Source organism: Bufo bufo, chromosome 5 (genome assembly GCF_905171765.1).
Source record: "Bufo bufo chromosome 5, aBufBuf1.1, whole genome shotgun sequence".
In the NCBI taxonomy this organism is placed as follows: Eukaryota; Metazoa; Chordata; class Amphibia; order Anura; family Bufonidae; genus Bufo; species Bufo bufo.
In genome coordinates, this window is record NC_053393.1 from 439,893,934 (window position 1) to 440,182,291 (window position 288,358).

General features: G+C 42.8%; 3 protein-coding genes across 7 annotated transcripts in view; 2 read left to right on the plus strand and 1 right to left on the minus strand.

Moving 5' to 3' along the window:
- Nucleotides 1-876: 876 nt before the first annotated feature.
- Nucleotides 877-95,363, minus strand: BTD (biotinidase). 5 transcript variants are annotated; one of them, XM_040433562.1, is made up of 5 exons: nt 69,259-69,381; nt 21,324-21,553; nt 18,151-18,300; nt 1,964-2,182; nt 877-1,795 (listed from the first exon to the last, which is right to left on the minus strand). In XM_040433562.1, the coding sequence occupies exons 1-5, from the start codon at nt 69,260-69,262 to the stop codon at nt 1,001-1,003; spliced, it is 1,398 nt and encodes a 465-aa protein (XP_040289496.1). In that variant the 5' UTR covers nt 69,263-69,381; the 3' UTR covers nt 877-1,000. The 5 variants fall into 5 exon arrangements, with proteins under 5 accessions (XP_040289496.1, XP_040289493.1, XP_040289491.1 ...); XM_040433559.1 differs by lacking the exon at nt 69,259-69,381 and adding an exon at nt 95,319-95,363 and having other exon boundaries at nt 877-2,182; XM_040433557.1 differs by having other exon boundaries at nt 877-2,182; nt 69,259-69,382.
- Nucleotides 95,364-95,475: 112 nt separating this feature from the next.
- Nucleotides 95,476-137,768, plus strand: HACL1 (2-hydroxyacyl-CoA lyase 1). The gene is made up of 17 exons (XM_040433563.1): nt 95,476-95,605; nt 103,330-103,434; nt 107,890-107,930; nt 108,041-108,121; nt 109,225-109,297; nt 109,385-109,462; nt 112,381-112,475; nt 116,748-116,860; nt 118,379-118,514; nt 120,567-120,672; nt 124,592-124,675; nt 126,213-126,314; nt 128,140-128,294; nt 134,081-134,239; nt 134,617-134,724; nt 135,735-135,921; nt 137,511-137,768. Exons 1-17 carry the CDS (start codon nt 95,546-95,548, stop codon nt 137,541-137,543), a joined length of 1,716 nt encoding a protein of 571 aa, XP_040289497.1. The 5' UTR covers nt 95,476-95,545; the 3' UTR covers nt 137,544-137,768.
- A 45,571-nt stretch (nt 137,769-183,339) lies between these two features.
- COLQ (collagen like tail subunit of asymmetric acetylcholinesterase) overlaps nt 183,340-288,358 on the plus strand; it is a 116,787-nt gene continuing 11,768 nt past the window's right edge. Inside the window, exons 1-14 of the mRNA XM_040433564.1 lie at nt 183,340-183,631; nt 227,101-227,216; nt 230,694-230,789; nt 232,672-232,716; nt 236,275-236,301; nt 240,451-240,522; nt 242,073-242,126; nt 244,705-244,731; nt 250,976-251,020; nt 252,122-252,157; nt 261,426-261,506; nt 287,302-287,389; nt 287,803-287,921; nt 288,285-288,358. The exon at nt 288,285-288,358 is cut by the window's right edge and continues 46 nt beyond it. Coding sequence (XP_040289498.1) covers nt 183,526-183,631; nt 227,101-227,216; nt 230,694-230,789; nt 232,672-232,716; nt 236,275-236,301; nt 240,451-240,522; nt 242,073-242,126; nt 244,705-244,731; nt 250,976-251,020; nt 252,122-252,157; nt 261,426-261,506; nt 287,302-287,389; nt 287,803-287,921; nt 288,285-288,358 — 986 coding nt within the window. The 5' untranslated portion in view covers nt 183,340-183,525. The remainder of the gene's footprint in view (nt 183,632-227,100; nt 227,217-230,693; nt 230,790-232,671; nt 232,717-236,274; nt 236,302-240,450; nt 240,523-242,072; nt 242,127-244,704; nt 244,732-250,975; nt 251,021-252,121; nt 252,158-261,425; nt 261,507-287,301; nt 287,390-287,802; nt 287,922-288,284) is intronic.

Below are 288,358 nucleotides of genomic sequence, written 5' to 3' on the forward strand. Positions count from 1 at the left end.
GTATTAATGCTGGATCCGGCCCCAAGTGTTCTGGCAAAACGAATCCGGATTTGCGGTCTACGCATGTGCAGACCTTTAAAAATTAGAAAATAAATAAATACTGGATCCGTTTTTCCAGATGACAATCGGAAAGACGGATCCGGTATTGTAATGTATTTGTGAGACTGATCCGCATCCGGATCAGTCTCACAAATGCATCCGTTTGCGTCAGGATTGCCAGATCTGGCAGGCAGTTCCAGCGACAGAACTGCCTGCTGGAATCCTCTGCCACAAGTGTGAAAGTACCCTTAGCCATCTTAAAATGGCTGAAGGCACAGCGAGGTGGCCGCAACATATCAGAGTTCAAAATATAACAAAGGCACTAAAATAATGCAGGACAAGTCAGTGCATGACACGAGCGCAATAGGCAGGGGTTTACATCAAATAGTTGTGCCAGCCACGCACATATCTGGAGTCTGGCGTATCGGTTAGTGTGGGAATAGCAGCTACCAGCTCCGGAAAGGTAGGAAGGATTCCTCCGAGTGTGCAAGCAGAATTGAGGGGAAAACAGCTGGAGTGGGGGCGCTTGACTGGTGCCGAGCAGAGCTAGGAACAGGCAGTCAAACCAATCTGACTGCCTGTTCCTGGCTGTGCTCCACCACCTAGCAAGCAACCCTGCTCCACCTGTTTTTACCTCGATTCTACAGAAAATATGACAAAAGCATACAAGCACCTAAATCCTGTAAAAACTGTTTCACATTGTTTTTATGGCAAACGAAATAGCCTACTTGGATAATGCCATATTGCATTGACTGGGAAATAACACCACCCATACCTACATGTGCATCACAGTATAGGAACCAAAAAAAAGATTCAAAATACAGAAGTCATTTTTCTTTAAATTTTGAGTTTTATCATTAGAAAAGGGATAGAACAGATTATATGGTTCAACATGTGCTGCAGGTTCATTCCATGTACCGTAGTTCATGGAGAGCATGTGAAAAATTTGAGCCAGCTGATGCTACCTTGAAATAATATCTCTTTCATAGAATCTCCCGTACAGTGCTGCTGTCACTAACCCCAGTTCCAGGTCTGTTTTCTTCATATAACAATTTTGGTCCTTCCAGCCCCAGTGGTCTGGTAACTGTAAAGTGACTCCTGACGTTACTATCATGGGAAATATATAATTGGTACTAAACCTGCCCCATAACTGAAAGCTCATGGTGTTGCTTGCCTCAGTCACTTCCTGACCACAAGTTACCATATCCGGACCACCACATTTCACTAGCGCACAAATCTGAAGGGAGTATGTGCCATGTACTGTGTGCAAACCATCAAATACTCCAAGGGCATACAGCTCATTGGACACATTGTGTTTCCTGTAAGTAAGGTAACAGCACAGTGCACCAGCACATACATGTACTTTCCCATCGTTATCTTTTAGAGGAATGAAAGTGAAGTTGTCATACATCATTTTGGCATGAAATAAGGTTTCTTGCTTGTGCCCTCTTGATTCCATGCAATGTTCTGTCTTGTCCATCTTGTCGCAGATCTGTACACTAGTGTGGAAGTGACTGCCCCCAAACGAGTCGGCGTGCTCAAGTGAAACCTTTTCATCATGGTTTGGGCCAATGTCTTCTGATGGATCCACTGGGACCTTGGCTACAATGAGGTGACCTTGATCAGTGTCCATATCATAATGGTAAGAGGAGTTTGAAGGACTGAATATACCACTTCCAGTCATTCCCAGTGTTGTGTGGTGTATGTTTGCAGCTAAGATATTTACCTGGAACCTGGTAGCAAAGGCTCTCTGAATCTGAATGGAAGAAAGAAGAGGCAACTGGTTCATCCAAGCTGTGGGATACAGGAGATGCCTCACTTGGTGCTTTTTAATGAGATTCACAACTGGCTCATAGAACAAGATATCAAAGCAAGTAAAGAGTCCAAACCTACCAAAGTGTGTATCAAAAAATGCATACTGGACCTCCGAGGGGGTATCAAAACCATATTCAAAATATAGATTTTGTTTGAAATAACTGGCAACTATGGCACCCTTGTCATCAAATACAACATCTGTGTTAAACTGGTATCTTCCATCTGGTGGGCACTGAAGGTCCAGGGGATCACAAGGCCTCTTAGTTCCTAAATTTGCAACCAGAAACATGGCACCTTTTGACGCCATACAGCTAAGCCTCTGAAGGACCTGTGGATCAAAAAGAAAATATTAAAAACTGTTAAAGATTACATTTTTCATGGTACTGCTAACCTTATAATTAAAACATAATATACATAACTAGAGGCTTAAAGGGGTTATCCAAAATCATGAAAAGTTGGAGCAGTCTATGATATATAAAAAAAAAAGAAGCGTTCCTTACCTTTTGAATTCCTCACCACTAAGGTTCTGCAGTGCTCACGTATTGTCAACATGGCATCATCACTGCAGCACAGTAAGCAAAGACCAGTGGGGAGCATTGGGGGATTCAACAGCAAAGATCCAGCTCACCTATGCTCCCAGCACTTCCAAGGATCTCTGTGCACAGACCTTGCTAGGTCAAGTAGGTAACAGCATTCAATAATGTTGCCCAGCCACAGAATAAAATCCAAGGTTCTCCTTATTGAAGACACATAGGATCATAGCGGTACATATTGGAGAGACAGCACCCCAACAAAACTCCTTGACAGGTTTTGGACTACTATACATCCTTAGTCATAAAAAAGTACAAACAAGTGGTATTCCAGATCTAAAATTTCAATGACCTACCCACGTGATCATACAGTCCTGATCAAAAGCTTAAGACCACTTGAAAAATTGCGCAAAATCATATTTAGCATGGCTGGATCTTAACAAGGTTCCAAGTAGAGCTTCAACATGCAACAAGAAGAAATGGGAGTGAGACAAAACATTTTTTGAGCATTCAATTTAATGAAAACAACGAATTAACTGAAACAGGCTGTTTTTCAGCTGATCAAAAGTTTAGGACCACACCTCCAAAAACAAACTAAACCCCCCCAAAACAGAAGTCCAACTTCCAAACATGAACTCAGTAATGAGTAGCTCCGCTGTTATTGTTTATCACTTCAAAAATTTGTTTCAGCATGCTTGATGCAAACGTTTCCATGAGGTGAGTGGGAACATTTCTCTAAGTGGTGAAGATGGCCGCACGAAGGCCATCTACTGTCTGGAACTGTTGTCCATTTTTGTAAACTTCCCTTGCCATCCATCCCCAAAGGTTCTCAATTGGATTTAGATCAGGGGAACACGCAGGATGGGCCAAAAGAGTGATGTTATTCTCCTGGAAGAAGTCCCTTGTCCTCGGGCATTGTGTACTGTAGCGTTGTTCTGTTGAAAAACCCAGTCGTTACCACACAGACGAGGGCCCTCAGTCATGAGGAATGCTCTCTGCAACATCTGGACATAGCCAGCGGCCGTTTGACGCCCCTGCACTTCCTGAAGCTCCATTGTTCCACTGAAGGAAAAAGCACCCTAGACCTTTATGGCGCCCCCTCCACTGTGACGTGTAGAAAACATCTCAGGTGGGATCTGCTTGTCATGCCAGTAACGTTGGAAACCATCAGGACCATCAAGGTTAAATTTTTCTCATCAGAGAATAAAACTTTCTTCCACCTTTGAATGTCCCATGTTTGGTGCTCTCTTGCAAAGTCCAAACGAGCAGTTCTGTGGCGTTCAAGGAGACGAGGTCTTTGAAGATGTTTTTTTGTTTTTGAAGCCCTTCAGTCTCAGATGCCGTCTGATGGTTATGGGGCTGCAGTCAGCACCAGTAAGGTCCTTAATTTGGGGCAAGGATCGTCCAGTGTCTTGACGGACAGCCAATTGGATCCTCCGGCTCAGTGCTGATGAAATATTTTTGGGGTCTTCCACTTGACTTTTTTTGTTCCATAACCCTCAGGATCATTTAAGAAATTCCAAATGACTGTCTTACTGCGTCCCACCTCAGCAGCGATCGCGCGCTGTGAGAGACCCTGCTTATGCAGTTCAACAACCAGGCCACATTCAAAAAGGGAGAGTTTTTTTGCCTTTGCCATCACAACTTGTGACTACCTGACAGAAAATGACAATGAATCCACATCTTTGCACAGATTTGGCTTTTTAAAGGCATGTGGTCCTAAACTTTTGATCAGCTGAAAAACAGCCTGTTTCAGTTTATTCGTTGTTTTCATTAAATTTAATGCTCAAAAAATGTTTTGTCTCACTCCCATTTCTTCTTGTTGCATGTTGAAGCTCTACTTGGAACCTTGTTAAGATCCAGCCATGCTAAATATGATTTTTTGCCATTTTTCAAGTGGTCTTAAACTTTTGATCAGGACTATATAATAGACATACTTAGGGCTCATTCACACAACCGTATCTGTTTTTGCGCAAAAACGGTCAAGAATAGGACATATTCTATCTTATTTGCCTGGCCACGGAACGGACATATAGATGCGGACAGTACAGTGTGTGCCACATCTTTTGCTGCCCCATTGAAATGAATGTGATTGCATCTGATATGCAAAATTGAGGAATTGATGCGGTCCTGTAAATGGGCCCTTAAAGTGTGGATACCAGAACCCACCAAGTGAAACAAATGAAAAACATAATTAAAGTAAGAAAAAACACATACAATATTTGCGTAAGTCAATACAGTGGCTTCAAACACATCACCACATCATGACAGCAACTTATTAATGTTGGCATTAAAGAGGTTGTGCCACGAACCCAAAAAAATTCTACAGTTATCAAACCAGCATCGGGATCTAAATATTTTTGCAATTGCAAGTCATTAAAAATTTAGCATAGCCACCGAGTTATTCAATAAAACGTATCTGTATGGCAGTACCTGCTGTCTGTTTTTTTTTCTTATTTCTTTGACCTGCTCACTGATGAGGCCGCACATGCTTAGTTTCATCCTTCAACTGCCTTCTGGGCTGTGATAGGGAGAGCTGAGACACGCCCCCTTAGCTGCAGCGGAAAAGACACTCCCCTTGAGGTGTCAGCTTGATATAAATCTAGCAGAGCAATGAATGTGGAGATCTCTGGATCCATGTGAGGTACAGGGCTGGTTCTAGCTTTGTTAGAAAAAAGGTTGTCATGTACTACAGTATATGATGTCTGATTTTCATTTTTACATTAGTCATGGGATAATCCCTTTAATCTTAGTAAGGTTAAGCGGACATTATCACATTAAAACAAGATTTTATAGCTCTACCAATATAGAATAAAATGAACCCGCTATGTTCAGTAATGGAATATTAACTCTCTTCTCAGATTCAATCCATTTGCATATCTAGTATCCAAAGAAAAATCCAGAAGGCTTCCTTTTCTAAAGCCTTTGGTTTGATATCAGTTCCATGTGGAGATCTAGAGATTTTATCTATTGTAAAGGCTTTAAAGGGTACGTACGGTTATGGTCTGTTATGTACAGTGGTCAAGTGCTTTGCTGCTGCTATATATTAACCTGGTTGGGGTTCTGTATGTAATTCAAATGTTTCAGTATTCTCTTTTGCAAGGTCTCTGAATCAAAAAGAAAAAGAATCAGTAAGTAGATTACCTAAAAGGTGTGACTTTCTAGATACAATTTTGCAACCATTTCAAAGAATGCTAGCTACTGTAGCTTGTCGTCCTCAAATGATACAGGTAAAATATTTTTAATCCCTAGAAATTGCCGGCTATATGTGAGAACCATATGTATCATCCATGTTTTTACCTTCTTTATTTTTACCATACTCAATTTTATTTTTTGTTAGAACCTGCAATATTTCCGGTATTAATGCCACCAAATGGTAAAATCCTCCCCATTTTTATTTGACGCAATTTTAAATGCTCTGTCCAGTGTCCAAGCAGGATAGGTACTGTTTAAAAGATGGGAGCGTATGATGCTGCTTTCCTGGAGAAAAGCCTCATTCGTGCTACAATTTCTGATTGCTCGGATCATCTCTCCCACTGAAATGGACTTGATGGCGTAGGAAGGATGATGACTACTGGCAAGCAGAATTGTATTTCCTGTCATTTCTTTGTGGCAGGTAGCAGTAGTGATAGCGTTGTCCGGTACACCATCTAATTTCAAATCGAGAAAAGAAATGGAGGTAATATTAAATGGATATGTAAATATCAAATTAAAAGATTTACAATGAAATTATAACTTCAAAAACTAGTATGGCAGACACATCCCCCTCCCGAATAAATAGGAGGTAATCAATGTATCTGTAATACCGATTTATTGAGTCAACAAAAGGGTTACTAGGAAGTGTAAAGAAAAAATTCTCATCCCAATAGGACATTACCAGATGCAAGAGAAGGGAAGAATTTGGCCCCCATTGAAACATCACGACATTGAGGATAGTATTATCAAATAAAAAATTAATTGTGTCATTAAAAATTACATCTTCTCTAAAATAAACTCCTTTAGATCCAAGTGTAATATTATTACAAATTATCGAGGTGGTCTTCCAACGCTAAAAGTGCTACAGTGGGATGCGAAAGTTTGGGCAACCTTGTTAATCGTCATGATTTTCCTGTATAAATCGTTGGTTATTCCGATAAAAAATGTCAGTTAAATATATCATATAGGAGACACACACAGTCATATTTGAGAAGTGAAATGAAGTTTATTGGATTTACAGAAAGTGTGCTATAATTGTTTAAACAAAATTAGGCAGGTGCATAAATTTGGGCACCACAAAAAAGAAATGAAATCAATATTTAGTAGATCCTCCTTTTGCAGAAATTACAGCCTCTAAACGCTTCCTTTAGGTTCCAATGAGAGTCTGGATTCTGGTTGAAGGTATTTTGGACCATTCCTCTTTCCAAAACATCTTTAGTTCATTCAGGTTTGATGGCTTCCGAGCATGGACAGCTATCTTTAAGTCACACCTCAGATTTTCAATTATATTCAGGTCTAGGGACTGAGATGGCCATTCCAGAACGTTGTACTTGTTCCTCTGCATAAATGCCTTAGTGGATTTTGAGCAGTGTTTAGGGTCGTTGTCTTGTTGAAAGATCCAGCCCCGGCGAAGCTTCAGCTTTGTCACTGATTCCTGGACATTGGTCTCCAGAATCTGCTGATACTGAGTGGAATCCATGCGTCCCTCAACTTTGACAATATTCCCAGTCCCTGAACTGGCCACACAGCCCCACAGCATGATGGAACCACCACCATATTTTACTGTAGGTAGCAGGTGTTTTTCTTGGAATGCTGTGTTCTTTTTCCTCCATGCATAACGCCCCTTGTTATGGCCAAATAACTCAATTTTAGTTTCATCAGTCCACAGCACCTTATTCCAAAATGAAGCTGGCTTGTCCAAATGTGCTTTAGCCCACCTCAAGCAGTACTTTTTGTGCTGTGGGCGGAGAAAAGGCTTCCTCTGCATCACTCTCGCATCCAGCATCTCCTTGTGTAAAGTGCGCCGAATGGTTGAATGATGCACAGTGACTCCATCTGCAGCAAGATGATGTTGTAGGTCTTTGGTGCTCGTCTGTGGGTTGACTCTGACTGTTCTCACCATTCGTCGCTTCTGTCTATCCGAGATTTTTCTTGGTTTGCTACTTCGAGCCTTAACTTGAACTGAGCCTGTGGTCTTCCATTTCCTCAATATGTTCCTAACTGTGGAAACAGACAGCTGAAATCTCTGAGACAGCTTTCTGTATCCTTCCCCTAAACCATGATGGTGAACAATCTTTGTCTTCAGGTAGGTCGTTTGAGAGTTGTTTTGAGACCCCCATGTTGCTACTCTTCAGAGAAAATTAAAAGAGGAGGGAACCTTACAATTGACCCCCTTAAATACTCTCTCATAATTGGATTCACCTGTGTATGTAGGTCAGGGGTCACTGAGCTTACCAAGCCAATTTGAGTTCCAATAATTAGTTCTAAAGGTTTTGGAATCAATAAAATGACAACAGTGCCCAAATTTATGCACCTGCCTAATTTTGTTTAAACAATTATAGCACTCTTTCTGTAAATCCAATAAACTTCATTTCACTTCTCAAATATCACTGTGTGTGTCTCCTATATGATATATTTAACTGACATTTTTTATCGTAACAACCAACGATTTATACAGGAAAATCATGATGATTAACAAGGTTGCCCAAACTTTCGCATCCCACTGTATTTTATGTGGGATTGATGTATAAGAAGAAATTACATTGCAACTTAACCAAACAAAATTATACCATACTTTGTAAAAAAAAATTGCAATGCTAGATATCCAAACGGATTAAATCAGAGAAGAGTTTTAAAAGGGTTTTCCGACATTTTACTAATGATGACCGGTCTTTAGAATATGTCATCAGTATCTGATCTTTGGGGGTCCAACACCTGGGACCCCGCTGATCAGCTGTTTGAGAAGGCACCAGCGCTCCTGTGACTGCCACGGCTTTCCCCGTGCTTGGTATCGCAGCTCAGCCCCATTCACTTCAACGGGGCTGACCTGTGCCTAGGGAGGCCATGTGACCAATAAACGTGTCGTCACTCTGCCTAGGGAAAGTTGTGAGAAGGCCACAAGGCTACTGCGAGCACCACTGCCTTCTGAAACAACTGATTGGCAGAGGTTGTGGATGTCGAACCCCCACGATTAGATACTGATGACCTATCCAGACGATAGGTTATCTGTAGTAAGATCTCGGAAAATCCCTTTAATGTTCCATATCTGAAAAGAGCTGGTTTATTTTATTTTGGTAGAGCTACAAAATTCTGTTTTAATCTGATAATGTACACAGTTTTGGGTTCACTTAGTTTTACTAAGATTAACTAATGTCAACATTGAGTTGCTGCAATCATGTTTGAAGCCCCTGTATTCACCAATGCAGATACTGCATGTGTTTTTTTTTTACTACAATTATGTTTTTAGTTTCACTTGATGGGTTCTAGTATCCACATTTTGAGTGTGTCTATTATGTGATCATGTGGGTGGGTTATTTAAATAGTAGATCGGGAATACCACTTGTTTGTACTTAGTTACGACTACACATAGTCATCCGAAACTTATCTACGAGTCTGGTCTTGGTGCTGTCTCCTCAATTAGGGATAAGCGAATCGACTTCGGATGAAACATCCGAAGTCGATTCACATAAAAATTTGTTTTAATACTGTACGGAGCAAGAGCTCCGTACAGTATTAGAATATATTGGATCAGATGAGCCGAAGTTATTACTTTGCTTGTCCCTATCCTCAATATGTACCGCTGTGATCCGATGTGTCTTCAAGAAAGAGAAAATTGGATTTTATTCTGGTGCTGGAGAAAATTATTGAATATATTATACCATTGTCTGACCTTTCCCCAATGGCTTTTATGGCCATCTCGACCAACATCAGCCATTGATTGGCAACCATTGTTGTGGCAGTCAATGAGTTATCCTCAGAGTCAAGCCCAAGACCAGGAAATGGAGAGGAGCGGGGAATCAGAGCAGCAACTGTTTTTTTTTGTTTTTACCTTTTTAAACTCAGTCCGTCCCCATGTTTAAATAAACTGATTACCCTGGGAAAAACTTCACGGATCTGCCTGATAACATTTATTATCACAACTAATGAATTTATGAGTAGAAAGCGGTGGACAATAACAAGTGTTGGCTGTGACATAGGCAAAATACAAGCCTGTATTCAGCCAATGGACTCACAAGGCAACTATAAAGTATTTGATTAAGCCATCACTCTAAAAACAGATTGTTCTACCACATGACAATGGCAACAGCAGGTTTATTACAGATTTCTTGGGGGATTTTGAGGTTATTATACTATAAAAGAAAAAAATATAAAAGAAATATAAAGCATATTACACAATTTCAAGATTGCTAGTAGTTATTATGTAACGCAATAAGAATAAAGGAACAAATATGAATCGTTGTGATACTTTAGGGGAAGCTCAGAAGAACCTCTTGATGAATGTAACAGTTTGTCAGTAAACATTACTTTCTTTTATCTTCACTTAGGCAAACAAAACCACGAACATAAGTGACGCATCCAATTTAACGTACTGTGCCTAAAGTGTTCATTCCCTTTGATCCCGGTTAGACAAGCATGTCATCACTGAAACAAAGCTTCCGAATTCTCTTTACAGCCTATGCAGTCTGAGCCTTTTATCTTCAGTTGTACATACTTGAAAACATATGGGCTATCTGATACTACTCTCTACACAAGGAGCTGGCCCTCTCAATCAATGACACTTGGGTAGGACCTGAGTAGGGATCGACCGATATAGATTTTTTAGAACAGATACCGATAATCTGGGAACTTTCAGGCTGATAGCCGATAAATTATACCGATATTCTGTGAATTTTCTTTTTTTTACTAACTTTTAGCCCCCTTAGGGACTAGAACCCTTGTCCTATTCACCTTGATAGACATCTATCAGGGTGAATAGGATCTCACACTCTCCCTGCTGCCCAGTGCTTTGTGCAGACAGCAGCAGAGAGCTGACTATGGCAGCCAGGGCTTCAGTAGCGTCCTGGCTGCCATGGTAACCGATCGGAGCCCCAGGCTTACACTGCTGGGGCTCCGATGGGAACTGCCACTGAGGAGGAGAGGAGGGGATCCTGTGGCCACTGCTACCAATGATTAATACTGGGGGGCTTGGGTGGGGGGACGCACTGCGCCACCAATGTTTTTAATACTGGGGTTGGGGGGGGGCGCACTACGACACCAATGTTTTTAATACTGGGTTTGGGGGGGCGCACTACACCACCAATGTTTTTAATACTGGGGTTGGGGGGGGCGCACTGCGCCACCAATGAAGATAACTGAGCGGTAGCTGCGATCCGCGGGGTGGTTAACTACCGCAGATCACAGCTACTTGTCATAGAGGTCGGGAGCCGGCTATGTGATTCTTTCTGCAGCCAGCTCCCGCCTCCTGTATATGAATTAATGAGAGAGTTATCTTCATTGGTGGCGCAGTGGCCACAGCCCCTCCCCTCCTCTTGTCCTCCCTCCTCTCATTGGTGGCAGGGGCAATATTGAAATATCGGCAAAATAGATACCGATAACTTTCAAAATCCTGAATATGGGCCGGTAATATCGGTAAAACCGATAATCGGTCGATCCCTACACCTGAGAACCTTGTTCTGGTATGTTATGCAAGTATATTCATCTTGATGTAGATGCTAGATGAGCTGCATTTAAAGAAAAAACTAAGGTTTAGTCTTACCGGTAAACGGTTTTCCAGGAGTCCGACATGACAGTACCCACTGGAGGATGTCCTATTGGATATCTGTAGGGACAGGAAGCGTGAAAAGGTTAAAAGGCCCCTCCCCTACCCTCCCACCAGTGTTCTTTCCAATTACTACACCAGATAGGATCCAAACCATTTATTGAACTTCCATGTTAATCTCACATTGGAAAGGTAATTAAGGACCCTGGCAATAATCGAAAAGAAATATGGGGGGGAAAATAACGGGTACTGTCATGTCGGACTCCTGGAAAACCATTTACCGGTAAGACTAAACCTTAGTTTTCAGGACGTCCCTCCATGACAGTACCCACTGGAGAACTACCAGCTAAATAACTAGGGGGGGACCACAGCCTGAAGGACCTTACGACCGAATGCTAGGTCCTGGTTGGCCAGAGAATCTAGTCTATAATGCTTAACAAATGTAGAGAAACTGGACCAGGTAGCGGCCCTGCAAATCTGCTCCACTGAAGCATCTGCTTTTTCTGCCCATGACGATGCCACTGCTCTGGTGGAGTGAGCATTTATAGATAAAGGGCAAGTAAGTCCTTTCTGTATGTAAGCCTCTCGAATCAAGTCTCTGATCCAACGGGCTAGAGTCTGTTTCGAGGCCTTGCTGCCTCTGTTCCTTCCACCAAATGAAACAAAGAGGTTCTGAGATCTTCTCTACGGCGCAGTCCTCTGAAGGTAAGCGAGAATGGATCTTCTTACGTCCAGGCAGTGGAATCTTTCTTCCTTCGCATTCTTGGGGGAGGCACAAAAGGAGGGAAGGATTATTTCCTAGTTCCTGTGAAACGGAGATGCCACCTTTGGTAAAAAGGACTGATCTAATTTTAAAATGACTCGGTCATCTAGAATCTTCAAGAATGGTTCCCTGATGGAGAGGGCCTGAATCTCACCAATTCTACGAGCTGTGGTAATGGCTAGTAGAAAGACAGTTTTTAAGGAAAGTAATTTATCCGATAACTGGTCAATAGGTTCAAAGGGAGAACCACAAAGACCCTCTAAGACTATATTTAAGTCCCATGGGGGGACCGTCTGCCTAATAGTAAGTCTCAACCTGGAAATTGATTTAACAAATCTTCTAATCCACCTGTGGTCTGCCAGAGGGGTATCAAGAAAACTACTCAAAGCCGAAATCTGGACTTTAAGGGTACTGGGTTTTAGGCCCAAGTCAAAACCTGCCTGTAAGAAGTCCAGAATGCAGCCTATAGACGGGACAGAGATCCCTGGATGAGTGTCTGAGAGCCATGATGTAAACCTCCTCCATATCTTTAAGTATATGGCTGAGGTTACCGGTTTGCGGCTCTGCTGCAAGGTTGAAATTACCTTATCTGATAGGCCTTTACTTCTCAGGATCTGCCTTTCAGGATCCAGGCTGTAAGTTTTAGTTTCTCGAAGTTCGGGTGTTCCAGGGGCCCCTGTACGAGAAGGTCCTTCCTTCCTGGAAGGGTTATTGGATCTTCTAGGAGTAAATCCTTCAACAGCGGAAACCAGGCTCTCTTCGGCCAGGCCGGGGCTATTAGAATAAGGGTCGCTGAGCAAGCCTTTAGCTTCTTCAGGACCAAGGGAATCAAGGGAAATGGAGGGAAGGCATATGCCAGGTTTATGTCCCAATCCTGGGATAAGGCGTCTACCCCTAGCGGATTGTCTCTGGGGTTCAGAGAGAAGAACTGATTCACTTGGGTGTTCCTCCTGGAAGCAAATAGGTCTATCTGTGGGAACCCCCAATGGTGGCAGATCTGAAGGAAAACCTCCCGGTTTAGGCACCATTCGCCTGCGTCGAGACAGTGTCTGCTTAGAAAGTCTGCCGCAGAGTTTTCTGCTCCCTTTAGGTGAACGGCCGTCACTGAGAGGATCTTCCTCTCTGCCCAGTGAAAGATTTTTTCCGACAAGACCTGAAGATGAGGGTTTCTGGTTCCCCCCTGCCGCTTCAGGTAACACACCGTAGTCATGTTGTCTGACAAAATCTTGATGTGGTGGTTGGAGAGAATGTATTCGGCCGATTTTAGAGTCTTCCATACCGCCTTCAATTCCCTGTAATTTGAGGACCTGTGGCTGTCCAGGCTGGACCATCTGCCCTGGAAGACATGATCCTTCAGATGAGCACCCCAGCCCCACTGGCTTGCATCCGTGGTGATGACTATGGATGGAGACGGGTTCCAGGCCACCCCCTTCCTTAGATTTTTGGGGTTGGTCCACCAGGAAAGGGAATTTAGACACCGTCTTGAAAGCGCTATCTTTGAGTCTAGGGAATGATGATCCCTGTCCCATGATGTCAGGATTGCGGACTGTAGGATCCTGGAATGAAACTGAGCCCACGGGATCACTGATATACATGATGTCATCAGGCCCAGAATCTTCATTGCCTCTCTTAGAGTATGGACCTTTCTTTTTTGGAACGACACTATCTTCCCCTTTATTATCTCCTGCTTGGACTCTGGAAGGAAGGAAAATTGATTTCTTGTGTCCAAGAGAACTCCCAGGAATTGTTTTCTGGTGCTTGGTACTAGGTCAGATTTGGGGTAATTTATTATCCAGCCGAGATCTTTGAAAAGGGCTATGGTCTGATGGATGCTGCTCTCGAGGTTCAGTTTGGTGTCTGCTATTAGGAGAAAATCGTCGAGGTATGGAACAATCCTTATCTGCTGTTCTCTCAGATACGCCACAACCTCCGTGATGACCTTTGTAAAAATGCGAGGGGCTGACGAAATTCCAAAGGGGAGACACTGGAACTGATAATGAAGGAGAGTCCCCTCCTGGATGACTGCAAACCTGAGATATTTCTGGTGTAGAGGATGAATCGGGATGTGATAATACGCATCCTTCAGGTCCATGGTACATAGTAGATCTCCAACTGAAATTAACGGGATTGCTGATCTTATGGATTCCATCTTGAACTTGTGATAGGCTATTGACTTGTTCAGGGACTTCAGGTTGATAATTGTCCTGTAAGATCCATCCGGTTTTTTTTATTAGAAAGAGACTTGAATAGTGACCCAAGTACTTTTGCTCTTCCGGAACCTGGACTATAGCATTTAATTTTAGAAGCTTTTGTAAGTCCAGACCTAACTGATTTTGTTGCCCCACCGAATGGAATTTGGTGATTAGGAATCTTTCCGGGGGAGGACCGCGAAATTCTAATTTTACCCCTTCTCGGATGGAATTGAGGATCCACTGATTTTGGGTAACCCGAATCCAGGATTCCCAAAACAAGCGGAGCCTGCCCCCTACTGGCCTGATGTCATTGCTTGCTTGGGCCTGAGTTAGGATTGAAAAGGAAACCCCTACCTCTCCCTCCTTTAGGGTAGCTCCATCTACCCGTTTTACCTTTTCCTCTCTCTGAGGATGTAAACTGCCTAGAGGTTTTACGAAAGGGCTGTACTGGTTTCCTTGCCTTTTCTTCTGGAAACCCCTTCTTTTTGTCCGCTGCACTTTCCAAAATGGAATCGAGGACCTGGCCAAAAAGGTATGCTCCGGTAAAGGGGATTGCACATAGTTTATTTTTTGAGGCAATGTCTCCTGTCCAGGATTTGAGCCAGAGGGCCCGCCTTGCAGTGTTTGTAAGGGCGTCATTTCTGGCTGTGAAACGAATAGACTCTGCCGAAGCGTCTGCCATGAAGGACGCTGCAATTTTTAGTAAAGGTAAGGACTCAAGTATTTCCTCCCTGGAAGTTTTCATTTTGAGATGCTCTTCCAGTTGCTCTAGCCATAGGCACATGGCGCGAGCTACCGAGGTTGCTGCAATATTAGCATTAATAGTAGCTGCCGAAGATTCCCAGGCTTTCTTCAGAAGACCATCCATCTTCCGATCCATGGGGTCCTTTAACTGTGAGGAATCCTCGAATGGTATGGACGTCTTCTTCACCACTTTGGCTACCTGGATGTCGACTTTTGGAATCTCATCCCAAAGTTTTGTTTCCTCCGGGTTGAAAGCCAGTCTGCTTTTAAATTCTCTGGGTACATAGAGCTTTTTTGTCGCCCTCTTCCCATTCATCTTTGATAAGATCCTGTAAATACGTATTCACCGGGAAAAGCTTTCTTTTCCTGGCCCTTAATCAGCCGAACATCTCGTCCTGTACTGAACGTTTCGGCTCCTCCTCCTCAACCGCCATGGTCTGCCTCACTGCTGTTAGGAGCAAGTCAAGATGTTCTGAGGAAAACAGAAATCTCTTGGGTTCCTCTGACACGGAAGGGGGGATCTCCTCCTCCAATTCATCCGAAGGATACCCGGTTTCCTCCTCCGACTCTGATACCAAGTGTACTCTGGCACGCTTCGACGGAGGGGAAGAGGGAACTGGAAGGGAAGGGGGCTGACTCATTCCTGCCGCCTGTACTTCCTCTCTGACAATGGTTCTCAGCTCTTCCAGAAAGGATGGTTGTTCTTCCTTCAGGATTTTTGCCAAGCAATCCGTGCAGAGGGCCTTCTTATACGACTCAGAAAGCTTCTTAGTGCACGTAGCACATTTTCTAGCTTTTTTCCTGGAGTCTCCATGTGGTTTATGTCCCGTCTCCTTTTCCACCTTAATAGGGGGAGAAGGAGATATAAAACTGGTCCCAAAAGGAGTTTTGACCTAACCAGCCGGATACTACTTACAGTATTCTGGATGAGGGGGTCAGCTACCGCATCTAGCCTGCTCAAACCCTGGGCCTCCATGATGTACCGCCTGGAGCACACATCACAGCGTTTTTTAAAAGGATCTTACCTTACTGGCCCTTCCCTCATCGCCGCCCGGATCCGCCTCCTCTTCCGGGGGACTCTTCCTAAGAGGAGTCGACCCCACATGCGAATCCTCCGGCTGAGGCCTCCAGCATGAATGCGCGCCGCTATCCTGGACACGTTACTTCCGGGTCGCACAGGAAGTGACGTAGAACGTGTCATCCGAGGAGGACAGAGCCGCTGCTGTGCGCAGAGCTCCATCAGGGAGGCCGCAACAGCGTCCTGGTACTGCGGCGTGCAGCAGAAAAAAAAGGTACCCGGAAAGCTAGGGGACCCCTTCTCCGAGGGGTGCTGGCTTTAGGCCGCAACGGAGGCTGAAGAGGAGAGGCATGAGCCCCCCGACCAGCCTGGCCTAGTGCTGTTCCCTACTAGTAGCAGGGATCCCTTCTCACTGCTCCTATCCCTGTAGGGACAGGAAGAACACTGGTGGGAGGGTAGGGGAGGGGCCTTTTAACCTTTTCACGCTTCCTGTCCCTACAGATATCCAATAGGACATCCTCCAGTGGGTACTGTCATGGAGGGACGTCCTGGAAATATTTATTCTCTGACCTGTTAGAAAGGCATATGATGTAAACTATAGTGAAGGTAATCTTCTTACCAGTGACTGTATTTGCGAGTTATAACCTCCTTCTGATTCTCAGTTGTGTCATGTTACCAAAAATCTGACTCTTCAAATAATACAGCATCTTATGTGTGGACAGGAAGCCAGTTTCTCTATGTATTCCTATGGGAACCTCAATGTCGGTCTCATAGGAATGAATAAAGAAGTAATTGACTTTGGAGACTCAGTTGGAGAGTCAGAGTGATGGTCACATGACACAGCTGAGGATTAGAAGGGAGGTTATAACTTACAAATACAGTCACTGGTAAAATTACCTTCACTATAGTTCACATCTTGTACCTTTCTAACTGGGCAGAAAATAAAACATTTTATGGGAACGCTTCTTTAAAGTGCTACTACCAAAGTGTACCTTTATAACAAGCCATAACTGTAGTGTTGGTGGGGATATGGCATAATGTACTCCAACATTTTATTCAACAAGAGCTAGAAAGAAGGCAAAAGACCAAATCATTCTGAGGACCAATGTGGTTCCGAGCTGCCAAAAATCTAATGATGTGATGACATGTCTAATTAACATAACAAAATCCCCTTTAGGGCTCATGCACAAGAATGTGCTGGCCCGCATACATTTTCACTTAAATGGGTTCACAATCTGGAAGATACGGAGTGGAGGCATGGAGGGTAAGGCCACGGAAACACTGCAGAGTGCTTCCGTGGCATTTCGGTCTGCCACACAGCAAAAAATTTGAACATACTCTATTTTTTGAGGCACGGACAGATCGCAGACCCATTCAAGTTGAATGGGTCTGCATCAGTCAGCGCAGGCCACACGCCTGTGCATTGGGGGTGGATTTTGCGGTCTCTAAGAAACGGCAGGCACACATGTTCGTGTGCATGAGCCCTTAAAGGGAGTCTGTTATCTGCGACCTCCCTATGTAACAAAGGGCATAGCTTTAGGAAACCTGAGTAAACTATTTTTTCTGTTTCCCATTCCAAGGATCCGTTTCCAAAATATAATTAAGCCTTTTCTAAATATGCAAGTGAGCCAATTGGTGCAGCAGGGGGGGGGGGGGGGAGGGTGTCATCGTTGCTCCTGTTGCACCAACGCTATGCTCTCTTCAGCACTCTTAAAACTACCTATGTTCTTCCTTTTTTTGATGGGGCGGTCACTGGAGACAGACTCCCTTTACGAGTAAGTTACTATTATAACCTTATTAGCCATGTATGCCTGTAAATATTACAGAATACTCAATGTCTATATTTTATACAATAAAATGGAACTGTCATCACTCCTCCTAAATATGCCGTCAGGGAAGGGTCAGGACACTCACATAGTCATTAGATAATCAGAAGGTTCAGCTGACATACAACTTACGGTATGTGTTTGAGCAGCCTAACCAATTGCCAGGCACCTCTGGCAATAGCTGATCTCCTGTGGGAACAAGGGATCAGGCATGCCTAAATCCAACACACCCAATCTTTCTTCTGACATCTACTGTCAGGGGAAGGGAGAGACACCCCTATACACATAGACAGTAGGTGGGTTCCTCTAAGGTACAACTTGTGTCCAACATGTATTCGGGTACCCTACCCTGATGCCAGACACCTCCTGTGGAAACAAGGGACTGGGTATGTCGAAATACAATATGTCTGATCCTTCTTTCCCTGACATCTGCTGTCAGGAGAGAGTCGGTGGGCACCTCGTCAACAATACTGTAAATATCCTTATTACCTCAGTATCCTGAAACCTGTCCTGATCTAGACATGGGTTCCATGGCAGCAAATCTGGAGAAGGAAGATAATCCAAGTATGGGTAAATGGATGCTCTGCTGTAGTTAAAGCCATGAATTCCGTCTTCAGGGAAGACAATAATTTCAACACCCTGTCATGGAAGAAATTTTTATTAAATGCATTTCACGTAACACATCTGCTACATAAGGGTGGACAACCCCAAGAGGGGGGTAAAACGGAAAGTGTAACCAGTTCCCATACCACTGGTTAAAGGGAACCTGTCACTTGGATTTTGTGTATAGAGCTGAGGACATGGGTTGCTAGATGGCCGCTAGCACATCCGCAATACCCAGTCCCCATAGCTCTGTGTGCTTTTATTGTGTATAAAAACCGATTTGATACATATGCAAATTAACCTGAGATGAGTCAGAGCTTGAAAATATGACACTTCTCTGGTCACACAAGTAAGATATGACTCTTATGTTAATTTACATCAAAAAGTCGGGAAGTACAAAAATGCATAATACTTATTGAATTTGTCTGCAAATGAAATTAAAAGTGTAATTTATATGTTTAGGGTAACACAATGAACATTTAGAAACGCTCAGTGAGGGTAGCATAGTAGAGGTGACAGGTTCCCTTTAAGGCATAAAAGGATATTCCTATCTCAAGCATTAAAGGCATAACATCTGGGGGGAGCCTTAGGTATTGGGGAATGGGGGTCCGGTAACCTAATGTTTATCCATCCTAATCTGCTACAGTCTTCATAGAGTGTAATAGAGAAGTGGCTGCGCTTGCATATCGCTCTCTCCACTGAATTCTATGGAACCTGCAAAAACAGCCAAGCAAGTCACCTCCCCATTAAACTGTATGGAGACTGAGATGCCTGTGAATCGTCAAAAGCAGGTCATTGTATCCACTTTTGCTTGACAGGTTATGGTCCTAGTAGTAGTACCGCAATTATATCTTTATGGTATATTCTTTGGATATGCCATAAGATGCTAAAGATGGGAATATCGTTTTAAAGGGATCATCCCATCAGCACAACCCCATGTCCCAAGAGATATGCTTCCTGACTCTCTAAACTACCTGTCTCTAGCTGTAGGATTGGGACCTGACATGACATGGGATGCAACTCCTTCAGGTCCTAAAATAGCTATCCCCATCTCCATCATTCATGATGGCTATGGATACAACATAGCACAGAGAGCTACGGTTTCTGTAATTTAGAAGCTATGAATACAATGTAGCCCTATGTGAAACTCTGTTTCCATAGCTCGCATTCACTGTGGAAATAAAGGCAATGATCTGGCCACCACACAAGACAGGTATCACAATCCTAGCCATCAATGGTATAGATGAGAATACCTTTTTAAAGGTATGGCTCCAATCTTGCAGTTCATGGTTACTAGCCTCTAGGGTGAGTTTCTTGTCTTATTCTTTCTTTTATTCCCTGTGTTAGACCTGGCATGCTTAACTTTACTTGACCTCACTATTCTTGTAATGATTCCTGGTCTGACCTTCTGGCCATGCTTGACGTTCATCAGCCTGTCACCAACCCAGATCTGTCCTGACTACATATTTAGCCCAGCTCAATATAACCTTTTCTAACTCTCTATTTGGACCTATCCTGAGGATCGGATATCTGAACAATAAAGTTCATTAAGGACTTAAAAGGGTTAAAGAGGTTTTCAGGTCTATAGCTATTGATGACCTATCCTCCAGACAGGTCATCAATATCAGACTGGTTGGAGCAGGATGCACACAGATCTGTACATACTGGGGTACTGCGGCTCAGCTCCAATTCAAGTGAATGGGAGGTGAGCTTCAGTATGGTGGCACCAGAAACTACTCTGTGCACAGATCTTACTGTTTCAGCAGCAGCAGCTGTAAACAGCTGGTTGGTGCGGATGCCAGACCCCAACCGACAGAATATAGACCGGAGAATAGGTCATCAATATCTGTAGAAGAATCCCTTTAACCCTCTCAAGAACGTATGGACTCAGGATAGGCTCAAGTAGATAGTTGGAAAAGATTATTTTGTGCTGGGCTAAACATGTTCTCAGGACATATCCTGGTTGGCAACAGTCTGATAAACGTCAAGTATTATACATCCTATTACATGTAGTCTAGAGAACCCCTTTAAAGGGGTTGTCCACCTTTGGAGTAGTGGGGGGGGGGGAGAGTTGGCACCTTCACCCCTCTGAACAGACCTCCAGAGGAAGCATACTTACCTGTTCTCTGGACCCCGCCTTCTTAACTCCCTGGCCTCAGCTACCTCGATGGGTCACCCCACCGCCAGCATCCGCTTTGATACTGATGCAGGCAATCAATGGATACAGCAGTGACCTGCTCCCCTCGTGTCACGTGATCAACTGGAATGACACAAGGGGAGCAGGTCACTGCTGCGGTCAGCGATTGGCTTCAGTGGTGTCAAAATTGATGTTGACAGTGAGGGAAAACCAGAGCAAGGCAGCCGAGGCTGGGGAGCGTAGGAGCCAAGACCCAGCACTGGGAAGCAGATAAATATGTTTCCCTATGCATGTCTGCCCCCCCCCCCCCCCCCCAAAAGGTGGCCAACCCCTTTAAGAGTGAAAAACAATGCACAGTCTCCTGAACTGTTTTCTGCAGCACTGTGAGGCTCCTTTCCATACCCATCATCATCAAAGGTCTGTCATCTGTATGCCTGCTGCCACGTATAGACATTGGAATCCATAGAGGGCAAAACACTGTCTAAAGTCTGTGCTGAATTTCTGTATGTCTGGCTATGAATTGCAAATATATGAGAATATAATGTTCTGTACTACGGCTACAACATGCTGTATACCACTCGTGTCTGTCAGAAAATCAAATGCTAAAAATACTTCTTCTGCGGTTCTGCTTGGTTTTTAGTGCACGGCTTCTGCTGATGACAAACATTTAACATTTACGTTGGACTCGCATCACAGATTACAACATGACTGCACGAACGATCCAAGAAAATATTGTTCGAAATATAAATATATATTATGAGCCAAGCAGGGAGAAGGGCTTCTAAGTCTCACTACTGCAGTACGTGAAGTCATATAAAGCAAGGGTAAAGTGCAAAGCAAGTGGCGAAAGTGAACGGTGGGAACATAAAGACATACAGCGTCAGCTAATACAATAGCTTGTCCGTTATAATAGGTTACTCACTCTTTTACTTGCAGCAATCACTTGCTGTTCATATATATCTAGGTTTTTGGACATAAATTTCAAGGCAAATGTTCGACTGGTCAGCGCTGTAGAGTTGTCATTCAGTATTGCATGGTGCTCATACACTGCGGCAGTGTAGTAGTGGATTGTACAGACGACCTGCGCCACACAACAGCAGTAAACCACCTGGATTACCACTTTGATGCCCATCTCTGTCATAGGAGTTGTGTCTAGAAAAAAAAAAATTTGGAAAATTATTATTAGCCTAGAAATAACCAGTTGGCATCGTTTACTGAGGACATGGCACATTCTGCACTGGGTAGAGATGCTGGTGTACCGTTCCTACAGCGCACCAGAATTTATATACATCCACACTGTGTTTCATCAGCTAATGGGGGCCATTAGTTGGGGGAGGAACAGGGATTCTTTCTCTCTGATTACAATTGTTTTATTCAAAATAATTAACAATAGAATAGAGGATGCTCACAGCCCACTGACCACCCCTCAGTGATATAAGTAAACACAAAAAATTCTAAAAAAAATGGCTGGCTCACAGTAATTTGCATATAACTTTACTAATTCATGTATATAATACAACACAGTAAAAAACAATACATAAATATAAATAAAAAGACCCAGAAGTCATACACCCTATTATATGATCACGGTCCCTTTAAATGATGAGCTCTCGCATATATAATGTTCATATAAAAAAAGTATATATATATATAAAAAAAAATTAAAACACAGTTTCCTTGTCTTGTAGTTCTTCACTTTGGCATGCAGTTAGTAGTGTCAGTTGATATTTGGCAATTGTATCTCTCTTCGGTGTTAACTGAATTACAAGGTTATCTTAATTGGTAATAAACTTATAAAACATCCTAACAGTCTGCTCCAATATTCCCTTATAGTTGAGTGGCTTATTGTATTGTTTTTGGACACGTAAAAAAAGAAAGAAAAAAAGGTATCCCGAGGGTAGTGTTCAACCAGAGGCGCCAAAGGTGATGATAGTGGAAGGAATTTAGAAGAGTCAAAGAGATGAAGCAGGTGGGTTGCGGGAAGATAGAGAAGGCAGCTGGAAGCTATACACTTGGTGATCAGGTAATGGTAATGGAAACTTGGCAGTCAGGACTTACACGTCACCAAACGGCGCTTACTGACAGGCCAGTTTATGGGATGGAACAATGTAAAAAGACACAAAGGTGCAAGCGCCACTCTCTACACAACCATGGTGGAAGAAGTAATGGTAGCCCAAGGTACTCCGAGTGGAGTGGTTTATCCTCCACACAGTACAAAGAAATACAGTGATGGTGATGGTGGTAATAAATAATTTGGAGGTGCCAAATGTTGAGATAAGAATATCAATAATAATAATAATATAATCAAAACATCAATAATGATATATTTCAAACGTAGGACACGTACTGTCATAAATCATAATAAACCAATCCAGAGTAAAACTCTAGTGAACTGACTTCACTGGGGGGGGTTACCACCAGGATAAAGCTCATGAAAACTGGGGCAATACCCCCCGGCCGGGATCGCCTGTAGTGTGGTGGAGATTGAAGTCAGCCCTCCAGTCATGCAATAGAGATGACAAACAGCACGCGGGTCAGCAACTTCTTCGTCAATCGCTTTATTGCAAGGATATGTGGCTCAATGCGTTTCGGGGAAGGCATAAAATCCCCTTCATCAGGAGCAAGAATATATGTATTCTTTGCCAGTTAACTCGTATGTAATACGCATATATTATATTAGTAAAGTGCTTTCTTTAATCTGTAGTTGTTTTCAGCAATGCTTTATGTATTTGTTACTCACGGACCCTGATGCAATGAGCGCTCATCTCCCACAGACAGACCTCGTTACATGCCTGCTTGAATATGCAGCGTCTCCTCTCACACTTCCCCGTGCATGCGTACTGGCAGGGGCGTAGCTATAGGGGGTGCAGAGGTAGCAGTCGCTACCGGGCCCAGGAGCCTGAGGGGGCCCAAAGACCCTTGTGTCACATAAGAAGACACCAGTATTATAGAAAGTGCTTGATCGTCACATCTCTGGCTGGAGGGAAGGGGTTAGGTCGAGAATTTAGCATGGGGGGGTGCCGTTTCAATTTTTGCCTCAGGCAGCAGGAAGGCTATGTGCTCCCCTACCCCTGGCCACAGAGCACTGAGGGAAGGGGGGCCCAAGCTGAACTCTTGCACCAGGGCCCATGAGCCTTTAGCTACGCCCCTGCATACTGGGATCGTCAAGACGCCCAGAGAGGGCCGGGGGCTCTGCTGTACCACAACACTGGTAGATATTGATGCACACCTTCAGCTTGGAAACCGCCACCAGACGCGTTTCGGGACCTATTGTTCCATCCTCAGTGGTGCAAGAATAATGAATGGTTTAGTCATGAAACAAACCTTGTTCCCTTCATGTCTGTAGAAGCCAGTATACTCCCCATAGATAAACCCATATCTTTTAGCAATAACTTTTAAAATACAATGTCCATTCATATTCACTATGACTCTTATATACACTGAACTTGCCATGAACTCATCTTGGACTTTTCAGCCACATAACAGAACTTTGGTTCAAGCTGATTTCCTGTTAAAGGCAATGAGCATTAATTTTGGCTATAATATCATTAGATAATATTGTGTACTTATGAAAATGCACAACATCCCTTTATGTTTTAATAGCCAGTTGCAGGCTTTAATAACTCGTTCTGTATGGGCCGGGAGGGATGGGTTTCCCAAATATAAAGTTAACTAATATTGCAGCTGAAGTAGTGGGGTCCAGGACATGGTGGACTGAGAAGGCTGCACTTCGTAAATATAAGTAGTTGATGCAACATCCACCCTTTTTAGATCTCAGATTTACCTCTCCCCCAGATTATTTTTTTTCAACCATGGGGGGAACTAGAGATACCTGCGAGCGTTGCGGGAGAAACTAAAGAAGTAGGCGTTCCCCTCATAGCTTGCTTTTCTTCTTAACTGGATTTTCTTAGGGTCCTAGCTTCAGGGGGGTGCAAAATATAGCTGGCGAAGTTAAAGTGAATATCATTGGACGATGTGTATAAGATCCATGCATGGCTCTCATTACACATGATTCAGCAGAAGTTTGGGAAGGAGATTCTTGACTTTTCATAAGAAATTACTGAACGGCAGGATACCATTTCTAAAATAGAGTCCAGTAATGTACCATCTAAAATTGTTAATTATGTTAAAGGTCGGTTCTAAAACATATTTTCCGGGTTGCAACCAGATCTCTTCCAGACCCAATTATAGTTAATGAACCAGACGGCATTCCAGCAGGTCCGGCAGGCTGTTCCCATGTGAAACTAGCCTTACAGTAAAGGCGAAATATCTCTCACATATCAGGAACTACAAGTAGGGCAGTGTCTTAGTAAGTTAAAGGATAACTGTCGTATTATTATTTTTTTTTGGAGTATTGGATTGTGGTGATTAATATCACCTTGGTGGCCCTATTTCAACTTTTCACTGTGTTGCATGAGATTAACCCTTTAGGGGGGAGAGCTCTGGTTACTGACACTTTTGGGGGGGCTATTGTTACTGGCAAGTGAGGGCAGGCGGGATTAGCCTCAGGGTGAGGGCAGTGGCGGCCATCTTAACTGAATAGTGAAATTGCAGTTTTATGCAGACTGGTTGCTAAGGGCTGAATCTTATTAAATATGGGGTAAGTCAGTCTAATAGTAACGGATTCTGGAATATCATGTTATTAGTAACTTGTCTTGGCCAAGGGACTAAGCTTCTGCCCTAATAGTAACACGGATTGGTTACAATTAGAAGCTGATCTTTATCAGTTTTTCCGTAGGCTGAAGCTTAGAACCTGGTTTTCAACACGTCCAACTAGGACAAACACATGTATTAATACTGAATTGAAACTGAGTGATTACAATTTATTTAACAAAAGTGATTTCATTCCACCGGCGTCTTCTCCTGCAATTGATTTATTTGTTGATGCGGTAATGAAAGATGTCAATATGCTTAAGTTGAATGAAAAGAAGAGGTTTTTGCACCCCAACATCACACAAACTGAGTGGCGAGCTGTTGATGTCCATGACCACAGTCTCACCATTAAGCCTGCTGACAAGGGCGGTGCGATTGTGGTCATGGACACTCATCAATATATCGCAGAGGCCAACCGACAGTTGGAGGATTGCGAGGTGTACCAAAAACTACACACTGATCCCAAATGGGACATAGAAAGGAGGATTCAGAGCTTGCTACTGGAAGCCAGCACAGCTGGCATCATTGATGATAAGCTCAGAACCTTCCTTTCTGTCTCACATCCCATCACACCCCTCTTGTACCTATTGCCCAAGATACATAAATGTCTCAAAACCCCTCCGGGTAGACCAATCGTGTCTGGTCGCGGTTCCCTGTTGTCCAATATTTCTATTTTTTTGGATAGAATATTGAGACAATATGCACTGTCAGCCCAGTCCTATATCCAAGACACTTCAGATTTTTTGAATAAGTTGGCTGAGGTTTCTTTGACATCTGATGTGATTCTAGCATCGCTAGATATCACTAGCCTATACACCTCAATCAGGCACTCCTTTGGGATTGAGGTAGTTACCAAGGCTTTATCTCAGTCCGCTTTTTCAACTGAATGCCAAGACTTTTTAATACAACTTCTACATTTGGTGCTGACGTGCAATTATTTTTTACTTGGGGATCATTTCTATCTCCAGATGAAGGGGACCGCCATGGGGTCCAATGTGGCCCCTACTTACGCCAACATGGCGGTCTCCTTCCTCGAGGAGACATATATCTATGTATCGCCCCACTTCCGACATGTTCTGAAGTGGTGGCGATACATAGATGACATTTTTTTGATTTGGACAGGGTCAGAGGAGGCTCTTATGGAGTTTTTTCAATTTCTGAATACTATTGATTCTGACATCAAATTTACGTTGGAACACTCATGTGAACAACTTCATTTTTTGGACACTGTTGTGACCTTACATGATCGGGTGCTATCGACGGGCTTATACTCTAAGCCCACCGATCGCAACACATTATTGAGATACAACAGTGCACATCCCAGGGCCATGGTCAAATCCCTTCCTTTGAGTCAGTTTTACCGCGCCAAACGCATAGTCAGTAATAATAATGAATTATCTGACACTCTTAAATGCATGACACAGTCCTTCATAGATAGGGACTATCCTGTATCGTTACTTAAACAACATCTCAACTCTATACAATACAAAACACGTACAGAGCTTCTTACCAAGAAAAATAAAAATAGTGACAAACAAAGCAAGAGAATTCCTCTGGTAACTACTTACACAGAAGACAGTACACACATTCGGCAAATTATCCTGAAACACTGGCCAGTTTTGAAAAGTGGTCATGAGGGGATTGAGGAATTTCATCTCCCTCCCCTCATGTCGTACAAAAGAACTAGGAACCTTAAAGACAGATTGATCCTTACTGACATAGGTACACAAAAGGAGTTGGGCCAAACCTTTCTGCGTAGTCCCAAATTGGGTAGCTTTCCATGCTTAAATTGTATTAATTGTCGATACATGCAAAAAGGCAGCTTTTTTCTGCATCCACGTACGCAAAAGAAGCATTACATCAAGCACTTTTTGACATGTGAATCCTCTTTTGTTATATATATCCTTTGGTGTCCATGTCAGTTATTATACATTGGGGAAACTTCACTGGATTTTAAAAGTAGAATCAATCAACATCGATATACCATCCGTAAAAAACGGATGGACCTTCCAGTCCCGAAGCATTTTACTGACATGGACCACAAGGAGCGGGACCTTAAATGTATGCTGGTCGACCATATCCCTACACCACGGAGGGGGGGGAACAGACTTGCCCTTCTCAAAAAATGTGAGATGAGATGGATTGCTAAACTAAATACTTTAAGACCACAGGGATTAAATGTTGATTATAAGCCCTGGTTATTGTCCTAGGTGATTGTGCTCTTGACTCTGCTCTCCTGCTCTTATGTTGAGTTTTAAGTTGTTGTGCCCCTTGTTTATACAACAAGGTGTTCTTATATATTGTTTTTATTACCCTCAGGATTATGGTGAATATTGTGTGTATCCACAATAAAGGGTGAGCGCTGGAAGATTCATCCATTGGATCATGATGGGACCTATATATATACACCGCTTACTTTATTGCCATATACAATTTTATTTGTATTTTCCTTAGAAAGAAATGCCTTTATAACAAGATAGGTGGGATCATGTTTCTGTGCACAGCGGGTTATACTGTCATGTCTTATGCATAGCATGACATATGATTGTTCACCGCACTGATGCACGGATATATTGATTTCCTAGACATTTTTTTCCCTTTTTTGAATTGTATGCAGGCATTTGATTATACACAGGTGGTGTTGGATTACCTGAGATGGTTTAGTTGCTATACCCATGTGCTCGGATTTACATTTGGACAGGCCTTTTGAGCCATCAGTCTCGAGGAGAAGATTGACATATTTTATGGATATATATTAATGTGCCCCCGGAATCTAGAGGATGATCCCGGGTCTGCCATGTTGGATTTCCAGGGATGGTATCCAACGGACAGGGGGGACTAGTCAGGTTGGGACTTTGTGATAACCACATAAGTCGCATATACTGAATTCCTCGTTTAGACTAGGGGGCTACTCAACAACTAATAAACTAAGTCCTTATATAGCAAGGAAAGCGGCGGTACTTCCGCACAGTACATATAGCTTTCCTGTACACAACAATGGTACTTCCAGTTGTATACAGTTATTTTTTCTCCCAGATTGATGGGTGACTCATAAATGGTACTGTCCATGTGATTCGATGCGCCTGGGTCGGCAATGATCCTATACCGGGTGCCCACACTGCCATATGTACTCCGCTACTGCTTATGCCTGCATACATATTCTTATATTTCTAAGATGACATATTTCTTTATACTTTGCATATTTATAGCTTACTTTAGGTGTTATATATATGTCCCCTATAATGATTTTTGGAAATATAGCTGTGGAATCATGCTTTCCTATGTGTTTTGAATACCACTGAACACTTGAATCTTTAAGTTCGTTTATTCCGATCGTGTGACACACTGAATCACATGACCTGATGATTTACCTGAACACATGACCGGAAGAGTGATCACATGCTGTGATCACATGCTCACAGGTCCTGCGACATGCGCACTACATCGAATGACCAGAATGGGTGATCATGTGATCGGAATCCCCAGGAAGGTCCTGCGACATGCGCACTGGTATGTCTGAGACGCCGTGACCCATGTGTTCTGACTCCATCGCACACTCCTGTGATCTAACTCATCATTCTACTGAGGTACACCTGCACATTTTTGGTTATTATAATGGCATACACCTGAATTAATCATGATTGTTAGTAAAGTATTTTGTCTGTGCACTGTACGTTGGATTTGATACAGGTATCGTTTGCACTGTAACACTGTATGTAATTTCATGAAATGCTATTTTGTATTGATAACACTGTTGTTGTCAGTTTTTTAATATATCACTTTAAATGCTTGTAATTTACTCATTGATTGTTTAATTATGTCAATGTGTTTAAATATGTACTGTGCACTGCCCACAATGTCACTGCTTGAGAAAAATCCCATTGAGAGGATTGAAACGTCGCATGCTTGGTGATTAAAGCTTCTTTTACTTCTTCACTACTCGGATGTGCTGCGGAGTTCATTTATTCTATATTGTTTGGAGTTGGATCGCCGACTCAGCCGCTGGCACTCCGTCTGTACCTTTCAGACAGTGGTGCTGCCCACATTCCTTGGTCTATTGTTATTAGTAACTACATATATGAAAATTTAAATTAGGGTCTAAATGTGACAGTTATCCTTTAAGTTATACGTGTCTGTGGGAGGCTGATATGAATCGGGTTTTTGACAAACAAGATTGGGACCAGGCTGTGGAATGGACTTGCAGATATACCGGCTGCCTGAACCAAATAGCAATAGTAAAGAAAATTCAAATGCTACTATACTTGTCGTCCCTTAAAGGGGTTCTCCAGCCATAATTATTGATGACCTAACATCAGGATAGGTCATCAATATCAGATCAGCGGAGGCCCGACTCCCAGCAACTCAGCTGATCAGCTGTTAAAATAGGAGTTGGTGCTCCATGCGAGTGCGGCTTCCTCCTTATTACACTGCACTTTGTCTCGGAAGTGCAGTGTAATACAAGTACCCGGTCCATTCAAGTGAATTGAGCGAGTACTAGTCTACGCTGCCACTCCACTGGAGACTAAACGTAGTGTAATGACGAAGAAGCAACGCTCGCATGGAGCGCCACCTCATTTTCAAATAGCTGATCGGCGGGTGTCGGACCTCTGCCGATCAGATATTGATGACCTCTCCTGACAATAGATCATCAATACTAAACAGCTTTAAGATGCAAAGTCTTCTCTCAGGATTCACTTGTCTGTTGGAAAGGTCAGCCTGTGGATTTGTTCCACATGCACTGAACCTGTATTAAGACCAAGGGCTAATGGGGGGAAATTTTTGGACTGATCTCTGGAGTTGTGGGAAAGGAGGTGCTCCCCACACCAGAACTAGTCCTTTTAAATATGAGAATATGTTCTGTTTCATTGGGACAGAGATAGGTTGTTATGCGTACTTTAGATGCAGCAAGGAGCTCCCTATTGGCCCATTGGAAACTGAACAGCATTCCTAAAATTTATGATTTTTATATTTTTTTTTTATTTTTTTAAAAGGTATACATGTTATGAGCTTATTTTATGTATGAATGTTAAAGTTCTGTAATAAAAATAAAATAAAAACTATATAAATGTGGTATCGCTGTATTTGTACTGACCCAGAGAATGAAGGGAACAGGTCAGTTCTACCGTATAGAGAACTTCGTGAAAACGAAGCCCATAAAACTATCCCTGTGGAATTTATTTCCAGCTTCCCACTACATTGTATGCAATATTAAATGGTGCCATTAGAAAGTACAACTTGTCTTGCAAAAAACAAGTCCTCAAACAGTTATGTGAACAGAATTTTTTATTTTTTTTAAGTTATCGTTCTCGGAAGACTGGGAGTAAAAAAAAAAAAAAACAAACGCAAAAATGGAATATTCAAGGTAAAGAAGTGGAGTAGACGGCTCTACTGTTCAGGCAAATGGTAGAGGTGCAAGGCTGCTTGGTCTGACTCACCCAGTCAGAAGCATAAAATAACAAGTAATAAGAGATAAGCAGGCACACTCTTATATAGGGTACAAACGGTAATTTATTGATGGTCTATTATAGTAGATAAAAGGGTAAAAGTAAAGTTAGGTGAGGGTACGGGGTGTGTAGAGTGATCACCAGTAGGTGAAAAGGTGATAGATGTCCTGTGGGGTAGTCCTACGAAAAATATAGGGTTGTGGTGGAAAAACCCGGATATGGGTCTTATTTAAAATCCTTCAAAAATAGAAAATATATAAAGAGATAAATATATATATTATGTGCACAAAGTCTTGTTTAGGATATATGATAATATATGTGGGAAACAATGGAGAAGGGGTAAAAACTTGGAAAAAATAGTCCTTCTTAAAAATGTGGAAAAATATGAAATAAAACTGAGAATAATAATAAAAGTCTTTCATAAAAATATGGATGATAGAACTGTCTTGCAGTCTTTTATAAAGTGACCACTGTGTGGTGGATAAAATCGATTATAATCAAAGATCTTATAATGAGGATGTTGTCCTGTATTGCCCCTTTGTAGGATCAGTATATGGGGTATCAGGTAAGTAGCAAATTATGCAGAGTGCTGCGCAACAGAGGATGGTGCGTCTATACAAATATTACATGTGGGTAATAGTTGTTTTTGTTTGGGATCCATATAACATACTGTATGAAGGCAGAGGTGTTCTGTGCCTGAGTGCGGCGTCCCGCACTGTCTCTGGCTACAGAAATCACTTACCCTTCTTGACGCTTGTGGCTTGTATCCTTCTGGTCCTCTGGTAGTGGTTCCTGATGGTCGGCTGTAGTGGTCCGATCCTGCTCTCCAGAGTCAGCGGCGTAGCCTCGTGTTGCCTAGGACGCCGGGGGGGCGTGGTTCGCGCGTCTAAGGAGTGACGTAGGTGGTCACGTGATCGCGGAATCTTGTTAGGCTTGCTCGCAGTGCTTCTCCTGCTCTGTAGAGAGCGGCGGATAATCCAATGATCCAATGATCCTCTTAATCCTCTTAAACGCGTTTCGGGACTTTATCCCTTCATCAGTAAGTGGAGGATTCTAGAGGATGCTGTGGTTTTTATAGGGTGGTGTCAATCAATCTATTTGTCAATCAATTGAACCTAATGAGGAGTTTAATGTATTCAATGGGTTGTTTTATTTCAGTTCACATTGGCCAGTTCAGTAGTGGCCTAATAGAATATGCAGATTATCAAGGAGATCAATAGATGGATAGAAGTGTATAGTAAAGATTATACACCTCAACATATTTATGTAATTATCTAGATGATGTTGATCAGTCCTAGAATAAAGTTAGTATTATACAAATTGATGGATCTGACCAATATTTGTGCTTTGAATTTTTATTTTTATTTTTATTTTTTATTTTTATTTTTATTTTTTATTTTTCTTCAAGGAGGAACCCTCATAAAGCATCTATATCTATTGCCTATATGGTAATATATAGGGATAGTACTGCTGAGTATAGTTTAGCAATGTGGATTGCTTATTGGACAGATATTTGGTATGGTGAACTTGTTGCTTTTAGGGAGTGGGGTATATTATACTTTCTATAGATGTTGCCTCAAATGTGAGGCCTGTGGTACTCCTGATGTGCTCCAGCCGTGAATACATATGGGAGATACGCCCATTGCTTTTAGGGAGTGGGGTATATTATACTTTCTATAGATGTTGCCTCAAATGTGAGGCCTGTGGTATTCCGTATGTGCTCCAGCCGTGGATACATGTGGGAGATACGCCCATGACGTCACTGGTCCGTAGTATAAAAGACCCAGCGAACATCTGGGTCCATCAATATAACATGTACCAAAGGGGATGGGCCACCAAGGTATGACCTTTAGTGTAGTCTTTGAGGTATAGGGAGCTTGTTAGTCTTAGGGGGTACGCTTATGTTATAATTTTTATAATTTTGTTTCTTTATTTTCTAATTGTGAGTGTTGTATCATTATAAAGAGCCTGTAGTAGTGCTAAAGTGATTCAACTGTTGTCGCTGGTCCGTAGTGAAAAAGAACCTGCAGATATATTGTATCTGTAAATCTTGCATGTATCCAAAGGAGGGACTCAGAGGTCTTGATATAATTTAGTTACTGGCATCTTTTTGATATAATTACTGGCATCTTTTTGGTATACAATGGGAGATATTCATTGTATGAGGGATATCTATTGTATCACTGGTCCGTGATTTGGAAGAACCAGAGACTATGTCAGTTAATCGTCCCTGTATATATCCAAGGAGGATGGAGATAGGAGCAGGGAAGAGACATTTTTGTGTGGATTGGTACATATGGTAATAATATCTATATGTTGACAGCCCTAGGTTTGGGGTGTCAGACACTGAGCATTTTTTCAAGTGTGGTAGGGGCTCATCACATCTCGAATTGCGGGACCTAGTTGATGTGTTGATCTGTTTTGGCTTTATGTAGTTATCTTTTGTGTTGTCTTGATGGCCTAATTGTTGTCTGAGTCTTTTTATTTGGTATTTACTTGTCTCGTGTATTTTGGGGTAGAAGTGGGTATCTGTGTGTGTGGTTGGTGAGGGGCAGTCGCTCGCCAAGGGGCAACCGGAAGGAATGAATAGACCATTCCGGTTACCCATCGGGGAGCGGCAACCCCCCAATCAGAGGAACCCAAAAATCTCCATTTCTGCATTCAATCCATTTGGTAGAACAGAGTTGAACTCAAAAATTCTTCTGGACTCCACTCTGGACATTTTTTGTATGAAATTGCCCCCTCTCCAGTCTTTCTTTACCTTTTCCAATGCTGTGTATTTGAGTCCGGATGGGTCCTTATTGTGGATGATTCTAAAATGATTTGATACTGTGTGTTTGTCATAACCTTTCCTTATATTTGCTATATGTTCTGATACCCGTTTTTGAAGTGTCCTTTTGGTACGGCCTATATACAGTTTCTGGCATGGGCATTCTAAGGCGTAAATCACTTCTATTGAGCTACATGTTAGGAATTCCTTGATTTCTTGTTTGTGAGAGTTGATTTTGGATGTGACGCAGGTGGTTTTCTTTGGAAATGATGTTGTACGGCAATTATTGCATTTTCCGCATCTAAAAAAGCCGGTGATGTCTGCCCATTTTTGGATTGATGTTGTCTGTTCTTTGTTGTATTTAATGGTGGGTGCAATTTTTAGGCCTAGATTTGGGGCTTTGGTAAAGGTGATTAATGGAGTGTCGTTGATGATGGTCCCTATTATTTTGTCCTGTTTTATATGGTACCAATGACTGTTGATAATTTTTTTGATTTTTTTGTACTGTGGGTTATATGGTATTATAATCCTGGGTGTGGCATCTCCTTCTTCTGGTTTTTTTGTTGACTTATTGAAAAATGTTGTTCTTTCCATTTTTTTGACTTTGTTTAGTGATGTATGTAGTAGTTCAATTGGATATTTTTTATCCATAAATTGTGTTTTCATCTTTTCAGCTTCTTTGTCGAAATCGGATTCTATTGTACAGTTTCTCTTCACTCTGCGAAATTGTCCTTGTGGGATATTGGTGAGCCATGATGGTAAATGACAACTATCGTATTGGATAAAACTATTTTTGGATGTTGGTTTATGATAGGTGGTACATATGAGTTTGTCTTTTTCTATTGTTATTTGTAAATCTAAGAATTCTATTTTCGATGTACTGGTGGATGAAGTGAATTTTAAGCCGTATGGGTTTGTATTGATGGTGGTTAGAAATATGTCTAGATTATCCTTAGTGTCTTGCCAGATGAATATGATGTCGTCAATATATCTTTGCCAGAGCACCAGATCCGACCCCAGTCTGGGCGTTATGGTTTCGTCCTCCCACTGCGCCATGAATAGATTTGCGTAGCTGGGGGCGAATCTGGTGCCCATGGCTGTTCCTTGGGTCTGTATGTAAAAATCCGAGTTCCAGTAAAAATAATTATGGTTGAGTATGAATTCTATGCCTCCTATTATATAGTCTATCTGTTCCGGTGGTAATGTGGCTTCTTTCGTTAGTTGTTTTTTAACTGCTTCTGTACCCTGTTGATGATTAATGCAGGTGTAGAGAGATTGGACATCTAATGTTCCTATATGCCAGTGTGTTTCAAATTTTAAGTTTTCAATTATTTTAATGATTTGTGTTGTGTCTTTAACATATGAATGGATGTTTTTTACTCTTGGTTGTAGTAGTGTATCAATGTATTGTGATAAGTTACTGGTTAATGATTGTATGCCGGAAATGATGGGACGGCCGGGTGGGTTGCTTTTGTTCTTGTGTATTTTCGGGAGGCAGTATAGTGCTGGCAGCCTTTGAGGCGTGTTTATTATAAAGGTGTATTCTGTTTCGGATATGATACCATTTTCTTTCCCTTTTTTACAGTATTGTATTAGTTCTTGATAATATTGTTCCGTTGGGTTGTTTTTAAGTTTTTTGTATGTATTAGTATCTGCTAGTTGTCTCATGCACTCGTTGTTATAGTCACAGACACTTTGGATGACGATCGCTCCTCCCTTATCTGCCGGGTGTATTATTATATCTTTATCCTTCTGTAGTTGTTTAATGGCCTCTGTTTCCTTTCTAGATAGGTTGTTCCATTTCCTTGGTTGTTCTTTCATCTTTCGTATGTCTCTTTCTACGCATTGTTTAAATGCTGCAATTTCTTGTCCTATTTCTTGTCGTGGGTATTTTTTGGAGATACTTTTTAGTGGGGTATGTTCATATGTTTTATTAATTGTGATTTCTTTCATTACAGGGTTCTTCATATGGTATTTTTTCAGACAGAGTTTGCGGATGAATTTTTCTATGCCTATGTATGTGTCAAATTTGTTGTGTGTATTGGTTGGTGCGAATTTTAGTCCTTTGTTTAAAAGGCTAACTTGGGCCTTATTAAGCGTGACATTACTAAGGTTTATAATAGTGTCCTCATGGTGGTCTATCTGTTGTATTTTGGTCTTGTATCCCCTTCCTCTACGTATCTTTTTCTTGCATCGTGTTGTCGTGTTTGATAGGTTTGGTGATTGTCTCTCCTTTGTGGTGCTTGGTGTTTCTCTCCTGATTGTTGTGTCCTTTTTGGATGTTGTGAGTTGTGTTGATGATGCGGTCTGTAGTCTTGTTCTGGTGATGATTGTCTGTATCTTAGGTTGTATTTGTGGTTTTGGGGGGTAGGTGATGGGGAGCAGGGTGGTCTCTGTCTGGTGTGGGGTCTGTGGTGTGGAGGAGTCCGGTCTAAAAAATGATTCTGTTCTTCCAACACTTCAAATCTATTACTTGTGGATATTGGATATTTGTTCAACTTTTGGGTTGCAATCTGTTGAGTGTTTTCAATTTCTTCTCTATGGTTGGCTATCTCCTTATCTATGGGATTGGTGTTTTGATTATCCCTATGTTCCTTTCTTTGGGATATGTTGTTTCTCAATTTCTTAACTTTTTTATTCATAATTTCTTGTTCTGCTCTGTCTAGATTGTTACAGAGTTTTTGTTGCCAATTGTTATAATTGTCGTTGGTGGTAAATTTTTCCATTTTAATTTTGATTTCATCTATTTGTGTTGTGGTTTCTTTTAATATAGTAGTTCTCCTTTTTATAATTAAGTGCATCAGTGAGAGGGAATGTTCGTGTAATAGTGAATCCCATTCCTCATTGAATTCTCTTTCCCATAAGTCTTGGGCAGGTGTTTTGATTAATTGAAGTCCCTTGGGTACTTTTTTATGCTCAATGTATTGTTTTAATGATTTGATCTCCCACCTTTGTTTAAGTTGTTTTATTAATAGATATTCAGTTTTTTTGAAGGTTTCTAACATGTCTGGTTCTTGGTCTATTGTAACTGTCGTTTCAAAACTATATGTCTCGGCTTTTAAGCGTTTGTTTTCTGCATGTTCCCAAATATTCATTTTACTTGAGTGGTGAGCTGACGTCTATTGGGTGATAAATATTCAAGGTAAAGAAGTGGAGTAGACGGCTCTACTGTTCAGGCAAATGGTAGAGGTGCAAGGCTGCTTGGTCTGACTCACCCAGTCAGAAGCATAAAATAACAAGTAATAAGAGATAAGCAGGCACACTCTTATATAGGGTACAAACGGTAATTTATTGATGGTCTATTATAGTAGATAAAAGGGTAAAAGTAAAGTTAGGTGAGGGTACGGGGTGTGTAGAGTGATCACCAGTAGGTGAAAAGGTGATAGATGTCCTGTGGGGTAGTCCTACGAAAAATATAGGGTTGTGGTGGAAAAACCCGGATATGGGTCTTATTTAAAATCCTTCAAAAATAGAAAATATATAAAGAGATAAATATATATATTATGTGCACAAAGTCTTGTTTAGGATATATGATAATATATGTGGGAAACAATGGAGAAGGGGTAAAAACTTGGAAAAAATAGTCCTTCTTAAAAATGTGGAAAAATATGAAATAAAACTGAGAATAATAATAAAAGTCTTTCATAAAAATATGGATGATAGAACTGTCTTGCAGTCTTTTATAAAGTGACCACTGTGTGGTGGATAAAATCGATTATAATCAAAGATCTTATAATGAGGATGTTGTCCTGTATTGCCCCTTTGTAGGATCAGTATATGGGGTATCAGGTAAGTAGCAAATTATGCATCAATAGACCATCAATAAATTACCGTTTGTACCCTATATAAGAGTGTGCCTGCTTATCTCTTATTACTTGTTATTTTATGCAAGGCTGCTTGGTCTGACTCACCCAGTCAGAAGCATAAAATAACAAGTAATAAGAGATAAGCAGGCACACTCTTATATAGGGTACAAACGGTAATTTATTGATGGTCTATTGATGCATAATTTGCTACTTACATTATAATCTTCTAATTATAATAATAATTATATCATTATAATCGATTTTATCCACCACACAGTGGTCACTTTATAAAAGACTGCAAGACAGTTCTATCATCCATATTTTTATGAAAGACTTTTATTATTATTCTCAGTTTTATTTCATATTTTTCCACATTTTTAAGAAGGACTATTTTTTCCAAGTTTTTACCCCTTCTCCATTGTTTCCCACATATATTATCATATATCCTAAACAAGACTTTGTGCACATAATATATATATTTATCTCTTTATATATTTTCTATTTTTGAAGGATTTTAAATAAGACCCATATCCGGGTTTTTCCACCACAACCCTATATTTTTCGTAGGACTACCCCACAGGACATCTATCACCTTTTCACCTACTGGTGATCACTCTACACACCCCGTACCCTCACCTAACTTTACTTTTACCCTTTTATCTACTATAATAGACCATCAATAAATTACCGTTTGTACCCTATATAAGAGTGTGCCTGCTTATCTCTTATTACTTGTTATTTTATGCTTCTGACTGGGTGAGTCAGACCAAGCAGCCTTGCACCTCTACCATTTGCCTGAACAGTAGAGCCGTCTACTCCACTTCTTTACCTTGAATATTTATCACCCAATAGACGTCAGCTCACCACTCAAGTAAAATGAATATTTGGGAACATGCAGAAAACAAACGCTTAAAAGCCGAGACATATAGTTTTGAAACGACAGTTACAATAGACCAAGAACCAGACATGTTAGAAACCTTCAAAAAAACTGAATATCTATTAATAAAACAACTTAAACAAAGGTGGGAGATCAAATCATTAAAACAATACATTGAGCATAAAAAAGTACCCAAGGGACTTCAATTAATCAAAACACCTGCCCAAGACTTATGGGAAAGAGAATTCAATGAGGAATGGGATTCACTATTACACGAACATTCCCTCTCACTGATGCACTTAATTATAAAAAGGAGAACTACTATATTAAAAGAAACCACAACACAAATAGATGAAATCAAAATTAAAATGGAAAAATTTACCACCAACGACAATTATAACAATTGGCAACAAAAACTCTGTAACAATCTAGACAGAGCAGAACAAGAAATTATGAATAAAAAAGTTAGGAAATTGAGAAACAACATATCCCAAAGAAAGGAACATAGGGATAATCAAAACACCAATCCCATAGATAAGGAGATAGCCAACCATAGAGAAGAAATTGAAAACACTCAACAGATTGCAACCCAAAAGTTGAACAAATATCCAATATCCACAAGTAATAGATTTGAAGTGTTGGAAGAACAGAATCATTTTTTAGACCGGACTCCTCCACACCACAGACCCCACACCAGACAGAGACCACCCTGCTCCCCATCACCTACCCCCCAAAACCACAAATACAACCTAAGATACAGACAATCATCACCAGAACAAGACTACAGACTGCATCATCAACACAACTCACAACATCCAAAAAGGACACAACAATCAGGAGAGAAACACCAAGCACCACAAAGGAGAGACAATCACCAAACCTATCAAACACGACAACACGATGCAAGAAAAAGATACGTAGAGGAAGGGGATACAAGACCAAAATACAACAGATAGACCACCATGAGGACACTATTATAAACCTTAGTAATGTCACGCTTAATAAGGCCCAAGTTAGCCTTTTAAACAAAGGACTAAAATTCGCACCAACCAATACACACAACAAATTTGACACATACATAGGCATAGAAAAATTCATCCGCAAACTCTGTCTGAAAAAATACCATATGAAGAACCCTGTAATGAAAGAAATCACAATTAATAAAACATATGAACATACCCCACTAAAAAGAATCTCCAAAAAATACCCACGACAAGAAATAGGACAAGAAATTGCAGCATTTAAACAATGCGTAGAAAGAGACATACGAAAGATGAAAGAACAACCAAGGAAATGGAACAACCTATCTAGAAAGGAAACAGAGGCCATTAAACAACTACAGAAGGATAAAGATATAATAATACACCCGGCAGATAAGGGAGGAGCGATCGTCATCCAAAGTGTCTGTGACTATAACAACGAGTGCATGAGACAACTAGCAGATACTAATACATACAAAAAACGTAAAAACAACCCAACGGAACAATATTATCAAGAACTAATACAATACTGTGAAAAAGGGAAAGAAAATGGTATCATATCCGAAACAGAATACACCTTTATAATAAACACGCCTCAAAGGCTGCCAGCACTATACTGCCTCCCGAAAATACACAAGAACAAAAGCAACCCACCCGGCCGTCCCATCATTTCCGGCATACAATCATTAACCAGTAACTTATCACAATACATTGATACACTACTACAACCAAGAGTAAAAAACATCCATTCATATGTTAAAGACACAACACAAATCATTAAAATAATTGAAAACTTAAAATTTGAAACACACTGGCATATAGGAACATTAGATGTCCAATCTCTCTACACCTGCATTAATCATCAACAGGGTACAGAAGCAGTTAAAAAACAACTAACGAAAGAAGCCACATTACCACCGGAACAGATAGACTATATAATAGGAGGCATAGAATTCATACTCAACCATAATTATTTTTACTGGAACTCGGATTTTTACATACAGACCCAAGGAACAGCCATGGGCACCAGATTCGCCCCCAGCTACGCAAATCTATTCATGGCGCAGTGGGAGGACGAAACCATAACGCCCAGACTGGGGTCGGATCTGGTGCTCTGGCAAAGATATATTGACGACATCATATTCATCTGGCAAGACACTAAGGATAATCTAGACATATTTCTAACCACCATCAATACAAACCCATACGGCTTAAAATTCACTTCATCCACCAGTACATCGAAAATAGAATTCTTAGATTTACAAATAACAATAGAAAAAGACAAACTCATATGTACCACCTATCATAAACCAACATCCAAAAATAGTTTTATCCAATACGATAGTTGTCATTTACCATCATGGCTCACCAATATCCCACAAGGACAATTTCGCAGAGTGAAGAGAAACTGTACAATAGAATCCGATTTCGACAAAGAAGCTGAAAAGATGAAAACACAATTTATGGATAAAAAATATCCAATTGAACTACTACATACATCACTAAACAAAGTCAAAAAAATGGAAAGAACAACATTTTTCAATAAGTCAACAAAAAAAACAGAAGAAGGAGATGCCACACCCAGGATTATAATACCATATAACCCACAGTACAAAAAAATCTAAAAAATTATCAACAGTCATTGGTACCATATAAAACAGGACAAAATAATAGGGACCATCATCAACGACACTCCATTAATCACCTTTACCAAAGCCCCAAATCTAGGCCTAAAAATTGCACCCACCATTAAATACAACAAAGAACAGACAACATCAATTCAAAAATGGGCAGACATCACCGGCTTTTTTAGATGCGGAAAAAGCAATAATTGCCGTACAACATCATTTCCAAAGAAAACCACCTGCGTCACATCCAAAATCAACTCTCACAAACAAGAAATCAAGGAATTCCTAACATGTAGCTCAATAGAAGTGATTTACGCCTTAGAATGCCTATGCCAGAAACTGTATATAGGCCGTACCAAAAGGACACTTCAAAAACGGGTATCAGAACATATAGCAAATATAAGGAAAGGTTATGACAAACACACAGTATCAAATCATTTTAGAATCATCCACAATAAGGACCCATCCGGACTCAAATACACAGCATTGGAAAAGGTAAAGAAAGACTGGAGAGGGGGCAATTTCATACAAAAAATGTCCAGAGTGGAGTCCAGAAGAATTTTTGAGTTCAACTCTGTTCTACCAAATGGATTGAATGCAGAAATGGAGATTTTTGGGTTCCTCTGATTGGGGGGTTGCCGCTCCCCGATGGGTAACCGGAATGGTCTATTCATTCCTTCCGGTTGCCCCTTGGCGAGCGACTGCCCCTCACCAACCACACACACAGATACCCACTTCTACCCCAAAATACACGAGACAAGTAAATACCAAATAAAAAGACTCAGACAACAATTAGGCCATCAAGACAACACAAAAGATAACTACATAAAGCCAAAACAGATCAACACATCAACTAGGTCCCGCAATTCGAGATGTGATGAGCCCCTACCACACTTGAAAAAATGCTCAGTGTCTGACACCCCAAACCTAGGGCTGTCAACATATAGATATTATTACCATATGTACCAATCCACACAAAAATGTCTCTTCCCTGCTCCTATCTCCATCCTCCTTGGATATATACAGGGACGATTAACTGACATAGTCTCTGGTTCTTCCAAATCACGGACCAGTGATACAATAGATATCCCTCATACAATGAATATCTCCCATTGTATACCAAAAAGATGCCAGTAATTATATCAAAAAGATGCCAGTAACTAAATTATATCAAGACCTCTGAGTCCCTCCTTTGGATACATGCAAGATTTACAGATACAATATATCTGCAGGTTCTTTTTCACTACGGACCAGCGACAACAGTTGAATCACTTTAGCACTACTACAGGCTCTTTATAATGATACAACACTCACAATTAGAAAATAAAGAAACAAAATTATAAAAATTATAACATAAGCGTACCCCCTAAGACTAACAAGCTCCCTATACCTCAAAGACTACACTAAAGGTCATACCTTGGTGGCCCATCCCCTTTGGTACATGTTATATTGATGGACCCAGATGTTCGCTGGGTCTTTTATACTACGGACCAGTGACGTCATGGGCGTATCTCCCACATGTATCCACGGCTGGAGCACATACGGAATACCACAGGCCTCACATTTGAGGCAACATCTATAGAAAGTATAATATACCCCACTCCCTAAAAGCAATGGGCGTATCTCCCATATGTATTCACGGCTGGAGCACATCAGGAGTACCACAGGCCTCACATTTGAGGCAACATCTATAGAAAGTATAATATACCCCACTCCCTAAAAGCAACAAGTTCACCATACCAAATATCTGTCCAATAAGCAATCCACATTGCTAAACTATACTCAGCAGTACTATCCCTATATATTACCATATAGGCAATAGATATAGATGCTTTATGAGGGTTCCTCCTTGAAGAAAAATAAAAAATAAAAATAAAAAATAAAAATAAAAATAAAAATTCAAAGCACAAATATTGGTCAGATCCATCAATTTGTATAATACTAACTTTATTCTAGGACTGATCAACATCATCTAGATAATTACATAAATATGTTGAGGTGTATAATCTTTACTATACACTTCTATCCATCTATTGATCTCCTTGATAATCTGCATATTCTATTAGGCCACTACTGAACTGGCCAATGTGAACTGAAATAAAACAACCCATTGAATACATTAAACTCCTCATTAGGTTCAATTGATTGACAAATAGATTGATTGACACCACCCTATAAAAACCACAGCATCCTCTAGAATCCTCCACTTACTGATGAAGGGATAAAGTCCCGAAACGCGTTTAAGAGGATTAAGAGGATCATTGGATCATTGGATCATTGGATTATCCGCCGCTCTCTACAGAGCAGGAGAAGCACTGCGAGCAAGCCTAACAAGATTCCGCGATCACGTGACCACCTACGTCACTCCTTAGACGCGCGAACCACGCCCCCCCGGCGTCCTAGGCAACACGAGGCTACGCCGCTGACTCTGGAGAGCAGGATCGGACCACTACAGCCGACCATCAGGAACCACTACCAGAGGACCAGAAGGATACAAGCCACAAGCGTCAAGAAGGGTAAGTGATTTCTGTAGCCAGAGACAGTGCGGGACGCCGCACTCAGGCACAGAACACCTCTGCCTTCATACAGTATGTTATATGGATCCCAAACAAAAACAACTATTACCCACATGTAATATTTGTATAGACGCACCATCCTCTGTTGCGCAGCACTCTGCATAATTTGCTACTTACCTGATACCCCATATACTGATCCTACAAAGGGGCAATACAGGACAACATCCTCATTATAAGATCTTTGATTATAATCGATTTTATCCACCACACAGTGGTCACTTTATAAAAGACTGCAAGACAGTTCTATCATCCATATTTTTATGAAAGACTTTTATTATTATTCTCAGTTTTATTTCATATTTTTCCACATTTTTAAGAAGGACTATTTTTTCCAAGTTTTTACCCCTTCTCCATTGTTTCCCACATATATTATCATATATCCTAAACAAGACTTTGTGCACATAATATATATATTTATCTCTTTATATATTTTCTATTTTTGAAGGATTTTAAATAAGACCCATATCCGGGTTTTTCCACCACAACCCTATATTTTTCGTAGGACTACCCCACAGGACATCTATCACCTTTTCACCTACTGGTGATCACTCTACACACCCCGTACCCTCACCTAACTTTACTTTTACCCTTTTATCTACTATAATAGACCATCAAAAAATGGAATATTGCCATGTCCTCATGGGGTTAAATTGAAGAAAAAGCTGGTTAAAATTGTTGGTTTCTCAGGAGTAGGTCTAAATCTGTATGAAGTCAAACAAAGATCTTTTCTGTCTGCAGAACAAACGAAATAGGTATTTTTATGTAATTGCTATTACAGAATTATTTAGCTTTTTTGTAATCTTGCAATTCAAAAGTCCACTAACCACATAACCTGTAAAATGTCAGCATGGTCTGCAGAAGTACAGTACCGTAATCATCATATAATTCAGTTCCATTGGTGAAAGGAGCACAATTCAGTATTTAGAAGTTGTTTCAAGCCTTCTTGCTCCTTTCACTGTAGGATGCAGCCTAATTTCCATCTTACATGACAATTGAAGACTACTTAGCCACTTACAAAAGTAAAAGTGACCTCATCATCACCACAGGTGCATTATTTAGGATGGTCAAAGTAATAAAAGAACCTTTGTGCTAGTCCAAGTACTGTGGAAGTTATATCTGTAGGAAAATCAAAGGGGCAGTAACAATTAAAACAAGGTGTTTATTGGTATAACTAAAACATATATATATTATCCCCTTACAAACAAACAGTAGACAAACAAACACAGTTGGGACCTGTGTACTAGAGAGCCGCAATTGCGGGTCGCGGTACACTGAGTCCCTAGGGCAGACCCTTATAAGAGCTGTGTGGACCCCAAGGGTCAAGAGGAGCCACAAACAATACTGAGAACCGCCCCAGCGTGGGCGTCCTGACACCCAGGTGGGAACAGGTATGCCCGGTCAGGGTAAATAAGGATAGATCTTACCGGTGTGAGGTCAGACCGAACAAGTGTCCAGCGGACACAGATGACACCCGGACAAAGGATCTGTTCTCAGTACGTTGGATGAGGTGTTCAAAATGCGGGGGAGGGAATCTTCATAGAGATGGTCAATCTTGGTTAGGGTCCGCAGGGAGAGAGAACTGTCCCTGTTGTACCCTGCTTGACCTGCTATGTCCCTGATACCCTAACACGGGATCCGTGCCCCGCAAGGGGTGGTCCCGTCTGGAACCTGACCCTGGTATAAGGTCCCTGAGAGACCCTGCCAGGGTAGTGTGTGGAACACCTAATCTAGTGAGACTAGAATCAAAGATGGAACCGTGGATAAGGGGGGGTATGTTCCTATGTCCCTACGCGTTTCTTCAAATAGAACATACACGGACAATATCTGGCACTACAGACAACCCCTAGAATCGTCAGGGGACGGGGGTGAGTGCTAATAGCTGCCTCCTTGAGCGCTCAGTGTCAATGATGTGCTACTGAGCCTAGGTGGACAAGGGCAGTCTGGAAAAACTTAGTCTATTTCCACTAAGGGAGACCTCATAGCCACATAAGAAACTGTGCTTATGCTAGGCAAGTGAGGGGGAGGTGCTGGCTACCTCTAACCACTACTTGATAAGTAGCGTGGTTACTGTAACTAGAGTGTGTATGGCAAAATCCAGGTACATCTGAAACACACAGAAAAAAAGGGAATACAAGAAGCCCTATGAACAGCTGTAAAGTAGTGTGCATATCTGATAGAAAACATAATGCAGGCAAATACAATGACCCCCTAACGCCGATGTGTGAATAGACACTATCCAGGCATGTAGTTAAGGACTCAAGCATAAGCTGACAATCTACTTACAGTGGGCCTAGGTGCGTGTGGCATCCGTCTGGCCGGACCGGCGTCAATTGGTTTATATGAGGCCGGTGTATGGCGTCTGGCAGCGCTAAAGTACGCGCCGCTTCTGTATTTGAATAGTAAGGGGGCGGGGTCAGGCTGTGCATGCGTGCGCCCATCTCCTGATGCCAGGGGCAGTCTGATGACCGAGCACGTCACCATCACGTGACTGCCTGAGCACAGCCCGACGGCGCGGCCCACAGCGTGCATCACATGGGTCCGCGTCATCGATCGGGAGCGCTGGAAACGTGTGCCCAGTGTCAGTGTCTGTCCCCCCATCACATCTCTTATAGGTCAGAGACGGTAGATGGGCGGGACTAGCAGATGTCGATTCGGGCAGACGTATCAGCGCTTCCAGCAAGCTAAGTGGGTGGAGCTGAGCGCTTCTGTTGCGCTCGGCTTCAACAAACCACTCGCATATAAATAATCCGTGGGGGGTCATTGTCCCAGACCCTCCACTATGGACAACAAAGTGGATATGTAACGGCAGGTGTGACACCAGAAGCTAAGGGTGGAGACTTATTTAATAAACAGTGTTTGGGCAGGCTAGCATGCAGGACTGCCTGTTGCAATCAGCTGCATGCTAGGTCACACACAGTAGAGAGGGGTAGGAGGGTAACCACAGGCAAACTTATCAGAGAAAACACCCAAACTGTAGTTGTTCATTAAGTCCTAATGGGGTTGGTGGTTTTCAATTTAAAAATCCACCAACATTCGCGTTGGAGTATCTGTTTATCCCAGTCTCCTCCACGCTGGGGTTTATGGACCAATTCGATGCCCATGAAAGTCACTGCTGAGGTGCGCCCCCCATGATCAATCTGGACGTGCCTTGCTACTGCAGTATCTCTCTCGTTCCGTATATCCCCGAGATGCTCGCCCATCCTCTTACGTAGTTCCCTACGGGTCTTACCCACATACCGCATGCCGCACTCACAGGTGATCAGGTAAATAACACCTGCGGTGCGGCAGTTGATAAAGTCGCGTATGTGAAAAGGTTGACCGGCAGGGTCCAACGCAAAGGATTTGCCCTGGGTAAGCTGGCCGCAAAAGCTGCAGTGTCCACACCTATAGCAACCCTTGACCGGATTGTCAAGCCATGTGCGTGGTTTCTCTGGTGGACTATAGTGACTATTTACCAGCTTATCCCTCAAGTTTGTACCTCGCCTAAAGGTCACCGAGGGTTGGGGACTTAGAACGGCAGTAAGGTCGGGGTCCATGAGTAGGGTTCCCCAATTCCGGCTTATAATTTCTCTTACCCTGGTAGATGCTGAATCAAAGGTCCCTATGACACGTATTACTCTCTGCGGGTCGCTGACTAGGTTCTTAATGGGGTGTAGAAGGGAAGTACGTGTTTCAGCACGCGCCCTTTGGTAGGCCTCCTTAAATGACCTCTCCGGATAGCCACGTTCACGAAAGCGCCTCCTCAGGTCGTCGGCCTGCCGCTTAAACTCCTTAAATTCGGAGCAGTTGCGTCTAAGCCTAAGGTATTGTCCGACCGATATGCCCCGTTTAAGTGGGGTCGGGTGGCAGCTCTCCCACCTTAGGAGAGAGTTCGTGTTTTCACGTGAGACTCACAGGACTTTAAAGAAAACAAAGCATACCTATTCTTGACAAACCCTGATAACCCCCAAAGAACAGATCAATCCTCCACCGAGACTGACATCTCGGATAGCGAGAGAGAGAGACACCCTAAGTCTAGGGGCCGGGGCCGGGGCCGTGGTGGGTATAAAGGAAGACGTCGTGGAGGTCGCTATAACGCGAATCAATATAGCAACCTACCACAATGCATTCCCCCCGCCCCACAACCATCCTCTTCCTCGTCTTTTTTAGATCAGGGGATGCATTATCAACTGCGGAATCGCAGCAACCAACCACCGGCAACACAACAGTGTTAACCGATGATAGGTTGGTAATCAACTTATCGTCTCGTCCCCTGACCCCAACAGAGGTCAGGGTCTTGAGACGTGGCCTATCTTTTGTGCCCACTACTAGATTCGACCTGTTTCGTTGGACCAAGGATCTCCACCTGTTTGCCCGCAAGCTCAAGTGGCACAAACATTTCCAGCTTAAGGACAAAAAAGAAAGTCGCGAGCTGGGGATACCGTTGGAGATCCTTGGCGACGTTCGTTTTCTATACAACCTGGATAGCACACCTGACAACCCTGAGGGAAGAGGCCCTTTCACAGCCCTTAAAAATAAAAGTACTAAGATGCCGCCCACTGGGGAAATCTCGTGTATTGATGTTTTTCTCAAACACACCCTATCCGAACTGTCCACCATGGACTCCACTTCTTTGAGGTCCAACTGCAGCAAGGCAGAGAGGGATGCACTACAGGTCCTGGAGAAAGACAGACAAATAGTGATCAAGCCCTCAGATAAAGGGGGTAACGTAGTCGTTATGAACACCTCAGACTATAGGAATATGTGCCTTACAATTCTCCAAGATACCTTGGGATACGAAATCCTGTCTGCTAACCCCACCTGTAAATTTCAGAGGGAACTTCTAGACATCCTAACAAAAGCTAAATCGGACAAACTAATCAGTGCCGATGAATTCGGGTTTCTGTATCCCGCCCACCCAGTCATGGCAACATTTTATTGCTTGCCAAAGGTCCACAAAGAGACAACGTCTATGAAGGGGCGTCCTATCGTCTCAGGGGTGGGGAATCTTTCCCAAAATATAGGTATCTATATAGACCGTATCCTCTGCCCTTTTGTGCAATCACTGCCTTCATATGTAAAAGACACCAGAGACCTCCTCACTAAACTTGAGAACATAGAGATTGAGTCACATTGGATTCTAGCTTCGATTGACGTTGAGGCTTTATACTCGTCAATACCGCATGACAAAGGGATAGACGCAGCCGCACATTTCTTAAGAGCTAGGGGTCAACAATTTACTGCACATAATCAATTGGTCCTACATCTCTTGCATTATGTTCTTCACAGTAATTTCTTCCTCTTTGATGGTATTGTCTTCCACCAGCTCAGGGGCACTGCGATGGGCAGTTCGTGCGCGCCGTCCTATGCAAACCTGCTCCTGGGCTGGTGGGAGGAGACAACGGTCTTTGGTGATACACCTAGAAGGCATTTGGAACATGTTGTCCTCTGGTCCCGCTACATAGACGATATTTTCGTTCTGTGGAGCGGGCCAGAGGACGCATTTACGGGGTTTGTTGAGGATCTCAATGATAACAACCTGAACCTTAGGTTCACTTCTGTTATAGTGAAGGACCAGCTCCCGTTCCTGGATATTTCAATATCTAGGGACGCTTGCGGTGGATTACAGACTACCGTCTACCGTAAATCTACGTCCACGAACTCTCTCCTAAGGTGGGAGAGCTGCCACCCGACCCCACTTAAACGGGGCATACCGGTCGGACAATACCTTAGGCTTAGACGCAACTGCTCCGACTTTAAGGAGTTCAAGCGGCAGGCCGACGACCTGAGGAGGCGCTTTCGTGAACGTGGCTATCCGGAGAGGTCACTTAAGGAGGCCTACCAAAGGGCGCGTGCCGAAACACGTACTTCCCTTCTACACCCCATTAAGAACCTAGTCATCGACCCGCAGAGAGTAATACGTGTCATAGGGACCTTTGATTCGGCATCTACCAGGGTAAGAGAAATTATAAGCCGGAATTGGGGAACCCTACTCATGGACCCCGACCTTACTGCCGTTCCAAGTCCCCAACCCTCGGTGACCTTTAGGCGAGGTACAAACTTGAGGGATAAGCTGGTAAATAGTCACTATAGTCCACCAGAGAAACCACGCACATGGCTTGACAATCCGGTCAAGGGTTGCTATAGGTGTGGACACTGCAGCTTTTGCGGCCAGCTTACCCAGGGCAAATCCTTTGCGTTGGACCCTGCCGGTCAACCTTTTCACATACGCGACTTTATCAACTGCCGCACCGCAGGTGTTATTTACCTGATCACCTGTGAGTGCGGCATGCGGTATGTGGGTAAGACCCGTAGGGAACTACGTAAGAGGATGGGCGAGCATCTCGGGGATATACGGAACGAGAGAGATACTGCAGTAGCAAGGCACGTCCAGATTGATCATGGGGGGCACACCTCAGCAGTGACTTTCATGGGCATCGAATTGGTCCATAAACCCCAGCGTGGAGGAGACTGGGATAAACGGATACTCCAACGCGAATGTTGGTGGATTTTTAAATTGAAAACCACCAACCCCTCAGGACTTAATGAACAACTACAGTTTGGGTGTTTTCTCTGATAAGTTTGCCTGTGGTTACCCTCCTACCCCTCTCTACTGTGTGTGACCTAGCATGCAGCTGATTGAAACAGGCAGTCCTGCATGCTAGCCTGCCCAAACACTGTTTATTAAATAAGTCTCCACCCTTAGCTTCTGGTGTCACACCTGCCGTTAAATATCCACTTTGTTGTCCATAGTGGAGGTTCTGGGACAATGACCCCCCACGGATTATTTATATGCGAGTGGTTTTTTGAAGCCGAGCGCAACAGAAGCGCTCAGGTCCACCCACTTAGCTTGCTGGAAGCGCTGATACGTCTGCCCGAATCGACATCTGCTAGTCCCGCCCATCTACCGTCTCTGACCTATAGGAGATGTGATGGGGGGACAGACACTGACACTGGGCACACGTTTCCAGCGCTCCTGATCGATGACGCGGACCCATGTGATGCACGCTGTGGGCCGCGCCATCGGGCTGTGCTCAGGCAGTCACGTGATGGTGACGTGCTCGGTCATCAGACTGCGCCTGGCATCAGGAGATGGGCGCACGCATGCACAGCCTGACCCCGCCCCCTTACTATTCAAATACAGAAGCGGCGCGTACTTTAGCGCTGCCAGACGCCATACACCGGCCTCATATAAACCAATTGACGCCGGTCCGGCCAGACGGATGCCACACGCACCTAGGCCCACTGTAAGTAGATTGTCAGCTTATGCTTGAGTCCTTAACTATATGCCTGGATAGTGTCTATTCACACATCGGCGTTAGGGGGTCATTGTATTTGCCTGCATTATGTTTTCTATCAGATATGCACACTACTTTACAGCTGTTCATAGGGCTTCTTGTATTCCCTTTTTTTCTGTGTGTTTCAGATGTACCTGGATTTTGCCATACACACTCTAGTTACAGTAACCACGCTACTTATCAAGTAGTGGTTAGAGGTAGCCAGCACCTCCCTCTCACTTGCCTAGCATAAGCACAGTTTCTTATGTGGCTATGAGGTCTCCCTTAGTGGAAATAGACTAAGTTTTTCCAGACTGCCCTTGTCCACCTAGGCTCAGTAGCACATCATTGACACTGAGCGCTCAAGGAGGCAGCTATTAGCACTCTAGGGGTGGTTTGTAGTGCCAGATATTGTCCGTGTATGTTCTATTTGAAGAAACGCGTAGGGACATAGGAACATACCCCCCCTTATCCACGGTTCCATCTTTGATTCTAGTCTCACTAGATTAGGTGTTCCACACACTACCCTGGCAGGGTCTCTCAGGGACCTTATACCAGGGTCAGGTTCCGGACGGGACCACCCCTTGCGGGGCACGGATCCCGTGTTAGGGTATCAGGGACATAGCAGGTCAAGCAGGGTACAACAGGGACAGTTCTCTCTCCCTGCGGACCCTAACCAAGATTGACCATCTCTATGAAGATTCCCTCCCCCGCATTTTGAACACCTCATCCAACGTACTGAGAACAGATCCTTTGTCCGGGTGTCATCTGTGTCCGCTGGACACTTGTTCGGTCTGACCTCACACCGGTAAGATCTATCCTTATTTACCCTGACCGGGCATACCTGTTCCCACCTGGGTGTCAGGACGCCCACGCTGGGGCGGTTCTCAGTATTGTTTGTGGCTCCTCTTGACCCTTGGGGTCCACACAGCTCTTATAAGGGTCTGCCCTAGGGACTCAGTGTACCGCGACCCGCAATTGCGGCTCTCTAGTACACAGGTCCCAACTGTGTTTGTTTGTCTACTGTTTGTTTGTAAGGGGATAATATATATATGTTTTAGTTATACCAATAAACACCTTGTTTTAATTGTTACTGCCCCTTTGATTTTCCTATTACGCTTTCTAGCAGTACCTTGGGGAGAGGTGCGACTTGCACTGTCTCACCCACATAAGGACAACCCCCTCCCTCTTTTTGAAGTTATATCTGTCCCTGTTCTAAACCAGGGATGACCAACAGTCTCTTGTCTGAGGGCCAAATAGTCAATATGAACCAGTCTCAGGGCCACAATAAACTAGACATTGATGTCTAATCCAACACACTAATGGCATATCAAAAGTACATGCCATGAATGTCTGATAGGTGCAGGTTTCATCTACAGGACTGCCACATATTGGGAGAACGGGGTCCTCTTCTTTCCCGTTCCTACAGAAAATGGATATCATTAGTATTTATCTCTGTGTTCCTGTACTACACATCATTCTTCTTCTCCCTGACATGGACAATACATGGGAGCAGCAACTAGACACAAAAAAGCATGCCTGTGACCAGATGGCTGGGGGCCACATGAACAGTGGCTGATCCAGAGCCTGGTCTCGGGAGGGGCACTTCCAGATTATTTTCTGTCCGCCGCCACAAAACAATGGTGCTTATAGAACACACTACACAGTGTAGAGGTATATTGTGTACAGTGTATGCTATATGTGTATAACATAAACATATTTCACATGAAAACGTACAATTACTTGGCTTGGCCCTTGGGGATCTCGGACACCACTTCAACACTTTGGCCGGGGGCTCGGTGGAGCTGATGTGTTTTATCCTAATGAGAAAGATTTCATAATAAGGATTTGGAGAAGGGGCAGTGGGGTCGCAGAGCAGGGAGAGGCTGGTGCTGCTACTAGGGGGCTCAAACCATGGGGGTAATAAAGCCCACCATAATGCCCCCCCCCCCCATAGAAATAATTCGCCTTATAATGTGACAGTGCAAAAAATCCCCTCTTGTAATGCCCCCAGTTGAGCTAATGTCCCCATAATGTGCCAGTATAAAATACTGCTATATAGTGCCCCCAGTAAATGCCTCCATAGTGCTCCTCTCCCCCCTTCCTCCTAGTGCCCCCCATAATGTACCAGTATAAAATGCCCCAGTAGATGCCCTCAGTGTCCCCCATAATTTGCAAGTATAAAATACCTTCTTAGTGCCCCCCGTAGATTACCCCAAAGTACTCCTCCCCCCCTTCCCCATAGTACCCACCATAATGTGTCCCAGTATAAAATGCTACTGTACAGAGGCCCCCATATAAAATACCCCTTATTTGTGGCCTTAGTAGATGCCCCTATAGTGCCCACCAATAATGTGCCAGTAAGAAGTGCCCCATAGTGCCACCCAATAATGTACCAGTATAAAATGCCCCATATACAGTCAGGTCCATAAATATTGGGACATCAACACTATTCTAACATTTTTGGCTCTATACACCACCACAATGGATTTGAAATGAAACGAACGAGATGTGCTTTAACCTCAGACTGTCAGCTTTAATTTGAGGGTGTTTACATCCAAATCAGGTGAACGGTGCAGGAATTACAACAGTTTGCATATGTGCCTCCCACTTGTTAAGGGACCAAAAGTAATGGGACAGAATAATAATCATAAATCAAACTTTCACTTTTTTAAATACTTGGTTGCAAATCCTTTGCAGTCAATTACAGCCTGAAGTCTGGAATGCATAGACATCACCAGACACTGGGTTTCATCCCTGGTGATGCTCTGCCAGGCCTCTACTGCAACGGTCTTCAGTTCCTGCTTGTTCTTGGGGCATTTTCCCTTCAGTTTTGTCTTCAGCAAGTGAAATGCATGCTCAATCGGATTCAGGTCAGGTGATCGACTTGGCCATTGCATATCATTCCACTTCTTTCCCTTAAAAAACTCTTTGGTTGCTTTTGCTGTATGCTTTGGGTCATTGTCCATCTGCACTGTTAAGCGCCGTCCAATGAGTTCTGAAGCATTTGGCTGAATATGAGCAGATAATATTGCCCGAAACACTTCAGAATTCATCCTGCTGCTTTTGTCAGCAGTCACATCATCAATAAATACAAGGGAACCAGTTCCATTGGCAGCCATACATGCCCACGCATGACACTACCACCACCATGCTTCACTGATGAGGTGGTATGCTTAGGATCATGAGCAGTTCCTGTTCTTCTCCATACTCTTCTCTTCCCATCACTCTGGTACAAGTTGATCTTGGTCTCATCTGTCCATAGGATGTTGTTCCAGAACTGTGAAGGTTTTTTTAGATGTCTTTTGGAAAACTCGAATCTGGCCTTCCTGTTTTTGAGGCTCACCAATGGTTTACATCTTGTGGTGAACCCTCTGTATTCACTCTAGTGAAGTCTTCTCTTGATTGTTGACTTTGACACACATACACCTACCTCCTGGAGAGTGTTCTTGATCTGGCCAACTGTTGTGAAGGGTGTTTTCTTCACCAGGGAAATAATTATTCGGTCATCCACCACAGTTGTTTTCCGTGGTTTTCCTGAGTCTTTTGGTGTTGCTGAGCTCACCGTTGTGTTCCTTCTTTTTAAGAATGTTCCAAACAGTTGTTTTGGCCACGCCTAATGTTTTTGCTATCTCTCTGATGGGTTTGTTTTGTTTTTTCAGCCTAATGATGGCTTGCTTCACTGATCGTGACAGCTCTTTGGATCTCATCTTGAGAGTTGACAGCAACAGATTCCAAATGCAATTAGCACACTTGAAATGAACTCTGGATCTTTTATCTGCTCATTGTAATTGGGATAATGAGGGAATAACACACACCTGGCCATGGAACAGCTGAGAAGCCAATTGTCCAATTACTTTTGGTCACCTAACAAGTGGGAAGCACATATGCAAACTGTTGTAATTCCTACACCATTCACCTGATTTGGATGTAAATACCCTCAAATTAAAGCTGACAGTCTGCAGTTAAAGCACATCTTGTTCGTTGAATTTCAAATCCATTGTGGTGGTGTATAGAGCCAAAAATGTTAGAATTGTGTCAATGTCCCAATATTTATGGACCTGACTGTATAGTGCCCCAGTAGATGCCCTCAGTGTCTCCCATAATTTGCAAGTATAAAATACCCCTTCTTAGTGCCCCCCGTAGATGACCCTATAGTACTCCTCTCCCCCCTTCCCCATAGCACCCACCATAATGTGTCCCAGTATAAAAAGCTACTGTACAAAGGCCCCCATATAAAATACCCCTTCTTTTTGGCATTAGTAGATGCCCCTATAGTGCCACCCAATAATGTGCCAGTAAAAAGTGCCCCCAATAAATGTGCCAGTAAAAAGAGCCCCCAATAATGTGCCAGTAATAAGTGCCCACATAGATGCCCCCTAATCATGTGCCAGTAAGATGTGCCCCCATAGATGCCCCCCAATCATGTGCCAGTAACAAGAGCCCCCCAATTATGCGCCAGTAAAAGTATTGTACATATAGAAAAAAATACAAAAAATTAAAAACACTTATACTTACCTCCATATCAGCTATGCAATGCATCTTCCGGCCTGTGTCCCGCACTGTACGGCTCAGGCGGCGCGATGACGTCATCGCGCCACCTGCCTCTAATAGGCTTCTGGCCTAGTGCCGGCAGCCTATCAGAGGAACAGGGAAGGGAGACGCCTCTCCCTCCCCTGCCCCGCCGCAGCACAGCCATCTGTATCGCTGTCCTGAGGACGGCGATACAGATGACTATGGAGATGAGCGCTTCCACTTTTCACCAGGGCCGCGCCGCCAGCTTGGGGAAGGGGGGAGAGGGCAATTGCCCCGTTGCCCCCCCTGGATCCGCCAGTGCACGTGAAGCCCCTGGGCCACAGGTTGAGTGCCCCTGTTATAAATGTATTACATTTAAAGACTTTTACTGTACCTTCACACAATTTCATTTCATTTAATACAGAATGGTGTAACTAGCAAATTTCTAAATCACTTCATTTTCTTCTATCACCTGAAAAAAGCTGTACCATCAGGGCCACTAGGGGTCTCACTTGCATCCAATTTGCAGTCCACTGCCTGTTGTCAGGTAAGATCTGGCCCTGGTAACAGAGACTCAGAAGACGGCAGAAAGTGCGGGCGTGTCAGAGCTAGAGATCCTGAGCCTGATAACTGATTCTACACTGCTTCTGAAGATCATAGGAGCCTCAAGTAATTTTGATCTCCCCCTCCTTATCTGTTATGTGAGCTCCAGAGCTGAAAACAAACATAGTGGGAAGTAAAATAAAGGACTTCAAAGCAGTACAGTGCTGGCAGATTCCACAGAAGAAAGATGCCCCTGCTTCTGAGTGAAATGCATCTAGATGTGCAGCTGAAGAGGGGAATAATTAAGCTAAGAAAAGGAAAAAAATGACATTCCATATGATTGCACAATGAAGCACAGCCATTATGCAAACTTTTTTTGAAAGTGAAGGGAAGCTTTAAAGAATACTCTAAATAAACAGTTTTTAATGCTAGAAAGCCATGAAATGAAAGAGTTATTACAGCCATAGCAACTAAATTGTGTGTCTTATCAGTGTAGTCCAAAGGCAACATTCCCATTGACACACACCATTCAGCCGCCTCCAAACTCTTATTACTAAAGCCACTCACAATGATCCTCCACAGCCACCCACAGAGGGATACCCACTTGACAATATTTTCACAGGTGTCTGCTCTCTATCTAACCCCTCTAAGGCCTCCTGCACGTGGCCGTTGCAATACACGTGCACCCCGCATCACGGATGCGGAGCCATTCACTTGAACGGAAGTACAGATCAGAAGCACTACGGAGTGCTTCCGTGGTGTTTCTGTCCGTGCCTCCGCACCAGAAAAAAATAGAACATGTTCTATTTTTTTACGGTGTGGACGGATCACGGACCCGTTCAAGTTGAATGGGTCTCGATCCGTCCCAGCCGCCGCATGGATGTTGCCCGTGTTTTGGGGACCGCAAACCGCACAACGGCCATGTGCATGAGCCCTAAGTGTATTTTCACATTTGCATACAGAGGTGTCTGGCTATGCCAGGGGTATGTCAGGAATATGGATTATTATTTACTGGCAGCCCTGATTGTCAGTTGATTCACCTTTTGGCTTGTACACAGTCAGTGTACGTGCAAAATATGTTCCCACCCCCCAGCCATCTGATCGTCAGCTAGCAAGGGAGAAAGCCCCAGGGGTCCAGGCTTCAAGGAGGCCCCAAGTGGATAATTTCACACCTCAACCAGCCAGCTTGAAGGCAACCAAATCTGCAGGAAAACCCCCAGCAGGGGGGGGGGGGGTCTCAGCTCTTGCCCAGGATCAATGCTACCTCCCAGACATGTTGGCACCTACATTTCATAAGGAATTATGAATCGCCCGGCCATCGCAGGCGCAAACCAGATACATATTTGTGTCCCGGTGGCCACGAGGAACGTGCCCATGTTCTTGGTTTGATAGTGGGATGCCAGGGAAGGGAGATATACATATCTCCTCACAGAAACCAACTAGCGGCACCATATTTGGACTCTAGTTGTAGCTGGAACCCAGGCAGATCCGTTGGTCCCAGAACCATCTCCCTGTGACCTTGTGGACTGGAGCCATGAACCCTAAAGGGTTTTGTGAGTCATTTGCAGCCAGTCCAGCAGGATGGCCCTCCCAAAAGCCGGCTACAGGTTAAAAGGCTTGTGCCAGCAAGCGGGCGTGTCTTTCTCTGAAGAAGGGTCACATCGTGTAATGTGTTTAGGGGGACCCAGGAACTAGCTGAGATCACTGCCCTTCATGTGACTACAGCAAAGAACACCTCACAACCCAAAGGAACTTTCATCTTACCCAGTAACTGACTTTTACTCTGCTTAACCCTGTTGTACCCATATAACCTGTATCTGTAACCTTAGACCACTGTATATATTCTCTGTGTATATTGTGTTATATCTAGTGTGCCCTTACGGCGATTAAATATATAATTTAATCTTGTGCTATCTTGTATCTCGATCACGAATCCACACGTCCGTGTTTTGGCCTAGTTATAAGCTACCGCGGGTTGGTTTCTCACTCTATATAATCCCATTAGCGGACCGGGCTTATATCAAACGAGAAGCTGGTGGCAGATACCCGGGCTGAGACAGCGCTGTGTTCACTGCGGCAGTGAAAAGGCTCTCTCAGCTTGTTGCCTCTCTGTGCCCGCGTGGACAGAAGGTGTCTGTGTAAACTGTACCAAGCTGACCTTACCTGCTCTTCTGGAGGGCGTAACGTCACGCTGTCGTAACCTGTGACTATACCGCATCTCGTGAGCTCGACGTAGGTGACGTCAAGCGGGCACGAGGTGTGGTATTTGTCACAGTGTAAATCAAATTTTTAACATTTTTTTTCTAAATATATAAAACAATTTACTTTTTAGTTTCGTTCCACTACACTGGAATAATACAGTCGTGGCCAAAAGTTTTGAGAATGACACAAATATTAGTTTTTACAAAGTTTGCTGCTAAACTGCTTTTAGATCTTTGTTTCTGTTGTTTCTGTGATGTATTGAAATATAATTACACGCACTTCATACATTTCAAAGGCTTTTATCGACAATTACATGACATTTATGCAAAGAGTCAGTATTTGCAGTGTTGGCCCTTCTTTTTCAGGACCTCTGCAATTCGACTGGGCATGCTCTGGGCCAATTCCTGACTGATAGCAACTAGGGATGAGCGAACCCGAACTGTATAGTTCGGGTTCGTACCGAATTTTGGGGTGTCCGTGACACGGACCCGAACATTTTCGTAAAAGTCCGGGTTCGGTGTTCGGCGCTTTCTTGGCGCTTTTTGAAAGGCTGCAAAGCAGCCAATCAACAAGCGTCATACTACTTGCCCCAAGAGGCCATCACAGCCTTGCCTACAATTGGCATGACTGCGATTGGCCAGTGCAGCATGTGACCCAGCCTCTATATAAGCTTGGGTCACGTAGCGCTGCACGTCACTCTGCTGATTCAAGCATAGGGAGAGGTTGCTGCTGCGACGTTAGGGCGAGATTAGGCAGATTAACTCCTCCAAAAGACTTCATTCTGTGATCGATCTCCAGCTGTGGATCATTGAAGTGCTAATATCGACTTGCTCACTTTTTTTAGGCTGCCCAGAGCGTTTTTAGATCACTTTTTTCTGGGGAGATCGGCGGCCATTTTGTGGCTTGTGGTGCGCCAACACAAGCTACCACCAAGTGCTTTTAACCATCAATAGTGTGGTTATTTTTTGCTATATCCTAACATCAGCTGCAGGCTGAGCCTGTGTCACCGAAGTGCATTTAACCATCAACAGTCTGGTTATTTTTTAGCCATATACTACATCAGGTGCAGGCTGAGCCTGTGTCACCCAAGTGCATTTAACCATCAACAGTGTGGTTATTTTTTGGCCATATACTACATCAGGTGCAGGCTGAGCCTGTGTCACCCAAGTGCATTTAACCATCAACAGTGTGGTTAATTTTTGGCCATATACTACATCAGGTGCAGGCTGAGCCTGTGTCACCCAAGTGCATTAAACCATCAACAGTGTGGTTAATTTTTGGCCATATACTACATCAGGTGCAGGCTGAGCCTGTGTCACCCAAGTGCATTTAACCATCAATAGTGTGGTTATTTTTTGGCCATATACTACATCAGGGGCAAGTTGAGCCTGTCACCCAGCGCCTAAAAAATAGACCTGACATTTCTATTCAACCAAATCTGTACTGTTTTAGCTGGTCAAGTTATTTGTAGTAACCGTAAAAGCACAGTTTTTGTTCTGGGTTGAAAAACTATTCCCAAATTTGCCATTCTCAAAATAACTAAGTAGTTTATGTTATATGAGGCCTACTTGAAATCTATCCCAAAAAGGATATCTTAGATTCAAGGTGCTGATAGTGTCATTCAGAAAAACTTAACACACACGCTACCGTGCAGATACAAGTCTAATTCTGTAATTAAACCTATACCTGTCACACAGCGCAAAAAAAAAAATAGGCCTCACATTTCTATTCAAACAAATCTGTACTGTTTGAGCTGGTCAAATTATTTGTAGTGACCGTAAAAGCACAGTTTTTGTTCTGTGGTGAAAAACTATTCCCAAATTTGACATTCTCAAAATAACTAAGTAGTTTATGCTATATGAGGCCTACTTGAAATCTATCCCAAAAAGGATATCTTCGATTCAAGGTGCTGATAGTGTCATTCAGAAAAACTTAACACACACGCTACCGTGCAGATACAAGTCTAATTCTGTGATTAAACGTATACCTCTCACACAGCGAAAAAAAAATAGGCCTCACATTTCTATTCAACCAAATCTGTACTGTTTGAGCTGGTCAAGTTATTTGTAGTGACCGTAAAAGCACAGTTTTTGTTCTGGGGTGAAAAACTATTCCCAAATTTGCCATTCTCAAAATTGTGGTGAACGGGAACAATGAGGAAAACATCTAATAAGGGACGCGTACGCGGACGTAGACATGGTCGTGGTGGTGTTAGTGGACCCTCTGGTGCTGGGAGAGGACGTGGCCGTTCTGCCACAGCCACACGTCCTAGTGAACCAACTACCTCAGGTCCCAGTAGCCAGCAGAATTTACAGCGATATTTGGTGGGGCCCAATGCCGTTCTAAGGATGGTAAGGCCTGAGCAGGTACAGGCATTAGTCAATTGGGTGGCCGACAGTGGATCCAGCATGTTCACATTATCTCCCACCCAGTCTTCTGCAGAAAGCGCACAGATGGCGCATGAAAACCAAGCCCATCGGTCTGTCACATCACCCCCATGCATATCAGGGAAACTGTCTGAGCCTCAAGGAGTTCCTTGGCATGGCACTTCTTCAAACAATGTGCTGACGACAAGACCCGAGTGGTTTGCACGCTGTGCCATCAGAGCCTGAAGCGAGGCATTAACGTTCTGAACCTTAGCACAACCTGCATGACCAGGCACCTGCATGCAAAGCATGAACTGCAGTGGAGTAAACACCTTAAAAACAAGGAAGTCACTCAGGCTCCCCCTGCTACCTCTTCTGCTGCTGCCGCCGCCTCGGCCTCTTCTGCTGCTGCCGCCGCCTCGGCCTCTTCCTCCGCCTCTGGAGGAACGTTGGCACCTGCCGCCCAGCAAACATGGGATGTACCACCAACACCACCACCTGCGTCACCAAGCATCTCAACCATGTCACACGGCAGCGTTCAGCTCTCCATCTTACAAACATTTGAGAGAAAGCGTAAATTCCCACCTAGCCACCCTCGATCCCTGGCCCTGAATGCCAGCATTTCTAATCTACTGGCCTATGAAATGCTGTCATTTAGGCTGGTGGACACAGACAGCTTCAAACAGCTCATGTCGCTTGCTGTCCCACAGTATGTTGTTCCCAGCCGCCACTACTTCTCCAAGAGAGCCGTGCCTTCCCTGCACAACCAAGTGTCCGATAAAATCAAGTGTGCACTGCGCAACGCCATCTGTGGCAAGGTCCACCTAACCACAGATACGTGGACCAGTAAGCACGGCCAGTGATGCTATATCTCCCTAACTGCACACTGGGTAAATGTAGTGGCGGCTGGGCCCCAGGCGGAGAGCTGTTTGGCGCACGTCCTTCCGCCGCCAAGGATCGCAGGGCAACATTCTTTGCCTCCTGTCTCCTCCTCCTCCTACTCAGCTTCCTCCTCCTCTTCTTCCACCTGCTCATCCAGTCAGCCACACACCTTCACCACCAACTTCAGCACAGCCCGGGGTAAACGTCAGCAGGCCGTTCTGAAACTCATATGTTTGGGGGACAGGCCCCACACCGCACAGGAGTTGTGGCGGGGTATAGAACAACAGACCGATGAGTGGTTGCTGCCGGTGAGCCTCAAGCCCGGCCTGGTGGTGTGCGATAATGGGCGAAATCTCGTTGCAGCTCTGGGACTAGCCGGTTTGACGCACATCCCTTGCCTGGCACATGTGCTGAATTTGGTGGTGCAGAAGTTCATTCGCAACTACCCCGACATGTCAGAGCTGCTGCATAAAGTGCGGGCCGTCTGTTCGCGCTTCCGGCGTTCACACCCTGCTGCTGCACGCCTGTCTGCGCTACAGCGTAACTTCGGCCTTCCTGCTCACCGCCTCATATGCGATGTGCCCACCAGGTGGAACTCCACCTTGCACATGCTGGACAGACTGTGCGAGCAGCAGCAGGTCATAGTGGAGTTTCAGCTGCTGCACGCACGGGTCAGTCGCACTGCGGAACAGCACCACTTCACCACCAATGACTGGGCCTCCATGCGAGACCTGTGTGCCCTGTTGCGCTGTTTTGAGTACTCCACCAACATGGCCAGTGGCGATGACGCCGTTATCAGCGTTACAATACCACTTCTATGTCTCCTTGAGAAAACACTTAGGGCGATGATGGAAGAGGAGGTGGCCCAGGAGGAAGAGGAGGAAGAGGGGTCATTTTTAGCACTTTCAGGCCAGTCTCTTCGAAGTGACTCAGAGGGAGGTTTTTTGCAACACCAGAGGCCAGGTACAAATGTGGCCAGACAGGGCCCACTACTGGAGGACGAGGATGAGGAGGAAGTGGAGGAGGATGAGGATGAAGCATGTTCACAGCGGGGTGGCACCCAAAGCAGCTCGGGCCCATCACTGGTGCGTGGCTGGGGGGAAACACAGGACGATGACGATACGCCTCCCACAGAGGACAGCTTGTCCTTACCTCTGGGCAGCCCGGCACACATGAGCGACTACATGCTGCAGTGCCTGCGCAACGACAGCAGAGTTGCCCACATTTTAACGTGTGCGGACTACTGGGTTGCCACCCTGCTGGATCCCCGGTACAAAGACAATGTGCCCACCTTACTTCCTACACTGGAGCGTGATAGGAAGATGCGCGAGTACAAGCGCACGTTGGTAGACGCGCTACTGAGAGCATTCCCAAATGTCACAGGGGAACCAGTGGAAGCCCAAGGCGAAGGCAGAGGAGGAGCAAGAGGTCGCCAACGCAGCTGTGTCACGGCCAGCTCCTCTGAGGGCAGGGTTAGCATGGCAGAGATGTGGAAAAGTTTTGTCACCACGCCACAGCTAACTGCACCACCACCTGATACGGAACGTGTTAGCAGGAGGCAACATTTCACTAACATGGTGGAACAGTACCTGTGCACACCCCTCCACGTGCTGACTGATGGTTCGGCCCCATTCAACTTCTGGGTCTCCAAATTGTCCACGTGGCCAGAGCTAGCCTTTTATGCCTTGGAGGTGCTGGCCTGCCCGGTGGCGAGCGTTTTGTCTGAACGTGTATTCAGCACGGCAGGGGGCGTCATCACAGACAAACGCAGCCGTCTGTCTACAGCCAATGTGGACAAGCTGACGTTCATAAAAATGAACCAGGCATGGATCCCACGGGACCTGTCTATCCCTTGTGCAGATTAGATATTAACTACCTCCCCTTAACAATATATTATTCTACTCCAGGGCACTTCCTCATTCAATCCTATTTTTATTTTCATTTTACCATTATATTGCGGGGCAACCCAAAGTTGAATGAACCTCTCCTCTGTCTGGGTGCCGGGGCCTAAATATGTGACAGTGGCCTGTTCCAGTGGTGGGTGACGTGAAGCCTGATTCTCTGCTATGACATGAAGACTGATTCTGCGCTGACATAAGGCCAGATTCTCTGTTACGGGACCTCTCTCCTCTGTCTGGGTGCCGGGGCCTAAATATGTGACAGTGGCCTGTTCCAGTGGTGGGTGACGTGAAGCCTGATTCTCTGCTATGACATGAAGACTGATTCTGCGCTGACATAAGGCCAGATTTTCTGTTACGGGACCTCTCTCCTCTGTCTGGGTGCCGGGGCCTAAATATGTGACAGTGGCCTGTTCCAGTGGTGGGTGACGTGAAGCCTGATTCTCTGCTATGACATGAAGACTGATTCTGTGCTGACATAAGGCCAGATTCTCTGTTACGGGACCTCTCTCCTCTGCCTGGGTGCCTGGGCCTAAATATGTGACAGTGGCCTGTTCCAGTGGTGGGTGACGTGAAGCCTGATTCTCTGCTATGACATGAAGACTGATTCTGTGCTGACATGAAGCCAGATTCTCTGCTATGGCATGAAGAGACTGATTCTCTGCTGACGTGAAGCCAGATTCTCTGCTATGGGACCTCTGTCCAATTGATATTGGTTAATTTTTATTTTTTTAATTTTAATTCATTTCCCTATCCACATTTGTTTGCAGGGGATTTACCTACATGTTGCTGCCTTTTGCAGCCCTCTAGCTCTTTCCTGGGCTGTTTTACAGCCTTTTTAGTGCCCAAAAGTTCGGGTCCCCATTGACTTCAATGGGGTTCGGGTTCGGGACGAAGTTCGGGTCGGGTTCGGATCCCGAACCCGAACATTTTCGGGAAGTTCGGCCGAACTTCTCGAACCCGAACATCCAGGTGTTCGCTCAACTCTAATAGCAACCCATTCTTTCATAATCACTTCTTGGAGTTTGTCAGAATTAGTGGGTTTTTGTTTGTCCACCCGCCTCTTGAGGATTGACCACAAGTTCTCAATGGGATTAAGATCTGGGGAGTTTCCAGGCCATGGACCCAAAATGTCAACGTTTTTGTCCCCGAGCCACTTAGTTATCACTTTTGCCTTATGGCACGGTGCTCCATCGTGCTGGAAAATGCATTGTTCTTCACCAAACTGTTGTTGGATTGTTGGAAGAAGTTGCTGTTGGAGGGTGTTTTGGTACCATTCTTTATTCATGGCTGTGTTTTTGGGCAAAATTGTGAGCGAGGCCACTCCCTTGGATGAGAAGCATCCCCACACATGAATGGTTTCAGGATGCTTTACTGTTGGCATGACACAGGACTGATGGTAGCGCTCACCTTTTCTTCTCCGGACAAGCCTTTTTCCAGATGCCCCAAACAATCGGAAAGAGGCTTCATCGGAGAATATGACTTTGCCCCAGTCCTCAGCAGTCCATTCACCATACTTTCTGCAGAAGATCAATCTGTCCCTGATGTTTTTTTTGGAGAGAAGTGGCTTCTTTGCTGCCCTTTTTGACACCAGGCCATCTTCCAAAAGTCTTTGCCTCACTGTGCATGCAGATGCGCTCACACCTGCCTGCTGCCATTCCTGAGCAAGCTCTGCACTGGTGGCACTCCGGTCCCGCAGCTGAATCCTCTTTAGGAGACGATCCTGACGCTTGCTTGACTTTCTTGGACGCCCTGAAGCCTTCTTAACAAGAATTGAACCTCTTTCCTTGAAGTTCTTGATGATCCTATAAATTGTTGATTGAGGTGCAATCTTAGTAGCCACAATATCCTTGCCTGTGAAGCCATTTTTATGCAACGCAATGATGGCTGCACGTGTTTCTTTGCAGGTCACCATGGTTAACAATGGAAGAACAATGATTTCAAGCATCACCCTCCTTTTAACATGTTAAGTCTGCCATTTTAACCCAATCAGCCTGACATAATAATCTCCAGCCTTGTGCTCGTCAACATTCTCACCTGAGTTAACAAGACGATTACTGAAATGATCTCAGCAGGTCCTTTAATGACAGCAATGAAATGCAGTGGAAAGTTTTTTTGGGGATTAAGTTAATTTTCATGGCAAAGAAGGACTATGCAATTCATCTGATCACTCTTCGTAACATTCTGGAGTATATGCAAATTGCTATTATAAAAACTTAAGCAGCAACTTTTCCCATTTCCAGCAACTTTTCCCATTTCCAATATTTTTGTAATTCTCAAAACTTTTGGCCACGACTGTACACTGCAATTGTTTTGAATGCAGTGTATTATACCTGTCAAAATTGAAGTCAGTGAGAGCAGCGCTGCAATGAAGCTATCGCCGAATAGCTGATCAGGAGGGGGTACAGGGTGTCTGAGCCCTGCCGATTAGTTAGTCCTTGACCTTTCACATCATCAAAACATTATGAATGATACTAGAAACTGTGCCAACTAAAATCCCTAATTCAGGAGCTATAACACTGACTTTGACCCGACGATCTTCAAAAATCATGACCTCCACTTTGCGACACATTTCCTGTGTAGATGCTTTGAAAGGTCACCTTGAACGAGGGTCATCTTCAATCGATTCCCTACTCTGTTGAAACTGCTTGGCCTAATACTTTACTTGGTAGTAGGAAGGTGGATCATCACCATACAGCAATCATCCTTTCATGGATTACTTTTAGGGTTCTTTTCTTCCTTTGTAAGGAATTTAAAAGGGTTGTCTCATCTCAGACAATGGGGGCATATCGCTAGGTAGCTTTGTCTGATGGGACTCGCACCTATATTGAGAAAACAGAGCCCCGAAAGTGGTGAAGGGCGCACTGCACATGTGCAGCCACCCTCCATTCATTTTGTAAGGGGCCGCTGCAAATAGTCGAGCGCCGGGCTCAGCTATTTCCATCAGACCCATGGAAGTGGTGGCTGGTCATGCGCGCTGTGCTCCCATTCACTACTATGGGAAGAACGCTTGGTGGTGGCCGGACCGGAGTCCTCCAGCCACCACTTTGCGGGGCTCCATAAATCCACACCTATCAGACAATGGGGGCATACCCTAGCATTATGCCCCTCATTGTCTCAGATGAGACAACCCCTTTAATCACGGAACGAAGCTCTAAATCCCTCACTTTCTTTATAGACCCGCACTATACTGCACTTCCAGTGCTTTCATCATACTGAACTGCTACTGTGTGTGTTGCATGTCCAGACATGTCTCAACCTGCACAGATAAGCTCAGCTCTCTAAGGCTCCATTCACACATCTGTAATAATGGGACCTATTAATTCTCTATGGGGACAGAATGGATGCGGAGAGCACACTATGTGCTCTCCGCATTCGCATTTCCGGAGCGCGCCGCCGATCTTCCGGTCCGCGACTCCCGAAAAAAATAAAACATGTTCTATTCTTGTCCGCAATTTTCTATTCTATTTTATTGCCGGCGATGTGCGGTCCGCAAAATGTGGAATCCACATTGCCGGATCCGCAAAACACATACGGATGTGTGAATGGACCCTAACACTGGGGTAGATAACTTATTGAACATCCTTCGTATATATGGACACTGTCCCTTGTAAACCTCTTACACGTATGTTATAAGTCATACACTAATGACATGCATAAGATACATTTTAGTTGTAGAATTATTTGTAATTACGAGGGACATCATCGCTCTAATCTTCCATACTGTATGATTCATTATAACTAGCACAGTACATTTACAACACAGCAATTTCTAGCAATCCAGCGGCAGATGGAGGGTTAAAGTTATGAACACACATTTTCCTTACGTGAAAATGACGGACATAAATTAACACAGCACTTCTAATCGTCTGGATTTTTTATTTTTAAAGACACATCTCTGAAAAGAGCATCTCTGACGTAAGAGTGAAGCACCTCTCCAAACATGAGTGGCCACTCAAAGTTTTCCCAAATGAGACATTTCAGAAAAACTTTGCTTTATTCCTGAGCTTTTTCTTTCTTTTTTTTCTTTCAATCCCTCTTACTAATTAAAAATTATGTCAAAGGGGCTCTAATTGCTTCTCCATTTGTGGGGGAACAGATCCTGGTCAACGGATCCTGCTCATCTGCACACAACTTCAGTGTGGGAAGAGTATTGTCATTACGACGTATAAATTGAGTCAGTGAATGTGGTTGTCACTGTGCGGAGCGGATGACAAGGAGGCAGTGGTGGACACACGGCACGGCTGCTGCTCTTCACAAGGTAAGAGGCTTTCTTCCCCCCATAGGGAGGAATCCACACACAGGAACTATACATCTTCTGTATCTTCTGCATCTCTGTATACATTTTCCATATTTTATTAGGATGAAAGAAACCCATGTTGTAGCAGCCTATATAGTATCGCTACTTATTGCAAGCATAGCCGCTCAGTCCTCCCGAGAAAGAGAATGGAAATCTTTGGGAAATCCATACAACAGGGATTTGGTAAAGATTCTTTTTATGCTTTTATGTGCCTGTTACTTTACACTCAATATGCATTGTATTGATACATTGTAGATTAAAAATGTCATGTGCCGAGCAAAAACACTGCAACAATGTACTAGTGATCATCCCACTAATATGATGAAGAGCTGACAGTCTCAGGGTCCCTACACACACGTCTTACCTGGTTTTTACCACTACCAAAAAAAGCCAGAATAACTGCATGTACTTTTTTTTGTTTGTTTTTTACCGGGTGTTTCTTGCAAACAGCGTGTTTGCCCACTAGCATTGCCTTCATTGCATTTTCCCATAGAGAAGGGGGGAAACACCAATCTGTATTTTAGAAAAAAAGCTATGAAGACAAAAAACACCACCTAAAGAAGAAAAAAGACCAGCAGTAAAAAACTGCCCATGTGTCCAGTGTTTCAGCTAACACCTGGAGCGGAAGCTTTCAAAATCACCTGAGCGTCGTCTCCTTAGTAGAGTGAGGCTCGGTCTACACGACGACATTGGTTGCACCAATGTTGCGCGAAATTTTTTATAATGATAGTCTTTGGTGTCGCACTGCAACATGCGACATGCTGCGACTAGAGATGAGCGAACTTCTGTTTTAAGTTTGGCGTCTAAAGTTCGGCTTCCGGTTAGCGGAGGATCCCGATATGGATTCCGAATTCCGTTGTGGTCCGTGGTAGCGGAATCAATAATGGCCATTATTGATTCCGCTACCACGGACCACAACGGAATTCGGAATCCATATCGGGATCCTCCGCTAACCGGAAGCCGAACTTTAGATGCCGAACTTAAAACAGAAGTTCGCTCATCTCTAGCTGAGACTGCGACGTGACAGTCACAAAAAATCCATTTGAAATGGATTTTTCTGCGACTGTCGCGTCGCAGTTGCAGCATGTCGCATTGCGACACCATAGACTATCATTATAAAAATAGCCGCGCGAAAAAAATGTTGCAGTGTAGTTGTGCCCTATCTGTCGCGCGACACATGTCGTCGTGTAGACCTAGTCTGACTGCGACGAGCAGTTGTAATGACACTGACAAGAGGTGGCAGGTAATTTGAACAGGAAGCAGTGTTCGAACAAGCACTGCTACCCCTTCAAACAGCCGATTGGTGGGGTTGCTAGGAGTAGGACCCCCACCAATCGGATATTAATGACCTACCCTGCACAGCTTCTTTCATGTACATAGTTTATGTCATTTAATATGTAATTATTTCTGTAAATAAATTGTAAAGATTACAGTAACGTGAACTAGTGTAACTTTTCTGGCAACTGTAACCTGATCTTATCAAGTTTGTTCCTTTTAGCAGTGGTTGCATTTCACAGAGAATACAGCAGATATTCCCATGAACCACATCTTATCAGATTGTTCCTACTGGTTAAAGAGCATCTGTCACTATTAAACCAGACATAATGCCTGGTAAGGTTGATCCTGCTGATTAAAATGATACCTCTTTTGTAAAAATTGGATGCAGAATTCCAGAGAGGGGGCGGGGCCAATCCCCTCCTAGACTACTCAGCTTTCCAGTGCTGGCCACGCCCCTCAATACACTGAAGTCATCGCTTACATGAAAAATAAAAGTCGTTTTTTCTCTGGAATGCCACAACCGATGTTGACATCGCTTTAATGAGCAGGATCAACCCTACCAGGCAGTATGCCGGGATTAATAGGCTTTATCCTGCTGACAGATGCTCTTTAAGGACAGATGTATATGGCAGTATTACATATCTATGTTATATAATTGACCAGTTTTTTTTTTTTTTTTTTATCCTTGACTCATATCGGATGCTGTTTTATACAGGTACATTTCCTGTAGCATTTTTTCAGTATGCTTGCCACGGTTTTTGGCTTTTTTTTTTTTAATGATGAGATTTCACAAAATACAGCCTTTTTTTAAATAACGTGTCCTCCACAAATAAAAATAAATTTACCATATTAGTAAAAATGATAACAATTAATTAATTTATACTCATTTTTCGTACAGTTTTTCAAGTTCTTGAAGTCTTATATCACTGGGAGGGGAGCACACATGGTGAATCCTGCGAACAAGGAAAAGCTGTCAGATGACGCAAGAACAAATGGAGAGTCCAAGTACAGCAACCTGCTGCAATACATGGACAACAATGAAATCGTGGACATCTGAGCGGCGACCACGGGCAAAACGCTCAGGTGTCAAATATATGCATCAGTCAGCAAGTTGGCGTACGGTAGCACGCACTAGATCCTGAGGCACGGCTTTACTATTTTGTTGAAACTTCTAATATAGAACATTCTGTACATATCTTCCTCTCATATTTTATGTTAATAGAAATTTAGACTATTTTCATCTGCTGGAATAAAGCTTTGCTGTGCTTTTTACTCCTTTTTTGTATTCAATTTGAACATAGGCTTTAGATTCTAATAGTAACCAAAATGGTCCAACTAAACTCTGTGACATGAATAGGAGCACTGAAAAAAGCACAGTGGACACATATTTAGGAGTCTGGTCTATCCCCTGCCCATCTCTGCAGTGGCTGACAAGCAGCAAAGCCTGTCAGTCATCAACCTGGTAGTACACCAATTTATCACTCCCCCCACCCCCCCCCCCCCCCATGTGTGTTTTTGGCAAGAAAGAGTCGCAAGATCCCAATTTTGCAACTTTTTCAATGCCATTGCAACTTTTAGTAGCAACTGAAAATTGACACCACCCTTTCCAGGCTTTTAGGGCTCATGCACATGAACGTGTGCCGGCCGAGCCCGTATTGTGGCCCGCAAACAGCGTGTCTGGAATATATGGGGCCCAGCCATTTGTGCACCGCATTCACTTGAATGGGTCGGCAATCTGGAAAGTGCAGTGCGGCACGGAACCCCACCGAAGCACTACGGAGTGCTTCCGTGGGGTTTCTTTCTGTGCCTCCACACCGCAAAAAAATAGAACATGTTCTATTTTTTTCGGTGCGGACGGATCACTGACCTATTCAGATTGAATGGGTCTGGAAGGTTCATTGGGGACCGCAAACTGCAGTCCCCAATGCACGGAACGGACAGCACACGTTCATGTGCATGAGCCATTACAAAGCAAGAAATCAGCAAGGACGATGTGTAGACGGGGCTATCAACTCTGACTCATTAAATAATTATTTACACCAGAAACTAGCATAAATAATGATCAAAATCTCAGGCAGCCCGAGGAGTATCAGTTTACTGCGTGGACAGCCGGAGGCGGCATGTCATTTATGATGAGGTCTTGGTAAGTCTTAGGCTGGGTTCACACCTGAGCGTTTTACAGCGCGTTCCTACGCGCTGTAAAACGCTCAACAGGCAAAAAACAATGTTTCCCTATGGGCATGGTTCTCACCTGAGCGTTTTACAGCGCGTACGAACGCACTGTAAAATGCCCTACGCCCCAAGAAGTACAGGAGCTTCTTTGGGGCGTATGGTCGCGCGTATTGTGGCAGTTTTTCATTGGATTAATTACACAAACGCGCGTACTACGCACGTTTCCAAAATACAAAAACGCCCCAAAATACGCCTCAAAAACGCCCGATAAAAACGCCTGTAAAAAGCGCTTATCGAATACGCTCAGGTGTGAACCCAGCCAAAGTCTATCAGTCCACTGTATTATTTTAGCTTCCCTTTCACTGTTCTCTATTCTAGACCACCAGGGATCCTTATCTAAAAGGGGTTATCCAACTCTTTGTAACTGATGAACGATCCTCTGGATAGGTCATCAGCCTCTGATCAGTGGGGGCCCGACATCCAGAACCCCCACTGGTCAGCTGTTTGAGAAGGTCCTGACGCTCCTGTGAACGCTGAGCCTTCTACCAACTTACCGTAGGCCACCAACATCACAACCATTAGTCACAAGGCCTAGTAACAGCTCACCTCCATTCAAGTGATCCAGAGGATAGGTCATCAGTTAAAGTCAGATAACTCCTTTAACCCCTTCAAAATACTAGACTACCAGGTAAATAGATAATAGCCCCCACACTGTCCTAGACCACCAGGGATAATGTGTACTTCATTGTCCAAATGACCAGGGATCCTTACAATAACCCCTCAATGTCTACACCACCATGGATACTGAGAATAACCCTTTCACTGCCCTTGACCACAAGGGATTCTTACATTAACATTCTCACTGTCACAGGCCACCAGGAATATGTACATTAACCACTTAAGGACCACAGGTTTATAACCCCCTAGTGACCAGGCCCTTTTTTACAAATCGGCACTTCACAACTTTAACGGTTTATTGCTCGGTCATGCAACTTTGCACCCAAATGAATGTTACCTCCTTTTCTCCTTTTTAATGGTAATTGATTGCTGCTGACATTTTTCGTTTTTCTGATATTAATCAAAATAGACCGCAATTTTCAAAAACAAAAGTGTATTTTTTACTTTCTCTGGTTAAATTGTTCAAATATAATTACATTTCTATACAAGTTTGTGTCAGAATTTATTGTGCTACATGTCTTTGATAAAGAAAATCCAATAAGTGTATATTTATTGGTTTGCGCAAAAGTTATAGCGTTTACAAACTATGGTACAAAAATGTGAATTTCCGCATTTTGAAGCAGCTCTGACTTTCTGAGCACCTGTCATGTTTCTTGAGGTGCTAGTATGCCAGGATAGTATAAATACCCCCCAAATGACCCCATTTTAGAAAGAAGACACCCCAAAGTATTCGCGGAGGGGCATGGTGAGTTCATGTATGATTTAATTTTTTTTCACAAGTTAGCGGAATATGACACTTTCTGAGAAAAAAAAAATTATAATAAAGTTTCCATTTCTGCTAACTTCTGGCAAAAAAAAAAAAAATCTCCCACGGACTCACTATGCCCCTCAGTGAATACCTTGGGGTGTCTTCTTTCTGAAATGGGGTCATTTGTGAGGTGTGTTTACCTTTCTGGCATTTTGGGCGGGGCTAAATTGTGAGCAACCCTGTAAAGACTAAAAGGTACTCGTTAGACTTTTGACCCCTTTACGCACCTAGGCTGCAAAAAAGTGTCACACATGTGGTATCGCTGTACTGAGGAGAAGTAGGGCAATGTGTTGTGGGGTGTATTTTTACATATACCCATGCTGGGTGAGAGAAATATCTCTGTAAATTGACAACTTTGTATAAAAAAAATGTAAAAAGTTGTCATTTACAGAGATATTTCTCACACACAGTATGGGTATATGTAAAAATACACCCCAAAACACATTGCCCTACTTCTCCTGAGTACAGCGATTGCATCCGGATTGCAAGGAAGTGTGGATGCAATGCGTTTTTCGCTAATGGTTGCTAAGAGATGTTGCTTGTATATATTCAGTTTTTTATCACGCGCGCGTAAAACGAATTGCACCTGTGCGATAAAAACTGAACAAATGAACGCGATCGCAAACAAAACTGAATGGACTTGCTTGCGAAATCGTGCAGTTTTCACTGAACGCATCCGGACACGTTCGTCTGCAAGGAGCCTTAAATGGGTTGTCCGGGTGACATTTCCACCTCAGCTGCCCCTCTGATATGAGCATCGAAGCATTTCATGCTCCGATGCTCTCCCTTGCCCTGCGCTGTATAGCAAGGGCTATTTGATTAAATTTTTACACTGCTAGGTGGAGCCTTCCTCCTAGCAGTGTTCCCGGTGACGTCACCAGCACTGATGTGTGGGCTTTAGTGCTGCCCTAGCAGTTTTACAAGCAAGGGCACCACTAAAGCCCGCCCATTAGTGTCAGTGATGTCACCAGGCTCACTGCTGGGCGGAAGCCACCACCTAGCAGTTTAAACCGGCAAATATGCAGAGAATCGTGCAGCGGTTTTAATCCAGCTGATTCTCAGCATGTTTGCCGGGTTGCAGTTTGATATCCACTGATCCCTAATATAGTGAATAGGGTCAGCAGGTGTCAGGTAGCGTCCGGCAATGCCGGATCCAGACATCTCCGGTAGGCTGCTCCCTGCTGGAACAGACTGCCGGAGAGGTCTTAACGCTAGTGTGAAAGGGGAAGTTTACATCACCGGTATTTTTCCATTCTTCTGATCCATCAGAAGAACAGAAAAATAAAGAAGAAATCTGTTATTTCAGATGGAAAAAAAAAGTCCTCAATTGTTTATTTATTTTTTCTGTAGAGTTGAGCGAACCCGAACTGTAAAGTTCGGGTTTGTACCGAACTTTAGGTTTTTCGGCACCTGGACCCGAACATTTACGTAAAAGTTCGGGTTCGGTGTTCGGCGCCTTCTTGGCGCTTTTTGAAAGGCTGCACAGCAGCCAATCAACAAGCGTCATACTACTTGCCCCAAAAGGCCATCACAGCCATGCCTACTATTGGCATGGCTGTGATTGGCCAACTGCAGCATGTGACCCAGCCTCAATTTAAGCTGGAGTCATGTAGCGCCGCTATTAGTGTAGGGAGAGGCTGCAGCTGCTGTGAGGGAGAGATGCTCCCTCTTCTGCTGCTGCCTCGGCCTCTTCCTCCGCCTATGGAGGAACGTTGGCACCTGCCGCCCAGCAAACAGAGGCTGTGCCCCCAACAACACCACCTCCGTCACCAAGCATCTCCACCATGTCACACGGAAGCGTTCAGCTCTCCATCTCACAAACCTTTGAGAGAAAGCGTAAATTCCCACCTAGCCACCCTCGATCCCTGGCCCTGAATGCCAGCATTTCTAAACTACTGGCCTTTGAAATGCTGTAATTCAGGCTGGTGGACACAGACAGCTTCAAACAGCTCATGTCACTTGCTGTCCCACAGTACATCGTTCCCAGCCGCCACTACTTCTCCAGGAGAGCCGTGCCCTCCCTGCACAACCAAGTATCAGATAAAATCAAGTGTGCACTGCGCAACGCCATCTGTGGCAAGGTCCACCTAACCACAGATACGTGGACCAGTAAGCACGGCCAGGGACGCTATATCTCCCTAACTGCACACTGGGTAAATATAGTGGCGGCTGGGCCCCAGGCGGAGAGCTGTTTGGCGCACGTACTTCCGCCGCCAAGGATCGCAGGGCAACATTCTTTGCCTCCTGTTGCCTCCTCTTCCTACTCGGCTTCCTCCTCCTCTTCTACCACCTGCTCATCCGGTCAGCCACACACCTTCACCACCAACTTCAGCACAGCCCGGGGTAAACGTCAGCAGGCCGTTCTGAAACTAATGTGTTTGGGGGACAGGCCCCACACCGCACAGGAGTTGTGGCGGGGTATAGAACAACAGACCGACGAGCGGTTGCTGCCGGTGAGCCTCAAGCCCGGCCTGGTGGTGTGCAATAATGGCCGAAATCTCGTTGCAGCTCTGGGACTAGCCAGTTTGACGCACATCCCTTGCCTGGCGCATGTGCTGAATTTGGTGGTGCAGAAGTTCATTCACAACTACCCCGACATGTCTGAGCACCCGTCTGTGCGCGCTTCCGGCGTTCACATCCTGCCGCTGCTCGCCTGTGTGCGCTACAGCGTAACTTCGGCCTTCCCGCTCACCGCCTCATATGCGACGTGCCCACCAGGTGGAACTCCAACTTCCACATGCTGGAGAGACTGTGCGAGCAGCAGCAGGCCATAGTGGAGTTTCAGCTGCAGCACGCACGGGTCAGTCGCACTGCGGAACAGCACCACTTCACCACCAATGACTGGGCCTCCATGCGAGACCTGTGTGCCCTGTAGCGCTGTTTCGAGTACTCCACCAACATGGCCAGTGGCGATGACGCTGTTATCAGCGTTACAATACCACTTCTATGTCTCCTTGAGAAAACTCTTAGGGCGATGATGGAAGAGGATGTGGACCAGGACGAGGAAGAGGGGTCATCTCTAACACTTTCAGGCCAGTCTTTTAGAAGTGGCTCAGAAAGAGGATTTTTGCAACAGCAGAGGCCAAGTACAAATTTGGCTAGCCAGGGCCCACTACTGGAGGACGAGGATGAGGAGGAGGATGGGGATGAAGCATGTTCACAGCGGGGTGGCATCCAACGCAGCTCGGGCCCATCACTGGTGAGTGGCTGGGGGGATACGGAGGATGCAGACGATATGCCTCCCACAGAGGACAGCTTGTCCTTACCTCTGGGCAGCCTGGCACACATGAGCGACTACAGGCTGCAGTGCCTGCGCAACGACAGCAGAGTTGCCCACATTTTAACGTGTGCTGACTACTGGGTGGCCACCCTGCTGGATCCCCATTACAAAGACAATGTGCCGTCCTTAATTCCCTCACTGGAGCGTGATCGGAAGATGCGCGACTACAGGCGCACGCTGGTAGACGCGCTCCTGAGAGCATTCCCGACTGATGCCGGGGGACAAGTGGAAGCACAAGGCGAAGACAGGAGAGAAGGAAGATGTCGCCAACGCAGCTGTGTCAGCGCCAGCACCTCAGAAGGCAGGGTTAGCATGGCCGACATGTGGAAAAGCTTTGTCACCTCACCGCAACAACCGGCCCCAACTGCTGATATGGAGCGTGTTAGCAGGAGGCAGCATTTGAACAACATGGTAGAACAGTACCTGTGCACATGACTACACGTACTGACTGATGGTTCTGCCCCATTCAACTTCTGGGTCTCCAAATTGTCCACATGGCCAGAGTTTGCCCTGTATGCCTTGGAGGTGCTGGCCTGCCCTGCAGCCAGTGTACTCTCTGAACGTGTATTTAGCACGGCAGGAGGCGTCATTTCAGACAGACGCAGCTGCCTGTCCACAGCCAACGTGGACAAGCTCACATTCATTAAAATGAACCAGTCTTGGATCCCACAAGACTTGTCTGTACCTTGTGCGGAATAGACATTTATACCACCATCAAACATACATTCTTGTACTCAAGTCAAGTGCAATGATTCTTTGTTTTCTTTTTTTTTTATTTGTCCCAATATTTTGGGGGCTACCTACCTCAATAAAAAATAAACATTGTTGGCTACCTCCTCCTCCTCCATTGCTGCCTCCACCTACAACACCACATTCACCGCTTCCTCAACCTCCGACTCCATATCCACCTCCTTCTCTGAGTTGCAGGTTAATAATTTGTAATTTTTTGTTCTTTTATTTCATTTTAAGTTATTTCCCTATCCACATTTGTTTCCAGAGCAGTTGCCATGCTCTTAAGCACATTTTACTGCCTTTTACATCCCTCTAGCCTTTTCAAGGACTATTTTAGAGCCATTTTAATGCAAAAAAGTGCCAATTTTAGTGCCCTAAATTGAAAAAAAATCTTATTTTCAATTGTCGGGTGACATTTTACCATTTTTGGCGTATACAAACCCGTGCTGTGCCTGGGTGACAGGGGCCAAAATCTCTCAAAATCCTCTGTTCTATTGCTGGGTGACATGAACCCCATTTTGCCGTGAATGAACCCCTGCTGTGCCGGGGTGACAGGGGCCTCGTTCTCTCAAAATCGTCTGTTCTATTGCTGGGTGACATGAACCCCCTTTTGCCGTGAATGAACCCCTGCTCTGCATTGCTGACAGGGAACAAAATTTAGTGAAAACATCTGTTATTGATCAGAATATGCACGACTACAAGCGCACGCTGATGATAGCATTGCCACCTGACAGCGGGGGCACAGTGGAAGCACAAGGCGAAGGCAGAGGAGGAGGAAGAGGTCGCCAATGCAGCAGGGGCACCGCCAGCACCTGAGAAGGCAGGGTTAGCATGGCCGAAATGTGGAAAAGCTTTGTCAGCCTTGGAGGTGCTGACCTGCCCTGCAGCCAGTGTATAGTGTGAACGTGTGTTTAGCACCAGCAGAGAGCATTATCACAGGCCGCAGCCAATGTGGACAAGCTTACGTTTATTAAAATGAACCAGGCATGGATCCCACAGGACTTGTCCGTATCTTGTGCAGAATATACATTTATACCAGCCTCAACCATCCATTCTTGTACTCAAGTGCACTTATTCTTTGTTTTATTTTGTTATATGTCCCAATATAGTAGTGTTGGCTACCTATTCCTCCTTCACCGCCGCTTCCCCCGCCTCCTCAACCTCCTACTCCTAGATCCAGATTGTTATTTTTAATTTTTCAGTATTTTATGTTATTTTAAGTCATTTCCCTATCCACATTTGTTTGCAGAACAGTTGCCATGCTCTTAAGCATATTTTTATGCCTTTTGCAGCCCTCTAGCCCTTTCCAGGACTATTTTAGAGCCATTTTAGTGCCCAAAAGTTCAATGGGGTTCGGGGTCAAGTTCAGGTCCCGAACCCGAACTTTTTTTTCAGGTATCCGCTCAACTCTATTTTTCTGTTGTTCTGATGGATCAGCAGAACGGAAAAATAACAGTGATGTGAACTCCCCCATACACAGACTCAAGTAAACCTGACTTCAAAAATTGACTTCATGATAACTTCCCATAGTGTTTTTAACAAGCATTTAAAACCACTGAAAAAATGTAGTGTGAAGGACTTAGGGCTCCTAAATGCAGAAATGTGCGATAGAAAACATTAGCATTTTTTTTTTTTTTTTATCATAATGCATTTGTTTTTGCTTTTTTAGTGCAGTTTTACTTTTAAACCAAATATGTTTTTTCAGGCATTTTTCCCTATAGAGGAGATGAAAAGATGCCTGAAAAAAAATTGTACTAGGCAAAAAAAAAACTAATACTGAAAAACGCCACAAAAATACTAGTGGGAGATGAGGTGGCGATTCATGTCTCTCACTATGGCACTACAGGAAAGTTGTACCCTCACTGACTTGAGACGCCCTCCTTCTCGTACAGTACAGTTTTTACAGTAAGAACCAGGCTCGGACTGGCCCACTGGGGAGGTGGGGGATTCCTCGGTAGGCCCTCAGTCTCCTGCGCCCGGAGATAAGACTGAGGAGTAATTATTTATCTTGTTTCTCAGGAGAGATAATTATTGTAGCCACTAGGTGGCAGTATCGCACAGTGATGCAGCCTCATACTGGTGTGAGGCTACTTTCACACTAGAGTTTTTGCTGGACCTGGGAGGGTTCAGCAAAAATTCTTTCATTACTGATAATACAACCATCTGCATCCGTTATGAACGGATCTGGTTGTATTATCTGTAACATACCCAAAACGGGTCTGTCATGAACTCCATTGAAAGTCCAGATTTTATACAGTGGGGGAAATAATTATTTGACCCCTCACTGATTTTGTAAGTTTGTCCAATGACAAAGAAATGAAAAGTCTCAGAACAGTATCATTTCAATGGTAGGTTTATTGTAACAGTGGCAGATAGCACATCAAAAGGAAAATCGAAAAAATAACTTTAAATAAAAGATAGCAACTGATTTGCATTTCATTGAGTGAAATAAGTATTTGAACCCCTACCAACCATTAAGAGTTCTGGCTCCCACAGAGTGGTTAGACACTTCTACTCAATTAGTCACCCTCATTAAGGACACCTGTCTTAACTAGTCACCTGTATAAAAGACACCTGTCCACAGAATCAATCAATCAAGCAGACTCCAAACTCTCCAACATGGGAAAGACCAAAGAGCTGTCCAAGGATGTCAGAGACAAAATTGTAGACCTGCACAAGGCTGGAATGGGCTACAAAACCATTAGCAAGAAGCTGGGAGAGAAGGTGACAACTGATTGTTCGAAAATGGAAGGAGCACAAAATGACCATCAATCGACCTCGCTCTGGGGCTCCACGCAAGATCTCACCTCGTGGGGTGTCAATGGTTCTGAGAAAGGTGAAAAAGCATCCTAGAACTACACGGGAGGAGTTAGTTAATGACCTCAAATTAGCAGGGACCACAGTCACCAAGAAAACCATTGGAAACACATTACACCGCAATGGATTAAAATCCTGCAGGGCTCGCAAGGTCCCCCTGCTCAGGAAGGCACATGTGCAGGCCCGTCTGAAGTTTGCCAATGAACACCTGAATGATTCAGAGAGTGACTGGGAGAAGGTGCTGTGGTCTGATGAGACCAAAATAGAGCTCTTTGGCATTAACTCAACTCGCTGTGTTTGGAGGAAGAAAAATGCTGCCTATGACCCCCAAAACACCGTCCCCACCGTCAAGCATGGGGGTGGAAACATTTTGCTTTGGGGGTGTTTTTCTGCTAAGGGCACAGGACAACTTATTCGCATAAACGGGAAAATGGACGGAGCCATGTATCGTGAAATCCTGAGCGACAACCTCCTTCCCTCTGCCAGGAAACTGAAAATGGGTCGTGGATGGGTGTTCCAGCACGACAATGACCCAAAACATACAGCAAAGGCAACAAAGGAGTGGCTCAAGAAGAAGCACATTAAGGTCATGGAGTGGCCTAGTCAGTCTCCGGACCTTAATCCAATCGAAAACCTATGGAGGGAGCTCAAGCTCAGAGTTGCACAGAGACAGCCTCGAAACCTTAGGGATTTAGAGATGATCTGCAAAGAGGAGTGGACCAACATTCCTCCTAAAATGTGCGCAAACTTGGTCATCAATTACAAGAAACGTTTGACCTCTGTGCTTGCAAACAAGGGTTTTTCCACCAAGTATTAAGTCTTTTTTTGTTAGAGGGTTCAAATACTTATTTCACTCAATGAAATGCAAATCAGTTGCTATCTTTTATTTAAAGTTATTTTTTCGATTTTCCTTTTGATGTGCTATCTGCCACTGTTACAATAAACCTACCATTGAAATGATACTGTTCTGAGACTTTTCATTTCTTTGTCATTGGACAAACTTACAAAATCAGTGAGGGGTCAAATAATTATTTCCCCCACTGTATTTTAATTTTATTTTTTACACCCAAAGAAAACCTTTAAGGATAGGGAATGTGAAAAGGTGCAACAGCTATGACACGACAGGTGATAAGTGTCTGATTGATGGGGGTCTGACTGCTGGGACCACCATGATCAAGGGAACGTGGTCTTAAGACCCTTCTGTACATAGATTGGAGGCAGGGGCGGACTGAGAACCCTCAGGGCCCCCGGGAAAAATAAATCAAGGGCCCCCTTACAGGCCCCACCCATGTTCTGCTGCAAGCCGCACCCTTGTCCCGCCTCCAGCCACACCCTACACAATCTTTAATAAGATTTCAAAGTTAAAGTGACACAAAAGGCACCCAGACCACTTCAGCTCATTGATGTGGTCTGGGTACAGTGTCCCTTTTGCAAATCGAGCTGCAATGTTCTAGAGAAACTGCATTGTTTACGTTCCAGCAATAAGTCAGCCTCTAGTCGCTGGCAGCCACCTGAGGGCTTCCTGGAGTAAAACAGACCTTTGGTCTGGTATCTGACGCTGGACGTCCTCACACCCTGCATGATGACCTCCAGGGTCAAATTTTTCCCCATAGGAAAGCATTGATTCAATGCTCTCATATGGGGTGATCTAATCTCAGCGTCCATTAGTGAGCCTCTGTTAGAAGCAGTGTGGGCATAACTCTGTGAAGGGGGCACATATCTTGGCATAACTACTGTGAAGGGGGCACATATCTGGGCATAACTACTGTGAAAGGGGGGGAGGCCCTTCACAGTAGTTATTAATCCCTTTCAGCAGTCTCCCCTTCAGTGAATGGGGGACTGCTGAAAGGGGTTAATAACTACTGTGAAGGGCCTAGCCGTCTGGGCAACCCCACAGATCATCCCCCCACCCACCTTGTACTTGTTCCACTGATCCGCTACTTGCAGGCTACATGGGCATGAGTTCAGTCACTTCGGTGCACAATCCCATCCTGAGGCGCGTGATCCCGCGAGACCCGTGACCTACAGCAGCAGGTCTTGCGGGATCACGCGCTGCAGGACGGGATTGGCCACCGAAGTGACTGAACTCATTCCCGCGCAGCCCACAAGTAGCGGAACAATTACAAGAGGGGTGGGGAGTAGTCAAATAAAAAAATATTTTGAACCAAAAGGTGTTATGGGGGATCTGTGGATGGCACTGTTGTCGGGGGGATCTGTGGATGGCACTGTTATGGGGGATCTGTGGATGACACACTGTTATGGGGGCTTGTTTAGTATAGCTGAAATAGCTGATCCGAGATGGCTCTTACTGGGAGTAGTCAAAGTGCTGGGTGGGTGACTACTCCCCATGTTCCAGGCCGGGTCTTGACTGGCCTATATAAAAAACCCAGCCAGCAGTGTCAGCTGGTGGTTATTATCTCTCTCTCTGACAGAGGAGCTCTGGCAATCGCTGGATTGGGATCTGAGCCGTGTGCTAGGCTGGAGGCCTGAGTTTGGGAGGTCTGCTCTGTCCTGAGCAATGCCGATCGGTGTGAACTAACACCTAGTATAACAGGTGACTCTTTTGCTGTATGAACTATCTAGGTGTGAACGAACACCAAAACTGCAAATGGACTGTCGTACTGTTTTGTTGCCATAAGTGTGAATAAAACACTGAAGTTTTTGAGTTACAAACTGGTCTTTGCCTCTATACTGTGTCCGCTTGTCCTGTCTAACAGAGCGAATCCCCACAGGAGGTTAAGATTTGGTAAATTTCATGCCAGACAGTTATGCTTAAAAGGGTTAAATAGTTTGTCTCACTTCAGTAAATGGCATTTATCATGCAGTTAATACAAGGCACTTACTAATGTATTGTGATTGTCCATATTCCCTCCTTTCCATCACATTATACACAGCACGTATCCGTGGTTATTACCACCGTGTAATCCAGCAGTGGTGGCCGTGCTTACACACTATAGGGAAAGGCTGGAAGTGCTCATAGGCCAACACCTTTACCTATAGTGTGCAAGCACGGCCACCGCTGCTGGATTGCAGAGTGGTCAAAACCATGGATACGAGCTGTGTATAATGTGATGGAAAAGAGTCAGTATGGACAATCACAATACATTAGTAAAGTACCTTGTATTAACTTTCTCTACATGACAAATGCCAATTGCTGAAGTGAGACAATCCCTCTAAGTGTGCTACACTTAATAGGGTTAGGCATAAATGTCTTGGTGTGTGCATTGCGTGTTTACTATGTGTGATTGGTGTGTGCTATACATGTTCTATGTATCAGTGGTGTATGTGCAGTATGTGACATATGCATCAGTGGCATGTGAGCCACGTATAAGTTTCTTGTGTGCCACATGTGTCCAATGAGTGATTGGTGTGCGCTGCATGTGTCTTGTTTCTGACTGACTTAGGTGCAGGATATCCATTTATGTGTAAATTCTGCCACATGTATGTTTGTGCATTTTGCTGTGAGTGTCTGCCATCATACTTCATCTGTAATATTTCTGTTATAACTGTAAGTGCTCATGAACACGACCGTTGGATGTTTTGCAGTCTGCAAATTGCAGATCCGCAAAACATAGATACTGGTTGTGTGCATTCCACATTATGCGGAACAGAACAGCCGGCCTCTAATAGAACAGTCCTATCCTTGTCTGTAATGTGGGCAATAATAGGACGTGTTCTATCATTTTGCAGAACGGCCATGCGGACATACAGACACGGAATGAACACGGCCCCATTGAAGTGAAGTGAACGGTACAGACATGGAAAAAAAAATAAGTTAGTGTGCAGGAGCCCTAAGGTGGGCCCCCAGAATCAGTTACACTGGTGTGCCCTAAGTACCCCAGTCCGACACTGGTAAGAACCACTTGGTTACCTGCATCATTTGGAAAGACGCAAGCACCTCAGCGATCCCTTGGCGCTCCCCATGATGACACTTGCCTGGTCTCCATAACCTGTCCTCCGGTGACAGTGTCAGCATGTGACTGTTCCAGGCTGCCCCTGACAGCGGCACTCACGTAACGACATGCCACCGAGAAACAGAGACCGGCCAAGTGCCTGGCAAGTTTCTCCATCAACAATTTGATGATAAGGGCCCGTTCACACAGCACAATTTACTTGCGGAAGTTTGGTTTAAAGGGACACTGACAGGCCAAAACAGCATATATAGTTAGATATATCACATTACAGGTCTTATACAGTCTTTTAAAAGCATATAAGTATCCCCCCTGTCCACCTTATAAAGAGCGAAATATAAAGTTTTATAACCTGCTTCTTCGGTCAGCAATCTGCCCAAGGGGCGGCGTTTCATGTGAAAATGCGCCCAGCCAGCCTTCCCAACTGCCGTTTGAAGCCCCGCCCAGCTCATCAATATTCACTTCGCTGGGCGGCGGCTAGAACTCTCCCCAGTCCCGATCCTGCGCCTGCGCAATTCAATCCTCCGGGCATCGTTCATGCCCAATCTTCTGCGCCTGCGCCCCGCCGTGCCGTTAGATCGCGCCTGCGTACACGCACCAGCCTGCGTCTTCGAGGCAGCTGCAGCCTCAGCCATGCACTGTTCAGAGCAGCCCGGAGGATTGAATTGAGCAGGCGCAGGATCGGGACTGGGGAGAGTTCTAGCCGCCCAGCGAAGTGAATATTGATGAGCTGGGCGGGGCTTCAAACGGCAGTTGGGAAGGCTGGCTGGGCCCATTTTCACATGAAACGCCGCCCCTTGGGCAGATTGCTGACCGAAGAAGCAGGTTATAAAACTTTATATATCGCTCTTTATAAGGTGGACAGGGGGGATACTTATATGCTTTTAAAAGACTGTATAAGACCTGTAATGTGATATATCTAACTATATATGCTGTTTTGGCCTGTCAGTGTCCCTTTAAAGCCGCGACCGTACCAAGAAAGGACATGGTGGCCCAAGTAACAAAGTCATTAATCCAACCCTAAATAAACACACAGACACATTCTATTTGGAAATATATGGCTGCGATGTTTATTAAGGATAACCTTATAATAATAAAAAAAATAATTAGCATAATAAATTACTATAATAAATAATAATTAGCATTAATTAATTAAAATTCATCCCAAATAAAATCATCAATTAAACTTCCGGAAAACCATAACTACCAGTCCACCCAGCATTAGCTGGGAGACAAACTCCCACACGCCACGACTCAAAAAGGAGTGGCCCCCCAAAACTCTGCAGCCATTGCTCAATCGTGTTCATGAAACCATTATTAAAGATATCCAGACCTACATCTGATAGATGCACATTATCACTTCTGTAAAACCCCCTAGATCAGTATGACGGTAAGAGAATCCACCAAGCAACGGCATGAATTTGTATATTGGTCGATTGACTCTCCTTATTCTGTCAAGAAAAAAACGCAATGCCTATTGGCCCATACCAATCTAGGACTAATTTCTGAGAAGATTAAAAATGAATTTGAAAAAAATGCAGAGCAAGATCCCTACATCTCGCTTCATTTCAAATAACAAATCCAAGGTATTTATTCTTCCTATGTCGTTTCCCCCTACATGAAAAATTAAAACATCTGGTGAGGGCCAAATAGCATTCAATTTACGTATTTCATTAAGCAAATTCCTCCATTTCAAGCCTTGAACTCCATACCAAAAAATCTTAAACATTTCACGATTAAAACCCAAATTCTCAGAATAACATCTTGAGCCAGCTCGCTTCTAAGCCCAGAAAATGAAGGAGTGGCCCACGATCCATATAACAATAGCATCTAAAGAGAAAAATGAATTCGTAATTAGCAACTCAGGTCTAACATATAATCTAAATCTATTTGATTCCCACCATCCGATCTTTTTAACCAACGCATTATTCAGTCCCAACCTAGCTGCTTCTGTTGCAGCTCCGATCCTGAAAGAATGAGACGAAAAACAGAAACTCCCTAAACCTAATTTCAACAAACACTTCTTAACCGCTTTACGTCCGCCCATAGGATATAAACGTCCTATGGGTGGACGTCTATTTCTGAAAGCACGTTCTAAAACGTCCTTTCAGAAATAGCAGCTGCACGCTAATCGTGCAGCTGCTGATCGGGTTGCCCGCTGTCAGTGACAGCAGGGCAACCCTAAGACAAGGCAGGGACAGTGCCCAGGTGTCCCTGCCTTGTAGATCGCTGCAGACACAGCGCTCACCGAGCGCTGTGTCTGCAGAGAAGGAAGCGCTATGCGCTTCCTGTTCTGGCCCCGCGGTCATGTGACCGCCGTGACCGGAGTGTGCAGGAGCTGTGTGAGGTCTCTCAGAGACCTCGATCAGCCCTGCTGTGAGGCTGTACAGCGCAGGATTGGGGGTGCATTTGTCCTGTCTCTGGGGGTGTCTCTGCATTTGTCTCTGGGGGTGCATTTGTCCTGTAACTGGGGCTACTATGTCAGCCCCAGTTACAGGAGAAATCAACAGTGTAAAAAAAAAAAAAAAGTGAAGTAAATGTCCCCCAGAGGTCTTGTATGACCTTATGGGGGACGAAAAGTGTAAAATAAAAAAAATAAAAATAAAAGGTTGAAAATAAAAAAATAAAAAAAAGTTTTACATGTAAAAAAAAAAAAGTCCCCAAGTAAGGAATGAAAAAAAAATAATTAAAAATAGAAAAAATAAAAAAAAGTATACATATTAGGTATTGCCGCGTCCGTAAAAACCAGCTCTATAAAAATATCACATGACCTAACCCCTCGGATGAACACCGTAGAAAATAAAATAAAAAAACTGTGTCAAAACAAGCAATTTTTGTCACCTTGCATCACAGAAAGTGCAACACCAAGTGATCAAAAACGCGTATGTACCACAAAATAGTACCAATAAAACCGTCACCTCATCCCGCAAAAAATGAGCCCCTACATAAGAAAATCTCTCAAAAAATAAAAAAAACTATAGCTCTTAGAACATGGAGACACTAAAACATCATTTTTTTGGTTTCAAAAATGCTATTATTGTGTTAAAGTGAAACAAATAAAAAAAAGTATACATATTAGGTATTGCCGCGGCCGTAAAAACCAGCTCTATAAAAATATCACATGACCTAACCCCTCGGGTGAACACCGTAAAAAAAAAAAAAACTGTGTCAAAACAAGCAATTTTTGTCACCTTGCATCACAAAAGGTGCAACACCAAGTGATCAAAAACGCGTATGTCCCACAAAATAGTACCAATAAAATCGTCACCTCATCCCGCAAAAAATGAGCCCCTACATAAGAAAATCTCTCAAAAAATAAAAAAACTATAGCTCTCAGAACATGGACACATTAAAACATAATTTTTTTGTTTCAAAAATGCTATTATTGTGTAAAACTTTAATAAATGAGAAAAAGTATACATATTAGGTATCGCCACGTCCGTAACGATCTGCTCTATAAAAATGTCACTTGACTGAACCCCTCAGGTGAACGCTGTAAAAATAAATAAATAAATAGAAACTGTGCTAAAACAACCAATTTTTTGGTCACCTTGCCCCATAAAGTGTTATAATGAATGATCAAAAAATCATATGTACCCAAAAATAGTACTAATAAAACTGGCACCTTATCCCCTAGTTTCCAAAATGTGGTCACTTCTTGGGAGTTTCTACTGTAAGGGTGCATCAGGGGGCTTCAAATGGGACATGGCATCTAAAAACCATGTGGAGTTCCTTTTCTTCTGCGCCCTGCCGTGTGCCCATACAGCAGTTTATGACCACATGTGGGGTGTTTCTGTAAACCGCAGAATCTGGGTAATAAATATTGAGTTTTGTTTGGCTGTTAACCATCGATGTGTTAAAGAAAAAAATTGATTAAAATGGAAAATCTGCCAAAAAAGTGAAATTAAAAAATTTGATCTCCATTTTCCTTTAATTCTTGTGGAACGCCTAAAGGGTTAACAAAGTTTGTAAAATCGGTTTTGAATACCTTGAGGGGTGTAGTTTCTACAATGGGGTCATTTATGGGGGTATCCACTATGTAGGCCCCACAAAGTGACTTCAGACCTGAACTGGTCCTTATAAAGTGGGTTTTGGCAATTTTCTTATAAATTTGAAGAATTGCTTCTAAACTTCTAAGCCTTCTAACGTCCTAAAAAAATAAAATGACATTTCCAAAATGATGCTAACATAAAGTAGACATATGGGGAATGTTAAATAATAAATATTTTATGAGGTATCACTTTCTGTTTTAAAAGCAGAGAAATTGATATTTAGAAAATTGCGAATTTTTCAAATTTTTGGGTAAATTTGGGATTTTTTCATAAATAAAGGTGAAATATTTTGACTCAAATTTATGATTATCATGAAGTACAATGTGTCACGAGAAAACAATCTCTGAATGACTTGGATAAATAAAGGCGTTCCAAAGTTATTACCACATAAAGTGAGATATGTCAGTTTTGCAAAATTTGGCCTGGTCAGGAAGGGGGCAAATGGCCCAGATGGGAAGTGGTTAAAAACCGAATTGAATTGAAACGTAGTCACTGGAAATAAATTTTCATGCAAAAATAAAACGTCCCCAACCTTTGGCCTAATCTCTATCCAACGAATAATGTTCTCAACAGGACAAATAGATGAACCAATAAAGCTAAACAGTTTTAATGAACAACCTCTACCCAGTTGGTCTGTTTTTGACCTCCTTACCCTCCACAACCACAGAACCAATGTCACGGATGATGTTGCAGATAGCTGGAAGTTATGGATAAACATCTGACTGGCTTGATCCCAAACTAAGGAGCATAAAGGTGACCCCTATAAAACCCTAAGAGCTCACCCTGACTGCTAAGCACATACAAGGGTCTCAGAGGTAGACGATTGCATGCCCTCTTACCTAGACTGTGTGACACCTGAAAACCCTGTAATAGTGAGGGGACACGACCACTGGCTCCCTGCACTTAATACGGAGGGAGTCAGGGTCACCTAGAATCAAGCCAGCAATGAAACACAATATATGAAAGGACTTATCTGAACAAGCAGCAACTGAAATCTCCAGCAGTGAACACTTCAATCCAGGAAGTAGTATAAATCGCAGAGTGAGGCAGTATGGGAGGGAATATAAAGGAAAGAGGATTAGTCTAAATAGGTGACACCTAGGAGAAGGAAATGAGACGACAAAGTGAAACCAAAACAAAGAACATAATGCAAGAGGTAGAAAAGGAAGTCTGTCAGACCTTCTCACAGAAGTGGCGGTGACAACCATCCTCAACTTTTATGTTCTCAAATAATAAACCAGACGGTGAGAAACGGCTTCCAGAGACCAACTCACTTATCCGTAGGGCCCCAAAAAAATTACAAAACAAAAACTAAGTCTCAAAATTATTGAAAAGAATCTTCTCCAAAACAACCCACAGACGTTGTAGTATATCAATGGAGATAGGTCTTCTCACATCTCCACTGACAAAAAGCTTACCATGGCCTTTCAACATTTGCTTGACAACAAAATGATTAGTCACTCGTGGCTTTACCAAAAGTAAAATATAATAATAATAAATCCCGCTAATTTTTTGTGCATAGAGGAGACCGCTAAACCTTTCCGAATTAAATCACAGACAAAAAGAAGGATAAAACTGAAATCATCATCTTGCAGGTCAGCTTCAACACAACTACAGAAAAGCTGCCAATCTTTCCATGCGGCCATATAACTAGCCCATGTGCTTACAGCAACAAACCTCCTAATATTATGAATTATTAGTCCCAAATGACATTCCATAGATGTCCCGGACATGGCGTCTCTTCCGACTCTGTGTAGGGTGCCAAACTCCGAAATCTCTCCCACTGCAAACGTGATAAAGAATCAACAAGGTCATTACTTTTTCCAGGTATATATTTCGCCTTGACCCATACGTTCAATTTCAAACAGCACAAAACTAAAGGCCTAAGTCATTTTAGCACTAAATCACTTTTTGAAGAGAGGGAGTTGACCGCAAATACCACGCCCTTATTATCTGACAGTAACAGAATTCTCCTGTTCATAAAGCAAGATCCCCAGATAACTAAAGCAACTAATAACGGAAATAATTCTACGAGCACAATGTTTTTAGTGACGCCCTTCTGCACCCAAGCTACAAGCCATTTCTCGGCTGACCATTTATTATTGTAAAATGCTCCATACCCAAAACCACCTGCAGCGTCTGTAAATAATAATAAGCTATCACTATCACAAAATTCATACTGCCACACGTATGACCATTGTAACTACCCATATTTTTCACCTTATATGATGCACCAGACCATAAGACGCACCCAGGTTTTAGAGGACAATAAGAAAAAAATATTTTTCATTAGACCTCAGATCAGGCCAGCAATCAGACCCCCAATATTAATTAGACCTCATCTGACAGCCCCAATCAGACCCCCCAATGTTAATAAGACCCTCAATCAGACCTCAGATCAGACCCCCATGCCTCAGATCAGCCCCCATTGTGAGCCTCCATTATGAGCCCAATGAAATTTTATGAGCCCCAGTGCCATTTATGAGCCCCCATTATGAGCCCCAATGCCATCTATAAGCCCCAGTGTCATTTATGAGCCCCATGCCACAGATCAAATTAAAAAAAAAAAAAACACTTACCTCTCCTGCTCTGGACTCCGCCACTCCTCACCTCCAGCGCGCTCTGTCTTCTTCCTGCTGCTGCTGTGACACAGAGCACCATCACGCTGTGCGCAGCCACGGCACAGCCAACAGCCGAGGACCAGGAAGCGGTGAGTAAAGAGCCTTCACTGCTTCCCGGTCCTCATGCACTAATGAGCGTTTCCATAATGGAAGCCAGGGCTCCAGATGGCGACCAAAATGGTCGGCAATGCAACTTAGAATTTACAAATGGCGACAAGACTTTTTAGTCTTGTCGCCATTTGCGACTAGAGCCGCCCCTGCAGCTCTGCAGTTCAATACAGCGGCGGGCACAGGAGCTGATAGTTCTCTGCCCCGCCGCCGATGTTCTTCTCAGCAGCGCAGTGGAGGAGGAGTCTCTCCCTCCCCCCTGTGCTGCTGCCGCCAATAAGAAGAGACGGGAGGAGGAGGGGGAGGGGCTGTGGCCATTGCGCCACCAATGAAGATAACTGACCTGTTAATACAAATACAGGAGGCGGGTGCCGGAATCAAATAGCAGGCACCCGACCTCTATGACAGGGAGCTGCGATCGGCGGCAGTTAACCCCTTAGGTGCGGTACCTGAAGGGTTAACTGCCGCTGATCGCAGCTCCCTGTCATAGAGGTCGGGTGCCTGCTATTTGATTCCGGCACCCGCCTCCTGTATTTGTATTAACAGGTCAGTTATCTTCATTGGTGGCGCAGTGCGCCCTCCCCCCCAACACCCCAGTATAATAAACATTGGTGGCGCAGTGGGCAGTGCCAATGAGGGTTAAAAAAATAAATAAAATTAACTCACCTCCTCCAATTGATCGCGTAGCTGCCGGTCTCCTGTTCTTTCTTCAGGACCTGTGGTGACGTCACTGAGCTCATCACATGGTCCATTACCATGGTGATGGATCATGTGATGTACCATGTGATGAGCACAGTGATGTCACCACAGGTCCTTTGACAGGTCCTGAAGAAAGAACAGGAGACCGGCTGCTAAGCAATCAATTGGAGGAGGTGAGTTAATTTTTATTTTTTTAACCCTCATTAGCACTGCCCACTGCGCCACCAATGTTTATTATACTGGGGTGTTGGGGGGAGGGGCGCACTGCACAACCGATGTTTATTATACTGGGGTGTTGGGGGGAGGGGCGCACTGCGCCACCAATGTTTATTATACTGGGGTGTATATAATGTTTATTATATTGACCTACTAAGCATTCTGTATTAAAGATTGTATTATTTTCCCTTATAACCACGTTATAAGGGAAAATAACACAGTGAATAGACTTTCATCCTAGCAACCATGCGAGAAAATTGCACCGCATCTGCACTTGCTTGCGGATGCTTGCGATTTTCACGCAGCCCCATTAACTTCTATGGGGCCTGCGTTGCGTGAAAAAACAACATAGAGCATGCTGCGATTTTCACGCAACGCACAAGTGATGCGTGAAAATCACCGCTCATGTGCACAGCCCCATAGAAATGAATGGGTCCGGATTCAGTGCGGGTGCAATGCGTTCACCTCACGCATTGCACCCGCGCAGAAATCTCGCCCATATGAAAGGGGCCTAAGGGTGAATAGGACAAGGGTTCCAGCCCCTAAGGGGGCTAATAGTAAGTAAAATAAAATAAAAAACACAAACACTAAGGCTACTTTCACACTTGCGGCAGTGTGATCCGGCAAGCAGTTCCGTCGTTGGAACTGCCTGCCGGATCCGCCGATCTGGATGTGACTGAAAGCATTTGTGAGACGCATCCGGATGCGGATCCGTCTCACAAATGCATTGCAAGAACGAATCCATCTCTCTGCTTGTCATGCGGACAGACGGATCCGTCTTGTATCTTTTTACACATTTTTACCGGTCTGCGCACGGATCCTGCATTCCGGTATTTTGAATGCCGGATCTGGCACTAATACATTCCTATGGGGAAAAATGCCGAATCCGGCATTCAGGCAAGTCTTCAGTTTTTTTCGCCGGAGATAAAACCGTAGCATGCTGCGGTTTTATCTTTTGCCCGATCAATCAAAAAGACTGAACTGAAGACATCCTGATGCATCCTGAACGGATTACTCTCCATTCAGAATGCATGGGGATATGCCTGATCAGTTCTTTTCTGGTATAGAGCCCCTAGGCCGGAAAAGAAAAACGCTAGTGTGAAAGTACCCTAAAATATTAAGTTTAAATCCCCCCTTTCCCAATTTTTCATATAAAATATATAAACAATAAATAAATAAACATATTACATCGAAAAGTCCAAACTATTAAATTATTTAAAAATATCTCCTATGCGGTGAGCATTCGCCATTTTTTTGTCGCCTTAAACCAAAAAATAGGATAGGACTGTTCTATTATGGGCCGAACGTTTCATAAAATGCAAAATGCACACGGCTTTTTTTTTTTTTTGCGCGGTATTGAGTATCGCAATACTTTTTTATGGTGATGAAAGTGAATCAAAATTTTGGTATCGAAACAACCCTACACCGATCTGATCGGCGTAGCGTTGTCACGATACCAAAATTTTGATTCGCTTTCGATTTGGCAACTAAAAATTTAATTTGGCTCCTAAATTTTTCAGTTCAGGAGCCAATGGCTACTAGGTATTTTTTTTAGTCTGGAGCACTGCAAGCGCTCATTAGTATTCACCCCATAAGACGCAGGGACATTTTTTCCCCCACTGCGTCTTATGGGGCAAAAAATACGGTACCCAAAAAATTCAAGCCAAACACCTAAATCTTCTTTTAATTCCTTTGTCAAACGAATATGAGAAAAAGGTGATTTTTAAACCCCTTGTTGCAAAATAAAGTCTTTTAGAAAAGACTCTGCCTAACGGAATCACCTTACAAGCAAAATTCAGCTGCCCAAGCAATGACTGCATCTCTTTCAAGGTGGATTCCTTCCTAGCCAACATAACCACTAACCACTAGCGCACATCTTATTCAATTTATCTTCAGGCAATCTAAATTCCATCTTAGCAGAATCAATAACTATACCCAAAAATGCCAAACAATCACAAGGTAAAACTGTCTTTTCTAACGCTATTGGAATACCGAACAAACGGGAACACTCTTCAAACTTAACAATTGAAAACACACGTCTGACTACCTACAAACAAGAAATCATCTAAGTAAGGCTACATGCACACGACCGTATGTGTTTTGCGGTACGGATGACTTTCCGTATGGCATCCGTTTTTTTGCGGATCCATTGTAATAATGCCTATCCTTGTCCACAAACGAGAAAAAAATAGGACATGCACTATTTTTTTGGCGGGGCAACGGAATAGACATACTGATGTGGACAGCAAACGGTGTGCTGTCCACGTTTTTTGCGGACCCATTGAAATTAATGGGTCCTCATCCTATCCGCAAAAAAAAAAACAAAAAACGGAAAGGACATGGAAACAAACGTTCGTGTGCATGTAGCCTAATGCAAAATCCCTCCGCCTGATGACTCAAAATCAATAACCTAATGCAGGAAACTAGCAAATGATTCAAAATAACAAAGTTTTCGAGAAACCCATAGGCAAACAGCTGTCAAAATAAAACTTCCCTTCAAATTGAAAACCTAAAGCAGCGGTGGGCCATTTGGATATTTGTAACATCATTCGGGGGCCATACAAAATTCTCAATAAAAAATTTTTACTGCTGTATTTGGTCAAACATATAATTGACTTAGGGATAAGTTACAGAAATTGCACTTCAATTAAAATAATATAGAGGGCTGTATTTTTGCAGCACAAAATAGCGCCTGCACTATATATATACAGTATATTACATACAATACAGGCGCCATATTGACCACACATAGCAGTCTAATTTTTAAGTTCAGAATGTTACTTATTTGACATTAATGGCAGGAAGCTAAACCCAGGGGGTCCAGAGAGGGGTTCACCCAGCTTTCACTCTCCCTGCCTCTTTCTTCGCAACTGTCCCTGCCTTTGTCCCTTTCTCAGCAAAATATCTGCCCCCACCTCCATCAGCCTGAAATCAGCCTCCTATCAGACCCCCCAGGCCTACATCAGCCTCAGATCAGACTCCCATCAGACCTCTAAGCCTCAGATTAGACCCCAATCAGACCCTTCCTAGCTTCAAATCAGACTCCCATCAGACCCCCAGCCTCAGACCAGACCCGGATCAGACGCCCAGCCTCAGATCAGCCCCCATCAGACCCCCCAGGGTCAGATCAGCCCCTATAAGACCCCCCAGCCTCAGATCAGACCTTCATAATACCCTCCCTAGCCTCAGATCAGCCCCCATCAGACCCTCCCCAGCCTCAGATCAGCCCCCATCAGCCCCCCTAGTCTCAGATCAGACCCCTATCAAACCCCAGCCTCAGATCAGACACCCCCAGCCTCAGATCAGACCCTCCCAAGCCTCAGATCAGACCCCCATCAGACCCTCCCCACCCTCCTTTAGCCTCAGATCAGCCCCAATCAGACATCAGATCAGATACTGTATTTAAGATAAACAAATAAACTTACCTCTCCAGCTCCGTACGGCTCTGCCTCTTGGCAGATTCACTTACCCTCCCTGTTCTTCTTCCTGCCGCACTATATTGTCACCTCACACCGCACAGCGTAAGGTCATAGTGCACGTCTACGTGCACTGCGTCCTGACGCTGGATGTGTCAGGACACAGTGTGGGGCTGAAAGAAGACCAGGGAAGGTGAGGACAGCCAGTGCAGTGCTGTTCTCACCTTCCTGTGCCTACCGTATGCTAATGACCGCTTCCATAATGGAAGGGGTCATAAGCATTTTCACATTATGTTCTGGCAGGGGGCCGGGGGCCACATGAAATGATACCGTGGGCCGCATACGGCCCTCGGGCCGGAGGTTCCCCACCCCTGACCTAAAGAGTTAAAACCAGTAGGATTCACTGGCAACAATCTGAAAGCTGATTTTATATCGGCCTTGGCCAATAAAGCTCCCTGCCCAAACTGACGTCACCAAACCAATGCCTGATCAAACGAAGCGGATTCTACCGAAGCTTCAGGTGTGACCACCTCGTCATTAAGGGAACTCTTATCTGGGTATGACAGATGATGGATCTACCTGGAATCACCAGAATCCTTTTCGGGAACAATGCCCAAAGGAGACAAACGAAAATTAACAAAAGGAGGGCAATCAAAAGGGGCCAGCGATCCCACCAGCATCTAACTCCTTTTTGATTTTCTGCGCAACTGCTGAACCGACTTCAGATCCTCCACCCACTGACACATCGCTGAAGACGATGGGGGGGGGGGGGCATCGGATGCTGTACGCCCAGCTCAGGATCCCTCTCTCTGCTACCGCTCACCTCTGACACTAGGACGGAAGCACTGCGCTCCCCGGCAGCTAGAGGACGGCGAAGCACCTGGCGGGAACGGTCCCTGGCTCCGGACACTGGCACACCTCCTCCACTGCCGGCATCTAAAGGGGGAGAGTATACGAAAAAGGGGGGAGACACCACACCAGCCCTATAGAATACATAGCCATATGGACCAAACCATTAGACCTTCACTTTAACATGACAGTGACTGGGCCACTAGGTGTCCCCCAAGCTATTTGCTCTGGGGGCCGCTGACGTGGTGTGCGGACACCCACCACACGGTTTCTGCAGTGTTATATGCATAAGATTTTGACAGCCAAATCCACAGTGTGAACGGGCCCTAAGGAGTTCCTGAAGATTTATTTAGTTATATTTGCTGTGAAAAATGTCTGCAGCAAAGAACCAGTGTGAACTGACCCTTACTACCTGGTATTGTATAGACTGGATTGGAAAAAAGCTTCCACTGGACACAAGGGACTACAGCAGTAACAGCACCATCCTCTGGTCACCAGAAGCACTGGGAGCCATTACTATTACACCCAACATGTAAACCTGAGCCCTGCATAATCCACACCATATCAGCCCGAACACCACTCACCCCTGACACGGATCTCCTGTGTGGACTCTGTACCGTCTACGCCCCCTGCTGGTTCACGACGGAACCGTACTGTACCTTGCGTCCGATTGGTACAGAGGTGTATGCCCCGCCCCGCTTTCGCTCTAGCTGTCACTAGGGGGCGTGGTGTGGGCGGGGTGAAGCTGATTTGACGTCTCGCGGTGGCGGCGCACGGAAGAGAGCGGCACAGCGGGGCGCACACGGAGGGTATGGCGTCTCAGGAGCCCGTTACCGGGGCGCAGATCATTGCTGAGGCTCTGGTTGCACAAGTAAGATCCGTTACAGAGTGTTCAGCGCTGCTGCAGAACTTCTTGCGAAGCAGAGACTTCTTGGAGTCCATAACGCTTCTTGTCTGTATATGACAGATGTAGACTGTGCATGCTGAGACCTGTAGTTCCACTTCTGATTCAGTGATATTGAGAGGTTTCTCATGTTATGCCCTTTATTGCTCCTGTTCACATTACAGCTGGTCAGAGAACTGCATTCAGAGACTCGGTGTCCTCGTGCAAAAAGTTCAAGCCTAGACACCCCCCCCCCATTTCACACCAGTCAATAAATATCATGATAATTGACTGGTGGACATGAACATTTAGGGTATATTTGCAAAGGTACGTTTTGCACCATAGTCTTGCTCTGATTTGTGTAAGCACAGTTTTTTGTTTTTTTTGCCTTGCTATTGCAGTGGTTTCAGGAAAAACGCATTACAATAGCCACACCTATAAATGCCGCCTCCCCCACAGAAGACAAGGTGGACCAGGGCAGCCTCGCTCCCCTGCGTCCCGCCAGCTCAAGGGTCGCCCGCACGCCAAGTCCCTCCCCCGGCTTCCTGCCACTGCGGTGCCAGTAGCTGAAGGGGCGACCCTGCTGGAGGGATTGAGGGCGAAGACAGCGTATGATGAGAGTGGCTGCTCTAGCCTCCCCTTCCTTCCTCCCACCGCTTCTACACCCCCCCCCCCTCCCCCCCATGGGCATATCGGACCGGCAACCTTACCGGGTATCATTTGGGGGGGACTTTGTCTGGGCAAAGTCCTTTATTTAGCGGCAGGGCACGGACTCTGCCTTCAGGGCACGGCTGTAGGCAGGAGGCCGTCTGCCACATCCAGGCGCGGAGGGGGCCGCTTACTTGGCGCGAACGGCGCCATTTCATCTTGGCCGGCACTTCATCCACCTCGGGGGTTAAAATCATTTTGCCGCGCGCGGCTCTGCTTCTCCTTCAGCGCGGCGGGGGGGGGGGGCGGAGCTTCCTACATGCGCTCCGCTACTTCCGGGTTCGTCGGGCTCCACATCTCATAGTGCTGCGTGGAATCCTCTCTGCCGTCCGATCCTGAAGCTATTCATCTCCGTGCTGCTGCCTCTCCTCCACAGCCTCCTTCAGTCTGCTCCCCTTGCTGCTGCCGCTTGCATCATCCGGGTCTGGTAGGACTGTTAACCCCCTCCGTGCCACCAGTACTGTTGCTTGGGTGTAATCCCCGTTCCGCTTTTGCCCTGGGGTCTCCCACTTTAAGTGCAACATTTTTTCCACCATGTCAGACCCTTCTGCAGCCGCCAAGCCTTGGTACCATGCCTGTACCGCTTGTAGGGAACCCTTTCCCCGGGGGCAGTCTGATCCGCACTGTCCTGCATGCCGAGCTCCACCGCAGCCTCAGTCGCCCGCTGTGTCGCTCCCTGCTTCCTCTGACCCGCCTGACTGGGCTAGATCCCTGTCCCAGGCCGTGGAAAGCCTCACTCATGTCGTAGGCCGCCTAATAGACAGGCCGCCTACCCCGCAGGACGCCACTCTTACTGTCGCGCCCTCCGGGTCCACCGCTTCTGCCGCTGCAGCGGGTTCACCCTTTCTTAGTGACCCCTCCCGAGCTAGGCACTCTCAGAAGCGTCTTAGAGTAGAGCGAGCCTCCTCCTCGGATGCCTCCCTCTCCCCGCCACGCGTGCGCACTCAGACGGGCCTCTCCTCTCCAAAGGATTCGCTCTCTGAAGGTGAATTGGCGGTTTCAGATTTGGAAATGGACTCGGCCCTGCCGTCCAAGCTAGCCTCAGCGATGGGTCAACTCATCTCTGATATTCGTGACACCTTTAAGGTGCAAGATGACCCCCCTAGCTCTGACGCAGCTAGCGTCTCCTTTATCAGACCCAGGCAGGCCTCAAAAGTCTTTCCAATCCACTCTGATTTCTCCTCCGTGGTGTCTAAGGCTTGGGCTCGCCCGGACGCCCGTTTTGTCAATCCCAAGAAGCTGGACATTTGCTATCCTTTTCCAGCCGATGTCGTGGCCACCTGGTCGTCCCCACCCAAGGTGGACCCCCCTGTGGCCCGTCTGTCAAAGAACACGGCCATCCCTGTTCCCGACGGGTCCTCTCTTCAGTCAGCGGAGGACCGTCGCATGGAGACCCTTTCCAAGGGCATTTTTGCTGCCTCTGGTTCTGCTCTCAGACCGGTTTTTGCCTCTGCTTGGGCAGGTAAAGCAATCTCTGCTTGGGGTGCGCAGCTGGAACAGGAGTTGGACTCGGACGTCCCCATCCAGGACCTACGTTCCTTGGCCCAGCTTATTATTCGGGCCGGGAATTTTGTTTGTGAGGCCTCCCTTGATGCGGGAGCCCTTATTGCACGCTCCTCCGCCCTGGCAGTTTCCGTCAGGAGGGAGCTCTGGCTGAAGGTTTGGAAAGCGGACGCTGCCTCCAAACGTTCCTTGGCGGGGCTACCGTTTGCGGGTTCCCACCTTTTCGGGGTCCGCCTAGACGAGCTTATTTCGGAGGCCACGGGTGGTAAAAGCACCCATCTTCCTCAACCCCAAGCCAGGGGCGCCCCCCGCGGACGCCCTGGTGCGTCTCGTTTTCGGTCCTCCCGCAGGACCTCTGGGGCTCCCCCCGCAGCTGCCGCTTCGGCCCCTCCCCACGATAAGCGTAGGAAGCCGTTTTTTCGGGCGCAGCCCTCCTGGCGCAGGCCGCAGGCTGCCCGCACACCCGCAGCAAAGCAGTCCTCTGCCTGAAGGCGCGCCCCCACCCACCCGGGTGGGGGGCCGGCTCCTCCTTTTCAGGGACATCTGGATGGCTCACGTCTCCGACGCCTGGGCTCTCGAAATTGTGTCCTCCGGATACAAAATCGAATTTGCGTCCTTCCCTCCAGATCGGTTCTTTCGCTCCCGCCCCCCGCGGGACCCGAAAAGCGCGGATGCGTTCTCCGCGGCTGTTCAAGCCTTACTGGACAGGGGGGTGATTACCCCCGTTCCTCTAGAGGAAAGGTTCCAAGGGTTCTATTCGAACCTCTTTGTAGTTCCCAAGAAGGGAGGTTCGGTGCGGCCCATTTTGGACCTCAAAAAGCTCAACCGTTTTCTCCTCCTTCGACTGTTTCGGATGGAGTCCCTCCGTTCCGCGGTGGCTTCCCTGGAGCAGGGAGATTTCATGTCTTCCATCGATATACAGGATGCCTACCTCCATGTTCCGGTAGCCCGGTGTCACCATCGCTTCCTCCGATTCGCCGTGGGGGACCTCCACTTCCAGTTTGTCGCCCTTCCCGTTGGGCTGGCAACAGCCCCCCGGGTGTTCACCAAGGTCCTGGCCCCGGTTTTGGCCTTACTCCGTTCCAGGGGTGTTTTTCTGCTACCGTACTTGGACGATATCCTCATCAAGGCTCCGTCCCTTTCTCAAGCGGTTGCCAGCGTGGATCTCACTCTAGAGACTCTGGCGAGATTCGGTTGGGTCATCAACTTCCCCAAGTCCTCCCTTCCTCCCTCCAGACAACTGGTCTTCCTGGGAATGCTTTTAGACACGGGAGCGGCGGAGGTACGTCTTCCTTCGGAAAAACGACTGATCCTCCGTCGGGCGATTCAGGGTCTCCTTCTCCACCGTCGACCGTCCTTCCGCTTCTGCATGCGGGTCTTGGGGCAGATGGTTGCCTGCTTCGAGGCGATCCCATTTGCGCAGTTTCACTCCCGCCCTCTCCAACGGGCGATCCTCTCCTCCTGGGACAAATCGCCGGAGTCTCTGGATCATCCATTCCATCTATCGCCTCCGGTGCGGTCATCTCTCCGCTGGTGGTTGCAGTCCCCTCTTCTGGGCAGGTCCTTTCTGCCGCTCAACTGGTTGGTGGTTACAACCGATGCCAGTCTCTTGGGCTGGGGAGGCGTGTTTCCTCCCCGATCCGTCCAGGGCATTTGGTCTCCATCGGAGTCCAAACTCTCGATCAATGTCCTGGAGCTGAGAGCGGCCCTTCTGTCTCTGCGACACTGGACTCATCTGCTGAAGGGTCATCCAGTTCGTGTGCAATCGGACAACGCCACGGCCGTGGCGTACATAAACCACCAGGGGGGCACTCGCAGCAATGCGGGAGGTCACCAGCATTCTCCGTTGGGCGGAAGCCCACGTCCCGGCCCTATCTGCAATTTTTATTCCAGGGGTGGACAATTGGGCGGCGGACTTCCTCAGTCGCACCACCGTCGACCCCGGCGAGTGGTCTCTTCACCCGGAGGTGTTCGAGGCCATTTGCCTTCCTTGGGGCATACCGGACGTGGACCTCATGGCCTCCAAATTCAATCACAAGGTCCCCGCCTATCTGTCCAGGGCCAGGGATCCGGGAGCCTGCGGAGCCGACGCCCTCGTTCTTCCTTGGCGAGGCTTCGCGCGTCCATACATATTCCCTCCCATCCCACTCCTGCCCAAGGTCCTTCGGAAGATCGCGGCGGAAGGCGTCTCGGTGATTCTGGTCGCTCCGGACTGGCCCCGCCGGTCTTGGTATGCCGACCTCATGCTGCTCCTGGCAGACGCGCCCTGGCCGCTGCCCGCCAGGGAAGATCTTCTCTCTCAGGGACCAATCTTCCACCCGCGTTTAAGGTCCCTACGTTTGACGGCGTGGTTGTTGAGACCACCGTCCTGACACGTAGGGGTTTTTCTGCGGACGTCGTCCGCACCATGATCCGCGCCCGTAAGCCGTCCTCTTCTAGGATCTATTATAGGACCTGGAGGACCTATTTGGGGTTCTGTGCCGATCTGGGGATTCCTCCGCTCCGCTTTTCTCTCCCCACCGTTTTGTCCTTCCTGCAGAGCGGACTTGCCCAAGGTCTGGGCCTTAGTTCTTTGAAGGGTCAGGTGTCTGCGCTGTCCATTTTGTTTCAGCGCCCACTGGCCCCCCTTGGTCCTGTCAAGACCTTCTTTCAGGGCGTGGCTCACGCGGTTCCCCCGTACCGCCCTCCGGTTCCGCCCTGGGACCTGAACCTGGTTCTCTCAGCACTCCAGGCTTCTCCTTTCGAGCCTCTGCGGACAGTTTCCTTGCGACTTCTGTCCTGCAAGGTTATTTTCCTTGTAGCCGTCACCTCTCTTCGGAGGGTGTCCGAATTGGCTGCACTCTCCTATCTGGAACCTTTCCTAGTGTAACCAGCTCTTTCAGGCGTACTGACTCGCTCTTTGTGGTTCCGGAGGGGTCGCGCAGAGGGATGGCGGCATCCAAAGTTGCTATCGCCCGTTTTGTCAAGATGGCTGTTACTGAGGCTTATCTCGCCAAGGGCAAGGTTCCGCCCCTCGGTGTTACCGCTCACTCCACTAGAGCGGTCGGGGCTTCCTGGGCTCAGAGGAATCGGGCTTCTACGGAGCAGATTTGCAAGGCGGCCACTTGGTCCTCCTTGCACACCTTCACCAAGTTCTACAGGGTGCATACTCATGCGTCGGCTGACGCTGCTTTAGGCCGTCTGGTGTTGCAGGCGGCAGTTGATTGATGCCTCTGGTGTTGGTCTAGTTTGTTCTGGTCCCTCCCTTCTGGGACTGCTCTGGAACGTCCCATGGTTTCCTGTGTCCCCCAAGGAATATGGGCGAGAAAAGGAGACTTTTGTATTACTTACCAGTAAAGTCTCTTTCTCGCTCTTCCTTGGGGGACACAGCACCCGCCCTTCATTTGGGTTACAGTTGTGGTTCCGGCTTGGTTGCCCCCGTTGGGGCTCGACAGTTCTTTTTTCCGGTTGGTGGTTATCTTTCACTACTTGGACACGCAACTGGCAGTCTCTTCTCCAGGCTGAAGGGTATAGCTGATGGAGGAGGGGCTTACAGCTTTCACTTAGTGTCACGCCTCCTAGGGAGCAGAGCTATACCCATGGTTTCCTGTGTCCCCCAAGGAAGAGCGAGAAAGAGACTTTACTGGTAAGTAATACAAAAGTCTCCTTTTTTCAGGCATACGGATGCGGACAGTACACTGTTATGTCCGCACTTTGTTTTTTCTTTTTTTTTTTTTTACAGACCCACTGAAATGAATGTAACCACATCCCATCCACAAAAAACGGAATGGACATGGAAACGAAATATGTTCGTGTGCATGAGGCCTTAGGCTACTTTCACACTAGCTCAGAATGCCTCAGTTTGCCTCTGTTCAGTCACCATTCTACTCTGGAGGCGGACAAACGGAACCATCCCTATTGACTTGCATTGTGAGCCAGGACGGATCTATTTTGCTCCGCTTCGTCAGGCGGATAGCAGAACGCTGCAGGCAACTAGGTTTCTGAGACAGACCTGGCACTTTCCAACTCGTGATGACTGCACCCGTTGTACATGTGGTCAACCGCCCGCAAAACATGCCCACCCGCTTGTGGCTGTTCAACACATTGGCCATACAGTTGATCAGCTGCTTAAGGTATATGTTTAAAGGGGTCGTCTCACTTCAGCAAATGGCATTGATCATATGGACAAAGTAAATAGAAGGCGCTTACTAATGTATTGTGATCCTCGCATTATACACTGCTCGTTTCCACGGCTTGTGACCACCCTGCAATCCAGCTTGTTTCGTACCTGCGCTGCAGCAGTGGCTGGGATGGGAGCATGCCTATGTGCGCACCCACAATCCCGGCCGCCAGATAGGCCAGCACTTTTTCCTTTTAGTGTGCAAGCACGTCCACCATTGCTGGATTGCAGGTGGTCATAACCTTGGAAACGAGCAGTGTAAGGCTACATTCACACGTCAGTATTTTTCTATAATCCGATTTTCTGTCCGTTTTTTGCGGATCCGTTGTTCCTGAAAATGTTTCCGTATGTCATCCGCAAAAAACGGAAACATGTATAAATTTCAATAAGCAAATAAAGTTGTTTGGATTTCTTTAAATTTTTTTTTAAAAAAATGTAATTTCCAGGAACGGATTCCGTATAAAACGGATGACATACGGAATGACATCCGTATGTCATCCGTTTTTTGCGGATCCATTGACTTGGTATTTTACCAGGATCCGATTTTTCAGGAAAAGAATAGGACATGTTTTATATTTAAACGGACATGCGGAACGGAACAACGGAAACGGACAGCACACATTGTGCTGTCCGTTTTTTTTTCCAGGACCCATTGAAAATGAATGGGTCCAGATCTGGTCCAGATCTGTTCCAGAAAAAACGGAACAGATCAGGAAAGAAAAAACGGACGTGTGAATGGACCCTAAATGTGATGGAAAATGAATCCAGCCAGCAAAGGAGGCAATATGGCTAATCACAATACATTAGTAAGTGCCTTGTATTAACTTTGGCTACATGATAAATGCCACTTACCGAAGTGAGACCACCCCTTTACCATATTTTACCACATGTATAACTATTTCAAGTTAATCAGAACTCAGGAAGTCATGACCCACCAAAATTTACAAGAGTTGAAACAGACCATAAATGATCAAAAGCAAAAAAAAAAAAAAAAAAAACACCCCCTAAATGCATGATTATGCATGTGGTAGCCACATGCGGTCAGCTGCTTGCATTCACTAACCGCAGTATGACTGCACCTTGCCATATGGTCGTACCCTTATAAATCATTATAATGCCGCAAGGTTCAGCTGGGAAATAATGCTGCCCGGAGGAGCGTATTTCTTGGTGTTTTCCCAGCCTGAGTGTGGGAGTAGTGTTATTTATACCCACCTGAAGCGATGTCCTTTCAGCTGAGCGTATAGACGTGGAGATTGGGAGTAGTCATTACGGGAGAAGTCATCCCTATAGTACAGTATATATCGCCTTCTAGGTGATCTTACTGATATTTTCTGTATTTCAGGATGTGAAGTATATGTTTGGTATAGTTGGAATTCCTGTCATTGAAGTCGCCGTCGCCGCTCAGGTTGCTGGGATCAAGTATGTGGGCATGAGAAATGAGCAGGCGGTAAGTACTCCTGTGTCCACAAGCATCTACCTTCAGGAAACTCGCACTACTGGGGCTGGGCAATAGATAACGCAGCGATTCCCCACTTTATAACGGTAGTTAAAGGGGTTGTGCAGGCTGTATATATTGATGATCTGTCCTCGGGATAGGTCATCATCAGATCGGCAAGGGTCTGACACCCTGCACCATCGCCGATCAGCTGTTTGAAGAGGAGGCGTCGCTCCATATAAGCACTGCTTCCTCTTGCAGTGGTGGCATAGTGTAATTACAAGTACTCGCTCTATTCAAGTGAACGGAGCAAATACTTGTAATTACACTCCACTTCTGAGACGACGGGCTGATATTAATGACGATAGGTCATCGATATATACAGCCTGCACAACCCCTTTAATATGTCTGCCAAGACCCCACCAAAGCCGAACATTGTAAACTGAAATCTGTAGTCCCGGCTAGCCTTTTGCCATTGTTTTGTGTGTAAGGCTACCAGCTCATTGAAAAGTGAGTGCGCTTTTAATATACCGTACAAATACGCGCTTCTCTGCTTTTGTAAATGCACTTCAAGGGGTTTTCCCCTCACCCATGACGGCACCCATGCGACTAGGACCTCCCATCCAGGAGAGGAAACCTGAAGAGATAAAATGGTTCGCACCCCCACCACACCTCAGTTCAGGTTTCCTGTCCTCCTGCTGCCTGAGCCTGCTCCTCTTCCTGCCTCCTCCCAAGCCTCATTGGAGAACCGCTGTGGCTGATGGCGGCGCACCCTTCTATTGTGTTCTGCGCGCCGGGACGGCCCCTTCCGGCTCATTGATGTCATTTCCGGGCGCCGGGCTGGAAGAGGTGTGGGCATCCTCGAGCATTGGATTAGGCGTTTTTTGGGCTAGGGGTTAAAAGGAGCCGAGTCGCGTTTGATAAATTGGCAGCAGGAGAAGGCAGCCATCCTAGTGTGCACACAGTGCTGTGCAGGATCTGGGTTTCCACCAGCATGTCGGAACCAGGTGATGCAGGACGCGCTGACCCTTCCCCCCCTGGAGCCCTCGAGGCCCACAAGCCTGGTATTGGTCCTGAGGAGTGGGGAAGCTTGACTCTACTATTGGTGAGATTTATCCTCTCCTAATTAATTTTGTGTGTTATTTTTGCTTTATTGTTGTAGGTAGCAAAAGCACCAAAGAAATCATCTGGAAAGACTAAACATAAAGAATGTGAAGGATGTAAGGATGTAGAGTAGCTTTAGCAGCCTCTTATGTTAAACCACTATGTCAAGCTTGTATAGATAATCTGCGAGACTCTTCTATAACCAGCTTATCTAGAAATATGGCCTTGGTATGGTCAGAAGTTAAATCTTCTATGAAATCACTAGGTTGGAGTCGCCCAAGGTCTCCAGAAAGGTCTACCTATAATAAGGACTCTGATTCAGATTTTTCTGGGGAGGACGAGGATAGAGAATCTGGCCAGGCCTTATCGGATGATTTCTTCTCTTCAGATGAGGATTCAGCGGGGAGGGCTCTGTTTCCACCAGAAGATACCGAGCCTTTACTTAAAGCTGTTAAAGCCATCATGCAATTAGAGGATATAAAACAACCTAAATCTATTGCTGACCCGGTTTTTGAGGGTCCTGGCCCTAAGTCATAGTTTTCTCCGTTCATAACAATATGGAAGCCCTTATCAGAAAAGACTGGAAAAATCCTGATAGAAAATTTTTCATTCCTAATTCTGTAAAAAGAAAATGTCCATTTGAGGAGTCGGTAGCAGGCGTCTGGGACAGAGCCCCCACGGTAGATGCCCCAGTAGTTAACATAGCCAAAAAATATATAAAAATAAATTTGGCTCTACCATTCGATGATTTAGGCTGCTTAGGAGATCCTTTAGATAAAAAAAGCAGACGTTTATCTTAGACGTGCTTGGGACTCTGTCTCAGTTTCTTCTAGCCTGGAGGTCCATTTCTCAGAACAAATGGATCCTAAGTGTGATAGAAAATGGATTCCGGCTGAAATTCCTTTCTCATCCACCAGATTTTGTTGCCTAGACAGCGTGTCCCAAAAGTCCGGAAAGAAGAAATGCTTTGGAGTTAGAAGTTTTCTCCCTTTTGGACAAAAGGGGTAGTTTGCCCGGTACCCAAAACAGAGAGGGGCAAAGGCTTTTATTGCCCTCTATTTTTGGTGAAGAAACCAAATAAAACATTCAGTGATTTTTAAATCTAAAAAAATGAAACCTCTCTGGTCTCTAAAAATTTTTGTATGTAGACTATAAAATCAACTTTAGATCTCCTCTTCTAGGATTGCTGGATGGCAAGCTTGTATCTGGAAGATGCATATTACCATATTCCAATCCATGCTTCCTCCCCAAAATTTTTGAATAAGAACAGCAGTCTGGTTCCAGGGAGAGTTACTGCATCTCCAATACAGAGCACTGCCCTTTTGGGTTTCTCAGGCTTCCAGAGTCTTTACCAAAGTAGTAGCAGAAGTAGCCGCTTTTGTAAGACTGTCTGAAATTACGATAGTGCCCTGTCTGGATGATTTTTTTTTATAGTCTCAGTCAAAAGAGAGGCTAGAAAAAGATCTAAAATTCCTCTGCTCTACTTTGAAAAATCTAGGATGGAAAATAAACTGGAAAAAATCATACCCAATTTCTTCTCCAGTTTGCATTTTCTTAAGAATTTAGCTGGACTCCCGTCTGCAAAGAAGTTTTCTTCCGCTTCCAGGGAACAAGTATGGTCAGTCTTCCTTTCTTACCAGTGTACTTTCAGGGAAGCAATGGCGGCACTCGGGCAGATGACATCAGCGATTCCAGCAGTACCTTATGCACAGATCCACTCCAGAGAGCTTCAGGCAAACATCCTAAAATCATGGGACGGCTCCCCTTATTCCTTGGATCAGAGTTTCCACCTCTCTTCAAAAACAAGACTCTCCCTGTTGTGGTGGACAATTCCGGAGAATCTATCTGCAGTGGTTCCATGGTCATTTCTAGACCCAACTATAATTGTCACAGACGCCAGCCCTTGGGGTTGGGGGGGCCCACTCCCAGAACAGGTGCTGGCAGGGGAGATGGGACTTGAACACGAGAAAAGCATCCTCCAATTTCAAGGAGTTAAAGGCAGTAGAGATGGCTCTAAAGTTGGCTATACCAGAGGTAAAACACAGGAAGATTGTCTTCTATTCCAACAATTCTACAGCAGTGGCCTACATAAACCATCAAGGGGGAACAAAAGTCCCTTTCCTTTTACCTCTATGCCAGAAGATCTTTTATATAGCAGAGGAGAGAAGGCTTTTTCTGTCAGCAGTGCATCTGAAGGGGGAAGGAGAACGTCATAGCAGACTTCCTAAATTGAGTCTCCTTTAAAACAAGGAGACTGGTGTCTAAACAAAGACATTTAGTCCAGAGATACGGTCTTCCCACAGTGGACCTTTTTGCTTCAAGAGCCAACAGAAAATTAGAGAGGTTCTTCTCCCTCAACCATTTGGACGGCCCGTTAGCAATCGACAGGTTAGCACAGGATTGGAGTCAGGAACTAGGATATGCCTTCCCTCTATTTTGCCTTATTCCCCAGGTATTAAAGAAAATAGAAAGAGAGGGGTCTCTGTTATCCTGATGGCTCCAATGTGGCCAAAGAGGTCCTGGTACTCCAGTCTGCTAAGGATGGCAGTAGAGCCTCCGTGGACCCTTCCATTGAAGGAGGATCTTCTTTACTAGGGTCCGCTAGTCTATCCCAGCCCAGAAATATTCCATCTTTCGGTGTGGATTTTGAAAGAAGTTTGGTCTACAAGGGGATTATCCACGAAAGTAGTCTCCACTATGCTGAAGAGTAGAAAGGTGGTTACCTCAAGAAAATATAACAAAGTTTGGAATGTTTTTTTATCAGACTTCTTAGGACACAGACCCCTTTTAAGTCTCCTGAAATACCAAAGATCAGCTGAGCTGGACCGGAATCTTAAAGCATCTACATTAAAAGTCCAGGTAGCTGCTTTAAGTTATTTCTTTGATTCCAGATTAGCAGATCATCCATGGAATAAAAGATTCTTGTAGGCAGCATCAAGAATTCACCCTTCTTGAAGACCCTTGTCTCCCCCTGGGATTTAAATACTGTCCTTTCGTCCCTATCTCAAAAGCCATTTGAACCGTTAACTGAGATTTCTATTAAAATGCTTACTTTCAAAATGGCCTTCCTTTTAGCTATAACATTTGCTAGACAGGTTTGAGAAATTCAGGCTTTCTCTGCCTTCCCTCCCTATACTACCATTTTAGAGGACAAGGTGATTATTAGACGGATTCCATCCTTTCAGCCTAAGGTGGTCTCCAATTTTTCATAGAAGTCAGGATGTGATTCTACCCTCCTTCTGTCCAAATCCTAATTGGAGGGGTTTGTGGTGGCTACACCTTACCAATAAGACACTTATCCACTGGATAGTGATAAGTATTAATTGTGGGAAAGCCTCTTAAAATTTTTTATTTTGTCCTCAGGCTTGCTATGCTGCCTCCGCTGTGGGATACCTCACAGGCAGGTAAGCAGAAAATCCAGAGTATATATAATTATATTTTATATAATGACAACACTTGACTATGGGATTGGAAATTGTAGTTAGTATTAATGCAGAGTCCTTTTCACTTTCAGACCTGCCGCGTGCCTTGTCGTGTCTGGGCCAGGCCTTATTCATGCTCTTGGTGGCATGGCGAATTCAAATATGAACTGCTGGTAAGAAATTACATTTCTGCCCCTTGTGTGATTTTGTGACCATCTTAAAGTGGACCTGTAGCTGTAATCTGGCATTCTACCACACAAAATAACAAAGCGTGCAATAAAACCTGCTGCGGTGGCCCCTAACTGAGCTTCCAACGCAGATGCAATCACTGGCTAAGGGCTCGTTCACATGACCGATCCGTGTGTGTTTTTTTTTGGGTTTTTTTGCGGTCCGCCAATTTGCGAATCCGCAAAAAACAGAAGCCGCTTGGGTGCCTTCCACAATTTGCGGAACGGAACAGGAGGCCCATTAAAGAAATGCCTATTCTTGTCCGCAAAATGGACAAGAATAGGACAGGACTCATAATTTTTGTGGGGCCACGGAACGGAGCAACGGATGCGGACAGCACAGAGTGCTGTCCACATCTTTTGCAGACCCATTGAAATGAATAGTTCCGTATGCGGAACACAAAATACGTTCGTGTGAACGAGCCCTAATTGTCAGGTGTTTTTTGTTTTTGTTTTTTAGTTTTTTTTTGGTAAAGAATGGTTGGTGCTGCAGAGTTTGCTATTTTTAAAAATAAAATAAAAATTTTCATCCAAAGTACCAGAAACGTCAAGCTGCTACTGTTGACCAAGGAATTATCCACTTTTATATTGCATGGCCTGTCCTCAGCATAGGCCACTAATATCTGATCGGTGGGGGTCTTACACCCTGCACCCCAGCTGTTTGTTAATGGCTCCAGCGCTGGAACGACACAGCCCCATCCATTGTGTAATGCTGCTCCTATTCACTTCAGTGGGAGCAGCGCTGCAGTTACTAGCTGTTACCACTACACAATGGACGGCACTGTGTAGTTTTGGCAACTACTACCCGCTTATCTGATATTGACGACCTATCCTGATAATAAGCCGTCAGTATAAAAGGAGTGGGCAACCACTGTAGCAGTCCCTTCTTGTAGAATGCTCAGCCTTCCTTTGGTTACGGTATCCTGTACCGTACTAAACCTATCGAGCCGCACACCCGACTGTCACTTCGGTTAAACCAAAGCTGTGGGAGTGGACCTTGCAGACCCCAGGGTGTATTTTTGAATGATGGTGTTATATTTTTATTTTAGGCCAGTTATTGTCTTGGGAGGTTCTTCTGATGCTAACCAAGAGACAATGGGTGCTTTCCAAGAATTCCCTCAGGTATCGGCATTCCTTTTCATTGTTTGGGATTATTCTAATTATAATATTATTCATTTTAGATGGTAATGTGACTTTCTTCATTTTTAGGTTGAAACCTGTAGACTATATAGTAAGTTTTCTGCTAGACCTACCAGCTTGGAAGCCATACCATCTGTGGTTGAAAAGGTATGTTGTTGAAAGTGAAGAGGATAAAATGTACCGTATGTGTTACGGGTAGTCATAACCTGTTGATAATTGCTGTTTTAGTTGGCTCTATTAGGAAAGGGCTGTGATCTGTGACTACAGTTTAGCTGTGGTGCCTACAGGGAGTCTGAGGTAGTCTGAGACACGCCCCCTGTCTCATCATTGGGTCTCGTTCTGCCTCCACACACTGGCTGCTGTGTATAAACATAAGTCTGTTACAAGATCACTAGGAGCCAGGGCATACACAGATCTCACAGGGCCCCATAGTAAAACTTCAGTATGGACCCCCCTGCCTGTGTGCATCAATCACTCCCATGCAATGCTGAATGCAAACTGAAATGCCCCGGATTTCTGAAGAATTAGGCTGCCTACATCCACTTTATTTGACTTGTATGTCAAACGGATGCATCATAAATATGGTGCTAATTCTGAACACCATATTTCTTAAAGTATTCACACCAGACAGCTGTCATATATACAGTGATAAAGCTGGTCCCTTCTTCAGGTAATTAAACAATCATTGGATTATCACATAAAGAACTGTCACTGGCAGCACCAGGTGAAGTCCACTTTTAGCCTCCTTGATTGATAATCCTGAGGATAGATCATCAATATTGGAGTCCCAGGAAAAACCTTTTAACCCCTTCCAGACAGTGATTTTTATTTATTCTTTTTTTTTTTCTGTTCACCTAGCTGTATAAGGGCTTGTTTTTTGCAGGACAAGTTGCACTTTCTAATGTCACCATTTAATATTGCATATGATATAGTGGGAAGATAAAAAAAAAAAAATCCAAATCAGGTAAAATTGGGCGGGGGGGGGGGGGGGGGGGGGTTCGGGAGTACAATTCTGCTATAGTTTTATAGATTTGGGTTTTTAAGGCGGTAAAACTGACCTGTTTGTCACTACAGAAATACCATATTTTTTACATTATATTTTTTTTTTGTATGTTTTAAAAAAAGAGTGGAAGATTCACTATGTTCCTATGGAGTCCTGCCACAAATGACTCCATGGAAACTATCGCTGTTGTAGCTTTGGAGCCTTTAGAAGGTTTGAGGCTACTACAACTAATGAATGGCTCCCCCAATCATGACTTCTGAGGGGTTAGATGTCTGTGATCGGCATTATCGCTGATCACAAGCATTAGCTCCAGGTGTCTGCTGATTAAAAGAGCAGAAACCCAACACCTGTAGCACCATGAGCCCCTGAGCAGGCACCATGTACAGCTCTACAGGGAGTGCAGAATTATTAGGCAAGTTGTATTTTTGAGAATTAATTTTATTATTGAGCAACAACCATGTTCTCAATGAACCCAAAAAACTCATTAATATCAAAGCTGAATATTTTTGGAAGTAGTTTTTAGTTTGTTTTTAGTTTTAGCTATTTTAGGGGGATATCTGTGTGTGCAGGTGACTATTACTGTGCATAATTATTAGGCAACTTAACAAAAAACAAATATATACCCATTTCAATTATTTATTTTTACCAGTGAAACCAATATAACATCTCAACATTCACAAATATACATTTCTGACATTCAAAAACAAAACAAAAACAAATCAGTGACCAATATAGCCACCTTTCTTTGCAAGGACACTCAAAAGCCTGCCATCCATGGATTCTGTCAGTGTTTTGATCTGTTCACCATCAACATTGCGTGCAGCAGCAACCACAGCCTCCCAGACACTGTTCAGAGAGGTGTACTGTTTTCCCTCCTTGTAAATCTCACATTTGATGATGGACCACAGGTTCTCAATGGGGTTCAGATCAGGTGAACAAGGAGGCCATGTCATTAGATTTTCTTCTTTTATACCCTTTCTTGCCAGCCACGCTGTGGAGTACTTGGACGCGTCTGATGGAGCATTGTCCTGCATGAAAATCATGTTTTTCTTGAAGGATGCAGACTTCTTCCTGTACCACTGCTTGAAGAAGGTGTCTTCCAGAAACTGGCAGTAGGACTGGGAGTTGAGCTTGACTCCATCCTCAACCCGAAAAGGCCCCACAAGCTCATCTTTGATGATACCAGCCCAAACCAGTACTCCACCTTGCTGGCGTCTGAGTCGGACTGGAGCTCTCTGCCCTTTACCAATCCAGCCACGGGCCCATCCATCTGGCCCATCAAGACTCACTCTCATTTCATCAGTCCATAAAACCTTAGAAAAATCAGTCTTGAGATATTTCTTGGCCCAGTCTTGACGTTTCAGCTTGTGTGTCTTGTTCAGTGGTGGTCGTCTTTCAGCCTTTCTTACCTTGGCCATGTCTGTGAGTATTGCACACCTTGTGCTTTTGGGCACTCCAGTGATGTTGCAGCTCTGAAATATGGCCAAACTGGTGGCAAGTGGCATCTTGGCAGCTGCACGCTTGACTTTTCTCAGTTCATGGGCAGTTATTTTGCGCCTTGGTTTTTCCACACACTTCTTGCGACCCTGTTGACTATTTTGAATGAAACGCTTGATTGTTCGATGATCACGCTTCAGAAGCTTTGCAATTTTAAGAGTGCTGCATCCCTCTGCAAGATATCTCACTATTTTTGACTTTTCTGAGCCTGTCAAGTCCTTCTTTTGACCCATTTTGCCAAAGGAAAGGAAGTTGCCTAATAATTATGCACACCTAATATAGGGTGTTGATGTCATTAGACCACACCCCTTCTCATTACAGAGATGCACATCACCTAATATGCTTAATTGGTAGTAGGCTTTCGAGCCTATACAGCTTGGAGTAAGACAACATGCATAAAGAGGATGATGTGGTCAAAATACTCATTTGCCTAATAATTCTGCACGCAGTGTATGTATGTATATATATATATATATATATAATCTTTATTTGCGGCCTAAAGGCTCACATGACAATAGATCAGTGTGTCAAACAGTTAGTCATTTGAATGTTTTTCTTTTCCCAGGCTGTGAGAACTAGCATGTACGGCCGGCCTGGTGCCTGTTATATCGATATTCCTGGAGACTTTGTAAATAAAATGATTGACAGAAGTGCATTGAGGTATGTTCATTATGGTATAAAGCTTATGCTACATGGCCAGTAGTATGTGAATAACTATGGCAGAGTGGCCACAAGTAAGCCTTACCTTAGTAAAAGACACGTGAAGCCCGACTGGCGTTTTCAAAAAAATCACTTAAGTGACTCTCAGGCTGTGACAAAGTAGATTCTCTGCTCTGATGAAACCAAGATTAAACTTTTTGACCTCTTTTCTAATGGTCATGTTTGGAGGAAACCAGGCACTTCTCATCACCTGCCCAATACCATTCCTATAGTGAAGCATGATGGTGGCAGCATCATGATGTGGGAGTGTGTGTGTGTGTGTGTGTATATATATATATATATATATACACTGCTCAAAAAAATAAAGGGAACACAAAAATAACATCCTAGATCTGAATTAATTAAATATTCTTCTGAAATACTTTGTTCTTTACATAGTTGAATGTGCTGACAACAAAATCACACAAAAAAAAAATGGAAATCAAATTTTTTAACCCATGGAGGTCTGGATTGGGAGTCACCCTCAAAATTAAAGTGGAAAAACACACTACAGGCTGATCCAACTTTGATGTAATGTCCTTAAAACAAGTCAAAATGAGGCTCAGTAGTGTGTGTGGCCTCCACGTGCCTGTATGACCTCCCTACAACGCCTGTGCATGCTCCTGATGAGGTGGTGGACGGTCTCCTGAGGGATCTCCTACCAGACCTGGACTAAAGCATCTGCCAACTCCTGGACAGTCTGTTGGTGGATAGAGCGAGACGTGATGTCCCAGATGTGCTCAATTGGATTTAGGTCTGGGGAACGGGCGGGCCAGTCCTAGCATCAATGCCTTCGTCTTGCAGGAACTGCTAACACACTCCAGCCACATGAGGTCTAGCATTGTCTTGCATTAGGAGGAACCCAGGGCCAACCGCACCAGCATATGGTCTCACACGGGGTCTGAGGATCTCATCTCGGTACCTAATGGCAGTCAGGCTACCTCTGGCGAGCACATGGAGGGCTGTGCGGCCCTCCAAAGAAATGCCACCCCACACCATTACTGACCCAATGGCAAACCGGTCATGCTGGAGGATGTTGCAGGCAGCAGAACGTTCTCCACGGCGTCTCCAGACTCTGTCACGTCTGTCACATGTGCTCAGTGTGAACCTGCTTTCATCTGTGAAGAGCACAGGGCGCCAGTGGCGAATTTGCCAATCTTGGTGTTTTCTGGCAAATGCCAAACGTCCTGCACGGTGTTGGGCTGTAAGCACAACCCCCACCTGTGGACGTCGGACCCTCATATCACCCTCATGGAGTCTGTTTCTGACCGTTTGAGTAGACACATGCACATTTGTGGCCTGCTGGAGGTCATTTTGCAGGGCTCTGGCAGTGCTCCTCCTGTTCCTCCTTGCATAAAGCGGAGGTAGCGGTCCTGCTGCTGGGTTGTTGCCCTCCTACGGCCTCCTCCACGTCTCCTGATGTACTGGCCTGTCTCCTGGTAGCGCCTCCATGCTCTGGACACTACGCTGACAGACACAGCAAACCTTCTTGCCACAGCTCGCATTGATGTGCCATCCTGGATAAGCTGCACTACCTGAGCCACTTGTGTGGGTTGTAGACTCCGTCTCATGCTACCACTAGAGTGAAAGCACCGGCAGCATTCAAAAGTGACCAAAACATCAGCCAGGAAGCATAGGAACTGAGAAGTGGTCAGGTCACCACCTGCAGAACCACTCCTTTTATTGGGGGTGTCTTGCTAATTGCCTATAATTTCCACCTGTTGTCTATCCCATTTTCACAACAGCATGTGAAATTGATTGTCACTCAGTGTTGCTTCTTAAGTGGACAGTTTGATTTCATAGAAGTGTGATTGACTTGGAGTTACATTGTGTTGTTTAAGTGTTCCCTTTATTTTTTTGAGCACCCTGATCCGGAGTGCTCTGGACCTCAGACTGGGCTGAAGGTGTATCTTCCAACAAGACAATGATCCTAAGCACACAGCAAACACAACACAGGAGTGGCTTAGGGAACAACTTTATTAATGTCCTTGAGTGGCCCAGCCAAACAATCAATCCTCTGGAGAAACCAGAAAATGGCTCTCCACCAATGGTCCCCATCTAACCTGATAGAGTTTGAGATAATCTGTACAGAAGAATGACAGAAAATTCCCAAATCCAGGTGTGCAATTTTGGCATCGTATCCAAGAGGAATGGATAATCTGTAATCGCTGCCAAAGGTGTTTCAACTAAGTCCCAAGTAAATGGTCTGAATTCTTGTGTCAATGCAACATTTTCCTTTTTCAGTAAATTAACAGATTTCAAACGTTCTGTTTTCACTTTCTCAATATGGGATACTGAGTGCAGAATGATATTGTTCTAAAAATTCAAGTTTTTCCACTAACAAGGCTACAACATAACAAAATGTGAACAAGTCAAAGGGTCTGAAGACTTTACAAATGCACTGTACATGCAACTGAATAGGAAGAAACGAGCACTTCCAGACTGGTCTTCAGCAGAAGAGCCCACAGACAGGTGGGCATGTGTTCACAATTGAGATTGTGGAATAGGGGCACCACAGAAGAACTACTGCTGACATTCTCTTCCGTCCACAGGTTAAGTGAAACAGAGAATTTAGGTAAAGCCCTGGAGAACCCCTTGTTTCAGTTATTGCTCTTCAATGTCAGGCAGTCTCATGATGTGTTTGTTTGGTAGATGCCAGGAAAATGTGTAGTGTTAAATTTTGTCGAGAGAAATACTTGGGCAAGGTCCATAAATATGTACAGGATTTGGAATGACGCTATGGAGGCTCGTTCCCGCCTGCCATTGGCTGCTTCTCCCCTCCCCCCCATCCTGACACCGAACTAGGAGCGGCTCGGGGACCCAGGTAAGTATATTCAGTGTGTGGGGCCCGGCATATGGGGGGGGGACATTTTATAGGATTGGATAACCCCTTTAAATAACCCACACATCAAAACCACATCAAATGCCTTTGGGGTTAAAACGCGGCATATTGTATCTTACATCCTCACTAGTATACACGTGGCTGAACAGGTGTAACTCTAAAGTTTAATGAAAAACCTACCCAGAAGAGGAGTGGAGGCTGTTAATGTGCTTTGTTTTGTTTTTTTTGTTTTTTTTATTGGATGTTCAACAAGGCCATATGAGTGTGATGTTTGGGTGGTCATAGTTTTGGTCATGTTTGTAGGTCTGTGTATCACGTCTGCTTATGTATCTCATGTCACTCTGATTTAGCATTAACTTAATTTTTTTTCCATATACATGACTTTTAGTATACCTCTAGTTATATAAAATACAATTATAGTATAGGACTTTGCAAAATAATAGTGTGCGATATAATATCATTAGCCTATACTGCTTCTAAAGTGGGTGTCATGTGAGCTTTTTGACAGATCTTGCTGGTATGGCATTCTGCAGCCTGCTGTGTACCGTGATTGCAAAGAAAAACAAATGGAGGTTAGTCAGACATCCCAGTGCGCAGGTGCATGTCACCATGGCTGGAAGCGCAACAGCACTGTTCAAACACAAATAATAAAGTCAATACAATAGTGCAATACTCGCTATACAAAATGTACTAATGTTAATGCTACATTATAAATGTGAAATTCTTGGAAAATACATTTTGTACAAAAATTACTTGTGCCTGTCCGCCAGCATCAAGGCGATCTTTTTAGGACAGGCACCTACACTAAATACTATTTCCTTTGGTGCTGTACTGTCCTCCATTAAATTCAGAATTTAGGCCTTTGTGGCATCAAGAGGTATAATACAGTGTGAGCTTAGCATGCATGTGGAACCTGCATTCTCTGAATTTAATGGAGGCCAGTATGGCACCAGCAGAGGTTAGATTTAGTGCAGGTTCCTGTCTTAAAGAGATCGCCTTGACACTGGCACAAATAATTTTGTACAAAATGTATTTGCCAAGAATCCCACAATTATAACGTATCATTAGTATTGTACTATTGTATGTACTTTATTTGTGTTTGCGGAGTGCTGTTGCGTTTTTTTTTTTGCTTTTGTGTACCGTGATACATGGAAGCTGCAGAACGCAAATGGTGCAATGCAAAATACTTGATGCAACACTATTGCACACATGCTTTTCAAACAAAAATACAAGCATGAAAGTAAAAAAAAATGCCACAAAGGCATCCATACCCTTTACACGCATGCCTGTATATGCATGATCACGCAGGTGCTGCTTTCCAATTAGAGCATTTCAAAGTTTGAATTGCAATAAAAAAACTACTAAATAAACTGTGCTTTGTATCTTTGTAGATTTCCAGAATGTTGTTTACCACGTCCTATCAGCTTAGCTGACTCTTCAGAAATACAGAAAGCAGTTGCTGAGCTGAAAAATGCCCAGAACCCTTTGATAATAGTTGGGAAAGGTATGTGGGCAGTTTGTCTTATTTTTTTCATGATCTGTTGAAATGATATTTCAATAACATTACTATACTTAAATTTTTATTATGAAGTATATAATCCACCAAAGAAGCTGGTAATAGCGAGCATCTGTCACGGGTAATGGGGAAGAGGAAAACACTAGGTACACACAAAAGAAAAACAGTCTAGGCCTCAAAAGCTAAGGAAGAGGGATGGTGACCTCCTAGTAATCCCTAGGCCTTTCCCTAACTCCTGCCAGTATGAGCAGATCCTGATGGTGGAAATACTTATACGCCGGATACCTATTCCCTACTAAAACTGACAAGCCCTAGGCTAGGTAGCCGGAGATGAGACAGCTGGTTCCTTCCCAGATGAAGAAACCAGTGTCTCCCTGAGGCCTAGAAACCACACACACCAGAGAACAACAAACAGAACAGGCAACTTGTACTTAGCTTAGAGGAGTATGTAGAAGCAGGAGTTCCAAGACAAACAAGCTCTAGCAACTCCAAGAGGAAATATCAACCGCATGATCAGCAGTGTGAGGCGGATCTAAATAGAGCCTCATCACTGATGATAAGCAGAACCTGAGGAGAGGTGAGGTCCTGCCAAACAACAACATACAAAGAGGAAAACCGAGAGACCTGTCAGATAGCCTCACATGATAGGTTATTGCTAGACAAGTGCAGTTTGTTTAAAGCAGCATGCAATAGTTTCCAAATTCTAATTCTCTGGTAAGGGTCCGTTCACACGTCCGCAAATTTGCGGAACTGGCGCGGACCCATTCATTTCAATAGGGCCGCAAAAGATGCGGACAGCACCCCGTGTGCTGTCCCCATCCGCACTTCCATTCCGTGGCCCTGCAAAAAAGATAGAACATGTCCTATTCTTGTCCGCAGCCATGGAAAAGAATAGGCATTTCTATCATAGTGCCGGCCATGTGCAGTCCGCAAAATGCAGAACACACATTACTAGTGTCTGTGTTTTGCTGATACGCAATTTGCGGACGTGTGAATGGACCCTAAACCACTACTAGAATCTGGGATTGTTAGAAGCAGAAGGCTCAAATTAAATGGCTACATGAGCCTAAAATTGGGGTGATAGCAGCAGGTTCTGTACCCTTAGGTAAAGTACCGTAAGTGAGGTTTACATGCTTTTCTGTGCCCATTCAATATCCAATATTATTTGATTATCCCACATCGAATCAGTTAATACATCAATTTATCTGTGTCCAGTGTCGTTTTTCACAGCATTTTATTTTTTTTTTAACCAATTTTTATTTATTTTTTTACTTCAGAGCATATAGTAAAATATTGAAAAGCCTACATACTCCACTTCTTGACTGCATACTGTAGTTATGGGTAAAAGTAGTTTCAGTGGTATGTTTCCCATGGTCGCAAAATTTTTCACGCTTTGTAACTTTACAGGAGGTTTTCATACTCACTGATGTAATATACAGTCATGAATAGTAAGCCCCTCTTTATCTTTTATATAGCTTTTCCTGGTTTCCGCTCATGTGTTTTTAGGTGCTGCATTCTCACGAGCAGAGGTCAGCATTCGAAGATTGGTGGATGAATGTGGACTGCCTTTTTTGCCCACTCCAATGGGCAAAGGTGTTGTACCTGACAATCATCCATTTTGTGTTGCTGCTGCCAGGTCCAGGTATTTTTCCAGAATCTTGTATAATCTCTCCTTTATATTTATAGAGCGCAGTTCAGACAATTTCTGTACTGTAGAAGAGGGATTAGATGCAAATAGAGGAGCCACTGGCTGGAAAAGTGCATGACAAAACTCAGTGAGCCTCATACAGTTGTGGAGAGGATTTCCAGACATGTCAAAATGACTATACACTACACAAAAGGAAAGAAAATAAACCCTTTTTTTTTTTTTTTTTTTTTTTTTTTGTGGTTAACCATGACAAATCTAAATATTTGGTACTTCCACGATGTTAACCTGCAGAATAAACATACCGGTAACTTATTACTACCAGACATACACAAAAAATGTATTGCTTCCACCCCAATCAATAAAAAGAAAAAAATAGTAAATTAGAATAAAAATTTGTCACATGATATCTACTCAAAATGGTACCAATTTCCTTTTTTTTTTTTTTTTTCTCCTATAGCGTTCAGCCTTTGAAGAGAGGCAGGTGCTCATTAATACAAAAACACGTTGTCTCGTGCTGAGTATTGAACAACTGCAGCATTGGTGTCGTTCAGTACATGGTTTTTGCAAAACGGCTGCATCAGTTTAACGTCTTGCTGACAGAGCAATTTTTCCATTTTTGTGTTTTCGTTTTTTACTCCCTGCCTTCTTGGAGCCATAGCTCTTTCATTTTCTGTTCACCTAGCCGTATGAGAACTTTTTTAGAATTTTTTTTTTTATTTTTATTTTTTTTATTTTTTGCGTTCACTATGCGGTAAAAATTACCTGTTACTTTCATTCTCCAGTTCAGGATGATTACAGCGATCCTACATATGTATGGGTTTTTCTTGCGTTTTAAAACTGAAAAAAAATATTTAAACCTTGAAAAAAATATTTCTTTTCGTCGTCATATTCTGACCCCTATAACTTTTTTGTGGTTGTGTACGGAGCGGTATGAGGGCTCATTTTTTACGGAGTGATCTGTACTATTCATTGATACCATTTTGGGGTGTGTACAACTTTGATGTGTGGCACCCCGCCGGGGGGGTGTTTTTGCGCCTCCGGATGTCATTGTCACATTTGACGATGGCATATGAGGGGATAAGTCAGATCGGCATTAAGGGCGCCGTCTTTAAAGACCTGACATGTGACGCACTAGTACGTCACATGTCGGAAAGGATTTAAAGAGGACCGGTATCCTATCCTGACATGTTTGCTTTAGTGACTATTTGCATTCCCCATGTAAAAACTCTGGATCGTCTAATCTTATGACTGTGTTGTGCCATTCCTCTAATTTACCTGAATTGCTAGCAGTTGGTAATGATTCAAGATGGGTGTTACCAGTCTCTGCACAGTCTGTTACTGGCAGCACTGATTGGACAGTGTCAGACTATGCAGGAACACATCCCCAACTGGTAACACCCATCTGGACCTTCATTGCAGGCTGCTAGTGATTCATTTATAACTTCTATCAGGAATAATAAAGGAATGGCACAACAGAGTTATAAGAATAGATGCTCCAGAATTGTTATAGCACAGGGAATGCAAGTATTTATTTATTTTATGCACGTATATAGCGCTACTATATTCCGCAGCACTTTACAGACATTAGCATCCAACTGTCCCCAATGGGGCTCTCAATCTAAGTTCTCTATCATTATGTCTTTGGAGTGTAGGAGAAAACCCACACAAGCACAGGGAGAACATACAAACTCCATGCAGATGTTGTCCTTGATCGGATTCGTACCTAGGACCCCATCGCTGCAAGACACCAGTGCTAACCACTGAGCCACCGTGCTGCCCATGTTACTATCGCAGACATGTTAGGAGAGGTGACGGCTCCGCTTTAGGTGGCCCATTGTTTTGCTAAAGTTATCTATCACTAGTTTATGCTGCCCTTAGTTAGGGCAGCAAAAAAAACTAGTGACAGGTACCCTTTAAAGGGTTAAAAGTGCTTCTTGTTTTCTCAGGTGGCGCTGCCTTACACCGCTTGATATGCACAGACAATATTTCTGTAATCTAGTACTTTGCTCTTACTACTACTATTACTGCCATTTGTTCTTTTGCCAGTGCATTGCTGAATGCTGATGTTGTTCTGCTGCTGGGTGCCAGACTGAACTGGATTTTGCACTTTGGTCTCCCACCACGATTCCGACCAGATGTAAAGATTATTCAGGTCAGTAATGAGCTTGTTTTGACGACGTGTTTTTTTTTTTTTGGTAGAAAATCAGCCTAGGACAAATTTGTTAAAAACCCTCTTGGCTATCTGGCAAAGTAAGTAGATGTCAAGGGGATGACATTGCCTGAGGAAATGTCAATCCGTAGACAGGAGGCGCGATGTTTCTCTCTGGATTCTGGAGTCAGAAAAACCTTTTAAATGGAGTCTGTCACCAGCATTTCACTTTTTTAACCCTTCCCACAGCTCCCTAGCATGCTTACAGTTAATAAAAACGTTACCTCTGGCATCAATCCTGGATTTATAGAACCCTCAAAAACGATCTTTATAAGATATGTAAATGAGGGCTCGCAAGTGCCCAGGGCAGCGTTACTCTCTTAGGTGCCCTGCTTGCTCAGCCTTCTCATTGCGTCCCCCCGCCCCTGCCTACCTTCTGCCCGCCCATCCTTTCCCTCTGACCGCCTTTGTACTAACTTGTTATGCTGCCGATATCCCGCGCCGGCGCACTCATTCCTTTGGCCGGCGCATGCGTACTGCGATGCCCATTCGGCGAAAATCGGCGTCGTTAGCCGGCGCATGCGCAATAGTTACTGTGATGCCTTCCCACAGCTCCCAGCAGGGCACCTAAGAGAGTAACGCCGCCCCTGGGCACTTGCGAGCCCTCATTTGCATATCTTATAAAGATCGTTTTTGAGGGTTCTATAAGTCCAGGATTGATGCCAGAGGTAACGTTTTTATTAACTGTAAGCATGCTAGGGAGCTGTGGGAAGGCTTAAAGTGAAATGCTGGTGACAGACTCCCTTTAAAAGAACAGGGGTAACATGAACAGATCAATAAGGTAATGTAGACAATTTGAAGGCCAATATCCTGCTGACTAGGAAGAAGCAAACCTGAACTTTACAGGTTCGGGGTTTGGGTGGTGTAGGGATTCCGTTATAACAGAATTCATAGATGGAATGCAAAACTGTAGCCTTTAAGAGGCATTCTGTTTTTGATCCGTTATAATAGAAGTCTATGCTTGGCCATAGACTTCAATTATGACAGATCAAAACGGAATGCTCTTAAAGGCTTCCATTTTGCATTCAGTCTATGAATTCCGTTATAACTGAATTCCTACACCACCCGAGCCTGTAAAGTTCAGGTTCGCTCATCCCTACTGCTGACAGGTTAGAGTAGGGTAGAGGAATCTTGGAGGTGTCAATCAGACAGACAATGTAACTGTAGTCTGTATTTGGTCCCAGATAGGACATTGACTGCATCTTTGATAGATCGTCAATGTCAAATAGGTGCAGTTCCCACATCTTTGACCTGCTCCTGTCTCCAGAACGGCCCCCATAGTGAAGGAGAACACACTGAGTATCTGCAATGTGCTCTCCATTCAGTGCTATGGGAGTTACAAAAATAGCTAAGTGAACATACTCAGCAGTTTTTGGAAGTTCCATAGCAGTAAATGGAGAGTGCAACACGCACGCATGGACACCTCTCCATTCACAGATTTTCCTTCACTTCGGGGGGCCCGTTCTGGAGAAAGGTGCGAGTCCCACCTCTGGTAACCATTCTTATCTGACATTGGTGGCATATCCTAGTGATGTTTGAGATGGGAATGCCCCTTTAAGTATAATCTTCATGAAAGGTCCTGAGCAGGAACGCTCTCAGGCACCACAGAAAAGCCCAACAACCCTAGATTTCTGACAATTTTAATTTTTTTTTTTTTTTAATAAAGTGGGCAAGGACGATGTCTATTTTTTAAAATCTGTATTCCAAGTAACAAAAAGAGGATTAGGTGTGTCAGAAATATGGTGCTCATTGTGAACACCCATATTTTTGAACACCAAACAGCTGGCACATGTACATTGCTGGATCTCCACCATACAGCTGGAAATCGCTGCTTTCCTTTATATAATATATTATGAATGGACTACCTATAGCCACCACTAGGGCAGGGCAGTGCATAAGAATTTATACAGTTACCATTGTCTGACATGGCAGCTGTAATAGTCTCTTTGAACTGACAGTGTGGTTTTTCATGTTGGGAACAGAAGGAGTTCGGCGCAGGGCACCACAGGCCTCTTAGCATTCATGTGGTCTGCTTTCATGGAAGGTAGGCCACTGACCGAGGCATTTTTGTACTATAAAAGGGAATTGCCTGCCAACTTTGAGGCATGATGTGGTCACTTAAACCGTCTCAAATTCTTTGCTCAATGTGAGCATTAAAGAGTTGCATGATTGTTGACCTGGGAATAATCTTTACTGAATATATCAATTTATCATAATAGGGCAATGTACTAAGGTGACCTAATGTTTTCAAGAGAAATTCCAGATGTAGGTATTGGGCATCTAGAACATTTTCTATTAGCAACAATGATGCTGTGGATTTCTTTGATCCGATACTCCTCCTATGCCTGACACAAGTGACCATAGAGATGACTGTCTTGACTACAGTCTCTATAGATGGTTTTAGAGTACTCCTTTCCTCTGTCACAGTATTACCCTGAGGTCTGGGTGTTCCCCACCCCCCTTAAACTCGTACTGCATCTATGCCCTCCAATTTCAAGATGTGCCAGAGTGAGATGGCTATAACATGCTTGTACTGCCACCCTTGCACTGTGTAACACAATTACCTATCTTCATCTGTAGGATTATATATTGCACATAGGGCAGGAGAGTGTTGCGTAACATGAGAAGATTGGACAGAGGAAAAGTTCATAGTGGGAGGGCTAGGTAGGGTGCTGAATCTTCTTAAAGAGACCAGTCCTGTGTGGAGACTTTCTGGAAGTGCTCCATGGTATGGTGGCTTATTGGCAATGCTCCACAGGGAAACAGAGGTATCTTCCAAGAAAGAGAACTATCTCGCTAGAGCCACCTCTTGGAAGTGGCTTCCTATAAAGAGTCAAAATCAGACTTTCCAACAAGCCTTGGGATTTTGACTCGTAGGGAGACCATTTCAAGAGGTGGCGCTAGCAAGATGGTTTCCTTTCTTGGGAGATGCCACTTTGTATAGTGGAAGGGATTATCTATTACAAATTTTTCCTTTAAATATTATTGAAGTGCCTAAATTATGGCTCTTTAGGACTATATGATAAATGAAAGGGTAATTGAGTTTTGGAAAAACTTTTGATATCCTAGTCATAGAGACATGTGTTGATCGGTGGGGGTCTGAGCTCTGAGATCCACACTGATCGCTAGAACGAGGAGAGAGAAGTGCGTGCATATCACACTCTCTCTCTTTTCTGCAGAGGACAATCAAGACAAACCCATAGACTTTCTAGTGAGCCTGTTTCCTGCAGAGAGTACAGTATGTACACCCTTCTCTGCCCTTATTCTAGAGATCATGGGGGGGGGGGGGGGGGTCTCAGCAGGACCTCCACAGATCAGAACTTTTGATGTCTCTGACATATTAAGGCCCCATTCACACGTCTGCAATTTCGTTCATAAATTGCGGACCAATTCATTTCCGGGTCCACATTTCCGTTCCCGAAAAAAATGAACATGTCCTATTTTTGTCTGCAATTGCGGACAAGAATAGACATAATCTATTAGTGCCGGCGATGTGCGGTCCGCAAAATGCGGAACGCAGTGTCTGTGTTTTGTGGATCTGCAAAACCGTGTGAATGGACCCTAAAATTTTTTTATTTTTTTTTCCCAAGACTCTGTGACCCTTTATGTAATAACCATTTTTGCTTTGCTTAGGTAAGTGTAGTATATGTAAAACAACTGAGTATCTTTTCGAATAGTTATTCTCTTCCCATTCGTTATATGGCACCAACATATATTTCACAAATTCCAAACTAATCCAGTTTAGAGCATAAGGATCGTGCACAGACATTAACATTTTTAGAACTCATGCTTATATAATATGTGTCTTTGAATTAAGTTTTTAAAAGCATTTATTTTTTATTTTTTTTATTACATCTGACAGGTTGACATTTGTGCAGAAGAGCTTGGTAATAATGTTAAACCTGTGGCAAGTCTCCTGGGGGATGTTAATGCAGTGACTCAGCAGGTATTTGGGAAGACAGTGTAATGACGTGTCTCAATAAATTGGCACTTATCACAGCAGCCGTTCTTCACACTGCAAACTTTTCTTCAAAAAACTTTTGCAATTTAATGTTAAATATTTGTTATGCAAGCCCACCTCCAATATACAAAGTTTGTATGCCATTGTGTTTTGGATCTAAGAAGAAGTATATGTTGTATATGCAGAGATGTTGAATTTTTTTTTTAATGCCACTACTAGTGCTTAAAGGGATGCTCCCGAGAACATAATTTTATCACTGAACCATAGACCAGATCCAAATATCAGATATCTTGGGGTTTGACTACTGGGACCCCTAGAGTTATCAGAAATGGTGGTCCCTGAGTCCCTTTTTTGAATGGAGCAGTAGTGAATATGTGAGTACTGCTTCTCTATTCAGACTCTGGACTGAGGAAAACCTGCTCTTGGAATCACTTGGGTCCTGCAGTTTTATCACCAGGAATAAGAGGCCTTAAAGGCTATGGACACCTCTGGGCCAGTTTTTTTTTTATTGCATTTTGGGCTTAGGGTACTTTCACACTTGCGTTTTTCTTTTCCGGCATAGAGTTCCGTCCTAGGGGCTCTATACTGGAAAAGAACTGATCAGTTTTATCCCCATGCATTCTGAATGGAGAGTAATCCATTCAGGATGTCTTCAGTTCAGTCTTTTTGACTTATCAGGAAAAAGATAAAACCGCAGCATGCTATGGTTTTATCTCCGGCCAATAAAACTGAAGACTTTCCTGAATGCCGGATCCGTCATTTTTTTTTTTCCATAGAAATGTATTCGTGTCGGATCCAACATTCAAAATACCGGAATGCCAGATCCGTCCCATGCGCAGACCGAAAAAATGATGAAAAAAATAAATGCCGGATCGCACGGGAAAGACTGATCCGGCATTTCAATGCATTTTTCTGACTGATCAGTCTTACAAATTCTTTGAATCACATCACCTGACTGAATAAGTCTTTCAAATGGTGTTTTGAGGTCAGGAGATCACAGATAAGAGCTATTCATGAGCTGTCCACCAGCACATACACACGCAAAGTTACATTTCTGCGTAGAATTCCTTGTTAAACCGCTGTGCGCTATATGACTGATAAAGGCCCCTTTTAGACTGTCCAATGTTCAAGCATCGCTAAAGTTTGTACAAATGCTTGTTAGCTGTAATCTACTGGTGTAAAGGTGCCATGTAAATGCAGCGGTCTCCTTAACCAACGAGCAGGCGATTATTGGGAAAATTGAATAAAACGCGGTCAAAAAGTTCACTTGCGAATAAAAGCCCTCGCACAGAATAAAAGCAATTCTTAGCATGACCAAAAAAAAAAAAAGCCTTCCAATGGCTGTGAACGGAAAATAAATAAATTATGGTTATTGGAAGGTGGAAAGGGAAACTGCAAAAACAAAAATTTTGCATTAAGGCGTTAAATACAAGTTTCTTGAGCTGTTTGCTCTTGCTTTTTTTCTCTCATGCAGAATGCAATTGGTTTTTCCTATGCTAACGCCTTTTCACTATTCCATAAGCTTCTAGAACAACTGCAAAAACATTCCTGGAAATATCCACCCAATACTGGATGGTGGAATATCCTGAGGAAGAAGATAAAGGCAAACGAGGAGAACTCAAAGGTGACCATCAGTTACAAAAGTAATGTGCGGGTTGCGTGGTGTCCATCTCAGAGGTGAAATGGACGTGCGTGATAAATTTTTAAGTTATCTTATGTACAATTATATTTCTTGTCCACTCTTCCTGTAACATTTTTGGCTACTTTACTTTGAGAAAATACACTGAACAAAAATATAAACGCAACACTTTCGGTTTTGCTCCAATTTTGCATGAGCTGAACTCAAAGATCTGAAACATTTTCTACATACACAAAAGACCCATTACTCAAATATTGTTCACAAATCTGTCTAAATCTGTGTTAGTGACACTTCTCCTTTGCCGAGATAATCCATCCCACCACACAGGTGTGGCCTATCAAGGTGCTGATTAGACTGAATATTGCACAGGTGTGCCTTAGACTGTCCACAATAAAAGTCCACTCTGAAATGTGCCGTTTGATCACACAGCACAATGCCACAGATGTTGCAACGTTTTTTGAAGGAGCGTGCAATTGGCATGCTGACTGCAGGAATGTCTACCAGAGCTGTTGCTCGTGCAATGAATGTTCATTTCTCTACCATAAGCCGTCTCCAAAGGCGTTTCAGAGAATTTGGCAGTACAACCAACCGGCCTCACAACTGCAGACCATGTGTAACCACACCAGCCCAGGACCTCCACATCTAGCATGTTCAGCTCCATGATCGTCTGAGACCAGCCGTCCGGACAGCTGCAGCAACAATCGGTTTGCATAACCAAAGAATTTCTGCACAAACTGTCAGAAACCGTCTGAGGGGAGCTCATCTGCATGCTCGTCTTCCTCATTGGGGTCTGGACCTGACTGCAGTTCGTCGTCGTAACCGACTTGAGTGAGCAAATGCTCACATTCAATGGCGTCTGGTACGTTGGAGAGGCGTTCTGTTCACGAATGAGTCCCGGGTTTTCACTGTTCAGGGCAGATAGCAGACAGCGTGTGTGGGTGAGCTGTTTGCGGACGTCAACGTTGTGGCCCATTGTGGCGGTGGGGTTGTGATATGGACAGGCTTATGTTACGGACAACAAACACAGGTGCATTTTATTGATGGCATTTTGAATGCACAGAGATACTGTGACGAGATCCTGAGGCCCATTGTTGTGCCATTCATCCACGACCATCACCTCATGTTGCAGCATGATAATGCACGGCCCCATATTGCAAGGATCTGTACACAATTCCTGGAATCTGAAAACATCCCAGTTCTTGCATGGCCAGCATACTCACCGGACATGTCACCCATTGAGCATGTTTGGGATGGTCTGGATCGGCGTATATGACAGCGTGTTCCTGTTCCTGCCAATATTCTGCAACTTCGCACAGCTATTGAAGAGGAGTGGACCAACATTCCACAGGCCATAATCAACTCTGTGCGACGGAGATGTGTTGCACTGCATGAGGCAAATGGTGACTACACCAGATACTGACTGGTTTTCTGACCCTCCCCCCAGTAAGGCAAAACTGTGCACAATTCAGAGTGGCCTTTTATTGTGGGCAGTCTAAGGCACAACTGTGCAATATTCATGCTGTCTAATCAGCACATTGATATGCTACACCTGTGAGGTGGAATGGATTATCTCGGCAGAGAAGTACTCACTAACACAGATTTAGACAGATTTGAGAGTAATGGGTCTTTTGTGTATGTAGAAAATGTTTCAGATCTTTGAGTTCAGCTCATGCAAAATGGGAGCAAAACAAAGTTTTGCGTTTTTTATATTTTTGTTCAGTGTATATAAAGGAGTAAAAATTCCTGAAAAAGTTTCTGTTGAACTTTTAACTTAGTTTGTATGTAATTTTTATTTTTTCATTTTACATAGCAACTGGCATCGGGAACATCTGTCCCAATGAACTATTATACTGTGTTTCGCTATGTTAAGGAGGCTTTGCCTAATGACTGTATTATTGTAAGTGAGGGGGCCAACACAATGGACATCGGCCGTACTGTGCTTCCAAACCTTTATCCACGTCACAGGTAAGTTAAAGTGAATGTTCACCTTTCGACACCATGATGTTTTGGGGGCCAAAACTCTGCTGTTAAATTTATTAATTGAATTTTTGAATATACTATTATAGTGGTGAAAGCTCAGTTTTTCTGACACAGGGCTTCAAATCCCATGAGAAGACTTGGATCCAAAAGATAATGAGGCAGATTTTAAGGTGGGTTTACACAGACCGATGAAGCTGCCAATTGTCGGGAAGGAAGCGTTCCTTCCCGACCGTCTGCTGCTTACTCGGTGCATTTACATGCAGTGATCTCCTTCACAGTATAAGGGCTCGTGCACACGACCGTGGCGTTTTTTGCAGTCCGCAAAAAAAACGGATGCCATCTGATTTTGCAAAACGTAACGGGAGGCCCATTATAGAGATGCTTATTCTTGTCCACAAAACTGACAAGAATAGGACATGTCTCGTAATTTTTGCGGGGCCACGGAATGGAGCAACAGATGTGGACAGCACACAGAGTGCTGTCCGCTTATTTTACGGACCCAGGGGGGGCAACGGGGCAATTTCCTCCCCCCCTCCCCCGAGCTGGCGGCCGCAGGGCAGAGGGAGATGAGCGCTTCCACAATGGAAGCGCTCATCTGTATCGCCGTCCTCAGGACAGCGATACAGATGCCTGTGCTGCGGCAGGGGAGGGAGAGGCGTGTCCCTTTCCCTTCCTCTGATAGGCTGCCGGCCTAGTGCCTGCAGCCTATCGGAGGCCGGCGCGATGACGTCATCGCGCCGCCTGAGCCATACAGCGCAGGACACAGGCCGGAAGAGGCCTGCATCGCATCGCTGACATGGAGGTAAGTATGTGTTTTTTTTTTTATACAATGCTGTTATTACTGGCACGGGGGGGGGGGGGGGGGGGCGCTGTTATTTAATACTGGCACATGATTGGGAGCACTATAGGGGCATCTACTGAGGCCACAAAGAAGGTATTTTATATGGGCGCTCTGTACAGTACAATTTTATACTGGGACACCTTATGGTGGGTACTATGGGGAAGGGGGGAGAGGAGTACTATGGGATAATCTATGGGGGGCACTAAGAAGGGGTATTTTATACTTGCAAATTATGGGCGACACTGAGGGCATCTACTGGAACATTTTATACTGGTACATTATGGGGGACACTAGGAGGAACTATGTGGAGCACTATGGGGGCATTTACTAGGGGCACTATATAGGGGTATTTTATACTGGGACATTATGGGGGCACTATGGGGACATTAGCTCAACTGGGGGCATTACAAGGGGGTATTTTCTGCACTGTCACATTATAAGGAGAATTTTTTTTCTACTGGAGGGGGCTTTATTACTCCCACATGGTATGACCCCCTAGTAGCAGCACCAGCCTCTCCCTGCTCTGCTATCCCTCTGCCCCTTCTCCAAATCCTTATTATGAAATCTTTCTCATTAGGATAAAACACATCAGCTCCACCGAGCCCCCGGCCAAAGTGTTGAAGTGGCGTCCGAGACCCCCAAGGGCCAAGTCAAGTAATTGTAAGTTTTCATGTGAAATATGTTTGTTATACACATATAGCATACACTGTATAGTCTGTTCTATAAGCGCCATTGTTTTGTGGCGGCGGACAGAAAAAAAATCTGAAAGTGCCCCTCCCGAGACCAGGCTCTGGATCCGCCACTGGTTCAAATGAATGGTTCCGGATACGGAATCAAAATATGGTTTGTGTGCATGAGCCCTAAGGCCGAGGAATTGCTATTGCATTCCCTCGTCCTCATACAGAATCAGTTTCTGGGCAGCAGATCTCTGTTTAGACCACAAGATCTTTTCTCTGCCTTTGCCTTTACACCAAATATTGGATAGCTTATATCTGCATCAGAAAGGGGCATTCTAACTTTTAGATATTGATGAGCTATCTTTCAGCTAGGTCATAAATATCAGATTAGTTGGGGTCTGACAACCCATTGCTCCCACCGATCAGGACCTGAGCCATTTAGTTTTCGGCAGCTGCCAAAAACCGCCGCTAATCGGTAAGTAGGGTTGCACCGGGTATCGAATTATCGATACTTTTGTACCAGTATCGATTCGATACCAGGATTTGCATTTTACTGATACGAGACTGCACTGCCTAGTATCAGAGAACATGGTGCAGTCTTCTCTCAGCGTGCGCCATGTTCGCTTAGCAGTACAGGGGAGAAGGAAGCAGTCTCTGCCTCCCCCCTGTGCTGCAGCTGCCACCAATGACAAGTGAGAGGGGAAGAGGACGGGAGGGGCTGTGGCCACTGCACCACCAATCAAGATAACTCTCCCATTAATTCAAATACAGAAGGTGGGTGCTGGCTGCAGAATCATATAGCTGGCACCCGACCTCTATGACAGGGAGCTGTGATCCGCGGCAGTTAACTGCCGCAAATCGCAGCTCCCTGTCATAGAAGTCGGGTGCTGGCTATATGATTATGCAGCCATCGCCCGCCTCCTGTATTTGAATTAATAGGCGAGTTATCTTCATTGGTGGCGCAGTGTGCCCCCCCTAACCCCAGTATTAAAAACATTTTTGTCCCCTCCCCAAAAATAGGATAGGACTGTTCTAATATGGGCTGAACGTTCCATAAAATGCGGAGTGCACGCAGATTTTATTGGTGTAATTTTTTTATGGTATCAAAACGGAATTCAAATTTTGGAATGGTGACAACCCTATTGGTAAGCGAGTTGGACCCCAGTGATCTGATAATGTTGATCGGGAGGATACATCTAAAAGCTGGAATTAACTTTAACCCTCTCCTGACATCAGCCATACATGTATGACGGAAGTCTGATAAAGAAGTGGACATCCCTCGCCAGTGTCAGTCATCGGAGACCACTCCAATCGCGGACAGTTAGATCCTCAGATGCTGTGGTCAGTTGCGCCAAAGGCATCCAAGGGGTCATTTACAGGCTGCTCCCAGTGACATGAGGGTTCCCCACAACAAGATTTAGGGATCTTTTGGTTACTATTGTAAACCTTAGTCTTGTGAGGGCTCCCAGGCCTGCCATTAAGTTCCTGAAACGCAGCATTGCATTCTATAATAGAAGCAATGTGATGATCATGTGTTCAATTCCCCTAGAGGGGCTAAAAATAATGAAGTAAAAAACAAAAATCTTTATTAAATTATCCATTCACATAGCCATATGAGGGCATATTTTTTGCAGGACAAGTTGTATATTTTTTTTATTGCATTATATAATTTACCATAGCATATATTAGAAAATAGGAAAAAAATAAATTGTGGGGAGAAAATGAAAAATCAAATGCAATTCCATCATCGTTTTTGTGTTTTAGGATGTTCACTGTACACTAAAATGTCATAACAATCTTATTCTACTGGTCAGTATAATATGAGAATTCCAAATTTATATAGTTTCTATTATGTTTTACTAAATTAGACCTTTAAAAAAATGTATTTTCTTTGCATTGCCATATTCTGACAGACATAACTTTATTTTTATTTTTGGGGGGGTACTCCCTCCTTTGGGAGAGCGCACCTTAAAGTGAACCTGTCACCTGGATTTTGTGTATAGAGCTGAGGACATGGGTTGCTAGATGGCCGCTAGCACATCCGCAATACCCAGTCCCCATAGCTCTGTGTGCTTTTATTGTGTAAAAAAAACGATTTGATACATATGCAAATTAACATAAAAGAGTCATATCTTGTGTGACCAGAGAAGAGTCATATTTTCAAGCTCTGACTCATCTCAGGTTAATGTGCATATGTATCAAATCGTTTTTTTTACACAATAAAAGCACACAGAGCTATGGGGACTGGGTATTGCGGATGTGCTAGCGGCCATCTAGCAACCCATGTCTTCAGCTCTATACACAAAATCCCGGTGACAGATTCCCTTTAAGTAGACTTATAGGCCATACATGCTCGTCTGGAATTTTGGGAAGAAAGGGATGAAAATGAGATTCTCCGGGAATTAAGAAAATAAAAAAAATAAAAATACTTAGAGGACCTTTCACTAGAATAAAACATCTAAACTAACTATACAAACATGGAGAGCGGCGCCCAGGGATCCCCCTGCACTTACTATTATCCCCGGGCGCCACTTCGTTCTCTGGTTATAGCCTCCGGTATGTTCATAGTTAGGCTCCACCCAGTGGAACCTGCCGGGGTCTCCTTCTCCCAGGCTGTAGCGCTGGCCAATCGCTGCGCTCAGCTCATAGCCTGAGAGGGTTTTTTCTCTCTCAGGTTATGAGCTGAGCACTGCGATTGGCCAGCGCTACAGCATGGGAGAATGAGACGCCAGCAGGTTCCCCTGGGTGGAGCCTAACTATGAACATTCCGGAGGCTATACCGGGAGAACGGAGCGGCGCCCGGGGATAACAGTAAGTGCAGGGGGATCCCTGGGCGCCGCTCTCCATGTTTGTATGGTTAGTTTAGATGTTTTATTCTAGTGAAAGGTCCTCTTTAAATATTACTTTATTATAAGTATATTCCCAAGTGCCTTTCATTTGAAATAATGGCTAGTTTTGTCTGGGGAGCAATCATCGGGAGAAATAAAATGGCCGCCATCCTATTAGTACACACAAAACCTGTCCTAAGCACACAGAAGGACAAGTTACTTCAGAACACCGAGGTAAAGAGCTGCCTCATCCTCCTCTATGATAGAATCTTCAGCTGAATCTCTGTAGGAATGGAGTTCATGAGGAGACATGAAGTACAGAGAGGATGGACAGAACAGACTGTGGTAATGGAGACTGCATACAAGTGCTGCTGCTCATTATCCACATCCCCACCTCCTCTCTGTACTTCATGTCTCCTCATGAGCTCCATTCCTACAGAGATTTAGGAATAGGATGGCAGACATTTTATTATTGCTTCCTACACAAAACGACCCATTATAACTAATGAAAGGTATTTGGGAATATATTTATATTAAAGTAATATTTTAAGTATTTTCATTTTCCTAATTCCTGGAGAACCCCTTTAACAAGCTCTGCCCCTAATGCCACCAGATTCTCCAAGTCATGTCTCAAGGCCTATTTAAAGGGTCGAACATTGACTTATAGGATAGCTGGCTTACATCTGGTGACATCAGAGGCTGAGCTTGTTAAGAGCTTATTAGCATCCCTTTCTTCCCTTTTTTATTTTTCCTATTCTTTTTGGTGCATTGCTTCATAAATGGGTCTAAAATTTTATCCAACATTATATACCAGAAATGCGGCAAATTTTGCCACTGCTTGCCATTGTAAATTTGCCCCGATATTCTGGCAGCCCGCAGCTGCCTCTAGAGAGAGCTTAACTATTGCAACTGCATACTGTCTTATTTTTAAAGTGGATATCCCATTATTAATGTAAAAATGAAAATAAAACCTCATATAGTACAGGACTTTTCTTTCAAACAGCAGGTGGCGCTACACAGATTTTATTGAATAACTCGGTGGCCATACAAAATTTTAATTATATGCAATTACAAAAGTATTTAGATCCAGGTGCTGGTTTGAAAGCTGTCAATATATTTTGTGGGATCGGCGGGGGTCCCAGCTGTTAGAAAGTCTCGGAAAACCCTTTTTAAATGTATAGTATACCAGTATGCAGAAAGCTTCTGTGCACCCTCTAGTGGCAGCTAGAATGTTATAATAAATCTGTCTGCAAGGGATTTGAAACTTTTTATCAGAAAAACAGAACTCTGATCACTATGAAGATAGAGTATATACCTACATATCTATGAAGCTGCTCAGGTTTACTGTGCACTACTTTCATTTATCAGTGTTACTAATTATTATGTATTATATATAAAGGAACAGCTTACCTATTTTCCCAACAGGCTAGATGCTGGCACTTTTGGCACAATGGGTGTTGGTCTGGGATTTGCCATAGCAGCAGCCATGGTTGTTAAATATGAGGCCCCAGGAAAGCGTGTTGTTTGTGTGGAAGGGGATAGCGCATTTGGCTTTTCCGGTATGGAGGTTGAAACAATCTGCAGGTAAGAAGAAATTGAAGCCATGTTTCTGCATGCTATTGTATTTAATGTGTGAAAAGTGATGGTAATATTGACCAAATGTATTATGTTATTGTACATTCTTGTATTATCACATACAGCATAATTTGGAGCACTTTTGCTAATTTGTACTTGGATTAGATTACATATTTACCAAATGTTTTTGTATAAACTGTTGTTATCTTGTCATTTTCTTATTTATAATGAAAAACATAACTTCTTTTGTAATATGACTTTAAGAGCAAAGTTACCAAAAGGTTACTTGCAACCAGTGGTGGATGTAAGGAAAGATTCCTCGTGTAAAAGATAATGATATATGTATGGTATATGGTTTGTATTTATTTATTTATTTATTTTTATAGATACAACCTTCCTATAATAATAATTGTTGTTAATAACAATGGAATTTATAATGGGTTTGATGAAGACTCTTGGGCCAACATGTTAAAGGCTGGGGACCCAGCTTCTATGTAAGTACCATAATGCTCTCAGTTTTTATGGGTTTTATAGAATTGTAGAACAATAAAATACAAATGTTTGCAATTCTTTACATACAGTGTAAACAGGGGAGATTGAAGGCGATTTCTGAGGTCACTACATATTTATAGCCTGTTATAGCTTTTATTGTGGCAGTGTTGAGCGTTTTATGCCTCAGTATTCGTACATGCGTTTGTATGTTTGAGGATAAATATGTGGGGCCTTGGAGTCTTTGGAAACAAAATCTAGGTAGAGCCTTACTCACAAGGGAGTAGCTATAGAGGGTGCAGAGGCAGCTGTTACATCCAGAATCTGCAACAGAAAAAAAAATAATCATAATATTGGACACATGCCATTTTTTGTCAGACTTTTTAATGTATCTTTGTGATTTCCCCCCTCTCCCCTCCTTTATATACATAGCTCTTGATACTTTTAAAAAATGGCTGGAAAAGGTTTGTTTAGCTGTCACGGCTGTGTTTGGTTTGCGGACCACAGACTGCAGATCCACAGAACCCTGGCACCGCTGCGTGCACCCCACATTACGGTGCGCTGTGTCCGTGTGGCTGCACCACAAGATAGGATATGTCCTATATTTGGCCCAACTTCCGGATCGCTGACCCTTTTGAAGTCTATGGGTCCTCCCCACAATGCAGGGGGCACACGGCCAGGGCCCATGGATTGCAGTCCACAAAATGGACACTGACATCACACGGTCGTGTGAATAAAGCTTTACTCCAATAGGAGGGTGGTGTCAAAACTACGGTAACATCCTAGACAAAAGAGCATAGTTTAAAATTGCACTGAAGTTATCAAAAAAAAAGGAGGTGACCGTTATTAAATTTGAGGCACATTACGGCCATGTAGGCTCGTGCAGACTTAAAAAAAAAAAAAAAAAAAATTACCCTCATGATAAATTCCCCATATGTATGCATCCTAAGAATCCTTTATATAAGTAATATATGTTTGTGTATGTAAATATATAATTTTTTTTTTTTTCCCCTAGAGCACCTCCTGTTGCTCTGAAGCCAAATGCTCGCTATGAGCAGGTAATGATGGCCTTTGGTGGGAAAGGATACTTTGTGCGTACTCCCGCAGAACTGCAGCAAGCGCTGAATTCCAGCTTCTCAGATAAAAATTTGCCATCTCTGATCAATGTCATGATAGATCCACAGTCTGACCGGAAGACACAGGTAACGTCTTGGAATTTCCTTCATGAGTCATTACATTCACTAGCCATTACACCAGAATGGCTGCAACGCTCTATAGTGTTTGCTCTAGTTCAAAAGCACACAAGTCTTGTTTTGCTGGATAGGGGTGAACTTAGACTTTCTATTTTGTTGTTGGATCCAAGCGATTTTGGTGGAATCTGCCAGTAAGCTAATGTGTTTGGCACACCATAGTCGGTTCTCGCCAAAATTGGCTGGATCCACCACCTTCAGAACACATTTCATGGAATCCCAATCAGCAGCTACCTCAGGATTCGTATAATGTATCGATTTTAAGCAGGCCATACATATTAATAATGTGTATGTGGGGCGGGGGCACTTGACTCTCCCCTGATTGCAGATGTCAGGGGAGATTAAGATCGGGCAAGTTGGATTTCAACTACCTGATGCTTTTGTTCTTGAAGAGCTACGTATCAGCCAGAGGAGTATAAAGCTTCATGTAGACGTCAGTGTTTCACGGACGTGTGCTGTACATGTTCTACACGGACAGCACACGTCCCTATTCATTTTGATGTGTATATTCACACATCAGTGTTTCAGCATGGTCCGTGGGTCCGTTTTTTTACCACGTATGCATGCTCTATTTTGTCCGTGTTCACGGATCCATCATGCCCATTATAGTCTATGGGTCCATGAAAACCACGGATGCCATCCGTGTTGCACGGATCATTAACAAGAGATTCTTAAAAAAATTATTTTTCAGCTGTTGAGTGTTAGTGAAACACGGACAGCAAAAAACTGACCCGCGGATCTGTCACAGGAGAAAACACGGATTGAACATGGTCCGTGTTACCACTGATCCAAAACTGACACGGACGTCTGCATGAGGCATAATAGTGGCTTCCTCGCCTTTTTCCTACTGAGATCACATGCTTGCTTGGCCAAAAGGCAATGGGACTGAGTGGAAGGGGAGTAATCACTATCGGCCAAAAACTTGCCTGGCCGACTGCTTTCATTTTCTTTATAGCCATCCTATGCAGCCCTTTTACGATTTTGTGCAAACCAAGGCAATTTTCTTATTAAATGCCTTTTATATAGTAGCATGTGCTGATTACATGGTCCAATGCCCCGGCAATTTTTGGGATTGAACCAAATGTTCCTGATTGTCTGGTGAGCAGAGATGACCGCTTAACATATAGCAGTCCTCTCCTCTTAATGGGGATGAATGATCACTACTGTGATTGCTCATCCCAATACAGTTTCATTATTTGCTGGCAGAACATCCCTGTTCACACGAGTAATGATTTTATGTGCCTCATAAAAAATGCAATTACCCAATGAACGATTGTTTGCTTGTTCATCTCGTGAATGCTGACACTTTTACACAAGGGAATTATGGAGAACGAGCATTCATGCAAACACTCTCCCATAATTGTCCTGATACTCAGCACATGTAAAACACCCAAAAGTGGAAAGAAACAACTTTTCCAGGCGCTGGATTGTAGTATATTTGTATAGGTGATTCCTGATGAGTGTATGTACCTGCTTATTGTTGGGTAAAGTAAACATCATGTTATCGATCCCCCTTTTCTTTTCTTTTTTTTTCTTTTCAGGAATTTCCGTGGCTGACTCGTTCCAATTTGTGATTTAAGAAATACATCCTGTGACCATCTGTCCGAATCTGATCGGGGAGCAATGACCATTCAAACTAAATGGATATCTACTTGTATTAATTACGTTTCTGTAATGTTGTACACATTAAACCTTAAAGGGTAACTGTCATATATTTTTTATTTTATTTGCTAGTTTATTAGAGCTAGGTATGTATACCTGTTAGTCTGTCAATGATTAATAAAAGATCTTTAATTACCTTATAATAGCTTTCATTAATGTCCTCTGTCCCTTCCCACTGCTCCCTTTTAAAAGACCGTTGCTATGGCTTGTCTGTCTCCGGCTAGGAAGACTGAGGGGCGGTCCTTCACACTGCATGCCTGCATTAGGCTTCAGAGTGAGGAGGCGTGTCCCTCAGTAATCCAATCTGATTGGCTGGCAGCGAGCTGCTGGCTACAGCAAGTGTGTATGGGAAGTGAGGGAAGGCAGTTTTGGCCTCAGAACTGGCAGAGGAGCCATCTTGAGAAGGTCCTCATATAGGGAAAAACTCAAGGAAAACAGTGGTATGTGAAGAAACAAAAGATTGCTTTATGCATAGTGCTGCTGCAGCAGTAACATATGCTAAAATGAATTATTTTTTTTTTTTTTATGAAAACATGACCGTTCCCCCTTTCATTTCTAAAGAAGGTACTTACCGTTATTACGGTCATAATCCTTTCATTTATAATAAATTTCTAAAATAAAACGAGCAATGATTGTAGTACTACAAGTTCTAGTGGGACATTTATAAAGGTTGTGTAAAATAATTTCATTTGATGAACATAGATATAGTGCCTTCATTAAGTATTTATACCACAGGCCCTCCAGTCCTTCAAACACCTAAGAGTAACATGCAACCCTCACAGATACTTATATATAAAAATACTTGACTGGTAATATGGATACAGATACTACAAATACAACACATTACATAGAATACACCGCCACACACAACCACCTCCGTTCCTGCCCTCCCTGGATGCTAAGCAAATGTGGCTAATACAATATATCCAGATTCCACCAATATACTGCCTACTCGCTCTATGCTTCTACCCATTTCACATCCAATACTTGACCATTAGTACATGTACATATAGAGACTCCTACATAAATAGCATATATAATACACATCTGTAAACACACGCCGACCACAGGATCCACAGTCTCGCGTGTGAATGGAATACAATTGCAGACTACAAATATCTATTTACACATATAGAGTCTACTGGGATATTATACTTGTATATACAGATGTAGCAGGGTTAACACACAAACTCTTAACGCGATGAGTTAAGAAATTTGAGTTATCTTGAACCAAAAGCCATTGAAAAGCAATTGAAGGTGTTTGCTCAACGCATTTAGTTTAGAGAACACGTCTCATAAAGCATGTGTGTTAACTCTACTACATCTGTATACACAGAAAGCACACATTTAATGTAACTTCTGTTGTTCCTGATGTACTGTTTGTTCAGGGGTTGCAGGAAGAGGGAGAGCATCCCCAAGTTTCACATAGCCTATATGTTCCTGTGTCTCAGCCCCCACCCAAATATCTTCCCAATATATCTTCCCAATCTGTTGGCCAAAAGAATGTTGTCCAAGTTCTTTTTCCCCAACTTTTCAATGTGTCCTTTCTGTCTTTGATATGATAACAAGAGACATCATGATCAAATGGCTTCTGGCCATACTGATACTCATTGGGTGAATACCACCGAATAATATAAGGCATACTTGTGTGGTCATCAGACAGAGTCTGGCTGGGAACCATATTTTCCTGTAAAAAAATAAATTTATAAAGAATCTTAAGATGTTGTTTATAATAAATGATAAACTCCATATCTAGTCTAAACTTGAAAAACAGGATGTTACTGTACTTTATACAAGCGCAAAATCTATAGCAATATAACAGTTTATGAATAAGCAGTTTAGAAATGATAGAAAATGAAGCAAAATCTTTCAAATGGCTAAGTGATGATAAACATAGGACTGCATCTAGTCTCCCTTCCTTCTGGGATTCGCGCCCCCACCTATCCCTTGGTTGAACTTGATGGACTTATGTCTTTTTTCAACCGTATCAACTATGTAACTTTCTGCTGCCTGAGGCACAAAGTGAATAGATGCCACCTCAAAAAAATTAAAAAATTAAAATTTGCAGGTTGGAGAAAAAAAATTATAAACAAACCATAAAGACTGTGACAAATTCCCTTTAAATGACAGCTCTTTGTGTGCTTTGTACATTCTGCGTGATCTGCAGGCACACATTGACAGCAGTGTAATACCACGACACAACCTCCACCATACATGTATGGTGGAAGTCTGCACTTTAAAGATGATACCCGCAGCAGGCACTATAGCTGCTAGGTTTCTGCTGTTTCAAACAAATGTATGCAGTCAGCCATAAGGCTCATCGCATACCTTTAAACCCCCCCCCCCCCCCCCGCCATCTGAGTGGTGCAGTTGCGGGAGCCTGTAACAGCATTACCCGGCTAAGATTGGGGAAGCTGTAATACTCTGGTGATGGCTCAAAGCCTCAAGCAATACCCATCACTAATTTTAATATTCCAATACAGGCCAGTAGGTGGCAGTACTATATTGGAATACAGTGATTGCCAATTGTGTTCTGTGATGGGAATATATCCATCACAGAACACACCAATCTAATGATTGCTAGTTTTAGTCATCTAGGAGAAAAAAAAATTGATTTAAAAAAAAAAATATAAAAGTTCAAATCACCCCCTTTCCCCCAAAATAAAATAATAAATAAAATATTGGCATTGAAACATCCATACTATTAAAATATAACAATATTAATCCCATACAGCAAATGGTGTAATGCAAAGAAAATTCAAAATGGCAGAAGATAAGCAGGCATGTCCGATTCCCTATTCAACTCCATGGGACTGCTCGAGATGGCAAAGTACAAGCACTCAGCTATCTTCGGCAGTCCCATAGAGTCGAATAGGGAATTGGACACGCATGCTTGTCTGCTGCTCTACTCAAATAGAGTAACTTTGGGGCCCCCATTGTTTCTCCATCTCTGAGAAAGAGATAATATGGTTAGTTATGCAGGAAGTTTTTACCAACCCAGGCATACCAAACACGAATATGACCTATTAATCCATTCAACCAATCTGTAATTTGGAGGGTTTCCTAAAGCCAAAAATTCTGTCACTTGAGACCAAAAAAGTTCTTAGGTTCCCTGATCATAAGGCTATATATTTTTTTATTAGAAAATCTGAATTATGACATGCCAGCTTTTGAAATATATGTACAGCCTGAGCCACCATTCACCCGTGTGAGATATCTGGAGGAATCTTGTCCACAGCATCATGAATTCCAGTAGCATCTACCTATCCGGAAATGTAATTTGTACACCTTTGTACTGAAATATGCAATAGCATCTGAATTTCTACAAGTGAAATGTGACTCCTACATGATACAGTACAACTTCCAACACAATGTATACAAAGGCAACGTAAATCATCCTACATTAGTTATAACAGACCCCAATGGTCCTAACCTGTGTCCCATTGAAAATAAAGCACTCAACTGTCCAGTTCTGCTGTGTTTGCACTACTGTTCTGTCTGCTTTTAGTCCCTGCAGGACCAGGGAATGGTTTGGTCCTGTAACTGCTGCAGCCACTCACTGGCCACATGTGCTTGAATGGTAAGTCACTTGCAGTGATGTGCCTTTCAAGGAGATGTGATCATTGAGACTTCTGACTAGCCACAGCCTTCATGAGACCAAGCAAATTCTTGATCTTGCAGGGATCAGAAATGGCCAGGAACAGGGCAGTGGTGCAGGCACGGCTGGACCTTGGACAGATTTTCTCTTTTTATTTTAATTGGGCACAGAACCATTGGGCTTGTCCACTCCTAGGTCAGATTACCTCTTTAACCATACATGTACAGTTGCTAGAAAAATTATGTGAACCCTTTGGAATGGTATGGATTTCTGCACAAATTGGTCATAAAATGTGATCTGATCTTCATCTAAGTCACAACAATAGACATTCACAGTCTGCTTAAACTAATAACACACAAAGAATTAAATGTTACCATGTTTTTATTGAACACACCATGCAAACATTCACAGTGCAGGTGGAAAAGTATGTGAACCCCTAGACTAATGACCTCTCCAACAGCTAATTGGAGTGAGGTGTCAGCCAACTGGAGTCCAATCAATGAGATGAGATTGGAGGTGTTGGTTACAGCTGCCCTATAAAAAACACACACCAGTTCTGGGTTTGCTTTTCACAAGAAGCATTGCCTGATGTGAATGATGCCTTGCACAAAAGAGCTATCAGAAGACCTACGATTAAGAATTGTTGACTTGCATAAAGCTGGAAAGGGTTATAAAAGTATCTCCTAAAGCCTTGCTGTTCATCAGTCCACGGTAAGACAAATTGTCTATAAATGGAGAAAGTTCAGCACTGCTGCTACTCTCCCTAGGAGTGTCTGTCCTGTAAAGATGACTGCAAGAGCATAGCACAGACTGCTCAATGAGGTGAATAAGAATCCTAGAGTGTCAGCTAAAGACTTACAAAAGTCTCTGGCATATGCTAACATTACTGTTAGCGAATCTACGATACGTAAAACGCTAAACAAGAATGGATTTCATGGAAGGATACCACAGAGGAAGCCACTGCTGTCCAAAAAAACATTGCTGCACATTTACAGTTTGCACAAGAGCACCTGGATGTTCCACAGCAGTACTGGCAAAATATTCTGTGGACAGATGAAGCCAAAGTTGAGTTTTTTTTGGAAGAAACACACAACACTATATGTAGAGAAAAAGAGGCACAGCACACCAACATCAAAACCTCATCCCAACTGTGAAGTATGGTGGTGGGGGCCTGGACGGATTGCTGCATCAGGGCCTGGACGGATTGCTATCATCGAAGGAAAAATGAATTCCCAAGTTTATCAAGACATTTTGCAGGAGAACTTAAGGCCATCTGTCCACCAGCTGAAGCTCAACAGAAAATGGGTGTTGCAACAGGACAACGACCCAAAGCATAGAAGTAAATCAACAACAGAATGGCTTAAACAGTAGAAAATACGCCTTCTGGAGTGGCCCAGTCAGAGTCCTGACCTCAACCCGATTGAGATTCTGTGGCATGACCTCAAGAAAGCGATTCACACCAGACATCCCAAGAATATTGCTGAACTGAAACAGTTCTGTAAAGAGGAATGGTCAAGAATTACTCCTGACCGTTGTGCACGTCTGATCTGCAACTACAGGAAACATTTGGTTGAAGTTATTGCTGCCAAAGGAGATTCAACCAGTTATTAAATCCAAGGGTTCACATACTTTTTCCACCTGCACTGTAAATGTTTACATGGTGTGTTCAATAAAAACATGGAAACATTTAATTCTTTGTGTGTTTTTAGTTTAACCCCTTAAGGACTCAGCCCTATTTCACCTTAAGGACTTGGCCATTTTTTGCAAATCTGACCAGTGTCACTTTAAGTGCTGATAACTTTAAAACGCTTTTACTTACCCAGACTGTTCTGAGATTGTTTTTCGTAACATATTGTACTTCATGACACTGCTAAAATTGGGTCAAAAAAGTAAATTTTTTTTGCATAAAAAAATACCAAATTTACCAAAAATTTTGAAAAATTTGCAAATTTCCAAGTTTAAATTTCTCTACTTCTATAATACATAGTAATACCTCCAAAAATTATTACTTTACATTCCCCATATGTCTACTTCATGTTTGGATCATTTTGGGAATGATATTTTATTTTTTGGGGATGTTACAAGGCTTAGAATTTCATAAATTTTCAAAAACCCAATTTTTAGGGACCAGTTCAGGTCTGAAGTCTCTTTGCAAGGCTTACATAATAGAAACCACCCAAAAATGACCCCATTCTATGAAACTACACCCCTCAAGGTATTCAAAACTGATTTTACAAACTTTGGTAACCGTTTAGGTGTTCCACAAGAATTAATGAAAAATAGAGATACAATTTCAAAATTTAACTTTTTTGGCAGATTTTCCATTTTAATCCATTTTTTCCAGTTACAAAGCAAGGGTTACCAACCAAACAAAACTCAATATTTATGGCCCTGATTCTGTAGTTTACAGAAACACCCCATATGTCGTCGCAAACTGCTGTACAGGCACACGGCAGGGCGCAGAAGGAAAGGAATGCCATACGGTTTTTGGAAGGCGGATTTTGCTGAAGTGTTTTTTTGACACCATGTCCCAATTGAAGCCCCCCTGATGCACCCCTAGAGTAGAAACTCCAAAAAAGTAACCCCATTTTAGAAACTACGGGATAGGGTGGAAGTTTTGTTTGTACTAGTTTAGGGTACATATGATTTTTGGTTGCTCTATATTACACTTTTTGTGAGGCAAGGTAACAAGAAATAGCTGTTTTGGCACCGCTTTTTTTGTTATTTGCAACATTCATCTGACAGGTTAGATCATCTGGTATTTTTATAGAGCAGGTTGTCACGGATGTGGCGATACCTAATATGTATAAAAAAAAATATTTATGTACGTTTTACATAATAATTTCATTTTTGAAACAAAAAAAAATCATGTTATAGTGTCTCCATAGTCTGAGAGCCATATTTTGGGGTGCATATGACTTTTTGATCGCTTGCTATTACAATTTTTGTGATGTAAGATGACAAAAAAAGGCTTTTTTTTACAGTTTTTATTTTTTTACGGTGTTCACCTGAGGGGTTAGGTCATGTGATATTTTTATAGAGCCGGTCGATCGGACGCGGCGATACCTAATATGTATACTTTTTTTATTTATGTAAATTTTACACAATGATTTCATTTTTGAAACAAAAAAAGTACAAGTCTTTGTTACTAGTGTCCACTAGAGGTCAGAATAACCAAACTTTCTTTACCAATAGAGTTCATTTTGTATGTTAGATTTCGAGGATAAACCATATCATTTTGTATTAAATGAAAGGGGTTTTAAGATCCTTTTATCTAGATGGCCTATCCTCAGGATAGCCCATCATTATCTGATTTGGGGGGGAGGTCTGAAAACTCTGTACCTTCACTAATCAACTGTTTTTCCGTAGCTCTGGCTCCAGAACTACAACTCCGTACATTGTATAGTGCACAAAGCTGGTTACTCCAGCAGTGCTCCTATTAAAGCAAATGGACGGAGCTGTAGTTCTGGAGCTACTGCAGAATAGGTGATCGTCCGTGTTGCAAGCTGTTGGCCCTCTGCCAAAGAGATATTGATGGCTTATCCTGAGAAATGCCATCAATATATAAGGGCCTGAAAACCCCTTTATAAAAAACTGGAAAGCTATATTGACCACACTCGAGTTTAAAGACTATGATTCACATTACTGTAAACTGCCTAAACTGCTAAAAAAGTAAAAATGATTATTATGTAAGATAGGCAGCAAAAGGGTGTGGTCTATGCCATAGAGAAGGGCTTCTAAAACCCTGTCAAACTACAGGACCGCCAAGCTCAGATTAGTGTTCCAGTTCCTAACTTGACCTTAAAGGGATTGTCTTGCCACAGACAACCCCTTTAATAGGAATGCCGCTACAGGGACTCCCCTCAACAGCCAGAACAGCCCCACTCTAATGGCTATCTCTGTAATGGAGATGTGAACGAGGCCTAAAACTGCTGAAATAATACACATTTGTATTATTTGTTAATCACTCTGTAGTTAATTTAAGACTAAAAAAATGTTTAAAAAAAATAAAATAAAAAAGCCATATATTAAAATGTTAAAAAATATTGAAAAATGAAAAGCAAAAATTCCTTTTCCATTAGACATTGCTTTGTTTTGTAAAAAACAAAACACAACATAATTAGTATCACTGCATCTATAATGACCTGAGATATAAAATTATGACATTATATAGCTCACATGTTGACTTACATTTTGTTAGTACAGCTTCCTAAAACCTATAATTAAAATTAATATGTTGGATGTATCTCAAAAAAAAAAAAAAAAAGTCAACTCATTCCTCAAAAATAAAGCCCAGCTATAAAAGCCCCGAAATGTCAGTTAATGGATTTTTTCCATTCATAGTAAAAAGATTTGGATGGACTAAATCTACCCTGAAAACTTGAAAAGACACAGCCCTATCTACATAAGGTCTCACAGCTGACAATGCAAATAAGAGCAAAAACAAAGCCATGAGGAGGAAAGAACTGCCTATAGAGATCAGAGACAGGATTGTATGGAGGCACAGATCTGGAGAAGGGGATAAAAAAAAATTATAGTTCACTGAAAGCTCTCAAGTGCACAGTGGCCTCCATAATTCTTAAAAGGAAGAAATTTGGAACAACCAGGACTCTTCCTAAAGCTGGCTGCCCCACCAAACTAAGTAATCAGGGGACAAGGACCTTTGTGAGTGGCGACCAAATGACTAATGGCCACTCTGGCTGTGCTCCAAAAATCCTGTGTGCAGATTTAAGAAATTTCTAGATGTGAACCATCACTGCAACACTCCAATCTGGGCTTTATGGCAGAGTCTAAATACCAAATTTCTTGAAGCACTATTGGAAATGGTATTAAAAACAAAAATGCATTAAAAATCTACTAAAACCATAAGTGCCATGTACGACCCACAGATCCGCTTACCCAAAGGTTTCTTAAAGACTAACTAAGCTTTTATATACATTTTTGTTAACCTGTCCCTAATGCCCTAATAACACTTTTTGTAATATAGTTTATTCATTTATTTTGTATTTTTATGACACTTTTCCCTACCTAAAGCGCACATTTCTCTCTGTACAACACTGACTTCTCAGTGGTGTACGGAGTATGAAGAACATATTTTTATCAATGGGACCGCAGCGATGAGGTTTTCTAAATCTTGGCATAGCACAACGGTACCCTGTAACTATGCCAGGATTAGCTGAGCGGAGCGGGCTCCTGCTTCTGCCTGCTTCACTAAGCTCAAGATTCTCTGGTCTGATGAAACTAAGATTAAACTTTTTGGCCTAAGTGCCTGATTTGAACGTCTCTGGAGAGACCTGAAAATGGCTGTCCATAGTCAGGACCTATCCAATCTGACAGAGCTTAAGAGAATCTGCAAAGAAGAATGGAACTCCCCAAATCCAGGTGTGCAAACCTTGTGGTATTATACCTAAGAAGACTGGAGACTGTAATCACTGCCAAAGGTGCGGCAACTAATTACTGAGTAAAGGGTCTGAATACTTACATTTATGCAATATTTTAGTTTTTCCTTTTTAATGAATTGGCAAAGCTATTGAACATTCTGTTTTCAATTTGTCATTATGGTGTATTGAGTGCACAAGGCTGCAACATAATAAAATATGACAAAAGTGAAAGGATCTGAAGATATGTATATTGTGACAGAGTGTCTGGAGAAGTAGTGGACGGGGTCTACGTGTGCCCAAGGTTCCTCACTTCTGTGCAGATGTCTCTGCAATTCGGGTTTGTATAAAAAAATAAAAAACATTTTTAGGGCCTGTGTTGCTGGAGTGTGGAGAAAAGGGTGGACCCCCACTCCATCCAGACAGTCCGGGTTTTGGGCTGTCAGGTAATCACTCCTCAGGTGTGCTAGCCTGATATAAGGCTGAGAATGCAGACACGTCGCTATGACTCTGCCTGGGAACAGCACTGCTGGGAGTCTCTGAGAGCATAGCAGGTGGTACAAACGATATGGTTATGTTTGGTGCCCAGTGTCAGGCTGGCACTAGGTTAGTCAGGAGTTCCTGATTGTATAGTTAGAGCCGGACAGGCATAGAATTTGGTTTTGTTTGTTTATTTTATGTACCACCCGCTGACAATAAATCGGGACAGTTGATGGAACTGAGGTTGCCTGGAATCTGTGCGTGATAGAGTGTAGAGTGCAAACCCACGCGAGTAGGTACGCAATTGCAGTCTGTTTTGACTGCGATTGCGTTCCGTTGTTCAGTTTTTATCGCGCGAGTGCAATGCGTTTTGCAAGCGTGTGATAAAAAACTGTATGTGGTACCCAGACCCGGACTCATCACATGGTCCGTCACATGATCCATCACCATGGTGATGGATCATGTGACGGACCATGTGATGAACGTAGTGACGTCATCAAAGGTCCTATTCCTCACAAAAGAAGACAGAAGAGATGCCGGCAGCACGAACAAGTGGATTAAGGTGAGTTAAATTATAATAATTTTTCTTTAACCCCTCCAGCCCTATTGTACTATGCATTCTGTATTAAGAATGCTATTATTTTCCCTTATAACCATGTTATAAGGGAAAATAATAATGATCGGGTCCCCATCCCGATCGTCACCTAGCAACCGTGCGTGAAAATCGCACCGCATCCGCATTTGCTTGCGGATGCTTGCGATTTTCACGCAACACCATTCATTTCTATTGGGCCTGCGTTACGTGAAAAACGCACAAAGAGGAGCATGCTGCAATTTTCACACAACGCACAAGTGATGCATGAAAATCACCGCTCATGTGCACAGCCCCATAGAAATGAATGGGTCCGGATTCAGTGCGGGTGCAATGCGTTCACCTCACGCATTGCACCCGCGCAGAAATCTCGCCCGTGTGAAAGGGGCCTTAGTCATCTTATATACACATTGGACACAAGTAGCCAGAGAGTGGCAAACCCTTTTAATGGAAGATAACCTACAAAATGCCTTGATGTATAATGTGTGGACCTGCTATTGCACCTGTTTGTATTTTGCCTTTTGCTCTTAATAAATGTCTGAACTGTTAAAATTATTGAAAATACAGATCACACAGCAAAAAATGAGCTGTTATACAGCTCTGTAGACATAAATATAAGAAAGTTACGGATGGCAGAATATAGGGATGCAAATAATTTTTTTTCAAAGTTTTTTTTTAAGCATTAACTCCTTAACCACTTCCCATCTGGGCCCTTTGCCCCCTTCCTGACCAGGCCAAATTTAGCAAAACGGACATATCTCACTTTATGTGGTAATAACTTTGGAACGCCTTTATTTATCCAAGTCATTCAGAGATTGTTTTCTCGTGACACATTGTACTTCATGATAGTCATAAATTTGAGTCAAAATATTTCACCTTTATTTATGAAAAAATCCCAAATTTACCCAAAAATTTAAAAAAAATCGCAATTTTCTAAATTTCAATTTCTCTGCTTTTAAAACAGAAAGTGATACCTCATAAAATATTTATTATTTAACATTCCCCATATGTCTACTTTATGTTGGCATCATTTTGGAAATGTCATTTTATTTTTTTAGGACGTTAGAAGGCTTAGAAGTTTAGAAGCAATTCTTCAAATTTTTAAGAAAATTGCCAAAACCCACTTTATAAGGACCAGTTCAGGTCTGAAGTCACTTTGTGGGGCCTACATAGTGGATACCCCCATAAATGACCCCATTGTAGAAACTACACCCCTCAAGGTATTCAAAACCGATTTTACAAACTTTGTTAACCCTTTAGGCGTTCCACAAGAATTAAAGGAAAATGGAGATCAAATTTTTAAATTTCACTTTTTTGGCAGATTTTCCATTTTAATCAATTTTTTTCTCTAACACATCGATGGTTAACAGCCAAACAAAACTCAATATTTATTACCCAGATTCTGCGGTTTACAGAAACACCCCACATGTGGTCGTAAACTGCTGTATGGGCACACGGCAGGGCGCAGAAGGAAAGGAACTCCACATGGTTTTTAGATGCCATGTCCCATTTGAAGCCCCCTGATGCACCCTTACAGTAGAAACTCCCAAGAAGTGACCCCATTTTGGAAACTAGGGGATAAGGTGCCAGTTTTATTAGTACTATTTTTGGGTACATATGATTTTTTGATCATTCAATATAACACTTTATGGGGCAAGGTGACCAAAAAATTGGTTGTTTTAGCACAGTTTCTATTTATTTATTTTTACAGCGTTCACCTTAGGGGTTCAGTCAAGTGACATTTTTATAGAGCAGATTGTTACAGACGTGGCGATACCTAATATGTATACTTTTTCTCATTTATTAAAGTTTTACACAATAATAGCATTTTTGAAACCAAAAAATTATGTTTTAATGTGTCCATGTTCTGAGAGCTATAGTTTTTTTATTTTTTGAGAGATTTTCTTATGTAGGGGCTCATTTTTTGCGGGATGAGGTGACAGTTTTATTGGTACCATTTTGTGGTACATACGCGTTTTTGATCACTTGGTGTTGCACCTTTTGTGATGCAAGGTGACAAAAATTGCTTGTTTTGACACAGTTTTTTTTTGGTTTTTTTTACGGTGTTCACCCGAGGGGTTAGGTCATGTGATATTTTTATAGAGCTGGTTTTTACGGACGCGGCAATACCTAATATGTATACTTTTTTTTATTTGTTTCACTTTAACACAATAATAGCATTTTTGAAACCAAAAAAATTATGTTTTAGTGTCTCCATGTTCTAAGAGCTATAGTTTTTTTATTTTTTGAGAGATTTTCTTATGTAGGGGCTCATTTTTTGCGGGATGAGGTGACGGTTTTATTGGTACCATTTTGTGGGACATACACGTTTTTGATCACTTGGTGTTGCACCTTTTGTGATGCAAGGTGACAAAAATTGCTTGTTTTGACACAGTTTTTTTTATTTATTTTTTACGGTGTTCATCTGAGGGGTTAGGTCATGTGATATTTTTATAGAGCTGGTTTTTACGGACGCGGCAATACTAAATATGTCTATTTTACTTTATTTTTTCTATTTTAATTTTTTTTTTTTTATTCCTAACTTGGGGACTTTTTTTTTTTTTACATGTGAAACTTTATTTTATTTTATTTTTTCAACCCTTTATTTTTTTATTTTTTTTATTTTTTTTTACACTTTTCGTCCCCCATAAGGTCATACAAGACCTCTGGGGGACATTTGCTTCACTTTTTCTTTTTTTTTTTCACAGTTGATTTCTCCTGTAACTGGGGCTGACATAGTAGCCCCAGTTACAGTGGAAATGCACCCCTATAGAGGCTGTACAGCAGCAATCCTGCGCTGTACAGCCTCACAGCAGGGCTGATCGAGGTCTCTGAGAGACCTCACACAGCCCCTGCACTCTCCGGTCACGGCGGTCACATGACCGCCGGGCCGGAACAGGAAGCGCACAGCGCTTCCTTCTCTGCAGACACAGCGCTCGGTGAGCGCTGTGTCTGCAGCGATCGTGAAGGCAGGGACACCTGGGCACTGTCCCTGCCTTGTCTTAGGGTTGCCCTGCTGTCACTGACAGCGGGCAACCCGATCAGCAGCTGCACGATTAGCGTGCAGCTGCTATTTCTGACAGGACGTTTTAAAACGTGCTGTCAGAAATAGACGTCCACCCATAGGACGTTTATATCCTATGGGCGGACGTGAGGCGGTTAAGGACCAGGCCATTTTTTGTAAAATCTGACCAGTGTCACTTTATGTGGTGATAACTTTAAAACGCTTTGACTTATCCAGGCCATTCTTAGATTGTTTTTTCGTCACATATTGTACTTCATGACACTGGTAAAATGTAGTAAAAAAAATTTCATTTTTATTTATAAAAAATTACCAAATTTACAAAAAAAAATTAAAAATTAGCAAATTTTTAAGTTTCAATTTCTCTACTTCTATAATACATACAAACCGGATTCCAAAAAAGTTGGGACACTATACAAATCGTGAATAAAAACTGAATGCAATGATGTGGAGGTGCCAACTTCTAATATTTTATTCAGAATAGAACATAAATCACGGAACAAAAGTTTAAACTGAGAAAATGTACCATTTTAAGGGAAAAATATGTTGAATCAGAATTTCATGGTGTCAACAAATCCCCAAAAAGTTGGGACAAGGCCATTTTCACCACTGTGTGGCATCTCCCCTTCTTCTTACAACACTCAACAGACGTCTGGGGACCGAGGAGACCAGTTTCTCAAGTTTAGAAATAGGAATGCTCTCCCATTCTTGTCTAATACAGGCCTCTAACTGTTCAATAGTCTTGGGCCTTCTTTGTTGCACCTTCCTCTTTATGATGCGCCAAATGTTCTCTATAGGTGAAAGATCTGGACTGCAGACTGGCCATTTCAGTACCCGGATCCTTCTCCTACGCAGCCATGGTGTTGTGATTGATGCAGAATGTGGTCTGGCATTATCTTGTTGAAAAATGCAGGGTCTTTCCTGAAAGAGATGACGTCTGGATGGGAGCATATGTTGTTCTAGAACCTGAATATATTTTTCTGCATTGATAGTGCCTTTCCAGACATGCAAGCTGCCCATGCCACACGCACTCATGCAACCCCATACCATCAGAGATGCAGGCTTCTGAACTGAGCGTTGATAACAACTTGGGTTGTCCTTGTCCTCTTTGGTCCGGATGACATGGCGTCCCAGATTTCCAAAAAACTTCGAATCGTGACTCGTCTGACCACAGAACAGTCTTCCATTTTGCCACACTCCATTTTAAATGATCCCTGGCCCAGTGAAAACGCCTGAGCTTGTGGATCTTGCTTAGAAATGGCTTCTTCTTTGCACTGTAGAGTTTCAGCTGGCAACGGTGGATGGCACGGTGGATTGTGTTCACGGACAATGGTTTCTGGAAGTATTCCTGAGCCCATTCTGTGATTTCCTTTACAGTAGCATTCCTGTTTGTGGTGCAGTGTCGTTTAAGGGCCCGGAGATCACGGGCATCCAGTATGGTTTTACGGCCTTGACCCTTACGCACAGAGATTGTTCCAGATTCTCTGAATCTTCGGATGATGTTATGCACAGTTGATGATGATAGATGCAAAGTATTTGCAATTTTTCGCTGGGTAACACCTTTCTGATATTGCTCCACTATCTTTCTGCGCAACATTGTGGGAATTGGTGATCCTCTACCCATCTTGGCTTCTGAGAGACACTGCCACTCTGAGAAGCTCTTTTTATACCCAATCATGTTGCCAATTGACCTAATTAGTGTTAATTGGTCTTCCAGCTATTCGTTATGCTCAAATTTACTTTATCCAGCCTCTTATTGCTACTTGTCTCAACTTTTTGGGGATTTGTTGACACCGTGAAATTTTGAATCAACATATTTTTCCTTTAAAATGATACATTTACTCGGATTAAACGTTTGATCTGTCATCTACGTTCTATTACAAATAAAATATTGACATTTGCCATCTCCACATCATTGCATTCAGTTTTTATTCACAATTTGTTTAGTGTCCCAACTTTTTGGGAATCCGGCTTGTAGTAATACCTCCAAAAATAGTTATTATTTTACATTCCCCATATGTCTACTTCATGTTTGGATCATTTTGGGAATGACATTTTATTTTTTGGGGATATTACAAGGCTTAGAAGTTTAGAAGCAAATCTTGAAATCTTTCAGAAATTTTCAAAAACCCACTTTTTAAGGACCAGTTCAGGGCTGAAGTCACTTTGTGAAGCTTACATAATAGAAACCACCCAAAAATGACCCCATTCTAGAAACTACACCCCTCAAGGTATTCAAAACGGATTTTACAAACGTTGTTAACCATTTAGGTGTTCCAAAAGAGTTAATGGCAAATGGAGATGAAATTAAAAAAAATTGGGAAATTTTCCATTTTAATCTATTTTTTCCAGTAACAAAGCAAGGGTTTACAGCCAAACAAAACGCTATATTTATTGCCACGATTCTGTAGTTTGCAGAAACACCCCATATGTGGCCGTAAACTACTGTACAGGCCCACGGTAGGGCGTAGAGGGAAAGGTGCGCCATGTGGTTTTTGGAAGGCAGATTTTGCTGGACTGGTTTATTTACACCATGTCCCATTTAAAGCCCCCCCTGATGCACCCCTAGAGTAGAAACTCCATAAAAGTGACCCCCATCTAAGAAACTACACCCCTCAAGTTATTCAAAACTGATTTTACAAACGTTGTTAACCCTTTAGGTGTTCCACAAGAGTTATTGGCAAATGGAGATGAAATTTTAGAATTTACATTTTTGGACAAATTTTCCATTTTAATCCATTTTTTCCAGTAACAAAGAAAGGGTTAACAGCCAAACAAAGGGAACACCTAAAGGGTTAATAAAGTTTGTAAAATCAGTTTTGAATACCATGAGGGGTGTAGTTTCTTAGATGGGGTCACTATTATGGAGTTTCTACTCTAGGGGTGCATCAGGGGTTCCTCAAATGGGACATGGTGCCAAAAAAAAAAGGCCATCAAAATCTGTCTTCCAGAAACCATACGGCGTTCCTTTCCTTCTGCGCCCTGTGGTTTGGTCATACAGCAGTTTACGACCACATATGGGGTGTTTCTGTAAACTGCAGAATCAGGGTAATAAATATTAAGTTTTGTTTGGCTGTTAACTCTTGCTTTGTTACTGGAAAAAACGGTCTAAAATGGAAAATTTGCCAAAAAATTACAGTTTTTTCTTGCACCGTTTTTTTTTTTTTTGTTTTTTTTTTACTGTGTTCATCTGAGGGGTTAGGTCATGGAGTATTTTTATAGAGCAGATTCTTACGGACACGGCGATACCTAATATGTCTACTATTTTCAAATTTATTTAGGTTTTATACTATATTATCCTTTTATAAACAAAAAAAATAAAATTTAGTATCTCCATAGTCTGTCAGTTTTTTTTGTTTTTTTTATCCGATTATCTTAGGTAGGGGCTCATTTTTTGCAGGATGAGAGGACTGTTTTATTGACACTATTTTGGGGGGGCATATGACTTTTTGATCGCTTGCTATTACACTATTTGTGATGTAAGGTGACAAAAAAATACCTTTTTTGCACCGTTTTAATTTAATTTGTTTGACCGTGTTCATCTGAGGGGTTAGGTCATAGGATATTTTTATAGAGCAGATTCTTATGGACGTGGCGATACCTAATATGTCTACTTTATATTTTAGGTTTATAAATTTTTGTAAATTTTTTTTTTGTTTTAGTGTCTAAAGTCTGAGAACCATAGTTTTTTTTTTCCGATTGTCAGTGGCTAAATTGGGGAAGGGGAATATAAATTTAGTACTCCATGGAAGTGTGGTACTCCCTGAAGCAACCAATAATGCAGAGGCCGGATGATCGGGGCACGTGTCACACTGAGTAGTGGTGTCCTTCCGTATCCCCCTCCTGTGACACACTCTGCACCTTTTTTGGGTCCGTCCCTTCTTTCCAGTATGGGGAACCACACCTGGAAAGTGTTGGCCAGGGACGATCCGGGCGCCTCCAGTTCCTGAGGTACTCCGGCCTGCTCTTTCCCAGTCACAAAAGATCAGGTCCTTGAGGACTGCCTCATAGAACTGAAGGAATTTCCCTTTGTTGCCAGCGCTCCGGGACAGCGCAAAAGAGTTGTACAAGGCAACCTGCACCAAGTAGACCACATCTTTTTTTGTACCATGCCCGGGTTTTGTGCATGGCATTATATGGCTTGAGGACTTGATCAGAGAGATCAACTCCTCCCATATACCGATTGTAGTCAACGATACAATCGGGCTTGAGGACTGGTGCCGCGGCACCTCGCACAGGGACAGGGGTGATGCCGTTACCGTGAATTGTGGACAGTACAAGGACATCCCTCTTGTCCTTATATCTGACCAGCAACAGGTTTCCACTCGTATGGGCACGGGTCTCACCCCTGGGGATAGGTACCTGGAGGGGGTGGGTAGGGAGGACGCGTCGATTTTTCCGCACAGTCCCACAAGCGGACATGGATCTGGCGGCGAGGGACTGGAACAAGGGGATACTAGTATAAAATTTATCCACGTACAGGTGGTAACCCTTATCTAGCAGTGGGTGCATAAGGTCCCACACAAGTTTCCCGCTAACACCCAGAGTGGGGGGTTGAATATGGGAATCTTGCCCCCTCGTACACATGAAACTTGTAAGTGTACCCTGAGGTACTCACGCCATACCTCGCCCGCTTAGAGGGAACATACTGGCGGAAAAGGAGTCTCCCCTTGAAAGCAATGAGAGACTCATCAACCGCGACCTCCCTTGCAGGTACATAGGCCTGCACAAATTTGGCCCCAAAGTGATCGATGAGCGGCCTGATTTTGTACAGGCGGTCATAGGCGGGATCACCTTGGGGGGGACATGCTGCATTATCTGCATAATGCAGGCATTTCCGGATGGCCTCAAACCGGGAGCGTGTCATGGCCGTACAGGTTGCTGGCAGCCATTTTAAATTATTCCAGAAGAACCCCTTTAATAATAAAAAAATAAAATTGTGGATTGCTGGCTGTGCCAATAATAGTGTAATGTTTATTGATGCATGTGACTTTAAAGTCCAGAGAGCATCAGTATGCTGTTAAAGCAAATATCCAAGAATTAAAAATCTGAGGTGATTCAGGGTAACCTCATAAAGTCATGCACATATCACTGGTTTGGCTGTCTGCCAGATGATCTCTCAGCTAACGCTATCAATTATTTTCAATGTCACAGGCTTGTGGAAAATAGCGGGGACTGCATGCAACTCATATGGTAAAAGTATTGAAAGATGTAAAGCAATTTGTCAGGTGTCACCCTCAAAGGACTTTCCTAAATCACGCATCCCAATCCCTATACATGACAACAGTAGTACAGTAAACATTCCTAAATTAAATGGTAAAGACAAAAAATTTGTCAAACTTTTTTGCCAGATTTTTTTTGTACACCCAACCATCTTAACTTTCTAATTGTAACTAATGAATGCTTCCATTGGCCTGCTGGCATTACTCACCTCTTCCCACTCCTCTTTGGGCATCGGCACTGCCCTGGGTCCTGAAATGATACAGTTTCAGGGCCTAGCATCTGTAGGTGTATATTATGACCTGACACTGTACAACATCAGGTCACAGTGCTGCACTGGCACCAGGACACAGTGCTGCAATAAGAGTGCACTGGACCTAGTGTTGTGGTGGTGCCTGGAGCAGAGGTGGAATGAGGAGAGGAATTTTTTTATTGTCTGATGTCTGCATTTAGGGGATGGAGGAGTGGGTGGATAGGGGGTAACAGGGGTCTACACAGGGGTCTACATGAATTTAGGGGTGGGGCTGAGGTCTGTATGAATTTGGAGGAAAATGTGGGGTCTGTATAATTTTGGGGCCTGATCTGGGGTCTGTAGGAATTTGGGGTTGATCTGCATTCTGTATGAATTGGAGAGCTGATCTGGGGGGGGGGGGGGGGGGGGTCTGTACTAATTTGGGGGTTGATCTGCAGTCTGTATGAATTGGAGGGCTGATCTGGGGTCTGTATGAATTTTGGGCATAATCTGGATGAATCTGGGGGCTGTATTAATTTTGGGATCTGGGGGTCTTAATTTTGGGATCTGGTCTGCAGGTCTGTATTAATTTTGGAGTGTGGTCTGGAGTCTGTATAAATTTGGTGGCTGATCTGGAGTCTGTATCAATTTGGGAGTTGATCTGGAGTCTGTATGTGTTTGGGGGCTGATATGTGGTCTGTCTGAATTTGGGGTCTGATCTGTGATCTGTTTGAACTGGATGACTGTTCTGGTGTCTGTATGAATTTGTGGGCGGATCTGCATTATATGAATTGTAGGGCTGATCTGGGATCTGTATAAATTTAAAGGCTGATTTGCTGTCTAATCTGGAGTCTGTATAAATTTGGGGTATAATCTGGATGAATCTTGAGACTGATAATGTGGGGGCTGTATTAATTTTGGCATCTGGTCAGGAGGTCTGTATTATTTTCTGGGTCTGGTCTAGAGTTCTGCATTAATTTTGGGGTCTGGTCTGGGGGTCTATATTACTGTTTGGGTCTGGTCTGGGGGGCAGGTCTGTATTCATTTGGGATCTCATCTGGGGTCTGTATTACAAATAAGTTTTCCAGCCATGTCAAATTTATTTTTGAAAACTGTTATACAATATTAAAAGTAGTAACATCTTTCTGATCCCCTGACTTATAACATATACCATGAGCCATTTATTAATACTGTTGTCTTTTTATGTGGCAGAGGGGGCTGCACACCCAGGGGTGGATTGACCATAAACCCTACAGGGAATTTTCCCGGTGGGCTGATGCCCATAGGGCCACCCTAGCCCTCCTCACTGCCGCTGGCTGGGTACATACTACTAGGGGAACAATAGAGGTCATTATTAGAGGAAGTCCAGGCAGCATGCTGAAGGTAGGGCTGGCCTGCTGTTGTGGCCCACATCTCACCTCCCAAGCACACTGCTCCATATGCATATTAGAGACAATTGGAGGAGGAGGACATAACGTGGCAGCTATTGATGGCCACCACAGAGGGACAGCTTCTTGTGAGGTATTTTGTGCCGCACTTGGGTGTTTGGGTGGGATGGTATTCTGAGCACTACCTTCTGTCGATTTTGACCCACCTACCATCATTGGGGCCACTTTTTTTTGTCCAGGGCCACTTTAAGTTCCCAATCCGCCTGTGCACCCCCCTGACCAAATATGTCTGCACAGTAAACTGCAGCCTTCAGGAGAAATCTCTGTAATGGTCTGGGGCAAATGGAGAAGAAAAAGGAAAGTGAACTACTCAGATCAGTGGCGATATCACCTGTAATCAACTGGATTAGTATTTGTTCTGCCTATGACTGCTTCTTTTAAAATGTGTATAAATCTGTTTATTAGAAAGTAAGGTAATTATGAATTAATTCTATAAATGATATTTTATCACATAGTGGTAGAAACATCTTAACGCTTAGGACACACATTATTGCTACAGCCAGTTTAGTAATGGCAAACATGCTATGTGAGCGGACACAAGAAGTAGTCAGGTTAGTTTTTTATGTACTATGCAAAATGAAATTCCTTTGCAACTTGGAACATCTATTAATGAAGGATCCTGATTATTACAGTTCGATTCAATGATGGTCAGGTAAGTGTAATGAATGGACAAATAATGAAAATTATGTTCATCCATGTTATCAGGTTTGCAGGCAGATCGACAAGTAGGTAACTGTTTACAATTTTTGCAAATATATTGCAGGTGGGCATTACTGTCCAAAGGTGTACTGTTTTTGTGGGACAAAATTGTAATTTAGTTACATAAAAAAGAAATAATAGGAAACAGAACTATTTGAATTCTCTGTTTATATTGCAACATTTCAGGGCTAAAAAGAAGATGATATTGCTATCCTGCTTTCTAAAGGGGTTTTCTGAGTGTTTTATACTGATGACCTATTCTGTGACCTATACTGATAGGTCATCAGTATCTGATCAGGGAAAGGGTCAGACTACTGGTACCCTCACCGATCAACTGCTTGGAGAGGCTGCGGCCTCCTTGCATCTTATCCTAGGCCAGTGACGTCACGTTTATCAGTCATGTGGCCTGTGCTGCTCTGTCCCATTCAAGTGAATGGGGCTGATCTGCGATACCAAGCACAGCCCCTATCTAATGGGCAGAAAACCACATCTCCCCTGTAGGGTGAATGTATACAGACTACAAATATTTTTGATATTTAAACTTCTAACACATTATCATAAATGCAAAAGTAATATTTTGTATTCTAGTATTTTAACAGTGAATAGACTAATCATACATTATGCACCATTTTTAATAACTAGTATACACCTTAATCCATCTCTATAACATCATATAGTAAGTTGTATGTATGAAGTCTCCTTGTTTCCTCCCATTGTTTGAGATATTCCAGCTTGAACTTCCTCCAGTTGACTAATCACATTGGTATGTCGAGTTCCTCTTCTAAGTAGAGTATAACAGCTGAAGCTAATCCAGCTTCATTTTGGCATTTTCCAGTGCTCTACAAAAGGGGATGCATATTAAGCTGTTATTTATAATAGCATGCTTTACATTAATAGTCTTCTAACAAGTCCAGGTGGAAAATCAATATATTTGACATCACAGGTATTAGTTGAGCTGGTTTTTATTTAATGTCATTTTTAAGACAAATTATATTCAGATGGACTTCTAACAGAGGCTCTAACCTACCATATTTTCACCCTATAAGACGCACCTGTCCATAAGATACACCAAGGTTTTAGAGGAGCAAAAAAAAAGAAAAAAAATACATTTCATCAGACCTCAGGTCAAACCCACAATCAGACCCTCAATGTTAACCAGACCTCAGAGCAGATCCCCAATGTTAATAATATCCCCAATTACACCTCAGCTCAGACCCACAGTGTTAATAAGACCCCAAATCAGACCTCAGATCAGACCACCAATTTTAATAAGACCACCAATCAGACCTCAGATCAGACCCCCCCATGTTAAGAACACCCCAATTCATACCCTCAATGTTTATAAAACACTCAATCTTAATAACACCCCCATTCAGACCTCAGATCTGACCCCAATGTTTATAAGAACCCCAATCAGAGCTCAGATCAGACCCCCATTTTTACTAAGACCCCATTCAGACCTCAGATCAGACCCCCAATCAGGCCACCATGTGAATAAGACCTCCAGATCAGACCAAAAAAAATCAACTCACCTCTCCTGTTCTAGACGCTGTTGCTGCTCCTGAGATCCAGCGCTCTTCCTGGTCTTCCTGCTGTGCTGTGCTATGACCAGACTTTGGACAGTGTGAGGTCACAGAGCACACCGAAGTCTTCAAGCTGTGCGCAAGTCACATCACAGCATAATTAGAAAACCGTCCCGGTACTGGCTGTTCTCACCGCTTCCTGGTCTTCTCCTGCAGGCTCTGCATGCTGTGATGTGAACCACACATGTGATATGAAAAAAATCAACTTTATTATAGACAATCAGAGTAATAATATACAAAACATCAAGATGACATAATAAAATAATAAAGTATTGCGACTTATCAGCAATATTTTATTATCTCATTTTGATGTTTTGTATATTATTACTCTGATTGTCTATAATAAAGTAGATTTTTTTCATACTACATGTGTGGTTCACATCACAGTATGCAGAGCCTGCAGGAGAAGACCAGGAAGCGGTGAGTACAGCCAGTACAGTGACTGCTGCATTCACTGTTCCTACTGTATTAAAGGGAACCTGTCATCAGTTTTATGTTGAACTCACCAAGGACAGCATAAAGTAGTGAAAGACATGCTGATTTCAGTGGTTTGTCACTCATGAGCTAAAAGAAAGTGGTTGCCGAGAACCAGCATCATAATCATTGTAGCATAGGCCTTGAAAAGAGTCAAATCTAGCTGTGAAGAGTCAGCGTTGCTGATGATTGGCAGTTCTCTTCTAGGGAGAAAAGTAAGGAGAAGACTGTCAATCATCAGCAGACGGGTGGGGAGAGCAGGAGCTTATGAATAACTCTGATTCTTCTTAGGTAGATTTGACTTTCCAAGGCCTATGTTGCAATGATTATGTTCTCGGCAACCACTTACTTTTAGCTCATGAGTGACACACCGCTGAAATCAGCTTGTCTGTCACTACTTTATGCTGCTCTGAGTGAGGGCAGCATAAAATGTATGACAGGTTCCCTTTAATGAACACTGTGATGGAAACACTCATTCGTATTTGCCCCATAAGATGCACTGACATTTTCTCCCCACTTTGGGGGGGGGGGGGGGAGTGAGTCTTATAGGGTGAAAAATACAGTAAGTTTTGTGGTTCTGTCACTTTTTTTTAAACTCGTTTTATTGAACGAATCATCAGAAAAGTTCAGAGAACATCAGTATACATGAAGGTCGATAAAACATGTACAGATCAATCATATTTGACATAACACATGTGTGTGGTGGGCACATATCCATACTATCCTAGCACTGCGTTAAGATTATCAGAGAATCTAGGAGCTGAGTACATAGTTTGCATAGATGAGCACCAGGTTCCCCATACTTTACTAAATTTCTGCCGGCAACCTCTGTTTTTGAATACAATATTCTCGTAGGATACCACATTATTCACTAGTACTTACCATTGGTTGAGAGAAGGGCGTCTCTCACCCATCCAACGGATCACAATTGCTTTCCGTGCGAGAAACAATGTCTCTCTCAAGAAAATTCTAATATGGTGGGGATATACCTCTTCATCAAATATACCAAATAAGCATACTTGTGGAGTTAGTGCTACCAGGAGGTGTGTAAGCATAGAAAGAAAGCTTGTAATATCGGACCAGAAGGTTTGTATGAATGGACACCCCATATAAGATGCCAGAAAGCTGCCCCTTCTGAGTCGCACCTTTGACACCTAGAGTGTGACAGTCTGCCCATCTTTTGTAACCGGATGGGAGAGAGATAGCTTTGGTGGATAATACATAGCTGTATAAATGTATTGTTAATGGATGGGGAAACCAGTACAGGAGATTCTAATACGTCACTAATTTCCTCATTTGTAATACCAGGTATTAGAGTTTCCCATTTGGAGAGTACTAAGAGGCGAGCCTTGTGCATCTTGGTGCTCAGTAAGTGGGTGTAAAGAGCGGAAATAAATCCCCTAGGGCCTTGGGAGCGTATAACACCAATCAGTGGGTAATCAGAGATTGCTATTGGGGTACTCCTGAAGTGAGCGTTCGTAGCGTGTCGTAGTTGAAGGTATTTATAAAAAGTGGTTTTAGGTAGATCATGGTGGTCCTTCAGTTGTTCAAAGGTGTTGAACACATTATTAGTAAATAAGTCACTCAGAACAGTAATTCCATGATCCTTCCAAAATTGCTTATCCATCCCTACATAAGAATGTAACCTTTTACTAGTATCCCAAACCTGAATAGCTAATTTATGTATGGGCAGAAGTGCTCGGTTGAAGAGTCGTGGTTGTTCCAGCACTGGCCACAAAGAGGAGATGTTCAAAAACGCAGCAAGCTGTCTTTCTGCCCTATCCAGATCGCCACCAGGGGAGACCCATGATCTCAGCTGTCTCAACTGTCCCGCTAGATAATATAAATGTAAGTCAGGGAGGGACATACCTCTGTTCCCTCTAGGGCGACATAGTACATCTATGGATCGCTTAGGTCTATTATTGCCCCATATAAATGGAGATATTAGTGACTTATAGCGTTGGAATATCTTTTTGGAAACAATGAAGGGTGCATGCTCCAACACGTATAACCACTTGGGCAGTATAATTAACTTGATCAGATTTATTCGACCCGGCACGGATAGTGGGAGACCACCCCATACCCTAAATTTGTCTGCACTATAGTTCAGAAGAGGCTGTATATTGAGGACATGAAAAGAGGCCGCATCTTTAGTGATATGGATCCCTAGGTCCTTAAATTCAGAGACTATGGGTAGCTCGGTGTTGAGAGAGGATGAGGGTATGGAGTACAGTGGAAATAGAACAGATTTAGACCAATTTATCCTTAAACCAGAAAATTTACTAAATGTCTCAATAAGAGCAGTAGCTCGAGGTAACGTGGATTCCACATCCGACATAAACAGTACCATGTCATCCGCGTATAGTCCCACTCTGTCCTCCTGATCACCTATAGTTATCCCCTTAAATTGAGCATCGGACCTAATGCGGATGGCTAAAGGTTCGATCGCTAAGGCAAATAGCAGTGGCGACAACGGGCATCCCTGCCTAGTCCCACGGCCCAGATCAAAGTTCGCAGAACACATACCATTCACCAGAATACCAGCTGAAGGCCGTTTATACAAAATTGATATCCATCTAATAAATGCAGGACCAACCCCAAAGCATTCCAGGGCGGCTAGTAGGTATGGCCATTCCACCGAGTCAAAGGCCTTGGCAGTGTCCAGAGACGCCAAGGCCCACTGACTCCCCCATTGAAGGCCTATTTGAGTAACTACCTGTACTCTACGGATACTATCCGTTGTGGACCTACCAGGCAAGAATCCAGACTGATCCGGATGAATAAGATTTAGAATAACCCTGTTCAAACGCTGTGGCGAAATCTTGGCCAAAATTTTGTAGTGCAGATTTAATAGCGATATGGGCCTATATGATCCACAATCAACTGGATCCTTGCCTGGTTTAAGAAGTATCACAATGGTAGCTTCATACAATGAAGGCAGCAGGATACCTTTCGAGAAGGAATCATGGTACATTTGTAGTAGAGGAGGAGCTAACTGTTCAATGTACCTAGAGTACACTTCTAGGGGTAACCCATCTGGGCCAGGGGATTTCCCATTCGCCAAAGACTTAATGGCTTCTAATATCTCCGGATCCGATATAGGACCCTCCAAAGATTGAGCCATCTTATGAGAGAGTTTAGGATATTCTAACTCCTGCAGGTAGGTATTGACTGTCTCCGTGGTATAGTCTACTCGGGCCTCATACAGGTCTTGATAAAACTCCCGGAAACGGTGGGCTATGGCCTCCGGTTCCACTACCATAATGCCCCCCTCATCACGAATACGTAAGATAGCAGGAGAGGCCTGATTCTGATGAACAATATGGGCCAGCAACTTGCTAGACTGGTTGCCGAGTTCAAAATAAGATTGCTTGGTAAAAAACATTTTGCGATGGGCTTTTTCGTGTAACAAAGTAAGGTATCGTCTACCTATTTGTAGCCAATTGTCCCTATTCTGTGGCGTCGGGTCCGCAACATATAGCCTCTCCATCCCAGCACGGTCCTCAGCCAGGTCTTTTTCTTGTTTAGCTGAGTTACATTTAATAAAGGAAATGGAAGATCTCAGGCACGCCTTCAGCGTCTCCCAGACCAGCGACCTATCATTATAAGAGGCATGGTCGGACAAGAACACAGACAGCTGGTCCGAGACACGATCCGAAGGCGGGAACAGTGTGAGCCAAAAAGGGTGTACTCTCATGGATCGTCCCAAACCCCTCACACTCGTCAACAGGGACAATAGGATAGGGTTATGGTCCGACACACCTCTAGCTCCATACATCACTTGTTTAGGGAGTGAGCACACAGTGGAATCACCAAATACATAGTCAATCCAGGATAGGGAGTTATGACTAGCTGACTGACATGAGTAGGCCCGTTCATCAGGGTGCTTAAGGCGCCATAAGTCCATTCATCCCACCTCCGTCATCAGTTTGGACAGTGACGAATCTGATTGAGCACTCCCCTGTGGCTGCTCGTCCCCATGGAATCTGTCTAGCAAAGGATGTAGGGTCATGTTAAGGTCTCCCATACAAATAATCCTTGCTGAGGGAAATGAAGCCGCAAAACATATCGCTTGATGTATTACTTGGAGGGAGGAGGGAGGGGGGATATAAACCCCCAATATAACATATAATATGCAATTAATGCTGCCACAAAAATGTACCTTCCCGCATTGTCTATCTGTAGTTTCTCCACCTCCCATCTTAGGGATTTATGCACCATCAGGGAGACTCCCGTAGCCAAATTAGAGTAACATGAATGGCGAGACCATTGGACCCAGAGTTTACACAATCTCCTGGTCTTGACAGGAAGTAGGTGGGTCTCTTGTAGACACAAGATATGAGGGTTAAACTGACCGATCACTGAGAACACCATAGTACGCTTCCTAACACTCCCAAGGCCCCTAACATTCCAAGACATTAACCGTATGTTTGCCATTGTAACATTATAGAATATACACTCACCTAAAGAATTATTAGGAACACCATACTAATACGGTGTTGGACCCCCTTTTGCCTTCAGAACTGCCTTAATTCTACATGGCATTGATTCAACAAGGTGCTGATAGCATTCTTTAGAAATGTTGGCCCATATTGATAGGATAGCATCTTGCAGTTGATGGAGATTTGAGGGATGCACATCCAGGGCACGAAGCTCCCGTTCCACCACATCCCAAAGAGATATTGGGTTGAGATCTGGTGACTGTGGGGGCCATTTTAGTACAGTGAACTCATTGTCATGTTCAAGAAACCAATTTGAAATGATTCGAGCTTTGTGACATGGTGCATTATCCTGCTGGAAGTAGCCATCAGAGGATGGATACATGTTCTCATTCTGTTTACGCCAAATTCGGACTCTACCATTTGAATGTCTCAACAGAAATCGAGACTCATCAGACCAGGCAATATTTTTCCAGTCTTCAACAGTCCAATTTTGGTGAGCTCGTGCAAATTGTAGCCTCTTTTTCCTATTTGTAGTGGAGATGAGTGGTACCCGGTGGGGTCTTCTGCTGTTGTAGCCCATCCGCCTCAAGGTTGTGCGTGTTGTGGCTTCACAAATGCTTTGCTGCATACCTCGGTTGTAACAAGTGGTTATTTCAGTCAACGTTGCTCTTCTATCAGCTTGAATCAGTCTGCCCATTCTCCTCTGACCTCTAGCATCCACAAGGCATTTTTGCCCACAGGACTGCCGCATACTGGATGTTTTTCCCTTTTCACACCATTCTTTGTAAACCCTAGAAATGGTTGTGCATGAAAATCCCAGTAACTGAGCAGATTGTGAAATACTCAGACCGGCCCGTCTGGCACCAACAACCATGCCACGCTCAAAATTGCTTAAATCACCTTTCTTTCCCATTCTGACATTCAGTTTGGAGTTCAGGAGATTGTCTTGACCAGGAGCACCCCCCTAAATGCATTGAAGCAACTACCATGTGATTGGTTGACTAGATAATTGCATTAATGAGAAATAGAACAGGTGTTCCTAATAATTCTTTAGGTGAGTGTACATGTCGCTCCTTACTCTCTAATACATGTGCCCACCTCCGGTTATACATCTTCAAATATCTCACATGATATGATAGCACATAAATAAGTATGCAATGGTAGTTAAAAACGAAGAAAATCCAAACATTTAACATTGGTTCATTAAGAGTCATCTAAAAGACAGATCTAGCACCAGGTATCCGGACCATTACATACAGTATATGCAACAGGATACAAGGTGATAGATCCAGTGTGGCACAGCAGTATACGAGGTGTGCTATTGGTTAACTTAACCCGTCGCACTGAAAACGAACTTAGAAAGTACGTAAGAACTTATACCCCAACTTCATATTATTTGAGCATACCTATCTAAAGGGGAGAACCCCCACTCTATACCAACGATCATAACTCTGCCCTCCCATAGCAATTAATCTGCAGCATATCTCAGAATACGCTTGGTATAGGCGCTTTACAACAGCCAGTGCAGCACAACAACATTGTGCAACAATGCAATACTGAAAAGCAAGTGCTATGCAGTGAACATTAAATATCAGATATTAGGAGGACAAAATATAAGAGGTACCAAAACATAAGATGAATAAAGCATTCACATGACAGAGCATATCTTCAAAAGTCCCCCTGAGATCAACGGAAAGAACCCTGATAAACAGCAGCATCCAGGGTTTGTGATGAATGTTCATCTTGGGAATCTGATGGACTCTCCGTCCACTACCCGTAGCCTGGCTGGGTAGGCCATTGAGTATGGGAGGTTTAAATCCCGGAGACGTCTTTTTACCACTGTGAACGTCGCTCTGCGTTTCTGAAGCTCTGCTGAGAAATCCGGGAAGAACAGGATATTTGCATTTTGAAAGCGAAGTTTCTGCTTGCGACGGGCCAATTGTAGTATGAGGTCTCGATCTGCAGACGTCAGTAGTCGCACCAATAACGGCCGCGGTGGTGCTCCAGGAGGTAGTGGTTTGGCCGGTACTCGGTGTGCCCTTTCAATAATAAAGGCAGAGGAGAAGGTGGCATCGGGGAAAGTGGCTCGCAGCCATGTAGACACAAATTCACACGGGTTAATACCCTCAGCACGCTCAGGAAGTCCCACTATACGTAGGTTGTTGCGGCGTGTGCGGTTTTCGTAGTCGTCACATTTTTGCTACCAATAATCCACTTTCTTTTCCAAGTCAGCCAAGCGGGCCGGCAATGGATTCAATTGATCTTCCACCGTGGACACACGGGTTTCCACCTCCGTAATACGTTCACGCATGTTTTGCATGTCATGCCTCAGGAGACCGATGTCTATCTTAACCTCCTCCATCTTCCCAGAAAGAGAGGAGCGACAGGTAGCTATAGCCTGGAGCAATTGATCGGTCACCTGCTTGAGGGAGGGTTCGGTGTCTGGCGCAATGTCCTCACTGGGAGCAGGAGAGGCACTCCTGGAGGCCGAGGCCTGCGTGCGCGGCACTGGGCCCGCGCCATCTTGGAAACCAGGCCGAGCAAACTCTTTGAGCTTTTCAGCAGCCGACAGCGCCTTGTTCCGTGCCATCCCGGTTCTGCGGGTGCGTCCCGACCTTCTCTCCTCCGTGGATGTTATGGTTGCGGTTGGTAAGTTCAGGATAATGGCGAAGTTAGGGCAACGATGACGGAGCTCAGCTAGACACGTCCGTCCATCATGATCTCAGGCCACGCCCCCTCCGGTTCTGTCACTTTAAATGTAAATATAGGAAATCTAGTCTAGTTGGGGGGTGTAAGTTTTAACACATAGATAGCAATTTAAATTCAATTAACTCACATAGATAATATCTTATCTTATTGCAATTTTGCAAAGCCACTATTAGGACATCTGTAATAAACCAAAGTGGCATTACCACTGCAGCATCCCAATTATGTGTGTATAAGTGGTCCCCTTAAATTTCTGTATAACTATTTGTATTTAATGTATTGTGTTTCCTAATATCAGGCTGGCATTGTCATTACATCTATTCGACCCTAGGTGGTGCTGGTGCCACATATAGAGCTTGGGGTGTGCTAGAACAGGAAGTGAAGTAGTTAGTTGGAGTGAGATAGGAGAACAAAGTTGATGGTGGACGAGAACAGGCAAGTTCCACAATGTAGCTGCCTTTCTTTCCTCTGGGCCCTGATCAAGCCTGGAGATGACAGACCAAGGAGTTACAGCAGCCCAGCACCAGACAGTAAGTCTAAGAATGGATATAAAACAAGTCTAGTGAAGATTAATGCTGAATCTAGCCAAGGGACTTCATAGCACAAGTGACCAGGAGGAACTTAAAGGTACCTGGACACGATTGGATAATTAGTGCGCAGAATTGCCCTTTTTCACTAAATGCCCTCTAGGAACATAGTGAACCTGAATATTTCAGGAGAGCATCCTGCATCAAATAATGTAACAGAGAGTTTGGCTGTCACGAGGGAGAACGCCCTTATTGGATTGCTCAAGATAAATAGGAAAATATATTCAGTACCTGAGTGCTAGAAAGTGGACTTAAAGGGGTTGTCCGGGTTCAGAGCTGAACCCGGACATACCTCCATTTTCACCCAGGCAGGCCCCCTGATTTGAGCATCGGAGCAGTTCATGCTCCGATGCTCTCCTTTGCCCTGCGCTAAATCACACAGGGCAAAGGCATTTTCAGGAGTTCCAGTGACGAACCGGGCTCTCCATGGGGCTGCCAAGAAGCTCGGTGACGTCACCGGCACTGATGGGCGGGCTTTAGCGCTGCCCTAGCCAGTAAAACGGCTAGGGCAGTGTTAAGCACGCCCATCAGTGCCGGTGACGTCACCGAACACACTGCTGGGCGGAAGCTTCCGCCCGGCAGTGTGTTGTTGAAAACAAAAGAGCCCGTGCCCTGCGCAATCTAGCGCAGGGCAAGGTAGCGCATCGGAGTATGAGATGTCTGGGTGAGCTGTCTGGGTGAAAATATGGGTATGTTGGGGTTCAGCTCCGAACCCGGACAACCCCTTTAATGTAAATGTACCCATTCTTTGCCTGTAAAGTAACAGCATTAAGAGAACTCCTCAACTGACAATTGCCAGACCTGTTTTAAGGAATTTCAGCTAAAGTAACATCTGGATTATAACCTTTGCTATATTGATGAACTGTAACAACTGTCCTGAGACCATTAATTCAGTAAATGTTCAACTGTTTACAACTGACTCCTCATCCTTTCTACTACTACTACTCTCAACATTTGCACCTTACGGTACTGGCATCACGAACACAGGGGCCCTGCCACCAAAGCACCATAAGCATACCCATTACCATCAAGGGCACCTCAACTTCCACCTGGCTGGTGTTCCCTGCAATAGAGAGTGCCCTGGAGGATTTAGTGCTGTCTTCCCCATCACTGCACGCCGGCCCAGTGAGGCTCTGCTAATCATGAATACCAAAAACTACTACTACCCCCATCGGCCCACTGTGCCTCACGTGTTGCCCCTGCGGACCCGGTCGCTGCACCACCTCCTTTGTACCCCCACTATCTTGGTTGGTGCATCATGTGTCACTTATATATAATTTGCCATTCCCTGCAATGTGTGTATATGAATTTCCTGGCAACTGTTATGTTAACATGTAATGTGCCTGGTTCACCAGCAGACGGCAGCAGTACTGGCAGACTTAGTTTCCCTGGAGAGGAACCTGTTTGTTCCATTCCAGCCCTCTTTAGAGAGGGAGGGGTTTAGTTAGAGAGTGAGTCAGTTCAGATTAGCACCTGTATGGGGAAGCATTAGGCCTTGTCCCTGCCGGACAGGCCTTGACTGTGTAGTTCTACATCGTTGCTTGTCCCCTCCTGGGCTTGCATTGCCTTAAACTCTAAGCTAAGAGAGCTTGATGCCAGGAAGAAGTTCCTAGGACTAAAGATAAAGTAAGAGACAGACTACAGCTAAACTAAGTTCCAACAGAAGAGGAAAAGTTCCTATTTACTCCAGCTGACTTGTCAGAGCTGAGAAAGCTACAGTATAGCAGAGCTGAGATTGTTGCAAAAGTGTTTGCCTGCCAAAGTTAAGCCAATACCTGCTGATGACCAAGATAAAGTTTGGGAGCTGTTTGGATTACCGTTTATGCCAAGTAAAGTTATGTTCAACGTTAATACAAAGTCTGTTCACCACTCTACTTATTCATTATCCAAGTTATTCATCCCTTTTTGCACTGCTTCGGACCAACTGCATCTGGGATCCAAGGATATCCAGGTAGGAGCACCGTGACATGTGCATATAACATTCAAAGAGACTGTAGGCCACTCTACACCATTCTGGCAATCCTACACCTGGGTACCCACACTGCCATCTACAGAGGGGACTCCATGTCCTCGTTGTTTAACTGCAACTGGCATCACAACTATTTGCTCTATAAGAGGGACATATTTCATAGAAATCTCCTAAGGGGCAAGGGATACCCCAGATGCCCTGCTAGTGGGTCCGTTACATCAATTGGCGTCACGAGAAGGATTCGTGCATCGTTAAAAAACTGTGTGCCATTAAGAACAGGATTCTAACAATACCATACTGTGTGCCTACACCAACTTTATTAACCTATTGGATTTACAAATTTACTTTGAAAGTGACTTTGTTGACTTTGCTGCAAAGTGACCGGCACAAAACGCTGCGCGCCGGCGCCCGAAGAGTTAATCCGCCATTTCTACATGCTATGGCACAGCATCTTCTTCATGCCCAGAAGCGTGAAAATTCAGAAACGCCTCTCTAGAAGCGCAAAAACCTAGCCTGGCCCACCAGGAACAGTGTTATGTTATGGAAGAGGGAAGAGAAAGCTCCACCCCTAGAGCTCCTCCTTGCTGGCTCACGAAAGAGAAGACAAGATGGCACGTCCTGAGTGGCCCCATTGGCGAGTTAGATTGCCGGAGCTACAGCCAGCCTCTGAAGGGGAGCCACAAGAACTTCCAATCCGCCGCCCAGGAGGAGGAATGGGATAATTTTTCACCCTTTGGATCCTCGACCGACGATACGCCCACGTCTGGTGTGGGAGGTGCACCCAATCAGAGTCACCGACACTTTGACGCTCGTCCCAAGGGGCTTGACTATCCGATTGACCCAGCTGAGAACCCCGGTACCTGAAGCCCTGGCTGAAGAGCCGACGGTGCACCACAGCGAGGAAGAGGGCCTGGTTCGCAGTGCCCAAGAGCGACCGGGAAGTCTGGCCCTGGCCCCTCGGATGTACAAGGAGGATGATAGACTCGTTTGGGAGGCCCACCCGAAGCACATGTCATGCCATTATTCTTATTGGCCCCAGACTTCAACCCCGATCCCGGAGGAGATTGTTGCCGAACGGAACCGCATCGCTGAAGAACAAGTGGTGCCTAACTCAACCGGAGCATCTGGAGAAGATCTAATGGATCAGGAATCACCTCTGCAGGAGTCTGGTCGCGGTCAAGCCCCAAATCGCCGATGGGAGCGAGGAAGATTCGGGACCATCAGGAAGAGGTAGCCCTATCAGGACAAGGGCCCTGCTCGTCAGTAGAGCTGGATCATCTCTCTACATGCCCAAGAACATTGACTCTGGGAACCACAGCGTGGACTACTCCTGAAGGGTGAGAGCCTGTTGGCATATTCTTTATGTGTTTTATTTTACAGGTTGCCCCTCCTTTCTGCCCTCACCCTGATGGTCATGATTTGTTAGGACTCCCCCCAGCCACCAAAGTTACGTAAGGACAGCGCCATGTTCCTTTCTTTTTCTCCCCTTTTCAGGTTATTTGGGAGCCCCTTTGCTAACAGTTCTCATGACCTTATGTGGATTACAAGTGACTTTTTTACCCCATTTGGATTACAAAAAATGACATTACTGTTGCCTTGTATTACAAAGGACTTTTTTGCACTTAAAGTTCCAGTTCAGTGCACTTTACCTTCCAGCCCAGAAGATATGGACTTTAATGTGATTTTCCTATTGCACTAATTGATTGCATTAAAAATTTGCCTTATCTATTTGCACTAACTTTTCTGTTTCAGCAACGTTTAAGCATCTCGTGCCCATTGTGTGTATTGCTTTGCAGGTACCGCAGTGTGATATTATATGCACTTTATTGTATGACTTATGCATTTGTACTGTTTAGTCATGTGGTCAGCACATTACTTTGTTGCTCACTTGGACTGCCTCTGAGTGCGAATAAAGAATTGCACAGTTACTGACCTTTTGCTAGCTCATACATTCATGCATCTTACAGCACTATAAAATAATGTTACCTATGAGTTCCCCCAGGCTCGGCGCTACCATAAGGCAAATGTGACATGGGGGACTGATGTGACATAGATGATTTGACATGGAGGGGGAGAAATCTGACATGGGAGTTAAAATGTGACATGGGGGGAGAAATGTGACATGGGGGGCTGATGGCTGACATGGGGGGCTTATGGTTGACATGGGGGCATGATGGCTGACATGGGGGCATGATGGCTGACAATGGGGGCTGATGGCTGACATAGGGGGCTGATGGCTGACATGGGGGCTGATCTGAGACATTGGGGGTCTAATTAACATTGGGGGTCTGATTACTGGTCTGACCTGAGGTGTAATGGAAAATATTTTTTTCTTATTATCCTCCTCTAAAACCCAGTTAGTCTTATGGACCGGTGCATCTTATAGGGCGAAAAATACGGTCCTCAAACCAGCGATTGTCTGACGCAGAATAAAGATACCAGGACCACACAGAGGGGAAGCCAGCTGCTGCAGACGGGACCAGGGCCAAGTGAGCTGCGGAGGAGGGGGGGGGGGGCCAAAATGTATCTTCGCTTGTGTTGGCAAAAATCCTTGCACGGCCCTGAGTTTCCCCAAGACTGTTCATTTTATATTATATTGTTTTCACAATTTCAGAAAATATACAATTTACAAGGTATAGAATAGAGTGTTAGTTTTCCATTTACAAGGTATGGAGTAGAGTGTCCATTGGCATTTAATACACATATAGATTGGTACCGGTATATGCGATAATTTTAATATTAAATTTGCCCTGGCATTTTAAGGCCTGAAGAAACCCTTTTATAGAGTTTTGCATACCATTTGTTATTTTATGAAGACACTGGATATACCAAATGGAGCTGCACAGGAGTCCTGCAGCCAAATGTCTACCTTTAAAGGGGTCCTCTCACTTCAGGAAATGGCATTTATCATGTAGAAAAAGTTAATACAAGGAACTTACTAATGTATTGTGGTTGTCCATATTGCTTTCTTTGCTGGCTTGATTCATTTCTCCATCGTATTATACAATGCACATTTTCAGAGGTTACAGCCAGCAGGAGCTTCTGCACATCCGTGTCTCTGCGTGCTCCTATGGTCCCGGTCACCAGAGAAGCTGGCGCTTTTTCCTATAGTGTGCAAGCGTGGCCCCTGATGCTGGATTACAGGGTGGATGTAACCCCTAGATAACAGCAGTGTATAATACGATGGCAAAATGAATCAAGCCAGCAAAGGAGACAAGATGGACAATCACAATACATTAGTAAGTTTGTCTATATGAAAAATGCCATTTGCTGAAGTGAGACAACCCATTTAACAATTAATAGTGCTCCTTTTTGCATAGTAGATCATGTATGAAAAACTAGACTCATTTTTATACATATCTTAACATTAATAATATTTGTGAGATTAGTTGTTAAATCCTCACTACTGTGAATTAGCACAGTAGTGAGGGATTTTCTGATGATCCATGATTTACGGAGTCTATGGCTAGCACCCCAAAGCTGTTGCACAGGGATCCTCTGTTCTTAGTTTCTGCCACTATCATTATCTCCAGACACTTTTAACCCATAAGGTCAATTATATGATTCTGTATGAATATGTATTTCATTTACTGTAATAAGATCACAGTCTACAAATGTTGAACAATGGAACCACAAATGACTGTTTATACATGCACTTAAAAAGCCCTTTGTTCTAAATATGTCTGCTTAATGAAGCCTCATAAATAGGATTCCCAGTTGCTGGGCTTTGGTTTTGGAAACTCGACAGGCAAGCAGTGTACTGTTGTGCTTTACAATAATGTAGTGCAGTGTCATCTAGTTTATATTTAACTTCCCAGTCCTTAATTCTTAGGCCGTGGTATTTACAATTGCACAAAAATAGCCCATACTGACTCATATCTATTTCACTATAGACAACAAAACAACAGTGTGCCTATAATAAGAACCATTTTTGGCACCAGGATGGATAAAAGAGCAATTCATATAGGACAGTGTGGTATTGTATAGCCATAGCCAGAAAGTCAGACCTTAGAGGAATATGGGATCAAACTCAGCACTCGGGGTCTGTAGTTTAAATCCACGCATGTGTGTCCCAACCCATCGCAGAACTTGGGTGACATTCAGGAACCTTAAAGGCTATTATCACAACATAGGTGTTCCAGCAGAAACAAGTCACAAATGTGACGCTCCAGCTGCTACTGACCAGGGGCGGATTGGCTATAGACCCTACAGGGAAATTTCCCGGTGGGCCGATGCCCCAGGGGGCCACCCAAGCCCTCCTCTCTGCCGCTGACCGGGTACATAATGAGCTCTCAACAGTAATTAACGCTGTGAGAATCAAGTACCCATGTACCCAGCCAGCGACCGCACATGCCCTCCTGAATTCAACTGCCGTGGCCTACATCTGACCTCCTAAGCCCCCTGCTCCATAGACAACTGGAGGAAGAGGACAAAAGATGGTAGCTATTGATGGCCACCACAGAGGGCCAGCTTTTGGGACAGTATATTGTGCTACACTGTCTTATTTGGGTCGGCTGGGATTGTATTTTGCACTATGGTATTGTTGGCCCTGTCTACTAGTGTTGCCCTGCCTTATGTTAATTTAGACCTCCCTACAAAATAGGGTCACTTTTAGTTTTTTTTTCCAGGGCCACTTTAAGTTCACAGTCCGCCCCTGCTAATGACCCTTGCCTCATGCAGGTTACATATATTTTCAGGAGGGAAGGGCTTTAGGATGTGGTGAAGAGTGGTGGCCAAACTAGTTTTGTAAAGATCGACATAAGATAAAACGAGGCAAAAATGACCCATTTTGGGTGACCATCATTTAAAAATATTATGAGAACAATTGGCCATGGCCAACAGCACTGAAATGTGATCTGTCAGGTTGGAACGTTTTGGCACTAGGCTGCTGAAACTACATGTTTATGGCACGATTAGCCAAATTCGGCCTATCATCTGACACTTTGCATACGTAAGTGCATTGCACTGTTCATTTGTAATTAGTGTATAAATGGCCATTTTAGACAGGCAGGTTGCCAGTGGGACTTTCTTCACTCGTGCAACAAAATCGTGCAGTGTGGCATACAAAAACGTGCACTAGGTTGCGGTCCATCGCAGGCCCTCTCCATAAGAGAAGGGCCCCCCATAAACCATTCCCTATCCCTCCGGGCGAGATGGCTCCTGCAAGGGACTGGGACAAATGGCAACCCTCAGCCGAAGCCGAGGGTACGCCCGTCTGTGCCCCCGGCTTTCACCTAGGCTGCCACCCAGGGCGTCAGCCATTAACAAGGTCTGGACTCTCCCCGGAGGGAGAGCCCAAGGGGTTTTCCCGGGAGGTGAGGAACCAAGATGGGGGTTGCCCATAAGGGCACCGCAACCCTGAAAATCCTAGTGACAAACAAGTGTAAAGTGCACACACAGTGAATACAAAAAATAAATAAGTGAATGTGTGCCATTACGGCCCGGACATTCGACCGGAATTATAAAAATTCTTCATCTTTTCTGGGCTGAAGCCGAGCAAAGAGAGGTGTGTGCGCTAAAAATGTGAGAAAGGAAAGTGCTGTTCAAATGTGTCATTACTCAGTGAGCTCTCACCCCCAGTGAGTACAGGCATCCCAGGGTCACCACTCCTGGGGCACTTCTGCACCTTGGGCTTTCAACACAACCCGGTCCCTGGCTTCGATCCATAGAGCCCAGGTCACCTAGTATAGGACGCTACTGGCCCTAGCCGTACACCCAAGAGTTACTGTGTGGTTCTCCGTTCTCCTCAACATCTCATAGGTTCGGCACTACGGGCTCCCGCTATGGACAGATAAGAACATATATTACACTTGATCTTAGCCAAAGGGCCGAGAAGGTTGCCAGTGGGACTGTACGAATAATCCCATGGATGATTTATTAGTGTTTCACAAATGTCATATATAAAGTTCAGGTAGAGGCAATACCACTTGCTGGTTAGGTTATGGAGATCACAGACTGCCGGGTAGCTGCAGACCCAAGTAGTATATGTCAGGTGCTATTTTCCCTGTATCTGGGACTACTGTTTCAATATTTGTTACAAGGGGAACCAGCAATAATAAAATACTGTAATCTTAAAATGTCAAGCTCAGATATCTTTAATTACCTTTTGGGGGTACAATGTGTAAAAAAAAAGTAAAGATAAGAATAAAAAGTCCTAGAATGCCACCAACAGTCCAAACCATAGGTCTAGCCCCTCTTCCTATGACCAAAACAATATACTCATATAAAAATAACCATAATGGAAAGAGAGATACCATCAAAATATATTTTAGTACCATTTTGTGCTATTAAACAGAAAAATAGAAAGAAATGTGAAAAATATTGAGAACACAGAAAAGTGCAAATTTTTCAATCACACTTTTCCTTTATAGGTTCCATTCCTGGTTTTTGTTTACTGTAATTTACAAAGCATGGGAAAAGTAAAAAAGTTTATCTTGCACATCTGCTTTCAATATGGGCCGGCCTTTTAACCAAACTTACATATATATATCTCATATGAATTAAATTTGATGGTGTCATGTGCTGAACTGAACCATGAGATGTTGGTAGTGATGCAATTCTGCTGGCTGCACTTATCTCATTACTCTATTGTAGAGACACTGCTGGTGAGGCTACAAGCAATATATGTCAATAGGTAGCCCTAACCTTTAAAGAACTGATTTGGCCTCACAAACATTCCAGTATTTGACCATGAATGCCACCTGGCATTTTACATACATGGGATTTATTGCCTGGTTTTATGTTTTTGAAGAGCAATTGCCAGCATGATCAACCATATTGAACCAGGCATATTGCCCGGTAGGGTTGATCATGCTCAGTAAAACGATATATTTATTTTCTCAATAGGGTTAATAGTTGCTGAGATATATTTTGGAGCACCCAGAGGCTGGCCATAGCGCTAGGAGGAGAGCTAGTGCAACACCCCCGTACTCTCCATAGTACTCCTACACCTTTTAGTGACAGGGCTTGTCTAGCCTTGTGTTCTTGCACAAGTACCAAAGCTCAGTGACTCGGTGCTTGCACAGTGAGTCAGATGCTGCTTCTTGAGCTTAGGAAGAAGCAGAATATCCATTGCACAAGCACTGAATCCGCCGTGACTCAGCGCCTGCGCAGTGGATCTGATGAGTCCTGCTTTCTGGGCTCATCACATCCACTGTGCAGGCACCCAGTCACTGGCGTGAGAACACGGAGCAAGACAAGATGTCTAGCCCTGTTAGTCAAAGGGAAGGGGGGAGTACAGGGAGCACAAATACATTGCACTAGTGGTGCTCCTAGCGCTATGACCAACCTCTTGGTTCTCCGAATAGGTAGTTTACATAAATATAACAATTCATATATCTCAGCAACTATTAACCCTATAAAGAAAAGAAATCAATAATTTTACTCAACCCTATCTTGCAATATGCCTTGGTTAATAGGGTTGATTATAGACAGATGCTCTTTAAATACTTAGAAATGAGTCTACAATTTAGAAAAAGGTGACAAAAAAAAATCATAACTGATATTGCACTCAAAAGGTCGCAGGCATTTGCTCTGCTTTTGACTGTTCTCATGGTGAGAAAGCTTAACAAAACACGTGTTGGTAGCCCTGCCTTGATTGTCCTCATGGTGACTGGTATGTTACAATGTAAGCTGCTAACCACTTGATATGATAATCTTGCTTAAAAATGTAGGAATCAGTCATTGGTTTCCCTGCTGTGCCCAATCATTACTCCTGTTTTGGGTGACTATCCAATAATTTGGTGGAGTGAATGGCAATTGCAATTGTTTGTAGCTCCATTTTATGTAAACAATTATTTATTTGTTTATTTTATTTTGTTTATAGCACTACTATATTCCGCAGCACTTTACAGACATTAGCATCCGGCTGTCCCCAATGGGGCTCACAATCTAAGGTCTTTGGCGTGTGGGAGAAAACCGTAGTACACCCACACACAGGGAGAACATACAAACTCCATGCAGATGTTGTCCTTGGTCAGATTCAAACCTGGGACCCCAGCACTGCAAGGCACCAGTGCTAACCACTGAGCCACTGTGCGGCCTGTAAACAATGAACGGAATCCAGGCTTTTCTTTGGACCTGTTGGACAGGGGCAGACTGGCCATAGAACATACTGTGAAACTTCCCGGTGGGCCAATGCCAGGGCCGTTTCTAGGAGAAATGGGGCCCTGGGGCGAAAAACAATAAGGGGGCCCCCCCACACGACACTTGCTGACTTTAACGTCCCCCCCATCACTACAGAAATACAGCGTCCCATACCTCTTACATTCAGTGACGTCTCCTTTGATGTAGATGTTCTCTGTCCTCGTCTTCTCCTTTCAGACCTTCAGACCAGAACACCATTTTGTCGCCATTTTCCGTCTCTGCAGAAAATACTAGTACCACACAGAGCCCCCCCATATAAAATACCCCTTCTTTGTGGCCTCAGTAGAAGCCCCCATAGTGCCCCATAATAATGTGCCAGTATCAAGTGCCTCTCTTCCACCCCCCCATGTGCCAGGATCAAGTGCCAAACCCCCCCATGTGCCAGGATCAAGTACCAAACCCCCCCATGTGCCAGTATCAAGTACCAACCCCCCCATGTGCCAGGATCAAGCGCCAAACCCACCCCCATGTGCCAGTATCAAGTGCCTTCCGCTCCCCCGATGTGGCAGTAAAAGTCCGGTATTAAAAAAATAAAAAAATAAAAACACGTATACTTACCTCCATCACACAGCGATGCGATGCAGGCCTCTTCCGGCCTGTGTCCCGCGCTGTACGGCTCAGGCGGCGCAATTACATCATTGCGCCGCCTGCACAGGCCTCTGATAGGCTGCGGGCCTTGTGCCGGCAGCCTATCAGAGGAACAGGGAAGGGAGACGCCTCTCCCTCCTTTGCCCCACAGCACAGGCATCTGTATCCCTGTCCTGAGGACGGCGATACAGATGACTATGGAGATGAGCGCTTCCACAATGGAAGCGTTCATCTCCCTGTGACCTGCCGCCGCGGGCCCCCTTCCTGGAGCCAGAGTGAGGCCGCACAAAAAAAAAAGGCTCTGGACAGGCCGGGCAATTTCCCCCCTTGCCTGTATGGAAGTGCCGGCCCTGGCCAATGCTTAGGGGACTGCCTGATCCCTCCGCATAGCCATCAGCCAGAGAAGTAATGGTCTGAAGCTCCCACACTTATGTACTTGGCTGGCGGCTGTAGGTGCCCCCTGACTCCTGAATTCAACTGTATTACCATCTTGAGGGAAATGAAGTAGAAGTACAGAATGTGACAGCTGGCACTGGCCACCACAGAGGGGCATATTCTTGGGGGGTATTTTGTACTGCTGGGGCATTATTTTGCAATGCACTGTGGTATTTGGTTCTACTTCAGTGGTATTTTTTGCTGCAATATGGTATTACTGGCTCTGCCTACTTGTGTTGGCCCTGTCTTCTCTCAATTTGAACCAGCCTACAACACAGGGCCACCTTTGTTTTTTTTTCCAGGACCACGTTTAGTTCCCAGTGCACCATGCTCGTCAATATGGGATGTTTCAGGGACACCCTAAATATAAAATGCTGAACTCCTTCTCCTAATCCTGACATGAAAACAGGCATGTTCATGGAGCCCAGGGAGAATGTAGTGCAAAGAGATTTTACAGGTTCCATTGCATTCAATGGTAACTGTATAAATTCCTATACACTGAGCTCCCCAGAGATGGTGGCTGCTGGCAGCCAGTTTAATAATATATTGTGTGGTAAGCAGGAGATTTATCAATGTATTTTTCTCAGTTGCCTGGTGTAAATACATTGACAAATATGGTATTCAGAAAGCGCCATCTTTATGAAGCACCTATTCCACTTGAAATCGAGGTCTGGTAAAGTGGGTGAGACAGCTGGCAACTCAGAATAAAATTCCTCCACTTAAGAAAATCAGCAGAAATGTCATGGGGTAGTTTGGGGGCTTATACTAACTTTTGCTATGGTGCTCTATGATAACAGTATCTGCCCCTGGTTGTCTCCATTGATCCTTGTTTGCTTTTCTTGCTGAGATAATACTGTTTATCCACATGATCACTGCAGCCATTCACTCAACAGCACAAGGCTGCTGAATCCAGGGACTGGCTGCAGCATTCATGTGGATGTACATAATCTGATCGCTGCTGTATAAGAACTCCTGAACTGAACGCTGAACAATGTTTTTTCATGTAGTAGCCACTAGGTGGGGCTCAGTGCAAAGAGATCAATGGTAAGTATATACATTCTTATACACTAAGCTCCCCCTGGTGGTGGCTGCAGGCAAACAACTTTGGAATAGAAAAGAAGCAGATTTATCAGTGTATTTATGCCATTTGTCTGATGTAAATATATTTAAAAAATATGATGTTCAGAATGAGGTCCATAGTTCCACTTTTTCCTGCTATAGAAGACGGAATAAGGGTACTTTCACACTAGCGTTTTTCTTTTCCGGCATAGAGTTCCGTCCTAGGGGCTCTGTACCGGAAAAGAACTGATCAGGCATATCCCCATGCATTCTGAATGGAGAGCAATCCGTTCAGGATGCATCAGGATGTCTTCAGTTCAGTCTTTTTGACTGTTTAGGACGGAGATAATACCGCAGCATGCTATGGTTTTATCCCAGGCCAAAAATCCGGAACACTTGCCGGAATGCCGGATCTGGCATTTTTTTTACATAGGAATGTATTAGTGCCGGATCCGGCATTCAAAATACCGCAATGCCGAGTCCGTCCTTCCAGTCTGTGCATGCGCACACCGAAAAAAAATCAGAAAAAAATAAATGCTGGATCCGTTTTTCCGGATGACACCTGAAAGACGGATCCGGCATTTCAATGCATTTGTAAGACGGATCAGGATCCTGATCCGTCTTACAAATGCCATCAGTTGGCATATACGTTTTGACGGTTCGCCGGAACTGCCTGCCGGATTCCTCTGCCGAAAGTGTGAAAGTACCCCAAGAGCTTAAGGTGGAGGGCAACGTTTTTATTACAATTTTTTAAACAAAACTTTCTTCTACATAAGAGAAAAATGTACATTAGTTCAGAGAGCATGCCTTTTAATTAATTAGATGCATCTCTGGCCCTTGGTGCGCCGGAACCTCAAATCTACGCCAGCTATTATTATTATCCAGAAATACGCCTATATTAGGAGTATTTGTGGCGCAGATTGCGGCGCAATGGTTGGTCTGCGACTTTTCCCCACTCACACCAGGTCTAAAAAAGCGGGTGTGGTGTGGGCGGGGAAGGGGACAGGCCGACAGGCCCGTATCATTGACCATTTTCTACGCCTGTTTCCGCTAAAGCCCCACCTATATTCTCACCATTTTAGAAAAGTGGTGCGCAGCTAAAAAAAATAAACACAAATCATGGCGCAAATATTCCGTGCGCCATAATCTGCAACTCTTTTATGCCACAATAGTGGCATAAAAGGTTTGATAAATGTCCCCCACCGTGTCCATGATATTTTTATTCATGCTCGGCACGAGAGTACAGGTTATTGTAAATATCATAATTCTACTAATGTGTTTATATCAATGTTCTGACCTATAGATATACTACATATTATCTTGATGATCCATTATGGTTTTACAAGTTGTAAAAAATTTCTCTCCATGATTTTCGGATATGAGAAAAATGTCAGGTTGGTGACCCGATACTGCCCACGTATCTGTTACACGCCCAGTGGTCGGTCCTCATTATTTTGATCATGCAGACATAAAAATGTTCATTAATTATTGTGAAATATCAGAAAGCTCATAAAATCAAAGTGACTTTATAGCATTAAAAATATTAAAATAATTAGCGTTATTAGTGTTGAGCTAATTCAGGGAATTTCAGGGAAAATTTGATTTGCTTCAAAGCCAAATTTTCTCGTGCTTCATGGTAGCTAATCGATTTTCCCTGAAATGGTGTTAAAAATAACAAAAATCCTACTTACCTCATCCATCTGATCGCGAAGAGCCGGCCACCGCCATCTTGGTTGAAGATCCCGCCTGAAATCCCGTGGGCGGTGACGTATTGTCATCATCACGCTAGTCGACATGATGACGCCATCATGGGCTGCATGAGATTTTGCGTTAGATCTTCAATCAAGATGTCGGCGGCCGGCTCTTCACAATCAAATGGATGAGGTAAGTAGGATTTTCTTTTATTTTTTATTTTATTTTACACTTTAATATTAATGTCAGATGCCGCGATCAGCGATGAACGAGGCATCTGAGGGGTACAATGACGGGGGGTGGCGCAATCACCGCTCCCTGTCATTGCACCTGCTACTTACAAAGAAATGCGCTTTGTGATGAAGTAAGGCTCTTTCCGTCATAGGATCTCAATAGCGCCGGAAAACGCTTCCGTTTTGTCCCCATTCGTCGGCACCGGAATGCATTCCGTTCCGTTTCATTGCGTTCCCGTGACGCACACAAAAACGCTTCAAGCTGCGTTTTTGAGTGCATCCTGGGATGTGGAGCAAGACGGATCCGTCATGACTCACAATGTAAGTCAATGGCGACGGATCCGTTTTCTCGGACACAAAAGAAAACGGATCCGCCCACCATTGACTTACAATGGTTTTTAGCGCCAGATCCGTCTTGGCTATTTTAGAGATAATAAAACCGGATCCATTCAGAACGGACGCAGACGGTTGTATTATTATGACGGAAGTGTTTTTGCTGATCCACGACGGATCCAGCAAAAACGCTGGCGTGAAATTCGCCTAATTCGTCACAAAGCTAATTCTCTTGTAAAATTCTGCGAAGCAGCTGAATGGAATTTTCGAATACTTCGCTCATCTCTAATCGTTATGGTTAAAAAGTGTCCTGAAAAGAAATTACATTTATAAAGAAAAAATTACGTTTTTTGCAGTATTTTTCAAATCATAAATTAATGAAATAATAATAATAATACTAATAATAATACTAATAATAATAATAATAATAATAATAAAATAAAAAAAAAATACAAAACAGGTATATGTTCTATAGAAAGCAAAAAGCAAATCAACATATGTATATTTGGTGTAAAAACAATGCATTGCCCTATTATCCAGGTGGAGAAGCATTTTGCTTCCCGGGGGCACAGTGACAGTGGAGGACATGAAGGTCACCTTCCTGGCGGGTATTACTATGGGGCAGGTAAGTGGTCATTCCTGGCAGGGATTTGGCGGTGACGCCGTGGTTTATGGCTCCTGAGGTAAAAATACGTCCCAGCCGTGTGTGAGTTATATATATACCAGCAGAGCAGCAGGCTGTGGGGCTGCCATTGAGAACGTCCTCCGTGCGGACGGACACAGGAGGGTCACACTGACATGTACTGACAGGGAGGCTGGACCGGAGCATCAGAGGCGCCCACTCACAGCCACCCTGAAGGTGGCAGACACAGCAGGCAGCACCAAGACACCCACCCACCCACTGGGTGGAGGCAGCAGGGTGCACACTGGCACACTCACTCACTACTGCAGTGCACACACATCCCCTCAGCCTGCCAGCATGCCTGTGCTCAGACTCGTGGCAATGGGATTTTACTTCCAGCTGTTCTTCTGCTTCATCCTCTCCCAGACTTCCTTCATGAGCAGCGTCTTCCCAATCCCTGCAGGTAAAATGAGCAGTTTTCTGTTATTTTCTATGCATGTGCCATCCCTCCTGACCCCCATGCTGTGCACTGCATGTTCACTTCTATTTTGGTCTGGGGTAGCCAGAGATTAGGATCAGGAAGGACAATTATCTCTATTAATAAACCTATTACAAAGTGAAGTGCAGCCTAGACCGGGGCGATTTCTGATAAGGCTTATGAGAAGTGCCCCCATTTTATAAACCAGTCATCATAAGCCATGCAGGGGGGGGTGATCATAGATCTGTGATGGGTTATATCATGTAATATACAGTGTATTCTCCGGAATATCATCTGTGTCCTATCTGCAGTGATTATCATATTGGAAGGATTATGTAAGGCTGATAAACCCCTGTGGGAAACTCATCCAACTGTAACATATTTCATAGCAATGGACTGAAATGATATTGACTGCACACAAAAAATAAAAGAAAAAAAATGTGTATATATATATATATATATATATAATGAAAAAAATAGGCAGCACTCCGATTCAACAGTGAAAAGAGTGGATTTTTCTTTATTCTCCCAAGCTGGTGCATCCAAAAAACATCTACTTTTTTCACTGTTGGATTGGAGTGCTGCCTCTTTTTTAAAAATCATATATATATATATATATATAAGTTTTTATTTTTTTGTGTGTGCAGTCAATATTATTTCTTTTATTTTTTTTAATTTTTTTTACATCTTTTGTAATTTTGAAGAGTGCTGCTTTTTCTTTCATCTATCTATCTATCTATCTATCTATCTATCTATCTATCTATCTAATCTATCTATCTTTTATCTATATCGGTATACATAGTAAAAGACATGGATTAAAATAGTGTAATTCATCAGTCAGAATGGATGATATATTACATTACAGAAGAGCACAAGCTAATTCCCTTCTATACTGGAAGTCCAGCGGATTCACTGCAGAAATTTCTGCATCTGAAAAACCCTTCCCATATGTACATGCAGACGGGGTTCTTTCTGCAGCAGGTACATGGATTTCTGCAAGGCCTAATCAGATGAATGGGTGGGTTTAGGTGGGTGTAAGGACGCTTTGCACCGCAGTCCATGATCTTAGGGGGTGTTTCACATATTAGTAACTCTTGGGGATAGTGATTGATCAGAACTGCTGATACATGTTGCAATGATCACTATGATCAGAGTGAGGGGGGGGGGGGGGCAGCATCCTATTTTACTGATGGACTTTGATTTTCCTTTGTGCACAGTGTAAATGAGCCTCCCTATTGTGAATCATCAGGGCCACAGTTTGTTTGGGGTTAAATTTGTGATGATGGACCACACGTAATACTACACATATTCTAGTACAATGTGTGCCAAATTAATGACATGGGTTAGACAGATTTGCAATATGTACAGAAAAGGGGAGCTGAAGAGCAACGCCAAATTTAAGAAAGATATGAGGCGTTTTTGTGTCATATTGGTGCCGGCTATAAAGTGTCGTGCGTCTAAAATACGTTGGGAGTTTCCCATTTATCACGCCATGTAAAAGCCATTTGTGCCGACTTGTAAATTTATGCACCCTACGACCATATGAAAAATAAAATAAAAAACAAGCCCCATTGGCTGGAGAGTGATGGGGTATCAAGTCTTGATTATCGTAGATCGTTTGATGAATTACACCTAATGGACTGGTTCTTTGTATGAAATTACAAATCTGAAAACACAAAGTATTAGTCTATTACCATAATCTAGTTATTCTTTACTATAGGTTGTCTCATTCCCCCAGTGTCAGCCTTCATTCTGCTACTGATGACATTTCTCGTTAGATTGTAGCAATGAGATATCATGTCATGGATGGAACAAATTGTTACCAAGCACCAATATCTATTTACAGGGAGCCTGTCGCCATGAAAATGCAGTGTAATCTGCAGGCAGTATTTTATAGAGCAGGAGGAGCTGAGCAGATTGTAGGAAACAATTCAGTATCATTTATAATCTAGTCATTTAAACCTCTGCTCTTTTTATGCTTAGGAGTCAAGTGGGCGGTCCTACTCAGTGATTGACAGCCTTCCCTGTATGCTTAGTCATGCAGATGTAGCTGTCAATCACTGACTGGCACCACCCACGTGACTCCTAAGCGTAACAGAGCAGAGGTTTAAATGTATAAATTACAAGTTATACTGAATCTTTTCCCACAAATCTATGGTATATACAGTATCAGTCTGCTCAGCTCCTCCTGCTCTATAACCTGCTGCCTGCAGATTTCATGCTGACAGTTTCCTTTAATATTTCTGTTTTATTGGAGTCATACCTGGATAATAACTTAGTGTTTTCAGCTATATTCCTAGAAAGTATTTTTTTCTGTTCTATATTTCATAGGAATACAACAGTTCTGTGTGTTTATGGTTTTACTAGGCTTTTAGTCATCACTTCCAGTAAAACCGACCACCAGGGCACACCAATAAGGCTTCCATTACAAAGAGAATTTGGGCTTTAGTTGGTTAATTATGTTTGTAAAATGCTAAAACTTAGTGATTGCCTTTCACGATGTTGTTTGTAGTAGTTGTATTGTAGGTGGGGATGATTATATTATAATACAGTCTATTGAGCATTGGATGTTCTCTAACGTGTGAGGATGAACAGCATGTCGGATCCGTCTTGCCGCTAGTGACAGGCTGCCGGAATAAAACTACGACATGTCTGACATTTATTCCGGCAGCCTCTCGCCGTGCGCTGCCGGGTTTCCGCCGGAACTCCGCCCCCATTATAGTCAATGGGGACAGAGCGGCAGTCCGGAGGCACATGGTGACTAGCGGCAGGACCGATCTGACAGGCTGTTCACCCGACAGTGTGAAAGTAGCCTAATCTATCAATTAAGTACTGATTGAGAAAGTCCAACTAGAAATATGCCGAAAGTTAACATGTCTATAAACATAGCCACTTTTTATCACCACCAGGCATAGCTGTGTACCCAGGTTGTGTGTTCTTATGGAATCTGCACAAATACCATTGCTTATAGCCTTTAAAGGAATTTTTTAGGGAATCCTTATAAAAGTTCATGCCCTTGGAAAGCAACAAACACAGTAGGGAATGGGTGAATGCATGACTGTCATTGTCACCTGTCTTTCTGCGGAAGTGTTGTGGTGTGTACCACGTTCAGTCACAGTATTTCCATAGGGCACATACCTGCCACAGGGCTGGAATCGGGTGTAGGGGGACTCAGGGGTGCTGCAGTGAGTTGCTCTCTAAAGTTCCCAAAATGTACCTAAATATGCCATCAGATGGGATAGAAAGAGGAGCATTTGTTGAAAAGCAAGCAGTTCCAGGCTGCCTCCTGAAAGAGGGGTGAAAATGCGGAGGGAATCTCCAGAAAACCAAAGAGGTGGACACTCTGCAGGGTGCCACACTTTCTCATCACAGGTTTAGTGGTGGACACAGCTTAGAAACTTCAAAATGTCTCTAGTCTAGGGCAAGATAGAAATAAAAACATTCAGCTACTATTCTGACCAATGCATTAATAAAATACAGACTAGATAAAAATTGTATAGCTATGAATTATATAAAAAAGGAAAATCAGACATCATATATTACATAATATCTCTATAACAAAGCTAGAACCAGCCCTGTACTTCACATGGATCCAGAGCTCCCCTCATTCACTGCTCCAATTCCTCTCTTCATGCTGGCAGCTCAGGGGTATGTCCTTTCTGCTGCAGCTCTCTCCCTGTAAGGTTATATTTACACGGTGGAATCTGACGCTTTCGATAACTGATACGTTCTCTGTGGCAGAAACTGCTGCGGCTTCAGCTGCGGTTGTTCACCTTGAGTGCTGCAGACCCGAACACAGCTTAGCTCTATTGAATGGAGCTAATCTACAAGCGGACATCCGCAGTAGCGTCCGTCCGGACACCATAGCAAAAAGGGACATGTCCCTTCGTCATGTGATTTTAAACCATAGCCCTGTAAACTACATTGCTGCCTTCTATTGAAAACAATGGGAGTCGATGAAATTTTGGTGCAATATCCGTGCCAAAATTCTGCTGTGCGAATGGCCCTGTAACAACTTCTAACAGTAGATAGGACTGGTCACATTTGAAGGATGGAACTGAGCATGGGTGACCACCTCAGTAGGTGGACATGCACATTACTATACAGATTAATCATTAATTATAAACGAAGTAAGGAGAAAATCTCGCAACTGGAGAATTTTTTTTAACACAAAGTAAATTACAAAAGTAACTAGTTTTTAATAAATTTATATTTAAATAATATGCAGAGGCTTGTACCAGTTATATAGAAAAAAATATTGATATTTTGTGAATCGCTCCAACATAAATGTCTGTTTCAAAAAAGGCTTAGGAGACTCATAAAGTACTGCATGTATCATTGGAGGAATCCCTTTTCGCACTAACAAGGGGAGATATATAAAATGAGATTCCCTGTGGTTCCTGCTGACACCTACTATATTGACTCTGTTCCTATCCACTATCAGTATGAACAGACCCCAAAGGTAGGTGAGTTCATAAGCAGGAATACCTAGAGTCCTGTCTAGCCCTATAGGACCCTGGTACAAGACTAGACTGCCTGTTCCTCCAAAAGGAAGGACGAACAGGAGTCAACTTCAGACCTAATACAAACAATAGGAAAATGCAACACACAGAACCAAAACAAAATACAAATGGGAAAGGAAAGACTTAACTTCAAAGGGGCTATGGAAGCACCAGGAACTCAGCCGAGATCCAACCACAAACTATCCACAGGCACAGAAGCTATAAACCGCACAGCATTGTGGGAGAAGCAACCATAAATAAGGAAGGTTAAATGACCACATTAGCAACACCTGGAGGCAAGGGGTGTGGCCATAACCAGAAACAACACAGACGCCTATTGCACCACGTGTTGCCAGTCTCCCAGATCTCCTGCCACTCACTGTCGCCGGGACGTCCGTATGTCTTGGTACGTCCGTAACAAGAGATTGCTGTTTATCATTAGCATTTCCTAAGATATTCATCTTGTGCGTTATCTATATATACAAAATGACATGTAATATGAAGAAATATGTATAAGGGCTCATGCACACAGCCTTTGCCTGTCTGTTCCGTGCATTAGCGATGCACGGGCAACATCCAAGCGGTTTCTGCAGACGGATGCTGACCCATTCAACTTGTGATCCATCCACACCGTAAAAAAATAAAACATGTTCTACTTTTTTGGGGTGCAGAGGCAATGAGAGAAACCCCACGGAAGCACTCCATAGTCACACCTTCCGGATCCATTCAAGTGAAAGGGTCCTCATCTGTGATGAGGTGCATAAAAAAACGTCCGGGGCCCGTAAATTTGCGGACCCGCTGTTTGCAGTGCAAGTTTACATGTTCGTGTGCATGAGCCCTAAAGTTCATTCTACAGTTTTGGCAGCTCTTCAGACCTCTTCTACTGCAGATGTTAAATTGGGCTAGCTGCAGAAGAACAAGATAATTGGTATCTGCAGGAGCTGCCGCCGCGCAGTGATTCTGTGTTTGTTAAACAAGTATTAATAATCATTATAATCCTTACAGATTAGAAACAAAGCTAGAAAGCAGGAGGATGTGACAACAACATAAACCAGAAAGACAGTGATTAGGCTCTGTTCACAACACAGTACAAGCCTACATTTGTCATATATACTCCAAATGTATCCATAGGGTTCTGGTTACCCGATGAAGGCCAAAGGAGTGGCCATCAGGTGTGTGATGGCCTGGTATTTTTTGGTATACATTTTGTTGCCTTATGGAATAGCATAGTAGACTACACTATTCCATACATAGGTACATTAAAAAAATGTACACCTATTATTGACATTTCCCAATATGTACCTAAACTGTGTAATTTGTTGCAGCCGTACATTGGTATATGTTGGGAAATACTCACAAGGTATATTTCGAACATGAGGGGTTCTCCAGACTACAGATATCGATGACCTATCCTCAGACACCTGGAACCTCCACCAAGCAGCTGTTTTGGGCTGCCATAGTATCAGAGACTAACCGCGTATGGAATGGAATAGGTGCAGTAGATGCAGTACTCCAGCACAGGCACTACACAGTGTACGGACCTGTCAGCCTCCAGCTGTGTACACTGTAAAGTTTCTGGTACCCCAACAGAACAAAACAGTTGATCGGTCAGGGGTGCCCACAACTATCTGATATTGATGACCTATCCTAGGGATAGGTCGTCACTCATCAGTATTTGTAGCCCGGAGAACCCCTTTAACTTTAAAGGGTTGTCTGTGTTCAGAGCTTCTATCTAGCAGTGTTGCCAGTGACGGAACCGGCACTGATGGGCGGGCTTTAGCGCTGTCTTAGCAGTTTTACGGGCTAGGGCAGCGCTAAAGCCCGCCCATTAGTGTCAGTGACGGCACTGGGCTCACTGCTAGGCGGAAGCCTCTGCCTAGCTTACCAATGGAGAGCTTGGTGCGTCACTGGATCTCCAGAAAAAGCCCTTGCCCTGCGCGATTTAGAGCAGGACAAGGGAGAGCATCGCAGCTGCTCATGTGAGAGGGGCTGGGTAGGGGAAGAAGGGGATATGTCCGGGTTCATCTCTGAAGCCAGACAACCCCTTTAAGTGAACAGCGCTAATATCTACAAACAGTACAAGGGGATCTGTAAGCTGTTTTATTTGGGAATATGGTTTATTATTATATTACACTGCAGGGGATATAACAGCACAAAACATTTCATGGAATTTATCATCAGGGTAATAGTTAAAATCAGTTTTCCTTGTCTGTGTTGTTGTATTTGGCATCAAATTTAGCTAAACATCACACTAAATTTGGCACATCTTTAAACTTAAAGGGAACCTGTCATCAATTTTATGCTGACCTCACTGAGGGCAGCATAAAATAGTGACAGAAATGCTGATTTCAGCAGTGTGTCACTCATGAACTAAAAGTAAGTGGTTGCCGAGAACCAGCATCATCATTGCAGCCCAGGCCTCGAAACGAGTCAAATCTACTTGAGAAGGAAAAAACATCACAATTATTGGGGAAATTTCATCCTGCATTTTTTCTCTAGAAAACTAGATAGAAGACTGTCAGTCATCAGCAGGTGAGCGGGAGAGCAGGAATTCATGAATAACCAGGACTCTTCTCAGGTGGTCATGAATCTTTTCCAGTCTGCAATAATTGTGATGTTGGTTCTCGGCAACTACTTACTTTTAACTTATAAATGACAGACCGCTGAAATCTACTCATTTGTCTCTACTTTATACTGCCGTTGGTATGGGCAGCATTAAAGAGAATTATATAAATGTTTGGAGGAAAACATAGTATTCTTCCAGTTAAAAATGAAACATTGGTTATCACAGTGTGTGTGTCTTATCTATGTACACATTATAAAAGCTTTTTGCTCCCTAGATTCGCTGAGACAGTAATAAGGTACACATTTTTATTTCTACATTTTTTACGGACAGTCTGGTATCCTACTGAGTTTTCATCACTTTAAAGATGTTTAGTTTGAAAAACCCATTTTCAATACACAATTGTAGCACTAGAACAAAGGAGAAATGAAGCCGAGTGGGTACAAAGAGCATCTCTCTATTATGTCGGCATTCCATGCCCACTGCTGCCCTGCTACTTCAGATGGGCTCAGGCACTGCTCCAACCACCCTGTCTGTCGCAGTTTGTTCCTGTTTTCTGCCCATGTACCGACCTTTGCGTCTTTACTGCATTCTGACCCACCTCTACCTAACCCGACCTGTGCCTATTTACCTTAGTGATCCTCTGCTGCCAGCCCTGACCTCGGACCTGTTTCACATATTTGCATGAACGCTGCCTGCCCTAACTTTTGCCTGTTATTGACTGTCAGTTTTGCCTGATCCCTTGGTTTTCAGCACTCATGTCTCTGACCCCCGTGGGTCAGCTGTCAGCCACATTAGGACTACTTCAAGAGGTAGCAGTCTGGTGGCTCCCCTGCAGTGAAGTTCATATTCCTGTACAGGTGCTAAAGAGTGAGTGCCAGAAGACTGCCAGGATAACGCTCTTAGGTTTATCCCTAAATCAAACTGGTTGGTTGACACAGTGGTTCAACACCCACTGCCGTAGCAGTTTGTTCAGACCATGGAACTCGCTGACTCACCCTATATAGGCCTGCCTGAGATAAACAGAGATATATAGACATAAGAGATGTCCACTCAGCATGGCTTCCAGGAGCAACTGCTACATTATCTGCATATCATATCTGGTGCCTCCATCTTGCATCTCCCATGTCCTCCAGGTATCCCAAGTTGTGTTATGAATTCCCGAACCAGTGCAGCATACACTTTGAGGTACTTCATCACCAGTTTACTATTGACTTGTCTAAGATAGCATTTCTGGTCTCCCTCCTGTCTGGTGAATCACTTGCCTGGGACACTCTTTTGTAAAAATGAAGCAACCGTCTGACAAGCAATATTCAAGATTTCCTGGCTACCTTCCGTAAGGTCCTCAAAGACTAGCCATACTTCTGCAGCATCATCTCTTTTGCACCTCATGGTCAGCCAGTATGCTATACAGGTCCGTACCCTGATCCTTTACAATGAAGCTCTTTTAGTAGCTTTTTGGTCTGTCAGGCCACATAAAAATAAACTGGCCGGTTGTGATGACCCATCTACCCTGGATAACCTGATTATACTGGCTTCCCGTGTGGATATTTATTTCAGAGAACACTTCAGGGAATCTGCATGTGAGGAGAGTATCTCATCATGTCCTCTGGTATAAGTAATACTCCTGCGGTTTTTCAAGAATTTGTTAATCATATTTTCCATGATCTCCTCCATACCTGTCTAGTAGTTTCCTTGGATGACATTTTGATTTTCTCTCCTGAGCTATCTACACACCGAAGATACATATGCACAGTTCTCTACCGCTTGAGGGAGAACAGACATGCGCTAAATTTGAAAAGACCTCTTTACTTACCGATGGAGACTGCAAAGCTGTCTGCTATATTGGACTGGCCGCACCCTTCAGGTCTGTTTGCTATCCAACAATTCCTTGGCTTCTCTAATTATTATAGAGAGGTCATTACACACTTTTCCACACTAACTGCTCCTATTTCAGCCCTTACTAGAAAGGGAATAAATGCCAAGGAATGGCCTCCTGAGCCTGAATCAGCATTCCAGTCCCTCAAGCCTTCTCCTCTCTATCAGTTGTATCTAAACAGTTCCTTCTGGAGGTGGACACCCTGTTTAGGAGCTGAGTTCCTCTGGCAAGATGCATTTCTGGGGATTCTTCTTTATGGCCTTCTCCGCAGCAAAGAGACATTACTTTGCATGCTTCAATTTCATCCTGCATTTTTTCCCAGATGGCAAAAATATTAAACCATTGCTCTTTCCTAATATTTTGATCCAGATGATCATACAGAGGAGTCCCAGCACATCATTGACCCTGTCCTCATTTTTTCCATAGCTCGTGTCCATTCAAAGGACATTCCACCTAGCAAGACATTTGTTCTTCTGGCCAAAAGAGAACAGGTCTTGACCTGGGGACAATACTCCAAAATTGCCAGTCATCCTGGTCTTCGCAAAACTGCAAATCTGATTACTCGATATTACTGGTGTCATATCTTAGCTAAAGACATTTGAGAATTTGTTGCACCCTACTTCTGCTTAGAACAAGTCTTCAAATCAAAAACCCGCCAGTGCCTGATGTCCCATGGCAACATATCTCCATGGATATTTGTCACCAACCTGCCTTTCACTTCTGTATGTACAGTAATCTTGGTGGTGGCCGATTTGATTCTTTAAGATGGCTTAATTCGTTCCTATTGCTGGTCCTCCATCTGCCAGCCAACTGTCCAAGCTGTTTGTGGAGCACATTTTCTGGTTACATAGGTTGTCTTTGCACATCCTTTCTGATTGAGGTGTCTAGTTTACTTCTGACTTTTGGAAAGCCATCTAACTAGACTTTACCCCTGCCTACCATCCACAATCCAATGGTCAAGTGAAGCATATCAGTCAAGTTCTCGTTAACTATCTGCTACACTTCACTTCTGCACGTCATGCTGACTAAGCTACTTTACTTCCCTGGATAGAATTTTCTTGCAATAATCATTCCAGTGAATTTTCCGGTAAGAGCTCTGTCTTCATTGTGTATGGTCGGCAATTAAGGGTCCCTCTTACTGTGACTGTCTCCTGTGGAGTTCCTGCAGCTGATTCCTCTATCTGTAACTTCTTAGATATGGCAAGACATCCCTTCTACAGTAGTATAAAGAAGCCTGCTGATCTCAGGCGCAGGACTCTGCCTCAGTTTCCTTCTGGAGATAAGATCTAGCTCTCCACAAAAAAACATTAGACTCATTAAACATAAGACTTAACCTTATACAAATTGGCATTCTGCTTTATTGGTCCATTTGAGGTGCTGAAACAGTTAAAGAGGGCTTGTCACCACAAAATGCAATGCAATCTGCAAGCAGCATGTTATACAGCAGGAGACACCGAGCAGATTGATATATAGTTTTGTGGGAATTTTTTTTTAAAACCTGTAATTTATACCGATGTAGTAGAGTTAACACTCATGGTTTCTTAGATTTCTGAGATGTGTTATCTAATCTAAGCAAACAGCTTAAATTTCTTTTCAATGGCTTTTGTTTCAAGATAACAGATGATTTAAGAAATTTGAGTTGAGTTTGAGTGCTAACCCTGCTACATCTGTACATTTATATATTTGCTTTTTCCACCTCCTATGAAGAGCTATCGGTATAGAAGAGAGGTGTTATCAGTGATTGATAGCATTGTGTTTATAAGTGTGCATACAGAGGTAGCTGTCAGTCTGTAAGGTTTAATAAACGGCATCCGTCCAGCCTGCAAGTTGATCCAGAGGAAGGCAAAAAAAAACATGAGGTAGAAGACAATTTTCCTTACTTTAGGGCAAAACATTCCTTCCCGACTCCAATCAGGCAATCAGAATAACTCCCTGGATAAAAGACCCTTCTGGAATGTAGTAACTATAACCTGTAATATTATTATACTCCAGAAATACATCCAGGCCCCTCTTGAACTCTTTTATTGTACTCACCATCACCAGCTCCTCAGGCAGAGAGTTCCATAGTCTCACTGCTCTTACCGTAAAGAATCCTCTTCTATGTTTGTGTACAAACCTTCTTTCCTCCAGACGCAGAGGATGTCCCCTCGTCACAGTCACAGTCCTGGGGATAAATAGATGATGGGAGAGATCTCTGTACTGACCCCTGATATATTTATACATATTAATTAGATCTCCCCTCAGTCGTCTTTTTTCTAAACTAAATAACCCCAATTTTGATAATCTTTCTGGGGACTGTAGTCTACCCGTTCCAGTTATTACTTTAGTTGCTGAACGCTCTCTAGTTGTGCTATGTCTTTCTTGTGCACAGGAGCCCAGAATTGTACACAATACTGTACCTCATGTCCGGTCTGACTAGTGATTTGTAAGTTTGACTAAGTTCTCATCACAGGCATCTATGCCCCTTTTGATGCAACCTATTATCTTATTGGCCTTGGCAGCAGCTGCCTGACACTGGTTTCTACAGCTTAGTTTGCTGTCCTCTAAAATTCCTAAGTCGTTTTCCATGTCAGTGTTATCCAGTGTTTTACCATTTAGTATGTACTGGTGACATGTATTGTTCCTTCCCATGTGCACAGCCTTACATTTATCAGTGTTAAACCTCCTCTGTCACTACTCTGCCCAAGCCTCCAATCTAGCCAGATCCATCTGTAACAGAAACTGAGATGAGGAGTGAGCCATCCAGTCCACAATGTCATCCTATATACACTCAGCTAAAGAATTATTAGGAACACCTGTTCTATTTCTCATTAATGCGATTATCTAGTCAACCAATCACATGGCAGTTGCTTCAATGCATTTAGGGGTATGGTCCTGGTCAACACAATCTCCTGAACTCCAAACTGAATGTCAGAATGGGAAAGAAAGGTGATTTAAGCAATTTTGAGCGTGGCATGGTTGTTGGTGCCAGACGGGCCGGTCTGAGTATTTCACAATCTGCTCAGTTACTGGGATTTTCACGCACAACCATTTCTAGGGTTTACAAAGAATGGTGTGAAAAGGGAAAAACATCCAGTATGCGGCAGTCCTGTGGGCAAAAATGCCTTGTGGATGCTAGAGGTCAGAGGAGAATGGGCCGACTGATTCAAGCTGATAGAAGAGCAACGTTGACTGAAATAACCACTTGTTACAACCGAGGTATGCAGCAAAGCATTTGTGAAGCCACAACACGCACAACCTTGAGGCGGATGGGCTACAACAGCAGAAGACCCCACCGGGTACCACTCATCTCCACTACAAATAGGAAAAAGAGGCTACAATTTGCACGAGCTCACCAAAATTGGACTGTTGAAGACTGGAAAAATGGTTTCTTGAACATGACAATGAGTTCACTGTACTAAAATAGCCCCCACAGTCACCAGATCTCAACCCAATAGAGCATCTTTGGGATGTGGTGGAACGGGAGCTTCGTGCCCTGGATGTGCATCCCTCAAATCTCCATCAACTGCAAGATGCTATCCTATCAATATGGGCCAACATTTCTAAAGAATGCTATCAGCACCTTGTTGAATCAATGCCACGTAGAATTAAGGCAGTTCTGAAGGCAAAAGGGGGTCCAACACCGTATTAGTATGGTGTTCCTAATAATTCTTTAGGTGAGTGTATGTCCTCAATAATCTGGCGCCTATCGAAAGCAAGGGAGAACTGGGGCCTGCTGCTACTACTACTGGTGCTGCTGCTGTTTACACTGCCATAGATTCAATTCTGAATCTCAGATAGCGAAGCGTGAGTCTTTCATTTTCTCTTCTGTTTTTCAGACATTTTATTATGAGACCTATAAATGTCACAGGTTTGGTACACAAATTATTAAATGGTAGGAAAATTGCCGGTGTTTTTTCCATAATTCACAGACAGATGCGAAATTAAACATCCCTCCTCTTGTACAGACACCATGCACACTGCTATTGACAATGAAGTGGAATGAATGCAGTTATTGCAGCATTATGCGTTAACTAAAACTGCAGGGTATCTTGATACAATACAGTGCATGGAATAAAACTGCTATATTAATGTAGTTATTACAGTCCAAAACATTCACAAAAACTGCAGGGTATCTTGACCAAATACAATGTGTGGAATGCAACTGCTATTAATATATTTATTGCCGCACAAAGCGTTAACTAAAAAAGCAAGGTATCTTGATGCCAAACATTGTGTGGAATGAAACTGCTATATTAATGTAGTTTTTACAGTACAAGTTAACTAAAACTGCAGGGTATCTTGACGCAATACAATTCTTGGAATGAAACTGCTATATTAATGCAGTTTTAGCAGCACGGAGGATACTTCCACAATAGCGGCAGCCTTCTCCGGCAGGCTGTTCTGGTGGGGGAACAGCCTGCTGAATTCGTGCTGCCGCTAGTGCACAGTGCCGCCGGAAGTCTGCTCAGGCCCCATTCAAACATGCCAAGAGGCAGCCGGAATAAAACTACAACATGTACGCGGCACACGTGCACTAGCGGCAGCACGAATCCGGCAGGCTGTTCACCCGCCGGAACAGCCAGCCGGAGAAGGCTGCCGCTAATGTTAAAGTAGCTTAAGTGTTAACTGTAATTGCACAGTATCTTGATGTAATACAATGTGTTTGCTGCCGAATTTTTGCTATTGATGCTGGTGCTGGAGATCCTGGCAGTAAGCATATGAAACACCTATGAATTGAACGTTGAGTTTTATTTTTTTTTTAACAAAAAACGCTCTGTTCATTTGCAGAAAAAAATAGGTTGTTGCAGGATTTTCATTGCAGAATTTGCAGTGCAACACGAACTTCTCAGTTGCCTTTCAGCTATATGAACTCTAAATGAACAATCCCTCCCTCTCTATGCTTTCCCTGAAAAAAAAAACCTGATCTACCTAGTTAAATATGTTCCTATACTATACCTATAATTTTCCTACCACACCTAGATTACTGGCTTCTGACTGTTATTGCTTTTTGGCAGACGCAGCCAATACGCATGCTCTCTGAATGCAAGCTGCACTTTAAATTGCGTGTCTCTATGGGCCAGAGGCTGAAGGAGTACTGAAGAAGGCTGTCTTTCAGTCTTTGATCCGATCAGTACAAGCCATCTCCCTCCATGGTCCATGTGATTCTCCATCTATATCTTTCCTGGTCATTTTCCTTGCCAATTTTGATTGTAAGATAATGAAGGCTCAGTTTTGCACAGTTCGTCCCAAACGATTTGCCAAAACGATTGGGACGAATCGTTTTGCAGTTGAATTTTTGTGAAATTCAGAACAAATCCGATTAGAATCAATTCACTCATCTCTACTGTGGTGGTTGCTGAAGGGGAACTGAAAACTTTCTGCTGGGCACCTCCTCTCATCTTATATTCCTTTGAAGAGGGCCTGTTTTCTTTGTGTTTTTCTGCACCATTGCTGGTAACTTAAATTTTTTTTTTACCAACAACCCTTCTTGTCTCTCTGCCCTATGTGAATATGTTATATTTGCTTCAGTCACTGAAAATACAAGGAAGTAAAGTAAAATTGAATATTGGGTTGAGGTGGCTGATTAGGATAAACATGGAAGGTGACGCTTCACATCCCTGACATTCAGTAAGTGGCAGGGTTACATGACATACATGTGCTGGGTCAGCACACAGGACACATCCACATGAAAACTATTTAAAAATAGGACTATTGGTGGAATAATTATTTTTATTGGGGTTATTATAGGAACTATATCACTTTGTGTATTCATATGGCTGCCTCTCTCTAGGTGATGTCATGTTGTTAATAAAGTTTACTGTAAAAAAACAAACAAATACAATACACACCGATCTTCTACGCAAACACTGAAAAACATGATGAAGCGGTGCTGCTGTAGACAGTAATACTGTATATACTGTATATGTTCTTCCCCTCGGTACACTACTATTCTCTTGTTAGATACCTGGGCAGTTAACTGAAAGCCAGGTCACATGACATATGTGAGGATCACATGAATTGGCGCCATGTTTAGTCTTAACCAGCTTTCCTATGGATGCATTTTACTGGACTAAGTTGGGTTGTACCATATATTTTTGTTTAGCGAGAAGCTACTGCGTGGATATAATAAACATCTGCAAGCAAAATTTTAAATAGATGTATATTAGAAAATTGTTTATTATCCTATTGCACCACCCCAGAACAAGGGGGTATCTGGAAATTATTAATTTCTCTATGTTATGTTATATAAGGTTATGTCATGCTATGTATGCACCTAGTATAGCCATTTAGGCACAGCCAAGGTTAGCAATCCCCTAGTTCTGGTTAATCTAGACTGGAGTTTGGAAGAGAGAGAAAGTTGTGACTTGTGCTCCCTCTTCTTAGGCCCAAAAAGCTACAGAGATTCACCTACTGGTATCTCTGCATGATCTGAACTAGGAGAGAAGGAGTAAGGGTGGGTTCACATCACGTTTATTTCGGATACAAGAACATTGTGTGCTGTGTTTTTGTATCCTTTTTTTTCTAACGTGTACGTCAAGCGGAGGCATAAAACGTGATGTGTGCACTGAGGGACACTGTTAAGACACCATTCACCCTAAAACTCTGTATCCCTCAGTGGACATTACGATTGCCCGCCATTGGTTCTGCAGAAAGAGAATAGAGACATATAGAGACGAAAGAAGGCCATAACTCCCATCCTTGCCTATATCTATACATCGTTAACTTGGAAGAATTGCACTATGTACAGTTGGAATTGTTCTTTCACTGCACACCCCTAAGGAGCAACGGTGTGAGGAAAGCCACTAGGATTAACTGTAACAGCCTCCCAGGCCACTGCACTAATCCCTAAAGAAATAAATGTAATCATTGAAACCTGAATACCCCCTTTACGTTTTTTTTTTTTGCGGTTTGTAACAATATATTTAGTATATCTGCAGAAGTGTTATTTCTTTTGGAGCCTTCAAGCTTTTTAATGTCATGTCTAATGTTGCTTTTGCTGGTCATTTTCTACCCATTTACCATTCAGCGGAACTGCATTTTCCAGTGAACTGGATCTTTTCATAATACAGTAGGTAGAAAAAAATTCAACCTAATAGTCTGGACATTAGGAGAAAGATTAATTTACGATTAATTGTGAAAAAGTGCCAATATATGAGCACTTCCATGGTCCGGGCTGGTGCTTTTTCCTATAGTGTGCAAGCTCGGCCACCACTGCTGGATTTCAGGGTGGTCATAACCATGGAAATGAGAAGTGTATAACGTTATGGAAAAATTTATCTGTCCAGCAAAGGAGGCAATATGGACAATTAGTGAAAGAGGGGTTGGGGGTCACTCAGTATTTGGCAAGCATGCACTGGTAGCCGAAAGTTTATCAAAATATAATTTTATATAGTTTGTCAAATTGTGATGTATTCAATAAACATGATTAAAAACAAAATCCATAATCAATAATAAAAACATAATTCATAGTACATTATTAAACATGATAAAAAGTGCAAATTGCAGAGTAAAAAGGGAAGTTCGGTTAGTTGATGAATTAGGTAAATGTTCACCACAATCTTAAATGGATAGCATCCTCGAATATATGACCCAATTCTTATGTAAGGAGGTAAGTCAATTGAAGAAAAGGTGTTGGAATATCTTTTGAAATTACATCACATATATTTGCATGTATTGAGGACCCAAAAATTTATGGGTGAGAGCTGTTTGCCAGATAATGCTCTATTAGTATAGTACTTTACCGCTCCTGCGTCCGTTGTTGGAGGTATGCTTACACGGCGTGGTGTTGATCTCCGCTGTGACCTGCAAGGACCTGTGTGGTATCCCATGTGGTTCACTGGTAGGTCACGTGAATTAAAAGTTCAGGCGGAGCTTCATTCCATATTAGGATGTAGAGGAGCAGACATCAGACGGACCCGCTCTGAACACTAGTGTGAAAGTAGCCTAAGGTTACTGGATATTAACTGTATCATAATTGCATATCGATGATGAAATGATGAAATGCACAGATATACAGGTGTAGAGGTGTATAGGGGCGCAGGCCTACCGGGAAGGGGAGATCTGGGTGCTGGAAAACAGCCTGACGCAGATGTCCCATTCCAAATAGGCCGTCGCCCCATTATAAAAACCTGAAGAGCTCCATTTCGGCATTTAAACCTCTTGGAATCAGGGTATCGAAATCAAATATCCTCTTTGATTCAGTTCTAGACATTTGGAGGATATGATTCCCCCCTCTCCATGAGTGTTTAACTTTTTCGAGTGCCGTATATATAAGGGTGGATGGGTCATTGTTATGATAATCCCTATAATGCTTGGATAAAGAGTGTAACTCGTATCCCTTCCTTATATTTGTAACATGCTCTGATATTCTCTTCTTTAGGGTTCTTTTTGTCCTTCCTATATACTGTTTTTGACATGGACATTCAATTAAGTATATTATATTCGTAGAATCACATGTCAGGCCCTCTTTGATGTCAAGTGAAAACGAGTTTTGTGTCGAAAATGCCTTTAGGTAATTTTACAATTAGAGCAACGCTCACATCTATGAAAGCCATTAAAAGAAAGCCAGTTTTGTTTATTTAGTGTGGTTCTATTTTTTAAGCCCAAATTTGGAACCTTGGTGTAAGTAATCTGAGGTGTACTTTTGAGCATTGATCCAATTATTTTGTCCTCAAGCAGATGGTGCCAATACTTCCTGATGATTCTTTCTATACTTTTATATTGCGCATGGAATGGCAGAATCATTCTCAGGGTTTCCTCCACCATTTGTGTCTGCTTGGGGACAAAAAAATCCTCCCTTTTCATTGTTCTGACTTCCCCTAATGATTCTTCCAGCAAATGAATAGGATAATGTTTATTAAGAAACTGTTGTTTTAAAATCCCAGCCACTGTTTCAAATTGTTGGTCTTGGGTACAGTTATGTTTCAATCTTCTAAATTGACTTTTCGGGACATTGATCAACCATCTAGGCAGGTGGCAACTAGTATACAGTATATAACTATTTTTTGCCACTGGTTTATGATAGGTACTGCATAGTAATCTATCATCCTCTACTTTAATATCAAGATCTAAAAATTATATTCGTGTTGCTAATGGTGGAAGTGAATTTGAGGTTCTGATCGTTTAAATGTATATTTTCCAGAAAGGCAACTAGAGTTGTCATTGTATCCTGCCATACAAACACAATGTCATCTATGTAGCGCCGCCATAGTACCAGACTCATCCCCAGCAGTGGTTGTATAACAGCAGATTCCCACTGTGCCATAAAAAGATTGGCATAGCTGGGGGCGAATCTTGTACCCATAGGCGGTGCCCCCTTACACTGTACATAGAGGTCCCCATTGAAGGTGAAATAGTTGTGCGTCAAAATATGCTTGACCCCCTCTACTATAAAGGATATTTGTTCCTCCTTCATGGTGTTATGTAGGACAAGTTGTTAATGGAGAGCCTCCAGTCCTTGTGTATGATCAATAATTGTATAGAGGGAATTAACGTCTAAAGTACCCAAAATCCATTCCTTCCTGTAATCAATTTCCTCCAATATTTTAATTATTTCAGTTGTATCCTTGATGTATGAAGGTATGGTTTTTACAACAGGTTGTAGTAATTTATCGATGTATCTAGATAAATTAGAAGAGATGGAGTTTATCCCTGATATTATGGGTCTCCCTGGGGGTCTTTTTAAATCCTTATGAATTTTAGGAATACAATATAGTACCGGTAATCTTTTCTCTGTGTTCATAATATATTTGGCTTCCTGTTCTAAAAGGACACCAGAAGCGGTGCCCTTTTTACAATATTGTACAAGTAGTTTAAAGTATTCCTCTGTGGGGTCTTGTCTAAGTTTTGTATATGTAATCCCATCATCTAGTTGTCTTAAACATTCCTGTGTATATATTCATCTGTGTTAAGGATCACAATAGCTCCCCCCTTATCTGCTGTTCTTATCGTAATTTCATTAATTGATTGTAACTGTTTTATCGCCTCTATTTCTTTTCTAGTAAGATTATGTTTTGTACTGGTTTGCTGCGATCGCCGATACGGGGGGGGTCAAATGACCCCCCCCTGCATTGTTACGGGATGCCGGCTGAATGATTTCAGCCGAAATCCCATTCCGATTAACCCCTGGGGCGTCGGAATACAGATTTTAAGTCAGGACGTACCGGTACGTCCTTGGTCCTTAAGGACTCGGGAAATAGGGCGTCCTATGTCCTTAAGGGGTTAATTTAGGAATTTCTGGTGACAGAAACCCTTTAAGAACGCCCCTATGAACAGCTCCCCTATGAACTGGTGACTAAAATAATAGATGGCGGAGGTGCAGTAGACATCGCTTATCTAGACTTTAGTAAGGCTTTTGATACTGTCCCACATAGAAGGCTTATCAATAAATTGCAGTCTTTGTGCTTGGACTCCCATATTGTTGAATGGATTAGGCAGTGGCTGAGGGACAGACAACAGAGGGTTGTAGTCAATGAAGTATATTCAGACCATGGTCTTGTTACCAATGGGGTACCTCAGGGATCTGTTCTGGGACCCATATTGTTTAATATCTTTATCAGCGAAATTGCAGAAGGCCTCGATGGTAAGGTGTGTCTTTTTTCTGCTGATGACACAAAGATTTGTAACAGGGTTGATGTTCCTGGAGGGATACACCAAATGGAAAAGGATTTAGGAAAACTAGAGGAATGGTCAAAAATCTGGCAACTAAAATGTAATGTTAATAAGTGCAAGATAATGCACCTGGGGCGTAAAAACCCAAGAGCAGAATATAAAATCAGTGATACAGTCCTAACCTCAGTATCCGAGGAAAGGGATTTAGGGGTCATTATTTCAGAAGACTTAAAAGGTAGGCAGACAATGTCATAGAGCAGCAGGAAATGCTAGCAGAATGCTTGGATGTATAGGGAGAGGCATTAGTGAGACCTCGTTTGGAGTATTGTGCGCAGTACTGGAGACCATATCTCCAGAAGGATATTGATACTTTGGAGAGAGTTCAGAGAAGAGCTACTAAACTAGTACATAGAGGAGAGAATATTTAAAAGAAGAAAAACTGCTACAAGAGAACATACTTTTAAATTAGAGGGGCAAAGGTTTAAAAGTACACGTTTTACTGAATCTTTCCCCAGAAAACTATATCTCAAGATGCTTGGCTTTTCCTGCTCTATGTCACACTGCCTGCAGACTGCAATGCATTTTGTTGTGACAGGTCCTCTTTAAAGGGGTTGTTCAGGATTTTTTTTTTTATGTTCCCTTCCCCATTGGGGCCTGTGAAGAGAGAAATACTTACCTGCTGACTTCCACTCCATTCGGACTTGTGGCTCCTAGGCCATCTTCACCAAACTTTTGGTCTCTACCTGTACACTTCCTGCACAGATGGAGTCACGTGTGCTGCTACAGTCAGTGCAGTGACTGGCCTTAGTAGTAACATGTCCCCAAACAGTATGTGACCCAGCAGTGACATGCCTCTTGAGGGCAAGTCACTGCTAAGGCCAGTTCTTGGCTGCCAGAGCACACCTGACCCTGACCATACAGGAAGTTTACAAGTGGGAACGGGAAGTGTGGTGAAGATAGCACTGAAGCCTCAAAGCGCAGGGAGCAGGTAATTATAGCTCTTTTCAGAAGTCCCTTGGGGAGGCATGTAAAAGGAAATCCTTAACAACCCCTTTAAGTTCAAAATGGGCAGTAATTTTTCTGTCAATCTGTTTTATTGTCCACTATTCATAACTGTAAGTCCACACAGGATGCAATGACTGCGGATTTTACCTGCTGACATTGAAAAGACCCAGCGGTTGCACAGAGACTTATTTTTATATGCAAGTATTAATATTTCTGGTTTGCCTTGATTGCTGTTCCTTTCTTTTTTTGAAGAAGCCCCTATGAGAATTTACAATTTACAAACCCTGAAACACCTGGCATAGAACATGCTGCACGCTAAAAAAACCACGGCATACATGCCTTAAAAATTATGCTTCCCACGATATACTGTCTAGCCTCTGCAAAAAAATAAAAAATAAATACAGCAACCAGAAAACTAGACTAAAGTTGGCCATGCACATTAGCAATATGCTCAAGAATCAAATGTGTATAATTTGGTCACTTACACTTTTCAGTAAGGTACATATGTATGTATGGAACAGAATACCATGCTAGATTATATAATATAATACCGTACTGATTATACACAAAGGTAAAATATGGAGCAATATTGATTTTCCTGTTATTTCTCTGGGAATTGTATGAATAAATTGACAACTGGGTAGTACTGTTACCCTTGTCAATGGGCTGTGTCCCTATACAGCCTGATAGGGTCCAATCATCACTGACAGTATCAGACTGTGTAAGGGCACAGGTTGTTGACTTGGGGACTCGTAACATCCAGTTTTCAGTGGCGAGTAGGGAACACTGAGACTTTGGGAGAGATTTATCAAGACTGTCTCTTTCTGCGCTTTGTCATAAATTAGGCGCATAATCCTGAAGTCTGTGTGCCTAACCAGAAATCTATGACAGCTGTAGATTTCTGGCTTTACTTATGCCAGAAAATTGGAGCAAATAAAGATGCATTTCTCGGGGGTGGGGGGCAGCCTGTCACATACCTTTCCCCATCTTTGCCATGCCCCGTTTCAAAAAATAACTGTGAAAAAATGGGAGATGTGACACATTTTAAAAAAGTCACAAGTGCAAAGGAGATGAGAAATCTCTCCCTTTATGTATATCTTTTATATTAACTGAGTGGCAGGTGCAGTCCACAAGATTGCATAGAGAATAGTGTACTGCAGCTGTAACTCTAAAATTAATAGGAACCTTTCATCTGGTTTAGGGCCACTAAACCACCAGCATGCCATTATGAGACTTGGATTAAGGCCACAAACTTAACCATAGCAAACCAATCCACCCCCTTGAAATTTTTACTTATTGGGAGAAGAGTCCGAGAGTCTTCTTTATTGGTACTTAGGAGCATATACACAGAGTTGAAGACTGTACACTTTGCATTACTGCACATGCACTGCACATGACGCATATGCGCAGTGAAGTGAGGCGTGCCATCCTTGGCTTTATGAGTGATGGGTTTTCTCTGGGCATATTTTAGGACCCTAAACCTCTGCTCTCTAACAGCAGGCTGGTGGCTTAGTGACCCCAAAAAGATGACTGGTTCTATTTAAATTTAAGTAATTTGAGTTACAAAAAGTCTCTATGCAGGCCAGGTAGTATTGCACTTCCATGAGGGACTACAGAGGAACATCACAAACCAGACCAGACTCATGAATGAATTCAGACCCCAGACCAGACCCTCAATTAATTCAGACCCCAGACCAGACACTAAAATAATTCCAATCCCAGACCTGACCCCTTAATCAATGCAAAAGCTAAATGAGATACCCTAAACTCAGATGTTAGATAAGATCTCTCTATATACTTATCCTACACGCGTGGACCTAACATTGGCAGTGGCTCCTGGAGCTTCCCTCTATGTAACTAGTCTGCTACTGTGTGTTTGTTCTTACTGTAGAAAAGAATCTGCCTGTCAATGCATTTCATTACAACAGCTGTCCCTCTATAAAACAAGTAACACATTCGTGAAAGGAAAATACTGCAATCTTGTAAAGCATTAAGTTAATCACATCTAATAGTGAGCCCATTCTTGAGTGATGACTTGTTTTTCCATGGGTTACGAAAATACATTTGGATTATTTCCAATTATGCTTGAAAATCTGTGGCCTCAGAACACCTTTTATTTATGTCATCACATGTCTTTCCATGGAAACAGATGTAAAAAATATTGTATAGGTGTTACAGGGTCACAAGACAGTAACTAGGAACTGCAGATAAACATCTCAGAAAGACTCTCTCATGTATTCCAAATATTTCACTGCATGTGACTGAGAAGAATGACTGGCAGGAGGTGACTAAAGCTTCCAGAGATTCCTTTTATTATGCATCATATGTATCATTTTATCAATATATTTTTAATTAACATTCTTAAAGGCTATGTACACCTTTGGGGGCAATTTTTTAGGATTGCATTTCACTCATGCTAAAATTGTTTTTTCAGTTGGTCTGTATTAAAAAATATGGACCTGTTCTGTCACAAAGGGTTTACTGTTTTTCTAGATTTGTGAATGTACTTTTTACTTTTACTTTGTTTGAGTCATCTGATAAACGTTATCTCTAAATTACTAAACGGTCATAACACTTATTTAAGCCACATTCACTAAGATAAGAATTGAGCTATAATGAGTGTTTATAATGTCTATAATGTGAAAGACCAGAGATAAGGAGCCCGTCAGGTGAGCTGCCTGATGAAACAGAGTGAAAAATTCAGATGCTGCTACTAGATGAACTCAAGGCTGCACAAAGACAGTGGCTCAAAATGTTTAATAAAGACCAATTGAAAAAATGAGCTGTAGCTTAAAATTTGTACAATGCAATAATTTAAAAAAAATCGCTTCCAAAGGTGTACATAGTCTTTATAATAATATGATGCTTTTACTAAAACATAAGGTAAATGGAGTATGTTGTTTTCCTAATGACAGATCACACTTGCGGCAACTGATGGCATTTGTAAAACTGATCAGGATCCTGATCCATCTTACAAATGCATTGAAATGCCGGATCCGTCTTTCTGGTGTCATCCGGAAAAACGGATCCGGCATTTATTTTTTTCACCTTTTTTTTTATCCAGAATGACGGATCTGGCATTCAAGCAAGTGTTCGGTTTTTTGGGCCGGAGAAAAAAATGTAGCATGCTGCGGTTTTATCTCTGTCCTGATCAGTCAAAAAGACTGAACTGAAGACAACCTGATGCATCCTGAATGGATTGCTCTCCATTCAGAATGCATGGGGATAGAACTGATCAGTTCTTTTCCGGTATAGAGCCCCTAGGATGGAACTCTATGTCGGAAAAGAAAAACACAAGTGTGAAAGTATCCTAAGGGCTCTTTCACACCTGCGTTATTGTCTTCCGGCATAGAGTTCCGTCGTCGGGGCTCTATGCCGGAAGAATCCTGATCAGGATTATCCTAATGCATTCTGAATGGAGAGTAATCCGTTCAGGATGCATCAGGATGTCTTCAGTTCCGGTACGGAACGTTTGTTGGCCGGAGAAAATACCGCAGCATGCTGCGCTTTTTGCTCCGGCCAAAAATCCGGAACACTTGCCGCAAGGCCGGATCCGGAATTAATGCCCATTGGAAGGCATTGATCCGGATCCGGCCTTAAGCTAAACGTCGTTTCGGCGCATTGCCGGAGCCGACATTTAGCTTTTTCAGAGTGGTTACCATGGCTGCCGGGACGCTAAAGTCCTGACAGCCATGGTAAGTGTAGTGGGGAGCGGGGGAGCAGTGTACTCACCGTCCGTGCGGCTCCCCGGGCGCTCCAGAGTGACGTCAGGGCGCCCCAAGCTCATGGATCACGTGATCACATGGATCACGTCATCCATGCGCATGGGGCGCTCTGACGTCATTCTGGAGCGCCCCGGGAGCCGCACGGACTGTAAGTATACCGCTCCCCCGCTCCCCGCTCCTACTATGGCAACCAGGACTTTAATAGCGTCCTGGGTGCCATAGTAACACTGAAAGCATTTGGAAGACGGTTCCGTCTTCAAATGCTTTCAGTACACTTGCGTTTTTCCGGATCCGGCAGGCACCTCCGGCAACGGAAGTGCATGCCGGATCCCAACAACGCAAGTGTGAAAGAGGCCTTAGATTGGTTATGCATCACATTTTCCCCATCTGTTACATTTGTATACTAAAAAACAAATACAAACTTATGCAATGCTACAAACATGTACTGTACAATAACAGTAAGTGTCTTTGGGGCAAACTTGTGGCAGTTGAATAGCCGTGCTTTCATATGGACCTTGTTTTTTTTAATAGTGCTGAAGAGTGTTGTCAGCTACACTATTCTATCCTGTCCAATGCATATGTGTTTGTTTTTTTAATCAATGGCAAATGGATATATGAAAACATGTCAGCATATGTTTGCCAACTATACATTTAGAAGAAAAAGGTAATAAAAGCCTTTACTTTCTGATACCAGAGGATATATGCAGTAAAGTTTGAAAACAGCTCTTCCTAAAAGTAGCGTGAATTTAGCTAATGTAAAGCTAACAAAATTATATTTTATCTTTCTGTAAATGTTGTTTTGTCCTATTGTTGTTAAATAAAATGCATCAATAATCATAGCATTAATGATGATAAATTTTATATTAGTGATACTTCTGATAATTTATGTTTCATTATGGTTAATTACACCGCATATAATAATAGGTTGATTTTTAGTATCTCCATAAATCCCTTAATACTGTGTATCCCATCATGGTGTCATATATCGCTGCTGTATACCTGTGTTGGTATATTATTTATACCTAAACACATATAAAAAAAATATAGTATTGGATGTTATGTAGTATGTACTGTCTGTGTGTCTAATATATATATATACGGTATATACTATTTTAATTTATACAATTCCATAGTCAAATATTCAGAATAAAAATGACTTAATTTACTAAAATCATGCTTGGTTATTTTTTTTTTATAAATTGTAAACTCTTGTGTCCAGGGCCATCACTGTTATTGTTTGAATTGTTGACCAGTTTTGTTACTTTTTAACATATGATTTTGACTTTAAAAATACCCTGTGATTTATAAAGTGGCATTGAAAATGTTGGGTTTATACAAATATATTATATTATATATGCAAAAAGAAATGATCATTCTACATTCAGGCAAAATATTTACTTAGTACATTGTAATAAAAAAGTAAAAATTAAATACTTCAACGCACCTTTGTTTACTAATGGGTTTCTACACAACATGGTCTGTCCTCTGAAGGTTATATAATTTTTTCCTAACATAGATCTCAGCTTTCACAAAAAATTTCAGAATTATCAAGCTTTTTCAGTGTAAACACGCAGTTTAAAGGAAGTGAAATTAAAATGGCATATACTGTATATGTTAAGTTTGTTTCTATCCATGGCCATGTACAAGATGCTAATTGTGTTTATCTCCATATGCCTTATACCTGTAGAACCTAAAAAAATGAGAAAAAGATGTCCTACATTTATATAGTAGAGAATGAAAGCTACTCTATAAATTGACACTTCAGCTTATTATACTGTAAATGTAGCACTTGATCCATTAAATCCTTACAGATCCTGTACATTTAAGCATGCCAGGAGCCCTAATTAAGGATGCATCTGATGTATTTACCATGAACTACTTTTATTTATGTCCACAAACATACATACAAATATATATATCAAATTTTTAAATTGCAAAAATCAGGATTTTTCAGGACAGTAACACAATGAAAACACATGGAATGCATAATTATTAGTATAGATATGTTACCTCTAGTCTTCTTACATCATTCAAAACATTTTCTTCAAAATTAAACTCTTGGTTGAAAACACAAGGATTTATGGTTTTAGTTGCTTTCCAGTGTCATATTATGACATCCCCTCCAGTAGAAAAGCAGAAAATGCAGCCTTGTCGAATTAAGCAATAGATGAAATCTGTAACTTAATACATGAAACATGCTTACTCATAAGCCAGCTAATATACTGCATCAAGTGACTTGTAATGATTCTTTTTTTCGGTGTATAAAATCATATCTTACACCACTTAACGGGGGCATTTTGTGTCCCGTGTAATTCACTATGCTGGATAATCAAGAGAATGTGCTATTTTGCACTTTTTGCACATAGCAGCTGCTAACAAATGCTATTTAGTATTCAGAATATATTAAGAAGACATTCCATTTGTCATAGAACATCTTGTAATATTGCCTAAAGTATTCTTTTCAGTAAAGTAAAATGGTCCGAGTTTCAAATAATTTGCCTTTTTGACAGTTCATACTAAAAATCAACATTTTCTGTTATAACTGGCTTTTAGGTAATTGTATATTAAAGAGGCTGATTAACACTGTAGAGATAGGCTGGCTCCACCGCAACTCAATTTGCAATGTCCACGAACAACCACACATGCATAAGCCATGGAGGTTCACCAAACCAGCATACTGTGGTATTCCATATCAAGAGTGAAACTATAACTCATAGTAGATAATAGAATACGTGGCACTCACCATTTGGTAAATAAAATGCCTTCCTTTATTTTGCAACAAGCAGGTACATAGGGAATGAGTGCAACAGGTGACTTACATTCCGTGCACACAACACTTCCTCTGGCCTGCACATTTTCTCAAGACACACCTTTATATACACGTCACACAAAGGTATATGCATAGATTGACAGGTGTGTACATTCTAAAATATACATCACATTAAAAAGCAGTTCACAGGAATAACAATACATTAACCCAAAAACACACTCACGTCATTTTTGTCACTTAACCCTAATGGTCCCATGGCTCTCGTTCTTATTATAATTTTTGCTTCCTTACGTAATCATATTTTGGTCTTTGGTGTTGGTGGTCTGTCTTTGGTGTTGGAATTTTAATGTAGGCACAAAAACTGCTTTTGTTTAATATCCCCATTATGAATCCGATCTGGTTGATGTGGTCAATCAATCTGACCTAGTCACCAATGACCATATGTGTTCACCAGGGAGGGGCTCATTTTCTGAGCCCCTCTTCAGCTACTTGGATTGGCTTTTAAGACTTGGGGAGGCTCCCTCTTATTTGAGGGATACTTCACAATATTTGGCAACAAAAATTAGCACATAAGCATATTTTGAGGTTAATGTATTGTTATTTTTGTGAATTGCATTTTAATATGATGTATATTTTAGAATGCACACACCTGTCAATATTCATATACATTTTTGTGACGTGTATGTAAGGGTGTGTCTTGAGTAAATGCGTAGGCCAAAGAAAGTGCTGTGAGCACAAAATGGCCGTTGCCTTTTGCACTCATTCCCTATGTACCACGTGTGTCAAAATAAAGGAAGACATTTTATTCACCGGATGGTGAGTGACACATTTCTATTATCTACTACAAGTTACAGTTTATTAAAGAGGACCTATCAGTTCTCCAGACATGTGAAACCAGCACGAAGCTCGCTAAAGGGCCTTTCATGTCTGTGGCCCAAATCTTTGCAAAATGTTCTGTATACAATGACTACTTTATACTATTGCACTAATTGGCTGGAAGAATAAAATTCATGCAATTGAAAAAGCATAATTTGGAGTGCTGTCTCGATCTTGGAATATTTGTGCACTTCATCCCAACAGTGGGAATGTGACAGTAGATGAGCACCCAATAAAGGCCTGAAAAAGAAAGAGTGTACTGTTGTCACCTATTAGAAGTGGCATGCCTGGGGGAGGGGGGGGGGGGGGTCCGCCCTGGGTGTCAGGCTGTAAGCTATGCAGGGGGTGCTGCCTGAGCAGCAGCGCCTAGCCCAATTTCTCTGCAAGGAAGGAGAGCTGTGATTCTCTTATGAGAAAGGACCTTTGATGACATCATCACCATGTGACCAGTAACATATTGATATTACTTGTCACATGGCTATGAGGTAATCAAAGGTCCTTTCTCTCTATTAGGAGTGTTGCCATAATTGTGGACTTTTTTTGTGAAGATTACATCAGAAAAAGGTGACAGGGGCTGTTATGCAATTATACTGTAAGCTACTGTATAGTGTGGGGTGCTGTACTGCTTTGTTGTATACTGTGCGGTGCTGTATATTGTGGAGTGCTATACTGCTCTACAGTATACTGTGGGGTGCTGTATACCGTATAATGTGGGGTGCTGTATAAAGGTATACTGTGGGGTACTGTATAGTGTATACTGTGGGGTGCTGTATACTGTGGAGTGCTGTATACTGTAGGGTGCTGTATACTGTGGAGTGCTATACTGCTCTACTGTATACTGTGGGGTGCTATACTGTATGCTATAGGATGCTATACTGCATACTGTGAGGTGTTATACTATGTATTGCATACTGTGGGGTGCTGTATACTGTGGGGTGCTATACTATATATTGCATACTGTGGGGTACTGTATACTATAGGGTACTTTACTGCATACTGTGGGGTACTACATACTATAGGGTGCTATACTGCATACTGTGGGGTGCTGTACTATATATTGCATACTGTGGAGTGCTGTATACTATAGGGTGCTATACTGCATACTGTGGGGTGCTGTATACTGTGTATTGCATACTATGGGGTACTGTATACTGGGCGGTGTTATATACTGTATACTGTGGGGTATTACACTGTATACTGCGGAGTGTTGTTCGCTATACACTATGAGGGGCTGGGAGTGTTATACAATAGACGTCAATTCAACAAATCTGATCTTTGATAAATGAAGGGTATTAGGTTCTGCTAAATAAAAACTGGCCCCCCTACGGCTGATAGCCCCCAATTTCCATTTATCCTTTAATCTGTAATAATAATTCCACTCTATTTCATTAAAAGTCCTCCGACCACTAAACACTGGTGAGCTATCGTATCTGTGTTCACCCGTGCACCAGGGATGTGGTTCTGTGCATTGTCACCACTCGTCCCTCTATTGCTTCCTTTTCATTGATTAATCGCATTGATTATATGGTTTAGGGTCAGCACTGACGATAGCCGTCCTCTAAAATCGATTCATATGCTGCCCCAAAATGTTTGTCAGATCCCTGGCATCCTCAGGGCTAATGGGCAACGACACTATATATATGTGGCATAGTTTTCTTTAATATTTGCCAGAAAAAAATAAACATGGGGCACAACACGAAAGAGGGGATGGTCGGAGGAAATGGACAGAGGAGGCCAGGGATGGGTAAACAGCCCCTGGCCTATGATATACTTAATCCGCCCCTGATGCGCGCTCTGATAAGCCAGGGAGCGCGCTCACGCCTATCTCACTTGTATGCTCACCGCCGGCCGCCGCTCACCTTCCAGGTGGGAAAACCTCCCATCTTCCTTGTAGTCGCTTGCTCAAGTGCTCCTCAGCAAGAAAACGGCTGTGCAGTGCGGTCTGTGCCATCTAGTGAAGTGACCACCTCACCAGTGTTGTGTGTGTCACAGTGTGTGTCTGCAGATACACTGCCGCCGAGCTGAGCCTGCAAAAAGCACTGTGGTGTGTGGCAGTTAGAAGTGGTGCAGACAGTCACAGTGGCCCTGGGGAAGAACAGTGTGCAGGCAAGAGGCAGCAGACTAAACAGACTGGAGAGGTATTTTTTCAGTTAAGGGCCTTGCTGCCTTGAATTTTCAATGGGGGGGGGGGGGGGGGGGGGGGTGTTGAAGAGTCACAAGGCTGCTGCCAGCCAGTGCCAGGGCAGAAATTTACAAGGGGCCCAAATATGGATGGGAAAGAACCAGGCTTATTAACCTGTAGGATACCAGTGCCGTACCTGTACGGCGCTGCAGGACTTGACTTGAGTCCCGGCGCTGTACAGGTATGCAGGCTGATCTGGCAGGTGCAGGAGCTGTGCCAGTCCGATCAGTGGCACGGGTCTGGCTGTCACTGTAATGTAAAAATATAACATGATCCGTCCCGTCAGGTGAACCTGTAAAAAATAAAATAAAAGCTGTGCAAAAACAGACGTTTTTTCTTCACCTTTCTTCACAAAATGTGTAATACCAAGCTTATATTGTATTTTCATGGTGACAGATTCCCTTTAAATTTTCATTTTCTGTTTACTAGCGATAAAAAATGTTATTTCAAACTAAATAAATATTTCTTATGGTTTCAAGCAGGGGGAAGGGGGGTGCCAGGGAAAGTACCCGCCCCGGGTGCCAAATACCCTAGGCACGCCACTGCCTATTAGAGAGCATTTGGGATATGGGTGACCACCGAGCCAGGTATACTAACTGTGGCCAGGATGTTGTACATGACACAAAAACTAATTTCCCAGCATTGGTTGGATGAGACTAGCCCTGGCAGAGAGGAATTTATCGGGTGATCAATCTGGAGGGAGGTGTATAGGAAAAAAAAAAGTTGAGAAATCATAGGCACAGTGGATTGATACTTCTGGTTTGACTTCCTTCCTAGGAGCTGCACAGGTATCAATTGAACTTAATATAGTCTGGGGTTAGAGCATAGTTTCTTTTCTATCCCTTCTGGGGATAGATCCCTGGCAGTGGTTGGTACATTCATACCTATATGGGTTATGAGCGGACCCCTTGTAGTTACCCCTTATGATATGACTGTATTTTGTACTGTCCGTATGCTTGTACAATACTTTCACATCAGGCCCCTGCTGTGAATGGTAAGGAGCTAGGGGTGGACTGGATGGAATATTAGACTCTCTAGATTTTTCCAGATTTAGTGGTCAATCAATCTACCTGTGTCTTCTGGGAAAGGGTGAGGGGGGCTGGGTTGTTATGTTTTACTATATGTGATTTTTTTATTTTTTTTTAACAGGAGTACTGTGCCAAGGAGGCAATGGCAAACTCCCACCGCTGTGAGTGCCAGTTGTAATGGTCTCCTGGTTGGATGCTACAAAGCAGAGGGAAGGGTCATGAAGCAGCTTAATGCATAGAATAATAAGAACCCCCAGGGCACTTCCTGGTAGAATAAAATGTCATATTCACACTGCTCCTTATAATAAAATATCAAGAAAATTTATGTTTTCATGCTCTCCCAAGCCCCTACCTAGTGCTGTCAGTAGTTTTGCAGAATATTAGTACATCAGACCAGTTCAGTATTATACATTCAAGTGCAAAAATCGAAGCATAAATTAGATCATTTGAGAGCATTTTGTTGATGAGTTCCAGAAAGCAAGTTTTTCTACACTAGTAGTAAAAACATGTTAAAATAAAAAAGATTAAGTTAACAGACATATGACAAAAACTAAGAATTTTTCACTCTCTTTCACTGTTACTTAAAGGTGAAGCTTCACCTAGGACAACTGAAGCAGTAAACCAAATGATGGTGAGCTTATCACTAGTATGCAACTTCAACATTAAACAAATCGCAGCCAATAATGTGTGATTAAGGCAACAACAAACACAAATTTAAGAACACACATATTCAAAATATAAAATTTTATTATATACCATGATTACACTATAGACACAATAAAACCCATAAGGGACAGATTATGCAGGAGAGAATATGAAAACAATGTGTGTCCCCCGATTACACGGAACTGGTAAGGACACAAAGGCAATAACATCAAATTATAACCATCATGGTTAAGTAAAAAACACTGCCCGAATCCTACACCCACCCAGCATCCATCATTAACACTCCATCTCAGAGGGCACAATGCCTAACTGTGTAGTAGAGACAAGTGCCTGCACCCCCGACCGGGAGTGCTAAGAACAAGTCTCCAACACAATATTACTCTTGAGCAACCTGATAACATACACATACATGGACACAACTGTGGGGAGACCAACCAGCGATCAGGAGACACACCACCCCGACGAGGAAGCGACGGCAAATTAAATTCAGTTACACAGTAGACACCCGAAGGCTGATCACAGACTTTGAACCTCTCAGATGCTGTGGTCAATTGTGACCACTGCATTTGAGCGGGGAAATCCCAGTAACACTGGGCTCTCAGGTTCCAAACAGCTCCCCTATGCTAAGATCGAGGAAGCCATTTGGTTGCTATGGCAGCCTCTGGTCTTCTGAAGGTTCTGAGGCCTGCCATAGTGAAGTTCCAGAAACACAGTGAATCCCCCAAAGGTTGCAGTGTTAAATCATTTCAGTCTGTGGGAGATGACTGCATAGGGGGATTTAAATAAGAGAATATAAAGTGAGACAAATTTTTTTAAATATATAAAAATTGAAATCAAACCCTATCCCCGTATTAAAAATAAAAATAAACAATAAAGAAAATAAACATGATTAGCAATGCCATGCCCCAAAATGCCAGATCTATTAAAATATAAACGCTTTTATACCATAAGGTGAACACCGTAACAGAAAACCTCAGCAAAAATTTGAATAAAAAGTGATAAAAAAGTCATACACATTCCAAAATGTTATCAATAAAAACTACAGATCACCCTGAAAAAAATGAGCCGTCGCACAACTCTGTAGACATAAATATGAAAAAGTCGGATGATGGTGATGCAAAGAATTTTTCATTTTTTTAACCCCTTAGGGACCCATGACGTATCAGTACGGCATGGTTCCAGAGTCCTTAGGGACCCATGACATATCGGTACGTCATGTGTTGTTCCGATCACCGCCGCCCGGCCTTGTAACATCCCCAAAAAATAAAATATCATTCCCAAAATTATCCAAACATGAAGTAGACATATGGGGAATGTAAAGTAATAACTATTTTTGGAGGTATTACTATGTATTATAGAAGTAGAGAAATTGAAACTTGGAAATTTGCAATTTTTAAAAAAATTTTGTTAAATTTGGTATTTTTTTTATAAATAAAAATGAATTTCTTTTACTTCATTTTACCAGTGTCATGAAGTACAATATGTGACGAAAAAACTGTCTCAGAATTGCCTGGATAAGTCAAAGCGTTTTAAAGTTATCAGCACTTAAAGTGACACTGGTCAGATTTGCAAAAAATGCCCTGGTCCTGAAGGTGAAATAGGGCTGAGTCCTTAAGGGGTTAGAGTGCTAAAGTACAAAAACAAATGTAAAAATTTTGTATCGCTGTAATCATACTGACCCAGAGGATGGAAAAGAGTCACGGCTACCTGAAAAGAGTTATGGTTATTCATGAGCTCCTGATTTCTCTGCCAACCTGCACATAATTGTCAGTTCGAGAAAGAGAAAACTAGGCAGAAGACTGTCAGTCATCAGCAGGTGGGTAGAGAAGCAGGAGCTCATGAATAACCAGGACTCTTCTCAGGTGGCCGTGACTCTTTTCCAGTCCTGGGCTCCAATGATTATGATGATGGTTCTCGGCAACCACTTACCTTTAGCTTATAAATGACAGACCGCTGAAATAAACTCATCTGTCACTACTTTACGCTGCCGTTAGTATGGGCAGCATAAAGGTGATGACAGGTTCCCTTTAAATGGTGCCATTAAAAAGTGCAACTTGTCCTGCAAAAAGCAAGCCCTCATCCCTCATACGGCTATGTGAATGGAAAAATGAAAAAGTTATGGCTCTGAGAAGGCAGGGAATAAAAAACAAAAATGGAAAATTGCTGTGTCAGGAAGGGGTTAAATAAGTTGTGTTGTTTGGATGTAGCTCAGTTCTGCTCCACTGTTTTATGCCAAGAATCCTCTCTCAAGTCACTCTCTTCAGTAAGGGAAATTAATACAAGCAGGATGTCCAAGGGAGTGTGGGAAAATAATGAATGGAGGGACCGAAGTAGTGTTGGTATTAAGTACGTAATGTGTATCACTGAGCTTGTTTATTATTAGTTTTGATCTGCTCCCAAGTAGGAAAGACACCTGTGATGTTATGTCAGCAGCCGCTCTTCAGAATGGTCAGCCAGTCAACCAGCGTCCACATAAGTCAATGAGTCACTTGAATTGAAGACAAGCCTTCAGGACAGCTGGTGCAGGGTATATGAATGTGCAAGTATTTAATGAGAATATCTGTGAAAAGTATCAGGACCTTACTAGAAACAAAGAAGAGAACAATGAATCTTGTGTTGTCACAAAAATGACTGACAATCATGCAATTCTGTCTGGACAAGATACAAGTTATTAGAACTGATGCCCAATCTTCTGTACATCAGTTCTAATGAACAGTGTTTCTTTTTCAGCAACCTGCAGTATAAAGGAGAAGCACACAGACAGCATTAGAAATGGTTAGAAAGATATCTGAATAAAGCTTGTTCTACAGAAATATACATTTAACGAATGAGGTGATAAAAGGACAAAATGGTTAAAAGGGTTGTCTCACTTTGGCTAATGGCATTTATTATATAGAGGATCTTAATACAAGGCACTTACTAATGGATTGTTATTATCCATATTGCCTCCTTTGCTGGCTGGATTTATTTTCCCATCACATTATACACTGCTCGTTTCCATGGTTACAACCACCCTGCAATCTATCAGTGGTGGTTGTGCTTGCACAATATAGGAGAAAGCACCAGCCTACGCATGCTCCCACGGTCCCAGCCACCAAATAGGCTGGTGATTTTTTTTCTATAGTGTGCAAGCACAGCCATCGCTGACGGATTAGCGGGTGGTTGTAACCATGGAAACGAGCAGTGTATGATATGATGGAAAAATGAATCCAACCACGAAGGAAGCAATATAGATAATAACAATACATTAGTAAGTGCCTTGTATTAACTTCCTCTACATAATAAATGCCACTTGCTGAAGTGAGACAACCCCTTTAAAGTATATACTGTATCTAGAGATGAGCAAATTTCATATTTTGAAATTCGTTTATGCTTCGTTTGGTGGTAAAAGCAGAATTGCGTTATGGATTCCATTACCACGGACTATAACACAATTCTATGTCTTTAGAGGCATTCCGTTATTCATTCCGTCATAATAGAAGTCTATAGCCTGCAAAACGGATCCGTCCCGTTTCCGTTATGCAGTGGAGTCCTCTCCTGCATAACGGAAACGGGACGGATCCGTTATGTATAATATAATATTATACACTAACCTCAGGCCAACTTTCATTTTTGCATTTTCATCTTTTCTTCCCCGCCTTCCAAGAGCCATAACTTTTTCATTAACATAGCCTTATGATGGCTTTTTTTGCAGAACAATTTGTAATTTTAATGACACCATTTAATTTGTGTGTGTGTGGGGGAAGGGGGAAGGGGGTGATCTTATGGTGTTTGCTGTACACTACAATTACATGGTGACTGTGTTTTACAGGTCAGTATGATTATGGCAAAACCAAATGTATTTTTGTTTTACTACTTAAAAAATATTCTGACGCCTATATTTCATTGTTATTTCAGTCTACAGAGCTGTGTGGGGGTTTGTTTTTTGCAGGGCGAGCTTTAGTTTTTATTAGTACCATTAGTGCAGTACGCAGCCCTGCAGGGTGAGCGAATGTGAGGTCACAGGGGTAGTTAACAAACTGAGGGTTGCTCTTGGTACTCACAGTTTTTATATACCCTGGGCAGGCATACAGCAGTGATGGAGAGGCTGGCACATGGATCCTCTGGGGCACTCTCTGTGTATAGGGACCAGGCCAGGTGGTAGGTGAGGTGCCCTGGGTGTTGTAGGTTTAGTGTGCCTATGGCAAGATCCCTTAAAGTTCGTGACGCCAGTGCCGGTAATGGTGGCACACCGATTTGTTGTAGGAATAACTGAGGTACACACAGTTGCAGTGAAACAGAACTTCTTTTTACTGAACAGTTCAACTATATACAGTCTTCAGTTAGTTCCACATGTAAAAATGTTGGTAACAGGCAGGCTTCATATAAATGGCATGCAAAGTCTTTGCAAGATACTCAGAGGGAATAACACTTACAGATCAGGCTGCACTTTTCCTCAGATCCTGTCTGTCTTCCTCCAAGGCCCGTATGCCCTATTGCTGGCTTTATCCTTGGGTAGAGAAACCTTCCTCTGGTATACAGTCAGGTCCATAAATATTGGGACATTGACACAATTCTAACATTTTTGGCTCTATACACCACCACAATGGATTTGAAATGAAACAAACAAGATGTGCTTTAACTGCAGACCGTCAGCTTTAATTTGAGGGTATTTAAATCCAAATCAGGTGAACGGTGTAGGAATTACAACAGTTTGCATATGTGCCTCCCACTTGTTAAGGAACCAAAAGTAATGGGACAGAATAATAATCATAAATCAAACTGTCACTTTTTAATACTTGGTTGCAAATCCTTTGCAGTCAATTAAAGCCTGAAGTCTGGAACGCATAGACATCACCAGACGCTGGGTTTCATCCCTGGTGATGCTCTGCCAGGCCTCTACTGCAACTGTCTTCAGTTCCTGCTTGTTCTTGGGGCATTTTCCCTTCAGTTTTGTCTTCAGCAAGTGAAATGCATGCTCAATCGGATTCAGGTCCGGTGATTGACTTGGCCATAGCATAACATTCCACTTCTTTCCCTTAAAAAACTCTTTGGTTGCTTTTGCAGTATGCTTTGGGTCATTGTCCATCTGCACTGTGAAGCGCCGTCCAATGAGTTCTGAAGCATTTGGCTGAATATGAGCAGATAATATTGCCCGAAACACTTCAGAATTCATCCTGCTGCTTTTGTCAGCAGTCACAACATCAATAAATACAAGAGAAGCAGTTCCATTGGCAGCCATACATTCCCACGCCATGACACTACTACCACCACCATGCTTCACTGATGAGGTGGTATGCTTAGGATCATGAGCAGTTCCTTTCCTTCTCCATACTCTTCTCTTCCCATCACTCTGGTACAAGTTGATCTTGGTCTCATCTGTCCATAGGATGTTGTTCCAGAACTGTGAAGGCTTTTTTAGATGTCGTTTGGCAAACTCTAAACTGGCCTTCCTGTTTTTGAGGCTCACCAATAGTTTACATCTTGTGGTGAACCCTCTGTATTCACTCTGGTGAAGTCTTGTCTTGATTGTTGACTTTGACACACATACACCTACCTCCTGGAGAGTGTTCTTCATCTGGCCAACTGTTATGAAGGGTATTTTCTTCACCAGGGAAATAATTCTTCGGTCATCCACCACAGTTGTTTTCCGTGGTCTTCCGGGTCTCTTGGTGTTGGTGAGCTCACCGGTGCGTTCCTTCTTTTTAAGAATGTTCCAAACAGTTGTTTTGGCCACGCCTAATGTTTTTGCTATCTCTCTGATGGGTTTGTTGTGTTTTTTCAGCCTAATAATGACTTGCTTCACTGATAGTGACAGCTCTTTGGATCTCATCTTGAGAGTTGACAGCAACAGATTCCAAATGCAAACAGCACACTTGAAATGAACTCTGGACCTTTTATCTGCTCATTGCAATTGGGATAATGAGGGAATAACACACACCTGGCCATGGAACAGCTGAGAAGCCAATTGTCCCATTACTTTTGGTCCCTTAACAAGTGGGAGGCACATATGCAAACTGTTGTAATTCCTGCACCGTTCACCTGATTTGGATGTAAATACCCTCAAATTAAAGCTGACAGTCTGCAGTTAAAGCACATCTTGTTTGTTTAATTTCAAATCCATTGTGGTGGTGTATAGAGCCAAAAATGTTACAATTGTGTCGCTGTCCCAATATTTATGGACCTGACTGTATATCCTCTTGCTGTAAATATCCTTCTGCCCTTCAGCTTTCTATTTGGCTGGATGAAAGTGGCTCTGCTCTGTACTCTTAAAGGTGCTTATATATCTTCAGGAGGCAAACCCTTCTCCTGGTGGCAAGCTAGGAGCCTGGGCTATCTAGCTGCATGGCAGAAGCTGCTCCTCAGCTACTCTCTGGCTAAGGTGCACACTTGGCTTCTCAACACTCAACTCCCTCTCCCTGAACAGGACCTGACTATATATACTATGGGTTCCCTAGCTCCCTCTACTGCCTAGGAGGAGGAACTACACCCCTAACAGGCCTGGTACACAGGAGATAACATACCGTATTTTTCGCCATATAAGACACACTTTTTCCCCCCCAAAAGTGGGGGAAAAATAGCAGTGCGTCTTATGGGGCGAATGCTGCTGATTTTGCCGCATTTTCAATGATACACCCGCCGCGATGCCGTGCGGCGGGTGTATCAGCTGTGAGGGAGGAGGGGCTGGGGGCCGGCATCTGCATTTATAATGACAGCGGGGCCCGTGCAGTGACTGTATTCTACTACACGGGCCCCGCTCACTGTATAATCGTATCTGTATTCTGTAATAGTTAATTGTGTATATAATGTAATCGCATAATCAGCGCTACTTACAACTACAAGCGCTCGGTAGGTAGCAGAGAGGAGGGAGGAGGCAGGCCGGGAGGACGGGCGGGCGGCGCGTCACTCACTATGTCACGCGCCTGTGCGCCCACTTTATGAATGAAGCAGGCGGCGTGGGCGCATGACGTAGTGACTCACGCTGCCAGCAACCGTCCTCCCGGCCTGCCTCCTCCCTCCTCTCTGCTACCTACCGAGCGCTTGTAGTTATAAGTAGCGCTGATTATGCGATTACATTATATACACAATTAACTATTACAGAATACAGATACGATTATACAGTGAGCGGGGCCCGTGTAGTAGAATACAGTCACTGCACGGGCCCCGCTGTCATTATAAAAGCAGATGCGACCCCCACCCCTTGTATTGAGGGTCATTCACTACAGGGACACTGTTATGGAGGGGATCTGTGGATGACACATAGCATAAGATGCTATATATGTGTCATCCACAGATCCCCCCCATAACTGTGTCATACACAGATCCCCATAACAGTGCCATCCAGAGACCCCAATAAGAGCCACCCACAGATCCCCCATAAGTGTCACCCACAGATCCCCCATAAGTGTCACCCACAGATCCCCCATAACAGTGCGTCACCCACAGATCCCCCATAACAGTGCGTCACCCACAGATCCCCCATAACAGTTCGCCATCCACAGATCCCCCATAACAGTGTGCCATCCACAGACCACAATTAGTTCAAAACCCACCAAAAGCACACCTATTGGTTCAAAATATTTTTTTTCTTATTTTCCTCCTCAAAAACCTAGGTGCGTCTTATGGGCCGGTGCGTCTTATAGGGCGAAAAATACGGTAAATAACATGACAATATACATTAATATGCAATATAAAATACAATGACCATGTTCCACAGGAGGAGGAGAACAACGTGACCCAATTGACCCTTGAGTAGTGCCCACATTTACATAGTGGGACACTACATTAGGAACATACAAGTTTTAATCACTTTTTATGCAACTTTTTGCTGGACAAGGCAACAAAAAAATGACAAATCGTTAATTTTTACTTACAATGTTCACCATATGGGATGAATATTTTGATATTTTTATAGTGTGGACATTTTCAGATGCGGCAATAATAATTTATATTTTTTCAATTATTTGTTTTTATATGTAAAATTAGGAAAAGGATTGGTTTTATTTTTTATATTTTTTCCTTTAATTTAATTTAAATTTTTTACTGTAATTTTTTGTGCCCTCAGGGACTTGAACATGTGATCTTCTGATCATCTATACTGTAGTCTGCAATAATTTTGCAGTCTATGGGATCATTACAGCCTTCCTATTAGAAAGGTTGTCCGCTTTTTTTTTATTGACCCTTCCTCAGGATAGGTCATCAATATCAGATTGACAGGGGGCCAACTCCTGGCACCCCGCTGGTCAGCTGTTTGAAGACACCGCAGAGCTTGGACAAGCGCTGCCTTCTTTTTACTGTCTACTGTACCTACAGTACTCATTGCTGCACTGAACACCTCTTCCATCCTATTCACTTCAATGGGAAGGCTCCTTCCTATTCACGTGGACCTCATTGACTTCTACGTGAGAGTTTTCTAGGCATGCTTTATGACCTGTGAGGTTATTGTACAAGGAAAGAATAGACAAGCTTTTACAAACACTTATTGTGAATGATGGATCTATACACAGAGGTGATATAATTACAGGCAGGAATAGAATGACAGATAAGCAGGTAACTGCAGTTAAGTGATCTGTACAGACCAAGATTTGCTGCCTATTATTAGGCTTAGTGGCCAGTGTGAAAACTGCAGGATTTTATGTTTTTTGTTTAAATATAGATATTGCCATGTACAATTAAAAATAATATCATCATAAATTCTTAAAAAATGTATTAAACACAAAAACATGATTGAAACAATAGGTCATTTTCTGATGACACATGCTACAGAAAAGAAGACAACAGTTCACAAACTAAAGAAATGGTTGCCATAGGGGTCAGCACTGCTTTTTCCACTAACTTCACACATGACCTCATGGCTTTTACATGTCTAGACACTAGTATTGACTGTAAGCTGAAACAGCCAAGGGAACCATGTCTGAGAAATTCTTTGCATAGCAACTAAAATTTGATGCTTAAAAATATAATACTGACTCCTGTGACAGAGTTCAGTTATTGATGACTGGAAGACATTTGAACTTCCCTGACTATGCATGGTATGATTCTGCTTCCAAGATAAGTACTAAACAGTGTCTAGTTCTGGCACACCAGTAGGTGACCATCTTGAAGAGTATCCAATGACATGGACACCGAAGCGCAAAAGGGTTGGCTCATCATAGAGTCCATGCCATGGATCCCAACACCTATGGCAAACAGCTGATTTTGCCGAAAAAGATCCAGAAATTCATATTGAGCTTTCTTTGATATCATGATGTTTGCTATATTGTAGATTACACAGTTGGCAATGTCATATTGTTCATGTTCAGTTTAAAGGGTCCTTTAATGCGGGCTGACTTTTTGCATGAAATGAGCTTAATTATCGATATAGCTTGTCAATTTAGCCAAACTAACATGGAAGAATGATTGGCACTGTATGTGCACAAACAATGATCGATGCAATCATTTGGGCACGTACACTTCCATTACTGTCGGCAGCACATCCCTATTTATACAGGACAATGTTCAGTTGAAAAATAAGGATTTTTCATGCCACATAAAGAGCATTTAAAAAGTACATAAAGAGAGTTTGTTTGCTTGTTGGGTGATTGGTGGCATGTTTACGCAGATCAGTGATCGGGTGAATTAAAGGGGTTGTGCAGCCAGTAATAGTGATGATCTATCCTCAGGATTGGTCATCAATATCTGATCAGTGGGGGGTCCGACTCCCAGCACCCCGCTGATCAGCTTTTTGAAGAGGAGGCAGCACTCCTATTAGCCCTACTTCCAGTTTTAAATTACACTGCCCATCCTCTTGGGAGTCTCGGTGGCGCAGTGTAATAAGTGCTTGTTCCATTTACTTGAACAGGAAGAGCACTTGTAATTATACTATGCTGCTGCTGCAAGCAAGACGACACACAGTGTAGTCTTGAAGAGGAAGCAGCACTTATACCAGTGCCACCTCCTCTTCAAATAGCTGATTGGCGATGGTGCTGGGAGTTGGACCCCCATCAATCAGATATTGATGAACTACCTTAAGGATAAGTCATTAGCATTACTGGCTGCACAACCCCTTTAATGTTTACATGAAAGTTGTAATGTTGTAAGTGTGTATATAGCGGTAGCTGTCAGTCACCGATAGTTAGGCACCCAGTTACATGAGGCATGGTAGACACTGGCTGCAGTGCCAACATGACTCGCGTCAAACTAGATGTTCACTTGTGGAGACTTGAGAACTGCAGTGGCCCAGGGGGAGTGAAGGAACTGTAACCCAGTGGTGGGGATCAGGTAAATATGATTCCGTCTGCAGGTCTGGCCACACTGGGGGATCTGTCCAAAAGGCCCCCAGGGTTGAACAACCCTTTTAAGTTTAATGGCCTATTAGTAATACAGGTGAATCAGTAGTACATGTGAATAAAACTCTGCCTTCATAAACTAATTAGAATTCTCAATTTTGAGAGCCAGAGGGATGCACTTGTCAGCTCACTAAAGGTCAAAATTTTTATTGCCCATTGAGAGGGCCCATTGAGACAGAGATTGTTAGCTTAGTTTGGAGGCATAAAATACAATTGTCTCTGGTGAGATATATTACCTCATTCTGTATATTCAACTGTACTATTGATTTATACAAAGTTGTGTGGTCAAAGTTATTTATCATTTAAACTTATGTTCACATGATGTTTATGACTTTTGTTCAGGAAAGATCATAGTGCATACACCAAACGCAGCCGTAGGTAATTTACTTGACAGATGCCAAAACAGTGTCCTGCTTGCAATCCACAATATACCAGTATACCTTTTTTAATTGTATAGAAAAGCTTAGTCTGTGACCTTCTCACTGGTTCACTGGTTGTTTTTATTGGATCACTTTTGGTAGGCACTACCTAAAATAGTAACTAATTCCTAAATATTTTACTGGGGGGAGAATGTTTCTTTTTTTTTTTTTTTTTTCCTTCTCTCTTTTTGGGGGGGGGGGGGGGGGAAGAGCAGCTGGGGAAGGAGGGTGGGTAATATGCAAAGTTATGTTTGTATGCAGGCGGTTTTATAATACATTAAGTGACATGCTGTTTTATAATGTAATACAATTAAGTGATTGTTGAAGTGCATAGACTTTGAAAAAACAATAAAGATTAAGAAAAAAGAAAAAAAAAGCAGCACTCACCTGCATCCAGCAATCAAGAAACCCGGACACAGCCTGGACTCTGCTGTTACAACTTGCAAGAAGAAAAAAGATGAAAATTCCAGCTTCTAAAATGTAAACATCTATTCTAAGCGGTAAAATTTCCATATACAGGAAGGACGGTGCATGATCTACGCGTTTCGGACCTAACAATTACGGTCCTTACTCATGAGTCATTGTTAGGCCAGAAACGCGTAGACCATGTACCATTCTTCCTGTGTATGGAAATTTTACCGCTTGGAATAAAAGTTTACATTTCAGAAGCTGGACTTTTCATCTTTTTTCTTGCAAGTTCTACCCACTATGTATCAGCGACACCCCACAATGCCTGCCAACACACCAAGAATGTGCTGTTCTCTTGCTGCCTAATATACCGTATGTGCCTTTTAATAAGATAATGTTATGCTTCTCCTGTCAGTGTACCTTTTTTAACTGTATAGAAAACTTTAGTCAGCTACTGGAGAATTTATTTGTAGACTGAATTTTGCAAAGAGACTTTTTTTTTGTGATACATTTTCAAATTCCTTTTCACAGCTTTTACTTCTTTAGAACAAAAGAAGCGAACTAGTAATGGAGAATGTTGTCTGTTATCACCTCCACCACCACCAATATTCCCACCACCACCATTCTTCAGAGAACGCAGAAGCACAGTAAGTACTTAGACCAGTGTACTTAGACCAGTGTAAACTCGAATGAAGTCATTAATCCCAACAAATGGGCACACAATGCATTTAGCTGGGACTGGAAGGGCTAGGCTTTAACACACGTGTGTGTGTTTGTGATTTTTTTAGTTGCTGTTAAAGGAGTATTCCCATCTGGATATTTATGGCATATCCACAGGATATGCTATGAGTGTCTGATAAGTGCTGGTCCCATCTCTGGGACCCGCTCCTGTCTGCAGAATGTGGTCCCATCTTGCATTGCCAGGTACAGAGAGGTGGAGGTGCGTGATGGCTCTCTACATTCACTTCTGTGTGACACGAGTAAACTGTTCATTCCTGGTGGCGCAAAACGAGACCCTGTTCTCTAGATAAAAGTTGTTGTTTTCTTTTTTTGCTCTGCTTTATTAATTTTATTTTACCAAAGCCCAGTTTAGAGCCTGATGTGGTTAAAAAATATAAAACCTTTCCAAAATCAATTTTTGGAGATCTGACCTTGTATTCTGAAAATGACATATAGGGGAAATGTATGCTGTAAATATGGCCATATACACAAACTAAATCATAGATACATATACGTACTCCCACTTCAAGTTTTGTATAATCGAAGAAACCTCTTACCTTCTCTATCTTTGTACAAAATTACATTTGCAGTTACAAAATCGAGCCAATTTAATGCCAAAAAACTTTCAAATTTAGTGGTTAAACTGGCATGGTTGTGTCAACAAACTTTGCATAAATCAATAGTACAAGCAAAGAGAAGAAACTTTGTTATATATATGAGAGAAAAATGAAGATTTCTGCACTTAGTAGCCACTTCTTACCCCATTCCCCAGCTTCCTGTAGTGATGATTCTCTCTCAATTCACTGCATCTGCAAGAGAGACAAATTGGATTTTTAGCTTCACTGAGAGATCAGGTTACAGATGCTACCATAGAAATCTGTGGATAGGGGAGGAGGGCGAGTAGCTGCAGAGTGAGAAACACAGAAATGTACACATACAAAGGCTGCTGACTTTAATACATTTTCTATCTCACCCCAGTGCTGGATTCACAGCAACACTGCTCATTACTGCTGTATAAATTCCTCAATTCCATGCTGCTGTTGCTTCTGGGGGTATGTTACAGAGAGACAGGGGAGCAGGGTTTCCTCTTCTCTGTGTGTGCTGTGCATGGGAGACATCATAGCAGCTAGTCACCACCCACTTTGGAGCTGAGCTTAGGGACAACAGACAATTAGAGGAAGAGCCTGCAGAGGAAAACACTCATATATGCCCACAATAGCTTATTCTGATAAATAATATGAATCAACATGGCATGCTTTAATGCAGCATAGAAGAAATAAGAAACTTGTTTTGAAATCTTTATATGATGATAATGTATCACCAGTAAAATGACTTTAAATGTAATTGTTTATAACTGAAATGATTTAGAGAGTAACTAAAAATGTAAGTTATCGCAAATGGTGTGTGATTTACCCCTAATGGTTCAGACTAGCTCACCAGGGTATCAGGGAACCCTCCAGTGGGCCCAGCCTTTAGATTTTGCAGAATACAAACCCATAGGAAGCTGACTTTAGAGCCAATCAGACTCCACTCTTTTTATTACAGTTGATTCTAAAATAATGCAATAGACCTTATTAACAATATGCTCTGTGGGGGCAATGATAACAGCAAGGTCTAAGGAACAAATAAGTTGACATTCGCATCTTCTGTATAGGTAAATGGTGGGTCCTCAGAATCATTTCCTCTTGCTTGCACAAGGAAATCCAGTCTGATGCTGCTTGATGAGATATTTTACAGTGAAGTATTTGTTACACACATACAATGTAGAATGAATAGCAAATATACAGTACATATCAGTAATAGAAAAAATTATAAAAGGGTTACAGTGCATCAGTGAAGAAGAAAAATCAATTATCCTACTCCAATGAGCGGTTCATGGAATCTGTGATTCTTCATATGGTAGGTTTTCTGTTCTGCCCTTGAAAATAATTACTCATGTGAAACCTGCCACTGAAAGCTTGGTTCAATCTAGCAAATAGAACCAAGTGAATTGCATTAGCTGTATGTGCAGCCTTTATTGATCATTATACAGGCTATTTTTCCAGAAGAACATTCCAGAAGAATGAAACCTCTCTCCAGGGTTCATTGGGTTGTACCTTTTAGCTTCATTGTTTACTGTAGCCTTGTGCAATTAGCCTTGTGCAGTCATGACAAAACATACATATGTGAAATCATATGTCAGTGACAGTCACAAGATGTTGCGAGTTTCATAGGTTGTGATATGAAGCTATACACAAGTTCACCAAGCGGCTTAAAGGGGCGGTCCAAGATAATTAAAATCCAAGATAACCCCTACAATGTCTTAGAATTTTAAAAAGTACTGACACCTTACTTCTGTGACCTCCTGCAGTACTCCTATTAGTTTTCAAACAGCCAAGCTCTGCTTCCTCTTCAAAATTACCTGCCATCATCTCGCTTATAGAGACAGCAAAGTGGGATTACAACTGCTCGTGCCATTCACTGAATGCCCCACCAGTGCAAGCAAGACAATTAAAACTACAAAATTATGACATAGATCACAGAAAATGATATAAACTGTACAGTATATATATATATATATATATATATATATATATATATATATATATATAGATTGAAAATAGGAACACATTTCAAGAACTTCAGGTTAGGGTCCTGGACTCATATTACAAAACTTTTTATGCTTTGCTTATAATTTCTGGAAAACTGATGTTTATCATGAACCTACAGAAGAAGCAAGGCAAATTGTGGCAGATTTACTAAGACAGTGTAAACTTAGACCAGACAAATATGTACCAAATTGTTCCCAGTGGCTCACACTGTATGATAAATTTGGTGCATTTTAGACACTGATCTAACCTTATAACACCATTGGTAAACTTTCTTTGTGTCAAAATGTTGAGGCACATTGGTGCATCTTAAACCGTGCTGCTTTTCTTCAAAGCTATACTCCCTTGTCTATCAAAGCACAAAAGTATCTAAAGCACTCAAGGAGTGTGGTGCATGACATGTGCACCAGAATTCAGTCTCAATCTGAGACATAATTCTGGGGCACTTCAGTTAGGAAATCTGCCCTGTTGTCTCTGGTAGATAAATTTTGGAAAGGCATTCAAATCACTCCTCATCACCAGTCTGGCTAACTAGACACGTAAAGTTATAGCACAGACACATCCTTAGATTTTAGAGCCATTTAGTTCATTTCACACAGAACTGTTTCTGCTTGTTAATGATAGTTAGTCATCCTCAGTGCAAATATGGAAATGGTTGCACTGTAGAGAAGGGCTAGAGGTAAAACCAGACAGTATCATCAGGAGGAAGTGATGTTCTGACTGTTTACTATTGGAAAGAGGATGTTTATCTGTGCTAAATTTCACAGATTTATGGTGATAATCTTAAAACATATTATTTTTTGTGTTTTGTTAAAGATATATGACCTGGAGTACACAAACTCACCTCTGAATCCTACAATACCTTTATGTGTTCCAGGCCCACCTGGGCCAGAAGGACCTCCAGGAGCTCAGGTTTGTATATGAGGGGGACTTAAAACATAATACAAATAAAACATTTCTTAAATGGGTATTCCAGTTATACCAAGTTATCCCCTATCCACAGGATAGGGGACAACTATTAGACCAGTGGGGGCAGACCACATGGGACCCCCACCGATCAGGAGAACGGGGGCCTTATAATGGGTGCGCATGCGCACGGCCACTCAATTTATCTCTATTGGACAGTTGGAAATAGCTGAGCTCTGTAAGGGCCCCCATTCTCATGATCTGTATTGGTTCCAGGGGTCAGAATCCCAACAATCTAATGGTTATTCCCTATCCTGTGGATAGGGGATAACGTGATATAACCAGCTAATCAACAAACACACAGAATAAGAGACATTGGAAGGTTTCGTTTCATAACTAAAATAATTAGAACTTTTTTTCATACACAAAACAATTAAGATTCTTTTCTTTTTAAGATTTAAAGGGCATCTGTCAGCAGATTTGTACCTATGAAACTGGCTGACCTGTTGTATGTGAGCTTGGCAGCTGAAGGCGCCTGTGTTGGTCCCATGTTCATATGTGCCCACATTGCTGAGAAAAATGTTGTTTTAATATATGCAAATAACCCTCTAGGAGCAACAGGGGCGTTACCGTTACACCTAGATGCTCTGCTCTCTCTGCAACTGCTGCGCCGTCTGGACTTTGATTGACAGGGCGAGGCATGATGACTTTTCACTGTCTGACTCAGTGAATCAAAGTGTAGAGGTTGCGCCAGTTGCAGAAAGAGTGGAGCCTCTAGGTGTAATAGTAACGCCCCCATTGCTCCTAGAGGCTCATTTGCATATATTAAAACCTAATTTCGCTCAGCAATTTGTATCTGTGAAACTGACTGACTTGTTACATGTGCACTTGGCAGCTGAAGGCATGAATGTTGGTCCTATGTTTGTATGTGCCCGCATTGCTGAGAAAAATGAGGTTTTAATATATGCAAATGAGCCTCTAGGAGCAGCGGGGGGCGTTGTCATTACATCTAGCTCTCTGCAACTGCTGCGCCCTCTGCACTGTGATTGACAGGGCCAGACAGTGAAAACATCATAATGTCTGAATCTAACTGCAGAGGGCGCAGCAGTTGCAGGGAGATCTGAGCCTCTAGATGTAATGGCAATGCCTCCCGCTGCTCCTAGAGGCTCATTTGCATATATTAAAACATAATTTTTCTCAGCAATGCGGGCACATATGAACATGAGACCAACACAGATGCCATGAATGCACATGGAACAGGTCAGCCAGTTTCAAAGGTACAAATCTGCTGACAGATGCCCTGTAATCACATTACTCTTTATATTTTTTACTCATTCTTTATCATGTCTTCATTGATTTCATAGTACCCTTTAGTTTACCTGTCCATGGTGCTGAATTTCTTAAGATATCAGTAAATCAAGCAACAGTGTTACTTACCTCTCTCCATTCAAAGGAGTTGAATTGAAGACAAGTCACTCAACTGCTATGATATAAAAAGTTTTCCTGGTTTGCATATGGCGCTGTGAAGCTGTTGGTGTACTGAAGCTAGTCCATTCCATCATGCCATCAGAGTTTGCGCATATGAGTATAGGCATGTGAGTGGAGGGAGCAACAGAAAAAGCGGCTGCGTTTATTACTATAGAGAAATAAATCTGAAGACCTAAATAGTTCCATTATCTTGCTAATTTAACTTGTGTGTAATGTTAATCTTCCAAATAAGATTATGATTGAACGGTAAGAGATAAGAATGTGATAGAGTTTACTTCTACAGAAAGGATTCATCCTTTTTATTTCTCGTCTGAATTCTTCAAGCTAACACCTCAAAGTAGTGTACAGAACCTTCATATACAAATGATGTAAGACATTTATTTCTTATTTCTATCACTAGGGGCCTCCAGGTTTTCCAGGGACAGCTGGACCAAAAGGAGAAAAAGTATGTTGCTGTGTGCCTTTTCTTATGACAGCTATTTACAGCTCCATTGAATTATGCAGTGGTTTTATTTATTGATGCTCTATGGCCTCTTTAATCCAAGTGCCAAACTACAGTCTTTTAAGCATGGTAAAAATGTCTGTGTTCTGATAATGCAGGCAGTTCTTTCATTCCCAATACCCAATTAAGACTGTCTCCATGTAGGTGATGTATTCTGACTTGTAGTTAGGTTTTACTTTTTTAAAATATTAAATACATCAAAATGAGTTGATTGGAGAACAGCTCCAGTATGTTAGGTTAGTGTTCCCTGAGTTATGGTTGCATGGTAGCTCTCAAGCTGGTGCAGATCTAAACATTGGTGTGCCCTAGTGGCACCAGGTATATCACATTCATATCACTAGCAGTGATAGGGGAAGAGCTGTATGTAACTTGGTCATACGCTTAAAGGGGTTGTCCCAGGAATAATAATTTACAGTTTTGAAACCAGCACCTTGATCTGAATATGTTTGTAATTGCATGGAATTAAAATGTATTATAGCAACTTACGAGTTATTCAGTGAAACCTATCTGTATAGCGCCACCTGCTGTTCGCTCTTTTTCTAATTTCTCTGTCCTGCTCACTGAGATGGAAGCACATACTCAATTCCATCCTTCAACTGCCACCAGCTGCAATAGACAGGACTTGCCTCCTGAGCAAGGACACACACCTAAGCTGCCAGCTTGAAATAAGTCTAGCAGAATAATTAAAGCAATGAATTTGGAGATCTCTGGATCCATGTGAGGTACAGGGCTGGTTCTAGCTTTGTTAGAAAAAGATAGCCATGTACTAGATGATGGGATAACCCCTTTTATAGACTTTTTATACACAGCTGATACCTGCCTACACCAGACAGGATAGGAGATAACTAGATCCTGGTTATTCATACCCTTAGATGCCATGATCAATAGCAACTGCAGCAACTGAGTAGTTACATAGAGAGAGGGTGCTCTCTCGGTCCCCTAATTGTGCCCAGTAGTTCTCATGGCAGCTAGGGGGTCATTTATAGAGACTGGCATTTTAGACATCAGTCTTAATGCACTGGTGGTATATCCACCGAAGTTATGAAGAAAAAGGGGGTCAGTCAGCACATCCCAAAGCGCAGGGGTACATTGCTATGGCTGAGAACAACACTGTAAAACAAAACATGCAATGCAACAGCTCTCTGCAAACCAAATAAAGTACAAAATTGCATAATAATTGCAAGTGCTATACTAATAAGTTAGAGATGCTTGGCAAATCATTTTGTACAAAATTATTTGAGCCCGTCTGCCACACGTCAAGGCGATCTCTGTAAGACGGGTTCCTAACACTAAATTCTACCTGTTATGTGCCATGACGGCTACCATATAATTCAGCGAGTGTAGGTTCCACATGCATGCTGGGCCTGCCTTACTTTCTGTCATTTTTGGTGCCAAAATGGCCTCCATTATATCCAAGGAATGCAGGTACCAACATGCATGCTGGGCCCACTCCACACCACTCCTGGTGCCAAATGGCCACCAAAGACTGCAATGAGAGTCCACTACTATATCTCTCCTGGTGTCATTTTTGGTGCCAAAATGGCCTCCATTATATCCAAGGAATGCAGGCACCAAAAATGACAGAAAGTAAGGCAGGCCCAGCATGTATGTGGAACCTACACTCGCTGAATTATATGGTAGCCGTCATGGCACATAACAGGTAGAATTTAGTGTTAGGAACCCGTCTTACAGAGATCGCCTTGAGGTGCGGCAGACGCCTTGAGGTGCGGCAGACGGGCTCAAATAAATATGATTTGCCAAGCATATCTAACTTATTAGTATAGCACTTGCAATTATTATGCAATTTTGTACTTTATTTGGTTTGCAGGGAGCTGTTGCATTGCATGTTTTGTTTTACAGTGTTTTCTCAGCCATAGCAACGTGCCCCTGCGCTTTGACCCCCTTTTTCTTTGCATTTTGTGCTGGAGGTGTGGCTGACACCTCAGTCGTGCACTCCTGACCAGCTCGTCTGCCCCATAGGCTGATTTTAATTAGTGTGAGTATATAGCTTGGCCTGCTCTCCCTCACTCACGGGAAGCCATTTAGCACCAGGAGAGAGATATAGTGGTGGACTCTCATTGCATTCTTTGGTGGCCATTTGGCACCAGGAGTGGTGTGGAGTGGGCCCGGCATGCATGTTGGTACCTGCATTACTTGCATATAATAGAGGCCATTTTGGCACCAAAAATGACAGAAAGTAAGGCAGGCCCAGCATGCATGTGGAACCTACACTCGCTGAATTATATGGTAGCCGTCATGGCACATAACAGGTAGAATTTAGTGTTAGGAACCCGTCTTACAAAGATCGCCTTGACGTGCGGCAGACGGGCTCAAATAATTTTGTACAAAATGATTTGCCAAGCATCTCTAACTTATTAGTATAGCACTTGCAATTATTATGCAATTTTGTACTTTATTTGGTTTGCAGAGAGAAGTTATGAAGAGGCGCATACCTTCGACGCATCGACTGTCGGTCTAAATGTAAGACAGCTTCCTTGCTGGCTTAAATTTAGACCTTTTTCTATGCCTCAGTCATAGAAAATGATAATTGAGACGGGCCTACATCCCTGTCCCCTTCCCCACCCTTGCCACACTCTCGTTTTTAGACATGGCGTGAGCAGGGAAAAGTCACAGATTTCGGCGCAAACAACCTTTTCGTCCCAATCTGCGACAGAAATATGCCCAAAAAATGGCATATATCAGATAGTAAATACCCCCCCCCCCCCCCCATAGTGTTTATTAGTTTCATTCACTTGCAGGCTGCACACCCCATTAATTTCAATATGGGAAGAAATCTGAATTACACTAGTTCTTCTTCTACCTAAGAGAGATCAAGATGGATAACGTAAATAACTTGAATGTCTTACCCAGACAGGGAATTACAAACTGTGTGTCTGTAGAGTTGCAAACTAACAAAGTCCTATGATCACAGCCGTCTGGCAAATTCAGGCAGACAGTATTTTTCTCTTTCTCTGCCGGATGGATAGCAGGCTTAGGTCTTCCCCGTCATATCCTTGAAGCTGGTAAAAGAGCAGGATCTTGACATAGGGGCCACTTAATATGGTGGATCTGGTGATCTCTGTAATGGAGACACCCCTTGGCACGTGGTTTTCCTTCCTTTGAAGGACATCTGGCTTTCTCTGTGTTGAAGACCCATAACTGGGGCTCCACAGTTATTTTGCATCTTTCTCTGCCGTGTGAGAGTGGTGAGAGGAAGTGGGGTGGGGGAAAGTATAATGTCAGCTAGCAGGCTTTTAGACAGAGTGACAATGACCGGGTTGCAGCTCCACTGTTATGTGGCAGTCAATGATAACTTCCTGTTAGCGAAGGAGAAAGAAGGAGAGGCCTACAGTGCAAATGTCTAAGCTTTGGAGGGAAAGGCTTCACATACTTTTGCAGACAAGGATCAAAAAGCATTCTGAAATGTTTATTTTTGCAGAAGCTATTTTTAAAATCATTTTTATTTGTTGACAGTAATATGAATCTTTCTTTGTTTTACAGGGGGAAATTGGTAGGCCGGGAAGAAAGGTATCCTTCAATTCTCTTTAATATCCTTATGTACATAATGTGCATATTTTCTTGGGTTTAAGTTAGAGGTGTAGGTTATGATTAGAGATGAGCGAAGTTTTAGAAAATTCAATTCGCTGCTCCCCATCATTGTACCCCTCAGATGCCGCATTCATACATGATCGCAGTATCTGAGTGTAAAAACAGTGTAAAATTAACATAAAATTGTTTATATCAAACTTACTGCCTCCATTTGCTCGCGATGGGCCGGCCGCCACCTTTTTGCTTGAAGCTCTGGCGTGAAATCTTGCGCTCTCTGAGATGATGTCACCACACACAGGATTTTGTCTGAGATCTTCAATCAAACTAGCGGTGGTCGGCCCGTCGCAAGCAAATAGAGGAGGTGAATATGATTTTTTTTTGTTTTTTAGACTATATCAGGTTAAATTGTTTAGCTACCACGAAGCACGAGGATATTCGGCTTCGAGGCGAATCGAATATATCCTGAAATTCGGATCGAATTCCACTTCGTGATTTGATTCGCTCATCTCTAGTTATGATCAAGGTTAAGTTTTACCTAGACCTCCCTTCACCTTCCTTTCAAATATATTGCCTCATTAGTGCCCCCCCCCCCCCCCCAGCTACACCCTTAGTGCATATTACAGATTTGTTGCATACTGAAGTTAAAGACAGGGAAGTCTGACTTGGCAGTAGATAACAGGGAGGACAGGTGGACATAGGAGTTTACAATAATAGTATTTCAAATAACAGAACCTGTTGGTACAGTTTAAATATTTGTCTTGAGGGAGTCATCCCTGGTTTTTGAAGAAGATTATCATCTGTTATTTGTTTCTATCAATAACCCAACATGTCTCTGCTATTTTGTTTCTATCAATAACCCCATTTCTGCTAAGTGCACTTAGTAGTCTGGGATATGTTGGCAGTCAGATGCGTGCATCATAAAAATACTTTGTACAGAGAAGTCTGGAGTTTGGATGTTCACATAGTAGATACCATACTGGCAGGCTCCAAATATCTTAGGTCCTCACATGGTCTCCAAACATATATATCCTCTCTCTGTCGGAAGTGCTCAGATTTAGAAGCAGAAGAAGAAAGTGTTATTTATAATCTGGACTGTAACTACTTTAACAGAATAGGATAACAGAATGTGATCTCTACTGACCCTCAGCTAGGGAAAATCCAAAGACTTGATTTCATTAACACAGATGATTTAGTACACAATGAAAAGAGTCTGTGTCCTGTATTCTTCCATTTACTAGAACAAACTCAATATAATTTATAATACTATAAAGTTTAGGACAGTAATGGTGCATTATGATCATAAACAAATGTACAGGCTACATCAACATAAACCATGTGAATTTTACACAGTGAGAACAAGTAGTAGAAAATAATAAATAATAGTAGATAATAAATAATAATAATGTGTGTTTTCATTTAGCCTTGGAAAATGAAGCAATAGACGTGTTGTATCTCCAACAGTTTCCTGCATTTACTGCCTTATCAGTACATATATACCATGTCCTTTTGCTTCTGCGATTACATCACAAATCATTTGGATAGGACAACCAGGCAGCACAGCTCTCTATGTTCATGTGGTGCAGGTTGTACTTCCCAATCCAATATAAATCCAAAATAAAGAATAGAACAGCACTTCCTTACTGGTCTGCTTCAAGTGTTTTTTTTATTGATTCAATTTAAACCCTTAAGTATTATTAAATTACTTAACAACTGTAACAGTGGCTGCTGTGCACCGCTGTTCCCCTGCTTACCGCCGCGGTCATGGGCGCCGTGTTCAGCGGTGATCTGCTGCCAGTGCTTCCCATTCACCACTGCAGTCCTAGTCTCTGTCTGTGTAGGTGCTGTTGTTCTGGAATCCACTTCACAGTTTCCTCTCAGCCCTGGCCACAGCATGCTTGCTGCTTGTTCCCCGCAGCACTTCCTTTAGGGCCGGCGCGTGTCACTTTCTGTGCTTTGCGGGTTAGGTCATGTGACCTTTCTGACCAATCCTAGCCCTCCTGCACATATACAAGTGGCTTAGCCCCCTTCCTAGATGCCTCAGTGTCAAGGTCCTTGTGTCCTGCTAAGGTCCCTGATATCTGCCTGTGTTCCTGACTCGTACTTGTATTCCTGGAATATGCTACCTGTTAGATCCCTATCTGCTTGCCTTGACTCTTCTGTTGCCGATCCGGATTGCCTGACCTGTACCTGTGCTGCCTGCCCTGAACTGTTGCCTGTTTGACTTTGCCTCTGCCTCATCCTTCGGTCCTGCACTGTTGCTCCTGGTTATGACTCCTCCTTGCTTAGGTACCTCCTGTCCGCCTGGACCAGCTGCCTTGTGTGCCAATCCTCCTCAGGAGGTAGCGACCTGGTGTTCCCCTCGGAAAGTCTATCCCCACCATCAGGGGTACTTTGAAGATCAAGGGGTTCACTTAGACAATGCCCTTACAGGAGGTATGACACGTGGCACAGTGGGTTCACACCCACTGGTTCGTGCCAACAACGTTTCAGGTTGGCACCCTCCATCAGGCATAGGCCCTGGTCAGTGCACGGAAACTGGATGAGCGGGGCACCATATACTGTTGCTATATTTAATACACAAGAGGTGTTAGGCTACTTTCACACTTGCGTTTTTCTTTTCCGGCATAGAGTTCCGTCACAGGGGCTCTATACCGGAAAAGAACTGATCAGTTTTATCCCCATGCATTCTGAATGGAGAGTAATCCGTTCAGTTTGCATCAGGATGTCTTCAGTTCAGTCGTTTTGACTGATCAGGCAAAAGAGAAAACCGCAGCATGCTACGGTTTTCTCTCCGGCGAAAAAAACTGAAGACTTGCCGGAATGCCGGATCCGGCATTTTTTCCCATAGGAATGTATTAGCGCCAGATCTGGCACTTAGAATACCGGATCCGCCCTTCCGGCCTGCGCATGCGCAGACCGATAAAAATGTGAAAAAATGTACAAGACGGATCCGTCTGTCCGCATGACAAGCGGAGAGACGGATCCGTCCTTGCAATGCATTTGTGAGACGGATCCGCATCCGGATCCGTCTCACAAATGCTTTCAGTCAGCGGCAGATCGGCGGATCACACTGCCGCAAGTGTGAAAGTAGCCTTAGTTGTAGATCTACTGTAAGTTGCATGACTAAAAATCACTTGAAGCACACCAATTGCTATTCTACTCTTTATTTTGTATTTATAAGCACATCTCTAGTTACCAAAGTGCTGGCAGAGTGGTTGGGGGAATATTACTCCTCCTGGAACCTATTAATGGGACTCTCAAAGGTCTCTATAGATACATATTATTACCAAACATTAAGATTTTTCCGGATATCTTGTCACAATAGTTTTTAGAGTAAATTAGAATAGAAATAGTGACTTTTAAAAATACCATCCACTCTCTATGTATCTTTTGTGAATATCATTTCCCTGATTAGGGTTTTCGTAGGGACTGGATAGCATTAGGTTTGGGGACAGGGAGCCTCCACCATCAGGGGGTCACCCTGGGCTAAGCAGTCTATAGGGCATTTAGGGTAAGTGTGTCTGCCCTGCCTCCCACTAGACCTTTGTCCGTTTTCCTGAACCTGTGTTTTGTATCCCGTCACCAATGAATGTTTTTTCTTTTGGGGGCCACTACTCCCCTTTCAAATAAATTTTTGTATAACTTGTAGTACAGTATGTTGGTATATACATCTCTATAGATACAGTCTGCCTTCTTGCCACATCTGCACTGTTCCACATCTCACTATTTCTCTATGACAGACAATTTTTCAATCGTCACAAAAAATCTGATTAGAATGGTCTTTTTGGGCCACTGATTTTCCATTGAATTGGTCATATGTATGTCTAGCCTTACTTGGCATTCTCCTTAGGCAAGGTGTAAATAAAATGTTTTGGACACCGTCCTACAAAGTAAAATTTAGATAGGAAGCTAGATTTTTAATATATATATATGCAGATCTTAGAAAATAAGAGATATGGAATCAAAAAGGAGCGTGTTCACTATTAAGCTCCATTTTTTATTATTGTACTGGAAATGTTGATAATAAATTGAGTATAATTTCGTCTTTGTAAATTCACTTTTTTAAATGCGATATTACCATGCTTGGTTGCACCGTGTACATTTTATGTGTTTTTTATTAACTTCCAGGGCAAGACTGGTTCTCCTGGAGTACCAGGTATGCCAGGCCCTATAGGACCACTAGGACCAATGGGACAAAAGGTTTGTGTTCTACAATTACAAAATGTATACATTTAGTTCTGCGTTGCTGATATCAGAGTCATAAAATTAACTATGGTTATACCATTATGTGGACAAATAAACTATTTTGTAGTCATATCATTATTTTTGAATGCATCATGTATGTTTGCATCTACAAAGATTATAATGCTCTCACTGTATTTATTTGTCATTATTGTGAATGAAATTATGTAAGACAAAAATGTAGCCTTGTCAACTAGAATGATATTTTGCGAATTTAAATGTGTTTTCCAGGATTACCTTAGTTTTTACTTAGTTCCTTTAGCATGTTTGAACTAATACAAGAATCATACTCACCTCGTCCTCAACCATGGTTGGACTGGGGTTCTTTGGGAACACCAGAGAAAATTATTTTTGGGTCCCAACCCCAATATCATCAATAAAGTCTAATAGGTTTTTAGTTCTAAGAAATAGACCCTAGCAGCAACTTATTGTCTCCAGAGGCAGCTCCAAAAGTATTTTTTTCCTGGACCTTTGGGGCACACTAAGGGGTTAGAGCTTGGGCCCACCAGAGGATCCTCTCTGTTACTCTGGTGGGCCAGTCTGTTGGTGTCCCCAATACTCCACTGCAGCTAACAGTTGACCTTAGTGGCAATATATCCCCATGGTTCCAGAAGTGGAGCCAGAGTGGGGGGACTGGGAGAGTATAATTCTTGTATTAGGACACACTAGGGGAGCTAAGTAAAAACTGAGGGAATCCTGGAAAACCCTTAAAGGGGTTGTCTCACTTCAGTAAGTCGGATTTATCATGTAGAGAAAGTTAATACAAGCCACTTACTAATATATTGTTATTATCCATATTGCTTCCTTTGCTGGCTGGATTCATTTTTCCATCACATTATACACTGCTCGTATCCATGGTTACAGACCACCCTGCAATCCATCAGTGGTGATCGTGCTTGCACACTATAGGATAAAGCACTAGCTTATGTGTGCTTCCATGGTCCCGGCCACCAGAGAGGCTGACACTTTTAGTGTGCAAGCATGACCACCTCTGCTGGATTGCAGGGTGGTCTGTAACCATGGATACGAGCAGTGTATAATGTGATGGAAAAATGAATCCAGCCAGCAAAGGAAGCAATATGGATAATAACATTATATTAGTAAGTTGCTCGTATTGACTTTCTCTACATGATAAATGCCACTTACTGAAGTGAGACAACCCCTTTAAGGGTTTATTTTGCCTGCAGAGTCTATTATTTTGTAAGGCATATGTTATGCTAATGTTTTGTATACATGTTATCTATGCATTTTCTTCTGGTCTTCGTATATTTGTGGCAAACATTGAGCATGGTAATAATAAAGAAGTGACTACAATCTATCAGACAAAGGGCAGATAAACTGGCAATATAAATAGAGATCAAGGATAAAATATGCATCTCTAGAGCAGTAATCACAGTAATAAAAGCTTCAGTGTGACATAAGGTTAATTAAGTAAACCTAAAGTCCAACAAATACATTTAGTGAAACAACTGGACCATATTAATTCATTCATACTGTTTTGTTTTTAGGGTGAAAAGGGGGACTCTGTATCACTTGGAGGACCAGGATCAAGAGGACCAATGGTTTGTTAACTGTTGTGTGTGAAAATCATGAGTTCCTTCATGTTTAACTTTTTCACATCTTTTCTGGAATAAACAACAAACAGATTGTCCACCAAATAGACAATAGTCCTAAAAGTGAATGGCAGTTCAACCACAAAAGTCACTGTGTAGCCACTGAGAAACTTTAAATAATGTCACAGGATACCAAGGCTAGTGACCATTACAAAGTGGCATTGAGGTGAAGGATTATAAAGCAGATAGCGACATAAACTGGCACGGGGAAGCAGATAAAGAAACAATGGGGTAGATTTATGAAAAACGTTCTTTGTTGTTCATAGCAACAAATATCAGCACAGCTTTTATTTCTTATAGAGTTGTTGGAAATGAAAGCTGCACGGTGATTGGCTTCTCTCGGCAGCAGGTTTTCTTTTACTTTCTTGTAGTTTCAATTTTCTTCCTCTAATTGATTCACTGTGCTTTCCTAAGTAGCCTAAGACAGTTGCTGCAGATCCATAGCATATATACATTTTCCTAAATTAATCAGGCACCAGAACAAATTCAGACCCCAGAAAAGATACCTAACCTAATTCAGGCCTCAGATAACCCCCTTCTATTAACAGTATACAACACACATGCACACGAGCGCTACTCACATTACTACTTACCCTTTCAAACCCTAAAGCAGAGAGCCCCTTCAAGTGTTAGCGTTGTCTGTGATGTCAAAAATCCGGTTCGGACAAAGCACATGACAAATAGAAATTATCTCTATTATTAATTTACACAATGAATATTGCACCTAAAGATATAATTGTTAATAAAATGATAAAAATGACAGCATCTCTCTGATAGAAGACCTAAACAAATATGTTTTCATATTGCATTTCTTTTGTATTTGACATATTATGCAATCTGCTGCTGATTTGTTAGCAACCAATTCAAGACGCACCTGCCCAAAAGATGCATATTTTTCATCAGACCTCAGCTCAGAGCCCCATTCAGACCTCAGATCAGATCCTCAATCAGACCTCAGATAAGATCCTCAATCAGACCTCAGATCAGACCTCCAATGTTAAAAAGACCCCCAATCAGACCTCAGATCGTTCCCCCAATGTTAATTAATCCCCTATTCAGCCCTCAGATGATACCCACATGTTAATAAGAACCCCAGTCAGACCTCAGATCAGACCCCATGTTAAAAAGACCCCCATGTTATTTAGAACTTAGATCAGAGACCAAAAAAGAAATCAACTTACCTCTCCTGGTCCAGCGGCCGCCGCTCCTGAGATCCAGCGCTCCTGCTGTGCTGTGATCTGACAACGCACAGAATGAGGTCACACAGCACAGTGTGCGGCCGAGGAAGACCAGGGGAATGCTGCATTCACCGCTCCCAGGTCCTCCTGTACTAATAAACGCTTCGATAATGAAAGCACTTATTAGTATTCGCCTCATAAGATGCACTGACATTTTACCTCCACTTTGGGGTAAAAAAAAACGTGTGTCTTTTAGGGTGAAAAATACAGTATATCTCCACTACAATATATAGCATAATTACCAAAAATGTTTTTTCTTCTTCATTTTGCTAATTCTTTGTGTGATTGAAATCTCTCAATATATTCTTTGGGAACTTAATGAGGAGATAATAAGAGTTTCATAATAAAGTGAACAATTGGGACAGTTTAACCCATCTACAGGATAATTTGTTTATTTTCATTAGTTTTATATCACCACATCCTAAAACCAATACTTTCCTGGATTTTTTCAGTAATTCTACATGACAAGATACATGCCAAATACTTACCTGCATCATTGAGGCTAAATGTATTTATCTATGGCATTCCTAAATGTAACTTTACTTTAGCAGTTAGGCTACTTTTACACTAGCTTTTTAGTTTTCCGGTATTGAGATCAGTTATAGGGGCTCAATACCGGAAAAAAATGCTTCAGTTTTGTCCCCATTCATTGTCAATGGGGACAAAACTGAACTGAACAGAACGGAGTGCTCCAAAATGCAACATGTTGTAATTTGCTTTCCGTCCTGGGATGCGGAGCAAGATGGATCAGTCATGACCCACAATGCAAGTTAATGGTGACGGATCAATTTTCTCTGACACAATCTGACACAATAGAAAACTGTTCCCTCCTCCATTGACTTTCAATGGAGTTCATGACGCATCTGTTTTGGCTATGTTGAAGATAATACAACCGGATCCGTTCATAACGGATGCAGATGGTTGTATTATCAGTAACAGGAGTGTTTTTGCTGAACCCTGCCGAATCCAGCAAAAACACTAGTGTGAAAGTTGTAGCAAAACTATTTTTGTCCTGACAAAGGCCTTGTTTGGCTATATTCTAAAAATTGTTCTAATTACTAAGTGAAATAATAACAAAATGACTCATGGCTAACTTGTTTTGGACAATAGAAAACACAAGGCAAGATATGTTTTCTATGTACCATACTTATCTATTGTGTGATGGACTTATAGCTGTAGTTAATACTTGAGTAGGTTGTATAGCTTTACTCATTATTTAGCTACAGCATGTTTGATACAGTATTTTGTTTCTGTTGCACATTTAGATAATATGTCTGCCATTTCTTTAGGGTTTTCCTGGCATGAAAGGAGAACAGGTCAGTTTCCCTGCCTAAGTACTAACCAGAGTTTATGCTAATTATCAGCAAAAGGAATTCTGTAGATTGCATTTGTCCAGGATCATTTCTCAAAACCACCTGTTTTTCCAAGGTTTATTTTTATTTGAGCTACTATTGGTTTTGTATCATGGCAAACTGTGATCTGGACAGTAACTAAACTACTTTTATAAACCACAATGCCAAAGTGTGAAAAAAGAGTAAGATCCATTTTAATATGCTAGTAGTGATCCACCAACTCTAGGGTTTGAAAACTATAAGGAAACAATAGGCTGGAAGTGACCTGATTACATGATGGCAACATCTTAGGTGCTACAGTCTAAAGCATCAGTAAACCCTTGCTGATAGAGCGATTTTCTGTTTTTGCGTTTTTGTTTTTTTCTCCCTGCCTTTTTGGAGTCATAGCTTTTTTATTTTTCCATTCACATAGCCATACACATACACATAGCCATAGGAAAAAAATGCAATTCCCCCACAGTTTTATGGGTTTTGTTTTTAAAGGGAACCTGTCACCTGGATTTTGGGTATAGAGCTGAGGACATGGGCTGCTAAATCGCCGCTAGCACATCCGCAATATCCAGTCCCCATAGCTCTGTGTGCTTTTATTGTGTAAAAAAAACGATGTTATAGATATGTAAATTAACCTTAGATGAGTCCTGTCTCCTCCATGTTTGAGAGATGACTCCAGCGTTCTCTGACTCTGAGCCCAGCACCTCATTTACATATATACACTCACCTAAAGAATTATTAGGAACACCTGTTCTATTTCTCATTAATGCAATTATCTAGTCAACCAATCACATGGCAGTTGCTTCAATACATTTAGGGGTGTGGTCCTGGTCAAGACAATCTCCTGAACTCCAAACTGAATGTCAGAATGGGAAAGAAAGGTGATTTAAGCAATTTTGAGCGTGGCATGGTTGTTGGTGCCAGACGGGCTGGTCTGAGTATTTCACAATCTGCTCAGTTACTGGGATTTTCATGCACAACCATTTCTAGGGTTTACAAAGAATGGTGTGAAAAGGGAAAAACATCCAGTATGCGGCAGTCCTGTGGGCAAAAATGCCTTGTTGATGCTAGAGGTCAGAGGAGAATGGGCCGACTGATTCAAGCTGATAGAAGAGCAACGTTGACTGAAATAACCACTCGTTACAACCGAGGTATGCAGCAAAGCATTTGTGAAGCCACAACATGCACAACCTTGAGGCGGATGGGCTACAACAGCAGAAGACCCCACTGGGTACCACTCATCTCCACTACAAATAGGAAAAAGAGGCTACAATTTGCACAAGCTCACCAAAATTGGACTGTTGAAGACTGGAAAAATGTTGCCTGGTCTGATGAGTCTCGATTTCTGTTGAGACATTCAAATGGTAGAGTCCGAATTTGGCGTAAACAGAATGAGAACATGTATCCATCCTCTGATGGCTACTTCCAGCAGGATAATGCACCATGTCACAAAGCTCAAATCATTTCAAATTGGTTTCTTGAACATGACAATGAGTTCACTGTACTAAAATGGCCCCCACAGTCACCAGATCTCAACCCAATAGAGCATCTTTGGGATGTGGTGGAACGGGAGCTTCGTGCCCTGGATGTGCATCCCTCAAATCTCCATCAACTGCAAGATGCTATCCTATCAATATGGGCCAACATTTCTAAAGAATGCTATCAGCACCTTGTTGAATCAATGCCACGTAGAATAAAGGCAGTTCTGAAGGCAAAAGGGGGTCCAACACCGTATTAGTATGGTGTTCCTAATAATTCTTTAGGTGAGTGTATAAAATCGTTTTTTGACACAATAAAAGCACAGAAAGCTATGGGGACTGGATATTGCGGATGTGCTAGCGGCCATCTAGCAGCCCATGTCCTCAGCTCTATACCCAAAATCCAGATGACAGGTTCCCTTTAAGTGTTCACTGTGCGCTAAAACTGACTTGTGCTTTTCATTCTCTGGGTCAGTATGATTACAGCAATACTGCATTTGTATATTGCTTCTTGCATTTTAATACAAAAAAATATATAAAACCTAGAAAAATATTTTTTTCTTTTTATCGCCATATTCTGACTCCTATAATATGTGTGAAGGCTCTTTTTTTGTGGGGCAATCAGTACTTTTCATTGATACCATTTTTGTGAGAAGTGAAGTGATTACAAAACGTTGAATTCGCCATTTTGACATTTTTTTTCCCATTTCACTGTTTGCTGTATGGGATATATTTTTATATTTAAATAGTATGGACATTTTTGCATACTGTGATGATCATAATGTTTATTTTTTATTTGTTTATTTTTTATTTTGGGCAAACGGGGGTGAATTGTATTTTTATTTTTTTACTTTTTTTATTGTCTACACTTGTTAATAGTTTCCATAGGGAACTTGAATAACCAATTATCAGATAGCTTCTCTCAAAGACCCCTGTAGGCAGGATCTCCATAGGCCACAGCATTTGACCACAGCATCTGAGGGGTTTAATGTCCGCAATCTGCATTATCACCGGTCGCGGACTTTAGGCATAATTGTCTGCTGTGTGAAACAGCAGGCAGCCAGGTGCTATGGCGCCCGCTCTGCACCAGGGCGGACTCCATCTTTAAAGACGCGACATGTGATGTATTAGTATGTCACATGTCAAGAAAGAATTAAACATATAACTTTGTAGTAAACAAATGCTGTAGAATGCTAACTTCACGCATTACAGTGTCATTATATCCAGTCAAAAATTTCTGGTTTTATCCATTATTCCTCAAGTGCAGGAATACAATGCAATTTGCTGCATGTAGATATACTGTATACCTATAAATATATATATATATATATATATTATATATATATATAAAATTGATCTAACATTGAAGGATATTTAATCAGGGAGTTCTCATAGTTACAATTAGATATGTCTTATCTATAGCTATTTACAACACAATATTTGGTGTGTAGATGTAGAAAGGATAAAGATCTTTCTGTATGTTTTGTTCCGCACTACTTCCGTATTTTTGCGGAACGGGTGCCGACCCATTCAGTTCAATGGAGTATGTTCTATTCAAATTGCGGAATGCACAGGGGCCATTATCCGTGTTTTGCGGACCTGCAATTTAAAGACCGCAAAACACATACGGCCGTCTGAATGAGCCCTTACTGTTTACGTATATGACACTTAAAGAGGACCTTTCATGGGTTAAAACATTGTAAACTAACTATCAGGTTATGTAGCGTGGCGCCCAGGGATATGTTCCTGGACACCGCTCCGTTCGCTCACTGTGGCCCCGGTATATTCTCCCGCTCTGTATGCTAATTGATAGCATCGGAGCAATGGGGAGGAGACTGCCCTTCTTCTCAATGGGCACTCCTTCTCCCTGAGCTGTCCAATTGCAGCGCAGAGTGTCACAGCCAGGAAGAAGGTGAGTTTTTTGTCCTCACTGGCTGTGACGCTCTGCGCTTTGATTGGACAGCGCTACAGCCAGGGAGAAGGAACGCCCATTGAGAAAAAGGCCAGTCTCCTCCCCATTGCTCTGATGCTAGCAATTCGCATACAGAGCGGGCCACAGTGGGCGAACAAAGCGGAGCCCAGGAATAATAGTAAGTGCAGTGAGATCCCTGGGTGCCGCTCTACAGATCATGATAGTTCGTTTACAATGTTTGGACCCATGAAAGGTCCTCTTTAAGTGTTAGGCCATGTGACTTTCCCTCCGCATTTGCAATGTACAACTGCCCCCATTAAAACAATACTACACAATCAACCAATGAGCATGTATGTTTAGTTTTAAAATGTTGTTCTATCCAATTAGATATCCTCCATATGTTAAGGTAAAAATGGAAGGAATTACTGGGGGAGAGAGAAGAAGGCAAGAAGAAAGGATGGACAGGTTGGAATATGGATGAATAGAGGTAGCATCACTCTGAGTATTAGGTATATTAATCCATATCTCATTGGGACAAGAGCTATGATACTTGCTCCATCTAGGTCTGATAATCTAAAGAAAGCGTCATCGCTGGAAAAGAACCGAAGGTTGCCTGTCCTGAATATTACCTGACAGGGGCAAAAAGTGGACTACTCTTTCTGCAAATACATTTTTTTATTATTAATTTTACAACTTTTTGTACCTGACATTTGATATTGGACTATGCCACCAACCTCTCTTTACAAAGCAGTTTTACTTGGGGAACTTAAGATGAGCAATGACAATTGCATACATAACCGCTTTCTCATCAGGCGAGGCCAAGTGTGGAAATCAATAGACCCCAACTGATGTGACAAACGAGACCAGATGGCTGTACGCCAGAACAGCTGGAGGATGTGGAAGGCTATGCTGCTACGAATGCTGGAAGCTGTCTAGTCCAACTGCAAAGACCCAACTCAGAATGGAAGAGGATAATCTATGGAGATGGACTCAAAGTCTATGCATTAGGGGTATCCTTGTTCACATGGCAACATCAAGTGCAGTGGAAGTGCATCTGACAAATGGACTGAAGACAATTGGGGAAGAAGACATAAGAGCCAATCTCAAAAAAAAATAAAAAAATACTCTATGGGCATTATTCAGAAGGTGATTGGGAAGCCATGGTTTCCCCACTGTTTAAGAAAATACCACCACTTAAAATTGAATTGGATACATTATTTAAAGGGGTTATCTAACCCCTATATTCACTCCTCCCCCCAATGCCTTGGCCCCTCGTATGGATTATACTTACCTGCTTCCCACCACCTGCGTCGCTCCGGATCCCTGCACAGCCACTGTTGCATCTCCCCATTGTGCGGATCAAAACATCTGGTGATGGGGGGAGCAGCCAATAGGCCATGACGGAGATGCAGCGGCAGCTGTGCATGGGATTCGGAGTGCTGCGGGTGATGCAGTATAATCCATACGAGGGGCCTGGGCATTGGGGGATGTCATTATAGGGGTTGGATAACCCCTTTAAGTGGTATGATAAGAAAACTATAGAGTTAGAGAAATTGCCTAGAGAAAATATTGGCAATACTAAAAGGATAACTGAAGAAATTTAGGAGCTCTGGTGGAGCATTCCAAACAATACCTACACTTGCCCTTTACTACAAACAATGTCTATAATATTCCTACTCATGCAATTTATATCAATATGTGTTTTGTGATATACTGTTTTCCATGTCCGTATACATATATGCATTTCAGGTTCACATTTCATTGAAAATTCCTACAATCAGAATTCTCCTGCTTATAGGTTTGATATCCAGCACACTTAAAGAGAACCTTTCACCTTGAAAAACATTGTGAACTAAGTATGCTGTCATGGAGAGCGGCGCCCAGGGATCTCACTGCACTTACTATTACCCCTGGGCGCCGCTCCGTTCTCCCGTTATGCCCTCCGGTATCTCCGCTCACTAAGTTATAGTAGGCGGTGTCTGCCCTTGTCCTGTGGGCGTCTCCTTCTCCTAGGCTGTAGAGCTGGCCAATCGCAGAGCTCACAGCCTGGGAGAAAAAAACCTCCCAGGCAGTGAGCTGTGCGCTGCGATTGGCCAGCGCTGCAGCCTAGGAGAAGGAGACGCCCACAGGACAAGGGCAGACACCGCCTACTATAACTTAGTGAGTGAAGATACCGGAGGACATAACGGGAGAACGGAGCGGCGCCCAGGGGTAATAGTAAGTGCAGTGAGATCCCCGGGCGCCGCTCTCCATGGCAGCATATTTGGTTCACAATGTTTTTCAAGGTGAAAGGTCCTCTTTAATAATGCCTCTATTATAATAATTAAAGGAGTTATCCCATAATTAATGTAAGCATGAAAATAAGACGTAATATTGTATATGACAATCTCTAACAAAGCTAAAGCTAGCTCTGTACCTCATATGGATCCAGAGCACCCACCCCCTCCTCCCTTCATTGCTTCAATTGCTCTGAAAGATTTATTTCAAACTGGCAGCATAGGGGAGTATTCTTCCTGCTGCAGCTATTATCTATCACAGCTCAGGGGTGTGTCCTTTTTGCTGTAGCTCTCCCCCTGTAACTGTCACAGCTTGTAACAGAATGTGGCGCTGTACAGAGTTTATTGACTAACCTAGTGGCTATACTACAATTTTAATTACGTTCAGTTACAAAAGTATTCAAATCCAGGTGCCGGTTTGAAAAATGTAAAATATTTTTCATGTGACAACTACGGTACTTTAAGTGACTTGAATATAATTTGCTTTATGTCTACAGATAGATATTAATAGTATATGACTGCAATAATATTTTATATCTTTTAACATCCAGGGTTTTAAAGGAGACATGGGAGAAAGGGGTCCTAAAGGTGAACAGGTAGGATACTTCATTGCATTTGTGAAGTTCTTAATGAGTTGGATTGAAAATAGTAATCTTTATCCTACTTCGCCTGACTCACGTGTGGTTAGGTTTTATGTTGGCAGTCTGTGCCCGTCACTGCCCCACTACTTCAGGAGGGCACGAGCGCTGCTTCACTCTCCCTGTTTCAGTCATAGGTCTGTAGTCCCAGACAATGTATTCTTATAGTCTTTATTAAACCTCCTATTATTCCACAGTATTGCAAGGGTTAACCCTCATTTGGGTCTGTGTACAGCTACTTCTAATGTGTTAATCAGCTCTGCTATATAAGCTGTGTTATATGTCTCACTCACCGCCTGATCAATGGGTTACTAGCTTGATAGATCCTGCAAAGGTACTATAATCTGATTGGCTGCCCGCGTACCGACTTTTGCTTGATTCACGGATTCTGACTCGCTGCCCCCAGACTTTACCAGTGCCTGATCACCATACGTAAATAGGTCTTAAGGACCATTATCTGTGGTACTACTGAAGTAATCGTCGCACATGTGCTGGGAGGTTCTATGATTCAATAATAGTGTTGATCACCATACTGACTCTGAGCCGCCTATCCTGACCTTGTTTCATGGATTTGCACAAATTCTTCCCACCCTGACCTCAGCCTTTTACTGACTACAAGTTTTGCCTGATCTCTCGGTGCTCCACACTGGTGTTTCTGACCCATGTGGGTCAGCTATCATCCCCACCGGGTTTATCTCATCTAGTAGTGGCCTAGTGGCTTCACTGCAGCGAAGTGCAGATCCCTGTACAGGGGTTAAAGGGTGAATACCAGGGGACTGACAGGATAAGTTTAGCCCAAAGTCGCCTAGTTGGTCGACACAGTGGTTCCACACCCACTGATCGTTACATTAAGAAGATATTAAACTGTTCCCATACCATCTGAAACCTAAGCCTCATTATCCAGCATTGTGTAAAATTATATAAAGGGAGATTACTGCATGTGTCAAAGTTGAACAGTGGGGTTACATTGAATTTAGCTAGGGAGAACGGAAATAGCTGAGGAATTTGGAACACGATTTGCCAAAGAGATATCCTTATGTTTGTATTTTTTCTTTCCAGGGCTTTATGGGTCTTCCAGGAATGCTTGGGCAAAAAGTAAGTGCTTTGCTTGCTTACATTTTTAGTAAGTACTTTACAATCCATGGAAAACAAGATGTATCATTTGAGCTTTTCATTTTAGAACTACAACTCAGCATCATCAGTTCTTAATGTTGGTTATTCTTCTATGACAGGTTTGACACATAAGGGTGGCTAATTCTGGAATCAGGGCAATGTATTCAACCCTTTCCTGATACAGTGATTTTCATTTTTTACTCCCTGCCTTCCTGGAGATATAATGTTTTTATTTTTCCATTAATATAGCCGTATGAGGACTTGTTTTTTGTGGCAAAAATTTACTATCTACTGGCGCCACTTATTGCATACAATGTAGTGAAAGTGACATTTTTTTTTTAATGGGGTGAAATAGTAAAAACGCAATGTTAACTTCATTTTGTGGGTCAGTACAATTACAGTGATAACAATTTTATATGTGTCTGTGTTTCCATACTTAAAAAAAATAAAAAACTTTATAAAAAAAAAACTTTTTTCTTTACATTGGCCATATCCTGACCCCCATAACTTTTTTTATATTTAAGTTCTACGGAGCTGTGTGAGGGCTTGTTTTTTTGGGGCTGGTCTTTAATTTTTATTGATACCATTCTGGCGTGTGTATGATTTTTTGAACGCTAAAAATTGTTTGTTAGGCAAAAAATTTTGAATCGCCCATTTTTAATTTTTTTGCTGGTGCACCTTTCACTGTACAGGATAAACATTTTATATTTTTATAGTATGGCCATTTTGGACATGGTGATACCAATGATTAATTTTTTTTTATTATTTATTATTATTTTTAAAATGAAGAAAAGGGGCGATTTGGATTTTTATGTTTTTTTGGGGGATTTTTTTTATATTTTTAAAAGCTTTTTAAAACTTTTTTACACTTATTTTTAATACCCCTGGGACTTTACCATATGATCATCTGATCGCTTCTCCCGCAATGATTTCCCTTTGCAGTCTATGGGAGAATCAGAGTATTCCTATCAAGTCCTGCCTTAATTAGGCGTATTTCAGGCGCAGATTGCGGTGCAACGTTTAGTTGAGCTGCAATCTGCGATTTCTCCCCACTCATGCCAGGTCTAAAAAAGTCGGCGGGACACGGGCGGGGAAGTGTACGGGCCAGTAGGCCCGTCTCATTCACATTTTGTACCCCTGTTTCAGGCGTAGAAAAAGGTCTAAATGTAAGACAGCTAGGAAGCTGTCTTACAATTAGAACTGGCGGATGATCCGCAGAAGGTTTGAAGAGGCCTGCACCTCTTGATAATTTCGGCAGATCCACCGCCAGCTTAGGTACTTATTAAGACCGGTGTCTAAAACGCTGGTCTTAAGAAATTTGCCCCTAAATGTCCACATTTAGCGTTGTTGCTAATCTGAAACTCTGTCACCAAATGTCTGCCGTGTAAAACAGCAGGCACCCAGCAGCTATGGCGCCCATTGAACTGCTGAGCGGGCACTATCTTTAAAGACACGATTTTGGGAAGGGGTTAAAATGCATGTGCAGATTTGAGCACCACTTTACAGTTTACATAAAATATGAGTAACTGCAATTATTTAGTAACTTTGCAATTTAATCAGTTTTCTTAACCAGGTTTCATCATTTAGGTCTGTATTAGTCTCAAGGAATGGATTAATAATTTGACTAGTTGTGAAAACGGCTTGTTGACAGACAAATCATTATCCGGGAAGTTAGCTTTCCAGACGTAACATTATTGTCAGTACTTATTGTAAAGACCACATTTCCCAGAGTGCAGAATGCCAAAGTAAACTTTCTGCATTTATTGAGGCAGTAAGGAACGCTGGGAAATTTAAGCCCTGGCTATTTGTAGTGTGAAGATGCCTTCAAAAGGGATACCTAGGCTTATATCCATCTCACACATACCTATAGAGGGCCACTGACCATTTGCATCTGGGTTCCATTTTTTCCAATAATTGACTATCGTATTGGAACAATACTGTTTATGTTCTATTGTATAGATAAGGCACATTATGAATAATTTTAAATTATATTAATATAAGTTACGTTTTACAAAGGTGTCTTCACAGTACAAATAGCTATAGTCTAAGGCTAGCTTCACACTAGCATTAGTGAGGTCCAAAAGGCTGTTACGGCAGGGTAAAACCTACTGGGCCTCTCTGGATCTGGCATTGCCAGAAACTACATTATTGCTGTCTGGCTCCATTAACTATAATGGAGACTGGCGGAGATCTGGCTGCAATCCGGCAAATATGCTGAGAATTGGCTGGACTAAAACCACTGCTACAGGTAATGGGGTCGGATGGCAATCATGTACAGTCGTGGCCAAAAGTTTAGAGAATTACATAAATATTGGAAATTGGAAAAGTTGCTGCTTAAGTTTTTATAATAGCAATTTGCATATACTCCAGAATGTTATGAAGAGTGATCAGATGAATTGCATAGTCCTTCTTTGCCATGAAAATTAACTTAATCCCAAAAAAAACTTTCCACTGCATTTCATTGCTGTCATTAAAGGACCTGCTGAGATCATTTCAGTAATCGTCTTGTTAACTCAGGTGAGAATGTTGACGAGCACAAGGCTGGAGATCATTATGTCAGGCTGATTGGGTTAAAATGGCAGACTTGACATGTTAAAAGGAGGGTGATGCTTGAAATCATTGTTCTTCCATTGTTAACCATGGTGACCTGCAAAGAAACGCGTGCAGCCATCATTGCGTTTTCTTAAAAATGGCTTCACAGGCAAGGATATTGTGACTACTAAGATTGCACCTCAATCAACAATTTATAGGATCATCAAGAACTTCAAGGAAAGAGGTTCAATTCTTGTTAAGAAGGCTTCAGGGCGTCCAAAAAAGTCCAGCAAGCGCCAGGATCGTCTCCTAAAGAGGATTCAGCTGCGGGATCGGAGTGCCACCAGTGCAGAGCTTGCTCAGGAATGGCAGCAGGCAGGTGTAAGCGTATCTGCACGCACAGTGAGGCGAAGACTTTTGGAAGATGGTCTGGTGTCAAGAAGGGCAGCAAAGAAGCCACTTCTCTCCAAAAAAAACATCAGGGACAGATTGATCGTCTGCAGAAAGTATGGTGAATGGACTGCTGAGGACTGGGGCAAAGTCATATTCTCCGATGAAGCCTCTTTCCGATTGTTTGGGGCATCTGGAAAAAGGCTTGTCCGGAGAAGAAAAGGTGAGCGCTACCATTAGTCCTGTGTCATGCCAACAGTAAAGCATCCTGAGACCATTCATGTGTGGGGTTGCTTCTCATCCAAGGGAGTGGGCTCACTCACAATTTTACCCCAAAACACACCCATGAATAAAGAATGGTACCAAAACACCCTCCAACAGCAACTTCTTCCAACAATCCAACAACAGTTTGGTGAAGAACAATGCATTTTCCAGCACGATGAAGCACCGTGCCATAAGGCAAAAGTGATAACTAAGTGGCTCTGGGACCAAAACGTTGACATTTTGGGTCCATGGCCTGGAAACTCCCCAGATCTTAATCCCATTGAGAACTTGTGGTCAATCCTCAAGAGGCGGGTGGACAAACAAAAACCCACTAATTCTGACAAACTCCAAGAAGTGATTATGAAAGAATGGGTTGCTATCAGTCAGGAATTTGCCCAGAAGTTGATTGAGAGCATGCCCAGTCGAATTGCAGAGATCTAAATAAGAAGGGCCAACACTGCAAATACTGACTCTTTGCATAAATGTCATGTAATTGTCGATAAAAGCCTTGGAAACATATGAAGTGCGTGTAATTATATTTCGCTACATCACAGAAACAACTGAAACAAAGATCTAAAAGCAGTTTAGCAGCAAACTTTGTGAAAACTAATATTTGTGTCATTCTCAAAACTTTTGGCCACGACTGTAGTTTCTGGCAGTACCGGATCCAGAGAGACCCGGCAAGCTGTTCCTTGCTGGAAAAGCCTGCTGGATCTCACTAACGCCAGTGTCAAACTAGCCTATGCTCATTTTTCTATATCTATTTCTTTTTTGATACTGTCCGAGATTTAAACTCTGCAATCTGCAGAATTGTAAACGCAGCACTGGCCTACAATACAGCCAGTACAAAACAAATAAAGCTGAGTATTTACAAAATTTTACCTTTTGTGAAGGTTAATTCTTTACAGATGGAGCAGTTCTAAACATCATCACAGCATGATATCACGTCACAAAAGCCACTGAGAAAGTCAACTAAAAGTTTCTTGCCGTAGTTTACTTAAAGGGTTGTCTCACTTCAGTAAGTGGTATCTATCATGTAGAGAAAGTTAATACAAGCCACTTAGTAATGTATTTTGATTGTCCATATTGCTTCCTTTGCTGGCTGGATTCATTTTTCCATGACATTATACACTGCTCGTTTCCATGGTTACAGACCACCCTGCAATCCATCAGTGGTGGTCGTGCTGCCACAATATAGGAAAAAGCACTAGCTAATGTGCGCTCCGATGGTCCCGGCCACTAGAGAGCCTTACGTTTTTTTTTCCTATAGTGTGCACTAGGGATAAGCGAATCGACTTCAGATGAAACATCCAAAGTCAATTCGCATAAAACTTCGTTTCAATACTGTACGGAGCGAGCGATTTGTACAGTATTAGAATGTATTGGTTGAGATGAGCCGAAGGTTCGGTTGCAAGGTACCACTTGGAACTGAACCCGAGTTCGAGAAATAATTTTTTACAGTATAAATACATTTCTGAAGTTATTATGCGAGGTCTCGCGAGACTTCGCAAAGTAATAACTTCGGCTCATCGGAGCCAATACATTCTAATACTGTACGGATCGCTTGCTCCGTACAGTATTGATACGAAGTTTTATGCAAATCGACTTCAGATGTTTTATCCGAAGTCGATTCTCTTATCCCTAGTGTGCATGCACGACCAACAGTGATGGATTGCAGGGTGGTCTGTAACCATGGAAACGAGCAGTGTATAATGTGATGGAAAAATGAATCCAGCCAGCAAAGGAAGCAACATGGATAATAACAATACATTAGTAAGTGCCTTGTATTAAGTTTGTCTACATGATAAATGCCACTTGCTGAAGTGAGACAACCCCCTTTAACTCATTAAGAATCAAGATGAGGATCACTATATCTGCATATGAAACTGTAAAATATTTTAAAAAGGCAGGCATTCAATGCTTTAAGCTTTAGGATTCAACCAACATTGCCACTTTGTATCTCAGACCAATGTACAAATAGCATTCAGGATAGCATTAAATGAACAATGATATTCTGTTGTGGTTTATCTGAAATAAATTAGAATCACAGCTCACCACAAGACGAGATGTAAGTAATAATATGTTTGGCTGCTCCTCAGGGACTCCGTACCTCATTTACTGTCTTATGTTACAATCATTTACCCTTTGCTTTATGAACTTATGTCCCCTAAGCCTATGTTCCATGCACTTTTGACAGTGAGGAAGCTGCAGTGCGTTTGCAACTCGCATTACTGTTCCTAATAACTGGCTAAATATAGCTTTACTTACTGGCAGCAACTATGTTATCTGTGATAATCATATAATTTCTAAATAAGGATCATGCTAAGGAAATGTGGTTTGCTTCTCTAACTTGAGGATGAACCCACCAGGGGAACATAATATAATGAGTATAATTGAGTCTAGAAGCAGAAATTAAATTGTATTCATGTCAACTTTGGAAAACAGAATTGGAAAGATAATTTATGGTAAGGTGTATTAACGTTAACTTCCCCAGGCAGCAAGACAGAAATAGATGTTTGTGTTGAAATCTGATATACTCAGTGTATGCAACGTATTGCATAGACATTCTGCAATACAACATAAATCTCCTTTGTCACACTGACTCAAGCTGTAGTGAACCTGTAAGGGTACAACCACACAGTCAGGTTTCTGCATTCCAAAATAAGGAATGGACCATGAAAGGAGAGAAAGTATTAAAGGGGTTCTCTGGGAATAATTTAAAATGGCTGCCGGAAACCTGTCCTAGAATTTCAGAGCTGCCTTCGGGGATGAGGGCCTCACTACAGCACTATGCTCTGGCACTTGTATATAATACACATTGGTGAGTGTTCCTGTCAGGCTGCTCAGCCATGATGGCATATCGTAGGCAGGGTTGCATCATTAACATCTATAGTAGAGCAGTGTAGTATGTAGTGAGTACCCGTCACCTCAGCCTCTAGACAGCTCTGCAAGTGTTGGCAACTACCCCTGCTTACATTCTAGGACAGGTAGCCATTTAAAATCATTTCCAAAGAACCCCTTTAAGGACAGATATTACTTATCTTTTTTGAACTCACTCCTAGTTTTGGCTTCCAAAACTGAATGCAGAAAACGACCGTATGGCCATACCCCAAAACTTCTGATAACACCATTATCCCATTTTCATATTTTATCTTCTGGGCCTGCATTCTTACATGTTGCAGATTAAAGGTAACCTGTCACCAGAAAGTTCATTGTTCAAACAAGGCACAATGCCTTGTAGGACAAACTCATCTGAATATAATGATAACTTTTACTTAGAGATCCGTTGCTTCATTCTGGAGAAAAAGTATTTTTATTCCATATGTAAATGTGCAGATAAATGCACTGAGGGTGGGCCCAAGATGCTCTGTGCACCCCTGCTCCTCCTGCTTTCCCTGCCAGCTCCTTCCTCTCCTTCTTGAAGGACGAGGCCAGGTGAGATGAGTATGCAGGAAGCTGGCTCTATCAGGAGAGGGAGGGGCTGGCAGAGGAACCAGGAGAAGCGAGAGTACATCGGGTTGCTTAGGCTCACCCTCAGTGCACCTAACTGCTCTTTTGCATATATATTAACAGTACTTTTTCTCCAGAATAAAGTCACAGATTGCTGAGTGAAAGGTATCATTACATTCAGCTGAGCGCTACTTTCACACTAGAGTTTCTGCTGGATCCGGTATTGAGATCCTATGACGAATCTCAATACCAGAAAAAAGACACGCTAGTGCGAAAGTAGCCTTAGCCCTACAAGGCATTGTGCCGTGCAGTGTACAGTGAAATTCCTGGTGACAGATTCTCATTAAAAGGCTTCTATGGACGTAATAATAATTGTTGCTGCTGTGACAGGAAATGCTGTGATGCAGATTCTGCATTAGGTTTTTTCAAGCACAGAAAATACTGTGTGTGAACATACCCAAAGAGGCTGCAGGATCAGCAGCTTACAGTGGAAAGGCTAAAGAGATACAATGTGACAGTCTACGATCAGCTGCTGTGGTTGCAACCGCTGTTTGTGCCTACAAAGTCCTGTCAGGTCCAATATTTCAGGATTTGAGGCCCCACTTCCAATTTTGCCCAGGGCCACACTTTGTCTAAAACCGGCCCTGCCTATGATGGATCCCATATGGTGGTAACCACCTGTGGGCTCCTATTCAAAAGAAAACACTTACACTGCGGTATATGTTTTTTTACTGGACTCCACATAATGGAATAGCACAGTCTATTATGCTATTCCCTACCTAGATGGAGGCCCAAAGGACACTGTTTGGGCCTCTGTATGTCTAAAGCAGGGATGCTCAACCTGCAGCCCTCCAGCTGTTGCAAAACTACAACTTTCAGCATGCCCTAATAGCTGTAGGCTGTTGTCACGACCATGGTTATGGTCGTGACTCCTGATCCGCATGCAGTTGCCTGCGGTTTGGTTTCTGTCAATCACATGGTGAGGGCGGCTGGATTGTTGCCTCACATGTGGTTGCCGCTGGCAACATGTTTGTGCTTGGCAGCTTGCTGCAATGTGCATGCGGTTGCACCTGGCAACCTATCTTTGTTAGGTGTGTCTTTTGTATGTCTGGTGTGCACAGGGGTTTAGTTATGTGTGCACTTTCTCCTTTAAGTGGCTGTTTTCCCTTGCCTGGTCTAGGAAGGGTTAACTCCCTTCTGTGTGTGTGAACACTGGGTGTGTCTGCGTGGGTGTGGCTACTTGGGCCTATATAGCCTCTGCTGAGAGCAGTAGTCAGAGGGGTACTTCAGCCATGGTCTGCTGGAGTCATCCTCCTTCTTCTTTCATACCACCTGCCAGTGAGGGCCACCCTTGTGGTCATAAGCAAATGTTGTTATGTGATGTGATGTGATGTTAAGTTTATGTTTATGTGGTGTCTGTTATTATTGCAGCTATGGTTCTGGCTTCCTGTGTGTTTATGTGTGCTGTGTCCTTTTGTCTGTGTGTGGACTTCAGCACTTGTCTCCAGGGATCCAGTCAGTGTGTCTGTGGCAGGTAGGGGTGGAAGTCTTTCACTCTCCTGCCATATCCATAGTCTGTTTATGTTTATATCCCCTTGCAGCTCGGCCAGTTTAGACTCCTGTTTCTCCGCATCCAGGAGGAACAGGTGGTCTACCCAGCTCCTAGTTCAGGGATCGGCAGAGGGTCAGTAGGGATCCGAGGTTCCGGAGCATGAGCCCTCCTACCATCAAGGTCAGCTCATGCAGCTAGGAGTCAGGGTCAGATTAGGGATGCGTTAGGAGGTGACCTGCTCCCTAATTCTGTGGTCCTGGCCAAGCAGTGACCTACCATCTCCTGACATCGCACGGCTGAGGGTTTTCCCCATCCTCAGCCGTGACAGCTGTGCAGGCATGCTGGGAACTGTAGTTTTGCAACAGCTGGAGGGCCACAGGTTGGGCATCCCTGGACTAAAGGAATCCCACACATTTAGAGTTTATTTGAAGAGCTTTGTTGGAGTACATGCTAAACATAAACAAAAACTTGATGTTAACACAGATACAAAAAATGCATGCGCAGCAATGTTCTTGATTGATATTTATTTCAGTGGAAAACATTCCCCACATGAAAAATCATTTTGATTGTTGCAGATATTTTGCAATGCATGCTCCTTTTAAAGGGGACCTATTAGTAAAAAAAAAAAAAAATATGCAGCCTCTTTCTTAGAACTCTGCACTGTGAGATTCCCCCTTTGTCCTCCTGAATATGTATTACTAAATTGACAACTGAGTGTTAGACTTCTCACTGTCAATGGGCCATGTCCCAACACACTCTGATTTTGTCCAATCATTGAACAGGGAACAGTATCACCCAATTGTCAATGTATTCACAGGTAGAAGCACTATCACTGCAATCCTAGTAAAACCATGACCAAGGTATTACATGTAGTTTTTCACACCATGTGAATACTCCCAAAGTTTTTTTTTTTGCAATTTACGTTTTCTGTTGCCATATGAAATAGAGTATTTTATGCAAACCAATTTTCTCCACAGGTTCTGCAGAAATGTTGTTATATTTGTAGATGTGTATTTGAATGTGATAATCGGCTAATTATTGATTCATTTTCTGTAATAAAAGGGGGAGATGGGCCCAAAAGGAGAACCAGGAGTTCCAGGAAATCGAGGACCTACTGGTAGACCAGGAAAGAGGGGAAAACAGGTATTCACTCACTCTAATTTACATCTTATATACATTATAATTCGGTAAATTATGTTTCGTGGTTTGCATTATAGAAGTCAAATTACTTTTGTGAATTTAAAAAAAAAGCGAAACGCAAAAAAAAGTCTTCATTGTTTCTCAGGCTGCAGCATTTTCTGCATTTTCCTAAAATCTGAAATATTCTTGTAGAAAACCTGCAGAGAACAAAGAGGCTGATCTTCTACTGATCTGTCCATCTTTGGTGGCAGAGGGGACTTAGCAGAGGGGCAGGACAACAAGCTTTTTTTGTCCTACTGGAGACTGGGCACAACGGGGAGGCTCCTGCTGCAGCCAGTTGTCTTACAGTCAGACACAAGACAGTAAGAAGGAGGAGGAGAGACATGTCTGAGCTCCTGGGACACACAGGGAAAATTCATTATATCTTACTCCATCTTAATTGTAATATGAAACACAATAAGAACAAGGGAAAGGAGAAGATGAAGAGAGGAAAAGTTGGGATATTTTCTGTGTTTACTGTTCGGTTAAGACATGGGATAAATCTACAAATAACTTTATCATCCCTGATCCAATGCATGAAGCACACAGTAACATCAACTGTGTAAACTAGAGTACAAAAGATGACTAGTTCACACCGTGAATTTTTGTCAGCTGTAAGCACAATTACAAAGTGGAAGTTCAGGTTAATATTTGCAATTTTTATTGAGTGCATTTAGCCAAGTCCCTATTAAAGACTACATTTTCTTGTCGGTTGTACACTAAAAAAAGTCTCTTTAGATTACATATTATGCTCCAAATCCTAATTCCTAGTCCACATATACCGGTTCATATGATATGTGTTCTCTTCTTATTTTATCTACTAAAAATGCATGTTTCAAAGATTATTTTATCTACTGTCAATGTCACTATTGTACCACAGTAAAAGATTGCAATTGGCCACGCCTGAGTCCTCTTACAGCACTGAGGTCCAAGTGCAGCGGCCCACTGCCAGCGTCTGGGGGATCCCTTGCCCCTTAGGAGGTTTCTAGCAAGTAAATGTGACACCAGTTGCAGTTAAGCAGCAAGGACATGGAGTCCCCTTTGTAGATGGTAATGTTGGTACCCAGGGTAGGATTGCTAGAGTGGTGTAGAGTGGCCTACAATCTCTGTAGATGTTGTATACACGTGTCACGGTGTTTCGACCTGGATATCCTTGGATCCCAGACGTGGTGTAGTCCAAAGCAAGTTCAAACAGAGTAGTTGAACTTGGATGATGAATAAGTAGAATAAATGGAGTCTAGACTTGTAGTAACGTTGAACACAGCTTTTCTTGGCATAAACGGTAATCCAAACAGTTTCCAAACAGTATCTTGGTCATCAGCAGGTATTGGCTTAATCTGGCAGGCAAACACTTCTCTGCAACAATCTCAGCTCTACTATGCTAGCTGGAGTAAATAGGAACTTTCCTCTTCTGCTGGAACTTAGTTTAGCTCTCTGTAGTCTGTCTCTTACTTTAATCCTAGGAACTTCTTGTCCTGGCTTTGGAGTACCTCAAGCTCTAGCTTCAGCTTGGATGAAGGCAATGCGAGCCCAGGAGGGGACAAGCAACCATATAGTCTTCAGAGGCAAGGCCTCTGGGCCTAGCCGAGCAAGCAGTGCTCTGCTAGCCAGCACACAACCTCTCCCTAAGGAGGGTGGACTAGACTGCCCTTACTGACTAACTAAACTCCTCCCTCTATAATGAGGGCTGGAAGGAACTGGAAGGTTCCTCTCCAGAGAAACTATCTCTGCTCAGATCTGCTGCCAACCGCTGGTGAACCAGGCACATTGCATGTAAACATCAGTTTTGCAATGAATATACACATTGCAGGAAATTACATTAAATATATATATATATATATATATATAATGACACAGGATGCACCAACCAAGACATTGGGGGTACAGAGGAGGGGGTAATGCCACTCTGGGGTATTACAGAAGATGCCCCCTTAATCCCCTAAAACATAATAAATATATACTAGAGATGAGCGAAGTTTTGAAAAATTAAAATCGCCAGAATTGCCTAAGAAATAAATTGGAACAGTTACGAATTAATTAAATCAGGCCACTCCGCCATAGTGTACGGCCACACGGAGAGGCTGTTCTGCGGGTGGATTGCGGCCATGCTGTAGTGAAGAACCGCGCGGCCAATGAGACCGCAGCTCCCTTTCATTTAATAATGAAGACAGTATAGTCGGTCTTCAATGTTAATGGCAACGCAGCACCTTTAATGCACCTTTTAACAGGGGCTGTTGCTGGTATAGGATTTGAGCCCTTCTTCTGCCATCTGCTTTTTCTCCTTTTCCACATCACCTAATATCAATGAGAATATTTCATCAGGAACATCCAGCTCCTCCTCTCTCTGCATCTTGTGGACTTTTATAGGAAGTAAAGCCAGCAAAAGATGAGGATGGTCATCATTTTAAGACCTGGCCCCCTAAGGGGTGCAGACTGGATGGTATTGGTGGGCACTGGAATAATAAAGGCTTCTGTCTAATTGGTATTGAATTCTTCTATTAATTGTTTTCACCAACACTGTCCCTAGCACATGAGCGCTTGCCATGTCTCTCCCTGTGCTCAGTTCACAGGTCAATGGCTGAGACCACCCAGGATGAGGGTTTTATAGGGCTGTGACATCACAGGGGGGGTGGCTATCTGCGAAATGGCTGGCTGCACAGCATTATGGGTGATCTTGCGTTCCTGGCTTGTCTCCTCTACACTTAGATTCACTTTGTAACATGTGCAGCCACCATTTTAGGAAAACTTGATTCGTTACCATGAAGCATGAGGAAATTAGGATTTGTTACGAATCAGAGTTTTCCTAAACTTCGGACCAAATTCCACTTTGAATGCTTTGCTTCGCTCAACACTAATCATTACTTTACTGTATATCATTTTAAATTAGGTTTTAAAAGGTATTTATACATGAACACAATGTCCATTAAGTACTAAAGTCAGTACAAATGAGAAGGATAGGGAAGGGGGTTGTCCTGGGGCCACTTAACATTTTTATACTTCCCATTTACAAATTGCCATAGGGAAATGATTTACCCATTTTCTACTCTATACCAAAATGTGATATTACAACTATCCATACACTGTTAATATCTAAATACTTTATAGTTATTGATGGGTGGCTCTCCTGCTTGGCTGAACAGAACAAGGTGTTCTAACCAGTAAGACTCACCCAGTCTAAAAAAATATTTTAGAAAATAAAAAAACAGTAAGGGCTCTTTCACACCTGCGTTCTTTTCTTCCGGCATAGAGTTCCGTCGTCGGGGCTCTATGCCGGAAGAATCCTGATCAGGATTATCCTAATGCATTCTGAATGGAGAGTAATCCGTTCAGGATGCATCAGGATGTCTTCAGTTCCGGTACGGAACGTTTGTTGGCCGGAGAAAATACCGCAGCATGCTGCGCTTTTTGCTCCGGCCAAAAATCCGGAACACTTGCCGCAAGGCCGGATCCGGAATTAATGCCCATTGGAAGGCATTGATCCGGATCCGGCCTTAAGCTAAACGTCGTTTCGGCGCATTGCCGGAGCCGACATTTAGCTTTTTCAGAGTGGTTACCATGGCTGCCGGGACGCTAAAGTCCTGACAGCCATGGTAAGTGTAGTGGGGAGCGGGGGAGCAGTGTACTTACCGTCCGTGCGGCTCCCCGGGCGCTCCAGAGTGACGTCAGGGCGCCCCAAGCGCATGGATCACGTGATCCATGTGATCACGTCATCCATGCGCATGGGGCGCTCTGACGTCATTCTGGAGCGCCCCGGGAGCCGCACGGACTGTAAGTATACTGTTCCCCCGCTCCCCACTACTACTATGGCAACCAGGACCTTAATAGCGTCCTGGGTGCCATAGTAACACTGAAAGCATTTGGAAGACGGTTCCGTCTTCAAATGCTTTCAGTACACTTGCGTTTTTCCGGATCCGGCAGGCACCTCCGGCAACGGAAGTGCATGCCGGATCCCAACAACGCAAGTGTGAAAGAGGCCTAATCTGGTTGGCACTCAATCAATCGGGCTCATGTGGATACAAACAATTTATTAACACAGAAATAAAATATTCCCAAAACAATAAGAATGTCTGATCTATAAGAATACCTCCTGAGGAAGGAACAAGGAAGGTTCCGAAACGCGTTTGATACAGTTATGGACCTCCTAATCATGTGATCTTTATGAACACATTACAATATATTGGAAGGCTGCACACAACCAGCGGTAATCTGCATTTAAAGCACCACATGTGTTAACGTCCCCGAGACTGCCCATGAGACGTGGTCACTAGGTGACGTATCCTGGACTTACAAACGCCGGGACGTAGGCTTGTTACCAGAGCAGCCAAATACGAGGTGGAACAGCGGAGGTAAGTTTGCATTAGTGCCGAAGACCATGTGGGACACCACGCCAAGACACTATACTCCGCTCCTCAAACCGGGACTGCAAAACTGTAAGTAACTGCCTGCAGTGATCCAATACATAAGGAGATATTGACTAATATTATGCGGACACCTTGTGTAAGAACCTGCAAAGAAAGAATAAGGCGCATGTGTTTCAGTGTGTCATCGGTGCGGCATAAAAATTTCAATACATGCGAATGATGCGATATAAAAATCCAACTGCATGCTGTTTTAAAGGAAATTTACCGGGACACCATTGGGAGTACTTTCTTTATAGTTCACAAGCTATTATGGACATCTAATCTTCTGTGGCAGATGAAGGCCGAACTTTAGTGTTATTGTGGCTATTTTTAATCCGGGATTGTATTAATTATTTTTAAAGATATATGTACTCAGCTTGTGTGTTAAGTTTATAGATGTATGCACTCAGCCCCAACGATATTTGTATCCAGCTACATATACAGTGGATATAAAAAGTCTACACACCCCTGTTAAAATATCAGGTTTCTGTGATGTAAAAAAATAAGACAAAGATAAATCATTTCATAACTTTTTCCACTTTTAATGTGACCTATAAACTGTACAACTCAATTGAAAAACAAACTGAAATATTTTAAGTCTTTTTGGGTATGAGTCTATCAGCATGGCACATTTTGATTTGGCAAGATTTGCCCACTCTTCTTTGCAAAAACACTCCAAATCTGTCAGATTGCAAGGGCATCTCCTGTGCACAGCCCACTTCAGATCACCCCACAGATTTTCAATCGGATTCAGGTCTGGGCTCTGGCTGGGCCTTTCCAAAACTTTAATCTTCTTCTGGTGAAGCCATTCCTTTGTTGATTTGGATGTATGCTTTGGGTCATGCTGAAAGATGAAGTTCCTCTTCATGTTCAGCTTTCTAGCAGAAACCTGAACGTTTTGTGCCAATATTGACTGGTATTTGGAACGGTTCATAATTCCCTCTAGCTTAACTAAGGCCCCAGTTCCAGCTGAAGAAAAACAGCCCCAAAGCATGATGCTGCCACCACCATGCTTCACTGTGGGTATGGTGTTCTTTTAGTGATGTGCAGTGTTGTTTTTGTGCCAAATATATCTTTTGGAATTATGGCCAAAAATTTCAACCTTGGTTTCATCAGACCATAACACCTTTTCCCACATGCTTTTGGGAGACTTCAGATGTGTTTTTGCAAAATGTAGCCTGGCTTGGATGTTTTTCTTCGTAAGAAAAGGCTTTAGTCTTGCCACTCTACCCCATAACCCAGACATATGAAGAATACGGGAGATTGTTGTCACTTGTACAACACAGCCAGTACTTGCCAGATATTCCTGCAGCTCCTTTATGTTGCTGTAGGCCTCTTTGTAGCCTCCCAGACCAGTTTTCTTCTCGTCTTTTCATAAATTTTGGAGGGACGTCCAGTTCTTGGTAATGTCACTGTTGTGCCATATTTTCTCCACTTGATGATGACTGTCTTCACTGTGTTCCATGGTATATCTAATGCCTTGGAAATTCTTTTGTACCCTTCTCCTGACTGATACCTTTTAACAATGAGATCCCTCTAATGCTTTGGAAGCTCTCTGTGAACCATGGCTTTTGCTGTGGGATGTGACTAAGAAAATTTCAGGAAAGACCAACTAGAGCAGCTGAACTTTATTTGGGGTTAATCAGAGGCACTTTAAATGATGGCAGGTGTATGCTGACTCCTATTTAACATGATTTTGAATGTGATTGCTTAATTCTGAACACAGCTACATCCCCAGTTATAAGAGGGTGTGCACACTTATGCAACCACATTATTATTATTATTTTTTTTTTCTTCCCTCCACCTAAAAGATTTCAGTTTGTTTTTCAATTGAGTGGTACAGTTTATAGGTCACATTAAAGGTGGAAAAAGCGTTTGACAGGGTGGAGTGGGCATACCTTTGGAAAATAATGAATGAGATGAATCTGGGGGAAAAATTCATTGGATGGGTACAATTGCTTTATCATCACTCGAAAGTGAGGATAAAGATTAATGGGGAGATAACGGAGTCGGTCACATTACAAAGGGGAACCAGGAAGGGGTGCCCACTCTCCCAATTACTCTTTGCGATATTTGTTGAACCGTTGGCGTGTAAGGTGCGAGCAGACGATAAAATTAGGGGGTTCAGAGGAAGGGGCGCATCAGACAAAATATGTTTATATGCGGATGACATCCTCTTCTTCTTACTTCTTACAACGATGCCTTAATTGATGGGGATAGTAAATCAGTTTGGTCAAGTCTCCGGTTTTAGGGTGAACTGGACAAAATCGCTGTTGCTCCCTGTTGGATATGAAATCACGTGAACTGATTTAAATGTCAAAATACTTCCTGTCAATATGGCAACCTTGGCTGGTTTTTCATAAAAAGGAAATTTGTACCTAATATTTGTCAAACAAATTGACTCATAACCTATACTATAACATATCCTTTCAAAGGAATATTTATATATACTAATGATCCCTATATAGGAAGATCTTAGTAGATATATACTGACCCATGTTCATGTTTATGTTTTACTTTACTTTACTTTTACTTATGATTCCCTATATATTTGAATATATGGTGCATATATACTTTGGTCTCACACCAAGAAATTTCTTTTGAGATTAGTGACTTTATATCCAAGCTTCTCAGATTATACATATTATCATTATACATATTTCGGGTTTGTGTGTATTAAAGTGGATTCTTACACTCACAAGAATAATTGCCAAATACGCATTACCTGTAACTGAAAATTGTGCCTTAAAACGAGATGCTAAAATTACCTCTGTATGTTACCCTGTATAACTTTGACCAAGGAGATATGTATCTTTGTTGTACTAAACACTGTTGTTACTTTATTATGAAAATTCTTCAAAAATAAAGAATTTACAAAAAAAAAAAAAAAAAGTCAAAATACTGAAACCCACGGAGTCATTTGAATATCTTGGAATAAAAATTAGCTCTAGGATCCAGGAATATATAGAACTTAACATTTCCCCTTTGCTTATAAGGGTTAAAAATAAAATAACTACCTGGCCAAAATTATTGATGCGACAGGCTGATCGAATCGCCATTATCAAAATGGTACTGTTACCGCAGATTCTGTATGTCATCTCCTCCTGTCCCGTATGGATAGGGGATCACTTTTAATGTACTGGAAGGATTGATAAATGATCTTATATGGGGGAAAAAAGAGTTAGGTTGAAACAAAAATATTTATGGTTAGATGAAGAAGATGGTGGCTTGTCCGTTCCCTGTTTTCGAGGCTACTATTATGCCTCCCAGCTGCAGTGGCTAATAACAGAGGACGACAGACTGCGTTGATTTCTGGCGGGTGAGTTTGAAGGTCTCCAATATAACATTCTTAGTGTCCTAGAAGCTGGGATTATAAAAATAAAAGGTAGGAAGTGCCCAATTAGTAATATGATGCACTTGGTGTGGGTTAATGTCAAAAAATTATTGGGCATAAATTATTCACTTCAGATTACCCCTATCTGGGGAAACATAAATTTAGCTGAGTTTCAGAGACTAGATGATTATGTATTTTGGGAAAAAAATGGTATTAAGTATATTTTTACAGATTGAAGTGAAAGGAAAGCTTAGGACACTAGAGGAAATGGGGTTTAGTATAGACTTAGACACTCTTACACGGTTTAGATATTTCTGATTAAAACATGCATTTGAGTCCACTAAGAATAAAGAATATTTAGCCACTAAACACTCAGAATTTGTAGAATTCTGTTATCACAGTAATGGGACTAAAATATCAATTTCACAGATATACAAAAAAATAAAAAGGGGTTTAGGGGGTTTGATTAAATTTAAAAGTGAAGGTAAATGGGCACTAGAAGTGGAGTCTGATAATTTAGATTGGAGATGCATATATAAAAGTATAAAAAGAAGCACTTTATCAAGTAATTTCCGGTTGACGCAGTTTTTTATTCTTCACCAAACTTATATTACTCCCTGGGTGCTAAGTAGGATGTATAAAACAATGGACTCTAGATGTTGGAAGTGCAGAATGAACAATGCGGATTTTATCCATTTGATTTGGTATTGTCCCCCAGTGCAGGTCTATTGGACCCAGGTATTTCGGGAACTCTCCAGAATAACTGGGTTTACCGCGCCATTGGAGATCTCTATAGCGGTGCTTGGATATATTAGAAAAATTGGCCTTGAAAGGAAAAGCGAAATAAAATGGGGAAAAAGGATTAATGCTGGCGCGGGTGGTAGTGGCTAGAAAATGGGGGGCGGACGGACCACCAAATTTCGAAGAGTGGAAGAATCTATGTGACAGGGTGCAGAGATATGAATATCTCTGCAGGAAAAAATGAATAGGGAATGCAAATGGCTAGGTAGAAAGAGGAGGGGAAAAGGAGCTAGGAAGGAAAAGTATAAAAGGTATAATTAAATAATCAAACGAATGAAGGATGCCTGAAATCCCCGATATGAGATCATGAAATCAATTTCTTTTATAGAAACTCCCAGGACAACCGAGGGGGGGGGGGGGGAATAATTTTTCTTTATATATCTCTGTTATTAGATATGAAACAAGATAGGGATAGAATCTGGATGGTGCTTAATGACAATTATGTAACACATGCTTGAGTATTTTTTTGTATTTTTATTGTCTACCCTTCTTCTTGTTCTGTATTTTTATATGTTGAAAGTGAAAATAAAAATATATATTAAAAAAAAAAAAAGTGGAAAAAGTTCTGAAATGATTTATCTTTGTCTAATTTTTTTACAGCACAGAAACCTGACATTTTAACAGGGGTGTGTAGACTTTTTATATCCACTGTAGGTGATGTTTTCTCACTGCTGGTATTTGGTTTGATATCATTGTCAATATTTTGAGAAACAGTGAGGGAATAGCAATACGGCATTGAATGGGAATATAGCCTTTATTAGTAAGTAGGTTGGGAGGAAAAACAAAGGTGCGTTTCTTTGCTATTGAGTGTGAATGCATCCCTATATTCAAATAGAGAGAACCATATATTTGACGATTAAATTCAAACCAGAAACCGGAAAGTGTAATTGGTCACAGATTGCTTGCCTATTATTTGAATCAGAGGTTGAATATTTTTAGATTATATGTCTACTATATGGAACAGTAGTTCATTATTGTATGTTTTATTGTAATTTTGGCATTCTTATAGATCAGACATTCTTATTGTTTTGGGAATATTTTATTTCTGTGTTAATAAATTGTTTGTATCCACATGAGCCCGATTGATTGAGTGCCAACCAGATTCCTATTTTTTTTATATTCTGTTAATATCTAACATTTATTATCACACTTAAATGCTTATCACAACAGATGCGAAACATAACAAGGGTCTTCCATGCCACCCATTAATTTGATGACTGCTTCAAAACACCTCAAGACTATGCTTGTTGGCATTAAACTTCACAGACCCCTCAACATGCTTTGCTGTAACGTGGTTTATAAAAGCTCATATGACATCCTTGCTGGGATTCCCCTGTGATAAGTCAAAGGTCTCAAAATACACACAGTCCTAGTATGTGTTGATTGACATTCAATGACCAATGAAATTAAGGTCCGTATTATATCAGAGCCACCGCTCTGCTCATGCACATTAATTAGCTATTCCTCCGAGACCAAGTGCACTGGGCCATATACTCTACTACAAATGCGTGTACACTTAGTATTACAGAGAGAATATGAGCTAGATATAACTATATCTACAACACCCTGATTTTGTAGGATGGAAAAAATTTTTTGATGATTTTGTCACAATATTAATGATGTTCTCTGGGATTTAGGTATTTATGATCGATCCTCAGGACAGATCAGCAGGGGACCTGTTGGCTGCTGATAGCCTGTTTGCTGGAACCAGGCAATGGAACCACACAGCAATGTCCACTGTGTAGTTGCTGTGCCTGGTTACTGTAGTATAAGGGGTACAAAAGTTACTACCCAATGCCTACTGAAGCCGCTTTAAATTCTTCTCACCTAACTTTACATATTTCTCACTGTTTTAATTGCAACATGAGACATGACAGATTCAAAAGAGAAGAGTATATTAAAGGAAGAATGGCTGGGACTATTATTTTTGTATATTTCCTACATTTATTGTTGCTTTAATTGCCTGTGTATACTGTACTTACATTACCTAGTGGCTGGAGTTTCAGTGCTGAATACCAGAAAATCAATGTGTCAAGAGAATTATACAAGAAATATTATCATTTTCATTATTGCTGCCGGTTTCAAAAAAAAAAGAAAAAAAAAAGGAGTAACACTTTAAATTAATAGCATCCTCTTTCTAAAGTGCAGATTCTCTAAATATTCCCTAGGAGAATTTTTCTTTAATTATCTACTAAACTCCAAAAATCTGCAGATTCCCTATGCTTTCTCTATTATTTTAAAACAGTCTAAAGGCAATTAACAAACAAAAAAGCAGTAATCAGCAGCATTTTGTCTGCTGACAGATTTGCTACCACTGCTAAATGATCAAAATCTGGCAAAAATATTAAACAACAAGAAGTAGAGTTGTTGAGTGCTATAAAAGAGAAATAAGCACTGCGGGGCTCTCCACTGCGCACCGCGGTAGAGAGATCATAAAAAAGTATAAGCAGGGCCAGACCGAGACTTAAATTCAGCCCTGGCATTTTAAAATAGACAGGTCCACTTGCCTTGGGGTGAATATGAATATGAAATATGTTTGTCCAACCGCCTGACATCATCCCATCCTAGTGCTATTGGTATAGTTGGATAGTCATTACATTCAACACTATCACATATACAGGAGAATACAGCACTACACACCTATTACATCCAATGACATCTCCTCTAATGTAGATGTTCTCTTTCCTCATCTTTCTCCATTCTCGATGCTCAGTCTGCAAAACAGTCCACTTGCCGCTCATCATCTGCGTCCTGTTGCGATGTCTTTGTGACTGCCTGAGAACTGATGTAGGTGGTCACGATATAAGTAAGTACATAAGGCCGAAAAAAGACATTTGTCCATCCAGTTCGGCCTGTCATCCTGCAAGTTGATCCAGAGGAAGGCAAAAAAAACCTGTGAGGTAGAAGCCAATTTTCCTCACTTTAGGGGAATAAAAAATTCCTTCCCGACTCCAATCAGGCAATCAGAATAACTCCCTGGATCAACGACCCCTCTCTAGTAGCTATAGCCTGTAATATTATTACGCTCTAGAAACACATCCAGGCCCCCCTTGAATTCCTTTATTGTACTCACCATCACCACCTCCTCAGGCAGAGAGTTCCATAGTCTCACTGCTCTTACTGTAAAGAACCCTTTTCTATGTTTGTGTACAAACCTTCTTTCCTCCAAACGCAGAGGATGTCCCCTCGTCACAGTTACAGTCCTGGGGATAAATAGATGATGGGATAGATCTCTGTACTGCCCCCTGATATATTTATACATAGTAATTAGATCTCCCCTCAGTCGTCTTTTTTCTAACGTGAATAACCCTAATTTTGATAATCTTTCAGGGTACTGTAGTTGCCCCATTCCAGTTATTACTTTAGTTGCCCTCCTCTGGACCCTCTCCAGCTCTGCTATGTCTGCCTTGTTCACAGGAGCCCAGAACTGTACACAGTACTCCATGTGTGGTCTGACCAGTGATTTGTAAAGTAGTAGGAATATGTTCTCATCACGGGCATCTATGCCCCTTTTGATGCAACCCATTATCTTATTGGCCTTGGCAGCAGCTGCCTGACACTGTTTTTTGCAGCTTAGTTTGCTGTTTATTAAAATTCCTAGATCCTTTTCCATGTCAGTGTTACCGAGTGTTTTACCATTTAGTATGTACGGGTGACTTGCATTATTCCTTCCCATGTGCATAACTTTACATTTGTCAGTGTTAAACCTCATCTGCCACTTATCTGCCCAAGCCTCCAATCTATCCAGATCCCTCTGTAGTATTATACTGTCCTCTTCAGTGTTAATTACTTTACACAGTTTAGTGTCATCTGCGAAAATTGATATTTTACTATGCAAGCCTTCTACAAGATCATTAATAAATATATTGAAGAGAATAGGGCCCAATACTGACCCCTGAGGTACTCCACTAGTGACAGTGACCCAATCTGAGTATGTACCGTTAATAACCACCCTCTGTTTTCTATCATTGAGCCAGTTACTTACCCACTTACAGACGTTTTCTCCGAGTCCGAGCATTCTCATTTTATATACTAACCTTTTATGCGGTACAGTGTCAAATGCTTTGGAGAAGTCCAGATACACGACATCCATTGATTCGCCGCTGTCAAGTCTAGAACTTACCTCCTCATAGAAACTGATTAAATTAGTTTGACATGACCGATCCCTCACGAAGCCATGCTGATATGGCGTTATTTGCTTATTTCCGTTAAGATGCTCTGACATAGCATCTCTCAGAAAACCTTCAAACAGTTTACCCACAACAGATGTTAAACTTACCGGCCTATAGTTTACAGGCTCTGTTTTTGGACCCTTTTTGAATATTGGCAAAAGGGTCAAAAGGGTCAGACAGGACACTTTTAATGGTGAATTTATTTCAACATTCAGCATTTCATCTGACAGTTTATTTTCCTCAGTGAATACATTGGAGAAAAAAATATTTAACAGCTTTGCTTTCTCCTCGTCGCTCTCTGCGACTCCCCCCTCATTACTCTTTAAAGGGCCGACACCTTCAGATTTATACTTTTTAACATTTATATAATTGAAGAACATTTTAGGGTTAGTTTTACTCTCTTTGGCAATTAATCTCTCGGTCTCTAGTTTGGCAGCTTTTATTTGTTTTTTACATGTTCTGTTTTTTTCCTTATAATTTTTCAGTGCTTCCGTGCTACCCTCCTGTTTTAGTGTTTTATAGGCTTTCTTTTTGTCATTTATTGCTTTCTTTACAGTTCTGTTTATCCACATTGGTTTCTTTTTGTTCCTTAACCTTTTATTCCCATACGGTATGTACCTCTCACAATGAGATTTTAGGATGTTTTTAAAGATATCCCATTTTTTGGCTGTATTTTTATTTTTGAGGACTTTGTCCCAGTTAGTTAGGCCTATGGCCTCTCTTAGTTGGCTAAATTTAACTTTTTTGAAGTTTGGTATTTTTGTTCCTCCCTGTAGAAACGCTCTTTTGAATGATAATTGGAAGGTTATTACTTTATGGTCACTATTTCCCAGGTGTCCCCCAACCTGCACGTCTGTGGTTCTGTCAGGTCTATTGGTTAATATTAAGTCCAGTATGGCCGTCCCTCTAGTCGGGTCCTGAACCAGTTGGGAGAGATAATTGTCTTTGGTTATTGCCAAGAATCTGTTTCCTTTATGAGATATACAAGTTTCCGTTTCCCAGTCTATATCTGGGTAGTTGAAGTCCCCCATAATAACCACCTCATTATGATTTGCCGCCTTGTCTATCTCGCTTAGTAGTAGATTTTCTGTGGACTCTGGTATATTAGGTGGTTTATAGTAGACTCCTATTAGTAATTTATTGTTGTTTTTAGCTCCATGTATCTCTACCCATAGTGACTCCACATGTTCATGTCCCTCACTTATATCTTCACGGAGTGTGGGCTTTAGACAAGACTTTACATAAAGGCAGACCCCTCCACCTCTCCGGTTTTGACGATCCTTTCTAAACAGACTGTAACCTTGTACATTAACTGCCCAGTCATAGCTATCATCCAGCCATGTCTCAGTTATTCCCACTATGTCATAGTCCTCCTCACACATCACTAATTCCAGTTCACCAGTTTTATTAGTCAGGCTTCTGGCATTAGTATACATACATTTAAGAGGTTTATGTATATTTTTTACTCTACACCTTTCCTTCTGAACTGTTCTAGTCACTCCTTCCATTCCTCCCCCAGTCCCACTACCTTGCCCCCGGTCTCTATCTGCACTATCTTCCCCTTCTATAGTGTAATTACCCTCCCCCCCAGTCCCTAGTTTAAACACTCCTCCAACCTTCTAGCCATCTTCTTCCCCAACACAGCTGCCCCTTCCCCATTGAGGTGCAGCCCGTCCCTATGATAGAGCCTGTAGCCGACAGAGAAGTCGGCCCAGTTCTCCAGGAACCCAAACCCCTCCATCCTACACCAGTTCTTGAGCCACTTGTTAATTTCCCTAATCTCCCGCTGCCTTTCTTGTGTGGCCCGTGGTACAGGTAGTATTTCGGAAAATACTACCTTTGAGGTCCTTGCCCTAAGCTTTTGACCTAAATCCCTGAAATCATTTTTAAGGACTCTCCACCTACCCCTAACTTTGTCATTGGTTCCGATATGGACCATGACCGCTGGATCTTCTCCAGCCCCTCCCAGTAATCTGTCAACCCGATCCGCGATATGTCGAACTCTAGCGCCAGGAAGACAGCACACTGTTCGGCGATCACGGTCTTTGTGACAGATTTCCCTATCTGTTCCCCTAATAATTGAGTCTCCCACTACCAGCACCTGTCTGGCCTGCCCTGCTCTCCTGGTCCCCTGCTTACCGGAGCTGACATTCCCCTGACTGGCAGAGGAAGTGTCCGGCTGCGGCAGTGCCGTCCCTGGACTGATATGCCCCTCATCTGCCAAACGTGCAAACTTGTTGGGGTGTGTCAGATCAGGGCTAGCCTCCCTGGCACTCTTCCCTCTACCCCGCTTTCTAACTGTTACCCAGCTAGCTACCTCACTTTCCTCAGTCTCCTCTCTGTCACCCTCCCCCTCATCTACCCCAAAGAGTGCTTGCTCGGTGAGAAGCAAACTCTTTTGCAAATTGTCAATGCCTCTCAGTGTTGCAACTTGCCCATTTAGAGACTCGATTAGCGATTCCAAACGGGTAATTTGCTCACATCTTGAACAAAGATATACACCCTCGAACGGCTGTTCCAGGACTGCATACATCATGCAAGATGTGCACTGGACTGCGTTGTCAATTGTGCAACACATACTAAATGGGGATTTTACCACAAAAGCAAAAAATACAATACAATGTAGTAATAAGATACAGGCTAATTGCAGTCCCCCACTGAAGACCCTGAATCTAAAGTCACTTAATCTTAAGTCACACACTTAATCAACCACGCGTCGCGGTCAAACTCGCGTTATATATCTGCTTATATTAATATAAATGCAGCTCACTGCACCAGCCTGGTTTGCTTCCCCTCTGGAATCAAAAAGGCTGTGCTGCTCCTACTGCTGAGTTTTTAAAGTCTCCTAATTAGACAGCCACACCCTAATTAAACAGCCACACTCTAATTGCTCACCTGTGCAACCCCTGTCATCACTTCATCACTCTGTGCTTTGCCTCATAGGTTTAAGGCAGGGTTTCTCAACTCCGGTCCTCAGGACCCACCTACCAGTCATGTTTTCAGGATTTCCTTAGTATTGAACAGGTGATATAATTAGTGTCCATGCATCAGGACTTACCACAGGTATTCATTCTGTGGGATATTCTCAAATCCTGACCGGTAGGTGGGTCCCAAGGACCAGAGTTGAAAAACCCTGGCTTAAGGCATAGTGGCCTTTGGCCCATTAAAGTAAACGTTGGCCAATGGAGTGTCCTGCCAAAGTATTCAACTGTGTCGCTGTTTTGAGGACAGTGATACAGTTGTATCTGTGGCAGGTGCTATTATCAGAGGCCTGGGCAAAACATTCAGGGCCCAAGTGGTGGATATTTTGACCTTGGGTGGCCCACACAAGCTGAAGACTGTCTCTCACATGCACCTATATATTGATCTGTCTATGAATGGCCACCCCAAGGTATTTAGGGCACCTTCCCCTGTGGGAGAGTGTCTGAGGACTAGATTTTAGCTGTCTGGTTTCGTACTACGGTGCACTATTTGTCTAGTTCATTCTCTTGTGTCAACTTCTGACTGTTTGACCCTTCTCTCCTTGACATGGCTTCAGCCTGATCTCTGTACTCACCCTGAGCTGCCTGCCCTGACCCTCAGGCTGACTTTGGATAGCACAAACTCTGCTTGCCCTGACCTCTGCTTGTCCATCACTACGGTTTTGTCTGACCTCTTGTTGTTTTGCACCAGTGTCTTTTGAGCCCACTGGGTCAGCAGTCTACTGAGACTACTACAAGAGATAGCGGCCTGGTGGTTTCCCTGTACAGGGCTTAAAGAGTGAACACCAGTGGTGACACTTTAATAAGGCCAGTCAGATCTGTTCAGTAGAGACAGCGGATCCACATCTGCTTTGTAATAACTGCCCTAGAGGTGCACTGCTTTGTTTTTTTTCCTATTTTCTTCTGAAATATTAGATGTTAAATGAGTGTTCCGGGACTCAAATACTGATGACCTAACCTTGGGATAGGCCATCAGTATCTGACTGTTTGCGTCAGAGCAACATTACCCCCTCAGATGTACTGATAGAAGGGGATGTGGCATGCCAAAAGTAGAACAGCTCTGTAAAGTGTGTAGTGGTCAAAAATGTACTCCAGCCTGAGTCCCATTCAAGTGAATGGAACAGAGCTAGCAATAAATGTCCCAGCCATTACACAGTATATGGTGCTGTGCTCATTCCACTGTGCTGTAGCTTCTTCAACTGGTCGGTAGTGATGGCGGAAGTTGGATCCCTATCTATTAGACATTGATGACCAATCCTAAGGATAGGTCATCAATAGTCCTGAGGTACCTCTTTAATCCTTAAGTTGTTTTTTTTATCATTGTCAATATATCCTGGTAGCATAGTAAGCCTGAAGAGCGTATTGCAGGTTGCTGTGTCCGCTGTTCTTGTCTTGCCTACTTTGTCTGTGTTGCCAAATCAAATTTCCTGAATCAAGGGTATTCTGTCTTGTCTATGACCGAGAAATTCTATGGGTGACCTGCGCAGAGGTATAGTGCATTTCACGTGTAAATCATCAGTTCCTGGTAGGATTATCAGTCTGTCTGATGAATCTCAGTTTGTTTGGTGCTGTGAGCTATTCTTGTCCTAATGTGTAGTGCCATGATTATGACTAGTGGTCTCAAATGCAGAGTAGAATATGTTATTATACATTTAAATAAATGTATTGTGCAAGACGTTTTAAAAATTTTAATGTAAAAGATGTACTAAATGTAAGGCAGCATGCAGTGTGCATTGCTGTTGAAGGTTCATGTGTGGTGATGGAACATCTGTTAAGCTCGTCTTCTTCTAGTGTACACATTAGTTTTCAGTGCATGTCCAGCATACATCTCTATATAAATATCCCTCCTGAAACCACATCTAAATTAAGAATGTGTTACTTCCTCATCCTTATTGAGAGCGTCTTAATATACTCCCTCCCCTACACTTTCTTTTGCTAATCGATGATTGACATCATAACAGATGTATCATTCAGTTACTTTTTTCCCTCAACATATTAAGAATTCAGCAGATATGCCATTAGGTATCTTCTCTGCTGACATCTGGTTGAAGAACTTGTAAAGTGCACCATGTGGTTTGAATACAGGCAGGAACAACATCTCCATAGGAAATTATATTGTGAACACTTACAGGACAAACCAGCCTTTCTCTATTTGGAGCTTATGCCCATCTGCCCGACGATCTCCAGCTTTGTATTGCATGTGCGCCGAACATACTGCCATGACACTTCAGGGCCAGCTGCGATTACATCTGCAGTGAGCCCCTGAGGAGCTGGTGCAGAGGATGGGAGTGATAGTGGCCCTGATGAAATGTTGTGTCACAGTGTACTCCCTCAGTCCATTGCTCCCTGGGAATTGGTGCAGTGGAAAGGTGGTTTGAAGAAGCAGGGTTGTATTGTCAGATTCCCCGCCAACTCATAAGAATAGAGCTATAATGCGTGTTTGAGGTTAGGAGATAAGAGCTACACATGAGCTGTCAGATGATAGGATTCAAAGAAAACAGAAAGTGACAGCTTGCAAACAGATTGATTTTTAACCCCTTTATCTCAGAAATTGCTTACCATTTTTCAATAAGACCAACTGAAAAAAATGATTTTTAGCTTAAAATGAGTAAAATGCAATCATAAAAAAATGTTCCATAGCCTTTAAGTTAGATTCAGCAAAGTGTAAGATTTTATGGACCATTGACTGTTAGTGTTTTCATAATATATAACCAGATCATGTCCATGTTTCTGTACCCATCATATACAAGTTATCTGCATTCTGATAATGAGATGAGCAGATGATGGCTACTTGTTTGCTAATGTATGTTTGGGCATACTTACATAGTAACATAGTATATAAGGCCGAAAAAAGACATTTGTCCATCCAGTTCGACCTGTTATCCTGCAAGTTGATCCAGAGGAAGGCAAAAAAAAAAACTGTGAGGTAAAAGCCACTTATCCCCACTTAAGGGGAAAAAAAATCCTGACTCCAATCAAGCAATCAGAATAACTCCCTGGATCAACAAACCATCTCTAGTAGCTATAGCCTGTAATATTATTACACTCTAGAAACACATCCAGGCCACTCTTTGACTCTTTTAGTGAACTCACCATCACCACCTCCTCAGGCAGAGAGTTCCATAGTCTCACTGCTCTTACCGTAAAGAATCTTTTTCTATGTTTGTGTACAAACCTTCTTTCCTCCAGAGGCAGAGGATGTCCCCTTGTCACAGTCCTGGAGATAAATAGATAATGGGAGAGATCTCTGTACTGACCCCTGATATATTTATACATAGTAATTAGATCTCCCCTCAGTCGTCTTTTTTCTAAAGTGAATAACCCTAATGTTGATAATCTTTCAGGGTACTGTAGTTGCCCTATTCCAGTTATTACTTTAGCGTACCCTCTGTACCCTCTCTAGCTCTGCTATGTCTGCCTTGTTCACAGGAGCCCAGAACTGTACACAGTACTCCATGTGTGGCCTGACTAGTGATTTGTAAAGTGGTAGGACTATGTTCTCATCACGGGCATCTATGCCCCTTTTCATGCGACCCATTATCTTATTGGCCTTGGCAGCAGCTGCCTGACACTAGTTTTTACAGCTTAGTTTGCTGTTCACTAGAACTCCTAGGTCCTTTTCCATGTCAGTGTTACCCAGTGTTTTACCATTTAGTATGTACAGATGACTTGCATCATTCCTTCCCATGTGCATAACCTAACATTTGTCAGTGTTAAACCTCATTTGCCACTTATCTGCCCAAGCCTCCAATCTATCCAGATCCCTCTGTAGTAGTATACTGTCCTCTTCAGTGTTAAATACTTTACACAGTTTAGTGTCATCTGCAAAAATGTATATTTTATTGTACAAGCCTTCTACAAGATCATTAATAAATATATTGAAGAGAATAGGGCCCAATACTGACCCCTGAGGTACTCCACTAGTGACAGTGACCCAATCTGAGTGTGTACCATTAACCCTCTGTATTCTATCACTGAGCCAGTTACTTACCAACATACAGACATTTTTTCCCAGTCCAAGCATTCTCATTTTATATACTAACCTTTTATGTGGTACAGTGTCAAATGCTTTAGAGAAGTCCAGATATACGACATCGATTGATTCGCCGCTGTCAAGTCTAGAACTTACCTCCTCATAGAAACTGATTAAATTAGTTTGACATGACCGATCCTTCATGAAGCCACGCTGATGGCGTTATTTGCTTATTTTCCTTGAGGTACTCCAAGATAGCATCTCTTAGAAAACCTTCTGTTGAGGAAGGGTTGAGACGCATGCATATATATACATATATGCATGCAAACACGTGCATGCATGTATGATATATATACATGCATTAATGGTCACTTCATAGGATGATGTGCGCGGATGTGCCAAGCATCTGCGCACATCTGCCCTTAGTGGTCTACAGGGGCTCATGTTGGGCCCTGTGGGAAATATGTGGTCCCTGGTTGATCTGGGCCCCCTTATATGATCTGTGCCCCCTTATATGTGTCCCCTTATAGTTAGTATATATTTCCTGTCCCTCTCATGTAGATATATGTGTATATATATATGGGGATGTGTGTATGCAGTGCATACATCTATATGTGTATTTGCCATGGCTCTCCCCCAGGTATATATATATATATATATATATATATATGTGGGCTTATTGCTGCCCATTCATACCCCCGGTTTTGTATGTGTATGTGTTTATAGATGTGCCCCAAGCATCTGTGGATATGTACTATGTATATATGCAATTCCAACTCTTATCAACAGTTCATCCCCCATGTTTAGAGAAAAACCTGTGCTGATAGCCTGTAGGATAACAGCCGATTAGCATCTAGTCCTCTTTTGTTCAGGCCCCAAACATTCAGACTCTCTGGCACCGTTTGTGAGGGGACTTCTAACCAGAGACATCAAAAACCTGTTTTCCACACCTCTGCCCCATGGCTTGGGATTGTAGGAAGGCACACTATGATGTCACATGCCTGAGGAAGGAGGAGGGGGCTGTTTTGGGGCTATAATAACCCAAACCGGACAGAGGTGCGGTCTCTTGCAACTGGACTAGAATCAGAGACACATGGGAGAGAGCAGCTCCATGACGGGCACCTGGAGAAGGCCGGTCTACTAACTCTGGATGGCTAAGTAGCACTGCCCCATTAACCCCTTTAGTTCCCTGTCCCCCTGCCCTGCCCAAACACACCTGCAAGTCCCTGCAGAGCTTTAACTCCTTCCCTGATCCCCTGCTTGGCATCAACCCTGTCCTGTCCCTGCAGTGCATTAACCTCTGCATTCCATGTGTTAACCCCTTCACTGCCTGATCAACCCTGTCCTGTCCCTGCAGTGCATTAACCTCTGCATTCCATGTGTTAACCCCTTCACTGCCTGATCAACCCTGTCCTGTCCCTGCAGAGCATTAACCCCTACACTGCCTGACCCCTGGTAACCCCTGAGTCCAAACCCCTATCCCTACACCACCTCCCCTGATTAACCCCCACACCCCTGGTTCCAAACCCCCTACTCCCCTGGATATAATTGTCGTGTCCCTGATCCCCTTGGTACACTTGCAGCGTGTTAACCCTTGCATTGCTGTATAGCCCTGATGACCCCCACTGTATCTCACCCCTATTATTGTATTAGTGTCTGTGGACTGCATACTCTCCTGCAGTGCCACCGGTTAACCCTTCGTCGTTCTCTTAGGGATAGAATTAGTGAAGGTAGGGTGGGCTGTTAATACTTGTATGTGTGAACTGTATAGTTAGTTTATGGGTGGAATTGGGAACGTGTAGTGTAGTTTAGGATTGTATATTTGTAGTGCTGTGTATTGTTAGTGTATTGCGTGCTTAGTGTATTAGGTTTTAATAAATACCGTTATATTTGTACCCTTTGTGTAGCGTGTACTTTAGTAAGTTAGTAAGGCGCATGCAGCTAGCGTAGTGATTAGTGTAAAGCATAGCGAAAGTATTGTGTGTTATTATTATATAAAGGTATAAATGGGCGGAGTCATCAATAGACGGCTCCTCCCATTTATAAATATTAATTATCGATATTTACATAAATATTGGTGATTAATATTCCCCCTTTACACCTTCAAACAGTTTACCTACGACAGATGTTAAACTTACCGGCCTATAGTTTCCGGGCTCTGTTTTTGGACCCTTTTTGAATATTGGCACTACATTTTCTATGCGCCAATCCTGTGAAACACTCCCTGTCAGTATAGAGTCCTTAAATATCAGAAATAAGAGTCTGGCTATGACATTACTTAATTCTCTTAGGATACGGGGGTGTATGTCATCTGGTTCTGGCGATTTGTCTATTTTTTAAGAAGCCACTGTACTTTCTACCTGGGTCAAGCAGGGCATTTTTTATGGGGAATTAACTTTTACATACTGCATTTCATCTGACAGATTATTTTCTTTAGTGAATACAGTGGAGGAAAAAATATTTAATAGCTTTGCTTTCTCATTGCTCTCTGCAACTCCCCCCTCATTACTTTGTAGAGGGCAGATACCTTCAGATTTATACTTTTTACCATTTATATAATTGAAAAACATTTTAGGGTTAGTTTTGCTCTCTTTGGCAATTAATCTCTCGGTCTCTAGTTTGGCTGCTTTTATTTGATTTTTACATATTCTATTTTTTCCCTTATAGTTTTCAGTGCTTCCTCGCTACCCTCCCGTTTTAGTGATTTAAATGCTTTCTTTTTGTCATTTATTGCTTTCTTTACAGTTCTATTTATGCACATTGTTTTTTTTCTTGTTCCTTAACCTTTTATTCCCATAAGGTATGTACCTCTCACAATTAGATTTTAGGATGTTTTTTTTTAAATATCCCATTTTGTGGCTGTATTTTTATTTTTGATGATTTTGTCCCAGTTAGTTAGGCCTATGGCCTCTCTTAGTTGGCTAAATTTAGCTTTTTTGAAGCTTGGTATTTTTGTTGCTCCCTGAAGAAACACTCTTTTGAATGATAATTGGAAGGTTATTACTTTATGGTCACTATTTCCCAGGTGTCCCCCGACCTGCACATCTGTTGTTCTGTCAGGTATATTGGTTAATACTAAGTCCAGTATGGCCGTCCCTCTAGTCGGGAAAGGTAATTGTCTTTGGTTATTGCCAAGAACCTGTTTCTTTATACAGATATACAAGTTTCAGTTTCCCAGTCTATATCTGAGTCCCCTATAATAACCACCTCATTATGATTTGCCGCCTCGTCTATCTCGTTTATTAGCAGATTTTCTGTGGACTCTGGTATATTAGGTGGTTTATAATAAACTCATATTAGTAATTTATGATTGTTTTTGCCTCCATGTAATTCTACCCACAGTGACTCCACATGTTCATGTTACTCACTCTTCCCGGAGTGTGGGCTTTAGAAAGGACTTTACATAAAGGCAGACCCCTCCCCCTCACCGGTTTTGGTGATCCTTTCTAAACAGACTGTAAGCCTGTACATTAACTGTCCAGTCATAGCTATCATCCAGCCATGTCTCAGTTATTCCAACTATCTCATAGTCCTCCTCACACATCACTAATTCCAGTTCCCCAAATGTATTAGTCAGGCTTTTGGCATTAGTATGCATACATTTAAGAGGTTTATGTATATTCTTTACCCTACACTTTTCCTTCTGAGCTGCTCTAGTCCCACCTTCCATTTCTCCCCCAGTCCCATTACCTTTCCCCTGGTCTCTATCTGCACTATCTTCCCATCCTATAACGTAATTACCCTCCCCCCCAGTCCCTAGTTTAAACACTCCCCTAACCTTCTAGCCATCTTCTCCCCCAACACAGCTGCCCCTTCCCCATTGAGGTGCAGCCCATCCCTACGATAGAGCCTGTGACCAAGAGAGAAGTCGACCCAGTTTTCCAGGAACCCAAACCCCTCCTTCCTACACCAGTTTTTGAGCCACTTGTTTACCTCCCTAATCTCCCGTTGCCTTTCTTGTGTGGCTTGGAAAATACTACCTTTGAGGTCCTTGCCCTAAGCTTTTGATATAAATCCCTAAAATCATTTTTAAGAACGCTCCACCTACCTCTAACTTTGTCATTGGTTCCGATATGGACCATGACCGTTGGATCTTCTCCAGCCCCACCCAGTAATCTGTCAACCCGATCCACGATGTGTCCGAACTCGAGCGCCAGGAAGACAACACACCGTTCGACGATTCCGGTCTTTGTGACAGATTGCCCTATCTGTACCCCTAATAATAGAGTCTCACACTACCAGCACATGTCTGGCCTGCCATGCTCTCCTGGTCCCTTGCTTAATGGAGCTGACATTCCCCTGACTGGCAGAGGAAGTGTCCGGCTGCAGCAGTGCTCCCCTGAACTGACATCTTCTCATCTGCCGACCGTGCAAACTGTGGTGTGTCAGATCAGGGCTAGCCTCCCTAGCACTCTTCCCTCTACCCCGCTTTCTAATTGTTACCCAGCTAACTACCTCACTTTTCTGAGTCCCCTGCTACCACCCTCCCCCACATCTACCCCATAGAGTGCTTGCTCAGTGAGCAGAAAACTTTTCCAAATTGTCAACGCTTTTCAGTGTTGAAATTCGCCCGTTTGGAATCGCACATCGAGTATTTAAACGGGCAATTTGCTCACATTTTGAACAAAGATATACACCCTCAAACAGCTGTTCCAGGACTGCATACATTAGACAAGATGTGCACTGGACTGCGCTGTCAATAATGGAACACTAAATGGGGATTATGCAAGAAAAGAGAAAAATACAATATAATGCAGTGATAAGAATCTAACTTACTGTAGTCCCCTCCTAAAGTCTCTGAATCTCAAGTCAAGTAATCTAAAGTCACACACTTAATACAAACACACACTGGAACTCAAACACGTGAACACTAACAAACTTGCGTTATTTGCCTGCTTGTATAAATGCAGCTCTCAAACCAGCCTGCTTTTTTCCCCCTGGATTCAAAGAATGACTAAATAGCAATTCCAGACAATTAGGTTTTAATTTAATGGAGTTTTTTAGTATATTGTCGTTAGAAGTCAGGGCTGTGGAGTCGGTAAGTCAAAGTTCTGACTCTGATTTCAAGTGCTGTATTTTATCACACTCCAGCTCCGACTTCTTTATGAAAAATGACCACGAATTGGTAATACATTTATTATAGTAAAATGGTAATGTTGGGCTTTTTCTCACCATCATGTAAGTAATAAGGCTATTTAGATCTGTAAAGCATATTTATGGGAATGCAATTTTTGAACAAATAACTTCTAAATTCCTATAAGTAAATATGCTGTGCATTTAATAACTAAAAAACACGTAGTAGTTTTAAGAAATCTATACATTTGTCATCAGAAGGTTAGAAAAGCTATATATGTACAGTATATTCTGAAAATGCAGAAAATCATTTGTAAGTCTAAATTGGAATAAATAAATAAACATTTAAAAGTGTAGTTGCTATATTCAGTGCTTGTCATAAAAGGGTTGTCTGGGAATAAATAACTTTTTACAGGTGCCCACAGCCTGCATCTGCTATGAAAATAATTATACTTAACTTGCTGTTCCTGTGAGTTACTTGCTGGAAAAAACCCTTTAATGCAGTCTTCTTATTCTGTCTAGCAGTTGTGAGGCATACGCATTGGTGAACTACAATGTCTGCTCCTTAGAACTTTACTACTGAACATGTGCAACACAGTTTCAGGCATTGTAACTAATGGCATAGTATAAGGACAAGAGAGAACACCACTAGAACAACCTGCCTATATTTGGGGTCTTAGATTTATAGAGCATAAAATATATTTGTGACAAAACTTTTTAAAATGCCTATGAAAGTTAATAAATTAATCATACAATACTAAGAGCGAATATTTTTTAAGCTTGAGTTAGAGTCGATACATTTCTATCAGTTCCATTTCTGACTCTGACCCAAAACTATGTTCGACTTCATTCGACTTCATGACTCCAACTCCACAGAAAGTATTTAAATCTTTTCTATACCTGTTATGTAAATAAATTTCTCCAATTGTTTGTTTTATAAAACTTTATACTGTGCATACATCCTGTATTTTAGCTGTTTATTTTATTTATACATAATAATCATATTGTGTTTTATTATTTTCTAGGGAGACAAGGGCATGACTGGTGCCATGGGACTTAAGGGCCCATCTGGAAGACCAGGGTCTACTGGGCCACCTGGGCCACCAGGACCAGGTAAAATGGACAAATAAAATACCACATAAACTGCAAATCCCCAAAATATTTTATAATTATTATCATCATTTTATTTTTATTCTGTGCAGCAATAAAGATCTGGATGAACCATGAGACAATCAGAGTCAAACAACAAAGAATCACATAGAAAATATTGCCACAATACAACAAAAAACATATGAATTCTAATTATGCCCATATAATAAATATAGTAAATAGAAATTTTTAAAAAGGTTGGCAAATGTACTGCAAATGTAAATATGTAAATACATTAGCACATGTTAGATGTAAAAAGTTCATTTACCACCCCAATCTGATTTGCTGTCTGTGATTATGCTTCTCTATTTTTATAGTACAGATGGTACAATTAATACTTTGCAATTGTTCCTAAATATGAATTCTTTCTTTCTCAGGGCAACTAGTTGTTGGACCAAAAGGAGAGCGAGGACTTCCGGGACCTCCAGGGAGATGTCATTGCAAACATCCTCAGTCTGTGATCGATGAATCATTAAATGGTTATAACTATGCCAAGGTAATACTGTATTGAATACCATAACAAGGCTCAGTCAGGCATGCTGTGAACATAGACACGCCATACATCAGTACATGTACAGCAGAGGAAGACATCGAGCACTGCAGAATAATAAAAAAGCCCAAATGGCTGCATCAAGAGTGATCCCATAATTATATACATACCACATTGCCATTTGGGATTTTTTGGTATATAAAAGGTATTACATATAAATGATAGCTCCACAGACATATAATACAGACTATTCTCGCCTCCATATGATGTATTTAAAATTTATTAGTGTGCCCGGTTTATTTAAGCTCTTTTTGCCAAGTCAATAGTATAATAATATTGGGTTATTATCTTCCTTTTCATGTACCCCAGATTTTTCTGGTGAACAGTCAGGAGGAGCTAGACAGGTTGGATATAGAGAATGCACTAGTATTTCGTAAGGATCG

Coding starts and splice junctions, on each gene's coding strand:
- BTD (XM_040433557.1), bottom strand. Junction 18,301..21,323: donor TGATTGCTGCAAGTAAAAGA/GTGAGTAACCTA, acceptor CTTCCATGACAG/GGTGTTGAAATTATTGTCTT. Junction 2,183..18,150: donor ACAGGTTTCAGGATACTGAG/GTAATAAGGATA, acceptor TTTGATCCACAG/GTCCTTCAGAGGCTTAGCTG.
- HACL1 (XM_040433563.1), top strand. CDS start 95,546: ATGGCGTCTCAGGAGCCCGTTACCGGGGCGCAGATCATTGCTGAGGCT. Junction 95,606..103,329: donor CTGAGGCTCTGGTTGCACAA/GTAAGATCCGTT, acceptor TCTGTATTTCAG/GATGTGAAGTATATGTTTGG. Junction 120,673..124,591: donor CAGATGTAAAGATTATTCAG/GTCAGTAATGAG, acceptor TACATCTGACAG/GTTGACATTTGTGCAGAAGA.